The 288,358-nt window shown below is 37.2% G+C and overlaps 2 pseudogenes; both read right to left on the bottom strand.

The window, feature by feature from the left end:
• Positions 1-43,041: 43,041 nt before the first annotated feature.
• LOC149175382 (subtilisin-like protease SBT1.5 pseudogene) lies at positions 43,042-45,435 on the bottom strand (annotated as a pseudogene).
• Positions 45,436-149,861: 104,426 nt separating this feature from the next.
• Positions 149,862-276,433, bottom strand: LOC149175381 (subtilisin-like protease SBT1.5; annotated as a pseudogene).
• Positions 276,434-288,358: the final 11,925 nt, after the last annotated feature.

Raw genomic sequence — 288,358 nt, 5'->3', positions numbered from 1 at the left:
CAAGACCCTACTCTGAAAAACCTTCCTCCTCCACCAATTTAACCTTATAATATGATTTAGTAGTCTCTTCTTATCCAACAAATTTAACCCAGCAACAACCCAAAAATTTTGGCTTCTCAGCAACGGAACTTCAACCCAAATTTAGGACTACAATTTTGATCTAGCAATTTCAATAGCTCCAGCCTACCAACTTCACAACTTGGACCTTCATGTAGCTTCACAACTTCGACCTTTATGCAACAACTTCACATCTTCCACCTTAATGCATAAGCTTCAAAACTTTGACCTTTGATTATGCATTCTTACTTTTCTATGACTTGGCTTATGAAATATTATGAAGGAAAAACATTTTTTTTATGTGACTTTAATCCATAAATAATAGTAATCTAATTGCACTTTTTTTTTCTTACATTGTTAATTCATTTCATGCATTTATATTTGGTATAACTTATCCTTCAATAACTTGTGTCTTAAGGATAATGTTGATATAAACATTTCTCAAGTTTGACTTTACGTGAATCATTTCCAGGGAATTAAATTGTCAAAGAATGTTACCTTTACGTGAATTTAACTAATGGTTAGGGTGTAATAGTGGTTGGTTTATTATTGTCATTCAACATTTTTTATTTAATTATTTTAGGAATGAAGTGTTGAAAGTTTATTTCTCTTACAAGAATTGTTATGGTTATCTTATTTTCTTTCCTCAACCAAGCATAGGATTAGGTAGTTCTTTAGTTATCTTCATTTATGTTGATTCTTGATGTGAGATCTAAAATCAAATCTAGATTATTATGTGTTTGTTTAAAATATTGGAGGGTTGCTCTATCATACTTTTCTAACTTTTAAATTTATATCTCATTAAGTGTTATCAAAATTATAAATTATAATTGCATTTATAATTCAGATCCAACATTTAGTGTGCATTTTAAATATTCAACACCACGTGAAGAGAACATCATCATTCATTATTGTTATTTCCAATCACATTAGTTTATGTTTTCTCTTCTTTATATCATATTTGATAATTATTTAATCAATAGTTAAGGCATAATAACATAAAAGATAATATTAGGTTCATGTAGAATAACAATAAGATAACTTTAGGATTCACTTGGTTATTTTCTTCGTAAGAGGAAGAGAAACAAAGGCCAAAGGAGCCTTTAAACCCATCAAGAGCGGCTACTTTAAATGACTTGGAGTATTTAAAGAACTTTGGTCTGGGTCACGTCACCTTCGTTGACAAATGGTCTAAACGTCCACATCAATAGTTATGTATTGTCTTCTATGTCAATACTGTAGGTTTAGTCCCAAACAAAAATTACTTGCATACGAATTCTAAAAACAAAAAATAAAGAATGGCAAGAGCATAAAACATAAAACAAATATACACAAAGATTTTCCCCTAGATCCCAAAATCAAGACTACCAGATTGATTTTTCATTATGTTCCTTTCGATGTTACAGTTTATATATATGTATATGTATATGTATATGTATATATAGATATATATATATACATATATACATATACATATACATATATATACATATATATATATATATATATATATATATATATATATATATATATATATATATATATATATATATATATATATATATATATATATATATGTGGAAGCATCCATAAACCCCAATCCATTAACCCTGGAGTAGAATGTAATCGTAGTTCCCTTGACTAGATCTACAAAATACCATGGACCAAAAACCATCGTGCCCAAAACCATGTGCGAAATCCATACACAAAACCATAGGTACGTTCACCCACCTAATATAGGGACAAAAAAAAAATTCTCGAGGTGTTGCTCCAGACCGCTTGCATACCATGGTAGTGCCCAATGCAACATACAAGGGGAACTATTGCCCCCCCTCCCTCGCGCCTGGGCTAGTTGTGGAAAGAATATAACATAACCAAACATTCTTAGTCATTAATCCAACCCTACAATGCCCATTGTTTTCTACACTAAGGGAACTTCTCAGTGCTCATAGAGTTTTTCAATGCATCTGCAGTATTCTTCTAAGTGTCCTCCTTTACTAGCAACACCTTTTTGTCCTCAACCATATCCCTCACAAAGTGATATTGAACTTCAATGTGCTTTGTCTTTGAATAATAAGCAGAGTTCTTTGCAAATAAAATTGAACTTTGGTTGTCACAGTCTATCCTGATAGGTTTTTGTACTAACCCCATTCTTGAACACAATCTCTGCAACCAAACCGCTTCCTTTCTTGCATGAGTGGCTGCCATGTATTTTGCCTCTGTAGTTGAAAGTAACACTATAGGTTGTCTCTTACTCATCCAGTTGACTGCACCTCCAAATAGGTTAAACACATACCCATTTGTAGATCTTCTCTAATCCATATCTCCATCTGACTCTGCATCAACAAAGTCACAGATGTCCAAAACTATGTCCAATCCCGATCTTCCTTAGTAGCACAAACCATAATCACTAGTGCCATACAAATACCTGAAAACTTGATTCATTGTTGTCCAATGCTCCTTCCCTGGTTTTGACATAAACCTGCTCAATACTCCCACTACATGTGCAATGTCTGGTCTAGTATAGACCATTGCATGCATCATGCTACCAAATGCACTTGCATATGGAATGCGGGACATGTCCTTTCCTGTTCCTGTGTCTTGGGACATTGTTCAATAGATAACTTTACACCTACAGGAATAGGAACCTTCACTAGTTTATTATCCTGTATATTAAACCTTTGTATTATTGTCTCAACATACTTCCTCTGGTTTAACCAATCTTCCTCTTTATCGATTCTCATTCAGTTTCCATGCCCAAAATATAGTTTCTGGCACCAATATCTTTCATGTCAAATTTGAAGGACAATTGGGTCTTCAAACCTTGGATAATTTCTTTGTCATTTCCAATCAGCAACATACAAGACCAAATAAATAACACGGTCACCAATTAATTTAAAATACACAGATTGATCTACTTTGCTTCTAGTGAAACCAAGCCCTTGTATAAATGTATCAATTTTCTGATGCCATATACTTGGTGATTGTTTTAACCCATACAAAGAAACTTTTAACTTGCATACCAGTTCTTTCTTACCCTCCACACAAAGCCTTCAGGTTGCTTCATATGGATCTCTTCTTCCAAATCCCCATGAAGAAATGTTGTCTTCACATCCATTTGTTCTACCTCAAAATAAAAAGCAACAACAATAGATAAAAGTAATCTAATAGAAGCTACAGGAAAAACAATATCACCAAAATCAATTCCCGACACCTCGAAATAACATTTTTCTACCAACTGAGCTTTGTATTTTTCCACCTTTCCTTCAACATTAATATTCTTCTTGAACACACATTTTATGCCAATGGGTTTCCTTCCATCCAACAACCCCACTAGATTCCAATCCTCATTTTTGCGCAAAGATTCCATTTAATCAACCATGGCCTCTTTCTAAATTTTTCCATCATCTGAATCCACTTATTCCCTCACAGTTATGGGATCATCATTAATAATAGATAATAAAAAATTTGAACAAAAAGAAGATGTACTATACCTTTCTGGTTACCTTTTTTCTCAAACTAATTTTCTCAAAGCTGGATTTTGTGACTCTTCATCTTTTGATTCCTCTTCTGCTGTAAATTTTCATTCTTCCACCTTTAGCTCAAACTCTATTTTCTCATGTTCCTTTTGTAGGACTTCATGTTTAATAACATCTTTTACTTCTCTAAAAACCACATCTCGATTGTACACAACCTTCCTTGTTACTAGGTTCCAAAGCTTATAACCTCTTAAACCATCCGTATACCCAATAGAGATGCACTTTTCAAATTTACTATCCAACTTTTTTCTTTTCTCCTTTGGAACATGTACATATGCATTACATCCAAATACCCTCATATGTGAAAGAGAAGGCTTCTTAAAAGTCCATACCTCTTATGGAATCCTAACTTCCATTGTTGATGAAGGTGATATGTTGACCACGTAACATGCAGTCTCCACCGCCTCTAACTAGAATTCTTGTCCTAACCTGGCACTACTCATCATGCTTCTTGCCCTTTCCATCAATGTCTTGTTAATTCTTTCTACAACTTCATTTTGCTACAGTGTGTATGGATTAGTCTTCTTTCGTGATATACCACACTTGTTACAAAACTCTTCAAATTCCTTCGTGCAAAACTCTCCACTGTTATCTGTCCTCAGCACCTTTATCTTCCTCTCCATCTAGTTTTCCACTAGAGCCTTAAATTCCTTTTTTTTTTGCTGAAGCAAGAGACGATCCTTCTATTTCAATAAACAAAAAGTAATGTTACAACATATACAAAAGAAAAGCCTGACTTCACTCTGGACTCCAGAAAAAACAAGGGCATCTTGCCATAGATATGACCCTCCATTCTACAAGAAGTAAAGCGGACCTGTCAAACTTCGGTTAACCATTATGGCTTTTAACCCAAAGTCAAACTTTTCTAACCCTCACATCACTCTTACGAGCCTGAAAGACAAGCAACCCCATCAAAAATCACGGCCAAATCTAACTGTCGATTCTCTTTACAAAACTGAACGGTTTGGAGAAATATCGCAAATCCAAGATGCTCGAATAGTCTACCTGTATTTGGGCATGCCTTTTGAGTTTGTTGTAGCAAGTTCATATTTATTTGTCTTTATGTCTGTCAAATTTTAGCAATATGGTATAGTAAATAGGGTCATCTATTATGATCGATTACAAACCCTAGATTCCATCTTAGAGACACAAATCCTTAGATATCAATGATTCAATCAAATAACAATTCTAATATACATTTTAGACTCTACTAGGGTTTGTTTCAAACCCTAGATATAATCATAATATCAGAAATAATATCATCATGTCCTAGAATATCAAACTTCTACTAAGGCTTTGTTACAAACCCTAGAATTTACAAACTATGAGCATCAACAATTAGGTTAGGATATATACATATATAAGATTTCATAATCATACACAAGCATACAACAATATTTACTAGGTAAAGCCAAAACACAAATATCAATACATTAAAGTTAGACATACAACAACTTTAACAAGGTTAGGGTTTCAATCAAATAAAAGAACATACTCCTAGGGCTTCATTCCTATGATCTTACTATATATATTATAAGGGTTTTTCTCATAAATCCTAATTCATCAAACCCTAAAGATATAGGGATTCAATACATAAATTTTGATAGAAAAACCTCAAGTACTAGGGAATCTATCATAATAATACCAAAAAATCAAAAGAATATGAATTATAGATTTCATCAACAACTCTAAGTTGCCTAGGGTTTCCATATTAGCATCGACATACCCTTAGGTTAAGGTTTTAAGGTCAACCATTTTAGGGTTACACAAGAATTATAATATAATGAGGGTAGATTTAATATAATGATTAATCACCCTAAAAAGAATCTTTCTGATTGAATACCGTAGACATAACAGTGCTAGTAATGTAAAACAAATTTTCAAAGAAAGAATAATCGTACCTTTTGCATGAAGAGAACTTTATAACAAAGCTTATAGTTTAAGGCATACCTTGAGCTGTTCCTTTACAAACCTTGTATAAAATCAATTCTTGAAGGGAATAACTTCTTCCATGCTTCAAGTCTATCCTTTGAAGTCCCATCCATAACCCTTGAGTATTCAACAAGCTTTCCTAACATGGAAAATATAAAAGGTTAGTAGCGTATAATTCAAACAAGTCTTGATGTGAGAAACCAAACATGAAAAGATGAAATGAAGAACATAATAGTTATCTTTAGGTAAATTGGTTGAGGCTCCCTCTTATTCCAGTCTTTAGGGAAACATAAAACTAAAAATAAAATGTGTTCTAACAAAACATGTTATACAAACAAGTTGTATAAATCATAACATAAAGGAAAAAAATTATCTAACAACCTCATCCCACATTTACCCAAGTTAACCAGTCTGCTATGGTAAACATGTTACAAGAGGCTACTATGATGTGATTCAGCTCATCATGTATAGTTAATTATGTGTAACTAATAAAACATAACCATTATGACCTTCCACATATGTTACAGAAACTTCATGATCCAACCAACCTTTCTAAGTGACAAACCGTTGAGACACCTTGACATTTCACTGATATGAACCCTTGTTCACTCCCATGAAAATACATGCATGCGATTGAAGCCTTCCAGTCACTCCCACAGAAAGGATTTCCAGCACCTGTGGACTTTTTCAACCATTTCTGAGCAAGCGACCTTGCATTTTGTGCTAGTTTTTCAAGGTCAGGACTCAATCCATTGATTAAAACTTCATGAAAATTTCAGAAATGATAAATAAAAATGGAATAATTCTACTAATTCAGTCATTGGTACAAGTAATTAATGTGACCCCTACTATCCATGATAGGCATTTCATCAAACATGTCACAAATATGTAATCTATAGGAAAACATATCTGAGCATAGGGGTCTCATACATATCTGAGATTCGTGAAGAAATATTTTTTCCATATTACAACTCCACCTATACAAAAATATTTAAGGATTCCCGATATTCATTATTATAATAAAACTCCAATAGTGGAATATACTCCACTAAACTCCCCTGCTGATGCATGACATACATCCTCAACATATCCTTAAGGATCCTATTAACCCTCTCTATCTGTCCATATTTCTACAAATAATAATATGTGTTGAAGTCTAACTTTGTCCCCAAGCTTGAAAATAATTGCTTCAAAACTTGGAAGTGAACTTGACATCTCTATCTAATATAATCCTCCTAGGAAATCCATGCAACCTCACAATCTCCCTTAGGAAGATCTGAATCACTTCACTAGCCAAATTAGTAGACTTCACTACAATGATGTGAGATACCTTAATCAATCTGATAACCACAACCATGACGGAATTATGTTTTCTCAATGTTCTCGACAATCATATAATGAAGTACATGGAAATGACCTCCGATTTCCATTTTGGAATTGGAATAGGCTGCAATAGACCAGTTGGATACTTACTTTCATCTTTCTCCTTGATAGTCCAAACACTAAGAAACAAACATAACCACCTCTTTCTTCAATTTAGGCCAATATTATAACTTCTTAACAATTTTCAAGGTCTTTTGGTATCCCATGTGTCTTGAGTAAGGCTTGACATAAAACTCTCTCAAGATAATCTTCTCCAAATCGCTATTATTCGACACATAAATCCTACTCTTGAACCTGACCAGGCCATCAACTTTGAGGTGTTACTTCTCATCCCTATCACCTTAACCCTATTGCTACAATCTTCACTTCACTTATTGATGCCTCTCATCATGATACCCTTCATGAAAGATTTGCTTCTATAAATTTGTTCCATAAGAGTTCACAACTAAAATATGATTCACCTACACTCTCCTACTGAGATCATCTGCAACCTTTTTATGTTTTCCCAAGACTTATATCTTAAAATAAAACTCAATGAGAGTATCCAACCATCTAGCAGTCATCGCATTTGGATTGGGTTGGTCAAAAAATTACATTAGTCCACTATGACCACTCATTAAGATGAACATCCTGCTAAGGAGATAACATCTCCACATCTTCAATGCATGAATGATGGCTACTAACTCAATATCATGAGTCACATGGTTATGCTCATGCTCATTCAAATTCCTTGATTCATAGAAAACCACCTTCCCTTCACGCATCAGGAGTCAACCAAGTCCTTCCTTGCAAGCATATATAAAGACCAAAAATTCCTTATTAGGATCTACAATATTAAAAACTAGAGCATTGGTAAGCAAATGATTCAACTAATCAAAACTAGTTGCACACTCTTCATTCCATTCAAATTTCTTCCATTTCCTCTATAAAGATATAATGGGATAGCCTATCTTTGAGAAGTTCCTTATGAACCATTTGTAATAACATGTAGGTCCCTTGAATGATCTAACCTCATCCACATTCTAGGGAGCACTTCGATGACAAGGGTTTTGTGAAGTTGACCCATATCCTTAGGTTTGTGGGTAACCCACAACCGTGATTCTTGTTAGTCTTCTTGGTAAAAGTATGGCGTCTTGTCTAGTAGATTCACCTATCCAATGAGATGGTGTAAAGGCTTTTTTCTCATTATTGTTTCTACTAATACATCTCTTGCTACAACTTTTACGATAGCTTCCATTATAGGTGATGAAATCAAAGTTCATCAAAGACCCATTTTAGGTATTTAAGAGATCTTCCCATTGACATAAAACACTTGAACTTTGATGACTTGTGGAGTGATAAAATGATTCCTGAAACTCATGGTATGTGCGGATGTGCAACGATCTAGACATATGTAACTTCAATTGCTCATATCCCTCAAACCAGGAAATGAAATCAAATTCTGTAAAAATTCGGCTATACTTTCCACCATTACTGGACACATCAAACATTGCAAAATAGCGCACACCAACAGAGCTAAATATGGACTGCATGGAACAGGCCGCAACTAATCAGATCATGGACAAGCATATCAAGAACACTTTCTAGCAGAAGATCCAAGTGTATCAGGTTGTCGAAGCTGGCCAACTCCTGCACCAAGGCTAGTGGCTCACTAGGGACTAGGTTCAATAGAAGTTTCCCCATTTCATGGAGGCACTTAACGCAATAAGAACCATTGCTTCCAAATTGGGGAGGAGTGATCTAGGTGGATATCAGCGGCTACTCACCTATTCCACTTAGACCCCCACCATTGTTTCTTTCATTTTCTTTAATTTTAGCACAATTTACTATTTTTTGCATTTTTTCAGGTCCTAAAATTTTGGAGGCATTTTGAGGCCCTAAATAACATCTTTTTGGAAAATGGGTAAAGATTAGATTTTCAATAAGATTTGTAGTCGAAATTTGCCGTCCTCACATAGATATTTCTAATGAGTTATCTTATGGATCAAACAAAGATTGTATGCCAAAGTTATGACCGTGAGAAGCTCACATACCATTATACCCCAATGGGGCCTACAAATTTTTGTCACTTCATCTCCTCGGGTTAGGTTTTGTTTGAAAATTGGAAAGGCATAATTATTTTCTATTGTTGATAATTAATTGTGATTTCTTTGAGTTATTAGTGTTTTTATTATGTTCTTCTTTATCTTAGTTCATCAAGAAATGTCGAAAACCAAAAAATGAAGATCAAGGACCCCAAATGTAGGTGCACAGCCAGGGAAAATATACTATATAGGGGAAAACGCAGTCAAGAACTTTTCCTTCAATGATTCAAATGAGATAAACCAAGACCCTACTCTAAAAAACCTTCCTCCTCCACCAATTTAACCTTATAATATGATTTAGTAGTCTCTTCTTATCCAACAAATTTAACCCAGCAACAACCCAAAAATTTTGGCTTCTCAGCAACGGAACTTCAACCCAAATTTAGGACTACAATTTTGATCTAGCAATTTCAATAGCTCTAGCCTACCAACTTCACAACTTGGACCTTCATGTAGCCTCACAACTTCGACCTTTATGCAACAAATTCACATCTTCGACCTTAATGCAGAAGCTTCAAAACATTGACCTTTGATTATGTATTCTTACTTTTCTATGACTTGGCTTATGAAATATTATGAAGGAAAAACATTGTTTTTATGTGACTTTAAGCCATAAATAGTAATCTAATTGCACTTCTTTTTTTTACCTTGTTAATTCATTTCATGCATTTATATTTGGCATAACTTATCCTTCAATAACTTGTGTCTTAAGGATAATGTTGATATAAACATTTCTCAAGTCTGACTTTACGTGAATCATTTCCAGGGAATTAAATTGTCAAAGAATGTTATCTTTACATGAATGTAACTAATGGTTAGGGTGTAATAGTGGTTGGTTTATTATTGTCATTCAACATTTTTTATTTAATTATTTTAGGAATGAAGTGTTGAAAGTTTATTTCTCTTACAAGAATTGTTATGGTTATCTTATTTTCTTTCCTCAACCAAGCATAGGATTAGGTAGTTCTTTAGTTATCTTCATTTATGTTGATTCTTGATGTGAGATCTAAAATCAAATCTAGATTATTATGTGTTTGTTTAAAATATTTGAGGGTTGCTCTATCATACTTTTCTAACTTTTAAATTTATATCTCATTAAGTGTTATCAAAATTATAGATTATAATTGCATTTATAATTCAGATCCAACATTTAGTCTGCATTTTAAATATTCAACACCATGTGAAGAGAACATCATCATTCATTATATCATATTTGATAATTATTTAATCAATATTTAAGGCATACTAACATAAAAGATAATATTAGGTTCATGTACAATAACAATAAGATAACTTTAGGATTCACTTGGTTATTTTCTTCCTAAGAGGAAGAGATACAAAGGCCAAAGGAGCCTCTAAACCCATCAAGAGCGGCTACTTTAAATGACTTGGACTATTTAAAGAACTTTGGTCTGGGTCATGTCACCTTTGTTGACAAATGGTCCAAACGTCCACATCAATAGTTATGTATTGTCTTCTATGTCAATATTGTAGGTTTAACCCCGTAAAAAAATTACTTGCATACGAATTCTAAAAACAAAAAATAAACAATGGCAAGAGCATAAAACATAAAACAAATATACATAAAGGTTTTCCCCTAGATCCCAAAATCAGGACTACCAGATTGATTTTTCATTATGTTCCTTTCGATGTTACAGGATATGTATATGTATATGTATATGTATATGTATATGTATATGTATATGTATATATAGATATATATATATATATATATATATATATATATATATATATATATATATATATATATATGTCGAAGCATCCATAAACCCCAATCCATTAACCCTGGATTAGAATGTAACCGTAGTTCCCTTGACTATATCTACAAAATACCATGGACCGAAAACCATCGTGCCCTAAACCATGTGCGAAATCCATACACAAAACCATAGGTACGTTCACCCACCTAATATAGGGACAAAAAAAATATTCTTGAGGTGTTGCTCCAGACCGCTTGCATACCATGGTAGTGCCCAATGCAACATACAAGGGGAACTATTGCCCCCCCTCCCTCGCGCCTGGGCTAGTTGTGGAAAGAATATAACATAACCAAACATTCTTAGTCATTGATCCAACCCTACAATGCCCATTGTTTTCTACACTAAGGGAACTTCTCAGTGCTCAAAGAGCTTTTCAATGCATCTTCAGTATTCTTCTAAGTGTCCTCCTTTACTAGCAACACCTTTTTGTCCTCAACCATATCCCTCACAAAGTGATATTGAACTTCAATGTGCTTTGTCTTTGAATAATAAGCAGAGTTATTTGCAAATAAAATTGAACTTTGGTTGGCATAGTCTATCCTTATAGGTTTTTGTACTAACCCCATTCTTGAACACAATCTCTGCAACCAAACCACTTCCTTTCTTGCATGAGTGGCTGCCATGTATTCTGCCTCTGTAGTTGAAAGTAACACTATAGGTTGTCTCTTACTCATCCAATTGACTGCACCTCCAAATAGGTTAAACACATACCCACTTGTAGATCTTCTCTAATCCAGATCTCCATCTGACTGTGCATCAACAAAGTCACAGATGTCCAAAACTATGTCCATCCCGATCTTCCTTAGTAGCACAAACCATAATCAATAGTGCCATACAAATACCTAAAAATTTGATTCATTGTTGTCCAATGCTCCTTCCATGGTTTTGACATAAACCTGCTCAATACTCCCACTGCATGTGCAATGTCTGGTCTAGTACAAACCATTTCATGCATCAGGCTACCAAATGCGCTTGCATATGGAATGCGGGACATGTCCTTTCCTGTTCCTGTGTCTTGGGACATTGTTCAATAGATAACTTTACACCTACAGGAATAGGAACCTTCACTAGTTTACTATCCTATATATTAAACCTTTGTATTATTGTCTCAACATACTTCCTCTGGTTTAACCAAATCTTCCTCTTTATCGGTTCTCATTCAATTTCCATGCCCAAAATATAGTTTCTGGCACCAATATCTTTCATGTCAAATTTGAAGGACAATTGGGTCTTCAAATCTTGGATAATTTCTTTGTCATTTCCAACCAGCAACATACAAGACCAGATAAATAACATGGTCACCAATTAATTTAAAATACACAGATTGATCTACTTTTCTTCTGGTGAAACCAAGTCCTTGTATAAATGTATCAATTTTCTGATGCCATATCCTTGGTGATTGTTTTAACCCATACAAAGAAACTTTTAACTTGCATACCAGTTCTTTCTTACCCTCCACACAAAGCCTTCAGGTTGCTTCATATGGATCTCTTCTTCCAAATCCCCATGAAGAAATGTTGTCTTCACATCCATTTGTTCTACCTCAAAATAAAAAGCAACAACAATAGATAAAAGTAATCTAATAGAAGCTACACGAGAAACAATATCACCAAAATCAATTCCCGACACCTCGAAATAACCATTTTCCACCAACTGAGCTTTGTATTTTTCCACCTTTCCTTCAACATTAATATTCTTCTTGAACACACATTTTATGCCAATGGGTTTCCTTCCATCCAACAACCCCACTAGATTCCAATCCTCATTTTTGCGCAAAGATTCCATTTAATCAACCATGGCCTCTTTCTAAGTTTTCCATCATCTGAATCCACTTATTCCCTCACAGTTCTGGGATCATCATTAATAATAGATAAAGAAAAATTTGAACAAAAAGAAGATGTACTATACCTTTCTGGTTACCTTTTTTCTCAAACTAATTTTCTCAAAGCTAGATTTTGTGGCTCTTCATCTTCTGATTCCTCTTCTACTGTAAATTTTGATTCTTCCACCTTTAGCTCAAACTCTATTTTCTCAGGTTCCTTTGGTAGGACTTCATGTTTAATAACATCTTTTACTTCTCTAAAAACCACATCTCGGTTGTACACAACCTTCCTTGTTACTAGGTTCCAAAGCTTATAACCTCTTAAACCATCCGTATACCCAATAAAGATGAACTTTTCAGATTTACTATCCAACTTTTTTCTTTTCTCCTCTGGAACATGTACATATGCATTGCATCCAAATACCCTCATATGTGAAAAATAAGGCTTCTTAAAAGTCCATACCTCTTATGGAATCCTAACTTCCATTGTTGATGAAGGTGATCTGTTGACCATGTAACATGCAGTCTCCACCGCCTCTAACTAGAATTCTTGTCCTAACCTGGCACCACTCATCATGCTTCTTGCCCTTTCCATCAATTTCTTGTTAATTCTTTCTACAACTTCATTTTGCTAAAGTGTGTATGGATTAGTCTTCTTTCGTGATATACCACACTTGTTACAGAACTCTTCAAATTCCTTCGTGCAAAAATCTCCACTGTTATCTGTCCTCAGCACCTTTATCTTCCTCTCCATCTAGTTTTCCTCTAGAGCCTTAAATTCCTTTTTTTTTTGCTGAAGCAAGAGATGATCCTTCTATTTCAATAAACAAAAAGTAATGTTACAACATGTACAAAATAAAAGCCTGACTTCACCCTGGACTCCAAAAAAAACAAGGGCATCTTGCCATAGATATGACCCTCCATTCTACAAGAAGTAAAGTGGACCTGTCAAGCTTCGGTTAACCATTATGGTTTTTAACCTAAAGTCAAACTTTTCTAACCCTCACATCACTGTTACGAAAGGCCTGAAAGACAAACATCCCCACCAAAAAGCACGACCAAATCTAACTATCGATTCTCTTTACAAAACTGAACGGTTTAGAGAAATATCGCAAATCCAAGATGCTCGAACATTAAGGCGCGATGGAGGTTGGTATTCCTTACCGTACCCTTGCCACGTGTTGAGAGCCTAGTGGAATTGCTCTCAAAATTCCCAAACCAGTTACCATTCAAAAGCCCCACGGTTTCCTGGAAACTACTTCAAACCTAGTTTTTCGTTCTGTAGGAGGAAAGCAAGAGAATATCCACCGCTGGAAAGTTCCAGCCGCCCTTACCACGAAATATTGCTACGAAAGTTGTCTTGGGAACATCTTCTAGCTATAAATGAAACCTATATTGTAAATCGAAGTAAGAATAAGACTAAAAATCTTACACCAAAGGCTTTTGAAACTGCTCTGAGTCTGCCCTTCTTCAAGATACCAACCAAAGTACTGTTTTTGAGCCTGCTTAGAAAGCTTCATTCTGTGCCTTTCCCTCTAGCCAAATGTCCAAAAAAAAATTTATCCTCTTCTGCTTGTTTGTTATAGAGAGCTTTTAATCTACTCAGAGGCATTCCCTGCCACTTCATCTCAATCCTGCATTCTGAATTAATCACTCATTGGCTGGCCAGTATATCCAGTATTTTATTGGCTTTTCAATGAACATGACTGAAGCTAACAGTTCAAAGACCCAGGAGATGTTTTTGAATTCTTTGATACACTTGTATTAGTCTCCAGGGTTTTGAGACCCTCTTCGGCACTATTCCACAACTTATTCTCTTAACCACGTTTATAGAGATCTTTGAGTCTGCTTCGATAATGACATTAGAGTTGTGATTTAGTTTTAGAATCTCCAGACATTGTTCCAATGCCATTAATTCAGCCATATTGTTGGTGGTTGTGCCTAAATGGTAGTGGAATATAAATATTATATTTCCTTCTTCATCTCTTAACACCCCTCCATAACCTGCTATTCCAGGGTTACTTTTTGAAGCACCATCAATATTGCATTTCAGATAACCTGTCAGTGGAGGATGCCAGAACTCCTTTTCCTTTTCCAAATCTCTTTCCTTTCTACTTAATCCATGGTGAATGATCTCTTGCATACCCAAATGCCTGAGAGTTCTCAATTCATTCTTTGTGGGATGATTCTTGGGAAAAGTGTGGACAGTGGTGGAAACTGTCTCCTTAATCTGTTCAAGATCAGATTAATCAAGCGAAGAGGAGTAGTTTTTCCCTCCTTGAAAATTCTCTTATTCCTTTCTTTCCAAACATTCCAGATAATGAAGCTTGGTGTAAAGGTCTAGGCCAAATTAAGGATCTCATTCTCCGAAAAAAAAATTCTCCACTTGTCTAGGGTATTAATGATACTTCCCTTATCTCTATCTGTTTGTTGAAAAATGGTATCAAAAGAATCCCACAACCAAGTGGTGTAGGTGCAACTATTGAGAATATGCTCCATTGTCTCCTCTTGAGCTTCAAATACTAACATTTGGAAGGCCCAATAACACCCCTTTTCTGAATATTGTCCCAAGTTAAGATTTCCGTGTGGTGAACTAACCACATAAAAAGCTTGATTTTCATCCACCCTTAGTGGCTCCAAAGATGTTACCAGGATTTCGCCAAAACGCAGGGATCTAGGTTTAGGATAATTCTTTTTGCTTCTTTAATATTAAAGGTACCTTCTTTATTGAGGCCCCATCTTAACTGATCCTGCCCATCTATTACCAAGATCTTCCTTTGTTTTAACATGTTCATGAGTTCCTCTGCTCTTATCTTTATGTGGCTATCCTCACTGCAGTCTATGCTTCTCCAGTTTCTCCACTTTCTGCAGTGATGTGGACGCGTCTAGAAATCTTTGACTTTGATTAATCCTTGGGAATCTGTTTCCTACTTGAGGCTCATAAAGTTCTCTCTTATCAATGTTGGTTCTTGTTTCCATTTGTCTTCCCAGAAGAGAACTAGATCTCCTGCTCTGATTTCCCAGAAACTATTTTTTTGTACAAGACTTCTGTTTTCCCAGGCTTTATTCCAGATGTAAAAGCATTTTATGCTTCCAAACATTCTTATAAGATCACTTGTTTGCCAGGAGCTTGCATATTTTTCTTTCAAGGTCTTAGCCCATTTAGCCTCCAGTTTTTTAACCCATCTCCACCAGAGCTTGGCTCCTAAAATGTTACTTAGAATCTCCTAATCATCCAAGCCTAGACCTCTGTGACTTTTGGGTTTACAGGTTTTATCCCAAGAAACAAGGGCCCATTTCTTCCTTGTTTCCTCCTTGCCGCAAAGGAAGTCTCTCTGTATATTCCTGAATTGCTATAAGACCCCTTTGGGAGCTGGGAGGGTTGATAAAAAGAAAACAGGGATAGATTGTAGAATTGCCTTTGTCAGAATCAACCTACCAACTAGGTTCAACGATCTGAAAGTCCATTTTTTAACTTTGTCTTGCATCTTGTTGATCACTGGTTCCCAAATACTTTTGTGCAATGGTCTAGTTGTAAGTGGAATTCCCAAATACTTTGAAGGGAGGGAATCCCTTTGAAAGCCCAGAATTATGGAGATATTCCTCTGAATTGAAATTTTAGTATTTAAGAAAAATATTTTTGATTTGAAGAGATTAACTTCCATACCTGTAGCCACGGAAAAGTCATTTAGGATTTGTTTGTATGTTGAAGCTTCTTTTACTGTGAGAATACCTTGTAGCATGATGTCATCCACAAATTGTTGGTGAGTCATTTCGTGACCATTCTCCGTTAATTGAAGGCCCTTAATCTTTCCCAAGGCTTTGGCATGTGAAATGGATCTGCCCAGTGCTTCCATAATGAGGATAAAGAGAAAGGGAGAGAGTGGGTCTCCCTATTTGAGGCCTCTGGAAGGGGTGAAGATCCCTGAGAGCGAGCCATTCACGAAAATAGAAAAACTAGACGAAGTTACAAGAGCCATAACCCAATTGACACAACTGTGATCGAACCCAATTGCAAGAAGGACCTTTTTGATGTAAATCCAATTCAACTTATCATAAGCGTGTGAACTACCTCATGGGCTTGAATAATGTTATTCAGGATATGTCTTCCTTCCAAATAACCAGATTGTTCCCCTGAGATTAAAGAACAAAGAAGAGGTTTGAGTCTACTAGCCAAAATTTTGGATATAATTTTGTAAACCACATTGCATAAAACAACGGGTCTAAACTTATCAGGAGTCAAGGAAGAATCCTTCTTGGGGATCAGGGAGATGAAGGAGGTGTTGAGAGCTTTTAGAATAGTCCTGTTTCTTCTGGAATCCTCTACAACATTCAAAATATCCTATTTGACAACATTCTAGTGGGCCTTAAAAAAGTCTTCATTGAAACCATCTAGTCCTGGAGCTTTACCATTCTGCATATCTTTGTTAACCTCACTGACTTCCTCTTCGGTTACTAGTCTATTCAAGTTAAAATTGTCCTCTCTAGACACCATTTTAGGGATATTTTTTGTAATTTTCTTAATGCATTGCTCTCTGTCTAGATTAGTTTCCTTAGTGATGCTTCTGAAATGTTGAACCAACACTGCTTCTATATTCTTATGAGAGGTTTGGGGCTCCCCATTTTCATTCAATATTGAAGAAATTCTATTGTGTGCCCTATTGGCTATGGTTGATCTATGGAAAAATTTGGTATTTCGTTCACCTTCTTTAAGCCATTGAACTCGCGATTTTTGCCTCCAAAAGATTTCCTCTTGATTGCATAAATTCTCCCATTCTTGATTGTGTTTATCAGCTTGTTCACTTTTGGCTTTGTCATAACCATCTGTGATCAAAGCTTGATTTAGTTCATGTAGTTTAATTTCCACTGATCTTCTGTTAGTAAAAATATTACCAAAATCCTTCTTGTTCCATTCTTTGAGTCTGAGTTTTATGTGCTTTAGTCGTTTTTGGAGGAGGAACATCTTAGTGCCATGGATCTGCAGATCTTTAGACCACCATTTTTCAATATTGTTGATGAAATCTAGGTGGGAGAGCTAGATATTCTCAAATCTGAAGGGCCATTCCTTGGAGAATCAATCCCCTTGATATCTAAATGAATCGACCAGTGATCAGAGCCTCCAAAGGGGAGAACACTAGCAATTATTTCTCTATTAGTGAGCATCAACGCCTCTGAGATCAAAACTCTATCTAACTTATAGGCGACCTAGGCCTCACCTCCTCTTCTGTTATTCCAAGTAAAAAGACCATTGTGTGTTTCAGAGTCAACCAATTTCATATCTTTTGTGAAGGAGTGGAACGCTACTGAATCTTTACTTAGCATTCTAGTACCTCCTTTTTTTCTGAAAGAGATTTAATCATGTTAAAATATCCTCCCATGACCCAAGGTATTTCTTCATGTATTCTTCTAAGATCTACCAGGGAGTCAAGAAATCTGAGTTTTCATCCATTCGTTGAGGACCATAGGCATTAGTAACCAGGAAGGTGTCTAAAACCCCCACTGGTTATGACTACTGATAAATAATTTCTTGAAGCCTTCGCATCTATTATGCTGACATTTTGGGGGTTCCATAGAGTGAGAATTCCCCCGGCTGTGTTCTCTGATTTAACTTCTAGAAACTCAAATCTATTGAGCCATTTGCTATGGATTTGTTTTAATTTCTGAATGGAGAATTTTGTTTCCTAAATGAAGATTATGTCTGGCATTGCTAGTTTCATTCTGTTACTAAGCATCCTTTATTTCCTTTTACTCCCTAGACCTCTGATATTTCAAGCTATGAATTTCATAATTAAAGATTTGTAAAGGAGTAACTGGTTACATCTTTCATCTTACCTGAATCTATCATTAGCTTTCCATACTCCATCAAGAGCTCGTTTTGCTTTTTCCTGCCCCTCTTCTTTCCTAGGTTTCTGGTCGCTAATCCTGGAATTGATTTCATTGTTTTCACCCCTCTATTTACCTGATTGTGAATGTTTTACCTTTATCCATCCCTCTATCCTTAGTTTTCCATAAAAAAAACTGTTGTATTCTGTTGCATTCTTCTTGAGGCAGTGAACCTATTCCTCCTTTGGTTCCCTGCATCAAGAATCCTTCCAGATCTAGGTTTTCCTTATCTAGAATTTCTTGTAGTTCATGGTCTTCCAGGTCTGTTTCACTTTGGGTCATTTCCTGGTCCATCTCCATTTCTGTTTCACTTATCATCATCTCTTTTTGAGGACCAATGTCTTGAGATTGTTTGTTATCCTCTTCTTTCTTTTTTTCATTATGACCCTCCTCCTGATATTGGTTGTCTCTTGTGATTTCTTCATTCTCTTCCAGCACTTGAAACTTGTTCTGACTGACTTTCTGCCCCTCGTTATGTTGTTGCTTAAGCCCCTTTTTTCCTCCTTTTCCTCTACTTGCTACTTTCTGAAAGCTTTCAGAGTCCTTCATTGTAATAGGTTTTTTTCTGTTGTCTGCTCTACTAAGAGCGTAGTCTCTGAACAGATGACCATGTACATGGCATCTACAACATCTGAATGGGATATCATCATAGTCCACTGTCTGCACCCACTCCTCATCGAAAACTTCCAAGATAACTTCATCCGGAAGCGCTCCTGATAGATCCATTTCCACACAAATCCTTGCAAAGGAGGTGTATTTTCCTCTTCTTGTGGCTTCAGAAGCTTTGACAAACGTCCTATTTTATTGCCAATGGCAGCTAGAAATTCATTTAAGAGGTAAAGAATAGAGCCTTACCCAAACTGGAACCGAAGAGAACGTCTCCTGTTCTGGGACAAAGTTCATCCTCCATGGCCTCATATAGAGACCAACTGTTGCAAAAAACTAAGGTCCTCCTTCAAATATTCTGTCTTTATCTTCGATATTTGAGAAAACCACTGTGAAGAATCCCTTTGACCCAAGATGCAAGTCAATGCTTCCTTTAGGTTTCCAATGATACTTGATCCATGAATGTAAACCTTTTCAGTGAGCCATAGTCCCATGAATTTACAGATAATGGTGTAGGTCCCCATGTGTTCCCTGTGCACCTGCAGAGCAAGATCATTTAATATTACTCTAGGGGTGATTTTTACTTTTGGTTTACAAGGTCCTTTTTGTTTTCTGTCTCTTGAACCCTGAATTTTGTTTTTATTTTGGGACCGTCCTTGTACAGATAAGGAATCACCATTTTGGCCGTACATATTTTTCCATCTCATCTCCTTTGACAGTAACGAAGAGACTATTTCATCAAACTGCAAGGTAGTTGCATTGCTACCTATTGCAACAACCAGACTATCCCACGAATATGGTAGAGAACACAACAAATTGATGCACTTATCTTCATCTGAAATTTTAATATCAATAGAAAACAACTAGCTTACCACAGTATTAAATGTGTTTAGATGCTCTGTCACTAAGTCTCCATCTTTCATCCTTAGGTTATACAACGTTTTCAGTAGGAACAATTTATTCACCAAAGACTTACATTGGTACAAAGTCCCTAACTTGTCCCAAAAAGCCTTCACTGAAGCTTCCCCTGATACATTCATCAATACTAAATCTGAGATATTTATTGTTCTCTTTTCCTTCTGATCGAACTTCGCCCAGTATTTAGCTGACAATGTTGTTGGTTTAGTACTTGGATCTACCGCAATCCACTAATATTTGTCCACCAACAAATCCTCCATCTTGTGTTTCCACATCTCAAATCTTTGACCATTAAATTTCTCAATCTCTATATTTCCACTACTCACCATCTTATTTCACCACAAGAATCGATCCCACAGATCTCCCACTGAACAAGGTCTACCACAGGCCCTAGAAAAAATCTCTCAGTAGAAAAGGTGTCGCTTTGAAGCCAAAACAACTTTGTTACCAAATTTAGGTTTTAACCCAATACATATATTACCTGTATACGAATTCTAAAAACAGAAAATAAATAATGGTGAAAGCATAAAACATAAAACAAATATACACAGAGATTTTCCATTGGATCCTAAAACCGGGACTACATATTAATTTCATTATGTTCCTTTCAATGTTACAATACACATATATACATGCCAAAGAATCCATAAACCCCAATCCATTAACCTTGGATTAGAACATAGTTGTAGTTTTCTTAACCAAATCTACAAAGTACCATGGATCGAAAACTATCGTGCCCAAAACCATGCCCAAAATTCATGCAAAAAACCATAGGTAGATTCACCCACGTAATATATGGTCAAAAAATAATTTCCCAAGGCGTTGTCCCGGACCCCGTACAGGGGGGCTACCGCCCCACTGCATACCCCTTGACACAATGTATAGGGGGCACTACCACACCACCCCCCGCACCCCTGTGCGTGGGCTAGTCGTGGAAAAAATATAACACAACCCAACAAAAATTGTTACAAAAAATTATAATAAAAGGGCCACTCATGTTTGACCCTTCGCATGAAAAGTATGAAGTTCATGAGAATGTCTATTGGAAAATTTATTGCATGCCTCTGCACACATTCCTAGACTCTTCATTTTCCATCATTTTGATAATTATTATGTAATTGGTTCACTGGGAATTGAACCCCCGAATTTTGTAATGTGTAATTTCTACTTTGAAACCCTAGTCAAACAAGATAAAAATAAATGAATACAGTGCTTGGCTCAAATAAAGATGACACTAAAATTTACCAAAAAAATGATAGATGAATGATAAAAAAGAAAACACATTGTTGAAAGATGGAGTTATATATATATATATATATATATATATATATATATATATATATATATATATATATATATATATATATATATAGATATATAGTTGTATCTTTAATGAGTTTAAACAAAAGTAACGGGGGTAGATAATTCATTTCGAGGTCAAAAGATTGTGATTCTTTAACAAAGGGCTTCAATCCTAAGGTTCAGATTCTCATTTCTCTTTTCGTTTCCACCCCATTACATAAAATTATCAGTTGTTCATTGGTCTTTCCTAACAACATGAGATATAGCTAGTATTTTATTGATACAGTTCAAACATAGTGATTTTAAAGATAAGTATGTTAACGATTGGATTTACCTATTTTTCATGGATATTATTAAATTTGGTTGTTTGTAAAAATGAGTTCAGGATATCATGGACAAGGAAGAGGATGGGGAAGAAGGAATAGACCCCTTAGATGGTGGGATTTTGGAAGAAGCAAGAAAGTCCATGTTTTTGTCCACTTTAATGTAGAATCAGATAAGTTTAATCAACTTGTCAACATAGGTCATCTTAATAATTGGTCTCCAAATGTTTCATGCATCCTCATATGTATCAAAATGGAGCACCTTCATCTCTCAGGCCTCACCCAAATATATAGGAAATTCCTCCACATAAAACCAATAATAACGCTCCAAATATTAATGATGGCTGAAAGTCTATGTTAAATGTACCTGAGATCAATGATAGTGATCCTAATTTTACTCATTGTATTTCTAGTCATTCTCACTCATCTTCCTCACCCTCAGAGGGGCTTCATCCTTCTTTATACCTAAAAATACTATCTTTCCTTCTTCAAATAACCATGTTGACTCCAAAATTCCTCCAATTGATAACCATGTTAATACCTTAGGTGATAAATCTATTCATTTCAAGTCCTTGTTTGCTAGTTCTAATTAAAATAGCCCTCCAAAGACTTGTTATTAGGGAAACGTTCTTGATTTCATGGCCTTTGCTTCAAAGGGCATTGACAATTAGAAACAAGTGGAAGTAAAGCATCCAAGATTTTTAATGGAATGATTCTTAGCTTAGTCCAAGAATAACTCAACTACTTTCACTTATAAATTTTGATTCTAATTACTGAACTATGCACTTGAACACTTTGATTTGTATATATATATATATATTCTGGATATTTGGTTTATGACTGCACTACTTCTGTTTATGGTGGACACTGAAAAAATGATTCTTTTGGACTTGATTATGCACATGTGATGCTATTTTGAGATATCAATTTTATAATTACCACTTTACATAATGTATGCATATATTTTATATATGATGATTATCATGCATTTGATTTTAAATGATTATCATTTGGAGAAATTAATGGAATCGGGTCCTCCCCTTTCTAAGTCATTACTTATTTTTTAGGAGACCACTTACTTTTTTCATACAATTCAAATATTTGATCTTAAATAATTCATAAAAAATGATTATTTTATATAAATAAAAGATATTTATGCAACTATTTCTCTAAGCTCTTAATTATAAAATAAAGCTCATAAACGAAGATAAGGATCTCTCGATTGCTACACAAGTTGGTATGGAATAGTTTAATTCTTTATTTGGGTCCATAATTTCTGTGCTTACATATTTGTGACTCATAGACTTTGATTTGCATGGTTACTTTAAAATAGCAACACAAACATAGGTTAAAAAACATTTCTTGTTGTGAGAGGTATTTTAAATGCTAGCCGCTAATAATTTATAAGTTTTGAAACTTTTTGATATGGATATTTACTATTCTTGTAGTAGTCTACCTATATTTGGACGTGCCTTTTGAGTTCCTTGTAGAAAGTTCATATTTGTTTGTTGTTTATTGTTAACGGGAAAAGTGTCTATTCAGAATGGCCCTATCCCACTAAGGTGTGACAGTACCTTAGAAACAAACAGAGAAAACTACTTTTGTATTCTTCTTTATGAACTATAAACGAAGAGGAATAGGATGAACCAAACTGTGTCTTGCGCTAGTCCTTTGATCCAATCTCTCTCCTCTTTGACAGCTTCCAGCTACCTGCTCCCTTACTTTCCCAGCTTCACCAAGTTCCTGCAAGATCACAGAAGAAGAAAACTACACAAATACATGGATTTATATTCATAAATAGCTTAGGATCAGATTTAAGCTAAACATGCAAATATAACAAACGTCGTTGATACACAAGCATGTAGGAGAAACTCAAATAGTTTTATTGATATAACAAGAAGGTCCAGGAGGAGCTACAACTGATGATTCCTGATCCAGCATCAACCCCCCAGCAAAGGAATCCCCTCTTCACCTCCAACAAAGCATAAATCACCCAATACTCTGATCTCTATCTCAAAACCAATAGCAATTCTCTGCAATGTACAAAATTCTAGCCTCTTCTCTCTGGATCTCTAGGATGAGAGATCTATATATAGATATTTGCAGAGGTGTGAGTCAGCTCTGGGTTTTTGATTAGTGTCTTCTCTCTGACAGTTCTTGATGCCACTTGGAGATCTCATTGATCTCTTACTCATCCTTGGGCGATTTTGAGAGGCAAGTGTCCCATGAGAAGTTTCTGGAAGATTCCATAATCATCCACCTCGCAAACTGTCTCCGCCACTTGTCTTTTCCCTTCCATCAGACCCTCACAGTGTATTTAGGTGCACTGAAACGCAGTTCCTGTGTGTACAAGGTGCGCTGCATAGCACCCTGGCCATGGAGCAAGTGCGCTGATCCAGTTTTGACCAATTTTGAGTAGTTTCTGGTGGAGAACTTCTGGGAGAAGCTGTAATTTGTTGACCTTGTTCCTTTAGGAGTTAGAACAACACTTTTATGGACTTAGGAGCCCTTGGTTTATGGACATTTCATGCTTATAGCTGTAAGGCACAAAAATGTCTATAACAGTTGCCCCCTAAAGTATGAGGCCGTTTATCGGGTGAAATGCTTTATTAGGAGGATCCGAAGTTCTTTCAATGCTGGGAGGAGACCTGTAATAAGATACAATACAATACATTATCTTCATACTGTTTTCATGATCTAGCTGAGGCGGGCATTCCCATGCTCAGCTTTATAAATTCATTTTCATGTACATAGGGCAGACAACCGTCTGATGGTAGACTGATGATTCTGATAGAGCCATCATCCTTTTGGTAGGATGAATATATGTGCTGCAATGCTGTACATTTCAATGTCTTTATTTTCCTGAATATATATCGTAGCCCGGATGGATGAAACTAGATCCGGGGTCTTCAATCTCGTCCGATCTTCACTCGAAGTACAAGTCGATCCATGTGAGAAATGTTTTGGAGTCGAACATGGAAAGACATCGCTTGATTACCAGTCAATGATTTAAACTGTTAACAAGCGCGAGAGGAATCACCGATAATGATAATGACCCTCAAGGTACTGCAGTACAATTCACGTGGTGTGAATAAAGGACTCGGCGTCGAACACCACGCAAAATCTTTCAGTCGAAGGTCATTGATGTATACCTATCGCCGGAAGTGAGAAACTTGCCATTGAGGCATGCAAGCTTCAAAGTATTGAATGGGGTGTTCCTAGATCAACTTCTTGGATAATGAGCTGATGTCGACAAGAAGCGATCCGTCAAAGTAGGGCCTTAATGAATCCCACATCAATGACACAGAACGGAGCAAATGATTTTGATGGAGGTGAAAACAATCTGATGATATACGGTTCAGGCTGGCGGTCATGAAAGAATGAAGTATAATGTATGGTAGTGGATGGGACACAGGTGACTTTTCTGGATGACTTATCTTGAACATGTCGGCGACACTTATGTGATGGATTGGTAGCATTTACCCCAAATGTCGATGGTATGGCGTGAATGAAACAACCCAACCCGACTCAGGCACAGAGTGGAAGTGTCATGTTCAAGAGCGACTTGCTACCAATAAAGATTCTTTGAGCTTTCTTCCCAATTTTTCCCCAGTCATTGCTGACCAGTACCTCTTTATTTTTGTCAAGCTTGAGGAGGATAACATATGCTTGTTCTATAATTTTCCCTTCGGGCAAACCCATCGCTATGTTTTAACGAGCCTAGCGATAGTGAAACTCGTTCTCGTCTAAAGACAAGTTTGTCGCTATTAATCTTTTTAACGAGTCTAACGACAAAGATAACTCGGTCCTTTTCATTTTTAGAGAGTCTGAAAAGGTACGTAAAGGTAACTCCGAAATTCCTTTTTCATCATCTAATCCCTTAAGTCCGAAAAAATATAAAACAATACAGAAGGGATGAATTTTCTATTAGCTTTTAACGAGCTGAACAAAACAAGCGCTCGATCTTTTTGTGCAATAATCCTTCAGGTCCAAAAAGATTAAAATCTAGAGGAGGGATAGCACTTCCAGTCGCTTTAACGAGGTGGAAGGCCAAAACTCGGCAATCTTTTCATATTTTACGAGTTAGTTGAAAAGAGCTTAAAGAAGACTCGTCTTTTGAGGAACGAGTGATAAAATGGGTAGCAGCTGATTCCAGGTAAGGTTTGGAATTTTCCAATCATGGCAGTGTCACAAGGATGGCTAGTGAAATCACTCTTCGCAGTTGTTCCTCAAAATGGGTAAACAATCAAATGGAGGTGAATGGTCGGCCAATGGAAAAGTCGAGGTGACGGTGCAAACACGACCAAGGATTTAATGGCTGAAGTACTACATTCACGGTGGTTATTTACCGGGGGATAGTTCATTTTTTAACGAGCTTAAACGCGGGTGGAAACATTTGCTCGGTCCGGGTTTATTTTTTAACGAGCTTGAACCTCACGGTAACACTGCTCGATGTGGGTTTATTTTTTAACGAGCTTGAACCCTGCAGTAACATTGCTCGTGATAAGTTTATATGCCCCCAGCATAATAACGCAAATCGAGGTGCATTCCCCCCAAGCTTCATTGCATTCAACTTGGTGGTTGGAATGAAGGTTTACCTTTGAGATTTGGAAAGGGGATTGTTTCATTTTTTAATGAGGTTGACACAGTAAAAGAACTATCCTCATGACTCCTTGTTTCATTTTTTAACGAGGTTGACACGAGATAAGAACCGTCCTCGGAGTCCAAATCCATTAGATATAGAAGGTTTCATATTCCACTTTGGCCACTTCCGCCAGATTACTCGGAGGCGGTAGGGAAAAAGTACCCATTAAGGCAGGGTCTTTTAGGAGACCTACTCCGATATTTTGGAGCGAATGATTGCTTCCATGGATCATTGGAATGCTTCCAGTAACTTGAGAACCATTGGGGAGGAAGTTTTGTTGATCAACGATTGTAATCCATCCTTGAAAGGGAAATGCAATCTTTCTGAAATAGGTCGACACAACAGCTGCCATGGCATATATCCATGGTCTTCCTAGTAGGATGTTGTAATCAAGATTCCCATCTATGACTTCAACATCTATTTCTACTGTTTTCCCTCCTAGTTCAACTTTCAAGTTATTTAGGATACCATATGGGGTATATGTCCTTCCGTCGAATGCTTTTAACGTCGTCGCAGACCGTGACAAGGTTGGAGATCCTAAAGTTTTCCAGCAACTCATCGACATAATACATGTAGATGCCCCCTCATCAATAATTGTTCGATGAACAGTTTTGTTGAGGGCTTTCACTTGAATAAGGAAAGCTAGTTGAGCTGGTAACTGAGGGTCATATCCTTTATGATTAAAGGCCACAAGATTGGAATCCATTGGGTCAATCCCACCTATTTCTGATAATAAAGCTTGCTCTTGGGAGGGGCAATTTTGCGGTACCTCAAGTGTCGACATAGCGGACAGCGATTGGGCCAGGTCCTCTATTATATTATAATTCTGTGCTAATTTTGCACGAGGATTAAATGTCGATTTGTGCACTACTCCCTTTGGCGACTTTATCATTTGTTCAGGAATGATCGGTGGCACAACTTTGGTCAAAGTTGTTGTCGAACTACTAGGTTGTTCATTAGCCTTGATATTCGACACCTGTGGATTCCCGTAATCTTTATTCCTTGCCAGAGCATCATTTTGCTGCTTTCAGATAGACAACATAAGCACTTCGGATCGGGAAGCATTTTGATTAGCAACCAGTTTGGTTCCCGGGCTTGGAAATGGATCAGTCAATACTGCTGAGGTTTTTGAACTCTTAAAGAGTTTCTTAACTTCAGCTTTATGTGGACAATCTCTTGTCCGATGATCCTCATCGCATATATGACACCCCACAGGGGGTTTCCTTTGCCCAGAAGGGTTTGTAGAAGGCTTTTCAGGAGATGACTCATCTTGCTTCCTTTTTCTCCCTTTCTTTTTCTTCTTGCCCCCTGGTTGCTTCAGTTGTTTGCCCTTGTCAGTCGACACGACATTTACTTCCGAGGAAAGAAGTTCCTCATTTGCATTTTGACTAGAAATCTTACAGGCCTTTTTAGATGTAGCCTTTGTCGATTTCATGTCTGTCGCGCCAATCACGCCATCGATGGCATGAGAGTCATTGTTTGATTTAGGAGGAGGAGGAACTGAGAATTCCGGTCTAGGGGCGTCAGGTATTTTATCATAGAGCGTGTCGGGCTGAGTGTAAATCAAGTCCAAATATTGCGCATGAGCGATAACTTGCTCTTCTGTGACGACTCCCCCTTTTGCCACATTTTCTGTGATGGAAGGCAGTAATGACTTAATAAACCATTCAGCTAAAAGCTGATTGGGAACATACGTTTTCACCATTCTATGACAATGTTGCCATTCATGTATATGATCAGATATGTGAGTGGCCGTCGTTTGTTTGAAGTTGGTAAGAAGTTCGGTTCCCGTTTCGTACCTTATCGGTAACTGAAAATGGGTTAAAAAGGTTGTGGCTATGGTACTGAAGTTGTCGAATGAAGCTTTAGGCAATTCGATATACCATTTTGTTGCTAGACCAGTTAACGTCCTCTGGAAAAGGCGAAGCCTAATCGAATCATCGTTTAGGGTGTTTGATGAACACCACAGATGAAATGTCATCACATGATTCGACGGGTCTTCACCCGGATTTCCATTAAATTTAGGAATATCTGACGGAAGTTTATGCGGAATCGCTGGCCACCAAGGGGCATAAGCAATTGGATCATTCGTCAGTCGGTTTAGATCTGGTAATTCTAGAGTTGCTACAAAGGGCAACTGTTGATTCAGGTTAGGCGAAGCATACCCAGGATAAGATGGAATCTCTTGAGCAGTGGGTCTTTGCATACCAGTATAATGTATTTGATGATGGCAGCTTTGACAAGGTTGATGGGCATAACCATTATAGTATGGTTGTTGATAACCGCTTTGGAAATGCAGTTGCCCATTACTTACAAAGACTTGTTGCTCAGGTCCTTGATATGATTGCTGGAATTGCGGTTGTTGAGATTGAACCAGCCCTGGTTGTTGGACCATTTTTTGTTGTCCAATACTGGATGATTGAACAAGATGAGGAGTCATAGTACTTGTTTGAGCCTGAGTCGCTCCAGATAAGGAGTCACTAACCTGAGGTTGTGATTGACTCGTTGAGACAAGAGGCTGTTGTATTGCAACCTGAGAAACTTGGGGTTCACATACAACAGGTAGCGCTTGTACTTGCGATGCAGTCACCATAGCAGGTATAGTGGGAATATCCGACACAGGGTGGACTGGTTGCATTGAATATACAACCCTTGGTTGTTGAGGCAGTATTGGTACCCAACCACTGGACGTAATTCCAGTTTGACCTGAATTTTGTTGTAAACTCCCACATGGTTGTTCTCTGGGAGGGAACAATGAAAAGGCATACTGCCCTCCATATGGTGGCAATCCAGTACTTAAAGGGTAGATTGGCCTTTGAAGACACATTGGATCAATTTGTTGAGTTTCAACATAAGAAATACCATATGATAATCCGGATGAAGAAGTAGGAACTAACCATGTCGTCGAAGCAGTCCCTGATTGGACTCCAGCTTGTTGTTGATAACTTGCCGGGACAGATGGTATACCATTGAACATCGTTGGAATAGTAGTAGGAGGCTGTGCCACTTCTGTATTGGACGACACAGTGCTGGATGTCGACGGTTGTTCACACATATCTAGTCTATCCAAAAGATTTCCTAGCAATTCTACAAGAACTTGTGATGAACGGAGACTAACTTTGAAGATCAATGAGGGAAAGGTGATGATTATTCCATTTAAAATAAATTTTAGATGCTTTGACACAACTCGTTTTCTCAGTTTTTAAGAGTTGAGAAAAAACAAAAGATGACTCTAGTCTCCTTCGATTTTTAATGAGCCTGAAGTGACAAGTGCTCAGATGGACCTTTTCCGTTAAGGAGTCTGAAAAGGAACGAAAGGGACTGCTCTGGAGATCTAGGTAGAGGGAGTACCAAACCAATCGCAAAACTGCAAAATACGTTTTACGGTACGGCAGTCAATCTTCCCGAATGTTGTGTTCGGTGCATTGCGATCAGTAGGGCGACCGACACGGCTTCCTATGGATAAAAGGTTTTAAGCCTATAGGGTTCTCCCAATATATACTCGACAGTACGTGGGAGCACAAGTCCGTACTGGCACTTATTGTCTCAAAGTGGAGTTATCACCCAACCATCAATGAGGACAACAGTTACCAGGCTTTACGACGCCGGAATACGTCTCTAGCCTAGACCTCTAAATGTTGTGCTTTAAGTTCCAAAGCATTGTTAGATTCATTCAGTTTATTTTAAGTTGATCTTTCTTAGAAGTTTGCCTTTTGGGATCACCACGAGATGTAGATGTAATTCCTAAAATGCAATATAAAGATGATAAGAAAACTTTTATCTCTTTTCAGCAATGAAAATCCTAGCTACAAGGGGAAAAGAAAGACACAATCTTTTCTAAAGAGCAAAGAGCACACTGTAAATGCACTTTTCCTAAATCAAGCGAAGCAGACTATCAATATGCAAATGCACATATGCATGTATTTGTTTTCACTTTCTTAATATTGATGCCTAAAAAGAAAGTTGATGTACAAATCTGGATTTGCTTTCAAGTGACAAACACAAACAAGCTTCTTTTCGAAATCAAAAGGTAGAGATGATTATGACACTTTATGATTTTGAAATAAATACTTGTTTCGACACTAGAAAGTCATAAATTCAAACCAAAGGCAAAAGTAAAAGCATAATCGACTGTCAACAGCAAATAAACTTTCTCCTAAGATCAAAATCGACACTTACGACAGATCTAAATCAAAGGATGACAGTATGACTATTCTACTTTTTCAATGGAAAACTGTAAATGATGTAACAAACACACAAATAACATCTACAGTCTTTTTGTACAAAGGAGGCAGAATTAAGGTAAAGAAAAGGGGTTTTTAAACAGACACACATTGATCACAGGCTGCAAAAATCAGAGACAAGACTGAAAAAATGAAGCAAAGAACCTCAGCTGCACAGAGCTAGGCTGATCAGCGCACCTGTTACACAAAGAAACTGGATTGCAGCGCAGGTAGCCCTCTCAGGAACTGCGTTGAAATGCAGAATATCTTCACAGAGCCTGCGCTGGGGCAGAAACGAGAATTCTATCCGGGTTCTGGGTCACGGTTTGCAGTTTAACCTATGGTTTTTGGCCGAGAAAAAGCAATCAGTAATGCACAATCAGAAGGTGGATTTATAGGACGTCTAAGAGCTATCACAAAGGGTAATCAGATCATTTGTGAATCAGTTGTTCAAATCATAAACAAATCCAGTGAATGGATTGAAGTAGCAGATGTCTACTTTGCATTTGATAATGGCAAATGTAGTTTGATTGCTACTTCTACGTTTATGAAACAAACAACAAGAGAAACACAAACAAACTAACTAGACACGATCCCCAGGAGAGTCGCCATTTTGTTAACGGGAAAAGTGTCTATTCAGAACGACCCTATCCCACTAAGGTGTGATAGTACCTTAGAAACAAACAGAGAAAACTACTTTTGTATTCTTCTTTATGAACTATAAACGAAGAGGAATAGGATGAACCAACCTGTGTCTTGCGCTAGTCCTTTGATCCAATCCCTCTCCTCTTTGATAGCTTCCAGCTACTTGCTCCCTTAATTGCCCAGCTTCACCAAGTTCCTGCAAGATCACAGAAGAAGAAAACTACACAAAGACATGGATTTATATTCATAAATAGCTTAGGATCAGATTTAAGCTAAACATGCAAATATAACAAACATCGTTGATACACAAGCATGTAGGAGAAACTCAAATAGTTTTATTGATATAACAAGAAGGTCCAGGAGGAGTTACAACCGATGATTCTTGATCCAGCATCAACCCCCCAGCAACGGAATCCCCTCTTCACCTCCAACAAAGCATAAATCACCCAATACTCTGATCTCTATCTCAAAACCAACAACAATTCTCTGCAATGTACAAAATTCCAGCCTCTAACCTCTGGATCTCTGGGATGAGAGATCTATATATAGATATTTGCAGAGGTGTGAGTCAGCTCTGGGTTTTTGATTAGTGTCTTCTCTCTGATAGTTCTTGATGCCACTTGGAGATCTCATTGATCTCTTACTCATCCTTGGGCGATTTTGAGAGGCAAGTGTCCCATGGGAAGTTTCTGGAAGATTCCATGATCATCCACCTCGCAAACTGTCTCCGCCACTTGTCTTTTCCCATCCATCACACCCTCACAGTGTATTTAGGTGCACTGAAACGCAGCTCCCGTGTGTACAAGGTGCGCTGCATAGCACCCTAGCCATGGAGCAGGTGTGTTGATCCAGTTTTGACCAATTTTGAGTAGTTTCTGGTGGAGAACTTCTGGGAGAAGCTGTAATTTGTTGACCTTGTTCCTTTAGGAGTTATAACAACACTTTTAGGGACTTAGGAGCCCTTGGTTTATGGATATTTCATGCTTAGAGCTGTGAGGCACAAAAATGTCTATAACATTTATGTCTTTCAAATTTGACTAATATGGTCTAGCAAGCAGGGTCATCCATTATGGGGTCCTTTGTGGAGACTTATGATCTACCTATTTTATTGTCTCCATATATGAACATTATACATTTTTATGTTCAATGAAGGATGATTTGTTGTTTTTGTCATCTTCTGTATTATTTATGTTCTCAATATTTTTCCTTTTCTTGATTATAGTTATTTGTATATTGTGTACTATATTTATATTTTTAGTGGAATGTTATCTTAAACACAATAAGTAAAACATATATAAGTTCAAAACTTAATGATAGTTCTATTTGTGAGTATGGAGTTACAAGTTCTATCATTTAGGTTTTACTTCTACATTTGACATCACAATCATGTACATATATTTTCTCTTTTTTATATGTAAGTATTGCTCAAACTTTGTAAATATTTATTTATGTGTATTTAAAGTTGTACTATATTTTTACTTAGGCTATAAACTGGAGTTTATACCTAAGTTATTGGGCTAGCCAGCCAGTAATTCCTAAGGGTGTCATAAATCAGGATTGTTCATCAACACATTACTCTATATTATGTTCGAGATGGAAATATTGTTAATCATATCTAGGCTTTACAAATAGATTGCAATGGTTACACAATGAATCTATCCATTCAATATCTTACAAAATATATTATCATCAATATGTTGATAATGGTTGCAATGAACAAAATATATATATATATATATATATATATATATATATATATATATATATATATATATATATATATATATATGAAACACAATGATTATAACTCATGTCTATGTTCCATAATCTTTGCACAAACATTACTTAGTTAATCAACACATTTGTTGTAATATTGAGCTATTACCAAAGATTAAACCCACATGTTAGACACCAAAACAATATATATGTACGTGAAAAGGAAATAACTCAAGCAACGGAATAGAGTCTACATACAAAAGGTGACAACACACCACACTTTGCATCAAAGTCACACTAGCATAGTGAGGAAATGCGCTAAGTTGATAGGTCCTTTCCAACCAGTAGTGTTGCCTTGAGTGAAATTTAAACCAAAACAATATTTAGCACAAAACATGGACCTTGAACAATAACGACAATATTTTCATTAAAAATACGACAAATTTTATGAGGAGCAATACATAGGAGCAACCTCAATGGTCACAACACTAGGTTGTATTACAAAAAAAAAAATGAAGCCTCTCTCTATTACCATTTTCTAAAAATAATAAGATTCAAATATTTTTATTATACAGATCACAGTACAAACTGTATATTTATCTCCCATAATTGAAAGCCTATATTGAGTAAAAATCCAAGAGATCCAATGACCATGATGCATATTTAGAGTGATGGAGTAATGAAGTGCCAAGATAGGTTGAGCCACGGTTGAGTGATCACATTCATGTGGAAGAAATATGAATGGAGTACCCACAATCTAGGTCGCATCCCACTAAGGTTAACCACTGAAGCAGAAGGCCGAATAGGTATTTGATGTGAATTTGAGATTTAATTTGGTAGGTGAAAAAACATCCCTAGTTTGACTCCGAGGAAACCCATGTGCCCATTCAAATTTGGGACAAAAACATTCATATCAAATGTGGATTTCATTTGTAGGAAACCAAAAGGGTTGTTGGACCTACTCAAACCCTCATTAACAAATTTAATAAATGTTAATCCATTTAAATATATTCAAAAACATAGATAATCAGCATTAAATAAATATTTACCTTGAAACCCCTATTTAACATGATTTTCCTTCATTATGCATAAAAGAAGATTGTATAGCGACAAAAATGGGGTTTTAAAAGGGGCCAAAGGTGGGAAACTAATAGCAATAATATCATTAATTCCATGTCTCAACATAGACAATGATTGTGTGAGCTGTTATTTCAACTTCCAAGCTTCAATGTCTCTTCCTATTCTAACTATTTGTATTTTTCCTAATTTAAATATCTAGAAAATATTTACAAATTACCAAATCCCTAAGGGTTGGGTTTCTATCTTTATACCCTTAATATGAGGGGGGTATTTTGAGGATTATGTAGAGATATGAAGTATGACTCGTACTGGCTAAATGTGCTCTCTAAATCTAGTGGTCTTGGGATCAACACAAATTAGATGGCTACTAGAATTTTATATCTCTACTCACCACAAATTAATGTCTACTAGAATCCATAAGTCTTCTACTAAATGGTAGTTTAAGGATGACCATAATCCACATGCTGATGGATTGTGGTTTAGGCTACGTCTTTGAATCTAGGATTCCTGAATTGCAATGGAAAATGACGTAATTAATAGATTTGAACGCTTTATCATTCACTAGATATTTTTCATTTTCTTGATTACAACTATTTGTATATTGTGTACTATATTTCTATTTTTAGTGGAATGTTATTTTAAACACAAGAAGTAAAACATATATAAGTTCAAAACTTAATGATAGTTCTATTTGTGAGTATGGCATTACAAGTTCTATCATTTAGTTTTTACTGTTATATTTGACATCACAATCATGTACATATATTTCCTCTTTTGTATATGTAAGTATTTCTCAAACTTTGTAAATATTTATTTTCATTTATTTGAAGTTGTACTATAGTATTACTTAGGGTATAAATGAGGCTTTAAAGATAGATTGCAAGGATTACACAATGAATCTATCCATCCAATATCTTACAAAATATATCATCAATCAATATGTTGAGCATGGTTGCAATGAACAAAATATATGTTATATATATATGAAACACAATGAATATAACTTATGTCTATGTTCTATAATCTTTGCACAAACATTACTTAGTTAATCAACACATTTGTTGTAATATAGAGCTATTATTAAATATTAAACCCGCATGTTGGACACCAAAACAATATATATGTACGTGAAAAGGAAATAACTCAAGCATCGAAATAGATTGTACATACAAACAATGACAAAACACCACACTTTGAATCAAATTCATACTAGCATAGTGAGGAAATGCACTAAGTTGGTAGGCCCTTTCCAACCAGTAGTGTTGCCTTGAGTGAAATTTAAACCAAAGCAATATTTAGCACAAAACATGGACCTTGAACAATAACAACAATATTTTCATTAAAACTACCACAAATTGTATGAGGAGCAATACATAGGAGCAACCTCAACGGTCACAACACTAGGTCGTATTAAAGCAAAAAAATGAAGCCTATCTCTATTACCATTCACTAAAAATAATATGATTCAAATATTTTTTATTATACGGAACATAGTACAAACTGTATAGTTATCTCCCATAGTTGAAAGCCTATATTGAGTAAAACTCCAAGAGATCCAATGACCATGATCCATATTTAGAGTGAGGGAGTAACGAAGTGCTAAGATAGGGTTGAACCATGGTTGAGTGATCACATTCATGTGGAAGAAATATGAATGGAGTACCCCCAATCTAGGTCACATCTCACTAAGGTTAACCACTGAAGCAAAAGGCTAAATAGGTATTTGATGTGAATTGGAGATTTAATTTGGTAGGTGAAAAAGCATCCCTAGGTTGACTCTAAGGAAACCCATGTGCCCATTCAAATTTGGGACAAATACATTCATATCAAATGTGGACTTCATTTGTAGGAATCCAGAAGGGTTTCTGGACCTACTCAAACCCTCATTAACAACTTTAATAAATGTTAATCCCTTTAAATGTATTCAAAACCATAGATAATCAACATTAAATAAATATTTACCTTGAAACCCCTAGTTAACATGATTTTCCTTCATTATTCATAAAAGAGGATTGTATAGCGACAAAAATGGGGTTTTAGAAGGGGCCAAAAGGGGAAACTAATAGTAATAATATCATAAATTCCATGTCTCAACATAGATAATGATTGTGTGAGCTTTTATTTCAACTTCCAAGCTTCAATGTCTCTTCCTGTTCTAACTATTTGCATTTTTCCTAATTTAAATATCTAGAAAATATTTACGAATTACCAAATCCGTAAGGGTTGGGTTTATATCTCTATACCCTTAGTGGCTAAATGTGCTCTCTAAATCTAGTGATCTTGGGATCACCACAAATTAGATGGCTACTAGAAGTTTATATCTTCTACTCACCACAAATTAATGTCTACTAGAATCCATAAGTCTTCTACTAAATGGTAGTTTAAGGATGGCCATAATCCACATGTTGATGGATTGTGGTTCAAGCTACATCTTTGAATCTAGGATTCCTAAATTGCAATGGGAAATGATGAATTAATAGATTTGAATGCTTTATCATTCACTAGATATTTTTCGTTTTCTTGATTACAACTATTTGTATATTGTGTACTATATTTGTATTTTTAGTGGAATATTTTTTTTAATACAAGAAGTAAAACATATATAAGCTCAAAACTTAATGATATTTCTATTTGTGAGTATGGCGTTACAAGTTTTATCATTTAGGTTTTACTGCTATATTGGACATCACAATCATGTACATATATTTTCTCTTTTGTATATGTAAGTATTGCTCAAACTTTGTAAATATTTTTTTTTTTGTATTTGAAGTTATACTATAGTATTACCTAGGGTATAAACCAGGCTTTATACCCATGTTCTTGGGCTAGCCAACCAGTAATTCCTAAGGGTGTCATAAATCGAGATTTTTCATCAACACATTACTCTATATTATGTCCGAGATGGAAATATTGTCAATCATATCTAGGATTTACAAATACATTGCAACGATTACACAATGAATCTATCCATTCAATATCTTGCAAAATGTATTATCAACCAATTTGTATAGCATGGTTGCAATGAAAAAAATATATGTTTTATATATATGAAACACAGTGAATATAACTCATGTCTATGTTGTATAATCTTAGCACAAACATTACTTAGCTAATCAACACATTTGTTGTAATATGGAGCTATTATCAAATATTAAACCCACATGCTAGACATCAATGTAATTTATATGTATATGAAAAGGAAATTACTCAAGCAACGAAATAGAGTCTACTTACAAATAGTGGCAACACACCACACTTTGCATCAAAGGCACACTAGAAAAATGAGGAAAGGCACTAGGTTGGTGGGCCCTTTCCAACTAGTAGTTTTGCCTTGAGTGAAATTTAAACCAAAACAAATTTAGCACAAAACATGGAGCTTGAACAATAAAAACAATATTTTCATTAAAAATTCGACAAATTGTATGAGGAGAAATACATAGGAGCAACCTCAGTGGTCACAATACTAGGTTGTATTACAACAAAAAAATGAAGCCTATCTCTATTACCACTCACTAAAAAATAATGAGAGTCAATGATTTGTTATTATACAGAACATAGTACAAACTGTATAGTTATCTCCCATAGTTGAAAGCCTATATTGAGTAAAACTCCAAGAGATCCAACGACCTTGATGCATATCTAGGGTGAGGTAGTAACAAAGTACCAAGATAGGGTTGAGCCATGATTGAGTGACTGCATCCATGTGGAAGCAATCTGAACGGAGTGCCCCCAATCATGATCGCATCTCACTAAGGTTAACCACTGAAGTGTAAGTCCAAATAGGTATTCGATGTGAATTGGAGATTTGATCCGATAGGTGAAAAAGCATCCCGAGGTTGACTCCGACGAAACCCATGTGACCATTCAAATTTGGGACAAGCACATTCATATCAAATGTGGAGCCGGGTTGTATGAACCCAAAAGGTTTGCTGGACCTACTCAAACCGTCATTAGCAGCCTTAATAAATGTTAATCCCTTTCAATGTATTCAAAACCATAGATAATCAACATCAAATAAATATTTACCTTGAAACCCCTAGTTAACATGATTTTCCTTCATTATGCATAAAAGAGGATTGTATAGCGACAAAAATGGGGTTTTAGAAGGGGTCAAAAGTGGGAAACTAATATTAAGAATATCATAAATTCCATCTCTCAACATACGCAATGATTTTGTGAGCTTTTATTTCAATTTCCAAGCTTCAATGTCTCTTTTTTATTCTAACAATTTGTATTTTTCCTAATTTAAATATCTAGAAAATATTTACAAATTACCAAATACCTAAGGGTTGGGTTTCTATCTTTATACCCTTAATCCGAAGGGGTTTTTGTGAGGATTATGTAGAGATATGAAGTGTGACTCTTAGTGGCTAAATCTGCTATCTAAATCTAGTGGTCTTGGGATCACCACAAATTAGACGGCTACTAGAAGTTTATATCTTCTACTCACCACAAATTAATGTCTACTAGAATCCATAAGTCTTCTACTAAATGGTAGTTTAAAGATGACCATAATCCACATGTTGATGGATTGTGGTTCAGGCTACACCTTTGAATCTAGGATTCCTAAATTGCAATGGGAAATGATGTAATTAATAGATTTGAATGCTTTATCATTCACTGGCTATTTTTCATTTTCTTGATTACAAGCATTTGCGTATTGTGTACTATAGTGTAATTTTAGTGGTATGTTATTTTAAACACAATAAGTAAAACATATATAAGTTCAAAACTTAATGATAGTTCTATTTGTGAGTATGGTGTTACAATTTCTATCATTTAGGTTTTACTGCTATATTTGACATCACAATCATGCACATATATTTTCTCTTTTGTATATGTAAGTATTGGTCAAACTTTTTTAATATTTATTTTTGTGTATTTGAAGTTGTACTATAGTATTACTTACGTTATAAACGAGTCTTTATACCCAATTTATTGGGCTAGCTAGCCAACAATTCCTAAGGGCGTCATAAATCAGGATTGTTCATCAACACAGTACTCTTTATTATGTCTGAGATGGAAATATTGTCAATCATAACTAGGATTTACAAATAGATTTTAATGATTACACAATGAATCTATCCATTCAATATCTTGCAAAATATATTATCAACCAATATGTTGAGCATGAAAAAAATATATGTTCTATATATACGAAACATCGTGAATATAACTCATGTCTATGTTGTATAATCTTAGCACAAACATTACTTAGCTAATCAACACATTTGTTGTAATATGGAGCTATTATCAAAGATTAAACCCACATGTTGGACATCAAAACAATTTATATGTATATGAAAAGGAAATTACTCAAGCAACGAAATAGAGTCTACTTACAAGCAGTGACAACACACCACACTTTGCATCGAAGGCACACTAGCATAGTGAGGAAAGGGACTAGGTTGGTGGGCCCTTTCCAGCTAGTAGTGTTGTCTTGAGTGATATTTAAACCAAAACAAGATTTAGCAAAAAACATGGAGCTTGAACAATAACAATAATATTTTCATTAAAAATACGACAAACTATATGAGGAGAAATATATAGGAGTGACCTCAGTGGTCACAACACTAGGTTGTATTACCAAAAAAAACAAAGCCTATCTCTATTACCACTCTCTAAAAAAATAATAAGAGTCAAGGATTTGTTATTATACAGAACATAGTACAAACTATATAGTTATCTCCCATAGTTGAAAGCCTATATTGAGTAAAACTACAAGAGATCCAGTGACCTTGATGCATATCTAGGGTGAGGGAGTAACGAGGTACCAACGAAGGGTTGAGCCATGATTGAGTGATTGCATCCATGTGGAAGAAATCTAAACAGAGTGCCCCAATCATGATCGCATCTCGCTAAGGTTAACCATTGAAGCGTAAGGCCAATTAGGTATTCGATGTGAATTCGAGGTTTGATCCAGTAGGTGAAAAAGCATCTCGAGGTTGACTCCAAGGTAACCCATGTGACCATTCAAATTTGGGACAAGCACATTCATATTAAATGTGCAGTCCGGTTGTAGGAACCCAAAAGGTTTGTTGGACCTACTCAAACCCTCATTAGTAGCCTTAATAAATGTTAATCCATTTCAATGTATTCAAAGCCATATATAATCACCATTAAATAAATATTTACCTTGAAACCCCTAGTTAGCATGATTTTCCTTCATTATGAATAAAAGAGGATTGTATAGCCACAAAAATGGGGTTTTAAAAGGGTTCAAAAGTGGGAAACTAATAGTAAGAATATCATAAATTCCATGTCTCAACATATACAATGATTATGTGAGCTTTTATTTCAACTTCCAAGCTTCAATGTCTCTTCCTATTCTAACAATTTGTATTTTTCCTAATTTAAATATCTAGAAAATATTTACAAATTACCAAATACCTAAGGGTTGGGTTTCTATGTTTATACCCTTAATCCGAGGGCGTTTTTGTGAGGATTATGTAGAGAGATGAAGTATAACTCCTAATGGGTAAATGTGCTCTCTAAATCTAGTGGTCTTGGGATGACCAAAAATTAGATGGCTAGTAGAATTTTATATCTTCTACTTACCACAAATTAAAGTCTACCAGAATCCTTAAGTGTTCTACTAAATGGTAGTTTAAGGATGACCATAATCCACATGTTGACGGATTGTGGTTCATGCTACATCTTTTAATCTAGGATTCCTAAATTGGAATGAGAAATGATGTATTAATAGATTTGAACGCTTTATCATTCTTTAGATATGATTCTTTATATCTATCTTCTTTTGTATTTTCTTTCCTTTAATCCTCTCTAAAAAGATTATGCAGATTTTTGCCTCAAATGATATTTTCTGCCCAAATGATATTTTTAATATATAAATATTTTATATGTATATAACATTAAGTACTATATAATATATAAATAAATTAAATTTAAAGGTTTTGTTAATTTAGACAAATATAATGTAAAATTGAACTTCAAATTAACTTAAGTAAAAAAAAAAACATGCTCACTCACTAACATGATAACGTCATATGATATTAATAAATTTAAATAGATATTTAAGATAATGTAATATATTATTAAGAAAAAATTAAAATAAATGTAATGTAAAATTCCAAAAGATTATAAGGATAACACATATTTCTCCCACTGTGTAAATATTTCTTTTCATTTACTTTGAAGTTGTACTATAGTTTTATTTAGGCTATAAACTCGCCATTATACCCAAGTTGTTGGGCTAGCCAGCCAGTAATTCCTAAGGGTGTCATAAGTCATGATTGTTCATCAACACATTACTCTATGTTATGCCCCAGATGGAAATGTTGTCAATCATATCTAGGCATTACAAATAGATTGCAACAATTACACAATGAATCTATCAATATGTTGAACATGGTTGGAATGAACAAAATATATGTACTATATATATGAAACAAAAGGAACATAACTTATATCTATGTTCTATAATCTCAGCACATCATTACTTAGCTAATCAACACATTTTTTGTAACATTGAGCTATTATCAAAGATTAAACCCACATGTTGGACATCATAACAAAATAATATGTGCACACGAAAAGGAAATAACTCAAGCAATGAAACATAGTCTACTTACAAATAGTGAGAACACACCACACTTTGCATCGAAGGCACACTTTCATAGTGAGGAAATGGACTAGGTTGATGGGCCCTCTCCAACCAGTAGTGTTGCCTTGAGTGAATATTAAACGAAAATAATATTTAGCACACAACATGGATCTTGAACAATAACAACAATCTTTTCATTAAAAATACCACAAGTTGTATGAGGATAAATACATAGGAGCGACCTCAGTGGTGGCAACACTGGGTTGTATTGCAACAAAAAATGAAGGATGTCTCTATTACCACTCGCTAAAAATAATAAGATTCAAATCTTTGTTATTATACAGAACATAATACAAGCCGTATAGTTATCTCCCATAGCTGAAAGCCTATATTGAGTAAAACCCAAGAGATCTAATGACCTAGATGCATATCTAGAGTGAGGGAGTAATGAAGTGCCAAGCTAGGGTTGAGCCACGGTTGTGTGACCACATCCATGTGGAAGCAATTTGAATGGAGTGCCCCCAATCTTGGTTGCATCTCACTAAGGTTAATTGCTAAAGTGGAAGGCCAACTCGGTATTTGATGTGAATTGGAGATTTGGTTTGGTAGGTGAAAGAGCATCTCGAGGATGACTCCAAGGAATCCCATATCCCATATGATTGTGACAAGCACAATCATATCCAATGTGGAGTTCATTTGTAAGAACCCAAAATGGTCATAGTACCTACTCAAACCCTCGTTAGCAACTTTAATAAATATTAATCCCTTTAAATGTATTCCCAACCATATATAATTAACATTAAATAAAGATTTACCTTGAAACCCTAGTTAACATGATTTTCCTTCATTATGCATAAAATAGGATTGTATGATCAATTCTTACCGCATAAATTAATGTGTGTAATCATGAACAATTCTTACGGCATAAATTAATGTGTGTAATCATGAACAATTCTTACCTGAGAGAAGGTTTCCTAGCATATTGACTATTTTCTTCTTACCTAATGACAATTAATATTAAACAATGTAGTTGAACTCCTTTCCAATGCTTTATAATTGCTATCTCACAAAAGGTTTCTCCACACATTAAATAATTTGTTCATGGGAAATTTAAGGACAATCAATAGCAAAGTACACCCTTTCCAATGTTTTATAATTATTTATTTGGTTACAAGAATTACAATGGTTTAATTATTCAACATTTTAAATTCATTTGGGATATGATTCTAGTTGATTTTGTTTAAACATGGTTTAAAATTATAAATTTTAATTATATACTCTATACAATTTAAGTGTATAAGAGTCCAAATATAAATATTTTATATGTATATAAAATTATTTACATTATAATATATAAATAAATTAAATTTAAAGCTTAACTGCGAACTATAATTCTGAAAAACATAACACCTCAGCTTACATAACCGTGACTGAAAAAAGCCAACAAAACTATTATTCTATTTTTGATAGCTTACATAACGTAACTAACCATTATTTGATAGCTTACATAACGTAAGTTATGAAATACAAAGTGCTAATTACTGAGATTGCTGTATGGTTATTACAATTGGGCTCCGGACAACGTGCTTGCCATCGCTCCAAGCCAGCGACGCAAAGAATGTTTCAGAATTGACCGTCGGGGTAAGTTGCAGGGGCTTGGCATTGACGGTCAGCGTGAAGCTCAACTTCTCGCCCCTCTTGGAAAACTTTAGCATTTTCGGCTCCACTGTCAACTCTATCCCTGTTGGAGCAGTCACGGTGGGCGTGTAAGTAGAAATGGTTGGACCAGCCAGGGTGACCGTTCTGACGAAACTTGTGGACACGTTGGAACTAGACGACCCCTGACGCAAAAATGTAGAAAATGATGGATAATTGAAATTCCCAGACTGAGCTCCTTCAGCAGGACAAGTAACATTTGTACGGGTGAGAACCTTGATGGAGTCTGGAGAATAAGCAAGACTGCATAGAAAATTCACATAGTCATCGACGCCCAGATCGTAAATGAGCCCCGGATCCATAGCTCTCTGGGGATCCACGTGACCTGCGCCGAAATCAAATGGTGTGGAAGCGTTTCCGGTGGCTTCATCGGCCATCGGCACGTCGAGTTTATTCATATTGTCGTAAGTGTAAGCAGTGGTCATGATAGCAGATCTGATGGCGGCGGGGCTCCAGTCGGGATGCGCTCCTTTGAGCAACGCCGCGACCCCGCTTATGTGAGGGCATGACATGGAGGTCCCAGATATTATGTTGAACTCTGTTCGCCTGCTATCAAATGGGAGGCCGGTAGGACCCACTGCGTCGGTCCAAGCAGCCAGAATGTTCACACCGGGGGCTATAACATCGGGTTTGAGAAGTTCAGTTGTTACCATGTTGGGCCCTCTGCTGGAAAAGGAAGCTACAACGGGAGCCGGCTTGACACCCAATTGGGTACCATGAAAAATTATGGTGGCCGTTGCGTTTTTGGTTGACTGTATGTATCTGCGGATGGAATCCGCACCAGCGCTGCCCACTGCAGCGGCGGGGAGCAGATGGGCGTCGGCAATGAGCCCTTGGCCATCAGATGGGGTGTTAGCAAGTATCATTCCCACACCTCCGGCTTGCTGGACCACAGCCCCCTTGGCCACCCTGGGATTATCCCCGCGCTCACACAACACGATCTTGCCTCTGACAACGTTGGGATCCAACGACCCCTCCTTGCACAGAGTAGCCGCAGATTTGTTGCTGCCCGCCTGAAAAGCATCCCCGGCATCGACAATAGGCACTGGACTTTGCGGGTTCAATCCTTTTCCACTGTACAACGACGCGCCACCAATGACCGCCCCATTGCCAAGGCGTACATCGACGGGGAAGTCACGATCCATAGTGCCGGCCCCCACTGTGGTGAGCCAAGGGGCCACGTTTGACACCGCCGAAGCTTTGGGGCCGTCGTTTCCCGCTGACGCAGAAACGAACACCCCACGCTTCACCACCTCGAAGGTGCCAGCGGCAATGGTGTCTAGATCAAAAGGAAGCGCAGAACCGGATCCTCCGATCGACAGAGAAAGAACGTTCACTCCATCGTCTACCGCCTTGTCCAGAGCAGACAGTATGTCTGACTCAAAGCAGCCTTTAGACCAACAAACCTTGTACACAGCAATACGTGCCTTGGGCGCAATACCTTTGGCAATACCCTGCGCGTAACCCATCATGTTGCCTCCCGGAACGTATCCGCCCGCGGCCGTGGAGGCGGTGTGCGTGCCATGACCATCCGAATCCCTCGGCGAACGCGACTCCAGAGTTTCGTTCATGGGACCAAAGATGGTTTCATAGCCCTTAGAGAAAAACCGCGCCCCCACCAGCTTCCGATTGCAGAGAGTGTTGGGGAAATTGACCCCGCTTTCGCACTCGCCTTTCCAGTGCTTGGGAATGGGCCCCATGCCCTGATCGCTGAAGCTCCGCCGTTCCGGCCATATGCCGGAGTCTAGCAAACCGATGACCACATCGGAGCCGTAATCGGACAACTCCCACAGGCCGCTTCCGTTAGGCGTGTCGAGACCGAGGAAGTAAGGGGACCGCGTCGTCTGCAGCTGGCGTGCACGATCCTGGAACATGGCGAGAACGCCCGGTGTTTTCTTCATTTGAGCGGCTTCCTCTTCTGTTAGCCTTGCCGAGAATCCATGCAACACAGTGTTATAAACATGAAGCAGCAATGCAGCTTCGTCATGGTTTTCATCCTTAGAAGCGCCCGCTTCCATTTCGACGGCGGCCTTGACAGCAGCTGCAACGGTCGATCTGTACCATTGCTCGCTCGTATGAAAGGCGGTCGGTTTTGAGTTGCCGTCAACTCGAACAATGAATGTCTGGCGTCCATCGCTGGCAGATCCCACCACCAATTCTTGACACAGACAAAACACTAATAACAACGACACCCATGAGATTGCCAGGGAAACCATTGTAGAATACTGCTTCACCGCCTCCAGTACCACTCTACTCCAATTCCAATTAGTTTACAGAATAACAACCCTCAAACAAAATCGAAGGCAAATCTATACAGAAAATACCAAGCATTGCCTTCTCAAAAACCTCACACACTGAATTGCAATACACTACCCAACCGTATTCTGCTTAAATAGTATGTTAGGTTGCACTTCAATATCGATGTGCGTACAATTTCTCATTTGTTTAAGCTTTGCCCATAGGTCAAACACATTTTCCAACCGAGTCCGATTTCCAAAACGCATTGAGAACAGCGTCCACGGACTAAGACTAATCTTATAGGTAATAGAATTCAAAATTGGACGCGTAGAAAATGAAATTTTGAGTTTATTAATAGTGTTTTATTTTTAGTAACATGATATCACATTAGGTGGTTCAAAACATTGATCAAATTTTAGTTATGTGATTAATCTGAAAGATATCTATTTCACACTATGGATCACAAAAGTCTTAGATCTAACATGAGACCTTTTATTTGTATGGCCATCAAAATTGCATTTGAATCACATAGTAACATGACATCACATTAGTTGGTTCCAAACATCGACCAAGTTTTAATTATGTGATTTTGCATTTGAATCAGATAGTAACATGATATCACATTAGTTGGTTCGAAACATCGACCAAATCCTAATTATGTGATTGATGAGAAAGATATCTATTCCATACTATGGATCACAAAAACCTTAGATCTAACATGAGACCTTTTATTGGTGGTTGGATCTCTTCTAAAAATAGAAAAATATCTTTCAAAAATCAAAGCACTTCTTCCCAAATTGCAACCTTATAAGTTGCTTCATGTTTTCCAAGAAAATAATCAAGAAGAAGGCAAATTGGCCAACAAAGAGGCTAGTTTGGAAATACGGATGTTATGGATCAATGGGAAAGATTCAATATGCCCTATCCCTCAATACTTCCCCTTCCTAGTTTGGAAATAGGAATTCTATGGATCCCCTAATGCTTGCCCTACCTCTTAAATGTATATATTAGTCACGTTTTGTTTCAATTCTTTTAATTAAAAATATGAATAAAAAAAACTAAAATTAATTTGAAGCTCAAGTTACACATCCAATTGATATATAAAACCTCTTTATTTAGAAAGTAAGAAAACAATTTGATTGGTAAACTTTCATAAATATGCTTTTGAATATGCCTTATTTTATTATTTTGTAAGATTGATAACAATTATCTTTGACTCTTTTCATCACCAGGATAAAGTGTAAAATGTATTTAATAACACAAAATTTGTAAAATAAATTTTAAATTATATATTTTAAATTAATCTCAATTATTTTAAATTATTTAAATTAATATTTTGGATAGAATTTCTCAAATTTAATTCCCAATATTATTATTATTTTTATGTTATTGTTATTTTATATTTTCCTAAAAATTTAATTACATTATATGTATTTAATTTCTTTCTTTTTATGTGAAATTATTTGCATCTTAAATTATATTTGGTGGGACAAACTTAATAAACAAATTTATTTTTTTATCATAATAAAAAATTATATTTGGTGAGCCAAAATTAATAAACTAATTTATTTTTTTACCATAATAAAAAATTTGTTCCATTTCAATTCTTTTACATACCTTTATTTAGCAAATCTTAGAAAACTAAACGAAAGTATCATCTAATATTAAGATTTACAAATACTTTCTCTTGTTGATAATTGGTTGTGATTTCTTTGAGTTATTATTATTTTTCTTATGTTCTTCTTTTATCATAGTTCATCAGCAATTACCATAAACAAAAAATGAATATCACGGACCCCATATGTAGGCGCACAACTAGGGGAAACCCAGTCAAGAGCTATTCATTTTGTAATTCAAATGAGATAGACTAAGAACCTACACCAAAAAACCTTCCTCCTCCACCAAGTTAGCCTTATAAGTTGATTTAGCAGTCCCTTCTTATCCAATGACTTCAATGATGCAGGAACATCCGAGTGAAGAGGTTACAGCTAGGAAATGTTTTTATTTTTATTTTATTTTGACAGACAAAGAGGAAAACACTTCAAGCTTCTGTTTCATTTAGTTGCATTTTGTTTCATTTAAAATTAAGGCTTACTCAACCATTGTTAGTTTTTAAATTAAATAAACAGATCAAGATAGGATTAGAGGAACGATTCCTCAACTGTAAAGAAACTGCTAATAATGTATTGAAAAGGAAAAATTAGAGAGGATGGAAGGGCTGCCATCCAGAGAGAAAAGATAGCCTAGAAGTTATAATTCAAAATTATTTGAATTTCTATAATAGCTAACAATTTGAAATCTGTCATTAAGGAAGTAGATTAATTTTCATTACATTCTCTGTGCATAGACGTTTCGTGCATCAAAATGAAAGCAAGATAGTGAAACCATTTATCCCAAAGATTTGAACAAGCATCAACAAGCATTCTGTAACAAGAAGCATTTCAAAATCGAGAACCAAACAGAGGTACACCAGTATATAGATTTCTTTTCTCAACAAAACAAAACCCAAGTACTATTATATTCTGCATTTAAAAAGCACGTCCTGTACATTGAATTTTCATTTTTCATTCAATAAAATTCACTGTACAAATTCTGTGATTTGAAAATCGTGGAGTGTTCCAAACCCATGAAAACCAAACACATTACAATCCACAGGCTAGGTCTAAATCTAACAACGAGGGCATGAACACCTTAGAGAACACATACAGACACAAAGGACCCAAAAGCTCAAGGGTGTAGCCGAAGTATAGACAAGAGCAAGTGACAAAGCAACTGCAAACCAAACACATAACAAAGCAAGCAAGAAACCGGTACAGCCACGGAAAGACCCTACCCAGGTTTCCCTAAGCCCACGAACAATCCCCAAGACGATGTTTTGGAGCAGCGCTTCCCTACAATGGCCTGTGCACCACCACAGAGCAGGGTAGCGTCAGTGTGAGGCACGAAAACCAAAAACAATAGTGAATAGCCAACTAGAAGAGGAACGAGGGTTTTTACCTCGAGGAGGATCGATTTTTTAACGGAGGACGAGAGCCGAGACCCACAACAGAGGGTTTCCACCAGCAGAAGAGCCCTGGACACGTTCTACCTACTCACCAAGGAGCCAGAGTGTTAGAACCTCGTGGAGGGTAACACCCCGCACATACCCACAATATGCATAAAATGCATAAATACGACTGTCCCAGGTATTTAACTCTACAATGGAGCCAAATCTTCATTAACCATACATTGTTAAGGCCCTTTTACCATAGTTCCTTTAAATCGGAACTCAAACATCCCCCCAAACCTTTCTATGAGGACTTTAAAACAACCCTCAAGCCTTTGTTTATGGCTTTATTGAAGTTTTTCCATTTTTCCTTCTTATCGGAACATTAAACCCCTTCGTAACCTTTAAACCATCCATCGGTCGCTTAACATAAACTTCCCTCTCTAAACACGGTTAATATATGTATTTATACATAGAAACACTATCGGCGTTCCTTTTCCTTTATAACCCTTTTACAAAGGAAATATCGCACAAACATACCTTCCTCTGCTTTTATATTGACTTTGCTCAGTCCCCAAGGTTAAACCTCATTGCACTCAGCATTCGCTCCTATCGTGGGCACACCACATATATGGTTGCATCACCCCTTCGACTTTGATATGCGACTATTGGAGTCGTTAATTCTATGTTCTAGCTTTTAAACACTCGTGCAACTCTTTAACAATATACAAGGGATTTGCCTTAACCTTCCGCCCGAACCAATATAAAGCGGACTTCAAAGTTTATACACAGTAGCTCAAAGCGGCGTCGGGTCCATTCATCGACTAGCCCTTCGCATTATCGCAAGCCTGTTTCCAACATCAATTCCCGACCTTTTGATGCCTCTCATCGCCGATTAACGCTTAATCGCTATCGACGTATCGACATTCCTTTACACTAGCCATTGAGTTCTTCAGACCGCCGATCTGACCAGTTCTCTGAAACTGATAAGGCTATAAATGGGTCTCTATAATATCTCACATCTAGAACTCAGTTCTGACTATGTTTTGCACTAATTTTTCAATGTAAACTAGATTTTGGGTTGCAAGACTTACTCTCGATAAATAATTCTTCTGATGCGATGTTTCACCTCCCTCTTCAAAGAAATCATCTGGACCATTGATCCATGTGATCCAACGACTCTTGTGCACTGATATTTTGCTCCCTCGCTCTTTTGTTTACTTAGTTTCTACGCTAAGTCTTCATGTTTCCACAAGTTAGCTCCTCCTCATAGGTTTCATACTTCTTATTGTTTTATTGCGTGACTCCCTGTTGGCTTATATGGGCCTGACCCATGTTCGGAAGAGTTATTTAGCCAAACAAATCCCGCAGCTACCTGCCCTTTCGGCAACAGCCCCAGAGTGTGGATTGAGGTCTCACTCGAGGTAGCAGGGGAGGGTGCTGGAACCAGGTTTCTGCACCCTTGGGATGTCTTGATGTGGTCTAGAGGGTTCGCACGCCGTTCTGTGGCCTCGCACCACTCTACTTCTGCGTAGAGCTGGAATAATGCAATTCCTCAATACTTATTATTAATGAGTTTTTATAGATCAAATCTAATTTTAACGGTCCTTAAGCAAAAATTTAATAAAGATAACCAATGTGCACACCCAGAACAACTATAGATTTGCATAAACTCAAAACATAAGCATAAGCGTCCAGATCAAACAGATATATCAACCATACATTCACCAGATCTAAAATAATTCAGATTCAACATAGTATTTCAAGACCAACTTATCTTTTATTCAATTCATTCACCAATACAACCAGATCTACCCTGCGCACTCAGCTACAGGGGTCCACGTACACAGCTGCAGACTCTACCAGGCCTCTGTGCACACAGGTGTAGAGCCTATATCTACCCTCCAACACCCTTGACTTGAACTTACAGACGCTCCAAACCCTCTTGCCTCATAAATCCATTACATGCCAGATTAACCATGCATATAAAAAACTAGCTACCCTCTAATCATAGAACCTCACTCTATTTATACATTTCCCTAGTCCACGGACCATGAGTAGGTTGACTTACTTCCTATTATTTTACATTATCTTTGGGCGGAAAACCCTTTGACTTGACTCATTACAATTCGCGCTCCGTGCACTTTGCGGAGTCCTTACCATACCTTTCCCCAAAATTGTGGGCTTTGAGCCCCAAAACCATTATGCGGGCCCACTACTACCCAGTAGTCCCCCAACACAATCATTATGACTCATCCCGAGTCACTCGGCTGGTGTGACAATCTTTTCATGAAGGTTGGTTAGCAACTTCTATGCTTCGCTTTTGCTTGCAGCAAACTCTTTCGCCATCCGTTGTACCTATTCAACGCATGCCCCCGACACATCTGTCTCTGTCTTAGCTGCTTCCTCGGGTGCAAATTCTTCCTGCATGTGTTCCACCTTGCGCTCGATGGCAGTGGAAACTATGAATGCCTCATCAATCGATGGCTGGAGTCATTCTTTAATCACTCCTTCCTTCTATTAGGCAGCATCAGCTTGTAGTTTCAGGGCCTAGGCCTCCCTCATCTTGGCCAAGTGTTGCGTAATAGTAACTGTCTGTGTGGTCCCTCTCACATTATCATAGGCTTGCTGGAGCTCCCTTTCCTCTGTTTCCAGTCGCTATATGGTTGGATCTTCTTGAAGTGGAGTGAGCATAATAAATGACTGAGTCAACAAGTCAGTGCATTCCTTCATGGAATGTGTGATCATTTCCTACCCGGAGTGAATGATGCTTTTGCGCTACTCAATGACCTCTGGTGGCGTCGAACGTTGTACCTATAATTTCAGCTCTGCGATCTACAAGCTGAGATCCAACTGAATCCTTGTGGCCTCCTCCTTTGTTGCACGGAACCCACTAGCCAGTTTGTGGATTCCTATGCCAATAGGTAACTCGGCTACAATCTCCAACACAGGGGCACGCGAACAGGTGTCCCTATGTCACCTAGGTCGCCCTCGGTCAAGGTGGTCAGTTCTCTGTCCCATTTAGATGCCTTGGCCTTCTTCCATGGCTTCATCCGTTCTGTCGGTGGCAATCGTTTTAAGGGTGCACCTGTGATGGTTGACGGTGTTCCTTCCGTGGCTGTCTCTATGGGCACCTGCTGACCACTTTTTTCCTTTGTCGTCACAGCCCCTCTTGTTGGTGCCTTTTTGATTGAAGTCTCTGCTACCTCCCGGGCCACCCGAACCTCCACAACGTGTTGTTTGTTCCACTTTTGCTATGCTCCGTGCTTAGCTTTAGCCTTCTGCTTCTAGATATTAGCCTCATTGTGCCCCACCGCATCTGGTGTGCACCATTCCAGTGGCCAAGTATCCAATACCATATCAATGGCTTCATCAATTGCAAGGAAAGGGAGTGTGGTCCATGCCTGGTTGGGGTCCTTACACGCCCGGATGTAGACAAAGTGCATGTCTGCTTTAAACTCGGCAATGTGCTTCACACTGCCATATTTTTTGTTGGATAGACAGGGTTGCTGGTTGATCCATTGTTGAATGTTTGCGTCCATCAGTATCCAGAAAATCTTGATGCCCTAGATTCTTGTAGTGTCCCTTATCGCCCAAAGTGACGCATATTTGGCGGCTTCTGGTCAATCCTGGTCCAAGGAGAGAAGTTGTCTTCGGGTAAGTCAGTGGTAACCAACACAACGGACAACAACACCCTCGCATAGTGGAAGGTCTTTCCCAACTCTTGGACCTCCCTACAGTTGGTCAGGAACTCTTCACAAAGGAACTGCGACCAATTGAACTCTTCTCCCACTGCACATTCCTCAGCGAGCGCAATGACTATCACTGGAACCTTGGTGCCACAACATTTCCACATCACTTTCCCTACTAGCAACTAAGTAGCAACATGGACTGCCTTGTCTGAAATACTATCAATAACGTACCCTCGCTACCCTTTCTCGAGCTTATATTTCTTTTTCAGGGTTTCTATCATCGTCACATCACTACTCTTATCGACAATTTCCCTGGGGCCTCTTCCGTCATAGGGAAGCTGTGAGATCTTATGGATGAGTTCTGTTATGATGGGGACGGGGTTGCCGATCCATAAGTATCCATCATGTACCAGACATAGCAACTATCTGATAGCCAATATTATAATAGGGGACTGTAGAAAGTGGGGAGTGGGCAATAGACAAAGCAACCCGACTTTCTCTACCTTTCGCAACCATTCCTTTGTTTCAAGTGTCGTAACTGTCCCTTCTACGCACTTCTCCATCAGTGTGCCAGTCGCCAAATGGGGAAATTTTGTTGTATCTGCAAGGTCCCAGTCTTCAAATTTCATTGTCGAAATACGGCCAGTCACCGTGCTTTCAACTGGAACCCCTTTTGAAAGAGATGGGGTGATGAGTATATTGTCAACATCATCCAGATTGGTAGGGACCTTAGCCTTTCCTTTGCTTGGAGGAACATACTTGGGGTGTCGCATTGGCTGGATAGTATCTTCTTCGGGTTTTATTTCTTCTACATATGCCAGAGAGCCTTCTTCCTCCTCGTCACTTTCAATTGTAGCAATTTTTCCCTTTTCTTCCATTGTGAGCTTGCTAAAGTGCGGATTTCTTGGTGACATCCTTACTGGTCCAGGTATTTGGGGGTCCTTCTTGGTCCACGACATCCTAGGTGATTTAGGGAGCTCGGCTGCATGTGGCATGGGATTATGTGGAATCTCCGTGGTGGGGTTTATCGACCTGAGGAATGACTCTCGGTATTCCTTTGGTAGTGCCTGAAACCACAAGCTTTCCTCCATTGTTTTTTCCTTCATCTTGCTCCTCTCGGCTTGAACCCAAGGTATCCTATTCTTCGAATGATCAAGCTTTCTTGTGTGGCACTTTTCTTGCTTGTTATATATGATTTCAAATTCAAAGTCGGTTGTTTGCCCTCTTCGTGGCTAATTAATGCGATTTTGGAAATTACCCTTATGCCTTAATTTCACACCTCCCACTCCTCCGTGTCTTAAATTGGACACCTTGTCATGAACAATACCTGTAATTGTCGGCTTCCATCCTTTCCCCGCAGCAGCGCAGCCCCTTGTATGCAGATGCATCTTATGCATTTGACCGGCCTTGCGCGCCGTGCCCAACTCACGCAACTTTCCTTGTCGCTTGTTTTATAGTCCTGCGCCCTCTTCCAACTGCATGGAGCACTAGGGCTAGGCCTCCTATGGATAGTCAGGAGGTCGCACGTGTCATGCAAGCCTTCTGCTTCCCTACTAGCCTGGGCTACTGGCACCTTTCATGTTCCTTTAATTATGATAGTGGATTGTGGTCTGTGCTCCCTTGTGCCCTAGGGTGTAGTTACAACCATGATAGTAGGGTCGCGGTGTGTCCTAATAGTGTAGGAGAGCCAGCTATGTCCTTTCCCCCAATTGACTCTTCCACTTGACCCATGTGGGTGAATTCTAATTTTATTTTATCGATTTCTTCATCCAACCTCACACATTCGTTTCATAGTCTAGCCCCGTTTCCTCTAACTCGTGAAGTTTCATTTTGCCACACCGAATAGCTTCCCATAACTACCAAATCCCTTTGCGCAGGTCTTCGTGTTCAGGTCGGACTGTAGGGGTAATGGCTCTTCCAGCTGTGTATAGAGTTCCATTATTGGCCTAGCAAACCCTTGTTCTGCGCAGATTCAATTGGGTTGATGGTTGTGCAAAATACAACCGTACCCTTCGTGGTTGATGGATGACCGCCCTACTGCAATGTGGGCGCTGAGCGTGTCCTCCAACCTGTACCTGTAACCACCTTCTATATCCTAGCTTCCTCTTTGCACACCACCTTGGTGCGCGCGGCGCTTCTTCTGACATGCCATGATGCTTCTGGCCTACGATTGAGGTGTCAGGGTTGACGAATTGCCCCTCATTTGTTACATAATTATTTGCTGGCTGTTGTCTTACTTCAGAGGTCACGTGTCGCAATGATGTAACGATCCTATTACAGTTGAGTGGCGTGACTTCATGTAATCGATTCTACCATCATTTAGTCTCCTCATCCAAATCTGATCTGTAGGAGCTATCACTCTACCATGAGATTTTTTCATCCTCTATGGTTTCACCTGATCTTGATCTTGCGCTGTTATCTCGTAGATGCAGTCCAATTGATCATGACTATCCTCGTCGAGCACTGTTCGATGTGCACTCTCCTTCAGCTAGGTCTAACAGAACTATTACTAGTAGTGACTTCTTTTCGAACGTCATTTTTCGTCTCTTTAAGTTGATGACCCCATTCATGTCTATGGTCCAATCGATTCCTAGCAATGCAGGATAGGGATTACTGTCATCAACAATTTCTATTACCTTGAAGTTGGTCTGTGTCGTTACACCTTCAATGTCCACTGTCACCCCTTGCAGTCGGCCCATTGGTAAGATCTTTTGTTGGTTGGCCATCCTTAGTTGAATAGGAGACCATTGCAATGTGGGCTTACCCATGTGTTCCCATGTTTGCTTAGGTAACACATTCGCATCCGACCCTAAATCCAGAATGACTTGGTCCATCTCGTACTTGCTGATTTGTGTTTTCATTCACATCTCCCGTCCGGTACGCAGAGCATGTCTCCACAATTTCCAAACTACACGCGGCTCACCCGACCTTATGCACTTAGTGATCATCTCTTGTAGTCCTTTAACGATTTTACTGTTGCGCAACAACTTCATACATGTCTCTAAAAAGCTAGTAAGCATAGAGGGATCCATCCATGGCTCAAGTGGGTCCCTTCTACCTCGAGTAAAGACTGCCACGAAGCTCTTCTGAGCTTCCTAAGGCATCTGCCTCCCATGTTCCACCTCAAAGTCAGGTTCCCTTGTAGGGGCATCGCGACCGTTTGAATCCTTTGCAAACACTTTCCGCGCATCTCTTCCTATGGTTGTGCCGCTCCTCAGTACCATGTTTATGTTGGGACCTTCTTCGCATGGTTCTGACCTCGTCATTTGGACATTTTGAGTTGGAGTGGGCTATAACAATCCATTTTAACACATCTGGGCAATTAAGATTGGACAATCTACCATTTCATGGTCAAACTACTCACAGTATGGACAAGATATCCTCGACGGGTTAGTGCAGTCGCGAGTGTAATCTCTTGGCCCTCTACAGTTATAACAGATTAGTTGTCTGTGCTCTCACCCAGGCTCCATTTCTCTTCCTTGGCCCTGTCCTTGGAATCCCCCGTGTGGCCCTACGGCTAGGTCGAAACCTCACGCTTCAGTCTACACGTGGTAGGGTGGGGTCCTTTCCATCATTAAGTCGTAACTTTGACACGTGCACTCATTCTGACCCACTGATCTACAAAATTTGCAATACAGATGTTGCGGGGTCTAGGTAAACTTTTGCAATAGGTGGCAGTTGTCTGTTGCGTGCTTTCCACCCACTTGACAAATCACATTCCAGAGCGTGGGTGTCGAACTTGGCCCTGCTTGTACCTCCAACTTTAATGGTATCGACCCCCCACTAGATAATTCGCGAAAATGGGGTAGTGGTCCTTGTCATGTCCTTAACTTTTGCATTTAATGCATCCTACCTTTGTATGCATCTCTAGTTGGTTTGCCCTTTCTTGCTTCAAGCTTTGCATTTCTAAGCTCAGGTTTTCTAGCTGTGTGGATTTGCTAAACTCCTAACCCCGGATTCAATATTTGGGTTTCGTGCAACCTCATTGTTGTTTCTAATGCTTCATCTTGGGTTGAGATCTTCTACTGTGATAGCGTTGTCCTCAGATGTGGTGTCAAAGATGCCACAAACCACGCACAGTGCTATGCATCCATCAATGTCATGTTAGCCTCGCGGATTTGGCTTTTCAATCTTTGATCAAAGTCCCATGGGGTTTCATCAGGTAACATTGCGATCTCCTTGAACCCGATGACCGACTATGTCTCTGATTTTGGTCGACCAAATTCCTTGTTCAATGTGTCCTGGATCGCAGTTATTCCCACATTCGGATAATCACTTGAGTACTTTATATACCATGTCAATGTGCAGTCCTGCAGCGTGCTAACCAAAGTAGCCTTTTTGATGTTATGATCCGTTATGCCTTGGGCTTCCCATACAGCCCTTACCACAAACTAGAATTGACCTGGTTCCTCATTTCCTACACCCATAAATACTAGCAACTTGACTGCGCTCACCATCCAAACCTTTGGTGGAGGTGGAGGTGGAGTCAGTGAAGATGGATTTGATGTAGGTGATGGCATGTACGAAGGTGGTATCAGTGGAAAACACCCTTTAATCAACCGGACTGCACTTCTTAGAGAGAACCCCATGAGCTCTTCCTCACTTTCTCACGAGATAAAAATCACAGGATTGTTCTCTAGTCCCTCAGTTCCTCGATATCCTGTTCCACTTCATGTTACTTCATAAATCAATAAATGCGCATAATATGCTTTTCAAAAAACATTGTTTTAATCCAACTATTCAACGATTTGATATACTCACCCCGCGGTCCTTGGATAAAGCATCTTTCTGCTTCACTATAACTCACAATTGTGTTTATCGCGAACTCAGTGATAAACCCTCCTATTACCTGATCCAACCATTGATATACTGTGCGTGCAATTTTATCTTCCAATGCTTCTAGCCTGTCCACCAATTCTGGCATCCACACAATAAGTTAATCTAGTCTGTACCTCCCCATGCTGTTAGTTAGCCTCGCGATCCACTTATACAAATCTATCCAGAATGTCACGAAGAAGATCTCACGGATATTTGTGTATATGTAACAATCCAACCACTCTTCCTCCAATATCCATGGGTTTCTATTTTCTTGAACCATGAACTTGTGAAGCTTTTGATCCAACCACTCTTCAAGCTCTTTCCTTGTAGGATTCCAGTGTTTCAACATCAAACATCCCTTAGGCAAATCCCAATACTAGCAAAGAAACCATTTGTTGGCTTATATGGGCCTGACCCAGTTTGGAAGAGTTATTTAGCCAAACAAATCCCATACCTACCAACCCTTTCGGCAACAACCAATGGAGCACGGACTAAGGTCTCACCCGAGGTAGCAGGGGAGGGTGCTGGAACTAGGCTTCCACACCCTAGGGATGTCTTGATGTGGTCTAGAGGGTTCGCACGCCGTTGTGTGGCCTTTTGCCACTCTGCTTTCGTGTAGATCTGGAACAATGCAATTCCTTAATATTTATTATTAATGAGTTGTTATAGATCAGATCTACTTTTTACAGTCCTTAAGAAAACATTTAATAGAGATAACTAGTGCGTGCACCCAGAACAGTTATAGATTTGCATAAACTCAAAACTTAAGTATAAGCGTACAGATTAAATAGATATATCAACCATACATTCACCAGATCCACAATAATTCAGATTCAACACAGTATTTCAGGACCAACTTACCTTTTATTCAATTCTTTCGCTAATACAACCAGATCTTCCTTGCACACTCAGCCACAGGGGTCCGCGCACACAGTTGCGGACTCTACCAAGCCTCTGTGCACACAGCTACATAGCCTCTATCTACCCTCCAACACCCTTGACTCGAACTTACAGACGCTCCAAACCCTCTTGACTCATATGCCCATTACATGCCAGACTAACCATGCATATCAAAAACTAGCTACCCTCTAATCATAGAGCCTCGCTCTATTTATACATTTCTCTGGTCTGCAGACCATGGGCAGGCCGAATTACTTCCTATTATTTTACATTATCTTTGGGCGGACAACCCTTTGACTTGACTCCTTACAATTCGCGCTCTATGCGGTTTGTGGAGTCCTTGCCATAACTTTCCCCAAAATTATGGGCTTTGAGCCCCAAAACCATTACACGGGCGCTCTGCTACCCAACACTCCCTCCTGAGATTGGTTCCTCAACAATCCTTAATTTGCTCCTTCTCTCTAGAGTTTTACTTTTCTTCATCAATTTGATTCAAGGGTCCTTCTACGATTCATCTAAATCAACTCCATTCTTCTGCATCCTTTAGAACTCTGCCTGCACCCATTACAGAGCCTATGAATTCACAATAAATCATTCATGAAATACTTCCCAATGCACTGACACAGCCAGGAACAACTCTGTATATATTAATGTAAAAGCAAAGATTACATTTGAGACTCCTCAGTCTCGCACAAGCCATTTCTTCAATGTTGCGGCCTCTTTTCGAATCTACCCATAGGCTTACATATATTCTATCTATCTCTCTCTAAATCTCCTATTGAACGTGCAGGTCCATCACACACATATTTATATGGAAACATTGGATCAGATCACTGTGAAGGATCCAATCACATCATTTCCTTGAATCACTTAACTAAAGCCCTAAGTATCGCTATAGAATACATATGTGGTAGTATTACATTTGATAAGTCTCCTAGAGACTTTATCCATTCCATATATTTCTCCATTTTTAAAATAGATTTGTCCCTTATTTTTCTTGATGGTCCATGTCTAGGTCCAATTAATTCCTCGAATCATGCAACTGTTTAAGAGTCCCATTTGACTGACTCTGGTCATTTATTACCACTTAGTTCTAATATATTTGAAAGCTTTTACAACTTCCTCCATTATCTAATTAAACCTCACTTAAAGGCATAGATATTACATTAACTTGAGACTTAGGAAAGCTATTTCCTAAGAATACATGACCCCCTTATTAGGCCATTAATATGTCATTATTATTATCACTTTTTAACACCTATTTCATCCCTTCCTACTCTTTTCTATCATGTCATTTATCATGGTTTATCATATAATTCCATCGTATAATTATTTACGCTCTTATGGATAAATATTATTTCTTCTTCTTTATTTTTAATAAATTGATGATTATGCATAATTTTACTAAGGATGGTTTATTAATAAATTGGTTCTAACATCACTCACCATTTTAGCTTCCAAGATATTTTCCAGATTGAAGATTTGATCTCCAGCTCATCATTAAATGTTCCAGCTCAGAAATTCACTGGAATAAGAAGTGAGTTTTGTATTGAACAGTTCGGGAAAATGGAGAAGAATCTGGAAAATATGCAACATGGGTTTTGTTCAAAACAGACCAAATTAGTGTTGTAATGGGTATGTTTCCCAAATTTGGTCCATACTAAGAGAAACAAAAGGTTCTCTGAAGACGTTTTTCTCAAATTCGTTGTTGTGGCTGTTTTCCAAATTATCTCAGCTGCAACACCAAATTCGACCTGTTCCTGTTGAATGCTGATGGGAAGATATTTCAGATATGATCTTGTTTATTAATTTGTTGAGAACAAGCCAATTTTCTAATGGGAATCATATTGTAATCATTACGGTTGTAACTTATCTTTTCTATCTATGTATTTAAATCAGAATAGAGATTAGAGGAGGGAAGATTATGGGATAGATTATGAGAGATTAAGATAGGGATTATTAGATATAATATAGGATAGGATAAGAAGAAAAGGGGACTATTGTATTACCATTGTAATTTTCAATTACAGAATTTTTCTGTAGAGCACAAATATGTTGTAATGATTTCACGGTTTGATGATTAATAAATAAAAGAGTTGTTGTTCCTCTCCATTCTATGAAGTAACTAAGCAGTGTACGTTGGCAGCTAGGGCCCGACTTCCGATGGAACTCGCTACTTCCTCTATATTATACGATTTCGATTATTGCAAGTGTGCTAGTGTGATTATATTACTACTCTTATTTTATCGCTTTGTTTTTCATTGGTTCTTTGTGTGATAGAATAACTCTGTTTTATATTTAATTTACAGAATTGTTTCTTGATTAGTTTCCTTTCATTTCAGATTGAGTTTCATTGATACATCTCTTGCTAGGTGTAATCAACTGTAATCATCTATAACTATTTATGTTAAGAACTCTCAGATTGATGCCATCGTTATTTTACATTTGAATGGACATGATTTAATTTCTATCAGTTTCTAAGGGAAGAGTTATTATTACCGGACTCTTAACTGATAGCTTTTTTATATAGATTGCATTGCTATTACTTAGATTATTGCAAGATTTGATTTCCTTAAAGGATTTGAATTTCTTTTAATTGCAATTAGAATTTATTGTTGCATCCATTTATTCTTGTATTTGAGAGCATTGTACTGCAATTTAGAAACATTACTCTTGAGTAAATAGCCGCCACAAATTGTGTAGATTCTTGAAATAGAAGATCTTGCATAGATTTATAACTAATGTGAAGATAATTAGGAGTTAAAAGGACACCTTTTATCACTCAACATTTTGGCGTTGTTGCTGGGGAGAGTGTAGCCATTTCTAAAGAGTAGTGTTCATATGATGGGTGCCTGTTAGGAAAAAATTGGGTATTAAAAACGAAAGGTAAGAACATGCATACAGAGTATGTAAAAGCCCTGCTCCCCTGCCCACTTTTCAACAGAATTGTTAAAGAACTTAGGGTAGAAATAAATGTTTGAATTTATGTGTGAATGACTAAAATAAAAATAGAAATTAAAAAAAAAATCTCATGATTCTACTCAAGTGGTGATGTAAGCACCACCAATTTCACTAACTGATTGACAAGAAAACTTGAAGAAGGAGTCTCGAAGAAACACATGAAGAAAATCTTCTATTATGGTAAGAAATGACTCACATTTCTACTTTTGAATTCCTTATCAAAGATCTAGGAGGAGTGACACAAATGCACATAATTCCCCCATCTTCTCTACTAAATTTTCATTGTTTGACAAATGATGATCCAGATACATTCTTATTTGAGTTTGAAATACTTTGTAGAGGATATTGTACTAATGTTCAAAGGTTGAAAATGTTTCCTCTTCCTCTAAAAGGAGCAGCTCTTTGATGGTTCATGAGCCTAGGTGGGAACTGCATCCAAACATGGGAGGACATGAAAAACATATTCTTGAAGAAGTACCAAGACTACCGGAAATCCAATGAATATATTTTCGATATGATACAAGGGGAAGATGAAAGCTTGGAGGATTATGTGGAGCGATTTCAAGATAACCTTCAAAAATCAAAGCATAAGTATTTGGAAAAATAGATCTTAAAAACACTCCTACTAAAAGAAATCAAAGAAGAATTTTTAGAACTCTTAAATCTGATAGGAATAGGTGATGCTTTTCAGTTATCATATGATGATGTTTGTGAATTGTGCATAAGGTATTCAAGAGGAATTTCCAAGGTTGGTAAGAATTCTAGAGAATTTTCTTATTTCTTTTCCAAATCTACTACAAGAACAGGAGACTTAAGAGTTAAAATCAATGTTTTATTTGAAATTTTTAAAGTTGATTTTATTAGCTCTCTAAATTCACAATTGGATGTTTTGCAGGTTCGGAAAATCCAAGAATTTGATGAAGTGTTTTTCCCTCATTACCGGAAGGATCATTCCATAGATAGTTGTTCTTCCTTATCTAGGATAGAAGTACCATATCAAAGAGATGAGCAAGTTGCAACAAGGTCAAAACCATGGAAATCATGATCTACAGGTATTGTTCAAAACAAGTCTTTTCCATTCTCTTACTTGCATAATCCATTATGGAATACTAATGTGTTAGGGCAACCATGTCAATCTCAATATAACCACCACCAATCTTGTCTAAAAATTTGGCATGGTTCATCTTATGATTGTATGACTACTCTCCCTCATCTTGTAGCACAAACACATCTTCCATATCCTTCACGAGCTCTTCCACAACATCTTGCTTGCCTATTAAAATCATCCACTCAACCCAATCAACTACATAGTCAAAATGCTCCATTCCATACACAATTTCCTGCTCAAATCATTCCACACCCTCACCATAATAAACCAGTATAATATTCTTACAGTGTTGAACTACAAAATTTATGCACCCTTCCCACCCATTCTATCTCACGTGCAACATTGGAGAAAACTGACAATGAGATTTAGAATGTTTCAAATTCAAAAATTGTAGAAGTTATGGAAGAAAATGAGGTTTCTTCTAGTCTGCATCAACAAGTCATTTTAAAAGCTCAAGAACTTCATGATATGAGGACTATGGGAAATTAAGAAAGTAAAGGATATATTGAGGATTAGTTTCACTCCATCATTTGTTTGTAGCATCACCCCATACTTCAACAATTTTTGACACCATCTTTTCAAGGGAAGTTGGCTTCTCATACACTAATATTTATTAACATGATTTTTCAAATTTGGGTATGTGCATACTGGGAGCCTTATTTCGAAAATGGCTCCACTGGAAGTACTCTTATATGTAATCATATTCATTTTTCAAATCAAAGTAGGTTAATGTAAAAAAAATAAAACAAATAAGGACATAAATAAATACATTTTGTTTTTATGTAAGAATAGTTGTTTTTGTTGCAACACGTTGTGGAAATCAACATCGGTGATAAATGGTTTAATTCATTTGTGTATGTAGATGAAATATAATGGAAATAACAGTTCTACAAACACTCATATTCATTTTTATCACCGATTTGAAAAAAAATGCTTGAATATCGTATTTTTTTGCTTGTGGGCTTGATACAATTTCTGAAAACACAGTTGGAACAATCATATTTTTAGAGGCCAAAATGGAATATTTTTAAAATTATTTCTATCCCAAGTAGTCCTTGATGTCTAATTTCCAACCCAATTTGAATCACTCAATTTGGATTTGAAACGAAAAACTTAGAACCAAAACATTGACAAGGTGTCTAGCAAGCAGCTTCGGAACAGAGTTGGGACAGTCCATTTTTGAAGGCCTAAATGACCATATTTTGAAAAAATGTTTCTATGGTATATTACCCTAATCTAGTTTACAAGTCAATTTGAATCACTCATTTTTGATACCGTATGAGGAATTTCTGAGAAATATACTGACTGACTATCGTAAATCAGCACTCTTAAAACTCTATTTTTCTGGTTGTTCCTTAGAGTATTTGACCTACCAATTATTATTTTCTTCAAAACATATTTCTATTGGAGATAAATAACTGAATATAATTTCATTTCCAATTTAAATAATTTGAATCGAACATCAAACGAAAAATCTATGCTTAAAATATCCATTGTTGTTCTAAGTGGGGTAATCAAAAATGACTCTATTATATAGGTTGTTCTAAGTGAAATTGACATATCATGTCATTGAATTTTTAAAACCTATTTCTATTGCAGATATACCTTTGAATTAGACTCTCATCTGGCCTTGGAATCACTCAATTTGGACGAAAAAAGAAGAAGTTGTGATTAAAACACTGCAGGTCAGCATGCTTGGCCACTGCTCTCCCGCAAGTAACAAATAAATTTTACTTTGTTATTTTCTCCATGGATTTGTTATACAGAGTAACTAGTTGTTGTTTTTTTGCATAATTCTTGGATTAGGGGAGCCCTATCACCTCTCTTTGTCCATTATTTAATGTTTTATTGCAGGTAAACACTTGTTTTTTGCAGGTCCTAGGAGAATAAAGAAGGTCAATTTATGGACGAGCGATTCTTGAAAGAAATTTTAATGAAACAAAGGAATTTCATCCAATTCATTACCCAATGGATTCATAATAGAAGAAATGAAGAATTGATTTTCATTTGAAGATTCATGTCATATCACTACTACCAAAACATTTTTCAAAGAGATCATTTTTTTCCTTGCCTTAGGAAATAACATCATAGCTATTGTAACTTAATAAAGTGTTGTTTCTTTTCTGATTGCTTTTATGTTTTTGTGTTTCGGGTGTTCCTCCCTTCAAATTGTATTTTCCGCTCCATTGGAGGTTGAACAATGAGGACACAACAATACATATTCTTTCTACAGAAGAAAGCTCTTCGACAACGCCAGTCCACTAAACAATTTATTCTCTTGAAACTTGTACATAAGTTTACCCTTTTTGTTGTTTTCCTTTTATTTGATTGGATTTGCTTGGCTAATAGATTTTACATTATTATTTTTTTCTATTTTTCCCTTGCTATTCCAATTTTCGTATGAATTTTGTTTTCTATTCCTCTTAAGGAACAACTATTGTTCTTCTTAAGGAACAGTGGTTGTTCCTCCTAAGGAACAACAGTCATTCCATTTAAGGAACAACAGTTTCATAGTTTCATATGTTTGTCTTTTGTTGTTCCTCTTAAGGAATAGTTGTTGTTCCTCTTAAGGAACATCATCCGTTGCATTTAAAGAACAACAGTTTCATATGTTTGTCTTTTTGTTGTTCCATTTAGGGAACAACTGTTGTTCCTCATAAGGAACAAAGTCGTTCCATTTGAGGAACAACAATTTCGTGTGTTTGTGTTTTTTTTATTCCATTTGAGGAATAACTGTTGTTCCTCTTAAGGAACAACAACTGTTCCATTTAAGGAAAAACAGTTTCACGTGTTTATGTTTTTGCTGTTCCATTTAAGGAAGAACAATCGTTCCTTTTAAGGAACAACAATTTTTGGGCAAACTGGTCAAAAGCGCAGTGCCAATTTCTACCTGTTTTTGGAGGCCTTCCCCTTAGCCAAATTTAGCATGCAATAGCTCGTTGGAAAGTTTGTCGAGTCAAAATTCCAATTTCCCAAGACTGGTCAAAAGGTGCTGAATGAGGCTGCCGAAATTCATAGTGATGTTACAGTCAAATTCTGAAGGCCTTATTCAACTCTAAATTGAGCTTATGATAGCTAATTAGAAAGCTATTTGTGTCTACGTATCAGTTGACTCATCAAGAAAGTCATTTGTTCATTTAATACACGAGAAAAATTTATTTTACCGAGGTCACTCCAGAGGTGCACTAACCCTCCTGAGGCAAATGATGTTTTCAACATTTCTCCCAAACCATGTAACCTGTATAAACAATAAAAGAGGTTTTTCTTCTTAACTCAATTATGGATAAAAACCTCTCTCACTTTTCTCAAATTCATCTTTTCTTGCCCCGAAACATAGTTTGAAGAAAAACCGTCCCTTATGTGTGGTGAATAGCTTGTTCCTTGGAATGACTTCTCAACAAATGATGGAGACCTAATGTTTGATGATATGAAATGGCCTAATACCTTCTGATATCCATCATACCTCCTCTACTCAGATACCTCTGAAAAACAATTTTGTGTGTATTTTCCTTTTTTGTTCCCTACAAGGAACAACACTTTTTGAGTGTTTTTGTTGTTCCTTCAAAGGAACAATACTTTGGGAGTATTTTCGAGAACAACCCTTCTTTCCTCTTGTTGGATTTTTCCTAGTTCATCTCAACCACATTTTACTGATTCCCTTTCATGGCATGAAGTACACTACTTTTATGAGGACAAGAATTACGAATTTTATTGAAGCGATTTAATATAATTCACGTTATGATCTTTAATAGGACAAGTACTTGATGATAGATTCTTTTTAAAAGGGACACAATTATTTATATACCACTTTATTGCATTGTTTTCTGTTGAACATGATACTGATTGATCATCTTAATACCATGCTGGTTCCACCCTTCCTGGTTATAATCTTCTCTGTCTGTAATAAATGAGATTATGGGTATATTTTTTCTATTGACATGTTCAACTTCTTCCACCATCCCTGCTCTTAAAGAGCACTAGCCTTCCTCTTTTTATCATAAAAATGTGTAACAATAGCAAAATTTTGTTCACAGATGGAAGATAGGGGGTTTCATTACAAGCCAACCCACCATGTTCATGAGGCTTTAACAAAGTGACATTCCCGTTATGGCCACCACACCAAGGTTATGATCCATTAGATAGCCACAATATCATTAGAACAAGAGGTCTCATCATGAGCCGACCTAATCACTTTTGCTACATTCTAGTGAATGGCAGTGTGGTTATCTGGTTACCACGCCAACACATTGATCTCTTCTATAGAACAATACTGGAACTCTATATTTATAAATTGAGGATCTTGGCTCATATGGGTTAAAAAGAAACTATGTCGAGGGTATGGACACTTGCTGGCAGTAGAGGCTCTGCTTATGGTATTGAAGTCATATCTTATCATCAAATATTGCTATAATACCCTTTTCTTATTATTTCTTTTTATCAGAGAAGTTATTTCCTTAAATTTTTCCCTGTTTTGGACCTTTATGCATCAGAAATTGTTTTCCGATCAATCGCATCATTTTCAGCAAGAATACCATCAGCAAAGCATCTTTTTGGAATATCGTTGTCCTTTTTGTTTTTGCATAACTTATCATCAATGCAAAGTGTCCTATCTCTTATTCATAACTATTTTTACACACTTTGCTCTCATTATAACCATACCTCTTATCATCCTATCATTGATATGTGTCCTCTTCTTCATTACTGTCGTATTGTTCATTCCCTTGCCTTATCGTCACCACAACACCTTTCATATGCTTTATGGTCATGGAATCCCTTTTCCAATTAGAAGGGAGAATGTATGCATTATGGGATAACATGTGATATAATTAATGAACTCTACCATAACTTGTTGATTTGACAAAAGATTAGTATTGCATGTATACAAAAGTTTTTCTGATTGAAATTTTTGCATGCATCTTATCTATTGCTATTCAAAACTAACACTGTGGATTCAAGAACATTGTATGCAAAATAGTGATTTGTTTATAGTAGAACAAAAAGTATGGGGGGAACTCTATTCACATCATGACCACACTATTGCAACTAACAGAAGTGGCTTGAGCAACTCGCGAATGTGAACAATTGTTCAGACATGATGTGCTTACCTAGATTCCACCTTTTGCATCACTTTCAGCACTAACTCTGCCTACATTAGCTTCAACAAATGCCAGTCCATCCATATCATTCTACATTTTATTATTATTATTATTTTTTTCCCGGAGGTAAAACTTGAGGTACAATAACATAATTTTCTGATTTATTACGAATTTAGGAGAATTTCATGAAAATCCATTGAGCATTATTTATCATCATTCATTCCACATCTTTACCACTTTCAATTTTTCAAAGACATATCATCTTTTAGTTTGGGGGATTGTTGTTTTCATTCATTTCTTTCATATGACCACGTCATTAATATTCTTTATCATCCATGGATATTCTTACTCATTCTCAACACCTCCCGTATTCCGTGTTGTCTTACATCAAGCATAGATTTCAACAGATGGTGGAGCCCACATCAATTTGTTTTCTAGCATTGCATGAGGGCATGCTAATTCTCTAGTTTGGGGGAGGAATTGCTACACATGATGAATGTGTTTTACTTTGTTTCTCATTTCAGGCATACAGTTTCATTTTTATACAGTGCAGAAATTGATTGGCGTATATCTTTAAAACTATGAACTGGATTCTTGTGATTTTTGGATAACAAAGACGTATCATTAAAATACACAAACCCATATAATTTCAAGTTAAATTAGTTCATAAAATTTCGGAAATCATGCACTATAACTTAAAACTATTTTGTTTATATCTCATGATCTGTGCATCAACACGATCTGATTTTTGGATCACAGAAGCATTAATAATATATTATAAATCTACTTGCAAAATTTCAGCAAAATCTGGTTTGTAGTTTTGGAGAAAATGGTTAATGAAGTTTGTTGTTACTTATATCATATTTTGTTGCAACTTCATATACACATAAGTTGAAATTCAATGTAAAAATTGTTACGCCTTCATCAAGATTGCTAAAATTGAATATTAATTATTTGAGGAAGAATTCATTTCTTCCATCCATTTCCTGAATTAGGATGACCAATTTTTCTCATTTCTTGTTTAACATAGAGTCTTTGGGTTGCATGAGGACATGCAATATATTCAATTTTGGGTTGCATGAGGACATGCAATTTATTCAGTTTGGGGGTATGTTGGGCCATTAATATGTCATTATTATTATTATCACTTTTTAACACGTATTTCATCCATTTCTACTCTTCTCTACCATATCATTTACCATGGTTTATCATATAATTCCATATTATAATTATTTATGTTCTTATGGATAAATATTATTTCTTCTCCTTTATTTTTAATAAATTGATGATTATGCATAATGTTACCAATGATGGTTTATTAATAAATTGGTTGTAACATCACTCACCATTTTAGATTCCAAGATATTTTTCAGATTGAAGATTTGATCTCCAGCTCATCATTAAATGTGCCAAATCAGAAATTCGCTGGAATAATAAGTGACAATTTTTTATTGAACAATTCAGGCAAACGGAAAAGAATCTGGAAAATCCAAAACATGGGTTTTTTTCAGAACGGACCAAATTAGTTTTGTGATGAGCGGTTTTCCCAGGTCCTTACTAAGAAAAATAGAAGGTTCTCTGAAGACATTTTTCTCATATTCATTGTTGTGGCCATTTTCCAAATTATCTCAGCTGCAACACCAAATTCGACCTGTTCCTATTGAATGCTGATGGGAAGATATTTCAATTATACTCTTTTTTATCAATTTGTTGCGAACAATCTAATGTTGTAATGGGAATCATATTGTAATTATCACGGTTGTAACTTCTATTTTCTCCCTGTGTATTTAAATCAGAACAGAAATCAAAGGAGGGGACATTATGGGATAGATTATGAGAGATGAAGATAGGGATTATAAGATATAGGATAGGATAGGAGGAAAGGGGGACTGCTGTATTACCATTATAATTCTCAATTACAGACTTTTGCTGTAGAGTGCAAATACGTTGTAATGAATTCACAATTTGATGATTAATAAACAAAAATGTTGTTGTTCCTCTCCATTCTCTGAAGTAACTAAGCAGTGTATGCTAGCAGCTAGGGCCCGACTTCTGGTGGAACTCACTACTTCATCTTTATTATATGATTTCAATTATCAGAAGTGTGTTAGTGTGATCACATTATTGCCTTCTGTTATTTTATCACTTTCCTGTTCATTGGTTCTTTGCATGATAGAATAAATCTGTTTTATATTTAATTTATAGAATTGTTTCTTGATTAGTTTCCTTTCATTTAAGATTGAGTTTCATTGATACATCTCTTGCTCGATGTAATCAACTGTTATCAGCTATAACTATTGCTGTTAAGAACTCTCAGATTGATGCTATCATTATTTTACATTCGAATGAACATGATTTAATTTCTATCAATTTCTAAGGGAAGAGTAATTATTACTGCATTGTTAACTGATAACATTTTTATATAGATTGCATTGTTGTTACTTAGATTACTGCAAGATTTTAGTTCCTTAAAGGATTGGACTTTCTTTTAATTGCAATTAGAATTTATTTGTTGCATCCATTTATTCTTCTATTTGAGAGCACTGCACTACAATTTAGAAACATTACTCGTCAGTAAATAGTTGCCACAAACTGTGTACACTCTTGAAATAGAAGATCTTGCCCGGATTGATAACTAATGTGAAGATAATTAGGAGTTAAAAAGACACCTTTTATCACTCAACACCCCTATGTCTACTATTTATAGTCATTACCTCGTGGGTGAATGCTCCTGCATCAGACTCCCAAAGTAAAAAGTATTCATGATCTCCTGATCATGTGTCTTCTGGTCTTTGTCTTCCTAGATCCCACACTTTGTTATGTAACTGTCCACATGCTTTGTTCCCTTGTTGCTATTGCACTTTTGTTGTCCTTTGATCCATATTCTTCTTCTCGTCATTCAGATTCAAGTTCTAATTGATATTGTTTGTTGTTGCTACCATTTTTCTCAATTTGGTCTGCTTTATCATCAACTGCCACATTTCTTCAATCTCTGTTTCTAGCATACCCTTGAGCTAGGTCATTTTCCGCTTCATATTTCTGCCTCCTTTTTGTTCCAAGTTGTTGTTGTTGTCTTCTATGCTGACTTTTCTTTGCTTGTTCCAACTTTTGGTTTGCTTGCTCTTGCTTCAATGCTTGCTATGACTCCTATACTGACTTTAACTTTGCTCGCTATGACTTCTATGCTGACTGCCTCCCTATCATCCTTACCCTCTTTCATGATTGAATCATGACAATTCAGCACTTTCTCCACCAAATTAACTTCTTTATTCCATGGATTTTCTTCCATAGATTTTTCTTCTTTCACTTTTATTTGGTTGTTCACTTATGCCAAATCTCCTCTAGCAATTGCAACAAAACTTGCATTCACAAGACACTTGTTAAAATTAAAAACACAAGGCTACTATGCCTTGTTTTCCTTTGGAAACACTTCAGTTTGTTGCATTGTTTCTTCTTCCTCTGTCAGCACATCGGTATACTGATTTGAAATCTCAAAAGAATTCTTGAGACTGTCATCTAGTCTCTCTTCCACACCATCTGTCCTAATGATGTCTTCCTTCTCTTGTTCACTGTAGTGAACTCCTTTTTCTACAATCATACTGTCATACTCTGAATTCCCCAGCAAATATTCCAACAACGCAATTTCTTTAAACACTCTACCAGTATTTCATCATCACATATGTTTCCTGTGTTTACACACAAATTATTATTTTGGGAATCATAAGGTTCAATACTTTCAATTGTTGCTCCACGTATCAGATCTTCGAACTAAACTTCATCTCCTTCTTCCATAAGAACTTGTTCATGTGTTGTCACATCTTCACACATCCATGCATTTTTTTTTGTAAATTATAAATTTGTATTAAGACAAAAGATACATAGTGTACAAAAAGGTCTCCTCGTGCAGACTAAAGATCGACTCCCTTAACTACTTCCAACATTCCATAACTGTCCAGACTGTCAAAAATCCCAGAGGCTTACCATGTAGGGTGGCACAGAGAGGGCTGGGGACATCAAAACCAGTAATCTATCTAAGTATATGGAAAAATAGAGACCAAACAGACCTAAGTTCCTCTGAGACAAGCAAGGAAACTACAAAATGGACTTTTAAGAAGAGAAACAGAGTACTGAAACATAACAAGTAAACTCACGTAAACAAAACAGACAAGTGCTGGGCCAAGACCCATGAAAGCACACAGAGACTTCCAAAGCATCCATTACAGCACTAGAATGATATAATCCTTGGTGGAGGAATCCTAGCCGGCCGAAGTTGTAGCTCTGCCAGATTGAGGTGGATGTTGGGAGGAATGCTTCCCTTGACTGGTCCCCATGGTCTCCTCCGCCCCTTCCCCCACAACAGCAGTATCCTGGAAAATGGAATACCTCAGAAGGTTAATCAGTACCGTCAACTTTTTGGATATGATACCAAATTGTTGCTCCAACGCACTAATTTTGAATTCCAGCGCTCCCAAAACCGCCATGTGATCTGCAGATAAGATAGAAATAGCCTGGTGAGCCTGATTGAGATACTCCCGTGCATGCTGATATCTTTCGCTAACATTGTTTTCATTCGCCACATCTCCGCCTGAGTGCAGACATATTGAGTTGCCCGTGTTGTTGCCATGCCAGGATCTTGAACCCATTCCATTTCCTTTTCCAGTACATTCTCCTCCAAGTTTTCTTCTTCTTCCGCAACAATTGCTTCCAACTCCTCTATTTTTCATTTTTCCTTCTGCGAGGTTCTCATTTCGTAAGCCTCGTGAGCTTACTGTAGGTCTTTGTTGGCCAAAGTATTTCTGCTTCCTTTTTGCGCCATCTATGATAGAGAACAGAGAAAAACCACCTTCTGAGAGCAAAAATGAGATGATGCTGGTATCCTTTGTAGAGAAAAGCATTGCTTTTGTAATTGGGAACTGTAATTATAGAAGAGGGAGACCTTGAGTCGCTTGAGGCTCCCCATCTCATCAACTTATGCTCACACATCTCTTCATAATTAATTCTACTCTGAGGATCACATTTTTGTTGATGGGTTGGATCCCTGTTATTAAATCTGCCCCACTTGAACCATTCCGGTGAGTGCCAAGTGGATTTTATTTTGTTTTGATGCCAGCAGAGTCCATAATTTTTGTTCATGGAACTCCTCGGTACTGACCCTGCCTACTTGTACATTAAATTATTCTTCCATTTGTGTGCTTCTTTCACCTGCAAACCCTTTATCCTTACTTCCCTTCGATTGGATGGTGTCATTCTCCACTAATAGTGAAGATCTTCGTACCCCTAGCCATATCTTTCGTTAAAAATGTCCTGCCTCGAAAGCAATGAGCACCTGTTTCTCAACTCTGTGCAAGTGATGTCCTGCCAATAGCTATCCAAGTTGATAGTGGGATTATCAATGCCATAATTTATGAAGTGATTCACTACGGTGTTAGCCTTGCATCTAACTACCTAAAATATTAAGCCGTTTAGCCAAGAAAGATGTTCGGCAATTCTCTCTGTTACCTTGGCTAGTCTCCAGTGCCGAGTGACTTTACTTGTTTTGGCTCCCGAATACAGTTTCCTCGTTGCCGTAATCTCCAGCTGAGAGTCCCCTTCCACCACAGCTGCTCCAGCTTTTAGTTTCCTGAGAATTCTCAAACCTTGTTCCAACGCTGCAAATTCCATTTCATTATTAGTCCCTTCACCTAGAGCTCGACTATAGATATACTAAATTCTGCCTTCACTGTCCCTTAGAACCCCTCTGATGCCAGCAGATCCCGGATTACTCTTGGAAGCTCCATCGAAATTGAGTTTGAGGAAACCTAAAGTTGGCAGCTTCCATGTGTTCACACTGGTATTTAAGTCCTGCCGACAATTCGAGGAGGAAGCGAAGTTTTCCTTGTCAAGGTTAAAGCTTTCAAAATATGTAAGTCTGCACTCAAGATGTTTGTGTCTTGTTCTATCCTTTCTTTGACGAGAACCGATTGTTTGACATTTTGGAGAATTGTATATTTTAAGTAGTTTATATTTCTAATTTCATTTAGGAAGACTCTCCGGTTCCTTTCTTTCCGAATTGACCATACAATGAGCCCTGGTATGAGTTTCCAAATGGTGTTAACCATTTGATTATTGGAGAAATTACCCCTCTAGATCTCGATAGTTTCTTGATTAGAATTCCTGACCCTGTCTGTCCTTTGAAGTATGCTTTCCGCCCAAATCCATAAACTTTCTACCCAGTCATAGGTGTTGAAGAGCTGATTCATGGTTTCCTCTTCCGTTCCGCACATGGGAGAGCGTGAAGGGCCCCTGAATCCTTTTTTTTGGAGATTCTCCCATGTTAGCATTTTCTTGTGCATTAGGAGCCATAGGAAAGTTTTGATTTTTTGGCCAATGTTGGGCATCCCAGACTTTGTTGTGCCATTTGACCTTTTCTTCATGCTCTAAGTCTTCTATGTGAGTTATGGCTTCTCTGAGTGTGAAGTTTCCTCCTTCTAGATTTCCCCATCATAATTGGTCACTATCTCTTGTTATCCTTATCCTTCTCTTGTCTATTTGTGTTCTTAGGTTCCTCATACCATTGTTTACTTCGGTCAGGTGCTCTGTCTCATTGAATATCTAGGTTCTCCACACCTGGTCCCTTTCATTAGGCTTCCAATATTAATTCACTGTAGTTCTCTCTAGCTCCTAGTTATTTCTTTTGACATCTGCGGACTTAGGACTTTCCAACTTGGGGAGTTCTTGCCATGCATCCTCCCAAAAAAGGGTTTTTTTACCATCACGAATTTCCCAAAAGCTATGCTCCTGGATAATTTGCCAGTTGTTTCTCATGAGGTTCCAGATTGATGAGCCTTCTGGGTTTTCTTGCATTCTGAATAAGTTCTGTAAACTATGATTTGGAGAATACTTTTCCTTCCAATGTTTGGCCCAAGGTAATTTAGGTTCTTTCAGCCATTTCCACCATAATTTAGTACCACATGCTTGGTTAATCATTGAAGGGTCTTGCAAGTTCAACCCTCCCAGATGTTTAGGTTTGCACAGTTTGTTCCACACCATCAGTGACCATTTCTTCTTCTCTGAATTACCCGACCAGAGAAAGGTCCCTTGTATGGCTCTTATCTTTTTGTAATATTCCTAATTAGCTATGGCTAATTGGAATATTTGATTTTGTTCAATTTTTGCCTTCTATAGTTATTTGTAAATAAAAAGTGAGGAAGGGGGAGCATAACTCACTTTAAAATAAAAAGTCACTTCCTAAGTAGCACAACGTTGTGACTTAAGGGGGAACCAAGGGGGCCAAAGGGGGATGCAGAAATGGGGCCCACGCAGACACATGGAGGGACTACGCAGGAGGGAAGGAACACATGGCGAGAAGGGGATCACGCAGGAGAAGGTGAGCCTAGGGATTGTGAGAGGCAGAGGCTATAAAGTAGAGAGGAACCCCTTCATTTGGGATCATTCTAGTTATGAGCATCTGTGATAGTCATTTCGATTTAGAGCACGCTGGCTGTTTAGCTAGTCTGCAGCATTGTTTAGTGCATTGAGTGTCTCCGTTCAGAGATCTCACCCTTAGCCCCGGGGAGACTTCGAGTGTTTGCTCGGGCAAGGTATTTCCATTGGAATTCCAGTAATAGTTTCTTCAATATTTCAGCAACAGTTTCATCTACATTTCAGCAGCAGTTTCATCAGCATCTTTGAGGAACTGCGTAGAACCCCAAGGGGGTGATTTTCGGGGGTTGGCCATTCTAGGAAAGCTTCCTGGGTTTTTATGGGTTTCTTGAGTAGAGTCTGATTCCATAGTTTCAATCCTTTTCTAAGGAGGGGAGCAACCCCAAGTCCTCATCCAATTTCCAACAACAACAACACGATAGTTTTCCAGCAGCTAGGACACAGATCAGTGTGAGGCCATTCAATTAAAGCTTTCTGGGTTTCTTGAGTAGAGCCCAAATCTAGAGTTCCAACTTTTTCCAAGGAGGGGAGCAACCCCAAATCATCATTTGTTTTCTAGCAACACCAGTAGCACAACAGTAGCATCCATGTAGAGAGGCCATTCTTGTCATTCCTAGAGTATTTCTTCACTTGCCTTGTGCAAGTTGAGGTGCCATCTGTCTAATCACCTCTTCTACATGGCTTAGCATTTCTCACTGCATTTCTTGTGTATCTGCTTATATTTCCGGTTTACATTATTATATTTTGTTCCACTGTTATTTTATCACTTCTCTGTTATTATATCATTTGCACATATTTGGTTGGAGATTTTGCTAGGGTTTGAGGAATATTCTAGGTTAGGAATATTACACTCTTGCAGTACTCCCTTAGGTGTCGGAATAATGGAGACCATATATTGCGGAATGGCCTGGAGGACTGCTTTGGTTAATACCAATCTCCTTGCAAAGTTTAGGGCCCTATGGGTCCAATGATTCCATCTCTTTTCCAGGCTGGCCAAAATATTTTCCCCATACATTTTTTTCCATGGTTTGTCAGCTAACAGAGCATCTAGATATCTCAAGGGGAGGCTACTTCTTCGGAAGCCTAGAATGGTGGAAAGATTTTTCTGCACAGCTAAATGAGTATTGAAAAAGAAGATAGAATATTTTGATAGATTTAGATCCATACCTGAGGCCTTGCTAAAGAGATTGAGAATCCTTTTGTAGCCCAAGGCTTCTATGACTAAGGGAGTACCATGCAATATCGTATCATCAACAAATTGTTGGTGGGTAGTTGCTGGAATTGAGGGCAGGGGCTGCAGTCCTTTAATAACTCCTTCCTCTTTAGCTTTATGAATAAGTCTACTTAAACCTTCCATAAAAATCACAAAAAGGAAGGGGATAATGGATCAACCTGTCTAAGACCTCGCAAAGGAGAGAATTGGACAGAGGGGGCTCCATTCACCCAAATTAAAAATCTAGTAGATTTGACCAAAGCTAGAATCCAAACTATCCATTGTTCAACAAAGCCAAAGGCTCTCAATATCACTTCCAGATACTACGAGTTAACCTTGTCATATGCCTTTGACAGATCTAGTTACATCATCATACCTGCTTTCTTCCGAGTTTGAAGTGTGTGAATCATTTCTTGTGCCAGTAAGACATTATCCAAAATCTGTCTCCCCTCTACATAGCCTGATTTCTCTTCTGAGATAATGCCTGGAAGTATGGGTTTCATTCTATTGGCTATTACTTTGGAAATAATATTTTATACGACATTACATAGTGCTATTGGCCGAAACTTTGCAAGTGTGTTAGCTTCCTCCTCCTTTGGAATTAGGGCAAGGAAGGTCGAATTGAGGGACTTAAGGATTGAGGTAGATCACCAAGAATCCTCCACTACCTCCCAAACTTCTGTTTTGACTATTTCCCAACAAGCTTTGTAGACGTTAATGGTAAAACCATCAGGCCTAGGTGCTTTATCACTAGGCATTTATTTCACAGCCTCTTCCACCTCTTCGATGGAAATTTGTCGAGTTAGAGACAAGTTCTGCTCCACCGTAATTAGCTTGGGGATTGAGGAAATTAGTTCATCAATGGCCTCCATTCTGTCAACTTCAGGTTCTTGAGCTATTCTGCTGAAATGCATAGTAAGAAGGTTAGAGATCTCTTGATGTGTCTGTATAGTGGCTCCTTGTTCATCTTTAAGGCTAAGGATTTTATTAGCTCCTTTGTGGTCAATAACTGATCAGTGGAAGAATTTTGTATTTCATTCTCCTTCCTTAAGCAACTGAACTCGAGATTTTTACTTCCAAAGAGTTTCCTCCTGTTGGCAACATAGTTGCCAATCTTGCATCAACATCTTTTTCCTTCTTCACAGGTTTTGGGTTTATGTTCCCTTGAATCCATCCTTCATGTATCTGCTCTAATTTCTCGTCTAGTTTCTTTTTTTCTTTGAATATGTTCCCAAAGACTATACGATTCCCGATTTTGATCTTGTCTTTAATATATTTCAACTTAACTTGTAACCTATACATTTTAGCGCCTTTAATGCCCACAGGTTCTTTCCACCATTGTTCAATTTGCTGTATGAAATTAGGATAGGTGAGCCAGAATTTTTCGAATCTAAAAGGTTTTGGAGTACCTTGGATTGTAGCAGTCAATGTGATGGGCCAGTGGTCTGACCCTCCACTGGGAAGAATATCTGATTCCACTATAATTCCTTCCAGCAGTATTCCTTCTATTACTAGAAATCTATCCAGTCAAGAAGCTATTTTCCTTTCACCTCCCCTTTTATTGTTCCATGTGAAAGCACCACTTCAGGGGAAAACATCCACTAGATTAGCCTTCTTGATGAAGTCTAGGAAAGCTTCAAAGTCTCTATTGAGTTTCCTTATAACTCCTTTCTTTTCCATGAGGGTGGTTATCATGTTGAAATCCCCTCCTATGTTCGCCTTTGCTAGGGGATACCTTAACTTCAGGTTAAGCAGAGTTCTCAAGAAAAGAAGCTTGTCTTCTAGCTTCTAAGGTCCATAGACATTAGTACAAAGATAGGTCTCAAAGTTTCCTACGACTTGAGCTTCTATAGTTATGAAGGATCTGGCCTCCTCAGAGAAAAGGATCTTGATTACTTGTGGATTCCACGGAGTGATTAAGCCTCCCTCCCATCCATTACTGGATGTTTCCAAGTATTCCATACACATACCTAGTTTTTTGCTGATATTGATTACCGTGATGCTTGAACATTTAGTTTCCTACACAAACACTATGTCTGGTTGTTCCTTTTGGACTTTCTTCTTTAAAAGACGTTGTTTTGTTTGGTTGTTTAGCCCTCTAGCATTCCATGAAATAATTTTCATTTTAAACGGAGTTTAGGAGATTAGAGAAAAAGCCTCTATGGCTTTCATCTTACTAGAGTTTAAGAGCATTTGTCCTAGTTCTTGCAATGCCTCATTGTTGGTTTTGCGTCCTCTCTTTTTACGGTATGTGGAACTTGTGGAGGTTTGATGTAGACCCTATGTTCAGACCCCAAGTCCTTTAGCTATACCTAACCTTTTGCTTTGTAGTTCCATCTCTGCTCTTTGTCGTGCTATGAGTATGTCATTAATTTTTTTTACTTTCTCTTCCGATATATGTTCCATTCCTTTCTTTTTCCAATTTTCCACCATGTTTCGTAGATCCACACCCTCTTGCTCTATTATATCATTGAGTTCCATTTCTTCACTTCCGATTTCACTAGTGAGCATTTCTGAGTCTTCTTCGACCCCCTCTATTGTTTCTTGAACCTGGAGCACTATGCTCAAAGGGTTCACCTCTGGTTATTTTATGTCTTGCCCTATTGAAGATTTCCTAATTGTTGTGTTTTTTTTTTTTTTAATGTTGTCCTCTGATTCCGTTTCAGCTTTCAAGTTTTCAAAAGCATTGCTCATGTTACCTTGTGATGTGCTTGCCTTGGTTGGGCGTTTCCTATTTTCTCTCTGTTTAGATTTCATTTTGGTGAATATTTCCTTGTTCTTCTCTTCTTTGCCATCCTTGTGATGTCCTGCTACTTTGTTCAGTGGGCATTCTCTGATTAAATGTCCATGCTCATGACATTTTCTATAGCGGAACATTATTTGCTCATAATCTATGGCTTAGAAATAATCCTCGTCCCTGTATTTCACCCATAGGCCCTCATGCAAAGCTCCCAACACATCCATTTCCACACAAATTCTGGCACAGGAAGTCTACCTTTTTTGCGAAGTCACTTTTGAGGCCTTGATGAAGGCCCCTAGCTTATTACCTATTTGTTCTAGAGTTGCATGTCCCCAATAATCAATTGGTAGTGAAAAAAGGTGTATCCATACTGGTACCCTCTTGAAGGTTCCTTTTCTAGTACAAATTTGGGTTTCCCTGGCCTTATGTAAAAGCCCGCAAAGGCAAAGAAATAGGGTCCTCCATTGAATATTCTATCCTTATCTTCTAAATTTGAGAAAACAATAGTAAAAAATCCTTTAGCTCCTAAGTGCAGTCTAACATCACCTTTGGGTTTCCACTGTTGCTTTATCCACTGACATAATGCCCATTCTGTTTTCCAGAACCCCATGAACCTGCAGATCACTTCATATTCAACCATGTGATCCCGGTAAGCCTGAATCTCTGAGTCAGATATCACAACCATTAGGGTTTTTGCAGCTTTGGGTTTACACAGACTCTAGTTCTTCTTTCTGCTGAGTGTTGACGTCATTCCTCCTTGTTCCTCTTTATCCTAATTCAGAACCTCTTCCTCTACTCTTGCGTACTCCTTTTCCTGTTTGTTTTCATGAGCGAAATGTGCTTGTGTTGGATTCGCCTTTCCTCCCCTTGCTGGTCATATCTTCCTTATCTGATTTTTTGTAACATGATATATGTACCCTATCTCGTGCTGTCGACTTGTTCATCATTATTTGTTTGTAAGATGGGGTCCCAATGGACCCCACATTTTCCATTTGTCGGGTCAGAGTGTGTCCCCTTTTGTGGAGCTCTGCCGCTTTGGCCCTGTTCTTCTCTAGACTTGAAACCTCGATCTGATGAGTTTGTGAGCTTCAAACCCTCATTTCCACCAAATCTCTCCCGTTGCATTCCTTCACACATACATGTATTTTTAAGTTCCTTATGTTGCAATAAATCACCGTTTCTCTCATTGAAGAGACATTCTTCGTGCTCCTTTATTTCAGAGTTTTTTATCTTCTAAAATATACTTCATACTTCTGACAACTTCTAGAGATTTCTCATTCTCTGCAAAAATTTTTTTTGTTAGTGTTCTTTCTCCCAAGGTTAAATCCTTTGCATAGGTTCCTTCCTTCTTAACATCCTTTAGTAGATGTCCTTCTTCCTTACTGATTGTCTCAATAGTTTCCATGGCTATTTCAACTGTGCCTATCATCATGGTCAATTGATGATCTTTTGCTATGCTTTTAGCTAATATAGGTTCTTCTTCTTCAATACATTTTTCCTTTTTGTCCTTCTATAACTCTTCTCCCAGAGTTATCCTTGTTCCATCATCTACATTAACATCCTCCTGCATTTGATTTTCATCAATAACATCAATCAAATTCATTTGATTACATTTCTGTGACAATATTACTTCATTCTCCATCAGAATAAGATCTTGATTCCTCATCTGCATGACAACTTCTATAGATTCATTCGTAGACATTTTCTTTTGTATGCAGTCAAATTCCTCCTCTTCTGAAAATTTTTCTTTGTCACCTTTTTCTTCTAGATCTTCATTTCCTCTAAATATATCTTCAAATGGTTGCTTTTCTCCTCCAATATCTACCATCATATACAAACTATTAGTTTTAAAAATATAAGACCTTATGGTCTCACTTGATGGTTCAATCGTCATATCTCCTTGCTATTCGAAATGCTTCACATGATTAAGGAATTCCTTAATAGTCTCTTCTTCAATCTCTTGAAGCCCTTCACTTGGTTGCTTGATATCTTCCTCCATCTGCATATGAGACCTATCTGTCTCATCTTCTTCCAAAACAAAATTTGGATTTTGCTTGTCTTCTTCCCCCTTTATGACAATATCAGCCAATTGTCCTTCTTTACATGTTTCACCTACATAAATACACAAATTGTCAGTTTTAAAACCATGTGACCCTTTGGCCTCACTTGATGTTTCAATCTTCAAGTCTTCATCTTCAGTCTCTCCAAGAATTTCTCCTTGTTCTGGTTCACAAATGGACTCTTCCATTTCTAACTTAACTTCCTTGAGTTTTTCCATCAACCACTTCACTTACTTTTTCTGTAGCCTTCTTTGCATCTCATGCCATTCCACTGGCTTCTTCCTCAAGACCCAACCTAGTCTTTGGCTTTCCTCAAGCATTCACCTTAATGCACTGAGTTTTTATTTTAATTCAACAACCTCTTTGTCAATTTCTTCTTGACTCATCCTATTTCTATTTTCTTTGGCATCATCTTTCTTATATCCTTTGTTGTGGCTTCTCTCTCAACCTATGTAATGATTATCAGTAGTCATTTTCTTCTCTTCTTTCTTCATGAGCTCCTTTGCAACAAGCGTCTGCAATAGCTAGTCTTCCTCGTTGCAATCTTACCTCACTAATCTCTCCTCACTCAACCTTTTGGTAAGCACAGTCCTCTGTATGGAACCTCCTCTTGAGCAACACCTTTGCTCCTTCTAGGTTTCTGCAATCTCTCACTTCCTCTTGAGAAAAATTCAGTTGTCCTTTCTGTCCATCCTCTTGTTGGATTCCTCAGGTTCACTGCCACTTCTTCTTTAGAGTATTCTCCTTACTCTGCCTTCAAGAACACATCCAGTTCTTCTCTCACAACTTCTCTTGCTGTTGCATGTGCATTTGTATAAAACACACATTCTTAATTTAAAAGAAAACACATTACCTCGCCTTCAAGATCTCAATATGATCCTGTTTCACCCATTCTTCTGCACTTTGAATGGATTATCCTCTGTTTTGTCCCTCAAGTCCTCTTTCCTTCAGAACTTGCATTAAGCAATCCTTTTTTCTCTTTCCTCCAAGGAATCCTCTGTTCCTGTCTACTCCAAGCCTCTGCTGGAACTGTTATAATCTTCCATAACTTCAAAAGTTTCCCTTATAGTCTTCTATTGTAGCCTTATGCACATTACCTTCTTCTATGTGCAACCTCCTTTTCATATGAAATCTTCCCTCGCTCTGACTTTAATTCTACTCTGGTTACAAACTTCTGCTCTAATACCACTAATGTTGCAGGGTAACACCCCGCACATACCCAATAATATGCATAAATACAATTGTCCCACATATTTAACTTTGCAATGGAGTCAAATCTTCATTAACCATACATGGTTAAGGCCCCTTTACCATAGTTCCTTTAAATTTGAACTCAATCATCCCACCAAACCTTTCTATCGTGACACTAAAATAGCCCTCAAGCCTTTGTTTATGGCTTTATTGGAGTCTTTCCATTTGTCCTTCTTATTGGAATGCTAAACCCCTTCATAACCTTTAAACCATCCATTAGATGCTTATACACAAGCTTCCCTCTCTAAACATGGTTAATATATGTATTTATACATAAAAACACTATCAGTGTTCCTTTTCCTTTATAGCCCTCTTACAAAGGAAATATCCTACAAACATCCCTTCCTCTGTTTTTATATGGACTCTGCACAGTCCCTGAGGTTAAACCTCATCACAATCAGCATTCGCTCCTATCGCAGGCACACCACATATATGGTTGCATCACCCCTCCGACTCCGATATGCAACTATTAGAGTCATTAATTCTGTGTTCTACCTTTTAAACACTCGCACAACTCTTTAGCAATATACAAAGGATTTACCTTAACCTTCCACTTGAACCAATATAAAGCGGACTTCAAAGTTTATACATAGTAACTCAAAGCAACGTCGGGTCTGTTCATCCATCGGCCCTTTGCATCATCACAAGCCTATTTCCAACGTCGATTCCCAACCTTCTGATGCCTCTGATCAACAATTAATGCTTAATCGCTATCGGCATATCAAGATTCCTTAACACTAGACCTTGAGTTCTTCAAACCACCAACCCGACCAGTTCTCCAGACCCGATAAGGCTATAAACTGGTCTCTATAATATTTCACATTCGGAACTCAGTTCTGACAATGTTTTGCACTAATTTTTCAATGTAAAATAGATTTTGGGTTTCAAGAGTTACTCTCGATAAATAATTCCTCAGATGTGATGTTTTACCTCCCTCTTCAAAGAAATCATCTGGACCTTGATCCATGTGATCCAAAGGCTCCTATGCACTGTTAATTTTCTCCCTCGCTCTTTTGTTTACTTAGTTTCTATGCTAAGTCTTTAGGTTTCCACAGGTTATCTCCTCCTCATAGGTTTCAGACTTCTTACTATTTTATTGCATGACTCCCTCTTGAACTTGGTTCCTCAACAATCCTTACTTCACTCCTTCTCTTCAGAGTTTTACTCTGCTTCATCAATTTGATTCAAGGGTCCTTCTACGATTCCTCTGGGTCAACTCCATTCCTCTGCGTCCTTCATAATTCTGCCTGCACCCATTACAGAGCCTATGAATTCATAGTAAATCATTCATGAAATACTTCCCAATGCACTAACACAGTCAAGAACAACTCTGTATATATTAATGTAAAAGCAAAAATTACATTTGAGACTCCTCGGTCTCGCAGAGGCTAGTTCTTCAATGTTGCGGCCTCTTTTCGACTCTTCCTGTAGGCTTACATATATTCTATCTATCTCCCTCTGTATCTCCTATTGAACGCGCAGGTCCATCACACATATATTTATATGGAAACATTGGATCGGATCACTGTGAAGGATCTGATCACATATTTTCCTTGAATCACTTAACTAAAGCCCTAAAGCTTGCTACATAATACATATGTGGTAGTATACATTTGATAAGTCCCCTCGAGAGTTTATCCATTCCATCTTTTCCTACGTTTTTAAAACAGATTTGTCCCCTATTTTTCTCAATGGTCCATGTCTAGCTTCAATTAATTCCTCGAATCATGCAACTGTTTAAGAGTCCTATTTGACTTCTAACTCTTGTCATTTATCCATCACTTTGTTCTGATTTATTTGAGAGATTTTACAACTTCCTCCATTATCTAATTAAATCTCACTTAAAGGCATAGATATTAAATTAACTTGAGACTTAGGAAATCTATTTCCTAAAAATACATGACCCCCTATGTCTACTATTTATAATGATTTCCTCCTTGGTGAATTCTCCTGCATCAGAACCTTCAAAGACAAGGAGTGAAATTGAAATCGGAAGGAGGAGCTTACTTGAGAGTGAGTACACTGAGTCATCTTATGCAGCAGCGAGGCAAGGACCAGAGATTTGCAGAGCCGAATCATCACCAGAACAAACATCAGTATACAAACCACCACAAACAGAGCAGAGACGAAGTTGAAGCAAATAATAGAGACAAATAGACTTGCGGAGAAAGAAGACCTGAACCCTCCAAAAACCTGAGCAGTAAAACACTACAAAGAACAAGTCGAGGCATAGCATCGACAGACCATAGAGAACGAGAAGAGGCACAAAACCAAAAAAACTGAGAACCAATAAAGAACAGTAAATTGCCAAACAGGAAAAACAAGGCATTATACTTACCACCCATCGCAAATAGCAGGTGAAAACAAAGAGCACACTTAGAGTCGAACCATTGCAAAGAAGAAATGACTTGCAAACACCCTTGGCGAAAGTGATAACCCATAGTTACAAGCCCAAGGTCAGTACAGAGGGTGGATAGTAAACAATAAACCGCATTAAATCCACACACCAAAAGCCCTACCACTAAACTTAATTCGGAACAGAGGAATTAAACGGTCACAGCTACGTATCCCTCCTTGGGATCACCACCAATTTTTGGTATCAAAGCTAGGTTGTTCCTTTCTCTCAATAAAAATGGAGGTAGGAAGAAATTAGGAATTTAACTGCACATTTGGCAGCAGTGGAATGAGTAAGGTGTAGAGATCCGAAAGGTGGGGATGACAGTGAGGAGGAAAACATAGCCACGACAAATGGGTCAGATGATGAAGGACCAGAAATTAAACTATTGAGGTCAGTATTGTTGGCTAGCAGCAAGCCAAGACCAGAGCTCTCTAATTATGATGGAAGTTTGTCCACAGAGGAATTATTAGACTAGACAAGTGAACTAGAAAAATATTTTGAGTATGAAGAAATCAGCGAAGACAAGAGGATCAGGTTTTCTATCACCAAATTAAAGGGACATGCAGCTCTATGGTAGGAGAGTGTACAGGCAGAAAGGAGGAGGTTAAACAAACCATTGATTAAAAAATTGGATAGGATGGTTTCTAGAATGAAGAGCAAGATTTTTCCTAAAGATTATCAAATTTACCTTTATAAACAAGTACAGAACCTGAAGCAGGGAATGATGACTGTGAAGGAATGTACTGAAGAATTTAATAAAGTTAACTTCAGAGCTAGTTATGTTGAAGATACCCCTGAGAAAACAACGAGGTTTCTAAATGGCTATGGATGGAGATCCTAGACAAAATTAGTATTATTTCCACTAAGACCATGGAGGAAGCTTATTAGAGTGCTTTGAAGGCGGAGGAAAATATTGCTAGGAAACAAAATTCTAGAAGAGGACGTGGTTCTGCTAGAGGTTAGGGATAGACCTTTGGCAGAGGTAGGACTACCAACAACAACGAAGAGGGTAGTAATTCAAAGACTTCGGGATAGACTGAAAGGGAAGGTAACACCAGAGGAGGAAGGTCATACCAGTGAGGAAGAGGTAATGGTAGAGGCATAGGAAATGCCTATCAATGTTACAAGTGTCACAAGTGGGGACAAAGGTCCTTTGAATGTCCTGAAAATGAACAAACTGAGTAGAGGGGATCATATGTTGCTCAGATCGATGAAGTGGAGGCACTGCCAAGGGAAGTGGAAAATATGCCAGATACTGGGGAAGCCTTGGTGTTGAACAAGGTATTATTAAAACTAGCTAAGGAAGTAGCTGATCAGATACAGAGGAAAGCATTGTTCTGGATTGTATGTAAGTCGCATGGGAAATGCTGCAAATTAATTATAGACAGTGGAAGAATTGATAATTTGGAAGCTACTGAAATGGTGGGAAAATTAGGTTTGAAGAAGTTGAAGCACCGAACTCCATATAGGGTTTCGTGGTTGCATAAAGGTCACCAACTGCTAGTCAATGAGTAGTGTGAAGTAGAGTTTCATATTAGGAAGTACAAGGACAAGGTGACTTGCGATATCATGCCTATGGACGTGTGTCATATTCTGTTGGGCAGACCATGGCAGTATGATAGGAAGGTCATCCATGATGGGGCAACAAACTGTTACAAGTTTGATAAAGATGGGATAAAGCATACCCTGGTGCCCATGAAGGAAGAGGATGTTGCAGAAACCAGGGGGACAAAAGCACTATTGTTAGGCGGAAAAGAGTTTCTACAACAGACAGAGGATGATGAGATGAAGTATACAATTGTGTGAAGGCCAAAAACTAGCTTACCTAAAGAGATACAAAACATGCTGCAAGAGTTTAGTGATATTGTGGTAGACGATCTGCTGGACAAATTACCACCGAAGTGGAGCGTTAGTCACCATATTGATTTTATTCTAGGAGCTAGTTTTCCAAACAAGGCTACCTACCAGATGAGTCCGAAGGATAATGAAGAAATCTATAAGCAGGTGCAGGAGTTGTTGGATAAATGACTGATTCATAAGAGTTTAAGCCCTTGTGCAGTTTCGGTTGTTTTAGCTCCAACGAAAGGAGGTGAGTGGTGAATTTCCATGATTCTCGGGCCATTAACAAGATTACTATCAAGTATAGGTTCCCTTTACCTTGGATGGATGATATGATGGATTTTTTGAGTGGAGCAACGTACTTTTCAAAGATAGGCCTGAAAAGCGGCTACCCCCAAATCATAATTTGAGAAGGTGGTGAGTGGAAGACAACTTTCACGACTAATGAAGGCTTGTACGAATGGTTGGTTATGCCATTTTGATTGAGCAATGCCCCTAGCACATTCATGTAGTTGATGAACGATATGCTGAAGGAATTCATTGGAAAATTTTTGATTGTATATCTGGATGCTATACTTATATTCAGCAAGATGAAGAAAGAGCATTTTCGACACGTGAAGTATGTATTGTAAAAATTGTAGTAGAATAAATTACTGATAAATTTGAAGAAATGTTCTTTTTTCAAGAAAGAGTTAATTTATTTTAGATTTGTGATTTTCGAGAATGAACTAAAAATGGATTAGGAAAAGGTTGTAGCCATAGTTAGCTAGCCATCTCCCAAAAGTTTGTTTGAGGTACGAAGTTTTCATGGATTGGCGAGTTTTTATCGAAAATTTGTTAAAAATTTTAGCAGGATTTGTGCACCCATGCTGGACACCATTAAGAAGGAAATCCAACCTTTCCATTAGATAGAAATGGCAGAGAAGAGTTTTTGGCTACTCAAAAGTAAAATTACTAAAAAATTGATTTTGAGATTACCAGACTCTAAAAAACTTTTCCACGTTTGTTTTGATGCCAATGGGACAACCATTGGTGCAGTACATAGCTAAGAGTACAAGCTAGTAGCCTATTTCCATGAGAAACTAAATGAAAGTAGGCAGAACTACACGTCTTATGACAAGGAATTTTATGCAGTGGCTCAAGCGCTAAATGATTGGAGACATTATCTGTTGGCCAATGAATTTGTTTTATTTTGAGACAATTCTACGTTGTAGTATATTATGCAGCAGCATAAGTTGAACCATAAACATGCGAAGTCGGTGGAGTTCTTGCAGAGTTTTACATTTCTGTTGAAGCACATCAATGGTCAAGCCAACAAAGTGGCAAATGCATTAATCAGGAGGAATTTGATCCTATAGGAAAGTATGATACAAGTATTAGGATATGAACATCTTAAGGACTTGTATGAGGCAGATCTAGATTTTAAGGAAGCTTATGAAGCTTGCCAAAATCCATTGTTGAGAGATAACAGTTCATGGATGGAATATAATATGCAAGAAGGGTTGTTGTTCAAAGGAGGGTAGTTTTGTATTCTGGAATGTTCTATAAGAGAGAACTTAATCTAGGAAAAGCATAATGGAAGTTTAGCTAGGAATTTTGGCATAGATAAGACCTTGGATCAGTTGAGTCACTTTTACTATTGGCCAAAGATGCAGAGATGTACAGAGGTTTGTGACTAGATGCAAAGTGTGTCAGCTTGCAAAGGGACACAACCAGAACACAAGGTTGTATGTGCCCTTATGTATTCTGAACAGACCATGGGACTCAGTCAGTTTAGTCTTTGTCTTAGGTCTATCGAAGACACAACGGGTTTTCGATTCCTTCATGGCGGCGGTGGATTGTTTTACCAAAATGGCACATTTCATTCCATGCAGGAAAACTAGTGATGCCACACATGTAGCACATTTTTTTTTTACCGAGATAGTTAGACTACATGGCTTGCCGAAGTCTATTGTTTCGGATCGAGACGTTAAGTTTACATGACATTTTTTGCGAACACTATGGAAAAAATTAGAAACCAAACTAAAATTCAGCTCAGCTTGTCACCCAGAGACAGATGGTCAAACCGAAGTGGTGAACCGAAATCTCGGAAACTTATTGAGGAGTTTGGCTGGAGAAAATTCTCGACAGTGGGATCGTGTGCTTGCATAAGTATAATTTTCTTATAACAATTCTCCCAACCGAAGCATGGTCAGTAGTCCTTTCTAGATACTATATGGAATGCACCCATATCGAGTACATGAGTTATGAGATTTGGGACAGTTGGCGTGTAGGAGTGCTGATGGTGAAGATTTCGCAAAGGCAATCAACGATCTTCATGAATAGGTGAAATTAAAATTACCAGACAACAGCCAAAGATACAAGAAGAAGGCAGATTTGAAAAGGCGAGAGGTAAAACTCAATGTAGGAGACCTGGTATTAGCACACCTACGCAAGGAGAGGTTTCCTAAAGGTGGATTAAACAAGTTTAAATGGAAAAAAATTGGACCTTGCAGGATTCTTCAGAATTTTTCTATGAATTCTTACGAATTGCAGTTACCCACAGGTATTGGAATTTCACGAATTTTCAATGTGGCAGATTTGTACCCCCACATTGTGGCAGATGAAGAAGACAATTCAGAAAGATGAAAACGGGACACCCAGAAAGATAATGATTTGTGGATTAAACAAATGCCCCCAGCAAAAGCCTCTAGAGATCGAATAGATCCTAGATACTTAGGTGGCCAGGAGGACTTGAATGAAGGAATATTTGCAGTAGCTAGTCAAGTGGAAGGATCATCCTATTGAAGATATTTCATGGTTATATGCTGGCCAGATTCAAACCATTGGGTACTCTATTCAAGAGCTCATGGACATGAGCCATGAGTTTAATTTACCCTAGGAGTGTTAGGTCCCTATACTACTAGTGTAACTCCTTATTGTTATTAGTACAACCCCCTTATTATATTGTTGTGCCCATGTACTCCCCATATTGTTATTATTGTGCCCTTACATTATTATTTTTATGTCGGCTCTAATTATATTATGACCCCTTAGACTCCTATATATAGAAAGGAGGTATTTTCATTTGTATCATCCAAGAATTATTCATTTGTGTAATGTAAAGGAGGTTTCCCCCTCAAAGAGGCTGAATTCTAAGGCGTTGATCTATCTATTCTATCTTTTTGTGAGCTAGTTTCATAACATTTGGTATTAGAGCTTTGGATTCTAGGGTTTCGCTGCGCCAAATAGGTCATCGTGAAATTTTCGCTATAACATTTTTTCTGCAATGTTTCAGAAGTGAAAAAAAACACTTGAGAGGAACTTGCGCTAAACCTAAGGTCCAAATTTTGGAGCTTTTATCGCTATATTTTCGGAGATATGATCTGAGGAAGTTAGGGTTTTTGCAAGCTCCATAATTTCAACTAAAACAATTCATCGTGGGATTTTAGCTATAACTATTTCGCTTCGAAGTTTCAGAAGCTAAAACAAAAACCAATTTGAGAAGAAATTGATCTGAACCTTGGTTCCAAATTTTCGATCCTGTCCCACTATAGTTTCAGAGATATAGTCTGAGTAAGTTAGGGTTTTTATACACCCCTAAATTACATTCCAAATAGGTCACCTTGGGAAAATCATCATAACTTTCTCTCTCAACAACAAATTGAAATTTCATCAGAAGCTACAGAAAGAGGATAGACTGTAGCTTTCTGTGCATAGCTGTCATATCCGAAGGTTGAAAAAATGACAGGAGGCATGTCATACAAGTTTGCTCTACTGAAACATTATATAATCAGGTCATCTTAGGAGATTGGGCATAACTCTTTCTTGGAGAATCAAATTCTAATCAGACTTGCGGGGTTAGAAAATGACTTGAAGGGATACTGCAGGAGACAATTTTAGAACTTTGAGATCTGAAAGTACAGAGTTACATTCATTTCAAGATCGAGCTCCTAAAATAAAAAAAAAAGGCGATATGAGGAATTTTGATGGAAAGAATCCAGTAAATTGGATACTACAGATGGAGCAATATTTTGATCTACATGGTGTACCACTGTTATGAACGGTGTGTATTGCATCTTCATATTTAGAATCTAATCAATTTTTTTGGTATAAAGGGCTTTTCTCTCATAAACAACTTATTACATGGTCAATTTTCATGGAGGAAATGATAGCATATTATGAAGATACAAAGAGCAACACCTTCTTTAGAGCAACACCACAACAATTGGAAGAAAAAAGAGAAAAATGACTTTGTTACAAAGTGGAAAGAAAAATTATGGCAACAAGGAAGTCTATCGCTCACAGCTATAAAGATGGAAGTGTTGTTTCTCCTAGCCTTCCAAAACCTACAAGGGTTACACCACAACAATTGGAAGAAAAAGGAGAAAAAGGGCTTTGTTACAATGTGATAACAAATACATTAAAGGTCATAAGTGTGTTGAGAAGAAATTCTTTTACATTGATTGTGGAGAGGAGGAAGAAAAGGATCAATAAACGTCAAAAGAAGAGTATATACATTAGGAACCAACCCTAGAGAAAGAATAAATGAATCCGACCATATCTTGTAAAGCATTGGAAAGAATTACCACTCCTAAAACTCTCAAGATAGAAGGACATATCAAGAAGAAAAAGGTTCAAGAAGTGAAATATAACATTGAGAAAGAAGAAAAGAATCCAACCATATCTTGTAATTCCATGGACGGAATTACCACTCCTCAAACTATCAATATAGAAGGACATATCAAGAAGAAAAATGTTCAAGAATTGAAAGATTACATCTGGTCTCAAGAAATCAATCCAACCATATCTTGTAATGCATTGGAAGAAATTAACCCTCTTCAAACTATCAAGATAAAAGGACATATCAAGAATAAAAAGGGAAGAGTGTTGATTGATTCGGGTAGTAACCATAATTTTGTTGATTGTAAGATAGCCAAGGAATTGAATTGCTTCCTATATCCAGCACTGGAGTGTCAAGTGATGGTTGCAAGTGGAGGAACCATAAATTTCTCTGGAAAGTTCCATAATATAAAGATATCCATGAGAGAATATGTATTGAATAGTCCCATTCTTTGCATTCTAATGGGTGGTGTTGATGTTTTACTAGGAGTCCAATGGCTACAATCTTTGGGTACGATAGCGCTTAATTTTCAAGAACTTTTCTTGAAATTGTTTTTGGGAAGGAAAGGAAGTTGAATTGAGGGGTATCAAAGGAAAACCCGGAAATATAATCAACTCTAACAGCATGAAAAAACATCTAAATAAAGAACAACGAGGTGTAATTTCACAATTATGTTCACTTAAGGATCCCACACCGAAGTCATGTATTTCTCCATATCTCCAAAACATTTTAGACAATAATTCCAAGGTATTTGAGACTCCCAAAGACCTCCCACCTATTCGTGATCATGATCATGCTATTCATTTGATTCCACAAAGTGTTCCTCCAAACATTGGGGCTTACATATATCCATATGCACAAAGGAGTGGGAACTCATTCAAACGTTGCAGAAGATCCCAGCTCAAATAGTATTGCGAGAACTTGACAAGGAAGGAAACCTCGTATTGGAACTTGAAGCAGTCACAGAACCAAGAAATCGAAAGCTAAAAAATAGATCAATTTCAGAGTATCTCATCAAGTGGAATAACTTACTCGCTGAAGATTCCACATGGGAGGACAAGAATTTATATAGAAGCATCAAGAACTACTCAAGAGTTGAGGACAATAATTTTTGAAGAAGAGGGGCATGTTAGGTCCCTATACTACTAGTGTAACCCCTTATTGTTATTAGTACAACCCCCTTATTATATTGTTGTGCCCATGTAGTCCCCATAGTGTTATTATTGTGCCCCATAGAAGCCCACTATTGTTATTATTGTGCCCTTACATTATTATTGTTATGTCGGCTCTGATTATATTATGACGCCTTAAACTCCTATATATAGAAAGGAGGCCTTGTTATTTGTATCATCCAAGAATTGTTCATTTGTGTAATGTAAAGGGGGTTGTCCCCTCAATGAGGCTGAATTCCAAGGCATTGATCTATCTTTTCTATATTTTTCTGAGCTTGTTTCATAACAAGGAGCCTGATGCAGGAGCATTCGAGTGAAGAGGAGACAACTAGGAAATGTTTTTATTTTTATTTTAAAATTAGTGCTAAATCAACCATTGTTAGTTTTTAAATTAGAAAAATAGAGTAAGATAGGATTAGTTAGGAACTTGTTTGAAGAAACTGTTAAGCAACTAAGGAACAGGTCCTCAACTACAAAGAAATTGTTAATAATGTATTGAAAAGGAAAAATCAGAGAGGATGGAAGGGCTTCCATCCAGAGAGGAGAGAGAGCCCAGAAGATGTAATTCTATAATAACATCAATTCAAAATCTGTCATTAAGGAAGTACATTAATTTTCATTACATTCTCTATGCATAGACATTTTAGGCATCAAAATGAAACCAAGACAGTGAATCCATTTATCCAAAAGATTTGAACAAGCATTGACAAGCATTCTGTAACAAGAAGCATTTGAAAACCGAGAACCAAATAGAGGTACACCAGTATATAGATTTCTTTTCTCTACAAAAAACAAATCTAGCTACTATTATATTCTGCATTTAAAAAGTACTTCCTTACATTGCATTTTCATTTTTCATTCAATAAAATTCACTGTACAAATTCTATAATCTGGAAATCATGGAGGGTTCCAAACCCATGAAAACAAAACACATTACAGTCCACATGCTAGGCCTAAATCTAACATAAAGGGCATGAACACCACAGAGAACACATACAGACACAAAGGACCCAAAACCTCAAGGGTATAGCCGAATTACAGACAAGAGCAAGCGACAGAACAACTTCAAACCAAACACACAACAAAGCAAGCAGGAAACTGTTACAACCATGAAAAGACCCTAGCTGGGTTTCCCTAAGCCCACAAATAGTCCCCAGGACAAATTTGTGTAGTAGCGCTTCCCTGGAAGGGCCTGCACACCACCATAGAGCAGGGCAGTGGTTAGTGTGAGCCACGAAAACTGAAAACAATAGTGAATAGCCAACTGGAAGAGGAACGGGGGTTTTTACCTACAGGAGAATCGATTTTGTGATGGAGGACAAGAGCCGAGACCCGCAACAGAGGGTTTCCACCAGTAGAAGAGCAATGGATGCATTTTGCTTGCTCACCAAGGAGCCAGAGCATTAGAACCTTCAAAAACAAGGAGTGAAATTGAAATTGGAAGGAGGGGCTTACCTGAGAGTGAGTGCACCAAGTCATTCTGTGCAGCAGCTAGGTGGGGACCTGAGATTTCTAGAGCCGAATAGTCATTAGACCAAAAATCAACATACAAACCACCGCAAACAGATCAGAGACAAGCTTGAATCAAATAATAGTGTCAAATAGACTTGCAAAGGAAGAAGACCTGAAACCCTCCAAAAACCTAAGTAGTGAAATGCTACAGAGACCGAGTCGAGCCATAACATCGACAGACCACAGAGAATGAGCAGAGGCACAACACCAACAAACCACAGAGAACCAACAAAGCACAGTAAAATTCCATACGGGATAAACAAGGCACAATACTTACCACCCATCTCAAATACCAGGTGAAAACAAAGAGCACCCGCAGAGGTGAACCATCACAAAGGAGAAATGACTTCCAAACACCCTCGGTGAATGTGATAAGCCATAGTTTCAAGCCCAAGGTCAATATAGAGGGCGGATAGTAAACAATAAACTGCATTAAAGCCACACACCAAAAACCCTACTACCAAACTTAATTCAGAAATGAAGAATTAAATGGTCACAGCTACATGTCCCTCCTCAATATTGCCACCATTCAACCAAGCAACAATCCAGAAATTTTGGATTTTCAGTAACAAAACTTTGACCCAAGTTCAGGACTGGAGTTTCGATCTAGGAATTTCAATAACTTTAGCCTAGCAATTTCACAACTTCGATCTTCATGTGGCTTCACAACTTCGACCTCAATGTAGTAGCTTCACAGCTTCGACCTTTATGTAGTAGCTTCACAGCTTTGACCTTGATGCAACAACTTCATAATTTCAACCTTGATGTAGCTTCAGAATTTCTTCGCACTTGAGAGAGAGAGAGACCCAAAAACTTTGATTCTAGGTTCCTTCTTGAACTTCACAACTTTTCTTCTTCCTAGCTACTTCAATTCAAAATTGTGTGAGATTCCCTCCAAATGAGTTGAGTTGTTGCTTATATATAGTCATCTTAAGTGATTAAATACTTCTAATGAGGCTGACTTGGTGGAGGTGGAATGCATGAACTAATTTACATTAAGATAATTTTCTTTCATGACAAATAATTCCCAAAAAGGGTGCTTTACATTGTGACATGGACAAGGACACTTAACATAAACCCTAGAAGTTTCCAATGGAGAATCTGACTTAAAATAAATTGACCGAAGCATGAAACCCATGCTTTAATAAGCCAACTTATTTAATAATAAGATTTATTTTTCTTTATTTTGGCAAATACATTTCAAATATAATTATGAAGGCCGACACTAGTTACATTCTTCAACACTCCCTCTTAACTAGGGAGGTATTCATAATTACCTATATCTATAGAGGTACATGTAAGATATCCAAAATAAACTAATAATATTTCAACACACTCAGTGCTATAGACTAGATTCATGACCGGGGTAATCTATCTGGGTGGGACTAAGATGGACTAAAGCTTTTGTCTAGTCTAGGTACCATCAGGCTTACTAACTAACCATCAATCCATAGATTTAGGTGTGTATCCAAGATCATATCTCCAAGACCAAGGCCACCCTCCCTCTTCGGTATCTAGAAATCAAACACACATAGGCCAACCCTATATCCTCCCAAGCATCCGTAATTAGATGCTTCATCTCTCCCTAATAAACTAGATATATACATTTGTCCAAGCATGCTCCCAGAGTGTTCAACATTTTTATGGAGAGACAAACAAAAACCCCAATTAGTAATAAACTTTCAAATATACAATAAAAAATAAAACTTGGGGGTCTTAAATCATCCTAATGCCACTTATATCAAGTTATTCATATGCAACTAGTCATAATCTTTTCTTATTTCATTTCTTCAACAACACCAATACATCGTCAATACATTGCAATACTTTCATTCATTATCTAATTTCTTCTTCAATATATCCATCATGAATAACATAATTTGACCTACCTCTTAATTTGGAGAGATCAACATCGAAAAACCTATCATAACTTCATTCCTCTTTACAACATCAAAGTCATCTTAATCATCTTCATTCTTCATCATGTTTATTAATATTATCAAGTCAAATTTACTTACATAACAACCCTCAAACAAAATCGAAGGGAAATCTTTACAACAAATATGAAGCATTTCCTTCTCAAAAACCTCACACACTGAATTGCAACACACTACCCAAACTTATTCTGCTTAAATAGTATGTTAGGATACAAGTTTTTGATATTGTAGCACTCAATATGGATGTGTGTACATTTTCTCATTTTTTTAAGCTTTGCCCATAGGGTCAAACACATTTTCCAATGGAGTTTGGGAGCAGTCTAGTATCCAAAACGCATTGATAACAGTGTCCAGGGACTGATCTAATACGTAATACAACGTCGAGGGACTAATCAAAGTTGGACTTGTTGAAAATGAAACTTTGAGTGTATTATGTTTTTAATAATTATGTATATGTTATTCCGCATAGTTATTATTAATAGTAATTACACCGTAAGGCATTTCCCTCTGAAATCCATCTCCCATTTTGCCTACCTGTCATCCTTGGACACTGTATGATTAGATGTTAGATGATTACAGAAACTTGAATCGTCAATCAAAACAATTACAAATTCATTGGAAATAGTTACAAATTACAAATTGGTTACAGAGGTGGACAATTGCAGTTTGGATTTTGTGAAGAATTATGTAGCTAATTTGGCGACAGCCCCTCCCCTGGATCCCTCCAGGCCGCTCTAGCAGATTCATTTTTTGCGCATTAGGTTGGAGGATGCAGAGTCCAGCACCTTCTGAATCTTGTAATTCACTATCAATTCTCGGATCTGTGCCATGAATCCACTCTCCAGTGCCACCGCGCCATCTTGATCCTCTCGGCGACTCGATCCCGGGGAACTTTCTTGGCGGTCTCGGAGTAGGGCCGACAACCAGTCTCTAGCAATGGGGCCTCCTAGGCTGAGTTGAACGTGGCACATTTTGTGAAAAAGGGTAGGAACGATGGTGCACAACACCATTCTGATGTTCTCAACCTTTTTCAGCAAGTCCTCTGACACGTAAGCCAGCCCGCCCCTACAATAATAATTCTTCTCCGACGTCGCAGGTTCAAGACTAAGGCGGTCCAGGTAATGCGCGATGAGGCCATGGAAGAGATTGATGAAGAGCGCAGGGTGCCAATCCCTAATCCAGAGGTATGGTTTCTCTAGAGGTGTTCTTGAGGTGGGCGTCAGGACTTGCAGCACGCCCTGCCTTGCTGCGCAGTCAAGGGCGTTGTAGTGGGATTCAAAATGGAGATGTAGTGCTTCCACTTGCGCCTCCGTGCGGATCACGTTGTCGGATTGCAGCTGCATCTTGGATATCACTACATAAGCTCTTACATGGTTTGTTTGTGTTAGATATTTCATTAAAGCTAAATCTCAAGAAACCATCTGCCATTGCTGCCATTACCTGGTGGACCATCGAATTTGTTTTAGGATCACTATTAGCCCTTTCCTCTATAGCAAAATTTTTCTCAACTGAAACATTCTCAGCTAAAACAATCCTAGATATTACTACATTGGTAAACTATTTTCTTCTACTTTGCTATGCTATCAAAGCTGTTAGATGCCATACCTTCATCAACACTAAGGATTTATCAGATCCCCTATTAAAGGAAACTGCAGAAGAAGAGATCCAAGTTACTCCATTGAGTAAAGAAGGGTTTTTGAGCCATCTGACTTTCAAATGGTTGGATCCTTTACTACGTCTAGGCTATTCAAAAACATTGGAACTCAAAGATATACATCACTTACCCTCTAAAGATGAAGCGTTCACAGTTCAAAAGGCATTTGTAGAAGCATGGGATCTTCAGAAAAACCAAGACCCATTAAACAAACAGATAATATTCAAAGCATTATCAAAATGATACTAGAAAGATATGGTTGTCACGGGAGTATTTGCATTTATGAGATCAACAACAACAATTTCTGCACATCTGTTTATGCGGTCCTTTGTACAGTTAGCAGGTAGAGAACAATCTTTCCAAAATGAAAAAATTATTCTTGTTGGAGGTTTATTTGTAGTTAAGCTCATAGAGTCCTTCTCTCGAAGGCATTGGTACTTCAATTCCAGATGCACAAGTATGTGAATGCATTTGGCCTTGATGGCAGCTGTATATCAGAAGAAACTTCGACTCTCCAGTCTAGGAAGACGAAGACATGCCACTGGTGAGATTGTAAACTACATAGTTGTAGATGCATATCATTTTGGAGAGTTTCTGTGGTGGTTGCATTGGGGTTCGACCGTCCTTTTGCAAATATGTGTAGCAATTGGCATCCTTTTTGCCACAGTTGGATGGGCAGCTATTCCAGGTTTGCTCATCATCATTCTTACTCTCATTCTAAATAAACCTCCAGCCAAAACCCTCTAGATGTGCCAAGCTTAGTTCATGATTACACAGGATGAAAGACTCAGAATAACATCTAAAATTCTTAATAGTATGAAAATAATCAAACTACAAGCATGGGAAGAAAAATTTAAAGAGCTGATAGAAAATCTCTGAGTTGTGGAGTTCAAATGGTTGTCTTCAGCACAATTTAATATAACATATGGTACCACACTCTACTGGATGTCACCCATCATTACTTCATCTATAGTTTTTGCTGGGTGTGCTATCATAGGGGATCCACTGTTAATTGGCACAACCATATTTACATCGCTTGCAACATTCCGTGTGATACATGATCCAGTGAGAATGCTACCTGAAGTTTTGGCTACATTATTTCAGGTTAAAGTCTCCTTAGATCATCTGGACAAGTTCTTATAAGATGATGAGCTGAGACCAGATTTTGTTGTGAGGAAAGCACTTGCCGGATCCCAGTATACCATCAAAATTCATCAAGCCATACTCAGCTGGGATCCAGAATCTTCATTGACAAAGCCAACATTGAAGGGAATAAATTTGCACACTAAAACTGGAGAAAGGTAGCAATTTGTGGCTTAGTGGGATCAGGGAAATCTGTTCTGCTATATACAATTCTTGGAGAAATTGCAAAAATTTTAGGAGATGTAAGTTGAACATTAACTACTCTTCTTGAGCAAAAGTAACCATTTCATAGTTCAACAAGATTGTAGATGTAGCTTTTTTGCTTTCTATATACATAAATTCTTCCATAAACTTTTTGATTGGACTACGTGCAGGTTGAAGTATATGGAAATGTTGCCTACGTGGCACAAACAACTTGGATTTAGAGTGGTACTATCAGAGATAACATACTCTATGGAAAACCAATGGACAAAATTCAATACAAGAAGGCAATAAAAGCTTGTGCATTAGACAATGATATAGAGAGTTTTGCTCATGGAGATATGACGGAGAATGGGGAGAGAGGATTGAATATGAGTGGAGGACAAAAATAGAGGATTCAGTTGGCTAGAGCAGTATATAACGATGCTAACATTTATCTATTGGATGATCCCTTCAGTGCAGTTGATGCTCATACAACTTCAAATCTATCAAATAAGGAGGAGACATTACATAAGAGAGACTCCAAGACTTGCTAATATTGCTTTTCATAGTATGAAAAATATGGTTTACCTCTGTATCAGATTTGTAAAGATCTTAGAATGCGATCCAGACATATTAATGTGAAAATTTATGTGCGCATATTAGATATAAAAGATTTGAGTTTTGGGTTATCAAAGCTATAGATTGAGAACTACATGGATTGCTTGATAGGATGGCTAGTTCGATTTGTATATCAGTATTGCTAGCTTCTTTGTGGTGGTAGTGTGAGATCAATTTGGAATTGATACTTGTTTCATGCTTCAAGAGGGAAATGAATTTTCCAATGATGGTGGTGATGAAGGAACCCAGCAAAATCACAAAGAATAACATAGTTGATTGAATAAAAAAATCAATTGTGTAAATACAAATAACACACCCTACAAAGTGATGTCTTCTTGAATATTGATCAATATGAATGATTTTCCTTTCACAGTTCTTGTGTTTTGATTCTTTATGAATAGGAATTGATTCATTCAACTAAAATTGGTATTGTTGATTTTGATGGCACTTCTGTTCTCTAGCTTGATGATTGGGTGTTGTGTCGAATTTACAAGAAAAATGGTCATTCTCAGAGATTACAAGGAATAGAACGAGATGAATCACCAAGTGCAGATGAAGTGATGGCTTCTTTGGCTGATATTGATCAGCAAAACAAGCTGCAATTGCCCAAAATTGCCTCCTTCAATGGGTTGTTGAAGAGCGACGATCCTTTCATAGATGGTTTTTTAAACGATGAAGCCATGGATGGCAATGGAAACAACATTAGACTACCTCAAGTCAAGTCCTCCAACCTCTCTCACAACAATTTCAACAATAATAGTGACAACAATAGTGATTGCCGATATGAAGTTGTCCCAAAAAAGGAAGAATTAGCAGTGGAGAATGACAAGAAATTCAATTCTGTCAAGAGGACCCTCTCCTTAGCATATGGGGACGATGAAACCGACCCTGCAAGGAGATTCAACAACATGCAGAACAACTACAGCTACAACGTCAACAATAATGTTTCAACCTTGCTTAATTCAATGCATCCCAATCAAACTTTCCAATAGCAGAACTTTCTAAGCACATTGAATGACAGTCAACAAAATTTTAGAATTCCCTCCATTCAGAACATGCATTGGACCACCTAAGCAAACAAAGAAATAAAAATTCAACAGCTCCAAGGCCACTGATGTTTGACACATAGACAATATATCTAGGACAGTGAATTGATCTTTATCGAGTTTAAATGTCATAAAAACAATGTATGAAACAACTAAATTCCCCTATTTCACAATTAGTATAACAACACATGCATGAACACCATACCATTAGAAAAACTAGCATGCCATGAGTTGGGAAATGGAATAAAAACATACAGGATAGTCTTCATCCCTCCTGATTAGATTGACATGTACTGGAAACCTCCTGTCTGCTAGCTCCAATTATTTAGGGCATTCAGTCTTTTGAATACTCAGTAGAAAAACAATTCAATGCCTATAAAAAAATTGCACTGTAGATGAAAATGAGATTATGCTTGTTTAAACTGACATAATATGCAGCTTTCGTCATAAAAATAAAAATGTTAGAACATACTATTTGACACAGCATTACCATTTAGAATAACCACAATTGTCCAAAAGACGTAACTAGCACAGATGCCGCTTGAATGAAAATAACACTGAAGCAGAATTCCCATTCTAAAATCTAATTTCTGCATCCCTGTAATAAAAGTGGCTTCATATAGAATGCTTCAAGATAGGTCTGCAATCAGTTAAGTAATTGGGCTGTTGAGAGGCCATGATGGATGAAAGTTGTATATATTATTATTCTCCAAGGACCACAGAGCTAACTGAAATCCATTTTTATATGAATTGTGACACAGGCAGTGTTAGTCAATATTACCATACTAGTTGACAATAGAGTTTTAGATAACAATGTAATATAGTTTAAGGTCTTCATATCACATCATATTTTGAATTGAACATTGAGGCTTATGATAAATACAACAAACTGTATCTTCACACATTTTTTGATTTCTCCACTGGATTTGGTTTTGCAAGGATCATAAAAACAATGTATGAAACAACTAAAGTCCCCCATTTCATAATTAGTATAACAACACATGCATGAACACCATAACCTTACGAAAACTAGCACGCCATGAATTGGACAATGGAATGAAAACATATAGGACAATCTTCATCCCTCCTGATCAGATTGACATGTACTGGAACCATCCTGTCTGCTGGCTCCAATCCTTTAGGGCATTCAGACTTCTGGATACTCTACAGAAAAACAATTCAATGCCTATGAAAAAAATTGCAGTGTAGCATGAAAATCAGATTATGCTTGTTTAAACTGACATAATATGCAGCTTTCATCATAAAAATAAAAATGCTAGCACATACTACTTGCCATAGCATTACCATTTAGAATAACCATAATTGTCCAAAATACATAACTGGCACAAATTCCGCTTGAATGAAAATAACGTTGATGCAGAATTCCCATTCTAAAATCTAATTTCTGCATCCCTGTAATAAAAGTGGCATCATATAGAATGCTTCAAGATAGGTTTGCAATTAGCTAAGTAATTGGACCATTGAGAGGCCATGATGGATGAAAGTTGTATATATTATTATTCTCCAAGGACCACGAAGCTAACTGAAATCCATTTTTATATTATATGTGTCACATGTACAGTTAGTCAATATTACCATACTAGGAGTAATGAGAAAGAGATGTCTCTGTGTATTATGTTGCCATGGAATATAATAAGCATAGGAACAATGTCGGCTGGAGGACAATACAGAGCTCCTTCATGAGCCCAATCATTTGTTTTCACCTCCTTATCAACCACCTGTAGCTTCTCTGTGTCATAAGGAATATATCCTGGCAGGGATTCAGTTCATCACAATGTGATATGGTTTAAGGTCTTCATATTTCTAGCCAAATACATTAGAATGTTGTTTGAAAAGATTAAAATACCTCTCCTTAAAATTTTGTATATCGATATGGATACCTAGTTGTTGTTTGCATGAATTCATTTGTTTAACTTCACCTTCAACTAGGAAATCTTTAAGGTATCTAAACAAGTTCAATGGATATTTATGACTACTTTTATTCCATTTCATAGCCACTTTAACCTCTGAATAGGGTTTTCGGCATGGATTCGTCAATTCAAACTCATTATCATCGACCCTTGCTTTCAAAAAATCCCATTCACATTTCAATATTCTTCCACACAATATGCCTTACGGCGTTTCCTTTGCAACATTAGGTGCAAATGCTAGTTTATTTTAAAATTGCATTTGAATGAGATAGTAACATGAGAAATTTTATTTGTATGGCCAGGGATCCTTTATCATTTTTTTATTTTTTAGGTTTAGTCAAATTAGTAGCCGGGATTTGGTTTTTATTGAGTTTGTGAAAGTAATTGATTATATTGAATTGGGTTGATATTCTAGAGTTGGAATAACAAGATTTATGACCAGTAAGTTAGAAAGTGGATTTTTGTTTACTTAAATTGACAAGGGTTTTTATCCAGTTGGTAAAATTAATTAATTATATTAAATTAGGTTGAAAGTCGAGAGTTGTAATGACAAGATTTATGATTATTAAGTCAGATTGTGGTTATAATGGAAAGTTCCACTCTATCTTACTTCTTAACTGTATATATTATCAATGATAATTTTAGCTTCACAAAGTTAGATTATTAGTTTTAGCCAAATTGATATTAGTTCTTGAGTTGGCTAAAAATATTATTTTCCAGCTATATTATTTTTTTTAATTTAATTTTTAATTTTTAATAGAGTTAAATACTAAAGTAATATATAAAATTTTCTATTTATAAAATAAAAGATAAAATGGAAAAAATATATTAACTTAATAATTTAATAATTTTAATAACTTAAAACTTTTATTCAAATTACCCACCACAATTTCCATTTAACTAAAAATAGATGCAACCATATTGAATTGGCTAAAAATGACTTTGAAAGTATTTGAATATCAAATATTTTTTCTATCTCAATAATTTAATTGCAATGTAAAACAAAATTTCCTATATCTAAAATAATATTTGAAAATTCCATTTTATTTATGATTGTTTTATTTATTTTAAACATTTAGATAAATTGAATAATATAATACATAAAAAATTTTAATGTATAATTATAATTAATAAAATATATAGTTTTAAATATAATAAAACAATGATTTGGAAAATATACTAAAGAATTAAAAAAAAAATTATATAGAAAATGAGTTTATTATGAAATTAATTTTAATTTTACAAAATTAATTACAATTTTACATATAGATTATTTTCATAATAAATTTAACTTCTTTATTCTAATAATAAGTTAATTAAGTGTGCTTGATTTGGTTTTTTCTTGTCATCTAGATGGACTTATAAAATAATTTTATGCTTGGAGATGGGTATCTAGATGAAAGAATTAGGCAGAGGCCTATGTGGTTCTTGAAGCACTCGTTTCTAGCTCACCTTAGTAATCTAAATGCTCTAATAATTATAAGTGAGTTTAGGGTCATCCTTAGCCATATGGTGATCAGATATCTTTCTAAACTAGGAAAATAAAAATATCTTTCAAAAATCAAAGTTATCTTTCCCAAATTGAAACCTAAGTTGCTTCATGTTCTCCAACAGAGAAATCAAGAAGAAGGCAAATTGGCCAACAAAGAAGCTACTTTGGAAATAGGGATGTTATGGATTAATGGGAATGTTTCAATATGCCATATCCCCCAATGCTTCCCATGCCTAGTTTGGAAATATGAATTATATGGATCCCCTAATGCTTCTTGTACCCCTTAAATGACTATACTAGTCATGTTTTGTATGCTTTTGGGAAAATGTATATATTTAGATAAGATTGGTATGTTTTTTAGGTACTATTATTTCCTTAGCATATTGGATGTTGGAAAAAATTCAATTCTTTTAATTAAAAACATGATTAAAAAAGACTAATATTAGTTGAAGATCAAGTTACACATTAAATTGATATATAAAACCTCCTCTTACAAGAAAAGAATACAATTTGACTAATAAACCTTAATACATATACTTTTGAACATGCCTTATTTTATTATTTTCATTATAATAACAATTATGTCTAATTATTGCATCACCATGATAAAGTTTAAATTGTATTTAGTTACACATAATTTCTCAAATTTAATTAGTAATATTATTATTTAAGTAAATTATTTCAGTAGAAATCACATAAGAGAATTTTTTCACTGACGCGTTTCGAACCAACAAGTATCATTCATCATTAGGACCAGATGATGAACCACACTGTTGGTTCGAAACGTGTCGGCCAAAAAATTCTCTTATGTGATTTCTACCGAAAGACTTTGCTTAATTCATTATGGATCACAAAAGCTTGAATACAGAAAATATTATTACTATTTTGACATTATTTTTATTTTATATTTATATATATTTTTTAATAATTTAATTACATTATTTATATTTAATTTACCTCTTCTTTTATGTGTAAAATAATGAACTATTGTTTTTTTTGTTTACCCTAATAAAAAAAGTATTCCATTTCAAATCTTTTACTTGCCTTTATTTATCAAATATTTTAAAACTAAATAAAGAGTGCTACATAATTAAGATTTATGAGTGCTTGTATGAAAAAATAGTAAGGTTGAGTATATGATTTAAGAAATGTTAAATTGATCTCGAGGGGAGCCCCCCAAGATCTGACAAATTGAAGTGCCAAAAAAAGATGAGAATGCCGAGTAAACAAAACCATGAAGAAACTTTTTATTAAAATAGAGAATACCATAAAAACTACATTGTGGTGGACAATCTATCCTTTTACAAAATGCGACTTGTTACATAGAGCCTATTTTAGTTATAGTACGAAAGGTAAATTCCATGGGTGGGTAAATGTCATGCGTGAATGAATACCATAGGTGGATGTCACTTACAATACCATGGATAAATTACATGGGTGGATAAATACCATGGATGGATGAATACCATGGGTAGATGCAACTTTCCATTCAGATCATTCCTCCCTCCTCAAGAAGTAATGGGACCTATTGTGTGAAGTTTCCCCTGAGAAGCCTTTGTTGAATATGAAGACCAACTAAAGAGAAGTGTTTTGTGTGCTTAACCCATAACATTGATGAATGAAGATATGAGGATATATAGACTCTATAATGCTTGTGACCAACTGTGATACTGATAGTGTGCGACCTAACAAATGGACTTCGATGAAGCGTGGGTTTGTGGATGACATACTATAATTCTTGTGACCAACCATGATACTAACAATATGTATTCTATAAAATAGACTTTGATGACAAGGGATTTGTGCGGTTGACCCATATCTTTTGGTTTGTGGGTGACCGATAACCGTGATACTTGTTTGTCTGCTTGGTAAAAGTATGGTGACTTGTCTGGTAGATTCTCCTATTCAATGAGATGTTGTAAAGGCTTCTTTCACATTATTTTTTCTAGTTATAGATCTCTTGCTACAACTTTGTTGATAACTTCCACTATAGGTGATGAATCAATTTCTTAGAAGACCCATTTGAGGTATTGAAGAGATATTTCCATTGATATAAGACACTTGAGATTTGATGACTTGTGGAGTGACAAAATGATTCCTGAAACTCATGGTATGCACAGTCGTGCGACGATATAGACATGTGTAATTTTAATTTCTCATATCTCTCAAACCAGGGAACTAAATCAAATTTCGTAAAAATTCGTCCATACTTTCCACCATTACTGGACACATCAAACATTACGTAATAACTCACACCAATAGAGCTAAACCTGGACTACATGGAACAAGCCACAGCTGATCAAATCATGGAAAAGTAGATCAAGAACATTTTCCAATAGAAGATCCAAGTGTATCAGGCTGTCAAAGGTGGCCAACTCTTGCACCAAGGCAAGTGGCCCATCAGGGACTAGGTTCGATAGAAGTTTCCCCATCTCATGGAGGCACTCAATGCAATGGGGAACAAAGGTGGTCATCCTCCCTCTTCGTTATCTATACATCAAACACACATAAGCCAGCCATAGGTCCTCCCAAGCATCCTCTATTAGATGTTTTATCTCTCCCTAATAAAATAGATATATCCATTTGTCCAAGCATGCTCCCAGAGTTTTCAACCTATTTATGGAGAGACAAGCACAAACCCCCATTAGTAATAAACTTTCAAATATACATACAAGTAAACATAAAACTTCAGGGTCTTTAATCATCCTAATGGCACTTATATCAAGTTATTCATAAGCAACTAGTCAGAATCTTTTCTTCTTTCATTTCTTCAACAAAACCAAAGCATCTTTAATACATTGTAGTACTTTCATTCAATCACTAATTTCTTCTTCAAGGTATTCATCATGACTGTCATAATATGCCCTCCCTGTTAATTTGGGGAGATAAACATTAGAGAACCTATCATGGATTCATTCCTTTTTACAACATCAAGGTCATCTTGATCATCTTCATTCTTCATCATGTTTACCAATATTATCAATTCAACTTGTGAATATCTCCAACATCTTGAAGATTATGTACCTGCACAACTTAAATGAAAAGTAAAACCAAATACAAAAGCATGAAGTTAACTATATCATATTTGTGTTAATACAATAATGGAAGCATTAGACTTTAGACATCAAATACCTAAACTTAGTTAGGTTCATAATAAGCAAGAGAAACATACTTATATACTTCAACTTCTTGCTAGGGTTTTGTTACAAACTCTAGACTACGACATAAAGTGACTTAATCAAGAAATCAATCTCATTCTATCTAGGGCCCCAATATTATTTTAAGAGATATTTGACAGATTCTACTATGATCAATTAAAAACCCTTGATTCCATCTTAGAGACACAAATACTTAGATATCAATGATTCAATCAAATAACAATTCTACTATACATTTTAGACTCTACTAGGGTTTGTTTCAAACCCTACATTTAATCATCATATTGGAAATAATATCATCATGTCCTAGAATATCAAACTTCTACTAAGGCTTTGTTACAAACCCTAGAATTTACAAACTATGAGCATAAACAATTAGGTTAGCATATATACATATCTAAGATTTCATGATCATACACGAGCATACAACAATATTTACTAGGTGAAGCCAAGACACAAATATCAATACATTAAAGTTAGACATACAACAATTTTAACAAGTTTAGGGTTTCAATCAAATAAAAGAACATACTCCTAGGGCTTCATTCCTAGGATCTTACTATATATATTATAAGGGTGTTTCTCATAAATCCTAATTCGTCAAACCCTAAAGATATGGGGATTCAATACATAACGTTTGATAGAAAAAACTCAAGTACTAGGGAATCTATCATAATAATACCAAAACATCAAAAGAATATGAATTCTAGATTTCATCAACAACCCTAAGTAGGCTATGGTTTCCATATTAGCATCGACATACCCTTAGGTTAGGGTTTTAAGGTCAACCTTTTTAGGGTTCCACAAGAATTATAATATAATGAGGGTAGATTTAATATAATGATTAATCACCCTAAAAAGAATCTTTCTGATTCAATACAGTAGACATAACAATTCTATTAATGTAAAGCGAATTTTCAAAGAAAGAATAACCGTACCTTTTGCATGAAGAGAACTTTATAACAAAGCTTATAGTTTAAGGCATACCTTGAGCCGTTTCTTTACAAACCTTGTATAAAATCAATTCTTGAAGGGAATAACTTCTTCCATGCTTCAAGTCTATCCTTTGAAGTCTCCTCCATAACCCTTGAGTATTCAACAAGCTTTCCTAACATGGAAAATATAAAAGGTTATTAGCATATAATTCAAACAAGTCTTGATGTGAGAAACCAAACATGAAAAGATGAAACAAATAACATAATAGTTATCTTTTGGTAAATTGGTGGAGGCTCCCTCTTATTCCAATCTTTAGGGAAACATAAAACTAAAAATAAAATGTGTTCTAACAAGACATGTTATACAAACAAGTTGTAGAAATCAAAACATTAAGAAAAACAATTATCTAACAACCTCATCCGACATTTACCCAAGTTAACTGGTCTGCTATGGTAAACATGTTTTTTTTTCTCAATCTGGCTACTTCTATTATTGATACAAAAAAAGTTACAGCAAGGCCGTGGCCTTGAGAGTTCTGCCCTGAGAATGGCATATTACAAAAATCTCATGAGGTCAAAACAGTGTGAACCTTCATCAGTAAGTTGACTTCATCTTCGACACAACACAGATTTGAACAAAGCGGGGACAATATATTGGACCAACATGCCACAGTGCTGAGTGTAAACGACACATGGATGGACATAGACCTGAGACAAACAGTAACTGCGCAAAACAACACATAGTCATGATAAGTATAAACGACACATTGACAGTCAGAAACCTGAGACAAACCGTAGCTGTGAAAAAAAAACATAGTCATGCTGTATCAGTCATCATCAGTGGTATAAGGCTCCTCGATGACTCTGCATCCATATTGAAGAGAGTCCTCCGAGTCAGAATGTGGAGCCACCGAGCCTGTGGGTACGCCATGAACAGGCGCACTTGGGCCTGCAGGAATGGCCGGGTCTAGCATTGAAGCACTCCCCATGACCGGGCGTAGGTTATCCACTGGATTCACATTCCTCTGTTCGGCAAGTGCTTCAGGATGGGCGGCTCCCAGATCCCTGTTATCTTCACATTTTTCTATGATGACAGAGACTATGAAGGTGGAATTAGCGAGAGAGCATGGAATGTGATAACACAGAGTGGGATGAGCAGCATGCTCACATTCGACCCGCCCAATTATTCCACGACCCCTGCCTCTTCCGCCTCCTGTGACCGGTGGACTGCTCTGCCCAGGTTCCAATGTTTCAGAAGACCGCTGAGGGGCCGCTCGGCCACCAGAGCCACCTCGTCTGCTCAATAACCTGGGCCTTTCACGTGGCATTGCGGCGTTCAGAGGGTGAATGCAAATAGAATAGTGCTCTGAATGAGACAACAACAGAACATCAAATGGTTCATATGAACCTAGCACACTAACGTGCCCATGTTTGCTAGCGGAGAGACTCAGAAAAACGCACAGCGCTACAATCCAAGGAGTTGTAGAGGAATGCAACAAAGCCGCAGGAGCAGTTCGCTTATGGAGCGGCATGGCACTATTAACCTTGCAACGGATGGACGAAGTTAATGTCTTCATAAATGAACTTGTGCAAGCCCAAAACGCCTGACCAGCACTATTACTCGTGGTGCATGGGGGCTGACACCTACCCATGTGATACGCCTTCCACATAAACATTGAACTGTTAACCACCCGCATCTGGGGGTGAGTGATCCTGATGCACCAGGGATGTGCATTCCTTTTTGAGCTGATGATCATCTGCTTCTTCGAGGGGGCCTGAGAATTGAAGAATTTGTTGGTTTACTCCTTGATTGGGCAGTCCGTCTCCGAATTTGTTGGCCATTCGTCTGACATGCTTGAAGGTGATGCTTCGGGGATTTCTCAGCCTTTCCTCTAGTAGTTCCAATCTGCTGAGAAACCTCCAGCCGGAGGCGATCTTAGCTATGGAAGTGCCTGCTTGGATTCTGGTCGCTGCTGTGATTAGGATAAGCGAGTCTCCCTCGACTTCTAAGGGGAAGAAGTTCTTTTGTTCTGCAATGCAAATCCCTTTCCAAAGTCCTTCTAGCTCAGCTGCATTATTAGTGTCTTTGCCAATTGATCCGTAATAGATATGCAGAGCTGTGCCCAGGTGGCTCCTGAAGATTCCTCCAAATCCCGTCGGTCCGGGATTACCCTTAGCAGCCCCATCAAAGTTCAACTTGAATGAGTTGGTTGCAGGGGGGGACCAGTTGAGGGGCGAGGCAGAGCTAGAGGCTGGATTGGCTTTGATCTGAGCTAGAAAGGATAGATCCAGATTCCAGGCTTTTAGGATGAGGCATTCCTGTGGATTTTCTGGCGCATCCGAATCCTTCCAGTTTCTGATGGCCAAAGTTTCTTGAAGATATTGTTTCAGGAGGAGCCACAATGCATCGATTGCCGGCTGATGTTGTTGAAGATTCTGCTATTTCTTTCTTTCCAGAGGATCCAGTAGAGGAATCCCGGGATTAGATTCCACAGCGAGTTCAGTAGCGGGCTTTTAAAAGGGTGCTTTGTCCATGTACGAATGGTTTCTGTGATGTCTCCCATTCGATTTTCTGATCTCCTATTACAGTGGTCAATTCTCTCCCATAGTTGGGTTGCTAGTGGACACGTCTCCATTAAATGTCTGATGGATTCAGAGTGGAGATTGCAGTTGGGGCATCTTGATGGGCCAATAAATCCTCTTTTTTGTAGGTTATCCCAGGTAAGGATGCGTCTTTTGCTTAGAAGCCATAAAAAAGTGGAGATCTTGGGCCATATGCCTGGTTGCCAGACTCTTTCCCATAGTGGATCCTTTTCTCTTTGGGAGACTAAGTAGCAAAGCTGGTGAGCTTCCTTGGTTGTGAACATTCCTTTTGGCGTATGACCCCATCTCAGTTTGTCCTCCAGCTGTAAGCATTTGATTCTCCTGTAATTTAGCTCCTGCTCTATTTCTGTATACATTTTCCCATGCCAATCAGGTTGCCAAGTTCTTGCTGGTTTCCAAATTTGGAATTCTTGGACCGTGTGCTGCTGCCAAAATTGATGGACGAGGATTCGATTTGCTTGTTGCATGGTAACCTACCAGATTGGCTTGTGGAAGAGAGTGGCTAGTTTTGGAAGTTTTTGCCACGAGTCCTCCCAGAACCTTGCTGTGGTACCAGAGTGAATTTCCCAAACATTGTGTTCTTGAATGAAGGTGCTATGGAGCTTGGCGGCGTTCCATATCAGAGAACCTTGTGTCATAGTGCTGATTCTAATGAGATCATTCCACAGGCTGCCTGGAGCGTATTTTGCTTGCCAAAGCGTTTCCCAGGGTGTATGTGCTTTGGAAATCTAGTTCCACCAAATACGAGCTCCCATAGTATTGTTTCTTTGCAAAGGATCCCTTAGTCCAAGCCCGCCTTCTGTTTTTTTTCGGCAAACTTCCTTCCAGTTGACAAGAGCCCATTTCCTGTTAATCCCAGAGGAGCCCCACAGAAATTTTCGTTGAAGAATGCGTATAGCTTTGACAGCCCATTTTGGCGCTGCAAGGATGGAGAAAAGATACAAAGGCATGGCCTGGAGAATCGGTTTGATCAGGATGAGTCGTTCGGCCATGTTTAGAGAGCGGAAGGTCCAAGAAGAGAGCCCTGATTCTAGCTTGTCAAGGAGAGTTCTCCAGGAAGCGTGTTTGATGGCTGAGTCTAGCAAAGGAGCCGCTAGGTATTTAGAAGGGAGCGTGGCAATGGTGAACCCCAGAATACGAGCAATATTCCTTTGAGTGGTGACAGGGGTATTAAAGAAGAAGAGTTGGGACTTTGAAGCGTTGATGGAGGTGCCAGAGGTGTCTGAGAAAAGAGAGAGCAGAGATTTAAAGGCTTTGGCCTCTTGTGAGGAGGGATGACCAAATAACATGGTGTCGTCTACAAACTGCTAATGGGATAGGGGATGATGACCATGAAGGGAGATACCTTTGAGAGCTTGGGAGGAAATGGCTGATTTGAGGAGTCGACTTAAACCTTCTGCCATGAGGACAAAAAGGAAGGGAGAAAGGGGGTCCCCTTGACGAATACCATGGGAGGGACGGAAAGGCGAGGAGGGGGAGCCATTGAGCAGGACAGAGAAGTTGGGAGAGGAGATGAGATTTAAGATCCATCTGGTCTAGGTGGAATTGAAGCCAAAAGCCAACAACATCTAATGAATGTAATTCCATCTAAGTTTATCAAAAGCTTTGGAGAGGTCCAGCTTTAGAAGCATACCTAGTTTTTTCAGAAGCTTAAGAGAGTGTATTACTTCATTTGATAGGATGATGCCATCCATAATCTGCTGCCCTTCTACATACCCTGTCTGCTCCGGGGAGATGAGAAGAGGAAGGAGAGGTTTGAGCCTGTTTGCCAGTACTTTAGAGATGAGCTTGTAAATGACATTGCAGAGTGCTATCGGTCTGTATTTGTCAGGCTTATTAGGTTCATCTCCTTTGGGTACTAGTGCTATGAAAGTTGCATTGAGGGAGGGTAGAATCCAGTGCATAGTTCTTGATTCTTCCACTAATTCCCAAACCTCTGTTTTGATGAGCTCCGAAAACTCTTGGAAGAAATTGACAATGAATCCATCACGACCAGGAGCTTTGCCATCCTTGAGTTGGGCTATTGCCTCTTCTACCTCCTGTAGTGAAATGGACTTGAGCAGATTGTTGTTATGATCCTCCGTTATGATTTTGGGTATGTGCTGCGTGATCTTTCTGATGGCGTGATCTCTGTTTCCAGGAGGCTCCCGAAGAATTTCCTCAAAGTAATCTTTGAGTTCCTTCTCCATGTCTTCATGCTTTTCTAACCTTTCCCCTTGTTGATTATTTATGAATGCTATGTTATTATGCATTCTTCTTTGGATTGCAATTCTATGGAATAATTTTGTATTTTTCTCTCCCTCCTTGAGCCATTGGATTCTGGACTTCTACCTCCAAAGATTTCCTCTTGCTTCCTGCAGTCTTCAATTTGATTCCAGAGAATCTTCTCTTGATGCACTTACTCCTTTGTCCTACCTTCCCTGATGAGAGTTTGTTGGAGTACCATCATTTGTCGTTCCAACCTTTTTCGATTCTCAAAAATATTGCCAAACTGAGTGCGATTCCAGACTTTGAGGACTTGTTTTAAGTTTTTTTATTTCCATTGGAATTGGAACATTTTGGCGCCTGGCGGCGGGATGAATGATTGCCATGCCTCATTTACTACTGTTTTGAAGTTAGGATGTGAAAGCCAGAAGGCTTCAAATCGGAAAGGTCTATTACTTCTTGTGCCTGGCCGTGACCATTGTAGCATGATTGGCCAGTGATCTGATCCACCTTGTGGCATTATGGAAGCGTGAAAGTCCCCTCCCAGGTGGATGGCATTGTCCGAGATAAGAAACCGATCCAGTCTAGAGGCGATGTGTTGGGTACCCTTGCGCTTGTTAGTCCATGTGAAGACTCCATTGGAGGTTTGAATATCCATTAGTTGATTGTTTTGAATGAATTCTCTGAGTCCGCTGCTGTCATTTTCTAGCCTTGTTCTGCCTCCCTATTTCTCCTCCATTATCTTGATGATATTGAAATCACCTCCACCAATCCATAGGGGGAACTGCCTGTTTTCATTTAGGATGGTAAGAGTATCCAAAGGCTCTAATTTTTGCTGAAGAGTCTACGGAAAATATACATTTGAGAGGTGCCTATGAATGTTGGTGCCTATAAGATGGAATGATGCTTGGATTAGGTAATGGGTGGCATGAAAGTCGCTGAGAGTAAGAACCTATGGGTTCCACAAGATAGCCAGTCCACCAGAAGCCCTAGAGTCATCTACTGAAACTGAGCAGCTGCCTGCCTGGACTTTATTGCGGATTCTTTCTATAGCAGTAGTGTTGCTTTTTGTTTCTTGAAGAAAAACTAAGGAAGGTTTTTCTTGCTGTATCAAATTTTTTATCATTCTGTGTTTTGAGGGGCTATTGAGTCCTCTCACATTCCAGGAGATGAGCTTCATGGGGAACAGTGGGGTTTAGGTTTGTAAAACTTCGTCAACTTAGGGAATCTAAGAGATTCCATAAGTAGTTCGCCTACTATGATTGTCCTTTGTAGATCTGTTTTGCGCCCTCTTTTCTTAGTTTCTTTGAGAATTTTTTTTTCCATCCCAAGGGCTTCCTACTTATATGCCCAGATTTTTGTTACGCTGTGCTTTCGTTAAAACTCCTTCAAGCCTGTCGATTTGCCAAGGGGGTATTGAGTTGAACTCTTTCTGCTTGCATGTTGTTTCTAATTTGAGGATGTCTAGACCATCTAGGCTGACCTTCTCTGGATCTTCTTCCATGCTGGTAGGTGAACTTTGATCTTCCTCAGCTACTATTTCCTGTAGACTAAGGGCTAGTGCTGCATCTAGCTCCATTGCTGAGGGCTGCTGGTTGAGCTCTGGAACGGGTTTCTCGGAGGAGGAGGGGAGAGAGCCAGCATCTAGAGCCGGACTTTTGTCTGTATGAGAGCTTGAAGTAAAGCTGGGAGGAAGGGGAGTGGGAGTAGATGTAGGGGCGAAGGGAGCATCGGGAGATGAGGGGTGGGAGGGGTGCTCCTTGGATTCTGAACTTGGATTAGCTGGCTGATCTGGAGAAGAGAGCAAAATGAATCGATTCTGGGAAGCAGGTTTAAAGGGGTTCTCTGGAACAACTTGATTTTTCTTAGCATGCCGTCGACGATTCGGGACTTTAGTAAATCCTTCCGAGTCTTTACTGGCTTCCTTATCTAGGGGTTTGATCTGAGAGTTCAGAGGACAATCTCGAAAGAGATGGCCATGTTCATGGCATTTACGACAACGAAAAGGGATATGCTCGTAATCTAAAGGTTGGTTCCATTCAAAGTCATCATGATAGAGACTTACCGAGTCGGCGAGAGCTTTGGTCAGGTGCATCTGGACACAGATCCGGGCATAAGAGGTGTATCTTCGGGTTTTGGTTTCCTCAACAACTTTGATGAAGCTTCCTAACTTGTTGCCGATGTCTGCTAGCATTTCTTCTCTCTAGTATTCCACAGGCAGGGAGTAAATTCGTACCCATACCGGAGTCCAACTGAAATCTTCCTTATCTAGGTTGAACCTAGGCTTCCAATCACTTAGGTATAGGCCTGAGGAGTTGAAAAAATAAGGTCCACCTACGAAAATGTGAGATTTGTCCTCTATACAGTAGAAGATGGTCGTGAAGAAGCCTTTAGGTCCTAACTGCAGAGTCACCTGTCCTTTAGGCTTCCATTTTGAGGCTATCCATCCCTGTAGTGCTTTTTCAGTAGGACAGAAACCGAGGAACTTGCCTATGAGCGCATGGTCCTGCATATACTAGATCTCGCTGTTGATGCGGTGACTGGGAAGGTCAACCTTTTTTCTCTCTGCTGCTTTCGAAATGCAAGTGGCCGAGGTTTATTTTGGCTGCGACGAGGATGGCGCTTGATTCGCGCCTTTTCCTTTGTCCTCTACGTCACATGCTGCCGTGGGATCGACTTCACTGTTCATTTGTCTTGCTCCCTGAACAGAATCTGGTAAGCCGCGAGGGTAGTTCAGAGGAATTTCAGGCTGTTCTTTGTCAGGGGCAGAGACTGTGTAAGGAGGGGAGGAGGATCCCACCCCTCCTACAGGCCCATCCATTGAAGGGCGTTCAGGAGGAGTTCGGCGGCGTGAGCAGGGAAGGTTAGGGAAGTATAGGGATTAGGGTTGTGTCAATGCTTGCAGAGTGAGACGTTCGCATCTCAGAGCTCAAAAAAATAAACTATAAAAAGGGAATCTATTAGAAAACACATAATCTAATAAATGTAGAGGAAGAAATCAAACCCTGCAACCCATTTTACCTCAGCAGGACACAAATCATTGGAAAATGTTTGAAAACCAGTCAAAACCCCTGCTTGCAGAACTCGAGCATAAGGTATAAAAATGTTATGGTAAACATGTTACAAGAGGCTACTATGATGTGACTCAACTCCTAATGTACAGTTAATTATGTGTAACTAATAGAACATAACCATTATGACCTTCCACACATGCTACAGAACCTTCATGTGCCAACCAACCTTTCTAGGTGACAAACCCTTCAGACACCTTGACATTTCACTGATATGGACCCTCAGTCACTCCCATGAAAATCCATGCATGCGACTGAGGCCTTCCAGTCACTCCCAGAGGAAGGATTTCCAACACCTGTGGAATTTTTCAGCCATTTCTTAGCTAGCGACCTTGCATTTTATGCCACTTTTTCAAGGTCATGACTCAAGCCACTGCCTAAAACTTCATGAAAATTCCAGAATTGATAAATAAAAATTGAAAAATTCTACTAATTCAATCATTGGTACAATTAATTGATGTGACCCCTATTATCCATGACAGGAATTCCATCAAATATGCCACAAATATGTAATCCATAGGAAAACATATCTGAGCATACTGGTCTCATACATATCTGAGATTCATGAAGATATATTTTTTCCATATTACAACTCTGCCCATAGAGAAATCTTTAAGGATTATTGATATTCATTATTATAATAAAACTCCAATAGTGGAATATACTCCACCCAACTCCCCTGCTGATGCATGACATACATCCTCAACATATCCTTAGGGATCCTATTAACCCTCTCTATCTGTCCATATTTCTATGAATAATAATATGTATTGAAGGCTAACTTTGTCCTGGGACCAAGCTTGAAATTAATTGCTTCAAAACTTGGTAGTGAACTTGACATCTCTATCTAATATAATCATCCTAGGAAATCCATGCAAACTCACAATCTCCCTTATGAAGATCTAAATGACTTCACTAGCCAAATTAGTAGACTTAACTATAATGACGTGAGATACATTAATCAATCTGATAACCACAACCATGATGGAATTATGTTGTCTCAACCTTCTCGACAATCCTATAATGAAGTACACGGAAATGACCTCTGATTTCCATTCTGGAATTGGAATAGGCTACAGTAGACCAGTTGGATGCTTACTTTCATCTTTCTCCTTGATAGCCCGAACACCAAGAAACAAACATAGCCACCTCTTTCTTCAAATTATGCCAATATTATAACTTCTTAACAATTTTCAAGGTCTTTTGGTATCCCAGGTGTCCTGAGTAAGGCTTGACATAAAACTCTCTCAATATAATCTTCTCCAAATCGCTATTATTCTACACATAAATCCTACTCTTGAACCTGACCAGGCCATCAAATTTGAGGTGTTACTTCTCATCCCTATCACCTTAACCCTATTGCTACAACCTTCACTTCAATTATTGATACCTCTCATCATGATACCCTGCATGAAAGTTTTGCTTCTATAAATTTGTTCCATAAGAGTTCACAACTAAAATATGATTCACCTACACTCTCCTACTGAGAGAATCTACAACCTTTTTATGTTTTCCCATGATTTATATCTAAAAAAAAAAAACTCAATGAGAGTAGCCAACCATCTAGAATTCATCGCATTTGGATTGGGTTGGTCAAAAAAATACCTTAGTCCACTATGACCACTCATTAAGATGAACATCTTGCCAAGGAGATAACGTCTCCACATCTTCAATGCATGAATGATGGCTACTAACTAAATATCATGAGTCACATGTTTTTGCTCATGCTCATTCAACTTCCTTGATTCGTAGAAAACCACCTTCCCTTCCCGCATCAGGACTCAACCAAGTCCTTCCTTGCAAGCATATATACAGACCACAAATCCCTTATTACGATCTGCAGTCTTCAAAATCAGAGCATTGGTAAGCAACTGATTCAACTACTCAAAACTAGTTAAACACTCTTCATTTCATTCAAACTTCTTCCCTTTCCTCTATAAGGATATAATGGGATAGCCTATCTTTGAGAAGTTCCTTATGAACCATTTGTAATAACCTGCAGGTCCCTTGAATGATCTAACCTCATCCACATTCCTCGGAGCTTGCCACTCCATGATATCATTAATATTTTCCATATCCATTTCTATCCCTTTCATAGAAACAACATGTCCCAAGTAATGGATCTGGGGCTAAAAGAAATTGCACTTTTTGAGATTGGCATATTATTAATTGATGCTCTCTCAACAATCTCAACATTATTGCTAGGTGATCTACATGCTCTTCCTCATTCTTTTAATATACTAATATATCATTAACAAATACTATCACAAAATTATCCAAATAATGGCACAACGCATTGTTCATCAAACAAGCGAAGGTGGTTGGAGCATTGGTAAGACCAGAAGGAACCAAAACAAACTCATAGTGCCCATACCTTGTACAAAATTTAGTGTTTTATATGTATTATTCTTTGATGCGCACTTGATGCTATCATTATCTTAGATCAATCTTCGAAAACATGGTTTCTCCCTTCAGGTGATCAAACAAATCATCAATCTAAGGCAACAAATATCAATTCTTTATATTCACCTTTTTTAACTACCTATAATCAATGCACAATCTAAGAGTACCATCCTTCTTCCCTACTAACAACACTGGTGCAACCTAAGGTGACACAATTGGCCTTATATATCCATTATCAAGAATTTCTTTAAGTTGCAACTTCAATTCCACTAATTCCGGAGTTCTCATCATGTATGGTGCCTTAGATGCTAGTGCTTCTCGTGGTACTAACTCAAATATTTGAGTTGGCTAAAAATGAGTTTGAAAGGATTTGAATATCAAATATTTTTTCTATCTCAATAATTTAATTGCAATGTAAAATAAGATTTCTTATATTTGAAAATTCAATTTTGTTTGTCTTGTTTTATTTATTTTAAAAGTTTACATAAATTGAAAAATATAATACATCAAATCTTTTAATGTATAATTATAATTAATGAGATATATTTTTGAAAACCTAATAAAACAAATATTTGGAAAATATACTAAAGAATTAAAAAAGATTATTATATTTATGATATAGAAAATTAGTTTATTATGAAACTATTTTTAATTTTACAAAATTAATTACGATCTTACATATATATTAATTTCATAATAAATTTAACTTTTTTATTATAATAATAACTTAATTAAGTGTCGTTGATTTTGTTTTCTCTTTGTCATCTAGAGGGACTCATAAAAACATTTTATTCTTGCAGATGGGTACCTAGATGAACGAATTAGGCAGAGACATATGGGTTTCCTGAGGCACTCATTTCTAGCTCATGCTAGTAATCTAAATGCTCTAATAATTATGAGTCATTTTAGGGTCATCCTTAGCCATATGGTGGTAAGATATCTTTCTAAAAATAGCAAAAAAAAAAATCAAAAATCAAAGTTCTCTCTCCCAAATTGCAACCCTATAAGTTGCTTCATGTTCTCCGACAAAAAAATCAAGAAGAAGGTAAATTGGCCAACAAAGAAGCTAGTTTGGAAATAGGGATGTTATGGATCAATGAGAAAGTTTCAATATGCCCTATCCCCAATGCTTCCCATGTCTAGTTTGGAAATATGAATTCTATGGATCCCCTAATGCTTCCTCAACCCCTTAAATGAGTATATTAGTCATGTTTTGTATGCTTTTGGGTGTTTTTTTGTAAAATGTACATCTTTAGATATGATCGGTATTTTTTCTAGTTAATATTATTTCTTGTGCATATTGGAAGTTGGAAAACATTCAATTCTTTTAATTAAAAATATGATTAAAAAAAAAACTAATGTTAAGTTGTAGCTCAAGTTACACATCAAATTGATATATATTTACAAGACAAGAAGACAATTTGATTGTTAAAATTTCATACATATACTTTTGAACATGCCTTACTTTATTATTTTCATTATGATGACAATTACATCTAACTATTTTTGTCACCATGATAAAGCTTAAAATGTATTTAATAACACACAATTTCTCAAATTTAATTAGTAATATTATTATTTTTTTTCCCGTGGAAAAATCATAATTTATACTCATATATGAAATAAATTACATTTTGTAGATGCTTAGAGCATATCCAGATAGTTGTCCATGAGTAGGACAAATACAATGATAAAAATAAAAAATAAATAAAAATACATCAAGCCTATACTTTTCTGCCCTTCTTCTTCTCCACCCTACGCCAACCCTGAGAGTCAGAAGGGGGAACAATGATGGCCTGCATGTACTCTTGTGTGTTCACTGGAGGTTCTTTGTCAGATTCTGATCCTTCAGATCCATGAGTTCTTTTGATGCCACTAAATTCCAACTATGGAATTTGCTGCTGCTCAATATGGTCCTTAGTAATATTATTATTATTTTCATATTATTGTTATTTTATATAATTTTATATTTTTCTAAAAATTTAATTATATTATTTATATTTAATTTTCCTCTCTTTTTATGTGTAAAATAATGAACTAATTTTTTTTCACCCTAATAATTTTTTTATTCCATTTCAAATCTCTTACTCGCCTTTCTTTATCAAATATTTTAAAACTAAATAAAGAGTGCCATATAATATTAAGATTTATAAGTGCTTATATGAAAAATAGTAAAATTGAATATATGAATTAAGAAATGTTAAAGTGATATGGATGTTGGGGGAGGCCTCCAATATATGACAAATTGAAATGCCATAAAAGGATGAGAACACCTAGTAAATAAATACACGAAGAAAACTTTTATTAAAATAGATAATAACGTAAAAACTACATTGTGGTTGACAATCTGGCCATTTACAAAATGCAACATTGTTACTTATAGCCTATTTTAGTTACAATACCATAAGTAAACTCCATGGGTGGGTAAATACCATGGGTGAATAAATACCATGGGTGAATTTCACTTAGAATACCTTGGTTAAATTCCATGGGGGGATAAATACCATGGGTGGATGAAAACCATGGGTGGATGAACACCATGGGTGGATGCCACTTTCCATTCAGATCGTTCCTCCCTCCTTAAGAAGCAATAGTCCTCATTGAATGAAGTTCCCCCCTGAGAAGCCTTTGCTGAATATGAAGATCCACCAAAGAGAAGGGTTTTGTGTGGTTAACCTGTCACCGTGATGAATGCAGATATGAGTTTAGAGATATCTTATAATGTTTGTCACCAAATGTGATTCTGATAGTGCGTGGCCTAACAAATGGACTTCGATGAAACGTGGGTTTGTGGATGGCCCATAACCATGACAAATGAGGATCAGAGTATAGAGATACCTTTTAATGCTTGTGACCAGCTATGATACTAACATCGTGCAACCTAAAAGATGCACTTTTATGAGAAGGGTTTTGTGAAGTTTACCCATATCCTCAGGTTTGTGGGTGACCCATAACCGTGATGCTTGTTAGTCTTCTTGGTAAAAGTATGGTGGCATGTCTAGTAGATTCTCCTATCCAATGAGATGGTGTACTTATTTCCCATTATTTTTTCTACTAATACATCTCTTGCTACAACTTTTCTGATAACTTTCGTTATAGGTGATGAAATCAGATTTCATCAAAGACCCATTTTAGGTATTTAAGAGATCTTCTCATTGACATAAAACACTTGAACTTTGATGACTTGTGGAGTGATAAAATGATTCCTGAAACTCATGGTATGTGCGGTTGTGCAACGATCCAAACATATGTAACTTCAATTTCTCATATCCCTCAAACCGGGAAATGAAATCAAATTTTGTAAAAATTCGACTATACTTTTCACCATCACTGGACACATCAAACTTTGCAGAATAACTCACACCAATAGAGCTAAATATGGACTGCATGGAATAGGCCACAACTGATTGGATCATGGACAAGCATATCAAGAACACTTGCCAGCAGAAGATCCAAGTGTATCAGGTTGTTGAAGCTGGCCAACTCCTGCACCAAGGCAAGTGGCTCTAGGGACTAGGTTCAATAGAAGTTTCCCCATCTCATGGAGGCCCTTAACGCAATAGGAACCATTGCTTCCAAACTGGGGAGGAGTGATCCAGGTGGATATTGGTGGCTACTCACCTATTCCACTTACACCCCCACCATTGTTTCTTTTATTTTCCTTAATTTTAGCAAAATTTACGATTTTTTGCATTTTTTCAGGTCCTGAAATTTCGGAGCCATTTTGAGGCCCTAAATAACATCTTTTTGGAAAATGGGTAAATATTAGATTTTCAATAAGATTTGTAGTCAAAATTTGTTGTCCTCACATAGATATTTCTAATGAGTTATCTTATGGATCAAACAAAGATCGTATGCCAAAGTTATGACCCCGAGAATCTCATGTACCATTATACCCCAACGGGGCCAACAAATTTTTGGCGCTTCATCTCCTAAGGTTAGGTTTTGTTTGAAAATTAGAAATGCATAATTATTTTCTTTTGTTGATAATTAATTGTGATTTCTTCGAGTTATTATTGTTTTTATTATGTTCTTCTTTATCTTAGTTCATCAAGAAATTACCAAAACAAAAAATGAAGATCAAGGACCCCAGATGTAAGCGCACAACTAGGGAAATTCTGCTATAAAGGGAAAAACCCAGTCAAGAACTCTTCCTTCAGTGATTCAAATGAGATAGACCAAGACCCTACACCGAAAAACCTTCCTCGTCAACCAATTTAACCTGATAATATGATTTAGTAGTCTCTTCTTATCCAACACATTTAGCCCAGCAACAACCCAAAAATTTTGGCTTCTCAGCAACAGAACTTCGACCCAAATTTAGGACTACAATTTGATCTAGCAATTTCAATAGCTCCAACCTACCAACTTCACAACTTTGAAATTCATGTAGCTTCATAACTTCGATCTTTATGCAACGACTTCACATCTTCGACCCTAATGAAGAAGCTTTACAACTTTGACCTTTGATTATGTATTCTTACTTTTCTATGACTTGGCTTATGAAATATTATGAAGAAAAAACATTATCTTTATGTAACTTTAATCCATAAATAATAGTAATCTAATTGCACTTTTTTTTTACCTTATTAATTCATTTCATGCATTTATATTTGGTATAACTTTTCCTTCAATAACTTGTTTCTTAAGGATAATGTTGATATGAACATTTCTCAAGTCTGACTTTATGTGAATCATTTCCAGGGAATTAAATTTCCAAAGAATGTTACCTTTACATGAATTTAACTAATGGTTACGGTGTAACAGTTGTTGGTTTATTATTGTCATTCAACATTTTTTATTTAATTATTTCAGGAATGAAGTGTTGAAAGTTTATTTCTCTTACAAGAATTGTTATGGTTATCGTATTTTCTTTCCTCAACCAAGAATAGGATTAGGTAGTTCTTTAGTTATCTTCATTTATGTTGATTCTTGATGTGAGATCTAAAATCAAATCTAGAATATCATGTGTTTGTTTAAAATATTGGAGGGTTGCGCTATCATACTTTTCTAACTTTCATATTTATATCTCATTAAGTGTTATCAAAATTATAAATTATAATTGCATTTAGAATTTAGATCCAACATTTAGTCTGCATTTCAAATATTCAACACCACATGAAGAGAACATCATCATTCATTATTGTTATTTCCAATCACATTAGTTTATGCTTTCTCTTCTTTATATCATATTTGATAATTATTTAATCAATATTTAGGGCATACTAACATAAAACGTAATATTAGGTTCATGTACATATAACAATAAGATAACTTTAGGATTCACTTGGTTATTTTCTTCGTAAGACGAAGAGATCCAAAGGCCAAAGGAGCCTCTAAACCCACCAGGAGCGCCTACTTTAAATGACTTGGGCTATCTAAAGAACTTTGCTCTGGGTCACATCAGTTGACAAATAGTCCAAATTTCCACATCAATAGTTATGTATTGTCTTCTATGTCAATATTGTAGGTTTAACGCCGTACAAAAATTGCTTGCATACGAATTCTAAAAATAGAAAATAAATAATGGTGAGAGCATAAGACATAAAACAAATATACATAGAGATTTCCCCGGGATCCCAAAATCGGGATTACTAGATTGATTTTTCATTATGTTCCTTTCGATGTTACAATATATATATATATATATATATATATATATATATATATATATATATATATATATATATATACTTATACACATACATATACATATATATAAATATACACATACATATATATACATATACACATACATATACATATATATACACATACATATATATAAATATATATATATATACATACATATATACATATACATATACATATACATATACATATACATATACATATACATATACATATACATATACATATACATATACATATACATATACATATACATATAGATATATATATATATATATATATATATATATATATATATATATATATACATGTCAAAGCATCCATAAACCCCAATCCATTAACCCTAGATTAGAACATAACCATAGTTCCCTTGACCAGACCTACAAAATACCATGGACCGAAAACCATCGTGCCCAAAACCTTGTGCGAAATCCATGCACAAAACATAGGTAGGTTCTCCCACCTAATATAGGGACAAAAAAAGATTCTCGAGGTGTTGCCCCGGACCTCTTGCATATCATGGTAGTGCCCAACGCAACATACAAGGGGAACTACTGCCCCACCCCGCACCTAGGCTAGTTGTGGAAAAAATATAACATAACACAACATTCTTCCACTTGTTGTTTTCTTCCAATAGGGGGCCACAGGAGATCTTAGTCATTGATCCAACCCTAAAATGCCCATTGTTTTTCTACAACAAGGGAACTTCTTAGTGCGAACAAAATTTTTCAATGCCTCTGCAGTATTCTTCAAAGTGTCCTCCTTTACTAGAAACAACCTTTTGTCCTCAACCATATCCCTCCCAAAGTGATATTGAACTTCAATGTGCTTTGTCTTTGAATAACAAGTAGGGTTTTTTACAAATAAAATTGCACTTTGGTCGTCACAATCTATCCTTACAGGTTGTTGTACTAACCCCATACTTGAACACAATCTCTGCAACCAAACTGCTTCCTTTCTTGCATGAGTGGCTGCCATGTATTCTGCATCTGTAGTTGAAGGTAACAGTACAGATTGTCTCTTACTCATCTAATTGACTGCACCTCCAAATAGTTTAAACACATACCCACTTTTAGATCTTCTCTGATCTATATCTCCATCTGAGTCTACATCAACAAAGCCACAGATGTCGAAAATTATGTCCAATCCTGATCTTCCTTAATAGCACAAACCGTAATCACTAGTGCCACACAAATACCTGAAAACTTGATTCACTGTTGCCCAATGCTCCTTCGCTGGTTTTGACATAAACCTGCTCAATACTCCCACTGCATGTGCAATGTCTGGTCTAGTACAGACCATTGCTTACATCAGGCTACCAAGTGCACTTGTATATGGAACACAGGACATGTCCTTTTCCTCTTCTTTTTTCTTGGGACATTGTTCAACAGATAACTTTACACCTATAGGAATAGGAACCTTCACCAATTTATTATCCTGCATATTAAACCTTTGTAGTAATATCTTGACATACTTCCTCTAGTTTAACCAGATCTTCCTCTTTATCTGTTCTCATTTAATTTCCATGCCCAAAATATAGTTTCAAGCACCAAGATCTTTCATGTCGAATTTGAAGGACAATTGGGTCTTCAAATCCTAGATAATTTCTTTGTCATTTCCAACAAACAAAATATCATCCACATACAAGACTAGATAAACAACACAGTCATCAATTAATTTAAAATACATAGAATGATCTGATACCATATGCTTGGTGATTGTTTTAACCCATACAAAGACTTTTTTTAACTTGCATACCAGTTCTTTCTTACCCTCCACGCAAAGCCTTTAGGTTGCTTCATATGGATCTCTTCTTCTAGATCCCCATGAAGAAATTTTGTCTTTACATCCATCTGTTCTACCTCAAAATCAAAAGCAACAACAATAGATAAAAGTAATCTAATAGAAGCTACCTTTGAAACAGGAGACACAATATCACCAAAATCAATTCTCGGCACCTCGAAATAACCTTTTTCTACCAACTGAACTTTGTATTTCTCCACCTTTCCTTCAACATTCATATTCTTCTTGAACACCCATTTTATGCCAATGGGTTTCCTTCTATCCAACAACTCCACTAGATCCCAATCCTCATTTTTGCACAAAGATTCCATTTAATTCACCATGGCCTCTTTCCAAAGTTTTCCATCCTTTGAATCCGTCGATTCCCTCACAATTCTGGGATCGTCATCAGTAATAGATAAAGAAAAATTTGAATAGAAAGAAGATTTACTATACCTTTATGGTTTCCTTCTTTCTCAAACTAATCTTCTCAAAGCCAGATTTTGTGGCTCTTCATCTTCTGATTCCTCTTCTGCTGTAAATTTTGATTCTTCCTCCTTTAGCTCAAACTCTATTTTCTCAGGTTCCTTTGGTAGAACTTCATGTTTAATAACATCTTTCGCTTCTCTAAAAACCACATCTCGGTTGTACACAACCTCTTAAGGCATCCTTATACCCAATAAAGATGCACTTTTCATATTTACTATCAAACTTTGTTCTTTTCTACTTTGGAACATGTACATATGAATTACATCCAAATACCCTCATATGTGAAAGAGAAGGCTTCTTAAAAGTCCATACCTCTTATGTAGTCCTAACTTCCATTGTTGATGAAGGTGATCTGTTGACCAGGTAACATGCAGTCTCCACCACCTCTAACTAGAATTCTTGTCCTAACCTGGCACCACTCATCACGCTTCTTGCCCTTTCCATCAACGTCTTGTTCATTCTTTCTGCAACTTCATTTTGCTAAAGTGTGTATGGATTATTTTTCTTCCATGATATACCACACTTGTTACAGAACTCTTCAAATTCCTTCATGCAAAACTCTCCACTGTTATCTGTCCTTAGCACCTTTATCTTCCTCTCCGTCTAGTTTTCCACTAGAGGCTTAAATTCTTTAAACCTGTGAAAGACTTCAAATTTATTCTTGAGGAAATATATCCATGTATTCCTCGAGGTCCAAACACATCACTGTGCACAAGCTCTAATATTTGTTTCACCCTCTTCATGGGGTGTGAAGTGAAAGGATGCACCTGAGTCAATCAACCATGTCTCATGATCTACATGTGTACTTGAAGAAGAAGCCAAGTGCACATCCCCACCTCCATCTGAGGTGGTTTTTGCCTCTGTATAAGGAGCATCATAAGATCCCTTTCCTTTATCAGGAGCTTTAGATTTATAGTCCCTCTTCTAGTTCCCTTCCTTTCTGCATTTCCAGCACACCCTTACAATTTTTCTTGGAGACTTAGATCTTCCTCTAGATTTAGATCTCCAACACAAGGAATTATTTTTGTTTCTATTTTGGGACCATCCTTGTACAAACAAGGAATCACCATTTTAGCCCTCCATATTTTTCCATCTCATCTCCTCCGACAACAAGGAAGAGACTATTTCATCAAAATTCAAGGCAGTTGCATTGCTACCTATTGCAACAACCCGACTATCCCACAAATATGGTAGAGAACACAACAAATTGATGCACTTATCTTCATCTGAAATTTTAATATCAACAGATAACAACTGGATTACCACAGCATTAAATGTGTTTAGACGCTTTGTCGCTGAGTCTCCATCTTTCATCCTTAGGTTATACAACGTTTTCCGTAGTAACAGTTTATTCACCAGATATTTACATTGGTACAAAGTCCCTAACTTGTCCCACAAAGCCTTCACTGAAGCTTCCCCTAATACATTCATCAATACTGAATCTGAGACACACAATTTTATTGTGCTCTTTTCCTTCCGATCGAACTTTGCCCAGTCTTTAGCTGACAATGTTGTTGGTTTAGTACTCGGATCTACCACGATACATTGATCTTTATCCACCAACAGATCCTCCATCTTGAGTTTCCACAACTCAAAACTTTGACCATTAAATTTCTCGATCTCTATCTTTCCACTACTCACCATCTTATTTCACCACAAGAATCTATCCCGCAGATCTCCCACTGAACAAGGTCTACCACGGGCTTGAGAAAAAGGCCTCTTAGTAGAAAAGGCATCCCTTTGAAGCCAAAACAAATTTGATACCAAATTTAGGTTTTAACCCAATACATATATTACCTGCATATGAATTCTAAAAAAATAAATAAATAATGGCGAGAGCATAAAACAGAAAACAAATATACACAAAGATTTTCCAATGGATCCTAAAACGGGACTACATATTGATTTTCATTATGTTCCTTTCAATGTTACAGTTAATATATATCCATTCCAAAGAATCCATAAACCCCAATCCATTAACCTTGGATTAGAACATAGTTGTAGTTTCCTTAACTAGATGTACAAAATACCATGGATCGAAAACCATCGTGCCCAAAACCATGTCCAAAATTCATGCACAAAACCATAGGTAGGTTCACCCACATAATATATGGTCAAAAAATAATTTCTCGAGGTGCTATCCCGGACACTATACAGGGGAGATACCACCCCAGTGCATACCCCATGACACAACGTACAGGGGGCACTACCACCCCCCTGCGTGTGGGCTAGTAATACTAAGGATGATTTGTTGTTTCTGTCATCTTTTGTATTATTTATGTTCTCAATATTTTTCCTTTTCTTCATTACAGTTAATTGTATATTGTGTACTATATTTATATTTTTAGTGGAATGTTATTTTAAACACAATAAGTAAAACATATATAAGTTCAAAACTTAATGATAGTTCTATTTGTGAGTATGGAGTTACAAGTTCTATCATTTAGGTTTTACTGCTATATTTGACATCACAATCATGTACATATATTTTCACTTTTTAGTATGTAAGTATTTATGAAACTTTGTAAATATTTATTTACGTGTATTTTAAGTTGAACTATAGTTTTAATTAGGCTATAAACCGGGCTTTATACCTAAGTTATTGGGCTAGCCAGCCAGTAATCCCTAAGGGTGTCATAAATCAGGATTGTTCATCAACACATTACTCTATATTATGTCCGAGATGGAAATATTGTCAATCATATCTAGGCTTTACAAATAGATTGCAATGATTACACAATGAATCTATCCATTCAATATCTTACAAAATATATTATCAATCAATATGTTGAGCATGGTTGCCATGAACAAAATATATGTTATATATATATGAAACACAATGAATATAAATAATGTCTATGTTCTATAATCGTTGCACAGAAATTACTTAGTTAATCAACACATTTGTTGTAATATTGAGCTATTACCAAAGATTAAACCCACATGTTGGACACCAAAACAATATATATGTACGTGAAAAGGAAATAACTCAAGCAATGAAACAGAGTCTACATACAAAAAATGACAACACACCACACTTTGCATCGAAGTCACACTAGCATAGTGAGGAAATGCACTAAGTTGATAGGCCCTTTCCAACCAGTAGTGTTGCCTTGAGTGAAATTTAAACCAAAACAATATTTAGCACAAATTTTATGAGGAGCAATACATAGGAGGAACCTCAATGGTCACAACACTAAGTTGTATTACAACAAAAAAATGAAGCCTATCTCTATTACCATTCGCTAAAAATAATAAGATTCAAATATTTCTTATTATATAGATCATAGTACAAACTGTATAGTTATCTCCCATAGTTGAAAGCCTATATTGAGTAAAAATCCAAGAGATCCAATTACCATGATGCATATTTAGAGTGAGGGAGTAACGAAGTGCCAAGATAGGGTTGAGCCACAGTTGAGTGATCACATTCATGTGGAAGAAATATGAATGGAGTACCCCCAATCTAGGTAGCATCCCCCTAAGGTTAACCACTGAAGAAGAAGGCCGAATAGGTATTCGATGTGAACTGGAGATTTAATTTGGTAGGTGAAAAAGCATCACTAGGTTGACTCCGAGGAAACCGATGTGCCCATTCAAATTTGGGACGAACACATTCATATCAAATGTGGATTTCATTTCTAGGAAGCCAAAAGGGTTGTTGGACCTACTCAAACCCTCATTAACAACTTTAATAAATTTTAATCCCTTCAAATGTATTCAGAACCATAGATAATCAACATTAAATAAATATTTACCTTGAAAACCCTAGTTAACATGATTTTCCTTCATTATGCATAAAAGAGGATTGTGTACTGGCAAAAATGGGGTTTCAAAAGGGGCTAAAAGTGGGAAGCGAATAGCGATAATATCATAAATTCCATGTCTCAACATAGACAATGACTGTGTGAGATTTTATTTCAACTCCCAAGCTTCAATGTCTCTTCCTATTCTAACTATTTGTATTTTTCATAATTTAAATATCTGAAAAATATTTACAAATTACCAAATCCCTAAGGGTTGGGTTTCTATCCTTATACCCTTAATATGAGGGGTTATTGTGAGGATTATGTAGAGATATGAAGTATGACGCTCAGTGGCTAAATGTGCTCTCTAAATCTAGTGGTGTTGGGATAACCACAATTAGATGGTTACTAGAAGTTTATATCTTATACTCACCACAAATTAATGTCTACTAGAATCCATAAGTCTTCTACTAAATGGTAGTTTAAGGATGACCATAATCCACATGTTGATGGATTCTGGTTCAGGCTACATATTTGAATCTATGATTCCTAAATTGCAATGGGAAATGTAATTAATACATTTGAATGCTTTATCATTCACTAAATATTTTTCATTTTCTTGATTACAGTTATTTGTATATTGTGTACTATATTTGTATTTTTAGTGGAATCTTATTTTAAACACAAGAAGTAAAACATATATAAGTTCAAAACTTAATGATAGTTCTATTTGTGAGTATGGCACTACAAATTCTATCATTTAGGTTTACTGATATATTTGACATCACAATCATGTACATATATTTTCTATTTTGTATATGTAAGTATTTATAAAACTTTGTAAATATTTATTTTCATGTATTTGAAGTTGTACTATAGTATTACTTAGGGTATAAACGAGGCTTTATACCCAAGTTCTTGGGCTAGCCAGCCAACAATTCCTAAGGGTGTCATAAATCGGGATTGTTCATGAACACATTACTCTTTATTATGTCCGAGATGGAAATATTGTCAATCATATCTAGGATTTACAAATAGATTGCAACGATTACACAATGAATCTATCCGTGCAATATCTTGCAAAATATATTATCAACCAATATCTTGAGCATGGTTGCAATGAAAAAAATATATGTTCTATATATATGAAACACAATGAATATAACTCATGTCTATGTTGTATAATCTTAGCACAAACATCACTTAGCTAATCAACACATTTGTTGTAATATGGAGTTATTATCAAATATTAAACCCACATGTTGGACATCAAAAATTTTTATATGTATATGAAAAGGAATTAATCGAGAAACGAAATAGAGTCTACTTACAAGCAGTAGCAACACACCACACATTGCATTGAAGGCACACTAGCATAATGAGGAAAGGCACTAGGTGGGTGGACCCTTTGCAACTAGTATTGTTGCCTTGAGTGGAATTTAAACCAAAACAAGATTTAGCACAAAACATGGAGCTTGAACAATAACAAAAATATTTTCATTAAAAATACGACAAATTGTATGAGGAGAAATATATAGGAGCGATCTCAGTGGTCACAACACTAGGTTACATTACAACAAAAAAACAAAGCCTATCTCTATTACCACTCACTAAAAAAATAATAAGAGTCAAATATTTGTTATTATACAGAACATAGTACAAATTGTATAGTTATCTCCCATAGCTGAAAGCATATATTGAGTAAACCTCCAAGAGATCCAATGACCTTGATGCAAATCTAGGGTGAGGGAGTAGCGAAGTACCAACATAGGGTTGAACCACGAGTGAGTGACTGCATCCATGTGTAAGCTATCTCCACGGATGCCCCCAACCATGACCGCATCTCACTAAGGTTAACCACTAAAGCGTAAGGCCAAATAGGTATTCGATGTGAATTCGAGATTTGATCTGGTAGGTGAAAAAACATCCCGAGGTTGACTCCGAGGTAACCCATGTGACCATTCAAATTTGGGACAAGCACATTCATATCAAATGTGGAGCCCAGTTGTAGGAACCCAAAAGGTTTGTTGGACCTACTCAAACCCTCATTAGCAGCCTTAATAAATGTTAATCCCTTTCAATGTATTCAAAACCATAGATAATCAAAATTAAATAAATATTTACCTTGAAACCCCTAGTTAACATGATTTTCCTTCATTATGCATAAAATAGGATTGTATAGCGACAAAAATGAGGTTTTAGAAGGGGTCAAAAGTGGGAAACTAATAGGAATAATATCATAAATTCCATGTCTCAACATATACAATGATTTTGTGAGATTTTATTTCAACTTCCAAGCTTCAATGTCTCTTTTTTATTCTAACAATTTTTATTTTTCCTAATTTAATTATCTAGAAAATATTTACAAATTACCAAATACCTAAGGGTTGGGTTTCTATCTTTATACCCTTAATCCGAGGGGGGTTTTGTGGGGATTATGTATAGATATGAAGTATGACTCTTAGTGGCTAAAGGTGCTCTCTAAATCTAGTGGTCTTGGGATCACCACAAATTAGATGGCTACTAGAAGTTTATATCTTTTACTCACCACAAATTAATGTCTACTAGAATCCATAAGTCTTCTACTAAATGGTAGTTTAAGGATGACCATAATCCACATGTTGATGGATTGTGGTTCAAGCTACATCTTTGAATCTATGATTCCTAAATTGCAATGGGAAATGTAATTAATAGATTTGAATGCTTTATCATTCACTAGATATTTTTCATTTTCTTGATTACAGCTATTTGTATATTGTGTACTACATTTGTATTTTTAGTGGAATGTTATTTTAAACACAAGAAGTAAAACATATATAAGTTCAAAACTTAATGATAGTTCTATTTGTGAGTATGGCTTTACAAGTTCTATCATTTAGGTTTACTGCTATATTTGACATCACGATCATGCACATATATTTTCTCTTTTGTATATGTAAGTATTTCTCAAACTTTGTAAATATTTATTTTCATGTATTTGAAGTTGTACTATAGTATTACTTAGGGTATAAACGAGGCTTTATACCCAAGTTCTTGGGCTAGCCAGCCAACAATTCATAAGGGTGTCATAAATCAGGATTGTTCATCAACACATTACTCTTTATTATGTCCGAGATGGAAATATTGTCAATCATATCTAGGATTACAAATAGATTGCAACGATTACACAACGAATCTATCCATTCAATATCTTGAAAAATATATTATCAACCAATATCTTGAGCATGGTTGCAATGAAAAAAATATATGTTCTATATATATGAAACACAGTGAATATAACTCATGTCTATGTTGTATAATCTTAGCACAAACATTACTTAGCTAATCAACACATTTCTTGTAATATGGAGCTATTATCAAAGATTAAACCTACATGTTGGACATCAAAAAAATTTATATGTATATGAAAAGGAATTACTCAAGCAACGAAATAGAGTCTACCTACAAGCAATGGCAACACACCACACATTGCATTGAAGGCACATTAGCATAATGAGGAAAGGCACTAGGTTGTTGGGCCCTTTCCAACTAGTAGTGTTTCCTTGAGTGAAATTTAAACCAAAACAAGATTTAGCACAAAACATGGACCTTGAACAATAACAAAAATATTTTCTTTAAAAATACAACAAATTATATGAGGAGAAATATATAGGAGTGATCTCAGTGGTCACAACACTAGGTTGTATTACAACAAAAAAATGAAGCCTATCTCTATTACCACTCACTAAAAAAATAATAACATTCAAAGATTTGTTATTATACAGAACATAGTACAAACTGTATAGTTATCTCCCATAGTTGAAAGCCTATATTGAGTAAAACTCCAAGAGATCCAATGACTTTGATGCATATCTAGGGTGAGGGTGTAGCGGAATACCAAGATAGGGTTGAGCCACGATTGAGTGACTGCATCCATGCAGAAGCAATCTGAATGGAGTGCCCCCAACCATGACCGCATCTCACTAAGGTTAACCATTGAAGCATAAGGCCAAATAGGTATTCGATGTGAATTAGAGATTTGATCTGGTAGGTGAAAAAGCATCCCGAGGTGAACTTCGACGTAACCCATGTGACCATTCATATTTGGGACAAGCACATTCATATGAAATGTGGAGCCCGGTTGTAGGAACCCAAAAGGTTTGCTGGACCTACTCAAACCCTCATTAGCAGCCTTAATAAATTTTAATCCATTTCAATGTATTCAAAACCATATATAATCAACATTAAATAAATATTTACCTTGAAACCCCTAGTTAACATGATTTTCCATCATTATGCATAAAAGAGGATTGTATAGCGATAAAAATGAGGTTTTAAAAGGGGTCAAAAGTGGGAAACTAATAGTAATAATATCATAAATTCCATGTCTCAACATATGCAATGATTTTGTGAGCTTTTATTTCAACTTCCAAGCTTCAATGTCTCTTTTTATTCTAACAATTTGTCTTTTTCCTAATTTAATTATCTAGAAAATATTTACAAATTACTAAATACCTAAGGGTTGGGTTTCTATCTTTATACCCTTAATCCGAGGGGTTTTTGTGGGGATTATGTAGAGATATGAAGTATGACTCTTCGTGGCTAAAGGTGCTCTCTAAATCTAGTGGTATTGGGATGACCAAAAATTAGATGGCTACTAGAAGTTTATACCTTCTACTCACCACAAATTAATGTCTACTAGAATCCGTAAGTCTTCTACTAAATGGTAGTTTAAGTATGACCCTAATCCACATGTTGATGGATTGTGGTTCAGGCTACATCTTTGAATCTAGGATTCCTAAATTGCAATGGAAAATGATGTAATTAATAGATTTGAACACTTTATCATTCACTAGATATTTTTCGTTTTCTTGATTACAGCTATTTGTATATTGTGTACAATATTTGTATTTTTAGTGGAATGTTATTTTAAAGACAAGAAGTAAAACATATATATGTTCAAAACTTAATGATAGTTCTATTTGTGAGTATGGCGTTATCAGTTCTATCATTTAGGTTTTACTGCTATATTTGACATCACAATCATGTACATATATTTTCTCCTTTCTATATGTAAGTATTGCTCAAACTTTGTAAATATTTATGTTTGTGTATTTGAAGTTGTAATATAGTTTTACTTAGGGCATAAACGAGGCTTTAAAAACACATTGCAATGATTACACAATGAATCTATCCATTCAATATCTTACAAAATATATTATCAATCAATATGTTGAGCATGGTTGCAATGAACAAAATATATGTTATATATATATGAAACACAATGAATATAACTCATGTCTATGTTCTATAATATTTGCACAAACATTACTTAGTTAATAAACACATTTGTGGTAATATTGAGCTATTATTAAAGATTAAACCCACATGTTGGACACCAAAACAATATATATGTACGTGAAAAGGAAATAAATCGAGCAACGAAACATAGTCTACATACAAATAGTGACAACACGCCACACTTTGCATCGAAGTCACACTAGCATAGTTAGGAAATGCACTAAGTTGGTAGGCCCTTTCCAACCAGTACTGTTGCCTTGATTGAAATTTAAACCAAAAAAATATTTAGCACAAAACATGGACCTTGAACAATAACAACAATATTCTCATTAAAAATACCACAAATTGTATGAGGAGAAACACATAGGAGCAACCTCAATGGTCACAACACTAGGTTGTATTACAACAAAAAAATGAAGCCTATCTCTATTACCATTCGCTAAAAATAATAAGATTCAAATATTTTTTATTATACAGAACATAGTACAAACCGTATAGTTATCTCCCATAGTTGAAAGCCTATATTGAGTAAAACTCCAACAGATCCAATGACCATGATGCATATTTAGAGTGAGGGATTAACGAAGTTCCAAGATAGGGTTGAGCCACAGTTGAGTGATCGCATTCATGTGGAAGAAATATGAATGGAGTACCGCCAATCTAGGTGACATCTCACTAAGGTTAACCACTGAAGCAAAAGGCTAAATAGGCATTCAATGTCAATTAGAGATTTAATTTGGTAGGTGAAAAAGCATCCCTAGGTTGACTCTGAGGAAACCCATGCGCCCATTCAAATTTGGGACAAATACATTCATATTAAATGTGGATTTCATTTGTAGGAAACCAAAAGGGTTGTTGGACCTACTCAAACCCTCATTAACAACTTTAATAAATGTTAATCCCTTTAAATGTATTCAAAACCATAGATAATCAACATTAAATAAATATTTACCTTGAAACCCGTAGTTAAGATGATTTTCCTTCATTATGCATAAAAGAGGATTGTATAGCGACAAAAATGGGGTTTTAAAAGGGGCCAAAAGTGGGAAACTAATAGTCATAATATCATATATTCCATGTCTCAATATAGATAATGATTGTACGAGCTTTTATTTCAACTTCCAAGCTTCAATGTCTCTTCCTATTCTAACTATTTACATTTTTCCTAATTTAGATATCTAGAAAATATTTACAAATTACCAACTCCCTAAGGGTTGGGTTTCTATCTTTATACCCTTAATATGAGGGGGGGTTTGTGCAGATTATGTAGAGATATGAAGTATACCCTTAGTGGCTAAATGTGCTCTCTAAATCTAGTGGTCTTGGGATCACCACAAATCAGATGGCTACTAGAAGTTCATATCTTCTACTCACCACAAATTAATGTCTACTAGAATCCTTAAGTCTTCTACTAAATGGTAGTTTAAGGATCGCCATAACCCACATGTTGATGGATTGTGGTTCAGGCTACATCTTTGAATCTAGGATTCCTAAATTGCAATGGGAAATGATGTAATTAATAGATTTGAATGATTTATCATTCACTAAATATTTTGTGTTTTCTTGATTACAACTATTTGTATATTGTGTACTATATTTGTATTTTTAGAGGAATGTTGTTTTAAATACAAGAAGTAAAACATATATAAGCTCAAAACTTAATGATATTTCTATTTGTGAGTATGGCATTACAAGTTCTATCATTTAGGTTTTACTGCTATATTTGACTTCAGAATCATGTACATATATTTTCTCTTTCGTATATGTAAGTATTGCTCAAACTTTGTAAATACTTATTTTTGTGTATTTGAAGTTATACTATAGTATTACTTAGAGTATAAACCGATCTTTATACCCAAGTTCTTGGGCTATACAACTAGTAATTCCTAAGGGTGTCATAAATCAGGATTGTTCATCAACACATTACTCTATATTATGTCTGAGATGGAAATATTGTCAATCATATCTAGGATTTACAAATAGATTGCAATGATTACACAATGAATCTATCCATTAAATATCTTGAAAAATGTATTATCAACCAATTTGTTGAGCATGGTTGCAATGAAAAAAATATATGTTATATATATATGAAACACAGTGAATATAACTCATGTCTATGTTGTATAATCTTAGCACAGACATTACTTAGCTAATCAACACATTTGTTGTAATATGGAGCTATTATCAAATATTAAACCCACATGTTGGACATCAAAACAATTTATATGTATATGTAAAGGAAATTACTCAAGCAACGAAATAGAGTCTACTTAAAAGTAGTGGAAACACACCACACTTGGCATCGAAGGCACTCTAGCAAAATGAGGAAAGGCACTAGGTTGGTGGGCCCTTTCCAACTAGTAGTTTTGCCTTGAGTGAAATTTAAACCAAAACAATATTTAGCACAAAACATGGAGCTTGAACAATAACAACAATATTTTCATTAAAAATATGACAAATTGTACGAGGAGAAATACATAGGAGTGACTTCACTGGTCACAATACTGGGTTGTATTACAACAAAAAAATGAAGCCTATCTCTATTACCACTCACTAAAAAATAATAAGAGTCAAAGATTTGTTATTATACATAACATAGTACAAACTGTATAGTTATATCCCATAGTTGAAAGCCTATAGTCAGTAAAACTCCAAGAGATCTAATGACTTTGATGCATATCTAGGGTGAGGGAGTAACGAAGTACCAAGATAGGGTTGAGCCATGATTGAGTGACTGCATCCATGTGGAAGCAATTTGAACGGAGTGCCCCCAATCATGATCGCATCTCACTAAGGTTAACCACTGAAGCACAAGGCCAAATAGGTATTCGATGTGAATTCGAGATTTGATCCGGTAGGTGAAAAAGCATCCCGAGGTTGATTCCGAGGAAACCCATGTGACCATTCAAGTTTGGGACAAGCACATTCATATCAAATGTGGAGCCCGATTGTAGGACCCCAAAAGGTTTGTTGGACCTACTCAAACCCTCATTAGAATCCTTAATAAATGTTAAACCCCTTCAATGTATTCAAAACCATAGGTAATCAACATCAAATAAATATCTACCTTGAAACCCCTAGTTAACATGATTTTCCTTCATTATGCATAAAAGAGGATTGTATAGCGAAAAAAATGGGGTTTTAGAAGGGAGTCAAAAGTGGGAAACTAATAGTAAGAATATCATAAATTCCATATCTCAACATATACAATGATTTTGTGAGCTTGTATTTCAACTTCCAAGCTTCAATGTCTCTTTTTTATTCTAACAATTTTTATTTTTCCTAATTTAAATATCTAGAAAATATTTACAAATTACCAAATACCTAAGTGTTGGGTTTCTATCTTTATACCCTTAATCCGAGGGTGTTTTTTTGAGGATTATGTAGAGATATGAAGTATGAATCTTAGTGGCTAAATGTGCTCTCTAAATCTAGTGGTCTTGGGATCACCACAAATTAATGTCTACTAGAATCCATAAGTCTTCTACTAAATGGTAGTTTAAAGATGACCATAATCCACATGTTGATGGATTGTGGTTCAGGCTACATATTTGAATCTAGGATTCCTAAATTGCAATGGGAAATGATGCAATTAATAGATTTTAATGCTTTATCATTCACTAGCTACTTTTAGTTTTCTTGATTACAACTTTTTGTATATTGTGTACTATATTTGTATATTTAGTGGAATGTTATTTTAAACACAAGAAGTAAAACATATATAAGTTCAAAACTTAATGATAGTTCTATTTGTGAGTATGGAATTACAAGTTCTATCATTTAGGTTTTACTGCTATATTTGACATCATAATCAGGTATATATATTTTCTCTTTTGTATATGTAATTATTGCTCAAACTTTGTAAATATTTATTTTTGTGTATTTGAAGTTATACTATAGTATTACTTAGGGTATAAATGAGGCTTTATACCCAAGTTATTGGGCTAGCTAGCCAGCAATTCCTAAGGGTGTCATAAATCAGGATTGTTCATCAACACATTACTCTTTATTATGTCCGAGATGGAAATATTGTCAATCATATCTAGGATTTACGAATAGATTGCAATGATTACACAATGAATCTATCCATTCAATATCTTGAAAAATATATTATCAACCAATATGTTGAGCATGGTTGCAATGAAAAAAATATATGTTCTATATATATGAAACACAGTGAATATAACTCATGTCTATGTTGTATAATCTTAGCACAAACATCACTTAGCTAATCAACGCATTTATTGTAATCTGGAGCTATTATCAAAGATTAAACCCACATGTTGGACATCAAAACAATTTATATGTATATGGAAAGGAAATTACTCAAGGAACAAAATAGAATCTACTTACAATCAGTGGCAACACACCACACTTTGAATCAAAGGCACACTAGCATAATGAGGAAAGGCACTATGTTGGTGGGCCCTTTCCAACTAGTAGTGTTGCCTTGAGTGATATTTAAACCAAAACAAGATTTAGAAAAAAACATGGAGCTTGAACAATAGCAACAATATTTTCATTAAAAATACGAAAAATTGTATGAGGAGAAATATATAGGAGGCTCGACCTTAGTGGTCACAACACTAGGTTGTATTACAACAAAGAACAAAGCCTATCTCTATTACCACTCACTAAAAAAATAATAAGAGTCAAGGATTTGTTATTATAGAGAACATAGTACAAACTGTGTAGTTATCTCCCATAGTTGAAAGCCTATATTGATTAAAATGCCAAGAGATCCAATGACCTTGATGCTTATCTAGGGTGAGGGAGTAACGAAGTACCAAGATAGGGTTGAGCCATGATTGAGTGACTGCATCCTTGTGGAAGAAATCTGAACAAAATGCCCCCAATCATAATCGCATCTCACTAAGGTTAACCATTGAAGCATAAGGCCAAATAGGTATTCGATGTGAATTCGAGATTTGATCCAGTAGGTGAAAAAGCATCCCGAGGTTGACTCCGAGGAAACCCATGTGACCATTCAAATTTGGGACAAGCACATTCATATCAAATGTGCAGTCCGGTTGTAGGAACCCAAAAGGTTTGTTGGACCTACTCAAACACTCATTATCAGCCTTAATAAATGTTAATCCATTTCAATTTATTCAAAATCATAGATAATCAAAATTAAATAAATATTTACCTTGAAACCTCTAGTTAACATGATTTTCCTTCATTCATAAAAGAGGATTGTATAGCGACAAAAATGGCGTTTTAAAAGCGGTCAAAAGTGGGAAACTAATAGTAAGAATATCATAAATTCCATGTCTCAACATATACAATGATTTTGTGAGCTTTTATTTCAACTTCCAAGCTTCAATGTCTCTTCCTATTCTAACAATTTGTATTTTTCCTAATTTAAATATCTAGAAAATATTTACAAATTACCAAATACCTAAGGGTTGGGTTTCTATCTTTATACCCTTAATCCGAGGGGGTTTTTGTGAGGATTATGTAGAGAGATGAAGTATGACTCCTAATGGGTAAATGTGCTCTCTAAATCTAGTGGTCTTGGGATGACCAAAAATTACATGGCTAGTAGAAGTTTATATCTTCTACTCACCACAAATTAAAGTCTACCAGAATCCTTAAGTGTTCTACTAAATGGTAGTTTAAGGATGACCGTAATCCACATGTTGATGGACTGTGGTTCATGCTACATCATTAAATCTAGGATTCCTAAATTGGAATGAGAAATGATGTATTCACAAATTTGAGTGCTTTATCATTCACTAGATATGATTCTTTATATCTATCTTCTTTTGTATTTTCTTTCCTTTAATCCTCTCCAAAAAGATTATGCATATTTTTGCCTCAAATGATATTTTAATACAGAATCAAGAAATAAATATTATAGCCCAAATGATATTTTTAATATATAAATATTTTATATGTATATAACATTATGTACTATATAATATATAAATAAATTAAATTTAAAGTTTTTGTTAATTTAGGCCAATATAATGTAAAATTGAAGTTTAAATTAACTTAAGTAAACAAAAAATCATCCTCACTCACTAACATCATAACGTGATATGATATTAATAAATTTAAATAGATATTTAAGATAATTTAATATATTATTAAAAAAAAATTAAAATAAATGTAATGTAAAATTCCAAAAGATTATAAGGATAACACATATTTCTCCCACTTTGTAAATATTTCTTTTTATTTACTTTGAAGTTGTACTATAGTTTTACTTAGGCTATAAACTCGCCATTATACCCACGTTGTTGGGCTAGCCAGCCAGTAATTCCTAAGGGTGTCATAAGTCATGATTGTTCATCAACACATTACTCTATGTTATGCCCTAGATGGAAATGTTGTCAATCATATCTAGGCAATACAAATAGATTGCAACAATTACACAATGAATCTATCAATATGTTGAGCATGGTTGGAATGAACAAAATATATGTACTATGTATATGAAATACAAGGAACATAACTCATATCTATGTTCTATAATCTTAGCACATCATTACTTAGTTAATCAACACATTTTTTGTAACATTGAGCTATTATCAAAGATTAAACGCACATGTTGGACATCAAAACAAAATAATATATGCACATGAAAAGGAAATAAATCAAGAAATGAAACATAGTCTACTTACAAATAGTGAGAACCCACCACACTTTGCATCGAATGCACACTTTCATAGTGAGGAAATGGACTAGGTTGGTGGGCCCTCTCCAACCAGTAGTGTTGCCTTCAGTGAATATTAAATGAAAATAAGATTTAGCACAAAACATGGACCTTGAACAATAACAACAATCTTTTCATTAAAAATACCACAAGTTGTATGAGGAGAAATACATAGGAGCGACCTCAATGGTGGCAACACTGGGTTGTATTGCAACAAAAAGATGAAGGATGTCTCTATTATCACTCGCTAAAAATAATAAGAGTCAAATATTTGTTATTATACAGAACATAATACAAGCCGTATAGTTATTTCCCATAGTTGAAAGCCTATATTGAGTAAAACCCCAAGAGATCCAATGACCTAGATGCATATCTAGAGTGAGGGAGTAACGAAGTGCCAAGCTATGGGTTGAGCCACGGTTGTGTGACCACATCCATGTGTAAGCAATTTGAATGGAGTGCCCCCAATCTTGTCCGCACCTCACTAAGGTTAATTGCTAAAGTGGAAGACCAACTGGGTATTTGATGTGAATTGGAGATTTGGTTTGGTAGGTGAAAAAGCATCTCGAGGATGACTCCAAGGAATCCCATGACCCATTCAAATCTGGGACAAGCACAATCATATCCAATGTGGAGTTCATTTGTAAGAACCCAAAATGGTCATAGTACCTACTCAAACCCTCGTTAGCAACTTTAATAAATATTAATCTCTTTAAATGTATTCCCAGCCATATATAATTAACATTAAATAAAGATTTACCTTGAAACCCTAGTTAACATGATTTTCCTTCATTATGCATAAAATAGGATTGTATGGACAATTCTTACCGCCCAAATTAATGTGTGTAATCATGAAAAATTCTTACGGCATAAATTAATGTGTGTAATCATGAACAATTCCTACCTCAAAGAAGGTTTCCCAGCATATTGACTATTTTCTTCTTATCAACTCTAATGACAATTAATATTAAACAATGTAGTTGAACTCCTTTCCAATGCTTTATAATTCCTATCTCACAAAAGGTTTCTCCACACATTAAATAATTTGTTCATGGGAAATTTAATGTCAATCAATAACAAACTACATCCTTTCCAATGTTTTATAATTATTTGTCTGGTTAAAAGAATTACAATGGTTTAATTATTCAACATTTTAAATTCCTTTAGGATATGATTCTAGTTGATTGTGTTTAAACTTTAGTACGAATAGTTTAGAATTATAAGTTTTAATTATGTAGTCTATACAATTTAAGTGTATAAGAGTCAAAATATAAATATTTTATATGTATATACAATTATTTACAATATAATATATAAATAAATTAAATTTAAAGCTTAGACTCATAAAGTGTAAAATTAAAGGTTAAATTAACTTACTTTTTAAATAAACAAAAAATCAATGTGCCATATGATATTAATAAATTGAAATAGATATTTAAAATAATGTATTATGTTATTAATAAAAAAATTAAAATAAATGTGATGTGTGATATGATATTAATAAATTGAAATAGATATTTAAAATAATGTAATATATTATTAATAAAAAATTAAAATAAATGTAATGTAAAATTGATATTAATAAATTGAAATAGATATTTGAAACAATGTAATATATTATTAATAAAAAATTAAAATAAATGTAATGTAAAATTGATATCAATAAATTGAAATAGATATTTAAAACAATGTAATATATTATTAATAAAAAATTGAAATAAATGTAATGTAAAATTCCAAAAGATTATAAGGATAACACATATTTTATATCACCATTAAATTAAAATGTTTTAAACCATGAGCATAGTCACGCAAAACCAGAAGCAACCGAAAACTATAATTTTAAAAAACATCACACCTAAGCTTACATAGTCGTGACTGAAAAATGCCAACAAAACCATTATTCTATCTTTTTTGAAACACTTAACTGCGAACTATAATTTTGAAAAACATCACACCTCAGCTTACATAATCGTGACTGAAAAAAGCCAACAAAACCATTATTCTATTTTTTTTTGTATCAAATAGAAAGTGTTGAAATTATACTTTCAACTATCCTGCAGCAGCATTAAAACAGCGACCGTAAAACTACTCCGTAAAACTACTCCAGAAAACCATTGAGCCTTATCGCACCGCCTTTCACGAGTTAGTGGTTTTCCTCAGAGGGGCTCCAATATTGTACACCTTTCGACGCGTGTTAGTGGTTTTTCTCGGAGGGGCTCTGATACTATACACCTTTCGACGTGTGTTAGTGGTTTTCCTCAGAGGGGCTCTGATACTGTACACCTTTCGACGCGTGTCCATAGTGCTTTTTCCAAAACCACTTTTCATCGGGACATATTGTTCGTTTGGTTTGGGCAAGCGATATTCGTCCGATTGCAAGGATGGATGATGACCGTTGATTACGTGAAGTTTTTGTTTTGACCGCTAGTATTCTCCGTAAAAGTAATAAATGAAATTTATTACAATGTGTACAACATAGGTAAAAAAAATTAATTTTATTATTTTCTATCAGCGGGAGTATGGGCACAAGTAAATGTTGGTAGAATTTTAAATTTAATGTTTTTTTTATGCACGGAAGTATGGGCATATGTAATTGTATTCGTTATTTTTTTTTGTTGTTGTTGGTGTGTATTGGATATGCAAGTAAAATCCACGCAGCAGAGGGTGAGTAAAAAAATGAAATGAAGAATTTACACAGCAGTGTAAAATGAAGGGGAATGCGCAGTAGCGCAACTGTAATAATTCTTGGATGTTGCATATGAAATGAAAAGGGAGAAAATTGCCGCAGCAAATGTAAAGAAATTTTTATTCCCATAGTGAATGTAAGATTCTTGTCTTTTACACAACAGTAAAAAAAGGGTTGCGAGTAAAGACAGTGTGTTATTTTTCTAGAGAGACAGAGCAAATTTTTGTTTTGTGTATCTGAAGTGTTCTTGTGTAAATCCCTCTGAGAGAGGAAGAAGTATGTAATAGGCAGTCTTTATTAATCAATGCAAAGTGTTTTTATGTGTGAGAAAATCTCTATCCTCTGGAAACAATTTTTTTTATGCTTCCCTGTGTTAAGATCCTAAGAAACAAAACATCATTCTCTGTTCAGTCTTTTGTTTTGGAATTTACTAGAAAATTACCAAGAGTGGTATCAGAGCTTGTCTAGGCTCTTTGAAGGTGTCAAAGAAGCTCGAGGAAGGATTTTTGTTGCAGCAGCTTCTCCAGCAGAGTGAAGACTCAGTCAAGAAAGGATCCAGTATTTCTCAAAGTTTTTTTTTTGTTGTTGTTGAAGACACTCAGTGATTTTTATTAATACACAGTCAAATATTTGAAGCATAGCTGAGAGTGCAAGGAATGGCTGGCTCCACCACCAACACTAGCATGGGTACTTTTAATACTCAGCTCCCACAGTTTAATGTGAAAAACTATGACTATTGGACAATAACCATGAGAGCCCTGTTTGCCTCACAAGATTTATGGGAACTTGTTGAATATGGGTTTGAAGAACCAGTAGATGAAGATGAGTTTAATGGATTAACTCAGGCAGAGAAAGATATGTTGAAGAGCAATAAGAAGAAGGATTCAAAAGCCCTCATATTCTTATATCAAGCAGTGCACGAGAGTGTGTTTCCAAGGATAGCAGCAGCCAAGACATCCAAAAAATCATGGCAAACTCTCAAGACAGCCTATCAAGGCATGGAGAAAGTGAAGACAACAAAACTACAGTTGTTGAGGAGAGATTTTGAGAATCTTTGCATGAAGGATTCAGATAATATTGACTCATTCTTCACACATGTAATTGGTCTGGTCACACAGATAAGGATTCATGGAGAAACTCTTGAAGGCAGAAGGATTGTGGAGAAACTCTTGAGGATCCTACCCTCAAAGTTCGATGTGATTGTCACCACCATAGAAGAGACAAAGGATCTCACAAACTTTTCAGTTGATGAACTTCATGCATCACTAATAACACATGAGCAGAGGTTGAGTAGAAATGAAAACTCATCTCTAGAGCAAGCCTTTAAGACCCAGATGTCCTTTGGAAGAGGAAGAGGTCAAGGCAGAGGAAACAAGAGAGGAAGAGGCAGAAGCCAAAATAGAGGTGGAAGGAACAGTCCAGCAAATGCTCAAGGAAGAGGCAGGAATCCAAATCAGAACCAAGGCCAAGGCAGCAATCAACAAAGTGGACAACATCATTCTCAAGGAAAAAGGTATGAAAAATCCAATGTCCAATGTTATTATTGTAAAAAATATGGGCATTATGCAAATGAATGTAGGAAGAAGCAGCATGACGTGAATAATAGATCTACTGCAAATATCACTAGAGAAAATATCAGCCAAGATAATGTGTCGTTAGCTTGTAATATGGCTGAAACAAACAATGATGATATATGGTTTCTAGACTCCGGTTGCAACAATCATATGACAAGAAACATAGCCTTGTTTTCCAATTTAGATCAGAGTGTGAAGTCACAAGTCACACTTGGGACTGATAGTAAAGTTTCTATTATGGGAAAAGGAGAAGCAAAAATATTTACAAAGAAAGGTGAAAGGAAAACCATAGAAGATTTCTATTATGTTCCTAGAATGAAGTGTAACCTCTTAAGTATTGGACATCTTGTTCAAAATGGTTACAATGTTTTCTTTGTGAATGATGTATGCACCATCATGGATAGAGCACCCAACAAACGATGTATTGTTGAATTGAAGATGATGAGGAACAGGATGTTCCCTCTCATAATAAAGGCAGATTTGAAAAATAAAGAAGTAATAGCAGGAGTGACACAAGAGGCTTTCCAAAGCATACCAAAGGATGAAAATTGGTTGTCGCACTTGAGATTTGGACATCTCAACTTTGAAGGTCTTAACCTATTGAGTAGAAAAGGAATGATAAGAGGATTACCATTGATAAAGAAACGAGACAGCCTTTGTGAAGGTTGTATCTTGGGAAAACAACATAGAGAAAGTTTTCCATAAGGGAAAAGCATAAGGGCAAAGGCACCCTTAGAAATTGTCCACTCAGAGTTATGTGGACCGATGCAAAATCCATCACTAGCAGGCAGCCAATATTTTCTAACAATCATTGATGATTTCACCAGAAAGACTTGGGTTTATTTCCTGAAAAGAAACAGTGAAGTGTTTGAAAAATTTCGAAATTTCAAAGCACTTGTAGAAAACCAAAGCAGGCTACATATCAAAGTTCTAAGAACTGACAGAGGAGGTGAGTATATCTCCATGGAATTTCTGCGTTTTTGTAGAGAAAATGGAATTCATAAGCAGTTTACAGCTAGATACACCCCACAGCAAAATGGAATTGTTGAAAGGAAGAACAGGACAATCATGGATATGGCGTGGAGCATGTTGAAGGCAAAGCATTTTCCAAATGATTATTGGGCTGAGGCTGTACACTGTGCAGTATATATTTTGAATAGATGCCCTACAAAAGCAGTGATGAACAAAGTGCTGGAAGAAGCATGTAGTGGGAGAAAGCAAGGAGTCACCCACATGAAAGTTTTTGGTTGTGTGGCTTATGCACACATTCTAGGTCAGATAAGGAGGAAGTTGGACAGCAAAGGGGAGAAATGTATTTTCATTGGATACAGTGAGGAATCCAAAGCTTACAGGTTGTATATCCCATCTACCAAGAATTTTTTTGTGAGTAGAGATGTTCAATTCATTGAGGAGGAAGCTTGGGATGGAAGCATAGAGAAAACAATGGATGTTAAAAACTATTTGTCTCATGATGAAGATGATAAGGAGATGGCTGAAATACATCCCCAAACAGCAGCACCAACATAAGGGCGGTAAGGGACACCCTTGAGGAGAAATGAAAGTGCTTCTCCAAGCACACCACAAGGAGGAAATTCAAGTGCTTCTTCAAGCACTTGTACACCAAATGAAAGAGGTAAGAAATTCAGAAATTTAAGTGACATTTATGATGAAGGTATGAATTCTTGGTTTGCCTTATATTGTCATGTCGATGACCCTATTCATTTCGAAGATACAATTAATGATAGGAAATGGATAGAAGCTATGGATGAGGAGATCAATTCCATAGAAAGAAACAAGACATGGGATTTGGTTGAACTACCAAAAGGAAAAGAAGTCATTGGAGTCAAATGGGTCTACAAGACAAAGAGTAATGCTAGATGCAAGATAGAAAGGCACAAGGCAAGACTTGTTGTCAAAGGATACAAGCAGCAGTATGGGAGAGACTATGAGGAAACTTTTGCACCAGTTGCAAGAATGGAAACTGTGAGAGCAGTGTTGTCCATAGTAGCACAAAACAAGTGGAAAGTTTACCAAATAGATGTGAAGTCAACATTCCTAAATGGAGTGTTAATGGAAGATGTTTACATTGAGCAACCTCTAGGCTATGAAAAGAGAGGCCAAGAGCACAAAGTGTGCAGATTGAAGATAGCTCTTTATGGACTGAAGCAAGCACCAAGAGCATGGTACAGTAGGATAGATTCCTATCTACTGGAAAATGGATTTGACAAGTGTGAGGGAGAACCCACCCTCTACATAAAAGAAAAGGATGGTAAAATTCTAATTGTTGTCTTGTATGTTGATGATGTTATTTTCACAGGCAATGATGATTATCTTATTGAAAAATTCAAATCAGTCATGAAAGAAGAATTTGAGATGACTGACATGGGTTTGCCGAGATACTTCTTAGGAATAGAAGTAGATCAAAATGAAAATGGAATTTTTATTTCACAAGAAAAGTATGTTAATGAAGTATTGGAAAGATTTAACATGCAGGACAACAACGCAGCAATCACTCCCACAGTGATGGGATTAAAACTCAGCAAAGAGGACAACATCAAGGATTTTGATCCTAGTTTGTACAAGAGCATAGTTGGAAGCCTTATGTATTTGACTGCAACAAGGCCAAATATAATGTTTGCTGTTAGTTTAACTTCCAGATTCATGGAGAGGCCAAAAGAAACACATTGGCAGGCAGCAAAAAGAATTATGAGGTATGTTAAAGGTACTAAAAGGTTTGGCATTTTATATACTATCTCAAAATGTTCAGATTTAATTAGATACACTGATAGTGATTGGGCTGGAAGTGTAGATGATCGGAAAAGCACATCCAGTTATGTTTTTCACATGGGTTCAGGAGCCATTTCATGGGTTTCTAAGAAAACCTATTGTAGCATTCTCTATATCAGAGGTAGAATATGTGGCAGCTACAGCAGCAGCATGTCAAGCAATTTGGATGAGAAGAATGCTAAGGAGCTTAGGCGAGGAGCAGGCAAAAGGAACGGTGATTTTTTGTGACAATAGCTCAGCTATTGCATTATCCAAAAATTTTGTGTTTCATAACAGAACGAATCACATTGATACAAGGTTTCACTACATTAGGTTATTGGTAAGCAATGGAGAAATTGTTTTAAAACATTGCAGGACTCAAGAGTAGGTTGCAAACATTCTGACCAAGCCATTGGAACAGAAAAGCTTCGAATTTTTGAGGAAGTGTTCGGGTATGACTGATAACCTAGCAGTTGAAATTAAAGGGGAGTGTTGAAATTATACTTTCAACTGTCGTGCAGCAGCATTAAAACAGTGACCGTAAAACTACAAAAAAACCGCTGAGCCTTATCGCACCGCTTTTCACGAGTTAGTGGTTTTCCTCCAAGGGCCTCCGTTACTGTACACCTTTCAATGCGTGTCCAGAGTACTTTTTCCAAAACCACTTTTCATCGGGACGTATTGTTCGTTTGGTTTGGGCAAGCGATATTCATCCGATTGCAAGGATGGATGATGACCGTTGATTAAAGTCAAAGCTGCGTACAGGCCTGCAGCAAACACATTGCGTGAAGTTTTTGTTTTGACCGCTAGTATTCTCCGTAAAAGTAATAAATGAAATTTATTGTGATGGGTAGAACGTAGGTAAAAAATTTTAATTTTATTATTTTCTATCAGCGGGAGTATGGGCACAAGTAAATGTTGGTAGAATTTTAAATTTTAATGTTTTTTTTTATATGCACGGAAGTATGGGCATATGTAATTGTATTTGTTATGTTTTTTTTTGTTGTTGTTGTTGTGTATTGGATATGCAAGTAAAATCCACGCAGCAGAGGGTGAGTAAAAAAATGAAATGAAGAATTTACAAAGCAAAGTAAAATGAAGGGGAATGCACAGTAGCGCAACTGTAATAATTCTTAAGTGTTGCATATGAAATGAAAACGGAGAAAATTTCTGCAGCAAATGTAAAGAAACTTTTATTCCCACAGTGAATGTAAGATTTCAGCAGTGAACGTAAGATTTTTGTCTTTTACACAGTAGTAAAAAAAGGGTTGCGAGTAAAGACAGTGCGTTATTTTTCTGGAGAGACAGAGAAATATTTTGTTTTATGTATCTGAAGTGTTCTTGTGTAAATCCCTCTAAGAGAGGAAGAAATCTGTAATAGGCAGTCTTTATTAATCAATGCAAAGTGTTTTTATGTGTGAGAAAATATCTATCTTCTGGAAACAATTTTTTTAATGCTTCCCTGTGTTAAGATCCTGAGAAACAGAGCATCATTCTCTGTTGAGTCTTTTGTTTTGGAATTTACCAGAAAATTACCAACAGAAAGTGCTTGAGGAACTAACCATTATTTGATAGCTTACATAATGTAAGTTATGAAATACAAAGTGCTAATTACTGAGATTGTTGTATGGTTATTACAATTGGGCTTCGGTCAATGTGCTTTCCATCACTCCAAGTGAGTGACGCAAAGAATGTTTCAAAATTGACCGTTGGGGTAAGTTTCAGGGGCTTGGCATTGACGGTCAGCGTGAAGCTCAACTTCTTGCCCCTCTTGGAAAACTTTAGCATTTTCAGCTCCATTGTCAACTCTATCCTTGTTGGAGCAGTCACGGTGGGCGTGTAAGTAGAAATGGTTGGACCAGCCAGGGTGACCGTTCTAATGAAACTTGTGGACAAGTTGGAACTAGATGACCCGTGACGCAATGTTAGGGTCCCACCCTAACCCCCTTATTTATGTAATGGGATCATGTCATAGTCAAGAGTCAATAAAGCCCATATTAATAATTGTAAGTGGTTAATCCGCAATTAATGACGAAACCACAGTTAGTTGCAAATGGGTCGTAGTATTAGATAGATGGTATTAATAAAACCCACGGTATTGGCCCATGGTATTGCATGTATGAGTCATATATAAAGGATAGAGACTCCCTGCGAGGAGCATCATGTCTTATTTTGTAATCGAGCTCTGCTCTATTGGAGGTTTCCCCCTCGAAGAGGCAAGTGAACATTACTCTCTCAATAATAAAATCATTGCTATTCTGTGTTCTGGGTATATTTTCTTCACATATTCTGTATTTGGGTATCATTTTGCAGGTTAAGAGCATAACAAGTGGTATCAGAGCACTTTCCAGGGCCGGTGGGATCTCCATTTCTTAGCAAGAAATTTTTTTGGCTAGATGACATGTTCCGGCATCTTTAAACCCTGGGATCTGTCGTTGAGCGCATAATCCTGCGGATTTGGGGAGGTATGCACGTAGGAAATACAAGAGGTGGTCACGTCTGTTGGACTCCGTTGTAACCTCTGTGGGTACCCCTTCGAGTAGTAGCGCATTAGACAGAATCACGCACGGACTGTCTTCCACATACCCTCTGGGTATGTTGGAAGCCCCCTAGGCTCCCTTGAAACCTTGCGATAGATAAACTGTCGGGCGTCTCCGGCTACAGTACACTAAGAACAGCACTCAGAGAGATTACTCGCCTATACGATAGGGTAGTCGAGTTGTACGGCTAAGGATACGGTCGATCCTCCTTAGTTAGAGCCCTGAAACATTGGGCCGAGTACTACTGCCAGACCCTTATGTATATTGCGATCTGTAGCACCTGACACTCCTCAAGACCATAGTTTCCTTTTCTATCGGGGGATCACACATCATCTCTTCCAGATCCGCTTGTGAAAAGGGGTGCAGCAGCAGCAGACATCAGTCCCGCAGTCTCGATTTCGCAGATCAGCCATTCCGATCTATTAGATCCATCAGATCCACAGAACCAGTCCGTTTTGCTGCCCATAGCTATCAGATCCGCCATTCAGATCTCTCAGAATCAGGACGACGAGCTGAGCACGGTGGTACCATTCACTTCTTAGTGAATTTTTTTTTTTTTAGGCGGTCCCAATTTTAAAAAAATCCAGTTGTTGTATGGTACAAACTAGAGCTCAAGCGATGGCCAATGAAAGGATGGACAAACTTGAAGAATCATTGCAAAACCTCCACATTCAGCTTACGGGCTATGTAGCATGGTCGAGAAAATAGGCCCGAAGGGCAAGGAGCAAGCCCACAGGGAGGCGTATAATGGCAATGAACACAATGAGGGTGAGTCTAGCCACTCTCCTCACGTCTGGCACACCCACCCACCACCTAGTCAGCGACCTCCCAAGTTGGATATGCATAAATTTGGCGGTTCTCACCCGTCGGCATGGATAGCACAAATGGAGCAGTATTTAAACTGAATCACATCTTCGATGATGAGACTCAACTTATGTTGGGGAGTATGTACTTGGACAATGAAAGGTGGCAATGGAGGGAATGGCATCAACGTTGCACTAGACCTTTTAGGACTTGGACCAAATTCACCAAAGCTCTTCAAGACCGCTTTGACTAGGAATCATGTTTTTTCGGTCGTCTTACTAAGCTCCGACAGACAGGTACAGTGGATGAATATATTACAGCTTTTGAAGCCTTAGCCTTCCGCACTTGGGGTCTCTCAGATGTGTTCTACATGAAATGTTTTATGAGTGGTCTTAAATAAGATATGAAAGCCCAAGTCCTACTGCACCACCCTCCCACATGGACGGAGGCTTGCAAGGTAGCTCGTAATGTGGAACGTGCATTAGAAACCCAATACAGTCGCCCAAATTTCTCCGCTAAAGGTCACCCCCCACAGGCTCACAACACGACTCAAACACTTAAGGTCCAAAAGGTGTCACCTGTGGAAATGGCCGAAAGAAGAAAGCAAGGCCTCTATTACTACTGTGATGAAAAATATTCCCCAGGTCATAAATGCAAGGAGCCCAAATTTTTTCAAATTGATGCCACTGACTACAGCTCAACAAAGGAAGATCCACCACTGGAGGAACATGAGCCACTAGAAGAAGACAACCAAAAGGACAATGTCTTTGAACCAGTTATTTCGTTGCATGCTTTGGCAGGGATTTCTTCCCCTCAAACTCTCAAAATCAGAGGTTTTATTAAACATCGCCCAACAGTAGTCTTGATTGATAGTGGAAGTACACATAATTTCATCCATCAAGAAGTCGCAGAAGCAGTGCATTGTTTTGTATGAGTAGTTTCTAACTTCCAGGTTCAAATTGTGGATGGAGGCACAATGAAATGTGAAGGCCGCTGTGAAAATGTCAAACTTCAAATGGGGGATTATCAGTTGAAAACCCACTGTTTGCCATACACATGGGGGGTTGTGACATTGTGCTCAGCGCTGAATGGCTCCGCACTCTTGGGCCAATCACAATGGATTTCCAGGAGTTATATATGAGTTTTAAGCAGAACAACTACACACATACCCTCCATGGACTCCAGGCGGGAGCCCCCTCTATCATCAGCTCGCATAGGATGGAAAATTTGTTAAAAAAGGGAAATCATGGAGTTGTAGCTCAATTTAATGCCATCCAGGCACTCGAAACCAAGCCTCTGCCAATTCATCCTGAGATGCAACATATTTTAAATAACCATCTGCTGGTCTTTGACAAGCCTCATGAGCTTCCACCCTCGCGAGGGGATCATGATCATAGCATCACCTTGGTTCCAGGGGCCCAACCCCCAAATGTGCGCCCATACAGATATCCGTTCACCCAAAAGAATGAAATAGAAAAAATCATTAAGGAACTTTTGGAAGCAGGTCACATTCGTCCCAGCATTAGTCCTTACTCATCCCCAGTGGTCATGGTGCTCAATAAAGATGGGGAGTGGCGGATGTGTCTCGACTTCAGGGCCCTCAATAAGTTGACAGTCAAAGATAAATTTCCCATCCCGATGGTTGATGATTTGCTGGATGAACTCAATGGAGCTCAATTCTTCACTAAGCTGGATCTTCGCTCAGGCTACCACCAAATTCGCATGACGGAAGTCGACATCCCCAAGACTGCTTTCAAAACTCATGAAGGCCATTATGAATTCATGGTCATGCCATTTGGTCTTTGTAATGCCCCCTCTACTTTTCAGAGCCCTATGAACCACATTCTCAAACCATATCTCAGGAAATTTGTCCTTGTCTTCTTTTATGACATCCTCATCTATAGTTGCACTTGGGCTGCACATCTTCAACATGTAGATCTACTCTTGCAACTACTCCACAAGCATAAATTATTTGTCAAGATGTCCAAGTGTTTGTTTGGCATGGCAGAAGTAGAGTATTTTGGCCACATTGTTGGGCCTGAAGGTGTGAAGTTGGACCCCAAAAAGATCGAGGAAATGCAGGAATGGCCTCAACCTAAGACCTTGAAGAGCTTGAGAGGATTTTTGGGTCTCACAGGCTATTATCGTAAATTTGTCCGCAACTATGGTCGCATAGCGAAGCCCCTCACCCAACTCCTAAAGAAAAATTCATTCTTCTGGAATGAGGAAGCAAAACAGGCCTTTACAACTCTAAAAAATGCCATGTGTTCCACTCCAGTCTTAGCACTACCTGACTTCACCAAATCCTTTGTCATTGAATGTGATGCTTCGGGTACAAGTATTGGGGCGGTCTTAATGCAGGAAGGGCGACCGTTGGCCTTCACAAGCCACAACAACTCAGTGGGAGGAATCTTGGCCAATCTACGTACGAGAAGGAAATGATGGCCATCTTACATGCAGTCAAGACCTGGCGACCTTACTTATTGGGGCGACGTTTCCAAATCCGCACAGATCATCACAGTCTTAACTATTTTTTGGAGCAACACCTATCCTCCCGACAACAAAATAAATGGCTAGCCAAAATGCTGGGATATGATTATGAGATCATTTACAAGAAAGGGAAAGACAATAGTGTAGCAGATGCATTATCTCGCCAATTTGAGGAGGAAAGTACTTTGCTAGCAATTTCCCTCCCCATTCCAGAATGGATTGAAGAGGCTCGCAAGGAATGGTTTTCACACCCCGGGCTCTCCCAACTCATTTCTCAATTGCAGGTAGATCCAAATTCCACCAAGGGCTGCTCGTGGTAGGATGATATTCTTCGCTACAAGGACAGAGTCGTAATATCACCAACATCCACCCTCAAAAGTTGCATTTTGGCAGAATTGCACTCATCTCCCATTGCAGGACATTCGGGCTTTCAGAAGACGTATGCTTGCACCAGAAGATCATTTTTTGGACTGGCATGAAAAAGGACATCCTTACTTTTGTAGCAGAATGCGATGTCTGTCAATGCCACAAAGGGGAAATCGTCAACACACCAGGCACATTACAACCATTGCCCATTCCGGCATCAATTTGGACGGAGGTTTCTATGGATTTCATTACAGGTCTTCCAAATTTAGGGAAAAAGTCAGTCATCATGGTGGTTGTGGACCGACTATCGAAGTATGCTCATTTCTGTGCCCTAGCCCACCCGTATACACCAACTTTGGTTGCTCAATCTTTCATGATCACATCTTCAAATTCCATGGCATGCCCACTTCTATTGTGTCCGACCGCGACCCGATCTTCACCAGTAATTTTTGGCAGGAGCTCTTCAAAATACAAGGCACTCAACTAAAACTCAGTACTTCCTATCATCCGCAAACAGATGGTCAAACTGAAGCTATCAACAAATGTCTAGAAACCTACCTTAGGTGTTTCACTTCAGAAAAGAAACACCTTTGGGTACAGTGGCTACCTCTAGGTGAATGGTGGTATAACACCAACTACCATGCCACCACCAAAACGACTCCTTATGAAGTAGTATATGGTCAACTCCCGCCTTCACCTACTTCGTATCTCAAGGGATGCTCAAAAGTACAAGCAGTGGATCAACTCCTACAACACCGCGCAAACATGCTCACCCATCTTCGAGAGAATCTTCATCAAGCTCAGAACCGCATGAAGCAACAGGTAGACCAGCATCGCTCAAAGCGCCAATTTCAAGAAGTGGATCAGGTATTTTTATGGCTCCAACCATATAAGCAAACATCACTCAAAGACAAGGGGTGTCAGAAACTCTCTCCTAAATTCTACGGACCATATCAAGTACTTTAGCACATTGGAGAAGTGGCCTACAAGTTGGCCTTGCCACCTACTGCAAAAATCCATCCAGATTTCCATGTCTCATGCCTCAAGAAAGTGATTGGGAACAATTGCAGAATTCAGACCAGTCTACCTGAATTGGACGAAGAAGGGTCCATCTGGCTTCAACCCGAACAGGTCCTAGACACACGAGACAAGCAACTGTGCGGCTGCATGATTAAGGAATTCCTCGTCAAATGGAAAGACACCTCTCCGGAAGATGCAACTTGGGAACCATCCACTATTCTTCAACAGTTTCCGTAGCTTCAGCCTTGAGGACAAGGCTAGTCTTAAGGGGGAGGGCATGTTAGGGACCCACCCTAACCCCCTTATTTATGTAATGGGATCACGTCATAGTCAAGACTCAATAAATCCCATATTAATAATTGTAAGTGGTTAATCCGCAATTAATGACGGAACCACAGTTAGTTGCAAATGGGTCGTAGTATTAGATAGATGATATTAATAAAACCCACAGTATTGGCCCATGGTATTGTATGTATTAGTCATATATAAAGGATAGATACTCCCTGCGAGGAGCATCATGTCTTATTTTGTAATCAAGCTCTGCTATATTGGAGGTTGCCCCCTCGAAGAGGCAAGTGAACATTACTCTCTCAATAATAAAATCATTGCTATTCTGTGTTCTGGGTATCTTTTCTTCGCACATTCTGTATTTGGGTATCATTTTGTAGGTTAAGAGCATTGTTAGCTACCTATACCAATAGGTTTCATATTTCATGATTGGCAAGGAAAGGTCCAAATATGCTCTGCTTTGATGATGCAAAGATCCCATATTTCCAAGAAAAGACAATCTGTGCATAGAGCTTGATGTGGACTCAATTTTGATGGATGGTCCAACAGCCTAATCTGGATCATACCATGTTTTAAATTTTCAGTTGTAGAATAGAGAAAGAAGTCTGTCCAAATTGTTTAAACTTGGCAGACAAGTAGCTCAAGTAGAGAAAGTAAGGCTCCCAACTGCTTAATCTCGGACCTTGGAAGCAATAAGGGTAGCATTAGATAGAAAATCAAAAGAGAAAAAGCCAAAGAAAAGAAAAGGCAGATAAGGGTCTGCAAGCCTAAGTGCACCCTCCAAGAAGAAACAAAAAATGCTAGGCAAGTAGATGGGTAGGCAGTTGAGGTTGCAGAAATATCATTCCTTGCAAATAAATGTGTGCTGAAATGACCACAAAGGAAAATCAATGGATTGAGAAGCTTCTCTTCTCCATCAGGTTGCAGCAAAGCAAGGGAGCATGTCTAACTTCCCCGTTTCCCCTTTCACTCTTATTACTAACATCCCTTCATCTATTGAGATTGATGAAAAGATCTGAGGTTTTATGGTGGTTCTTATTCATTTAGAAGCCACATTTCTTGTCTAAAAATCTTTTCAGTTTGATCTACTCCCTAAACTAAGTGACTTTCAAATACACTTGATGAAATCACTCCTCATTCACTTTCCTCACTCACATTAACCCCTAACTCCTATTATCTAAATCCCCTAAACCGCCCTTTCTCTACTATTATAACACCATGGTGTATAAACCCCAAACATGGTATAAATATCTTCCCTCTTTAGCACTATAGCTAAATAAGTTGTTTAGGGAGACTTTGGCCCACCAGGGGCTGTGGTCAACCCTGTCTTGGGGTTGCTCTAACCTCTCGTTATGAGCAAGAACCTTTCCCCTAAGCCCTCATCTTCCCTCTGTTCAAAAATGCCATAGAAAACCCCTTTCCCCCTGCTAAACCCACTCCTAATGTCTTTTCCTTATAAAACCCTTGAAAAACCCAAAAATCCCGAAAATACATAAAAAAACCCTTAACCCTAAGGTTCTCCGCCTAAAAGTATTTAATTGAATATTTTAAAATAGGCCAGCGGGACCCCCCCAAACTGCACGATCCGTCGGAGGAACCGCCAGCCATCCGATCTCCGCCGCCCAGATCTAACGGTGGGCGGTCATTTTCGCTCCCCGACCTACCGACCTTTAGCGTCCGGGGAAAGTGGTTTTCCGCCCCGTACAAGGGACGCGTGGCAGGCGGTGGGGTTGTTCGGAGCCCCCCTCCCCGATACCGCCTTTGCTCAAAGGTGGTGCGGGGAACCCGCTTACCACCATCCCGTTACCGCCTCCCCCCTGCGTCATCAATACGTCAGCATGACGTAGCGCCTTTGCCCGCCTCCGCGCCGTGTGGCCCTCCACGTAACCCTGCCACCTTATCCACCCGCCACCGTGTCCTGCCACCCTGGCCTACACCTCAGTAGCCACGTCATCCTCCGTACCCGGGCCCGCCATGACGTCATGCTGACGTCATCGGCGGAAGGGCGCCAATTACCTATTTTTCCGAATTTTGTCGTTAAAGTCACGTTTTGGGCAGTTTTTATATCATTTTCGCGTAAAGGAAGAGATAGCCGTTGTAGCTGCCAAAGCGCCTTCAGGCCTCCAAATTCAAATTGCAACCATTCCAATTCATCAAGTCAACCTTCAGAGTTCGACCCGCAGGCTGTTTAAGCGTTCTATCCAGGTATTCACTGTAATTCCCCATTTTCGCCCATGCATACCATTTCTCTGTAAATTGCCATTAAAATACCTGTTGAGTTCCATATAAACTCTACACCTACTACCTAAGGTGAGCCAAGCTAACCTGCTTACCCCCAGAATCATAAATTTAGCATTGAAACAGTCAATTCACGGGCTGAAACTGTGAAATTATCTTTGAGGTGCCCGGCATTGTTCCCTTTTGCCGGGTGCAGACCAACAACATTTTTTCACCAAAGTAAATCTCACTTACCCTCTGCAATTCACCCCTAGCAATTCACAACCTCTGTGAACCTACCAAGACTGCAGAAGCAAGCCTGCCTTTTCAAACTGTAAAAAACATTTCAGACATTGTCTACAGTTGGCTTATAATTTCAACTCTTAAGAGGTTTGCAAACCATTTCACTCATCTTACTCAAAATCAAATCATACAATGGCTGCCCCTACACCCACAGCTCTCAGTGTTCCTCCATTAAATCCACCCAATAAAGACCTGCAGTCTTTATCTCTTGCTGACCAGGACTACCTTATTGAAGACTATGTGGGAAACAGAGACTTTCTGCAGACCTTCAGACAATTGAGAGAGGACTACCTGATTGGTCATGATACATATGGCATCTGGGAGTCAAACCTGCCATACTATTGTCTCCCCTCTGTAAATGTGTTTCCTGAAATCATTCGCCTATGTGCTGAAAACTATGATGTGCAGCACAGAGCCATCAGCACCCCATCTGGGAGGGTCCTTTTCTACATTAATCCTGAGACCATCAACAAAATGCTACATTTTGATCAGACAGAGCTGCTAATCCCATTCTCCATGAACTATCTACTGGACACTGGTGCCAAGATGACCAGTGAGGAGATTCAAAAGGTCACCAGGACATTCATGAGACCTGAGTGCCAGCCTGCAGGGTCACTTCCTTACTTGAATGTCTACTTCACTGAAGTAGGCAGATTGCTCCTGGACATGATTGCTTATGTGCTGGGATACAAAACCAGTGAACATGTGGATGAGACAATGCTAGTATTACTAGCTGTTTACAGCCTAGGCCAACCCCCTGCCCACAAATATAACTTTACCAAGTTCATTGCTAACAAAATCCACGATCAGCTGGGTGCAGTGGATAGGCAGGGGGTCTTCAATACTCGGCCTATATCTATCACCTCTTCATGTATTATCAGTCTGAGGCTTTTCCATGCTATATCAAAAAGCTGGATTATAGAGGGGAAAGGAGATATGTCATCTTCTGGACCTCTGTCTATCACAAAGTCACAAACTCACCCTATTCCTATTGTGAGTTTGTTGACCAATTTGTGTATCCAGTCTCTTGCCTATTAATGAGGTCCCCTCCTCCCATAATGTCAACTGAGATACAGAAGGCTCTGCAGCTTTCCAAGAAGTGTAAAATAGGTGATTGGTACCTATATGAGGATCACACAGTCATCAGAGTCTATGGCTGTGAGCTCTGTCCTTACAGACTCCCAAAGTATGTGCCCATGAGGATTTTTTCCTTGGAATATTATAGGCAGTTGATTCAGTCTAACCTCACCCATTTCCACAGCTCCAGAAAGAAGGCCCACCTCAAGTTCAAACACCAGTTGGGCCCCTTTATCATGAATAAAAAAGAAGGATGGGAAGATGCTGACCTCATCCTCAAGGAAAAATATAAACTATCATATAGTTTTCGGTGGGTCCCTTATGACCCTGAGGGCTTCATTACTGCCAGAAGAAACAAATACAGGCTTCTAGGTTATAGGCATTGTCAATACCCACACATTGAGAGATATGCCAACCAGCAAGAATGGCTACAGGGTACTCTAGTAGAAAAGCTAACTGAAGAAGAGATAATGCTAAAGAATATGAAGGAGTTTGAAAAGACCATTGACCTAGACTCTGTGCAGCAGGTACCCGTCAAATGGCCTCACTCAGCAGGAGAAGGGACCTCGGCCACAAGGACTGCACCAGTCATACAGGCACCTTCCACATCAGCACCAGTGACAGACAAAGGCAAAGGGATAATGGGTGCAGAGGAGGAAGCAGTGAAAGAAAAGCCTGCCCCTGTAAATGAGCAGCAAACAGGGCAGCAAATAGAGCCCCAACAAGGGCAGCAACCAGAGCAGCAACCAGAACAGCAGCAAGGGCAAACTGTCCTGCCACAAACTGGGCTGCCAGCAGCTCCAATAATGCAAACACCACCACCTCAAACTGAGCCATTGACTGCCCCAATTTTGCAGACCCCAGCACATGAGGAAAGGGGTACAAAAAGAGATAGAGAAGAGTCCACTCCTCTTAGTGGATCCTCCTAGCAACCAGAAGCCGAAAGGCAAAGGCTAGACTCCCCAGAGGTGGAAGACATCACTGAAGAATTCCTTTACAGCTCAAGGAAAAACAGGGAGGGCAGCCAGCACACAGGGACAAGCTCCTTTCAGCAGGAGCAAGGATTGCAACTTGGTTTGGAGGTGTCCTCCTCTTCCCAGCAGAGCAAGAAGCCCAAGAGCACTAAGGCTTCCTTCAAACAAATAAAAGCTCAGAATGATCTACTGAGGGTAGAGGTTTATAAACATTTTCTTGATGCAACCCCAGCCCAGCAAGAAAGGCTAATGTCGGTATATGACATTCAGGAGGAAAAATTGCTCCTCAGCCATTTTAAGCCCAAAGGGCCGCAGCCTAAGTCAGCTGCAGATTTTGTGAAGACAAGGGTGGAGGTCCTAGCCAGAGATATACATCCAATGGACCAGATTGAACTCCATAAATAGACTGGGTAGATGGTCTATGCAACCTTGGTGGAGAAGGCCACCATGGCACATGAACTGAATGAATCACTCAAAAATACCAACACTCAGTTGGATTTTGAGAGAATGTCCTCCTTGGCCAAAGACAATAGAATAAAGTCTCTTGAGGAAATCATCATTGATCTAGGACATGATCCTAGTGATCCAAAGGGTGTGAAGGCCCTTATGAAGAAGAAAGATGATGACCTGAATGCATTAAAGAAACGGTTGAAGCTGCAGCCCACAGAGCACCCTCAAACCGCAGAACTTCAAAAGCAAAAACAGGTTGATGACCAATTAGACCTCTTAATGCAGCAAGACCAGAGGATCAGGGATTTGGAGAAAGAGCTGGAAGGAGCATTACAAGATAAACAGGGAGAATCCACTTCCCAAGCTCCTCCAACTAGTTCAACAACAACAACAACTTCAGGGGTAGCAGTGGCCCCCACAGCAGAAGCAGCAGGAACAACAACAGCACCAAAAGCCAGCAAAAGTGTAGAGGAATTGACCAAGGCCATCAAAGAAATGGAGCTCCAGGCCAATGAAATAAAGTAGGCCAAGGAAAAATTGGCAGAACTGGATGCCAAATATGACAAGTCGAAGGTAACTGTGGCAGAACAGGGTAGAGAGATAAAGGCCCTCAAGGACAAGATAAAGGCCTTAGAAAAAGAGCTGAATCTAGAAACAGCCATGGCCGACATAAAAAGGATTCTATGGGCCAAAATAGGCCAATCCATCACCCAACAATGGAGATCAATAAAAACAATGCATGAACAGATGGACTTGTTGGGCCAAGCACAAACAGAAATCAATAAGGCCAAAACACTGCTGCAAAACAAACCAGAACAGGCCAACAGAATGATAGACTTCCTGAACAGGCAGGAAAAGGAGGAACTGGCAGCCATAGGCATTCCCAACAGAACATAGGCTGTCCTCACTGCCAAGAAGGTGCTAACTCTCAGGAACTATGTACAAACTGTGGAGAGGAAGTGTTATGAGATCACAGCAGATGTGGAGGAATTCAAAGTCAAGTTGGCAGTGCTGCAAGCAAAAGGCCTGCCCAGCCTCCTAACTGGTGCAGGAAAACTAGTCTCCCGGGATCAATTTGCCAACAGAATTGCAACATACATTGAGAATCAGATTACTGCATCTGGCAGTACATTTGAACAAACAGGACCTCCCTAAGGACAGAGCTTGTATGACAAATTGGAAAGCCTGTTCTTTATTGAGAATGAAGTGAATCATCTTTTTGAGACTCCTCCTAATTTCTACAGATATACAGAGGCCGATGAGACCTTGATAAAGATTAGGAGGCATCAAATGCCAAAAGAGGATTGGTGGCAAGCAATACTTCAAATTCTGCCATGGTAGCTTCAACTGTTCGGTCACTGCCAGCTCCAGGTCACTACAAGACAAACAACATGATAAAGTCAGCATTAAAAGCAGCTGAAATGTGACTCAGCACATGGACTACGACGGCTAGCCCAAAAGGTAAAGAAATGCGCAAATTTTGACAACGTATCATCAGCCGACTCCAACTGCCACCAAGTCAACAGGCTCTGACCATTTTTGACAGCTAAGGGAACCAAAGTTATTACAACATTAACTTTCTCAGCTACTACACTCCAGCGGTTGGCATGTTATTAATGAAGCATTTACTCTCCGTTCAGATATTTTCTTATGTAAACTTTGTATATATACTCCCCTTGGTAACGCATAAGGGGTTGGTAATTTTTCACTCTGAGGCATGTATACTATTTACTTTCAGAATTGTTTAATACAAAGAGCTAGATCAGCTCAGTGATTTCCTGGAACGATGGTGTCTTGCTGATGATTCATGTGTTGATGCAGAATTCCTATGTTGTCTGATGAAATAACAAGTTTTTTCCTTAATCTCTGTTCTTGTCTTTCTTATGTTTATCAAATCATATTCATGTTACACTAAACTAGCAGTAAAGAAAAAGAATAGTGCAGGATTTGTTTTACTACACCTTGTACTCAATTTTTACCGCTGTAAATGTTCGTCTTCAGAATTAACCATGGACATGAATTCTTAATTGCTCATGTAGCTGTTAATTCTATATGTATGAATGTTACCTAGAAATTCTTAATTGCTTCTAGGTCAATATTCTCACTGTCTTTCTCTAGCAGTTTACTGTAAGATTCTTGGTTGCCTTGCATAAACTGGATACAACCCACCCAATCACTTTATGAACGTTTGTTCCTCAGACACTAACCTTGCTTTGCAGCATCACACAGCACCTCAAAACAACTAAAGGACCACTGACTCCATTGCCCAATGACATATAACATTCTGGTGAGAGCATACATATCTTGACTGAAACATTCAACAATGTAAACTTTGAAACGGGAACTATAAACTCAAAACGAGAACTCTGGCCCAAAAACCCCAAAAAAACCACAAAAACAGTGCTCAAAACGAAAAGTGTGTATACTGGAACGATGTTTTTTTTTTAGGTGTCAATTTTGCGGTTGTTTTAAAAATGGCAGCGACTACGAAATTTTCTATGAAATTTTCCTGCAAAATATAGCTTCAGAAAAAAAGTGTTGATACTGGAATAATGATTTTTTTTTTTAGGGTCAATTTTCATAATTTTTAAACAATGCTAATAAAACCAATTTTTTATGTCTCAAACAAAGTTAACTTTTAAGGAAAAACACATTAATGTTTCTGGTAGAATATCATTTTTCTTTCTTAAGTATAAATTTAACATGTTTTCAACCACAAAACTAAAAAAACATGACATTATGAACAAATTATTTCACTGAATGAATTCAAAAGTCTTTATTTGTACACTGAATAAAAGAGACATTATATCTCTAATTTGATATTGCATTGTAGATATTTAAACAATAAGATTTATCATACTTAAGACATAATCCAACAACATAAAAATGCTTCATAACTTCTCATTTAACAAAATATGGAAAACATCCATTTTATTTGAAGATACGATGCATACATCAGTTATATAAACTGTCTTAAACAATTATTCAAAATCACTCATATTTTCTTGCACACCATCAGAATTCACATCTTCAGATGAGTGACTGGATGCTGACGAAGATGTTCCATATTCTTCTCTGTCATCAACTAGTGCCCCATCTGAGTCCACATGCATGCCCAAGATTCCAGGTTTCAAAAGTCTTCTAGATCTACGACTGGTTTCAGCAGAGTCCCATGTCAACACTGTTCCTTCTGGTAACAACCTTTTCAGAATCTCTGTCATCTTGAAGCGAAGAGTTCCTCTCTTTGTTAAATTGAAGTCATAAACAAGTATGTCAACATCCTTCAATTGTAATATGTCTGTGCGGCGGCGATTTATATTTGTACCCTTTCTTTTTCTTTTTCCACCATTTTTTTTGTCAACTACCATCTCTGGCTTATACACACCATTGAATGGGTGTGTATTTGTGGCATACCAATGTACTTCAACACCTGTAACATCCTCATTTTCTGTAAAGACCTTTAAAACTTTAGCAACCCAAAATGGATAGCCATTGGGATCTCCATCTGCTAGCACTGCAATCATGCAACCCTCCTTAATATCCTGTACTGAACCCCTATAAAGGTCTTCCATGGCTTCACGTTGTGCACGAGATCTTCTGGAACCTATATACATCTCTCTTTCCTCTGCCTGTGAAGAATTAATAATACCCTGAGATTGTTGTTGTTCAACAATGTTTACTTCCTCATGTTCATTCGACACATTTTGTGGCCAAATAAATGGATTTTTCAAAGGTATATCTTCATTTATTGTTGTCGAAATGAGATCACTTTGATTATTGAAAAACGACTCCCACCAAACTGAATCAGCAATGTCAAAGTACTCATATGTATATCTAATACATTTTTTAATTTCTTCCAGGCAATCAGAATAATTTATAGCCCTGTTCTGTCTACGTGCATTCTGAGCTTCACCAACTGATTGTAATGACAATATTTTTGATGCAAATATTGGATGATCTGGAATGAACTTCAAAAATTGCAATCCTGATGACGGTGCCCACTCTGTAGTAGTTGAATACTTCTTGCCCCATATTAGTGTTTTCCCATCAATTTTTTTGATACGAAATTGATGTTGGAAGCTAATGTCATTAAGTTGTTCAATGCATTTCCCCTCACCATATGATCCCAGAATAAACCTTCGCATGTCAACAGTTTCTTCCAACACTTCAAAAGCAGGCTCTGGCATGTATGATTTCTTAATACATTCAATTAGTGATGGCAAGCTCCCAACTTCCTTCCTCCTCAATGTGACTGAAAAACGACTGAACATCTGATCAATATGGTCATGAGTGTGCCCAACAAGAAGGAAACCAACCTTTACCTTTTGAAAAATTCTCAATTCAACAAGCATGTTCAGATACCCAAAAACAATCTGATTTTTGTTTTCACGGCAAGTGTTGTCCAATTGTAGATACAAAACTTCAGGAAGATTACCAGACCAATGAGAAATGACATCATGAATTATGGTTATGGTCAGATTTGCATCATTATGAATATTTGGAGCTGTGAAGTACACCCTTGGCAACATTTTCCCATTGAAGACCATACAACCGACCAAGTGAAACTGAATAAAATTTTCCTCTTGTAGATTTTTGGGTGTGCGAACAAAATGTGGTAAAAGTGTTTTCTTCTGGTCCATACCATCAATTATCAAACCCAAATATTTATTTGGATTATCATAACACTTCTTTCGATGCTTGTACAACTTCTTCCTTTCATTTGTTTGTTGTTCGCGATGCTCCTGAAGTTCTTTGACAATTAAATCTACACAACATAAAAGAAATTCATTAAGAAATATGTTTTCATAGTTGATGACTATACAATTTTAAAAGTAAAAGTTATGAACACTTACCTCTTTCTGAGCCTTCACATTTGTCCCTTTTTGATTTAAGAGAAGCACATGTACTGCAAATCCCCATCCTTGTCTTCTTAGGAATACGAACATTATTGAATTCTTTCTTCCATAGCTTCACAAAATATTGATATGTAATAAAGTGGCCCTGTCCCTCAGCACTTTCTGCATATTCTTTGTATAAGTTGTAGATTTCTCGTCTTGAAAAATTATCTGGAATATGTATTGTCTCTCTATTTGGCATACACTCTCCATGCTTTGAAAAGAAATCTTTCATCCATGACATTGCAGTATTTGATAATGGCCCAAACTGTCTTTTATAACGTACTTCTGAATAAAATGTGGGATCCTTTTCCAAATTTTCTTGAATTCTCGAGAGACGAAAATTCCCAAGTGAATGAAACATTTTGAAAGCTTTTCTACACAATAAAAAATTCCTAATATGATAATCATAACCTGACAATGTAGATTGCATGCAGCCAACTAAATATGAGTTTTGCATGCTTTTATTCATTGACAAATATCTCTTCCTGCTTTCTAATGCAAATGTGAAATCCATACGTTTCAAGCAATTTTTTTGGCAACATTCACTTGAAATGAGAGCGCTGATAGAACTTCTTCTCGTCAGATATTCTGCTCTACCCCTTGTATAACTAGAATAGCTTGCATTGATACGAAAAGGTCTACTCCTACTCCTTGATACAATATTTCTTGGCAACATCTCCATCATTGGATCTTCATTTTTATAAGGACTTTCATCATTAAGAGGAACATCCACACTATGATCTGCTCTGATTTTCAAATTTTGACTGAGAGGATACCCTTCATCTTCCCCTTCTTCAGTGCTACTATCATAGTCCTTAGAATTCAGACTAAATGGAAAATCTGACTCGATGTTTAATGGATATTCTTCCTCATGTACATTGTCAGTGCTGCTCTCATAGTCCATAGAATTAGGACTATGTTGAAAATGTGGCTGTTTACTTATTGAAGATGCTACATCCTGTCCTTTGTCACTGCTACCTTTATACTGATTAGAATTAGGACAAACTGCATCATCCTGTTCTTCATCACTGTTGCTCTCATAGTCCTTAGAATCAGGACTAAGAGGACATTGTGATACTCCAATGTTTTGAGAATCATCATCCTGCGCTTCATCACCGCTGCTCTCATAGTCCTTAGAATCAGGACTAAGAGGACATTGTGATACTCCAATCTTTTGAAAATCATCATCCCGTGCTTCATCACCGCTGCTCTCATAGTCCTTAGAATTAGGACTAAGAGGACATTGTGATAATCCAATCTTTTGAAAATCATCATCCCGCGCTTCATCACCGCTGCTCTCATAGTCCTTAGAATTAGGAGTAAGAGGACATTGTGATACTCCAATCTTTTGAAAATCATCATCCCGCGCTTCATCACCGCTGCTCTCATAGTCCATAGAATTAGGACTAAGAGGACATTGTGATACTCCAATCTTTTGAAAATTATCATCCCGCGCTTCATCACCACTGCTCTCATAGTCCTTAGAATCAGGACTAACTAGACACTGTGACAATCCATACTTTTGAAATTCATCATCATGCTCATCATCACTGCTGCTCTCATAGTCCTTAGAATTAGGACTAAGTGGACACTTTGACACTCCATTATTTTGAAATTTTCCATCATGCACCTCAAAACTGCTGCTCTCATAGTCTTCAGAATTAGGACTAAGTGGACATCGTGACCCTCCATTCTTTTGAACTTCACCATCACATTCTTCAAAACTGCTACTCTCATAGTCCTCAGAATTAGGACTAAGTGGACATTGTGACACCCCATTCTTTTGAACTTCACCATCATGCTCCTCATCACCGCTGCTTTCATAGTCCTTAGAATTTGGACTAAGTGGAATCTGTGACTCTTTAAATTCTCCATCCCCTCTTTCATCAGTGTTGCTCTCGTAGTCCTTAGAATCGGGACTAAGTGGAAGAATTGACTTTCTATTCATAGTGGAAGGATTCCCACTATATTCATCAATATGAATAGAGTTGTTACGCGATGAAGATGTTGATGGTGTATAAACCGAAACTTCACCATCAGAGCAATCCATCACTTTCAAATAGAAAATGTTGAATGACACAAATGGAGTCTCCTGAGAGTATTATATAGCTTAAAGAATGAAATATTCCCTCCAAAGTTATTCCCTCCAAAAATTTTCGCGAAAATATTTCCCTCCAAAAATTTTCGCGAAAATATTTCCCTCCAAAAATTTTCGCGAAAATATTTCCCTCCAAAAGTTTGTTAGATTTATTTACCTTTATTATTTTATTCTACAATTGATTGAAAAACATAAACTAATTTATTTTTATGAAATAAATCACTAAAATTCAAATTGTAAATCACAACTTGTACATTAATTATTCTAATAGTTAAAGTATATCATATTTACTTAACAATTTCTTTTTTTTCTAATTTTTATAATATATTCTCAAACATATTAATCCCACATTCAATCCGTTGTAAAACAACTCTACAATATTCTCTCTATAATAATGTAAAACAAATTATCCCACATTAATCGTATGGAAAAACATCTTCGTAATTTCACTTATATAATAAATTTCGCTATCACTATTACTCGCCTCACATCTAGGTTTTCTGAAATTCCTTGAAAGACTCGTGAATTTGTGGAGCAGCGATATTGCTATCAACAATATATACAACGACGAATTATCGCAATTGAAAGGCAAGTACAATTATTTTTTCGAAATTTTCATATTAAATTACGTTAATGAAAAATATATTTTTTTTTAAATTAAAAAATTTTCCAAGCCAATTTTTTTTTTTTATACCACATGGTGAATCAGTAACTGTCTAGCCTAATCTTGCTATTTACCCCACCCCGCCCGCCACACCTCCCCCCTTCTCCAACCCCTGCCCCCCTAACTCCCTCCCCCCCCCCCCATTTTTTAATTTAAAAAAAAAAAAATTTCCAACCCCACCCGGCACCCGCCCCCACCCCGGCCAAAAAAAATTTCCAACCCCGCCGCACCCCGGCCCCCTGCCCATCCCACACTCCACCCCGGGCCCACCCGGCACCGGGCCGACCCCTAGGTCCCCCGCCCGGGCCGCCACACCCCCCTCCCCCTCCGGCCCCACGGGCCGCCCCGACCCCCCTCCCCCCACCCCGCACACCCCCCCACCCCTGCCCCTCCGACCCCCGGGCCGCCCCACCCTCTCCCTCCCACTGGGCCGCCCCACCCTCTCCCCCCCTCGGGCCGCCCCCTCCACCCCCCACCCGGGCTGCCGCACCCCCGCCCCCTCCCCCCCTCCCCATCCCCTATCCCGCTCTCCCCGCCCCTCCCCCCTCCCCTCCCCCTCCCCCTCACCCACCCCGCCCACCCCGCCCAGCGCTCCCCCCTCCCCATCCCCCTCCCTCCCCCCCCGCCCGGCCATCCCCCCTCCCCCCTCCCCCTCCCCCCCCCCCCCCCCCCTCCCCCCCCCCCCCCCTCCCCATCCCCCTCTCCCCCTCCCGCCCCTCCCCCCTCCCCCATCCCCCTCCCCTCACCCACCCCCCCACCCCGCCCAGCCCACCCCGCCCACCCGCCCCCCCGCCCAGCCCACCCTGCCCACCCGCCCACCCCGCCTAGCCCACCCCGCCCACCCGCCCACCCCACCCAGCCCACCCCCCCCTCGCCCAGCCCACCCCCCCCCGCCCAGCCCACCCGGCCCACCGGCCCAGCCCCACCCCGCCCGCCCCCCGCCCAGCCCACCCCGCCCAGCCCACCCCGGCCCAGCCCGCCCTGCCCAGCCCACCCCGCCCCGCCCACCCCGCCCACCCCCCAGCCCACCCGCCCCGCCCCGCCCACCCCGCCCAACCCACCCGGCCCGCCCCGCCCAGCCCACCCGCCCACCCGCCCAGCCCACCCGGCCAGACCACCCCCCGCCCGCCCCGCCCAGCCCACCCGCCCACCCCGCCCGCACAGGCCACCCCCGGGCCGCCCCGTCCCGCCCTCGGGTGGAGCGTCGATTCCCGGAATCGACGCTCCGCCCTCGGGCGGGGCGGGGCGGCCCGGGGGTGGCCCTGTGCAGCGGGGTGGGCTGGGCGGGTGGGCGGGGTGGGCTGGGCGGGGTGGGCGGGTGGGCTGGGCGGGGCGGGGCGGGCGGGTGGGTTGGGCGGGGCGGGGTGGGCGGGTGGGCTGGGCGGGGCCGGGTGGGTGGGGCGGGCGGGGTAGGCTGGGTGGGTGGGCGGGTGGGCTGGGCGGGGTGGGCGGGTGGGCTGGGCGGGGTAGGCTGGGCGGGGTGGGCGGGTGGGCTGGGCGGGGCGGGCGGGCTGGGTGGGCTGGGCGGGGCGGACGGGGTGGGTGGGCGGGTGGGCGGGTGGGCTGGGCGGGCGGGCGGCTGGGCGGGGTAGGCGGGTGGGGTGGGTGGGTGGGCGGGTGGGCTGGGCGGGGGGGCGGGTGGGCTGGGCGGGCCGGTGGGCTGGGTGGGGCGGGCGGGGCGGGCGGGTGGGCTGGGCGGGGCGGGCGGGGTGGGGGGCGGGTGGGCTGGGCGGGGCGGGCGGGCCGGGTGGGCTGGGCGGGGCGGGCGGGGTGGGCGGTGGGCTGGGCGGGCGGGCGGGGTGGGTGGGCTGGGCGGGGCGGGCGGGCCAGGTGGGCTGGGCGGGGCCAGCGGGGTGGGCGGGTGGGCTGGGCGGGTGGGCGGGTGGGCTGGGCGGGGCGGGCGGGGTGGGCTAGCCCACCCCGCTCGCCCCGCCCAGCCCACCCGCCCGCCCCGCCCAGCCCACCCGGACCGCCCGCCCCGCCCAGCCCACCCCCCCACCCCGCCCGCCCCGCCTAGCCCACCCGCCCACCTGCCCACCCCACCCCGCCCACCCCGCCCAGCCCACCCGCCCGCCCCGCCCAGCCCACCCGCCCAGCCCACCCCGCCCGCCCCTCCCAGCCCACCCCCCCCGCCTCGCCCAGCCCACCCGCCCGCCCGCCCCCCCGCCCACCCACCCGGCCCGCCCGCCCACCCGCCCACCCGGCCCGCCCCCCGCCCAGCCCAGCCCACCCACCCCGCCCGCCCCCCCAAGCCCCCCCGCCCAGCCCACCCCGCCCGCCCGCCCAACCCCCCACCCACCCCGCCCAGCCCACCCGGCCCGCCCGCCCCCCCCCACCCCCCCGCCCCCGGCCCGCCCCGCCCAGCCCAGCCCACCACCCGCCCGCCCCGCCCAGCCCACCCGGCCCGCCCCGCCCAGCCCACCCGGCCACCCCGCCCAGCCCACCCGGCCACCCCGCCCAGCCCACCCCCACCCCGCCCCCCCAGCCCACCCCCCGCCCCGCCCACAATTTTTTTATTTACTAATTTATGTGTTTTTTTTTTAGGAAAATGGCATCAAGAAAAATTTCTGTGAATCTTTCTGGAGCAAGGAGTCTTAAAGGTGTATCTTCAAAAAACGTTGGTGAACGAACTCCACCTGAGCTCATACCTACAAAAAACGTTGGTGAACGAACTCCACCTGAGCTCATACCTACAAATATGTCAACTGTTTTAAGTGATAAGAAGCTAATCTCAGATTGGAAAAGTTCAAAAGAGGTGAAATTTCCATCAAGAGCCTGGTATGTGAAAGAAAGAGAGAGCACAACTGTGAATATATATCTATACATTGATACACGCAATAATAATGAAAATTTGGAGGTGATGGGAAAAGTCATAGATATGTGTTCGGTACCAAACACTGAAGTTGTTTACGTACTTACAAAAACTGCCAAGTCACATGAAAGGATTAAATACCGACTATCATATTCATTATATGATAGGAGAGAGGTATCTACAAAGTTGTGTAAACAAATCGTAAATGATATGACACAAAACACGGTAAGTATTGTTATTTGTATTTTTATTTTGCGTTTTGAAAATGTCTCGCTATATTTTTTAACTTTGATTATATTAACATATGATATTTTGTTTGGCAGAATTTTGTTGAAAGCTGTTCAATTATGGTGGGAGGCATTCATTACATAGAGAATGATATCATGAACGTTGTCAGCCATTTTTACTCAGTGTCAGAGGAAGATATGCAAAACATGGAAAATGTAGTAATTGATGATGCTACAAAACTACATCCAAAGAATCAGAAAAAAAGGCCTCTGGTGGATAAATCTAGCAAGGGTAAACAAGTTACTTTTGAGGACGATGAAGTTGACAATGAAGCATATGTTGCCATTACTGAAGATGACATTGAAATTGTGGAAGGTCGTAAAAGACCAAAAGTAACAATGGCCAAGAATAGATCTCTTCATAATGTTAAGACGAAAAAAAGTAGAGTTGAAGATCTTGAAGTAGTCATTACCAACAGTCAAGAACCTAGTGAAACTTCAAAAGGAAGCAGAGAAATCATTACACCAGGAGCTGATTTAGGTGATGGCATTATCAAAACAAAACAAAATGCCATTCGACAGAATTTGACAAAGAGAAACTTAGTTGATGGTGGTCGTACATTTCAGTTAAATGTGACACAAACCTATAAGGCAAGTGAAGGACAATGCCAATATCAAGTCAGAAAGCCGCATCATCTGCATGTTCACAACTTGAAGACATTGATGAGGTACAATCCATATGCTCATGTGGTTAGTTATGCGCTTCTTGTTGATCCACTTCAAGTTCCCAACGAAGAAGCATTTGATAAGTCAAAATGTTTTGAATACAATTATTATGTGCTTGGGGGAACCATTCTGTTGAAGCTCAAAGACAATTGATGGAGGAATATCCTAATAACCCACGTTTTGAAACGATGAAATGTATCATTTATGCTGGTTTAAATGAAACAGAAGCAAAGCTAGTGGCATGGGATCATAATTCAGATAATGAATATAGGATGTCTATGACTTTGGTCCAAAAGGTTAGATTTATTCATAGTGAATTCCTAGAAAAATGTGGTGGGGATAAGATCAATATTACTACAGATTTCCGAAAGGAATGTTGTATGGAAATAGGCTATCAAATTGAAGATAAAGGCAATTCAAAAAATGGAAAAGACAACAGATCTAGCGATTTATTCAGAGGTGTTGATAACATTTTCCAATTGGCATTTAGAACTGGAGATATTTGGAATTTGATTGATGACATTTTTAGCATGTGGGAAGACATTGGCATTAAAAACCAGAAGGTCAGAAAGTCTAAGCCATTGATATGTAGCAACAATAAATCAGCGCCTGAACTGAAGCAACTTCCAGACGATATGACCATCACGCCTTGGAGGGCGATGCAAGGAGTGAAAGATGAAAAAATTGTCAAAACAATATTATCTCGTGTGAAGTCGGGGGAATTATCATTGGAAGAAATGTCTGAAGAATTTCAAAAGTAAGTTTGCTGAATTATTTTTACTTATTTCCAGGATTATAGTTATCTTTTAACTAAAACATGTTGTTATTGGTAGTATTTGTTATACATATCAGTATATTAACTTTTTCTTACTTTATCTATGCAGTCACAAAGTTTACATGAAAATTCAGGAACAAATGGTTAAATTGTTGAATGAAGATAGTTGGGATGATGTTGTACGCAACTATCCAGATTCAAGTTCTACATCAACATTGAAAGCTTTTTATCTTGCATTTAAAAAGGTAACTTGATTTATACATTCAGTTTTAATCATCTGTGTACTATTTTTAATTTAAATTAAAACTTACACATACATTTGTTTGTTTGGTAAAAGATGAAGAAAGAAGATAATGGAGCACCAGACAGTTTCAAGACTTTTATTGAAAAAATAAAGATTGAAAGACTGAGAAAGCAACGTATTAAGAATGTTGAACTTGATCCAACTCTTAATCATTTCATTTGGAATGGGCTAGACACTATTCAATATCAAGTAATACAAGGCGACTGTGAAGACATTGCGAAACTCATACCAAAAAGGGATTATGCCCTCGTTATTGCAGATATTCCCCATGGTTTCAATATTCCAAACATTTGCTATGATAATGACCCTTATACTTATCAAGCTTTTAATAAAGTGGTGGCGGGATTTAAGGAAGTGACGTCATCACCATTATGGAGATTTGTGACATTTCATTTAGACACACAGTTGGCAATGTTATTGTCAAGCTTCAAGGGGAAAACAAATTCAAGGATGCAGCTTACATGGTAAGATGTTTAAAGGTATATTTGATTAATGTTGAAAAATTAATTTATGTACAAGTTAATTGAACTTTTACTATTTTATGTTACACGCAAAAGTCAAATCTTCTTGACAATGAAGATCAACAATTTATAAATGACTGTGAGTTCATTCATATTGATAGTTGGGTAAAAGATGATAGCCATATGTCTATGATTTTTAATCGGGTGGACAAAAAGAGTCATAGCCAAATACTGACTTATGATGCTGTTGTGAGAAAACTAACATATGAAGACAAAGAAATGAAAGGAGAGATAGTTAACATTTATCAGAAACCACAATTATTGATTAACTATCTTATAGACATATGTTCAAATGAAGGAGATTGGGTTCTGGATTTATTTTCTGGCTCAGGTACGTTTTGCCACATGGAATTGAATTTCAATATGTTCTTTTTTTTAATTAATATGTCATTGTACTAATTTACTTCATTATTTTTTTGTGCTTGATAATTAGGTACAACACTAGCATGCTGCCTTCAAAAAGGAAGAAATTGCATTGCAATTGAGAAAGATCCATTACAATGCAATTTCATTCAGCAAAGAATTAATGCTCTTCAATTTCTTCCAGATGCAATGCAAGAAATTGGGTTGAAGAAAGGGGACTTTAGTGAATCACGTGTGGCAAAAAAGGCAAAGGAACCCCAACCACCATTACATGGAATGTATGGAAAGACACATATTGGGGGATTTGCAGACATGAAAGACCCATTAGAAGAGGAAAATGAGCAAAATGAGCAAAATGAAACAGAAAATATTGTGGAAGAGGACAATGATGAAACTCTAGAGGACGAAGAGTTTGGATTACGTGACATTCTTGATTAAATTTAAGTTATGCTTGTAACTCAAGCTTTGCAATGTTTTGACTTTGACATTTTATGAGAAGAATAAACACTCAATTAGGGTTGTTATACGTTCAATATTGGTAATATGTGATTTTTGCATTGATTTTTAAGTTAATCATTTTTTTTTGAAAAAAAAATAGTTATTATTATCTTTTTGACATGAAATTCATAAAAAAAACTATTATTTGACCATTTTTAGTTAATATTTTTGTATAAAAATTGTGATTTTGACATGTTAATTCTAGCAAAAAATTATCAAAACGTTTAGTTTTTTTGTTATATTTATGTTAAAAATGGTTATTTTTTATGTCCATTGTTAAAAAATGTTGTTTTTTAGAAACAATTATTTCATGTGGATTGAAAAATTAATTAAGGGGGTTGAAAAGATGTCTAAATATGTAGATTATCTAAAATTCAAACTATCGACTTTATAATTTAAAAACGCAAAACAATAAAAAGCCCACTAAAAAAAAAAAAAATTAAGATAGAGAACAAGAAAATATGAATACAATGACGACTTCAAAAACTATCAAATTTAGAAAATAATTTTTTACATTTCACACACTAGAAAATTTAAAGTCAAAAAATAGGTCTTTTAAAAAAAGGGTGTGATGCAGAATACACACTTTTTAAAATCAGGATGAAAATCACTACCATTCACCGAGCCTCACCCACTTAATGCACATGAAAAAAATTAAAGTTCCAAAAAGCATGTTCTTAAAAAAACATGTGTATTCTGCATCAACACTTTTGAAAATCGGGTCATTTTTTTGCCACCTCTACAAAACGGGTAACAGTATCAGTTCCCGTTTCAAAGTTTACATTGTTATTCTCCAACCAAACACAAAAACAAAAGTTTGAACATCATAGCTAGCCTAAAAATACTATCAGAACAGAGACAAATTATAAAGAGAGAGCCCTCTCTGATTACAGTTTGGCTAGAAGCTGAAATCCAAAGACTGGTTAGTGGTTACCCCGGCCGTATTCCCTTGGGAGTCATAGGGAACAACCTGGGTGTTAATAAGCATAACACGAAAAAAAGTAGAAAATGATGGATAATTGAAATTCCCAGACTGACCTCCTTGAGCAGGACAAGTAACATTTGTACGATTGAGAACCTTGATGGAGTCTAGAGAATAAGCAAGACTGCATAGAAAAATCACATAGTCATTGACGCCCAGATCGTAAATGAGCCTCGGATCCATAGCTCTCTGGGGATCCACATGACTTGTGCCGAAATCAAAAGGTGTGGAAGCGTTTCTGGTGGCTTCATCAACCATCGACATGTCTAGTTTATTCATATTGTCGTAAGTGTAAGCAGTGGTCATGATAGCAGATCTGATGGTGGTGGGGCTCCAGTCGGGATGCGCTCCTTTCAACAACGCCGCGACCCCGCTTAGGTGAGGGCATGACATGGAGGTCCCAGATATTATGTTGAACTCTGTTTGCCTGCTATCAAATGGGAGGCCGGTAGGGCCCACTGCGTCGGTCCAAGCAGCCAGAATGTTCGCACCGGGGGCTATAACATCAGGTTTGAGAAGTTCAATTGTTACCATGTTGGGCCCTTGCTGGAAAAGGAAGCTACAATGGGAGCTGGCTTGACATCCAATTGGGTACCATGAAAAATTGTGGTGGCCATTGCATTTTTGGTTGACTGCATGTATCTGCAGATGGAATCCGCACTAGCGCTGCCCCCTGTAATGGCGGGGAGTAGATGGGCATCGACAATGAGCCCTTGGCCATCAGATGGGGTGTTAGCAAGTATCATTCCCACACCTCCGGCTTGCTGGACCACAACCCCCTTGGCCACCCTCGGATTATCCCCACGCTCACACAACACGATCTTGCCTCTGACAACGTTGGGATCCAACGACCCCTCCTTGCATACAGTAGCCGAAAATTTGTTGCTGCCCGCTTGAAAAGCATCCCTGACATCGAAAATAGGAACTGGAATTTGCGGGTTCAATCCTTTTCCACTGCACAACGATGCGCCATGTATGACCACACCATTGCGAAGGCATACATTGACGGGGAAGTCACGATCCATAGTGTCGGCCCCCATTGTGGTGAGCCAAGGGGCCACGCTTGACACCGTTGAAGCGTTGGGGCCGTCGTTTCTCGCTGACGCAGAAACGAACACCCCATGCTTCAACACCTTGAAGTGCCAGCGGCAATGGCATCTAGATCAAAAGGAAGCGCAGAACTGGATCCTCTGATCGACAGAGAAAGAACGTTCACTCCATCGTCTACAGCCTTGTCCAGAGCAGACAATATGTCTGACTCAAAGCAGCCTTTAGACCAACAAACCTTGTACACAACAATACGTGCCTTAGGCGTAATACTTCTGGCAATACCCTATGCGTAACCCATCATGTTACCTCCCGGAACGTATCCACCTGCGACCGTGGAGGCAGTGTGCGTGCCATGACCATCCGAATCCCTTGGCGAACGCGACTCCAGAGTTTCGTTCATGGGACCAAAGACGGTTTCATAGCCCTTAGAGAAAAATCGCGCCCCCACCAGCTTCCGATTGCAGAGAATGTTGGGGAAATTGACCCCGCTTTCACACTCACCTTTTCAGTGCTTGGGAATGGGCCCCATGCCCTGATCGCTAAAGCTCTGCCATTCCAGCCATATGCCGGAGTCTAGAAAATCGATGACCACATCAAAGTCATAATCGGACAACTCCCATAGGCCACTTCCGTTAGGCGTGGCGAGACCGAGGAAGTAAGGGTACCATGTCGTCTGCAGCTGGTGTGCACGATCTTGGAACATGGCGAGAACGCCTGGTGTTTTCTTCATTTGAGCGACCTCCTCTTCTATTAGCCTTGCCGAGAATCCATGCAACACAATGTTATAAACATGAAGCAGCAATGCAGCTTCATCATGGTTTTCATCCTTAGAAGTGCCCACTTTCGTTTTGATGGTGGCCTTGATAGCAACTGCAACGGTCGATCTGTACCATTGCTTGCTCGTATGAAAGGCGGTCGGTTTTGAGTTTCCGTCAACTCAAAAAATGAATGTCTAGCGTCTATCTCTGGCAGATCCCACCACCAGTTCTTGACACAGACAAAACACTAATGACAACGACACCCATGAGATTGCCAGGAAACCATTGTAGAATACTGCTTCACCGCCTCCAATACCACTCTACTCCAATTCGTTTACAAAATAACAACCCTCAAACAAAATCGAAGGCAAATCTATACAGAAAATATGAAGCATTTCCTTCTCAAAAACCTCACACACTGAATTGCAATACACTAGACAACCTTATTGTTCTTAAATAGTATGTTAGGGGTGCACTTCAATATCGATGTGCGTACATTTTCTCATTCGTTTAAGCTTTGCCCACAGGGTCAAACACATTTTCCAGTGGAGTCCAATTTCCAAAATGAATTCAGAAGAGCGTCCACAGACTAAGACTAATCTTATAGGTAATAGAATTCACAATTGAACTCGTTGAAGATGAAATTTTGAGTTTATTAATAGCGTTTTATTTTTAAAATTGCATTTTCATGACGTAGTAACATGGCATCACATTAGTTGGTTCAAAACATCGATCAAATTATAATTATGTGATTAATCAGAAAGACATCTATTTCACACTATGGATCACAAAAGTCTTAGATCTAACATGAGACCTTTTATTCGTACGGCCATCAAAATTGCATTTGAAACACATAGTAACATGACATCACATTAGTTGTTTCAAAACATCGACCAAATTCTAATTATGTGATTTTGCACTTGAATCAGATAGTAGCATGACATCACATTAGTTAGTTCGAAACATCGACCAAATTCTAATTATGTTATTAATCAGAAATACATCTATTCCACACTATGGATTGCAAAAGTCTTAGATCTAACATGAGACCTTTTATTTGTACGGCCATCAAAATTGCATTTGAATCAGATAGTAACATGACATCACAATAGTTGGTCTGACCAAATTCTAATTATGTGATTAATCGAAAAGGCATCTGTTCCACACTGTGGATCAAAAAACTCTTAGATCTAACATGAGACCTTTTATTTGTACAACCATCAAAATTACGTTTCAATGAGATAGTAACATGACATTACATTCATTGGTTAGACAAAATTCTAATTATGTTATTAATCGGAAAGACATCTATTCTACACTGTGGATCACAAAAGTCTTAGATCTAACATTAACATGAGACCTTTTATTTATACGGACAGGCATCCCTTATTATTTTTTTATTTTTTGAGTTTAGTCAAATTAACAACTGTGATTTGGTTGTTTCATTCCATTCCTCTTTTATCTCAAGGATTAGCATAGGAGGTCGTGGCTGGTTTGAGGTTTAGGGTTTAGCGCTTCAAACCTATAGAACCAGAATTAGTTTTGGACGCACACAGGGTTAGAACAGTGGAACTGCTCAGAAGAGGACAAGGACTGACCCGAAAAATGGTAAATGGGGGGTCCATTGGGACCCCATCCTTTAAACAAATAGTTATGCAAAAACAAGTAGTGCAGGAGGGAGTAAAGATAACAGGATATGGAAAGCTTAAGCAAGATAGTGAAACAGGCAAAGAGAAGAAACAAAGGGCGCACAAAGAAACAAACAGTAACCCAAAAATGAAAGAAAAATAAAGCAATGGAAAGGAGGACAACAAAAAGAAGGATGACAGGGCAAATACACATAGCCCATAAAGAGAAACAAATAGAGGAAGGAGGGGAACGAGAGGAAGGGAATCAATCAAGAGATGAAGAGAAGGAAGAAACTGCACCAAACCCCAACAATAACAAAGCAACAAGAGGAGCATGCAAACCAAAAAAATCAGAAACCCTAAGAGTGGTGATCACAGATCCAGAGATACAAGCCTATAGAGACCATATGTCGGAACATGCAGTAATATGAAAGTTCATGGGACTGTGGCCAACTGAAAGAGCGTTATGTCAGTGGATCAGGCAGCAATGGAAACCCAAAGGTGATTTCAAACTGCACTTAAGAGAAAAAGGTTTTTTCACTGTTGTTTTTACGAATTTAGAGGATAAGGACAGAGTATTTGATGGGGGTCCTTGCTTCTTCGCTTCAGTGGGTCTCTACGTGAGGCCCTGGAAACCCAACTTCGTGCCAGAAAAAGAGACATTCACATAGGTCCCAGTGTGGGTTCGTCTTTTCTCACTTCCAGTGGACTATTGGGGCTTGGCGACATTAAAGCAAATAGGGGATCAACTAGGAACTTTCATCAAAGCCTAAGAAGCAATGATGCAAAGAAAATACACTTCCTGCGCAAGAATTTGTGTGGAGATGGATGTATCAGGAGATTTACATGAAGGATTGTGGCTGGAGTATAGGGATGAAGACTATTTCCAAGCCATTGACTATGAGCAAATCCCCTTTCGCTGCAGAAAATGTCACGAACATGACAATTTAGTAAGATAATGCCCATTAAACAAAACAGGGGAAGAACCTAAGCGAGAGCAAACAGTAAAGGGCAGGGATGCCTTGATAAAGCCAAAAGAAAGACAAAGGGCTAACAGAGAAAGAAGGAAAAGAACAGGGGTAGCATAAGGCAACACCAGCAACGCCTTTGGAATCTTAGAGACAGATACAGATTCAGAAGAACAAAATAAGGAATCAAATAATAGTGAAGGGACTGGCAGATCATGAAACCAAAGAAAGGGAGGAACATCCCCTCAGGATAGTAGTTCAAATGCAGGAGCCAATAGAAGAGCCAAATGAAGATGCATATATGCTTACCAGTGATGGTGGTAGTGAGGAGATGGAGCTAAATGAGGTTCTAGGGCAGGAAGGAGTGAACTTACTAGTCATGGCAGAAATCTGGAAAACCCAAGGAATAGAAAATATTCTGGAGGAAGAGATTAGAAATATCAATAATATATTCATTGCAAGGCAGAAGGCGAAGTTGGATAGGTAAAATAGGAAGTTGGGCATGGAAAAGGGAACAGGTAGCTATTCAAAGAGCCTTTTATGCAATTCAGCTAGCTCGAAACAAAGAAGGAAGAGAGGCCAAAGAACAAATGGTGAAGTATTACAAGAACTAGGTATTTTAATGTTAAACTCTGGCAAGATGAAGGCTCTGAATGCCTTCCCGTCTTACCAATAATCTGTCTAGTTAAAAATGAAAGTTATATCGTGGAATGCAAGAGGGCTGAATAGCCAAGCGAAACAAAGACTTCTAAAGAGAAAATTCCAAAAAGAGAAACCGGATATCATGTTCATACAGGAAACCAAGTGTGCTAACAACAACATGGGGAATATCAACAAAAGGCTTGGTAAATACATAGAATATATGGAAGTCGCCAGTCAAGGTTGGGAAGCGGGTTTAGTAACTCTTTGGGACTCCTGAGTGATAAACATCCTCTCGACGGAAGCTACAAGATCATTCATAGCCATGGAAACTCAATTTATAGGTAATTCTGAAACTTATGCACAAATTTTTATGGACCTTAAAAGCTAAAAGATAAATTCTCTTTTCTCCGCTCTCTTTTAAGTCTAAAGCTCAAATATCCCAACTTGAAAATCATCATGGGGGGGGATTTTAATATGATAACCTCTCTTTTGGAGAAGAAAGGAGGGATTAGAAAACTCAATAAGGATGCTAAGCTCTTCGCTAAATTCATTGATTCTTCCAAACCAGTGGACATCTAGCAAAAAAGTGGAACTTTCACTTGGAATAATAGGAGAGGAGGAGAGAAGCAGATAGCCTCTCACTTAGATAGATTTCTTATTTCTGAAAGCATTATACTTGAAGGAATAATAGTGGAATCCGACATCCTTCCTAGAGGAGGATCGGATCATTGGCCAATCTCTTTGGTAGCGGCCATCCAAGGAACCCCCAGAAACAAGCCTTTCAGATTTGAGAAGCTCTGGTTGAATCACCCTAATTTCATTCGACTGGTGGAGAAATGGTGGCACGAACCAATGGACATCAGAGGAACCAGAATGTTTAAACTTCAAAGAAAATTAAGATACATCAAAAACAAAATAAAATAATGGAATACAACAGAGTTTGGGAACATTTTTAAGGAGAAAACCATCATAGAGGGAAAGTTAGAATAGATTCACAAAGAATGGGCTAATGGGCACAACAATGAGGACTCAGCAGAATAGGAAAAAGTCCTATTGCAACAGTGGCAAGCACACTGTCAACAGGAAGAGACCTTATGGAAACAAAAATCCAGGATACAATGGCTAAAGGAGGGGGAACAGAACACCAAGTTCTTCCATAGGTCTGCGCTAGACTACAGAGGGGCAAATAAAATACTCTGTCTCAACAATGAAAAGGGGGAAACTTTAAAAAGTCACCAAGAAGTAACAACACTGCTCACAAGGCACTTCAATCATATAGCCCAGGAGCTGCAAGGAGACAAGATGGAAGCTATTGAGGAACTAACTTAGGCTATTCCTAAAATTATTACGAATGAGCAAAACCTAGCTCTTATCAGGGAAATCGCATTGGAGGAGGTGGAAGAAGCAGTTAGAAGTATGCTGAATGACAAGGCACCTGGGCCTGATGGTTTCACCATCAATTTTTATAAAACCCGTTGGAGCTTTGTTAAGGCTGAAATATGGTAAGTAGTAGAAGATTCCAGATGCTCCTATTCTATCCTTAAATCGCTAAATTCAACCTTCCTCCCTCTAATTCCCAAGGTAGAATAGGCCAACTCCCCAGAGAAATTTAGACCTACAGCCCTATGTAATGTAATATATAAAATCATATCTAAAGTTATAGCTAACAGATTGAAGTCCATTCTTCCTGGCCTCATTTCAGAAGAGAATTCGTGGTATGTTGAAGGAAGACAGATTTTGGATAATATTCTACCAGCCCAGGAAATGGTTCACACTCTTCAGGCCATGAAAATAGCAGGGATGTTGATGCAGCTTGATCTTTCTAATGCCTATGATAAGGTCAACTGGAACTACCTTGAGGCCATATTGAATTTTTTGGCTTTAATAAGCAGTGGACTAAATGGATTCTTTCCCTGATTAAATCCACTAAGTTTTCCATCCTTGTCAATGGCTCCCCCTCCGACCCTTTCTCTCCCTCCTGAGGAATCAGGCAAGGAGACCCTCTGTCACCTTTCCTTTTTGTTATCCTTATGGAAGGTCTGAGCAGACTCATCAGCAAAGCAAAGAATGAGGGAAAAATCAAAGGACTATAACCCCTTCATCCCATACCAGCGACAATGCACCAACAATTTGTGGATGACACAATGCTGCATGGGACGCCAACTGTGAAAGAAGCCATGGATTTCAAGAAAATACTAAATCTCTTCAGTAAGGCTTCAGGTATGGAAATCAATATTTGAAAATCCACTATTTTTTTCTTCAATACTCATTTAGCCATTCAGAAGCATCTATCTAGTATTCTAGGCTTTCGAAGAGGTAGCCTACCCTCTAAGTATCTGAGGGCCCCTCTGACGGACAAACCCTGGAAAAAGATACACTGGGAGAAAATCCTAGCCAAAATGAAGAAGAGATGTCAGCACTAGACCCACAGAGCCCTTAATTTTGCTAGAAGATTAGTCCTCACCAAAGCAGTATTGCAGGCCATTCCGCAGTACCTGCTCTCTATTATCCCTGCCCCTAAAGGAATCCTACTGCAGATTAGAGCAATCGAGAGATCCTTTGTCAGGAATGGCAATGCGGAAAAAACGAAATGGGTGCTTGTTGCCTGGAACAAACTTTGCAAATCAAAAGAATTAGGGGGCTTAAATCTTATGGATCCCTCCGCTATCAACATGACCTGTGGATCCAAGCTCTGGTGAAGATGGTTGAAGGAACCCAATCTTCCATGGGCCAGACACTGGAAGGAAAAATATACCCCAGAGTGCAACATTCATGAATTAATAAGGCTGCAGGAGGTTCCTGAAGGGTCTCCTATATGGAATTTAGCAGGAAGGAATCGTGACATTGTGCAGGATCACAGCTTTTGGGAAATCCAAAATGGGGAAACAACCTTATTCTGGGAAGATGCTTGGCAGCAACTCCCAAAGCTTGAAAGACCAGAGTTAGCAGGCCTTTAGAGACAGTGCCAGGACAGGGGCAGATACACTGTCCATCAATACTGGAATCATAGCAACAGGGACCAAGAATGGAGAGAGTGGTTGATCAATGACAAGGAAAGCTCAATCAGGAAAACAATGATATAAGAAATTTTCTCGACCAACTAAACAAAAGGAAGATAAGAAAAGCTGAAGAAAATGATCAGCTAAGATGGGGCATGAAAGGGAGTGGTAATTTTATGCTCAAGGAAGCCAGGGAGCGTCTCGAGAATACAAAGCAAATGGAGGTGATTCAATGGAGTAATAAGTTCTGGGATACTCTGTTTTGGACTAACATTAAAACATTCCTATGGCTCCTGATGTGAAGGAAAACTCTCACTTGGGAGAATCATCGCAAAAAAGGGTTTAATGGCCCATCTAGATGCCCCATGTGCAATTCAGCTGAAGAAACAATGAACTATCTTTTCAACACTTGTGACTGGGCTTGTCACCTGTGGAATTGGGAGGAAAACATCATGCAAAATACAGATAGAACCAGGGACTCCATCCAGGACACCATCATGAATTAGCAAAGCGGGTACTCAAATAATATAAGAATTAACAGCATATGGAAAACCTTGTTGGGATTTATAACATGGACCATATGGAAGGAACGGAATAGAAGAATCTTTGAGAATGAATATAGAGACATAGAGCATTTGCTAGACACTATAACACAAAATATAAGACAATTAATTCTGGTCAAGTGCAGAGCAAAAACAGATAACCAAGCTTCGGCTAGAGACTTACACATTTTAAAAACCTTCAAATTGGATAACGGCCGAAGTATGGGCACCACGAATTGCCACCAGAATCCAAGTACCGCGTCAATGGGCTGGAAGCGTCCTCCTGCAGGCTTTCTTAAGCTGAATTTTGACGGAGCCTCCAGAGGCAATCCAGGCTTGGCGAGCATCGGAGGCATCATAAGGAACTATGCAGGGGAAATCCTTCACATCTATAGTAAAGCCTTGGGGGAAGGGACTAATAACAAGATGGAGTTTGTTGCCATGGAACAAGGACTCGGAATTCTCAGAGATACTCAAGGTGGCACCGCGGTGGTTGAGGGAGACTCAGAGTTTGCAATAACAATGACAAGGAAGCTCTACGGGAGAGTGAAAGCAAGTAAGGTTACTAAAAATTGGAGACTTTCCAAGGTTACAGACAACGTCGCGGGAATGCTGGGAGAAATGAAAGGTCTGATTTTTCAGGCCGTGCGATGGAAATCTAATATGGTTTTGGACCACCTGGCGAACTATGGAATCGAGCACCCAAACAACATGTGGGATAGCTGCTGGCAGAATGTAGACTGCCCGGAATTAAAAGAAAAGTGCACCCAGCTCTCCAGGCAAGACCTGGGTGACGACAATTGAGAATGAGGGGGAGGAAGAACATAACCACGTCACACTATGATGAGACATGCTCGCACTCCAGATACCATTAAAGTTTGGCAGGGTAAAGAAGGACACGCGAGTTCGATGCAATTATGGCGCGAGCAAAGGAAAGAGGATATAGTATCAGATATGATAAGTAAGGATATGCACCGCCGAGGCCAGATCAAGGAGGGGGACACTTGGCAGGAACTGGAGCAGGAGAGAAAAGGTGACCGTAAGGGAAAGAATATGAGCCACTACACAAACAATTCAACATCACGCAGAAGTTATTATGATAGGACATGCAAGTTGCAAAGAGACAGGCGGTCTTCAACCGGTAACATCCCAGGCAACCTCTATTTAACATCCACCAAAGACAAAGGAAAAAGCATTGTTTTATCGTGTAGTAGACCAGAGCCCACCCATTCTGCAGAAAGCACCCAGAATTACACCGTGAGAGTAGGCACGACAATGGCAGGGGAAGGAAGTCGCAATGCTTCTGCAAACAAAGATCTCAAGGTCGCTAGAGAAATGTATGAAACGCGTACCTCGCAAAAGAACAAGCATAAGATCATTGACCTGGAAGCCATGGTCCATGAGGAAGAAAAGAAGTTGTCGGAGCAGGACATAGAAAAAGAAGTGGATTGGCTTTAGGACCCCGGAACTATTACCACGCGGGCTACCCAGTTTTTCAGGACTCAAGTAGAGAATTGGCGTATGAAAACACTACTTGCTCAAGCCTTGAGCATGCAGGGAAATTACGCTGAGCAATTGCGAAGAGTCCAGCACATCTCAGAGGCCAAGACAAAGGAACACATCACAATCTTAGAGAGCCTGGAGTTTAAGGTTAGTGTGCTGGAACAAGAGGTCGATAGCATCACCAAGAAGCTCACAGTGTTGATCAAACTCCTAAGGCATACTATTGGACAAGATACAAGGCAAGCCGAAAATCATAAGGATGAACCGGCAGGAGATCATCAAGGCCATCATCCCAAGCCTGTGCAGGCAGGAATCTCAATGTCTGAACCAGCTTCGGAGACTTCCAAGAATTATGTGGTGCTCAAGATGTAAAGGGGTTGTTTCTACCAAGGCTGGTTTCTTTGTTATTTCGGCTGGTCCTCTATGTTCCCTTCTGTTATGCTGGTTAGTTGGTTTGTTGCTTCTGTTGTCTATCTACTACCTTACTCAGGTAGATGTTTAAGTGTTTGTCTTTTTTTAAGCTCTATGACAATGCCACTCTGCGTGGTGTTCTTATGGTAGTATGGTTAGCCCTTTTGGTCAATTTTGAAGGTAGGCCTGCAGTCTGGTGGCCCTCTATCTGCAAGTGCATACATTTTGTACTATATTTTCCTCTTTTTTAATAGAACAAGCTGACTTACACAAAAAAAAAAAAAAAAAAAAAAAAAAACTGTGATTTGGTTCTTATTGAGTTTGTGAAAGTAACTGATTATATTAAATTGGGTTGAAACTCCAGAGCTGGAATGACAATATTTCTGACCACAAAGTTAGAGAGTGAATCTTTGTTAAGTTTAGTCAAATTAACAGTTGTGATTTGGTTCTTATTGAGTTTGTGAAAGTAATTAATTATATTGAATTGGGTTGGCATTCAAGAGTTGGAATGACAAGATTTATGACTATTAAGTCAAATTGTGATTATAATGGAATGTTCCACTTTATCTTACTTCGTAACTGTCTATACATTATCAATCATAATTTTAACTTAACTCTCTATATATTATCAATCATAATTTTAATTTTAGCTTCACAAAGTTAGATTATTAGTTTTAGCCAGATTAATATTGGTTCTTGAGTTGGCTAAAAATATTATTTTATAGCTATATTAAGTTTTTTTTATTTAATTTTAATTTTTTAATAGAGTTAAATATTAATGTAATATATAAAATTTGTGATTTATAAAGAAAATAAAATGGTCAAAATATATTAATTAAATAAATTAATAATTTTAATAACTTAGAAATTTTATTCAAATTACCCACCACAATTTCCAAGTTGACTAAAAATAGATACAACCATGTTGAGTTGGCTAAGACTAAGTTTGAAAGGATTTGAATATCAAATATTTTTTCCTATCTCAATAATTTAATTGCAATGTAAAATAAGATTTCTTATATCTAAACTAATAATTGAAAATTCCATTTTGTTTGTGTTATTTGATTTATTTTAAAAATTGAGATAACTTGAATAATATGATACATCAAAATTCTTAATGTACAATTATAATTAATAAAATATTTATTTTTAAATGTAATAAAATAAAAATTTGGAAAATATGATAAATAATTAAAACTTTAATATTATGTTTACGATATAGAAAATTAATTTATTATAAATTTTATTTTAATTTTAAAACATAATTACATTTTTACGTATAGATTAATTTCATAACAAATTTAATTTCTTTATTATAATAATAACTCAATTAAGGGCACTTGATTTGGGTTTTTTTGTCATCTAGAGAGATTTATAAAAACATTTTATGCTTGCCCATGGGTACCTAGATGAAAGAATCATGCCTATGTGCTTCTTGAGGCATTCATTTCTAGCTCATGTTAGTAATCTAAATGCTCTAATAATGATGAGTGATTTTAGGGTCATCCTTAGCCATATGGTGGTTGGATCTCTTCTAAAAATAGAAAAATAGAAAAATATCTTTCGAAAATCAAAGCTCTCCTTCCCAAAGTGCAACCCTATAAATTGCTTCATGTTCTCCAACAAAATAATCAAGAAGAAGGCAAATTGGCCAACAAACAGGCTACTTTGGAAATATGGATCTTGTGGGTCAATAGGAAAGATTAAATATGCCCTATCCCTCAAGTTTTCCCATGGCTACTTTGGAAATAGGAATTCTATGGACCCCCTAATGCTTCCCGTACCCCTTAAATGACTATATTAGTCACGTTTTGTACACTTTTGGGTGTTTTTTGGAAAGTGTACATCTATAGATATGATAGGTATGTTTTCTAGGTAGTATTATTTCTTAAGGGTCAAACACATTTTCCAGCGGAGTCCAATTTCCAAAACACATTGAGAACAACGTCCTAAGACTAATCTTATAGGTAATAGAATTCACAATTGAACTCGTTGAAGATGAAATTTTGAGTTTATTAATAGTGTTTTATTTTTAAAATTGCATTTTCATCACGTAGTAACATGGCATCACATTAGTTGGTTCAAGACATCGATCAAATTATAATTATGTGATTAATCAGAAAGACATCTATTTCACACTATGGATCACAAAAGTCTTAGATCTAACATGAGACCTTTTATTTGTACGGCCATCAAAATTGCATTTAAATCACATAGTAACATGACATCACATTAATTGGTTCGAAACATTGACCAAATTCTAATTATGTGATTTTGCATTTGAATCAAATAGTAACATGACATCACATTAGTTATTTCGAAACATAGACCAAATTCTAATTATGTGATTAATCGGAAAGACATTTATTCCACACTATGGATCGCAAAATTCTTAAATCTAACATGAGACCATTTATTTATACGAACATCAAAATTACATTTGAATCAAATAGTAACATGACATCACAATAGTTGGTTTGACCAAATTCTAATTCTGTGATTAATCGGAAAGACGTCTATTCCACACTGTGGATCACAAAAGTCTTAGATCTAACATGAGACCTTTTATTTGTACGGCCATCAAAATTGCATTTGAATCAGATAGTAACATGACATCGCATCCGTTGGTTAGAAAAAATTCTAATTATGTTATTAATTGGAAAGACATATATTATACACTGTCAATCATAAAAGTCTTAGATCTAACATTAACATGAGACCTTTTATTTGTACGGCTACCATCCCTTATCATTTTTTTACTTTTTAAGTTTAGTCAAATTAACAATTGTGATTTGGTTCTTATTGAGTTTGTGAAAGTACTTGATTATATTGAATTCGGTTGAGACTCCAGAGTTGGAATGACAATATTTATGACCACTAAGTTAGAGAGTCAATCTTTGTTAAGTTTAGTCAAATTAACAGTTGTAATTTGGTACTTATTGAGTTTGTGAAAGTAATTAATTATATTGAACTGGGTTGACATTCAAGAGTTGGAACGACAAGATTTATGACTATTAAGTGAAATTGTGGTTATAATGGAACTTTCCACTTTATCTTACTTCTTAATTGTTTATATATTTCAAGTAGTAAAACAAATCTTTATGATATTATTTAGAAAATAAAAATTAATAATAAAAAATCTCAAGCTATTATCATATTTTCTTAGTTAAAAAGAATATTCATGTATAATAAACATGTATGTTTATTATACATGTTTATTAATTGCAATACTTATTAAACAAGGAAAATAAGTATATTCATGTATAATGAATAAAAATTAAAAATAACTTTAATTTATCATAAATCCTAATCTTTTAATTCATTTTTCTTAGAAACCTTGTAACAAAATATAAAATATAATCATAATTACCATAAAGTTACAAATAATTAAAACAAAATCATTATTTAATAATAAAAAACTTATTAAAAAAAAAAACAATTCACATAAAAGAAAATTAATATATAACTATAATAATTATCCATAAGTAATAAATAATAAATAAAATTAAAAAGAACCTCAACAGAATATATATTAGAAAGATTAAAAATAATCTAGTTCAAGCATGAAAGGCTCACATTCTTCACAGTTAAACCTCAACCCTATTTATTAACACATTTCTTCACACCCATAGAGTAAATTGGCCCTCCTTTTTGCCTTCTTTGCTTCTTATCCTCCCTTCTTTTGATCGAATCAGCCCCTTCCATTAAAACTTTGTATAATGCACTATCTACCTTATAGGCCTAATAAACGCATCATTAATAACACTTCATCCTCTTAAAATCTTACATGAATTAAATAAATTAAATTAGAAATAGACAAAAATTATAAAACATTACAATGTGTTAAAACAAATCATTATGATAAATTATTGAGAAAATAAGAGATTAATAAAAAAACTCAAGCAATTAATAAGCATGTATTATAAGTATATTCATGTATAATAAATAAAATTATAAATAAACTTTAATGTATCAAAATTATAAGAATATTAAAAGATTAAATGTAACCCTAAAACTTTGTATAATACACTATCTAGCTTATAGGCCTAATCATTAATAACTCATTATCCTCTTAAAATCTTACACGAATTAAATAAATTAAATGAAAAATAGATAAAAGTCATAAAATATTACAATGAGTATTAAAACAAATCATTATGATAAATTATTGAGTAAATAAGAAATTAATAAAAAACTCAAGCAATTAATAAACATGTATAATAAGTATATTCAAACTTTAATTTATCAAAATTATAAGAATATTAAAAGATTAAATGAAATATAAACTAAAATCATAAAATATTTCAAAATTATAAGAATATTAAAAATTAAACGAAATATAAACAAAAATCATAAAATATTTCAAGTAGTAAAACAAATCTTTATAATATTATTTAGAAAATAAAAATTAATAATAAAAAATCTCAAGCTATTATCATATTTTCTTTGTTAAAAAGAATATTCATGTATAATAAACATGTATGTTTATTATACATGTTTATTAATTGCAATACTTATTAAACAAGGAAAATAAGTATATTCATGTATAATGAATAAAAATTAAAAATAACTTTAATTTATCATAAATTATAAGAATATTAAAATATTGAAATCATCCTAATATTTTAATTAATTTTCCTTAGAAACCTTGTTACAAAATATAAAATATAATCATAATTACCATAAAGTTACAAATAATTAAAACAAAATCATTATTTAATAATAAAAAACTTATTAAAAAAAAACAATTCACGTAAAAGAAAATTAATATATAACTATAATAATTATCCATAAATAATAAATAATAAATAAAATTAAAAAGAACCTTAATAGAATATATATTAGAAAGATTAAAAATAATCGAGTTCAATCATGAAAGTGGTCGGCTCACATTCTTGAAAGTTCAACCTCAACCCTATTTATTCAAGTCCTGATGATGAGTCTTGGTCTAGACTCAAAACATCGACAAAGAAAAATGAAAATTGTGGATTATCCGAGTTCAGATTCCAAAAAACAGAGATCTGCAATCCATTATCTATATATTATCAATCATAATTTTAACTTAACTCTCTATATATTATCAATCATAATTTTAACTTCACAAAGTTAGATTATTAGTTTTAGCCAAATTAATATTGGTTGTTGAGTTGGCTAAAAATATTATTTTATAGCTATATTAAGCTTTTTTTATTTAAATTTAAATTTTTAATAGAATTAAATATTAAAGTAATATATAAAATTTTCGATTTATAAAGAAGATAAAATGGCCAAAATATATTAATTAAATAAATTAATAATTTTAATAACTTAAAAATTTTATTCAAATTACCAACCACAATTTCCAAGTTGATTAAAAGTAGATACAACCCTGTTGAGTTGGCTAATATTGAGTTTGAAAGGATTTGAATATCAAATATTTTTTCCTCTCTCAATAATTTAATTGCAATGTAAAATATGATTTCTTATATCTAAAATAATAATTGAAAATTCCATTTTTTTGTTATTTTATTTATTTTAAAAATTTAGATAAATTGAATAATATGATGCATCAAATTTTTTAATGTACAATTATAATTAATAAAATAATTATTTTTAAATGTAATAATTTTTTTTTTTGGAAAATATGATAAATAATTAAAAATTTTAATATTATATTTATAATATAGAAAATTTATTTATTATAAAATTTATTTTAATTTTAAAACATAATTACAATTTTAAGTATAGATTAATTTCATAAGAAATTTAATTTCTTTATTATAATAATAACTCAATTAAGGGCACTTGATTTGGGTTTTTTTTGTCATCTAGAGAGATTTATAAAAACATATTATGCTTGCCCATGGGTACCTAGATGAAAGAATCATGCCTATGCGCTCCTTGAAGCAGTCATTTCTAGCTCATGTTAGTAATCTAAATGCTCTAAAAATTATGAGTGATTTTAGGGTCACCCTTAGCCATATGGTGGTTGGATCTCTTCTAAAAATAGAAAAATATCTTTCGAAAATCAAAGCGCTCCTTCCCAAATTGCAACCCTATAAGTTGCTTCATGTTCTCCAACAAAATAATCAAGAAGGAAAATTGGCCAACAAAGAGGCTAGTTTGGAAATATGGATGTTATGGATCAATAGGAAAGATTCAATATGCCCTATCCCTCAACGCTTCCCATGCCTAGTTTGGAAATAGGAATTTTATGGATCCCCTAATGCTTCCCCTACCCCTTAAATGACTATATTAGTCACGTTTTGTATACTTTTGGGTGTTTTTTGGAAAGTGTACAATTTGATTGGTAAACTTTCATAAATATGCTTTTGAATAATCCTCATTTTATTATTTTGTAAGACTGATAACAATTACTTTTGACTCCTCTCATCACGAGGATAAAGTGTAAAATGTATTTAATAACAGAATTTGTAAAATAAATGTAAAATTATATATTTTAAATTAATCTCAATTATTTTAAATTATTTAAATTAATATTTTCTATAGAATTTCGCAAATTTAATTCCCAGTATTATTCTTATTTTTATATTATTCTTATTTTATATTTTTCTAAAAATTTAATTACATTATATATATTAAATTTCTCTCTTTTTATGTGAAATTATTTGCATCTTAAATTATATTTGGTGGGACAAACTTAATAAAAAATTTAATTTTTTATCATAATACAAAATTATATTTGGTGAGCCAAACTTAATAAACTAATTTACTTTTTTACCGTAATAAAAAATTTGTTCCATTTCAAATTTTAGAAAACTAAACGAAAGTATCATCTAATATTAAGATTTACAAATACTTTCTCTTGTTGATCATTGCTTGTGATTTCTTCGAGTTATTGTTGTTTTTCTTATGTTCTTCTTTTATCATAGTTCATGAAGCAATTACCATAAACAAAAAATGAATATCAAGGACCCCATATGTCAGCGCACAACTAGGGAAAAACCACTATATAGGGGAAACCTAGTCAAGAAATATTCATTCTGTAATTCAAATGAGATAGACTAAGAACCTAAACCAAAAAACCTTCCTCCTCCCTCAAGTTAGCCTTATAAGTTGATTTAGGAGTCCCTTCTTATCCAGAAACTTCAATGATGTAGGAGCATCCGAGTGAAGAGGTGATAGCTAGGAAATGTTTTTATTTTTATTTTATTTTTGACAGAGAGAGAGGAAAGCACTTCAAGTTTCTGTTTCATTTAGTTGACTTTTGTTTCACTTTGTTTCAACTCTAAAGAAAATACTAATAATGTATTGAAAAGGAGAAATCAGAGAGGATGGAAGGGCTTCCATCCAAAGAGGAGAGAGAGCCCAGAAGTTATAATTCAAAATTATTTGAATTTCTATAATAGCTAACAATTCAAAATCTGTCATTAAGGAAGTAGATTAATTTTCATTACATTCTCTGTGCATAGACATTTCGTGCATCAAAATGAAACCAAGACAGTGAAACCATTTATCCAAAAGATTTGAAGAAGCATCAACAAGCATTCTGTAACAAGAAGCATTTCAAAACCTAGAACCAAACAGAGGTACACCAGTATATAGATTTCTTTTTTCAACAAAACAAAACACAGGAACTATTATATTCTGCATTTAAAAAACACTTCCTGTACATTGCATTTTCATTTTTCATTCAATAAAATTCATTGTACAGATTACGTAATCTGGAAATCGTGGAGTGTTCTAAACCCATGAAAACCAAACACATTATAGTCCACAGGCTAGGCCTAAATCTAACAACAAGGACATGGACACCTCAGAGAACACATACAGACACAAATGACCCAAAACCTCAAGGGTATAGCTGAAGTACAGACAAGAGCAAGCGACAGAACAACTGCAAACCAAACACACAACAAAGAAAGCAAGAAACCTCTACAGCCATGGAAAGACCCTACTCGGGTTTCCCTAAGCTGCGAACAAACCCCAGGACAAAGTTTTGGAGTAGCACTTCCCTGCAAGGCCCTGCACACCACCATAGATCACGGCAGCGGTCAGTGTGAGCCACTAAAACCAAAAACAATAGTGAATAGCCAACTGGAAAAGGAACGAGGGTTTTTACCTAGAGGAGAATCGATTTCGTGACAGTGGACGAGACCCGAGACCCACAACATAGGGTTTCCACCAGCAGAAGAGCCATGGATGCATTTTGCCTCCTCACCAAGGAGCTAGATCGTTAGAACTTGGTGCAGGGTAACACCTCGCACATACCCACAATATGCATAAAATGCATAAATATGACTATCCCATGTATTTAACTCTATAATGGAGTCAAATATTCATTAACCATACATGGTTCAGACCCTTTTACCATACTTCCTTTAAATTAGAACTCAATCATCCCGCCAAACCTTTCTATCGGGACTTTAAAACAACCCTCAAGCCTTTGTTTATGGCTTTATTGAAGTCTTTCCATTTTCCTTCTTATTGGAACTCTAAACCCCTTTGTAACCTTTAAACCATCCATCGACCACTTATACATAAGCTTCCCTCTCTAAACACGGTTAATATATGTATTTATACATAAAAACACTATCGACGTTCCTTTTCCTTTGTAACCCTTTTACAAAGGAAATATCACACAAACATACCTTCCTTTGCTTTTATATGGACTCTGCATAGTCCCCGAGTTTAAACCTCATCGCAATCGGCATTCACTCCTATCGTGGGCACGCCACATATATGGTTGCATCACCCCTCTAAGTCCAATATGTGACTTTTGGAGTCATTAATTCTATGTTCTAGCTTTTAAACACTCGCACAACTCTTTAACAATATACAAAGGATTTACCTTAGCCTTCCGCCTAAAAAAATATAAAGTGGACTTCAAAGTTTATACACAGTAGCTTAAAGTGACGTCGGGTCTGTTCATCCATCGACCCTTTTCATTATCGCAAGCCTCTTTCCAATGTCGCTTCCCGACCTTCTGATGCCTCTAATTGTCGATTAATGCTTAACCGCTATTGGCGTATCGGCATTCCCTTACACTGGCCCTTGAGTTCTTCAAACCACCAATCTGACCAGTTCTCCGGATTCGAGAAGGCTATAAATCGGTCTCTATAATATTTCACGTTTGGAACTCAGCTCTAACTATGTTTTGCACTAATTCTTCAGTGTAAACTATATTTTGGATTGCGAGACTTACTCTCGATAAATAATTCCACCGATGTGATGTTTCACCTCCATCTTCAAAGAAATCATCTAGATCGTTGATCCATGTGATCCAACAGCCCCTGTGCACTGATATTTTTCTCCCTTTCTCTTCTGTTTACTTAGTTTCTACGCTAAGTCTTCAGGTTTCCACGGGTTTGCTCCTCCTCATAGGTTTCAGACTTCTTACTGTTTTATTGCGCGACTCACTGTTGGCTTATATGGGCCTGACCCACGTTCGGAAGAGTTATTTAGCCAAACAAATCCCACAACTACTGGCCCTTTCAGCAATAGCCCGCAGAGCACAGATTGAGGTCTCACCCGAGGTAGCAGGGAAGGGTGCTGGAACCAGGTTTCTACACCCTTGGGATGTCTTGATGTGGTCTGGAGGATCCACACGTTGTTCTGTGGCCTCACGCCACTCTACTTCCGTGTAGATCTGAAACAATGCAATTCCTTAATACTTATTATTATTGAGTTGTTATAGATCAGATCTATTTTTTATGGTCCTTAAGCAAACATTTAATAGAGATAACCAGTGCGTGCACCGAGAACAACTATAGTTTTTCATAAACTCAAAACATAAGCATAAGCATACAAATCAAACAGATATATCAACCATACATTCACCAAATCCAAAATAATTCAGATTCAACATAGTATTTCAAGACCAACTTATCTTTTATTCAATTTGTTCGCCAATACAACCAGATCTGCCCTGCGCACTCAACTGCAGGGGCCCACGCACACAGTTGCGGACTCTACTAGGCCTCTGCACACATAGTTGTAGAGCCTCTATCTACCCTCCAACACCCTTGACTCGAACTTAGAGATGCTCCATACCCTCTTGCCTCATAGACCCATTACATGCCATATTAACCATGCATATCAAAAACTAGCTACCCTCTAATCATAGAGCCTCACTCTATTTATACATTTCCCTGGTCCGCAGACCATGGGCAGGCTGACTTACTTTTATTTTACATTATCTTTGGGCAGACAACCCTTTGACTTGACTCATTACAATTCACGCTCCGTGCACTTCGCGGAGTCACCATACCTTTCCCCACAATTGCAGGCTTTGAAGCCCAAAACCATTACGCGGGCCCTTTGTTACCCAATAGTCCCCCAACACAATCATTGTGACTCATCCCGAGTCTCTCGGCTGGTGTGATAATCTTTTCGTGGGGGTCGATTAGCAACTTATGTGCTTCGCTTGTGCTTGTAGCAAACTCTTCCGCCATCAACTATACCTGTTCAACGCGTGCCATTGACACATCTTTCTCTGTCTCAAATGCTTCCCCAGGTGCAAATTCTACCTGCATGTGTGCCACCTTGTGCTCGATGGCGGTGGAAACCGCGAATGCCCTATCAATCCATGACTGGAGTTGTTCTTTAATCACTACTTCCTTCTGTCGAGCAGCATTAGCTTGTAATTTCAGGGCCTAGGCCTCCCTCATCTTGGCCAAGCACTGCATAATAGAAACTGTTTGCGTGGTCCCTCTAACATTATCATAGGCTTACTTGAGCTCCCTTGCCTCTATTTCTAGTTGCTGTAGGGTTGGATCTTCCTGAAGTGAAGTGAGCATAATAAGCGACTGAGTCAACAAGTCAGTGCATTCCTTCATGGAACGTGTGATCATTTCCCACTCGGAGTGAATGATGCTTTTGCGCTGCTCACTGACCTTAGGTGGCGTCGAAGGCAATACCTGTAATTTCAGCTCTGCAATCTGCAAGCTGAGATCCAACAGAATCCTTAACGCCTCCTCCTTTGTTATACAAAACCCAATAGCTAGCCTGTGGATTCGTATGCCAACAGGTAACTCAGCCGCAATCTCCAGCTCAAGGGAATGCGAACATGTGTCCCCTATGTCACCTAGGTCACCCTCGGTCAAGGTGGTTAGTTCTCCTTCCCATTTAGATGGCTTGGCCTTCTTCCGCGGCTTCGTCCATTCTATTGGTGGTGGCCATTTTAAGGGCGCAACCATGGTGGTTGACGGCATTCCTTCCGTGGTCATCTTTGTGGGCACCTACTGACCGATTTGGTCCTTTGTCGTCACAGCCCCTATTGCTGGTGCCTTTTTAGTTGAAGCCTGCGCTGCCTCCCGAGCCACCCGAACCTCTGTAGTGTGTTGTTCATTCCATTTTTTTTGTGTTACGCACTTAGCTTCAGCCTTCTACTTCTAGATATCAGCATCATTGCGGTGCACTACATCTTCTCCGTGCCATTCCAGTGGCCAAGTATCCAATACTTCATGAATGGCTTCGTCAATGGCAAGGAAAAAGAGTGTGGTCCACGTGGGGTCCTTGCATGCCTGGATGTAGACAGAGTGCATGTCCACTTTAAACTCGGCAATGTGCTTCACACTGTCATATATTTCGCTGGACAGATGGGGTTGCTGGTTGATCCACTGTCGAACGTTTGTGTCCATCAGTATCCAGAAAATCTTGATGCCCTGGATTCTTGCAGCATCCCTCATTGCCCAAAGTGAAAGATATTTGGTGGCTTCTGGCCAATCTTAGTCCAAGGAGGGAAATTGGTTGTCTTCAGGTAAGTCAGTGGTAACCAGCACAATGGACAACAACAACCACGCATAGTGGAAGGTCTTTCCCTCCTCTTGGACCTCCCTACAGTTGGTTAGGAACTCTTCACAAAGGAACTGTGACTAATTGAACCATTCTCTAGCTGCACATTCCTCAGTGAGCACAATGACTATCGTTGGAACCTCAGTGCCATGACATTTCCTCATCACTTTTCCTACCAGCAACTGAGTAGAAACACAGACTACCTTGTCTGAAATACTATCAATAACATACCCTCACTACCCTTTCTCGAGCTTATATTTATTTTTCAGGGTTTTTGTCATCGTCACATCACCACTCTTATCGAAAATTTCCCTGGGTTCTCTTTCGTCGTAGGGAAGCTGTGAGATCCTATGGATGAGTTCTGTCTTGATGCGGACAAGTTTTCCGATCCATAAGAATCCATCATGTACCAGATAGAGCAACTATCTGATAACCAATATTGTAATAGGTGGCTAGAGAAAGTGGGGAATGGACAATAGACAGAGAAACCCGAATTTCTCTACCTTTCACAACCATTCCTTTGGCTGAAGTGTCGTAACCATCCCTTCCATGCTCCGCTCCATCAGTGCACCAGTCACCAGATGGGGAAATTTTACTGTATCTGCAAGGTCCCAATCTTCAAATTTCATCGTCAAAATACGTTCAGTCATCGTGCTTTCAACTGGAACCCCTTTTGGAAGAGACGGGGTGACGAGTATATTGTCAACATCATCTAGATTGGTAGGGACCTTAGCCTTTCCTTTAATTGGAGAAACATACTTGGGGCATGGCACTGGTTGGATAGTATCTTCGTCGGGGTTTATTTCTTCTACATATGTCAGAGAGCCTTCTTCCTCCTCATCGCTTTCAATTGTAATAGTTTTTCCCTTTTCTTCCATTGTGAGCTTGCTAAAGTGCAAATTTCTCGGTGACATCCTTACTGGTCCAGGTATATGGGGGTTCTTCCTGGTTTGTAGTGTCATGGGTGACTTAGGGAGCCTGGTTGCCTATGGCATGGGATTCTGTGGAATCTTTGTGGTGGGGTTTATCAACCTAAGGAATGAATCTCAGTATTCCTTTGGCAGTGCCTAAAACCATGGGCTTTCCTCCATTGGGTTTTCATTCATCTTGCTCCTCTCCACTTGAGCGCAGGGTGTACTATTCTTCAAATGATCAGATTTTGTTGTGTGCCCTTTTTCTTGCTTGTTATATATGATTTCAAATTCAAAGTCAGCCGCTCGACCTCCTCGTGGCTTGTTAATGAGATTTTGGCGGTTACCCTTACACCTTAATTTCTTGCCACCCACTCCTCCATTTATTAAATGGGACATCTTATCATGAACAGTACCTGCAATGGTCACCTTCCATCCTTTCCCTGCGGCAGCGCAGCCCCTAGTATGCGGATGCATCTTATGCATTTGACCGGCCTTGCGCGCCACAACCAACTTGCGCAGCTTTCCTACTGCCTGTTTTATAGTCCCACGGCCTCTTCCGACTACGTGGAGCGCTAGGATTGGGCCTCCTACGGATATTCAAGTGCTCGCACCCGTCGTGCGAGCCTTCCGCTTCCATACTAGCCCAGGCTATGGGAACCCTTCGCGTTCCTTTGAGTCTGATAGCGGATTGTGGTCCGTGCTCCCTTGTGCCCTAGGGTGTAGTTGCAACCATGCTAGTAGGGTCACGGCATGTCCTTGTAGTGTAGGAGACCCAGCCATGTCCGGTCCCCCCAATGACTCTTCCGCGTTGCCCGTGTGGGTGAATTCTATTTTTTATTTTATCAATTTCTTCATCTAGCATCGCACTTTCCTTTCGTAGTCTAGCCCCTATTTCCTTTAACTCGCGAAGTTTCATTTTTCCACGCCAAATGGCTTCCCATAACCACCGAATCCCTTCACACAGGTCTTCGTGTTCAGGTCAGACTGTACGGGTAATGGCTCATCCGACCATGGATAGAGTTCCCTTATCGGCCCAACGAACCCTTGTTTTGCATAGATTCAATTGGGTTGATGTACAATCGTACCCTTCATTGTTGATGGATGACCACCCCGCTCCAACATGGGCGCCGCGCACGTCCTCCAATCCGTACCTGGAACCGCTTTCTATATCTCAGCTTCCTTTGCGCACACCACCTTGGTGTGCATGGCGCTTCCTCCGACGCTCCATGATGCTTCTGACCTCTAATTGAGGTGGCAGGGTTGACGAATTGCCCATCATTTGTTGTACCGTTATCCGTTGGTCGTTTTCTTACTTCAAAGGCCATGTGTCTCAATGATCTAGTCATCATATTATAGTTGAGTGTCGTGACATCATGCAATTGGTTCTGCCATCAGTCAGTCTCCTCATCCGAATCTGATGTGCAGGAGCTATCGTGCTCCCATGAGATTCTTTCATCCTCTGTGGGATTCACCTAATCTTGATCTTGCACTATTATCTGGTAGATGCAGTCTAGTTCATCGTCACTATCGTTGGCATGCACCGTTTCGGTGTAGCGCTCTCCTTCAGCTGGGTCCAATGGAACTATTACCCGTAGTAACTTCTTTTCGATGTCATTTTCCGTCTCTTTAAGTTGATGACCCCATTCATGTCCGTGGCCTAATGATTCCTAGCAATGCAGGATAGGGATTATTGTCATCAACAATTTCTATTACCTCGAAGTCGGTTTGTCTACTTACGCCTTCAATGTCCACTGTTACCCCTTGTAGTTGGCCCATCAGTAAGATCTTTTGCTGGTTGGCCATCCTTAGTTGAATAGGAGACCACTGCAGTGTGGGCTTCCCCATGCATTCCCACGTTTTCTTAAGTAACACATTCACATCCGACCCTAAATCTGGAATGACCTAGTCCGGTGTGTAGAGCATGTCACCCTAGTTTCCGAACTACACGTGGCTCACCCGACGCTGCAGACTTAGTGATCAGCTCTCGTTGTCCTTTAACGGCTTTACTGTCATGCAACAGCTTCATACATGTCTCTAAAAAGGTAGTAAGCATAGAGGGATCCATCCCTCACTCAAGTGGGTCCCTTCTACCTAGAGTAGAGACTACCATGAAGCTCTTCTGAGCTTCCTGAGGCATCTGCCTCCCCTATTCCACCTCAAAGTCAGGTTCCCTTGTAGGGGCATCACGACCCTTCGCATCCTCTGCAAACTCCTTTTGTGCATCTCTTCCCGTGGTTGCGCCACTCCTTAATACCATGTTTATGCTGGGATCTCCTTCACGTGGTTCCAACCTCATCATTTAGACATTTTGAGTTGGGGTGGGCTGTAACACTCCCTTTTCACGCATCTAGGAAATTAGCATTGGATAATCTACCATTTCATGGTCAAACTGCTCACAGTATGGACAAGATATCCTCGTCAGGTTAGTGCAGTCGCGAGCATAATGTCCTGGCCCTCAGCAGTTATAACAAATCAGTGGTCTGCACCCTCGCCCAAGCCCCATTCCTCTTCCTTGGCCGCATCCTTGGAATCCCCCACGTGGCCATATGGCTGGGTCGAAACCTTGCGCTTCAGTTTGCACGCGGTAGGCTGGGGTCCTATTCGTCATTAAGTCGTAACTTCGACACGTTCACTCATCATGACCCACTAATCTACAAAAGTTGCAATATAGCTACTGCAGGGTCTAGGTATACTTCTGCAACAAGTGGCAGTTGTCAGTTGTGTGCTTTCCACCCACTTGAGCGTGGGTGCAGCACTTGGCCCTGCTTGTACCTCTAACTTTAATGGCATCACCCCTCCCCCCTGCCAGATAGTTCACAAAGACAGCGCAATGGTCCTTGTCATGTCTTTGACTTTTGCATTTAATGCATCCTACCTCTATACGCATCTCCAGTCGGGTCGCCCTTTCTTGCTTCAAGCTCTACATTTCTAAGTTCAGGTTTTGTAGCAGCGTGTGGATTTGCTGAACTCCCAACCAAGGATCCGATATTGGGGTTTCGTGCAACCTCATTGTTGTTTCTAATGCTTCGGCTTGGGTTGAGATCTTCTGCTGTGATAGCACCGTCCTCAGATGTGGTGTAAAAGACGCCACAAACCACGTGCAGTGTTGCGCATCTATCAGTTTCATGTTAGCCTTGTGGATTGTGCTTTTCAATCTCTGATCCAGGTCCCATGGGGTTTAGTCAGGTAACATTGCAATCTCCTTGAACCCAATGACCGACTATGCCTCTGATTTTGGCCGACCAAATTCCATGTTCAATGCGTCCTGGATCGCCATTATTCCCGCATTCGGATAATCACTTGAGTACTTTATATACCATGTCAATGCGCGGTCCTGTAGCACACTAACTAGAGTAGCCTTTTTGTTGTTATCATCCATTATGCCTTGGGCTTCCCATACAACCCTTACCACAAACTAGAATTGACCTGGTTCCTCATTTCCTACTTGCTTAAATACCGGCAACTTGACTGCGCTCGCCATCCTAACCTTCGATGGTGGTGGAAGTGGAGCCAGTGAAGATGGATTTGATGTAGGTGTGGCATGGACGGAGGTGGTATCAATGGAAAGCACCCTTTAATCAACCAGACTACACTTCTTGGAGAGAACCCCTGCGAGCTCTTCCTCGCTTTCTCGAGAGATAGAAATCAAGGGAATGTTCTCTAATCCCTCAGTTCCTCGGTAGCATCTTCTGCTTCGCGTTACGCGAGACATCAATAAATGCACATAATCTACTTTTCACACAACAACATTTCAATCCAACTATTCAACAATTTGATATACTCACCCTGTGGTCCTTGGAGAAAGCACTTTTCTGCTTCACTATAACTCATAGTTGTGTCTATCACAAACTCAATGATAAAACCTTCTATTACTCGATCCAACCGGTGATTTACTACGTATGTGATTTTATCTTTCGATGCTTCTAGCCTAAACACCAATTCTGGCATCCACACAATAGGTTGATCTAGTATGCACCTCCCCACTCTGTCAGCTAGCCTCAAAATCCACTTGTACATCCACTTGTACAACTCTATCGAGAATTTCATGAAGAAGATCTCATGGATATCTACATATATGTAATGATCAAACCACTCTTCCTCTAACATCCACGAGTTTCTGTTTTCCTGAACCATGAACTCATGAAGCTTCTAATCCAACCACCCTTCAAGCTCTTTCTTTGTAGGGTTCCATTGTTCCAACATTAGACATCCCTTAGGCAGATCCTGGTCCTAGAAATGGAACCATTTGTTGGCTTATGGGCCTCACCCAGGTTTAGAAGAGTTATTTAGCCAAACAAATCCGGCAGCTACCGGCCCTTTCGACAACAGCCCGCAGAGCATGGACTGAGGTCTCACCCAAGGTAGCAGGGGAGGGTGCTCGGACCAGGTTTCTACACCCTTAGGATGTCTTGATGTGTATTGGAGGGTTCGCGCGGTGTTTTGTGGCCTTGCGCCACTCTGCTTCCGCGTAGATCCGGAACAATGCAATTCCTTAATACTTATTATTAATGAGTTGTTATAGATCAGATCTACTTTTTACGGTCCTTAAGAAAACATTTAAGAGAGATAACCAATGTGAACACCCAGAACAACTATAGATTTGCATAAACTCAAAACATAAGCATAAGCCTACAGATAAAACAGATATATCAAACATACATTCACCAAATCCACAATAATTCAGATTCAACACAGTATTTCAGGACCAACTTATGTTTTATTCAATTCTTTCACCAATACAACCAGATCTACCCTGTGCACTCAGCTACAGGGGTTTGTGCACATAGTTTCAGACTCTACCAAGCCTCTGCACACACAGCTGTAGAGCCTCTATCTACCCTCCAACACCCTTGACTCAAATTTATAGATACTCCAAACCCTTTTACCTCATAAAACCATTACATGTCAGATTAACCATGCATATCAAAAACTAGCTACCCTCTAATAATATAGCCTTGATCTATTTATACATTTCCCTGGTCCGCGGACCATGGGCAGGACAACTTAGTTCCTATTATTTTACATTATCTTTGGGTGGACAACCGTTTGACTTGACTCATTACAATTCATGCTCCGTGAAATTCGCGGAGTCCTTACCATACCTTTCCCCAAAATTGCAGGCTTTGAGTCCCAAAACCATTACGCAGACCCTCTGCTACCCAACACTCCCTCGTGAGCTTGGTTCCTCAGTAATCCTTACTTCGCTCCTTCTCTCTAGAGTTTTACTCTGCTTCATCAATTTGATTCAAGGATCCTTCTACTATTCCTCTGAATCAATGCCATTCCTCTGCATCCTTTAGAATTCAGCTTCCACCCATTACAGAGCCTATGAATTCACTGTAAATCATTCATGAAATACTTCCCAATGCACTCACACAATTAGGAACAACTCTCTATATATTAATATAAAAGCAAAGATTACATTCAAGACTCCTCGGTCTCGCACAGGCTAGTTCTTAAATGTTTCAGCCTCTTTTTAACTCTACCCGTATGCTTACATATATTCTATCCATCTCTCTCTATATCTCCTATTGAACGCGTAGGTCCATCACACATATATTTATATGGAAAAATTGGATCGGATCATTGTGAAGGATCCGATCACATCCTTTCCTTGAATCACTTAACTAAAGCCCTAAGTACCACTATAGAATACATATGTGGCAGTATTACATTTTATGAGTCTCCTCGAGACTTTATCCATTCCATATTTTTCTCCATTTTTAAAACAGATTTGTCCGCTATTTTTCTCGATGGTCCACGTCTAGGTTCAATTAATTCCTCGAATCATGCAACTGTGTAAGAGTCATATTTGTCTTTTGACTCTTTTCATTTATTCATCACTCAGTTCCCATTTATTTGAGAGCTTTTACAACTTCCTCCATTATCTAATTAAATATCACTTAAAGGCCTAGATATTACATTAACTTGAGACATAGGAAAGCTATTTCCTAAAAATACATGACCCCCTATGTCTACTATTTACAATGATTTCCTCTTGGGTGAATGCTCCTGCATCGAAATCCCAAAGTAGAAAGTATTCATGATCTCTTGATCATGTGTTTTCTGGTCTTTGTCTTCCCGGATCCCACACTTTGTTCTGTAAGTGTCAACATGCTTTGTTCCCTTGTTGCTGTTGCACTTTTCCTGTCCTTTGCTCCATGTTCTTCTTCTTGTCAATTAGATTCAAGTTCTGATTGATTTTATTTACTGTTGCTACTATTTTTATCCATTTGGTCTACTTTATCATCAGCTGCCACATTTCTTCAATCTCTGTTTCCAGCATATCTTTGAACGGGTTCATGTTCCGCTTCATATTTCTCCTCCTTATTTTTGTTTCAGGTTGTTGTCGTTGTCTTCTATGCTAACTTTTTCTTTGCTTGTTCCAACTTTTGGTTTGCTTTCTCTTTCTTAAATGCTTGTTGTGACTCCTATACTTACTTTAAATTTGCTTTCTATGACTTCTATGATGACTGCCTCCCTATCATCCTTACCCTCTTTCATGATTGAATCATGACTGTTCAGCACTTTCTCCAGCAAATTAACTTCCCTATTACATGGATTGAGTTCTTCCATAGATTTTTCTTCTTTCTCTTTTATTTGGTTGTTCACTTGTGCCAAATATCCTCCAGCAATTGCAACAAAACCTGCATTCACAAAACACTTGTTAAAATTAAAAACACAAGGATGTTGTGCCTTGTTTTCCTTTAGTAACACTTCAGTTTGTTGCATTGTTTCTTCTTCCTCTGTCAGCACATCAGTATGTTGAAATTAACTCTCAAAAGAATTCCTGATACTATCAACTAGTCTCTCCTCCACACCATCTGTCCTAATGATGACTTCCTTCTCTTGTTCACTGTAGTGAGTGAACTCCTTTTTCTGCAATTATACTGTCATACTCTCAATTCCCCAGTAAATATTCCAGCAATGCAATTTCTCTATAACACTTAAAAAATATTTCATCATCACTTATGTTTCCTATGTTTACACACAAATTATTAGTTTTGGAATCATAAGGTTCAATAGTTTCAACTGTTGCTTCATGTATCAGCTCTTCAAACTGAACTTCCTCTCCTTCTTCCATAAGAACTTGTTCCTATGTTGTCACATCTTCACACATCCATGCATTGTTAAGTTCCTTCTGCTGCAATAAATCATTATTTCTCTCATTTAAGAGACATTCTTCATCCTCCTTTATTTCATAGTTTTTATCTTCTAAAAGATACTTCTCCATACTTCTGACAACATCTAGAGATTTCTCATCCTCTGCAAAGCATTCCTTTGTTAGTGTTCTTTCTCCCAAGGTTAAATCCTTTGCATAGGTTCCTTCCTTCTTAACATCCTTATGTAGATGTCCTTCTTCCTTACTGATTGTCTCAACAGTTTCCATAGCTATTTCAATTGTGCCTATCATCATGGTAAATTGATGATCTTTTACTATGTTTTTAGCTAAAACAGTTTCTTCTTCCTCAGTACATTTTGCCTTGTTGTTCCTCTGCAACTCTTCTCCCAGAGTTATCCTTGTCCCATCATCTACATTAACATCCTCCTGCATTTGATTTTCATCAATAACATCAATCAAATTCATTTGATTACCTTTCTGCGATAGTATTCCTTCATTCTCGATCAGAATAAGATCCTGATTCCTCATCTCCATGACGACTTCTATAGATTCATCCATAGACCCTTTCTTCTGTACACAGTCAAATTCCTCCTCTTCTGAAAAGTTTTCTTTGTCACCTTTTGCTTCTAGATCTTCATTTCCTCTGAAGATATCTTCAAATGGATGCTTTTCTCCTGCAATATCTACGAGCATATACAATCTATCAGTTTTAAAAATATAATATCCTATGGTCTCGCTTGATGGTTCAACTATCATATCTCCTTGTTGTTCTAAATCCTTCATATGATTAAGAAATTATTTGATAGTCTCTTCTTCAATCTCTTCAAGCCCTTCAATTGGTTTCTTGATATCTTACTCCAACTGCATATGAGACCCATCTATTTCATCTTCTTCCAAAACAAAATTTGGATTTTTCTTGTCTTCTTCCTCCTTTATGACAATATCAGCCAATTCTCCTTCTTTACATGTTTCGCCTGCATACATACACAAATTGTCAATTTTAAAACCATGTGACCCTTTGGCCTCACTTGAAGTTTCAATCTTCAACTCTTCATCTTCAGTCTCTCCTAGAATGTTATGAAACCAGCTCACAAAAAGATAGAAAAGAGAGATCAACACCTTGGAATTCAGCCTCTTCGAGGGGGGGACCTCCTTTAGATTACACAAATGAATAATTCTTGGATGATTCAAATGACAAAACCTCCTTTCTAAATATAGGAGTCTAAGGAGTCACAATATAACCCAGTCGACCTAACAATAATAATATAAAGCCACAAAAATAACAATAGCGGGATTCTATGGGGAACAATAATAACAATATGGGGATAATAGGGGCACAACAATATTAATAAGGGATACAAATACAATAGTAATAGGGTAATCACTATTATTATAGGGACCCAACATGCCCCTCTCCTTCAAAAAAAAAAATTCCTCAACGCTTGAGTATATTTGGATGCTTCTGTATAAAATTCTCATCCTCCCATGTGGAATCTTCAGCGGATACGTTCTTGCATTTGATAAGATACTCCAAAATTGATCGATTTCATAATTGTCGAGTTCTTGTTTCTGTGACTGCTTCTCGTTCCAATATAATTTTTCCTTCCTCATCAAGTTCTGGCAATATTGTTTGAACTGGGAGCTTGTCACCTATAACCTTCTTTAAACATGAAACATGGAAAACTGGGTACAATCGAGAAGCTGTAGGAAGCTCTAATTTGTATGCCATAGTACTAATATTTTGCAACACCTTGTACGGACCATAATGCTTTGGTGATAATTTATTATCCTTCTTAGCTTGCTTGACGGACATTTTCTTATATGGTTGTAGCCATAAGAATACCCAATCACCTACACCAAAACTTCTTTCGCTACGATGTTGATCTGTCTGTTGTTTCATTCTGTTATGTGCCAACATGAGGTTATCCTTTAAGAGTTGGAGGACTTCTTGTTGATGTTCGATGTGATGTTCCACTGCTTGAACCTTAGAATTTTCTCTTAAATATGATGTGATGGATGGTGGCTGATATCCATAAGGTGCCACAAATGGCGTCATTTTTGTTGTTGTATGGAACAAAGTGTTATACCACCATTCAGCCAAAGGAAACCATTTGACCCATTGTGTCTGTTTATTAGATACAAAGAAATGAAGATATCCTTCCAAACATTTGTTTACTATATCAGTTTGTCCATCAGATTGAGGATGATAAGATGAGCTATGAGCTAACTGAGTACTAAGACAAGAAAATAATTATGTCCAAAAATTTCCAGTGAAAATGGGATCTCTGTCACTTACAATAATCTTTGGGTTTCCATGTAGCTTTTGAATTGTTTCCATAAATGTAGTAGAAACTGTACTAGCTTTAAATGGATGTGATGATGCACAAAAGTGTGCATACTTGGTAAGTCTGTCAACTACCACCATGATGACACTCTTTTCCTCATACTTGGGTAAACTTATGATAAAATCATGGCTTGGAATGGATAAAGGTTGTAATAGACTCGGTGTCTTAATTGTTTCAACTTTATTTTGTTGGCAAACCAAACATTCTGCCACAAACGTTTGATTATTTGATTTAAGGCCCTCCCAAAAAAATTCCTTCTTAACATCTTTGTGATCCACTTTTGTTGCTCTTCAGAGGATAATATTTGTTCTAAAAATTATTTAAGGCTATCATGATATGTTTTTACCTTGAAGCGTATTCCCATTAGGTAGGGTCGCCATTTCTTAAGTGCATGGAGTATTGCCAACATTTCCTTCTCATAAATAGCTTTGTGTAAAAACTTTCCCTTGATTGGACGACTTTCAAAAGCAATGGGTCTTTCATCTTGCATTAAAATAGCACCAATTCCATTTCCTGAAGCATCACATTCCACAATAAAGGTTTCTCTGAAGTCTAGTGTAGCTAAGAATGGTTCTTGGCACATTGCCTCTTTAAGATGCTCGAAGGCCTTTATTGCTTCTGGAGTCCATGAAAATGCATCTTTCTTCAATAATGTTGTTAGAGGTGCTTATATTCTCCCATAATTCTTAAAAAACTTGCAATAATACCATGTCAACCCGAGAAATCCTCACAGATGCTTTATGGATGTGGGGATTTTCCATTCCTTAATGTATTTAATTTTGCTAGGGTCTAACGTAACTCCCTCATGAGATACAATATGACCCAGATATTCCACCTCTTGTACTCCAAAGAAACATTTGGATCTTTTTGCATATAATTGTTTCTCCTCCAATAGTTGTAGCACCCTGTCAACATGATCCTTCCAAGACTTGCTGTAGATTAGTATATCATCAAAAAATACTAACACAAATTTTCTAAGGAATGGTTTGAAAATGGAATTCATCAAAACTTGAAATGTTGAAGGTGAATTGGTAAGGCCAAAAGGCATGACCAAAAATTCATAATGACCCTCATGAATTCTAAATGTTGTTTTCGAAATGTCTTCAGTCTTCATTCTGATTTGATGATATCTTGAATGAAGATCCAACTTGGTGAAGTAAATTGATCCATGCAATTCTTCCAGTAATTCATCAATGACAGGAATGTGAAACTTATCTTTAATAGTCAGCTTATTGAGCTCCCTATAATCCAGACATATGCGCCATGATCCATCCTTCTTATGCACCAATACTACTGGAGCAGAGAAAGAACTTTGACTCGGTTGAATTATACCAGCCTCTAGCATTTCTGCAACCATACATTCAATTTCACTCTTTTGGGCATAGGGATATTTGTATGGCCTGCTATTTGGAGGAACACTTCCTGGCATCAGATGAATAGCATGATCATGATCACAAATAGGTGGAGACCTTTGGGAGTCTCAAATACCTTGGAATGATTGTCCAAGACTTTTTGGAGACTTGGAGAAATAGATGATTCCAACATGGAAACATCTAGCGAACATAATTGTGCAATTACACCTCTTTGTTCCTTTTTTAGAAGCTTTGTCATACCGTTAGAGTTGATTATCTTTCCTGGTTTCCCTACAATACCCCTTAATTCAACTTCCTTTCCTTCCACAGAAAATTTCATGAAAAGTTCTTGAAAATTAAAAGCTATTGTACCCAAGGATTGTATCCATTGGACTTCTAGTACACCATCAGCACCTCCCATTGTAATGGAAAGAATTAGGCTAGTCAATACATATTATCCCATGGATAGCTTGATATTATGCCAGTTTCTAGAGAAATTTATTGTTCCTCCATTTGTAACCATCACTTGACACTCTGGTTCTAGATATAAGAAGAAATTCAATTTTTTTGCTACCTTACAATGAATAAAATTGTGGGTACTTCCTGAATCAATCAACACTATTACCTTTTTCTTCTTGATTTGTCCTTCTATCTTGATGGTTTGAGGAGTGGTAATTCCTACCAATGCATTACAAGATATGGTCGGATCCATTTCTTCTTTATCTAGGCTTTGTTCTTGTAGTATATCCTCTTCTTTTGACCTTTCTTGCTCCTTTTCTTCTTCCTCTTCACAATCTATGTAGAATAATTTATTCTTAGCACACTTATGACCTTTAGTGTATTTGCTATCACAATTGTAACAAAGACCTTTTTCTCTTTTTTCTTCCAATTGTTGTGGTGTCAACCTTATAGGTTGTGGAAGACTAGGGGCAACAACACTTCCATATTTATAGTTGTGAGTGGTATGCTTCCTGGTTTCCATAATTTTGCTTTCCATTTTTCTTGCTAACCTGAATGCCTTCTCTAATGAATCAGGTTCCCAAAGGCGAACATCATGTTGGATATTATCCTTTAAAGTCCCTATGAAAACATCAATCCTATGCTCCTCTGGAATATTTTTTACTTTTATGTTCAATTTTTGGAACTCCTCAATGTGCTCCATTATTGAACCCTTTTGTTTGAGACTTATCAATTGGCTAAAAAAAGTGTTTCTTTTTGTATCCTCATAAAGTGATGTCAATTCTGCCATAAAAATTGCCCAAGTGATAATTTATTTACAAGAGCAAAGCCATTGATACCATACAAACTGATTTGGTTCCAAATATAAAGTTGCAATACGTACCTTTTGTGCGTTTTGCACATTATTGAGATTGAAAAATTGTTCCATCTATAATATCCATGTTGCGGGATCCTTGCCATCAAACTTCCTCATATTGATTTTTGGAATATGGTGGGTCTTCGATCCAACATTAGAGTCTACGGAATCATGATTAACATATCTTTTGTTCTCATCATGAGTTTCCTTTACTACCCTTTCACCATTAGTGACCATTTCTTGTAGCAACTTATTCATATTTATCTTCAATTCTTCCATCTTATCATCCATGCCATCAATTTTAGCATCCATGCCATTCATCTTAGCTTCCATGCCATCCATCTTAGCTTCTACGCCTTTCTTTAAACAATCCATCTTAGCTTCTACACCTTTCTTTAAACCATCCATCTTAGCTTCTACATCTTTCCTTAAATCATCCATCTTAGATTTTGTTGTTTTTTGTGCAACTGACACTTGTTGCACTTGGTCTCGTAATTTTGATATATCATGTTGCATTTCTTCCTCTTCTTCATGAGTCATGCTAGAGCTTTCAGGTTGCTTACTAGGTGTTTGCATTTTCTTTCCTCAGGGCATCAATCACCGATTCAAACTAATTTTTCAAAAGCTTATGCAAAAATTAAAAAAAAAAAAACTACACACATTTTTTCACTTTGTAGAAGCTTGATATTGAATCTGTTGTATCTCTGCAATTTCAAATCATCCAGTTCTGAAATTGCGACCTGTAGTAGTCCTCTGTGTCCTATTTCCAATGCCACCAGTCTAATCCAAATTGGATTCTTCAATGAAGAGTTATACACAATCTCCCAAGATGACCTAATTTATAGACTAGTTCAGTAGAGCGAACTTGTACGACGTGCCACGAGTCACTGTTTCGACCTTTGGCTCTGAAAAATATATACAAGAAACTACAGTCCATCCTCTTTTTGTACCTTCTTATGAAATTTAAATTCGATGCTCAGAGAGAAAGTTATGACGATTTTCCCCAGGTCACCTATTTGGAATGTAATTTAGGAGTCTGCAAAAAGACCAACTTCCTCAGAGCATATCTCCGCAAATATAGCGTGAAACGCTCTGAAATTCGGACCTGAGATTCAGTGCAATTTCTTCTCAAATGGGTGTTTTTTTAGCTTCTGAAACATTGCAGAAAAAAAGTTATAGCGAAATTTCCACGATGATCTATTTGGAGCAACGAAACCCTAGAATCCAAAGCTCTGATACCAAATGTTATGAAACCAGCTCACAAAAAGATAGAAAAGAGAGATCAACGCCATAGAATTCAACCTCTTTCAGGGGGAAACCTCCTTTACATTACACAAATGAACAATTCTTGGATGATTCAAATGACAAAACCTCCTTTCTATATATAGGAGACTAAGGAGTCACAATATAACCCAGCTGACCTAACAATAATAATATAAAGCCACAAAAATAACAATAGAGGGATTCTATGGGGCACAATAATAACAATATGGGAACAATAGGGGCACAACAATATTAATAAGGGATACAACTAAAATAGTAATGGGGTAATCACTAGTATTATAGGGACCCAACACAAAATTTTCCTTGTTCTGGTTCACAAATGGACTCTTCCATTTCTAGCTCAACTTCCTTGAGTTTTTCCATCAGCTATTTCACTTGCTTTTGTTTTAGCCTTCTTTGCATCTCATGCCATTCCACTGGCTTCTTCCTCAAGACCCAACCTAGTCTCTGGCTTTCCTCAAGCATTCTCCTTAATTCATTGAGTTGTTCTTTTAATTCAAAAACCTCTTTGTCAATTTCTTCTTGAAACATCATCTTTCCATTTGCTTTGGTATCCTCTTTCTTATATCCTCTGTTGTGGCTTCTCTCTAAACCTCTGCTATGACTATTAGCAGTCATCTTCTTCTCTTCTTTCTTCATGAGCTCCTTTGCAACAAGCCTCTGCAACAACTAGTCCTCATCGCTACAGTCTTACCTCACTAATATCTCCTCACTCAATCTTTTGGTAAGCACGGTCCTCTGTCTGAAATCTCCTCTTGAGCAACACCTTTTCTCCTTCTAGGCTTCTGCAATCTCTCACTTCCTCTTGAGAACACTTCAGCTATCCTCTCTATCCAGTCTCTTGTTGGATTCTTCAGGTTCACTGCCACTTCTTCTTCAGAGTATTCTCCTTACTCTGCCTTCAAGAACACATCTAGTTCTTCTCTCACAACTTCTCTTGTTGTCACTTGTGCATTAGTATAAAAACACACATTCTTAATTTAAAACAAAACACATTACCTTGCCTTCAAGATCTCAGTATGATCTTGTTTCACCCATTCTTCTGCAATTTGAATGGATTATCCTCAGTTTTGTCCCTCAAGTCCTCTTTCCTTTAGAACTTGCATTAAGCAATCTCTCTTTCTCTTTCCTTCAAGGAATCCTCTATTCCTGCCTACTCCAAGCCTCTGTTGGAACTGCTACAATCTTCCAGAACTTCAAAAGTTTCCCTTACATTCTTCTATTGTAGCCTTATGCACATTACCTTCTTTTGTGTGCAACCTCCTTTTCATAGGAAATCTTCCCTCCCTCTAACTTCAATTTTTCTCTGGTTACAAACCTCTACTATGATACCACTAATGGTGCAGGGTAACACCTCACACACACCCACAATATGCATAAAATGCATAAATAGGACAATCCCAGGTATCTAACTCTCCAATGGAGTCAAATCTTCATTAACCATACATGGTTAAGGCCCTTTTACCATAGTTCCTTTAAATCGAAACTCAATCATCCTGCCAAACCTTTCTATCGGGACTTTAAAATAGCCCTCAAGCCTTTGTTTATGACTTTATTGAAGTCTTTCCATTTGTCCTTCTTATCGGAATGCTAAACCCCTTCGTAACCTTTGAACCATCCATTAGCCACTTATACATAAGCTTCCCTCTCTAAACACGATTAATATTTGTATTTATACATAAAAACACTATCAGCGTTCCTTTTCCTTTATAACCCTTTTACAAAGGAAATATCGCACAAACATACCTTCATCCACATTTATATGGACTCTACACAATCCCCTAGGTTAAACCGCATCGCAATCGGCATTCGCTCCTATTGCAGGCACACCACATATATGGTTGCAACACCCCTCCGACTCCGATATGTGACTATTGGAGTCATTAATTATATGTTCTAGCTTTTAAACACTGGTGCAACTCTTTAACAATATACAAAGGATTTACCTTAACCTTCCGCCCGAACCAATATAGAGTGGACTTCAAAGTTTACACACAGTAGCTCAAAGTGACGTCGGGTCCATTCATCCATCGGCCCTTTGCATTATCGCAAGCCTATTTCCAACGCCGATTCTTGACCTTCTGATGCCTCTGATCGCCGATTAACGCTTAATCACTATCAGCATATCGACATTCCTTTACACTAGCCCTTGAGTTCTTCAAATCGCCGGTCCGACTAGTTCTCCAGACCCGATAAGGCTATAAACTAGTCTCTATAATATTTCACGTCTGAAACTCAGTTCCGACTATGTTTTGCACTAAATTTTCAGTGTAAACTAGATTTTGAGTTGCAAGACTTACTCTCGATAAATAATTCAGTCGATGCAATGTTTCACCTCCCTATTCAAATAAATCATATGGACCGTTGATCCATGTGATCCGACAGCTCCTGTGCACTGATATTTTTCTCCCTCGCTCTTATGTTTACTTAGTTTCTACGCTACGTCTCCAGGTTTCCACGAGTTAGCTCCTCCTCATAGGTTTTAGGCTTCTTACTATTTTATTGCACGACTCCCTCTTGAGCTTGGTTCCTCAACAATCCTCACTTCACTCCTTCTCTCCAAAGTTTTACTCTGCTTCATCAATTTGATTCAAGGGTCCTTCTACGATTCCACTGAGTCAACTCGATTCCTCTGCATCCTTCAAAATTATGCCTGCATCGATTACAGAGCCTACGAATTCACAGTAAATCATTCATGAAATACTTCCCAATGCACTAACATAGTCAGGAACAACTCTGTATATATTAATGTAAAAGAAAAGATTACATTCGAGACTCCTCGGTCTCGCACAGGCCAGTTCTTCAATGTTGCAACCTCTTTTTGACTCTACTCATAGGCTTACATATATTTTATCTGTCTCTCTCTATATCTCCTATTGAACGCGCAGGTCCATCACGCTTATATTTATATGGAAACATTGGATCGGATCACTGTGAAGGATACGATTACATCCTTTCCTTGAATCACTTAACTAAAGCCCTAAAGCTCACTACATAATACATATGTGGCAGTATTACATTTGATAAGCCCCCTCGAGACTTTATCCATTCCATCTTTTTCTCCGTTTTTAAAATAGATTCATCCCCTGTTTTTCTTGATGGTCCATGTCGAGGTTCAATTAATTCCTCGAATCATGAAACTGTTTAAGAGTCCTATTTGACGTATGACTCTTGTCATTTATTCATCACTCAGTTCTCATTTATTTGAGAGATTTTACAACTTCCTCCATTATCTAATTAAATCTCACTTAAAGGCATAGATATTACATTAACTTGAGACTTATGAAAGCTATTTCCTAAAAATACATGACCCCCTATGTCTACTATTTACAATGATTTCCTCTTGGGTGAATGCCCCTGCATCAGAACCTTCAAAAAAAGGAGTGAAATTGAAATTGGAAGGAGGTCCTTACCTGAGAGTGAGTGTGCCGAGTTGTCCTATGCAATAGCCGGGCAGGGATTTGAGATTTGCAGATCCGAACTGTCACCAGACCAAACATCAGCATAAAAACCACCACAAATAGAGTAGATACAAGCTTGAAGCAAATAACAGAGACAAATAGACTTGCGGAGGAAGAAGACCTCAAACCCTCGAAAGGCCTGAGCAGTGAAACGCTACAGAGAACAAGCCAAGGCACAACATCGACAGACCACAGAGAACGAGAAGAGGCACAACACCAAAAAACCATAGAGAACCAACAAAGCACAGTAAACTGCCATACGAGGAAAACAAGGCATGATACTTACCACCCATCACAAATACTAGGTGAAAACAAAGAGCACCTGCAGAGGCGAACCATCGCAAAGGAGAAATGACTTCCAAACACGCTCCGCAAAAGTGATAACCCATAGTTTCAAGCCCGAGGTCAATACAGAGGGCGGACAGTAAACAATAAATCACATTAAAGCCACACACCAAAAGGCCTGCCACCAAACTTAATTCGGAACCGAAGAATTAAAAAGTGACAGCTATGTGTCCCTCCTCAGGATCACCACCAATTTTTGGTATCAGAGCCAGGTTGTTCCTTTCTCTCAGTAAAAATGGAGGTAGGAAGAAGGGGTCAAGGAAGAGCCATCAGAAGAGTAGTAGATGAAGGGCTACGAGAAGAAATTAGGAATTTAACTGCACGTTTGGCAGTAGTGGAAGCAGGAAGGCATAGAGATCTGGAAGGTGGGGATGACAGTGAGGAGGAAAACATAGCCACGACGGATGGGTCAGATGATGAAGGACCAGAAATTAAACTATTGAGGTCTGTTTTGTTGGCTAGAAGAAAGCCAAGACTGGAGCTCTCTAATTATGACAGTAGTTTATCCACAAAGGCATTGTTAGACTGGATAAGTGAACTAGATAAATATGTTGAGTAAATCAGGGAAGACAAGAGGATCAGGTTTCCTGCCATCAAATTGAAGGGACATGCAGCTCTATGGTGGGACATTGTACATGCATAAAGGAGGAGGTTAAACAAACCATTGATTAAAAAATTGGATAGGATGGTTGCTAGAATGAAGAGCAAATTTCTTCCTAAAGATTATCAAAGTGCCCTTTATAGACAAGTACAAAACCTGAAGCAGGGAATGATGACTGTGAAGGAATATACTAAAGAATTTAATAAAGTTAACCTGAGAGCTAGTTATATTGAAGATAACCTTGAGAAAACAACAAGGTTTCTAAATGGTCTATGGATGGAGATCCTAGAAAAAATTAGTATTCCTTCCCCTAAGACCATAGAGGAAGTTTATTAGAGTGCTTTGAAGGCGGAGGAAAAGATTGCTAGGAAACAAAATGCCAAAAGAGGACGTGGTTCTGGTAGAGGTTGGGAACAGACCTTTGGCAGAGGTAGGACTGCCAACAGCAATGAAGAGGGCAGTAGTTCAAAGACTTTGGGAGAGAGTGAAAGGAAATGTAACACCAGAGGAGGAAGGTCATACCAGTGAGGAAGAGGTAATGGTAAAGGCAGAGGAAATGCCTATCAGTGTTACAAGTGTCACAAGTGGGGACACAGGTCCTTTGAATGTCCTGAAAATGAACAAACTGGGCAGAGGGGATCATATGTCGCTCAGCCCGATGAAGCAAAGGCACTACCAAAGAAAGTGGAAAATATGTTAGAAACTAAGGAAACCTTGGTGTTGAACAAGGTATTATTAAAACTAGCTAAGGATGTAGCTGATCAGACACAGAGGAAAGCATTGCTCCGGACTGTATGTAAGTCGCATGGGAAATGCTGCAAATTAATTATAGACAGTGGAAGCACTGATAATCTGGAAAATGAGGGAAAATTTGGTTTGAAGAAGTTGAAGCACCCAACTCCATATATGGTTTCTTGGTTGTAGAAAGGTCACCAACTACTGGTCAATGAGCAGTGTGAAGTAGAGTTTCATATTAGCAAGTACGAAGAAAAGGTGACTTGCGATATCATGCCTATGGGCATGTGCCATATTCTATTGGGCAGACCATGGCAGTATGATAGGAAGGTCATCCATGACGGGGCAACAAACTATTACAATTTTGTTAAAGATGGGATAAAGCATACCCTAGTGCCCATGAAGGAAGAGGATGTTGCAGAAACCAGTGGGACAAAAGCACTACTATTAGGCGGAAAAGAGTTTCTGCGACAGATGGAGGATGATGAGGTGAAGTACGCAGTTTTGCGAAGGCCAAAACTAGTATTGATCCATACTGAAGTCATTGACTTACCTAAAGAGATACATGACATGCTGCAAGAGTTTAGTGATATTGTGGTAGACAATTTTCCGGAAAAATTACCACTGAAGAAGAGCATTAATCACCATATTGATTTTATTCAAGGAGCGAGTTTTCCAAACAAGGCTCTCTACTGGATGAGTGTGAAGGATAATGAAGAAATCTGATAGTAGGTGCAGGAGTTGTTGGATAAAGGACTGATTCGGGAGATTTTAAGCCATTGTGCAGTTCCGACTGTTTTAGCTCCTAAGAAAGGAGGTAAGTGGCGAATGTGCACATTTCCCAGGCCATTAACAAGATTACTCTCAGGTATAGGTTCCCTTTACCTTGGATGGATGATTGATGGATTGTTTGAGTGGAGCAGTGTAATTTTCAACGATAGGCCTGAATAGCGGCTACCACCAAATCATAATTTGAGAAGGTGATGAGTGGAAGACAATTTTCAAGACTAATGAAGGCTTGTACGAATGGCTGGTTATGCCATTTGGATTGAGAAATGCCCCTAGCACATTCATGCGGTTGATGAATGAGATGCTGAAGGAATTCATTGGAAAATTTGTGATTGTATATCTGGATGATATACTTATATTCAGCAATACGAAGGAAGAGCATTTTTGACACGTGAGGTATGTATTGGAAAAATTGCAGTAGAATAAATTACTAATAAATTTGAAGAAATGTTCTTTTTTCAAGAAAGAGTTAATTTATTTGGGATTTGGGGTTTTCGAGAATGAACTAAAAATGGATCTAGAAAAGGTTTCAGCCATAGTTAGCTGGCCATATCCCAAACGTTTGTTTGAGGTACAAAGTTTTCATGGATTGGCGAGTTTTTATTGGAAATTTATTAAAAATTTCAGTGGGATTTGTGCACCCATGTTGGACACCATTAAGAAGGAAAAACAACCTTTCCATTGGACAAAAATGGAAGAGAAGAGTTTTCAGCTGCTCAAAAGGAAAATTACTAAAAATTTGCTTTTGAGATTACCAGACTCTAACAAACGTTTTCAAGTTCATTGTGATGCCAATGGGACAAGCATTGGTGCAGTAGTTAGCCAAGAGGACAAGCCAGTAGCCTATTTCCGTGAGAAACTAAATGAATGTAGGCAGAAGTACACGTCTTATGACAAGGAATTTTATGCAGTGGTTCAAGCGCTAAAGCATTGGAGACATTATCTGTTGGCTAATGAATTTGTCTTATTTTCAGATAATTCTGCATTGCAGTATATTATGCAGCAACATAAGTTGAACCATAAACATGTGAAGTGAGTGGAGTACTTGCAGAGTTTTACATTTCCGTTGAAACACATCAGTGGTCAAGCCAACAAAGTGGCAGATGCGTTAACCAGGAGGAATTTGATTCTATAGGAAAGTACGATACAAGTATTAAGATTTGAACATCTTAAGGACTTGTATGAGGCAGATGAAGATTTTAAGGAAGCTTATGAAGCTTGCCAAAATCCATTGTTGAGAGATAGCAAATCATGGATAGAATATAATATGCAGGAAGGGTTATTGTTCAAAGGAGGGAAGTTTTGTATTCCAGAATATTCTATGAGAGAGAACTTAATCCAAGAAAATCATAATGGAGGTTTAGCTGGGCATTTTGGCATGGACAAGACCTTGGATTAGTTGAGTCACTTTTACTATTGGCCAAAGATGCACAGAGATGTATAGAGGTTTGTGACTAGATGCAAGGTGTGTCAGCTTGCAAAGGGACACAGCGAGAACACAAGGTTGTATACGCCCTTACATATTCCGAACAAACCATGGGACTCAGTCAGTTTAGACTTTGTCTTAGGTCTGTCGAAGACACAACAGGCTTTTGATTCCTTCATGGCGGTGGTGGATCGTTTCACCAAAATGACACATTTTATTCCATGCAGGAAAACCAATGACACCACACATGTAGCACATTTGTTTTTTACCGAGATAGTTACATTACATGGCTTGCCACAGTCTATTGTTTCAAATAGAGATGTTAAGTTTACAGGAAATTTTTGGTGAACCCTATGGAAAAAATTAGACACCAAACTAAACTTCAGCTTAGCTTATCACCAGAGATTGATGGTTAAACCGAAGTGGTGAACCAAAGTCTAGGAAAATTATTGAGTTTAGCTGGAGAAAATTCTCGACAGTGGGATCATGTGCTTGCACAAGCAAATTTGCTTATATTGATTCTCCCAACCGAAGCATGGGCAGTAGTCCTTTCTAGATATTGTATGGAATGCACCCATGTGGAGTACATGAGTTACGGGATTTGGGACAGTTGGAGCATAGGAGTGCTGATGGTGAAGATTTCACAAAGGCAATCAGCGATCTTCATGAACGGGTGAAATTAAAATTACAAGACAACAACCAAAGATACAAGTAGAAGGCAGATTTGAAAAGGTGGGAGGTACAGTTCAATGTAGGAGACATGGTATTAGCACACCTATGTAGGGTGAGGTTTCCTAAAGGCGTATACAACAAGTTGAAATGGAAAAAAATTGGACCTTGCAGGATTCTTCAGAAGTTTTCTGTGAATGCTTACGAATTGTAGTTACCCCCAGGTATTGGAATTTCACCCATTTTCAATGTGGCAGATCTATACCCGTACACTGTGGTAGATGAAGAATACAGTTTGGAAAGACCAACATGGGACACCCAGAAAGAGAATGATTCGTGGATTAAACAAATGCCCCCATCAAAGCCTCTAGAGATCGAACAGATCCTAGATACCCAAGTGGCCAAGAGGACTCGAAGGAAATAATATTTGGAGTAGCTAGTCAAGTGGAAGGGTCATCCTATTGAAGATAGTTCATGGTTAGATGCTAGCCAGATTCAAAGTGCCGAGTACTCTATGAAGAGCTCATGGACAAGAGCCATGAGTTTAGTTTACCCTGGGAGCCTGATGCATCCGAGAGAAGAGGCGACAACTGGGAAATGGTTTTATTTTTATTTTATTTTTACAGATAGAGAGGAAAACACTTCAAGTTTTGTTTCATTTAGTTACATTTTGTTTAATTTAAAATTAAGGCTGACTTAGCCATTGTTAGTTTTTAAATTAGGTAAATAGATTAAGATAGGATTAGTTAGGAACTTGTTTGAATAAACTGTTAAGCAACTGAAAAGTAATTGAGGAACAGTTCCTCAATTGTAAAGAAACTTCTAATAATGTATTGAAAAGGAAAAATCAGAGAAGATGGAAGGGATGCCATCGAGAGAGGAGAGAGATCCTAGAAGTTGTCCTTCAAAATTATTTGAATTTTTGTAATAACTAACAATTCAAAATCTGTCATTAAGGAAGTAGATTAATTTTCATTACATTCTTTGTGCATAGACGTTTCAGGCATCAAAATGAAAGCAAGTGAAACCATTTATCCAAAAGATTTGAACAAGCATCGACAAGCATTCTGTAACAAGAAGCATTTCAAAACTAAGAACCAAACAGAGGTACACCAGTATATATATTTCTTTTCTCAACAAAACAAAACCTAGTTACTATTATATTCTGCATTTGAAAAGCACTTCCTGTACATTGCATTTTCATTTTTCATTCAATAAAATTCACTCTACAAATTCTGTAATCTAGAAATCATGGAGGGTTCCAAATCCATGAAAACCAAATACATTACAGTCCACAGGCTAGACCTAATCTAACAACGAGGGCATGAACACCTCATAGAACACATACAGACACAAAGGACCCAAAACCTCAAGGGTATAGCCTAATTACAAACAAGAGCAAGCGACAAAACAGCTGCAAACCAAACACACAAGAAAGCAAGCAAGAAACCACTACAACCACGGAAAGACCCTACCTGGGTTTCCCTAAGCCTGCAAATAGTCCCCAGGATGAAGCTGTGGAGTAGTGCTTCTCTGGAAGGGCCTACACACCACCACAGAGAAAGGCAGCAGTGAGTGTGAGCCAAGAAAACAAAAAAAAACAGTGAATAGCCCAATGGAAGAGGAACCAGGGTTTTTACCTGGAGGAGAATCAATTTTGTGACAAAGGACGAGAGCAGAGACCTGCAACAGATGGTTTCCACCAGAAGAAGAGTCATGGATGTGTTCTGCTTTCTGACCCTTCAAAAATAAGGAGTGAAATTGAAATTGGAAGGAGGAGCTTACCTGAGAGTGAGTGTGTCAAGTAGTCCTATGCAGCAACATTTCAGAGCCAAACCATCAGCAAACCAAACATAAACATACAAACCACCATAAATAGAGAAGAGACAAGCTTGAACCAAATCAGAGGGAAAAATAGACTTGCAGAGGAAGAAGACCTGAAACCCTCCATGCTACAGAGAATGGCCGAGGCACAACATCAACAGAACACAGAGAATGAGTAGAGGCACAATAGCAACAAACCATAGAGGAACAACAAAGCACAGTAAACCACCATACGAGACAAACAAGGCAGGATACTTACCACCCATTGCAAATACCAGCTGAAAACAAAGAGCACCGGCAGAGACAAATCATGGCAAAGGAGAAATGACTTCCAAACACCCTCGTCAAAAGTGATAACCCATAGTTTCAACCTTGAGGTCAGTAAACAATAAACTGCATTAAAGTCACACACCCAAAACCCTTCCACCAAACTTAAGTCCGAATTGAAGAATTAAACAATCACAGCTATGTGTCCCTCCTTGGGATAGCCACCATTCAACTCAGCAACAATCCAAAAATTTCGGCTTTTCAATAACAAAAATTTGACCCAATTTCAGGACTGCAGTTTCGATCTAGGAATTTCAATAGCTTCAGCCTAGCAATTTCACAACTTCAATCTTCATGTGGCTTCACAACTTTGACCTTAATGTAGCAGCTTCACAGCTTTGACCTTGATGCAACAACTTTATAATTTCAACCTTGATGGAGCTTCAAAATTTCTTCCCACTTGAGAGAGAGAGAGACCCAACAACTTTGATTCTAGGTTCTTTCTTGAACTTCACAACATTTCTGCTTCCAGCTACTTCAATTCAAAATTGTGTGAGATGCCCTCCAAATGAGTTGAGTTGTTGCTTAGATATAGTCATCTTAAGTGATTAAATACTTCTAATCAGGCCGACTTGTTGGAGGAGGAATACTTGAACTAATTTACATTAAAATAATTTTCTTTCATGACAAATAATTCCCAAAAAGGGTGCTTTACATGTGACATGGACAAGGAAACTTAACATAAACCCTAGAAGTTTTCAATGGAGAATCTGACCTAAAATCAATTGACCCAAGCATGAAACACATTCTTTAATAAGCCAACTTATTTAATAATAAGATTTATTTTTTTCTTTATTTTGACAAATACATTTCAAATATAATTATGAAGATCGACACTAGTTACATTCTTCAACACTCAGTCTTGACTAGGGAGGTATTCATAATTACCTATATCTATAGAGGTACATGGAAGATATCCAAAATGAACTAATAAGATTTCAACACACTTAGTGCTACAGATTAGATTCCTGACCAGCTTAATCTATCTGGGTGGGACTAAGATGGACTAAAGCTTTTCACTAGTCTAGGTACCATCAGGCTTACTAACTAACCATCAATCCATGGATTTAGGTGTGTATCCAAGGTCATAGCTCCAAGACCAAGGCCACTCTCCCTCTTCGGTATTTAGAAATCAAACACACATAGTCCAACCCTATGTCCTCCCAAGCATCAGCAATTAGATGCTTCATCTCTCCCTAATAAACTAGATATATCCATTTGTCTCCCAGAGTGTTCAACTTTTGTATGGACACACAAAAAAAACCCCAATTATTAATAAACTTTCAAATATACATACAAGTAAACATAAACCTTGAGGGTCTTCAATCATCCTAATGCCACTTATATCCAGTTATTCATATGCAACTAGTCATAATCTTCTCTTATTTCATTTCTTCAACAACACCAATACATCCTCAATACATTGCAATGCTTTCATTCATTCTCTAATTTAACCTCCCTCTTAATTTGGGGACATCAACATCAAAAACCTATCATGGTTTCATTCCTCTTTACAACATCAAAATCATATTAATCATCTTCATTCTTCTTCATGTTTACAAATATTATCAAGTCAAATTTACCTACATAATAACAACCCTCAAACAAAATCGAAGGCAAATCTATACAGAAAATATGAAGCATTGCCTTCTTAAAAACCTCACACACTGAATTGCAATACACTACCCAACCTTATTCTGCTTAAATAGTATGTTACGATACAAGTTTTTGATATTGTAGCGCTCAATATGGATGTGTGCACATTTTCTCATTTGTTTAAGCTTTGCCCATAGGGTCAAACACATTTTCCAACAGTTTGGGAGCAGTCTAGTTTCCAAAACGCATTGATAACAGCGTCCAGGGACTGATCTAATACGTAATACAGCGTCGAGGGACTCATCAAAGTTGGACTCGTCGAAAATGAAACTGAGTGTATTATGTTTTTAATAATTATGTATATGTTATTCCGCATAATTATTATTAATAGTAATTTATTTTAAAATTGCATTTGAATGAGATAGTAACTTGAGAAATTTTATTTGTACGGCCAGGGATCCCTTATCATTTTTTTATTTTTAAGTCAAATGAGTAGCTGCGATTTGGTTTTTATTGAGTTTGTGAAAGTAATGGATTATATTGAATTGGTTTGAGATTCTAGAGTTGGAATGACAAGATTTATGACCAGGAAGTTAGAAATTGGATTTTTGTTAGTTTAGTTAAATTAACAAGGGTTTTTATCTAATTGGTAGAAATAATTAACTATATTAGTTTAGAGTTGTAATGACAAGATTTATGATTATTAAGTCAGATTGTGGTTATAATGAAAAAGTTTCATTTTATCTCACTTTTTCTTAACTGCATATATTATCAATGATAATTTTAACTTCACAAAGTTAGATTATTAATTTTAGAATGGATATTAGTTCTTGAGTTGGTTAAAAATATTATTTTCTAGCTATATTAATTTTTTTAATTTAATTTTTAATTTCTAATAGAGTTAAATACTAAAGTAATATATAAAATTTTCTATTTATAAAATAAAAGATAAAATGGCAAAATATATTAACTTAATAATTTAATAATTTTAATAAATTAAAACTTTTATTCAAATTACCCACCACAATTTCCAGTTGACTAAAAATAGATACAACCATATTGAATTGGTAAAAACGAGTTTGAAAGGATTTGAATATCAAATATTTTTTCTATTTCAATAATTTAATTGCAATGTAAAATAAAATTTCTTATATCTAAAATAATATTTGAAAATTCCATTTTGTTTGTGATTGTTTTATTTATTTTAAACATTTAGATAAATTGAATAATATAATAATTATAATTAATAAAATACACAATTTTAAATATAATAAAACAATGACTCCGAAAATATACTAAAGAATTAAAAAAATAATTTTATATTTATCATATAGAAAATTAGTTTATTATGAAATTAATTTTAATTTTACAAAATTAATTACAATTTTACGTATAGATTATTTTCATAATAAATTTAACTTCTTTATTATAATAATAATTTAATTAAGGTTGTTTGATTTGGTTATTTCTTGGCATCTAGATGGACTTATAAAAACATTTTATGCTTGCAGATGGGTATCTAAATGAAAGAATTAGGGAGAGGCATATGTGGTTCCTAGATGAAAGAATTAAGCAGAGGCATATGTGGTTCCTGAACCACTCATTTCTAGCTCACCTTAGTAATCTAAATCTCTAATAATTATAAGTGAGTTTAGGGTCATCCTTAGCCATATGGTGGTCTGAGCTCTTTTTAAAATAGAAAAATAAAAAATATCTTTCAAAAATCAAAGTTCTCTTTCCCATATTGAAACCAAAGTTTCTTCATGTTCTCCATCAAAGAAATCAAGAAGAAGGCAAATTGGCCAACAAAGAGGCTACTTTGGAAATAGGGATGTTATGGATCAATGGGAAAGTTTCAATATGCCCTATCCCCCAATGCTTCCCATGCCTAGTTTGGAAATATGAATTCTATGGATCCCCTAATGCTTCTTGTACCCCTTAAATGACTATATTAGTCATGTTTTGTATGCTTTTGGGTGTTTTTCAGAAAATGTATATCTTTAGATAAGATCTGTATGTTTTTTAGGTATTATTATTTCTTGAGCATATTGGATGTTGGAAAACATTCAATTCTTTTAATTAAAAACATGATTAAAAAAAACTAATATTAGTTGACTCTCAAGTTACACATCAAATTGATATATAAAACCTCCTCCTTATTTACAAGGAAAGAAGACAATTTGATTGATAAAATTTCATACATATACTTTTGAACATACTTTATTTTATTATTTTCATTATAATAACAATTACGTCTAACTATTTTCATCACCATGATAAAGTTTAAAATGTATTTAATAAAACATAATTTCTCAAATATTAATTAGTAGAAATCACATAGAATTTTTGGCTCACGCATTTCGAACCAACAAGTGTGGTTCATCATTAGGACGAGATGATGAACCACACTTGTTGGTTCGAAACACGTCAGCCAAAAGATTCTCTTATGTGACTTCTACCTAAAGACATTGCTTAATTCATTATGGATCACAGAAGGTTGAATATAGAAAATATTATTATTATTTTTACATTATTGTTATTTCATATTTTTATATTTTTTTGATAATTTAATTACATTATTTATATTTAATTTACCTCTCTTTTTATGTGTAAAATAATGAACTATCGTTTTTTTTGGTTTACCCTAATAAAAAAATTATTCCATTTCAAATCTTTTACTTGCTTTTATTTATCAAATCTTTTAAAACTACATAAAGAGTGATATATAATTAAGATTTATGGGTGATTGTATGAAAAAATAGTAAGGTTGAGTATATGATTTAAGAAATGTTAATGTGATCTTGAGGGGAGGCCTCCAAGATCTCACAAATTGAAGTGCCAGAAAAAGACAAGAACATCGAGTAAACAAAACCACGAAGAAGATTTTTATTGAAATAGAGAATAATCGGAAAAACTACATTGTGGTGGACAATCTGTCATTTTACAAAATCCGACTTGTTGCTTAGATCCTATTTTAGTTACAACACGACACATAAATTCCATGGGTGGGTAAATGTCATGCGTGAATGAATACCATGGGTGGATGTCACTTACAATACCATGGATAAATTCCATGGGTGGATAAATACCATGGATTGATGAATACCATGGGTGGATGCAACTTTCCATTCAGATCATTCCTCCCTCCTCAAGAAGTAATGGGACCTATTGTGTGAAGTCCCCCCCTGAGAAGCCTTTGCTGAATATGAAGACCAACTAAAGAGAAGTGTGTTGTGTGGTTAACCCATAACAGTGATGAATGAAGGTATGAGGATATAGAGACTGTGTAATGCTTGTGACCAATTTTTATACTGACAGTGTACGACCTAACAAATGGACTTTAATGAAGCATGGGTTTGTGGATGACATACTGTAATTCTTGTGACCAACCATGATGCTAACAATGTGTATTATAGAAAATGGACTTTGATGATAAGGGTTTTGTGTGGTTGACCCATATCCTTGGGTTTGTGGGTGACCCATAACCGTGATACTTGTTTTTCTGCTTGGTAAAAGTATGGTGGCTTATCTGGTAGATTCTCCTATTCAATGAGATGTTGTAAAGGCTTCTTTCACATTATTTTTTCTAGTAATATATCTCTTGCTACAACTTTGCTGATAACTTTCGCTATAAGTGATGAATCAAATTTCTTAGAAGACCCATTTGAGGTATTGAAGAGATATTTCCATTGATATAAGACACTTGAGATTTGATGACCTGTGGAGTGAGAAAAAGGTTCTTGAAACTCATGGTATGCATAGTCACGTGACGATATAGACATGTGTAAGTTTAGTTGCTCACGTCTCTCAAACCAGGGAACTAAATCAAATTCTATAAAAAATCATCCATACTTTCCACCATTACTAGAAACATCAAACATTACGTAATAGATCACACCAATAGAGCTAAACCTGGACTACATGGAACAAGTCGCAACTGATTGAATCATGGAAAAGTAGATCAAGAAAATTTTCCAATGGAAGATCCAAGTGTATCAGGCTGTCAAAGGTGGCCAACTCGTGCACCAAGGCAAGTGGCCCACCAGGGACTAGGTTCGATAGAAGTTTCCCCATCTCATTGAGGCACTCAATGTAATGGGGAACGAAGGTGGTCATCCTCCCTCTTCGGTATCTATACATCAAACACACATAGGTCAGCCATAGGTCCTCCCAAGCATCCTCTATTAGATGTTTTATCTCTCCCTAATAAACTAGATATATCCATTTTTCCAAGCATGCTCCCAGAGTTTTCGACCTATTTATGGAGAGACAAGCACAAACCCCAATTAGTAATAAACTTTCAAATATACATACAAGTAAACATAAAACTTCAGGTTCTTTAATCATCGTGATGCCACTTATATCAAGTTATTCATAAGCAACTAGTCAGAATCTTTTCTTCTTTCATTTCTTCAACAACACCAAGGCATCTTTAATACATTGTAGTACTTTCATTCAATCACTAATTTCTTCTTCAAGTATCCATCATGACTATCACAATATGCCCTCCCTCTTAATTTGGGGAGATCATCATCAGAGAACCTATCATGAACTCATTCCTCTTTACAACATCAAGGTCATCTTGATCATCTTCATTCTTCATAATGTTTACCAATATTATCAATTCAACTTGTGAATATCTCCAACATCTTGAAGCTTATATACCCACACAACTTAAATGAAAAGTACAACCAAATAAAAAAGCATGAAGTTGACTATATCATAATCGTGTGAATACAATAATGGAAGCATTAGACTTTAGACATCAAATACCTAAACTTAGTTAGGTTCATAATAAGCAAGAGAAACATACTTATATACTTCAACTTCTTGCTAAGGTTTTGTTACAAACTCTAGACTACGACATAAAGCGATTTAATCAAGAAATCAATCTCATTCTATCTAGGGCCCCAATATTATTTTCAGATATATTTGATAGATTCTACTATGATTGATTACAAACCCTAGATTCCACCTTAGAGACACAAATCCTTAGATATCAATGATTCATTCAAATAACAATTCTACTATACATTTTAGACTCTACTAGGTTTGTTTCAAACCCTAGATTTAATCATTATATCGGAAATAATATCATCATCTCCTAGAATATCAAACTTCTACTAAGGCTTTGTTACAAAAACTAGAATTTACAAACTATGAGCATCAACAATTAGGTTAGCATATATACATATCTAGGATTTCATAATCATACACAAGCATACAATAATATTTACTAGGTAAACCCAAGACACAAATATCAATACATTAAAGTTAGACATACAACAATCTTAACGAGGTTAGGGTTTCAATCAAATAAAAGAACATACTCCTAGGGCTTCATTCCTAGGATCTTACTATATATATTATAAGGGTTTTTCTCATAAATCCTAATTCATCAAACCCTAAAGATATAGGGATTCAATACATAACTTTTGATAGAAAAACCTCAAGTACTAGGGAATCTATCATAATAATACCAAAACATCAAAAGAATATGAATCCTAGATTTCGTCAACAACCCTAAGTAGGCTAGGGTTTCCATATTAGCATCAACTATTACAAAACTAGCTCACAAAAAGATAGAAAAGATAGTTGAGCGCCTTAGAATTTAGCCTCTTCGAGGGGGCAACCTCCTTTACATTAAACAAATGAACAATTATTCGATGATACAAATGACAAGACCTCCTTTCTATATATAGGAGTCTAAGGGTTCATAATATAATCAGAGCCAACATAACAATAATAATATAAGGGCACAATAATAACACTAGTGAGCTTCTATGGGGCACAATAATAACAATATGGGGACTACATGGGCAAAACAATATAATAAGGGGGTTGTACTAATAACAATAAGGGGTTATACTAGTAGTATACGGGCCTAACATGCTCCTCTCCTTCAAAAAGTGTTGTCCTCAAAGCTTGAGTAGTTATTGATGCTTCTGTATAAAATTCTTGTCCTTCCTTGTGAAATCTTCAATAGGTAAGTTCTTCCAATTGATGAGATGCTTTGAAATTGATCGATTTCGTAGCTATCGACTTCTCGGTTCTAAATTCTTTAGGTTCCAATATGATTTTTCCTTCCTTGTCAAGTTCTGGCAATATTGTTGGAACTGGGATATTCGGCAACTTTTGAATGAGTTCCCACCCTACTTCGCCATTCTTCCATTCATACATTCCTTTGTTTATCAAATTTGGTTGGATAATTATACCAACCTCTACCATTTCTGAAACCATATGTTCAATTTCACTCCTTTGGGCATATGGATATCTATTAGGCTTGACGTTTGGAGGAACACATCTTGGAATAAAACGAATAGCATGATGATGACCACGAATACGTGGGAGACCTTTGGGAGTTTCAATTACCTTAGAATGATTGTTCAAGACTTTTTGGAGACCTGGAGAAATACATTATTTCGATGTGTGAACTGTTAGTGAACATAATTGTGCAATTATGCCTCGTTGTTCTTTCTTTAGAAGCTTTGTCATTCCACCAGAGTTGATTATCTTTCCTGGTTCCCCTGTGATACCCCTTAATTCAACTTCCTTTCCTTCCAAAGAATATTTCATAAAACGTTCTTGAAAATTAAAAGCTATTGTACCCAAGGATTGTAGCCATTGGACTCCTAGTACAACATCAGGACCACCCATTGGAATAGAAAACATTGGGCTATTCAATACATATTCTCCCATCGATAGCTTGATATTATGGCACTTTCCAGTGCAATTTATGGTTCCTCCACTTACAACCATCACTTGACACTCTCGTGCTTGATCTAGGAAGAAATTCAAGTCCTTGGCTATATTACAATTAATAAAATTATGGGTACTACCTGAATCAATCAAAATTATTACCTTTTTCTTCTTGATATGTCCTTCTATCTTTATAATTTGAGGAGTGTTAATTCTAACGAATGCATTAAAATATATGGTCAGATTCATTTCTTCTTTCTCTAGTGTTGGTTCATGGTGAGTATCCTTTTCTTTTGATGTTTCTTGATACTTTTCTTCCTGATATTTCACTGTTTGAACCTTCTTCTTCTTGATATGTCATTCTATCTTGAGATTTTGGGGAGTGGTAATTTCTTCCAATGCTTTACAAGATATGGTCGGATTCATTTCTTGATGTTCGATGTGATCTATCACTTCTTGAACATTTTTCTTCTGGATATGTCCTTCTATCTTGATATTTTGAGTGGTAATTCTGGTCAATGCATTACAAGATATGGTTGGATTCACTTCTTCTTTATCGATGTGATATTTCACTTCTTGTAACTTTTGTAACATTGGTACACCATGTAGATCAAAATATTGCGCCATCTGAAGTATCCAATTTACCGGATCCTCGCCATCCAACTTCCTCATATCGCCTTTTCTTGATTTTGGGAGCTCAATATTGAAATGACTATAACTCTGTAATTTCATTTCTTCCAGTTTTGAACTGCAGTATCCCTATGCGTCCCCTTTCTAGTGCCACCAGTCTAATCCAAATAGTATTCTCCAAGGAAGAGTTATGCCAAATCTCCCACAGTGACCTGATTATAGATTAGTTCAGTAAAGAGAACTTGTACGACATGCCACGTGTCATTGTTTCAACCTTTGGCTCTGAAAAATATATACAGGAAACTACAGTCCGTCCTCTTTCTGTACCTTATTACGAAATTTCAATCCGATGCTCAGAGAGAATGTTATGACAATATTCCCCAGGTCACCTGTTTGGAATGTAATTCAAGAGTCTACAAAAAGACCAACTTCCTCATATCATATCTCTACAAATGTAGTGCAAAAATCTCTAAAACTAGGACCCGAGGTTCAGTGTGATTTCGTCTCAAATGAGTTTTTTTTTTCACTTCTGAAACGTCGCAAAAAAAAAATTGTAGCAAAAATGCCACGATGACCTATTAGGAGTAGTGAAACCCTAGAATCCAAAGCTCTAATACCAAATGTTATGAAACCAGCTCACAAAAAGATAGAAAAGATAGTTGAACGCCTTATAAAATAGCCACTTCGAGGGGGTAGCCTCCCTTACCTTACACAAATGAAGAATTCTTCGATGATACAAATGAGAAGACCTCCTCTCTATATATAGGAGTCTAAGGGTTCATAATATAACCAGAGCCAACATAACAATAATAATGTAAGGGTACAATAATAATACTAGTGGGCTTCTATGGGGCACAATAAGAACAATACGGGGACTACATGTGTACAACAATATCATAAGGGGGTTGTACAAATAACAATAAGGGGTTACACTAGTAGTATAGGGGCCTAACATCGACATACCCTTAGGTTAGGGTTTTAAGGTCAACCTCTTTAGGGTTCCACAAGAATTATAATATAATGAGGGTAGATTTAATATAATGATTAATCACCCTAAAAGGAATCTTTCTAATTCAATACCCTAGACATAATGATGCTAGTAATGTAAAGAAAATTTTCAAAGAAAGAATAACCATACCTTTCGCATGAAGAGAACTTTATAACAAAGCTTATAGTTTAAGGAATACCTTGAGCTGTTCCTTTACAAACCCTGTAAAAAATCAAATATTGAAGGGAATAATTTCTTCCATGCTTCAAGTCTATCCTTTGAATTCTCCTCCATAACCCTTGAGTATTCAACAATCTTTCCTAACATGGAAAATATAAATGGTTATTAGCATATAATTCAAACAAGTCTTAATGTGAGAAACCAAACATGAAGAGATGAAACAAAGAACATAATAGTTATATTTTGGTAAATTGGTAGATGCTCCCTCTTATTCCAATCTTTAGGGAAACATAAAACTAAAAATAAAATGTGTTCCAACAAGACATGTTATACATACAAGTTGTAGAAATCAAAACATAAAGGAAAACAATTATCTAACAACCTCATCCCACATTTACCCAAGTTAACTGGTCTACTAGGGTAAACATGTTACAAGAGGCTACTATGATGTGATTCAACTCCTCATGTACAGTTAATTATGTGTAACTAATAAAACATAACCATTATGACCTTCCACACATGCTACAGAACCTTCATGAGCCAACCCACCTTCCTAGGTGACAAATCCTTGAGACACCTTGACATTTCACTGATATGGGCCCTTAGTCACTCCCATGAAAATCCATGCATGTGACTGAGGCCTTCCAGTCACTCCCACAAAAATGATTTCCAGCACCTATGGACTTTTTCAGCCATTTATGAGCTAGTGACATTGGATTTTGTGCCACTTTTTCAAGGTTAGGACTCGGGCCACTGCCTAAAACTTCATGAAAATTTCCGAAATGATAAATAAAAATCAAATAAGTCTACTAATTCAATAATTGGTACAAGTAATTGATGTGACTCCTACTATCCATGACAGACATTTTGTCAAACATGTCACAAATATGTAATCTATAGGAAAACATATCTGAGCATAGGGGTCTCATACATATCTGAGATTCATGAAGAAGTATTTTTCCATATTAGAACTCCACCCATAGAGAAATGTTTAAGGATTCCTAATATCCATTATTATAATAAAACTCCACTAGTGGAATATACTCCACCCAACTCCCTTGCTGATGCATGACATACATCCTCAACATATCCTCAGGGATCCTATTAACCCTCTCTATCTGTCCATATTTCTATGAATAATAATATGTATTGAAGGCTAACTTTGTCCCCAAGCTTTAAAATAATTGCTTCAAAACTTGGAAGTGAACTTGACATCTCTATCTAATATAATCCTCCTAGGAAATCCATGCAACCTCATAATCTCCCTTATAAAGATCCAAACCACTTCACTAGCCAAATTAGTAGACTTCATTAAAGTGACGTGAGATACCTTAATCAATCTGATAACCACAACCATGACGGAATTATGTTTTCTCGATGTTCTCGACAATCCTATAATGAAGTACACAGAAATGACCTCTGATTTCCATTCTGGAATTGGAATAGGCTGCAATAGACCAGTTGGATGCTTACTTTCATCTTTCACCTTGATAGTCCAAACACCAAGAAACAAACTTAGCCACCTCTTTCTTCAAATTATGCCAATATTATAACTTCTTAACAATTGTCAAGGTATTTTGGTATCCCAGGTATCCTGAATAAGGCTTGACATCAAACTCTCTCAAGATAATCTTCTCCAAATCGCTATTATTCGACACATAAACCCTACTCCTGAACCTGACCAAGCCATAAACTTTGAGGTGTTACTTCTCATCCATATCACCTTAACCCTATTGCTAAAATCTTCACTTCAATTATTGATACCTCTCATCATGATACCCTGCATGAAAGATTTGCTTCTATAAATTTGTTCCATAAGAGTTCAAAACTAAAATATGATTCACCTACACTCTCCTACTGAGAGCATCTGCAACCTTTTTATCTTTTCCCAAGATTTATATCTCAAAATAAAACTCAATGAGAGTAGCCAACCATCTAGCTTTCATTGCATTCGGATTGGGTTGCTCAAAAAAAGACCTTAGTCCACTATGACCACTCATTAAGATGAACCTCCTGCCAAGGAGATAACGTCTCCACATCTTCAATGCATGAATGATGGCTACTAACTCAATATCATAAGTCACATGGTTATGCTCATGCTCATTCAACTTCCTTAATTCGTAGAAAACCACCTTCCCTTCCCGCATCAGGACTCCACCAAGTCCTTCCTTGTAAGCATATATACAGACCACATCTGCAATCTTCAAAATCGGAGCATTGGTAAGCAACTGATTCAACTACTCAAAACTAGTTGCACACTCTTCATTCCATTCAAACTTGTTCCCTTTCCTCTATAAATATATAATGGGATAGCCTATCTTTGAGAAGTTCCTTATGAACCATTTGTAATAACCTGTAGGTCCCTTGAATGATTTGACCTCATCCACATTCCTCGGAGTTGGCCACTCCATGATATCCTTAATATTTTCCATATCCATTTCTATCCCTTTCATGGAAACATCATGTCCCAAGTAGTGAATCTGGGTCTAAAAGAAATTGCACTTTCTGAGATTGGCATATCATTAATTGATGCTCTCAACAATCTCAACATTATTTCTAGGTGATCTGCATGCTCTTCCTCATTCTTTTAATATACTAATATATCATCAACAAATACTATCACAAACTTATCCAAATAATGGCACAACGCATTGTTCATAAAACAAGTGAAGGTGGTTGGAGCATTGGTAAGACCAAAAGGAACCACCACAAACTCATAGTGCCCATACCTTGTACGAAATTTCGTGTTTATATGTATTATTCTTTGATACGCACTTGATGCTATCATGATCTTAGATCAATCTTCGAAAACATTGTTTCTCCCTTCTGGTGATCAAACAAATCATCAATCTAAGGCAACAGATATCGATTCTTTATAGTCACCTTTTTCGACTAACTATAATCAATGCACAATCTAAGAGTACCATCCTTCTTCCCTACAAACAACACTGGTGCAACCCAAGGTGACATAATTGGCCTGATATATCCCTTATCAAGAATTTCTTTAAGTTGCAACTTTAATTCCACTAATTCCGAAGTTTTCATCATTTATGGTGCCTTAGATGCTAGTGCTTCTCCTGGTACTTACTCAAATATTTGATTTGGCTAAAAATGAGTTTGAAAGGATTTGAATATCAAGTATTTTTTCTATCTCAATAATTTAATTGCGATGTAAAACAAGATTTCTTATATTGAAAATAATATTTGAAAATTCAATTTTTTTTGTCTTGTTTTATTTATTTATTTATTTTAAAAGTTCAGAAAAATTGAATAATATAATACATCAAAATTTTTAATGTATAATTATAATTAATAGGATATATATTTTTAAAACCTAATAAAACAAAGATTTTCAAAATATACTAAAGATATATAATATATATATATATATATATATATATATATATATATATATATATATATATTATATTATGATATAGAAAATTAGTGTATTATGAAATTATTTTTAATTTTACAAAATTAATTACAATTTTACATATAGATTAATTTCACAATAAATTTAACTTTCTTATTATAATAATAACTTAATTAAGTGCTGCTGATTTTGTTTTTTCTTTGTCATCTAGAGGGACTGATAAAAACATTTTGTGCTTGTAGATGGGTACCTAGATGAACGAATTATGTAGGGACAGATGTGCTTCCTGAGGCATTAATTTCTAGCTCATGCTAGTAATCTAAATGCTCTAATAATTATGAGTCATTTTAGGGTCATCCTTAGCGATATGGTGGTCGGATATCTTTCTAAAAATAGCAACAAAAAAAATCAAAAATCAAAGTTCTCTCTCCCAAATTGCAACCCTATTTAAGTTGCTTCATGTTCTCCAACAAAAAAATCAAGAAGAAGGTAAATTGGCCAACAAAGAAGCTAGTTTGGAAATAGGGATGTTATGGATCAATGAGAAAGTTTCAATATGCCCTATCCCCCAATGCTTCCCATGTCTAGTTTGGAAATATGAATTCTGTGGATCCCTTAATGCTTCCCCAACCCCTTAAATGAGTATATTAGTCATGTTTTGTATGCTTTTGGGTGTTTTTTGTAAAATGTACATCTTTAGATATGATCGATATGTTTCCTAGGTAATATTCTTTCTTGTGTGTATTGAAAGTTGGAAAAAATTCAATTCTTTTAATTGAAAATATGATTAAAAAAACTAATATTAAGTTGTGGCTCAATTTACACATCAAATTGATATATAAAACTTCCTTATTTACAAGGCAAGAAGACAATTTGATTGTTAAACTTTCATACATATACTTTTGAACATGCCTTACTTTATTATTTTCATTATGATAGCAATTACATCTAACTATTTTTGTCACCATGATAAAGTTCAAAATGTATTTAATAACACATAATTTCTCAAATATTTTAAAACTAAATAAAGAGTGCCATATAATATTAAGATTTATAAGTGCTTGTATGAAAAAATACTAAGATTGAATATACGATTTAAGAAATGTTAAAGTGATATGGATGTTGGGGGAGGCCTCCAATATATGACAAATTGAAATGCCTGAAAAGTATGAGAATGCCTAGTAAACAAAGCCACAAAGAAACCTTTTATTAAAATAGATAATAACGTAAAAACTACATTGTGGTGGAAAATCTGGCCATTTACAAAATGAAACATTGTTACTTATAACCTATTCTAGTTACAATACCACAGGTAAATTCCATGGGTGGGTAAATACCATGGGTGAATGAATACCATGCGTGAATTTCACTTACAATACCTTGGATAAATTCCATGGGGGGATAAATACCATGGGTGGATGAAAACCATGGGTGGATGAATACCATGGGTGGATGCCACTTTCCATTCAGATCATTCCTGCCTCCTTAAGAAGCAATGGTCCCCATTTCATGAAGTTCCCTCTTGAGAAACCTTTGCTAAATATGAAGAGCCACTAAAGAGAAGGGTTTTGTGTAGTTAACCCATCACCGTGATTGAATGCAGATCCAAGGATAGAGATACCTTATAATGTTTATCACCAAACATGATTATGACATTGCGCAGCCTAACAAATGGACTTCCGTGAAGCGTGGGTTTTTGGATGGCCAATAACCATGACAAATAAATATCATAGTATAGAGATACCTTTTAATGCTCGTGACCAGTTGTGATACTAACATCGTGCAACCTAGAAAATGCACTTCGATGACAAGGGTTTTATGACGCTGACACATATCCTTAGGTTTGTGGGTGACCAATAATCGTGATGCTTGTTAGTCTTCTTGGTAAAAGTATGGTGGCTTGTCTGGTAGATTCTCCTATCCAATGAGATGGTGTAAAGGCTATTTTCCCATTATTTTTTGTACTAATACATCTCTTGCTACAACTTTTCTGATAACTTCTGTTATAGGTGATGAAATCAAATTTCATCAAAGACCCATTTTAGGTATTTAAGAGATCTTCCCATTAACGTAAAACACTTGAACTTTGATGACTTGTGGAGTGACAAAATGATTCCTGAAACTCATTGTATGTGCGGCCGTGCAATGTTCTAGACATATGTAACTTCAATTGTTCATATCCCTCAAACCGGGAAATGAAATAAAATTTCGTAAAAATTCGGCTATACTTTCCACCATTACTGGACACATCAAACATTGCAAAATAACTCACACCAATAGAGCTAAATATGGACTGCATGGAACAGGCCACAACTAATCGAATCATGGAAAATCATATTAAGAACACTTGGCAGCAGATGGTCCAAGTGTATTAGGTTGTCGAAGCTGGCCAACTCCTGCACCAAGGCAAGTGGCTCACTAGGGACTAGGTTAAATAGAAGTTCCCCCATCTCATGGAGGAACTTAACACAATAGTAACCATTGCTTCCAAATTGGGGAGGAGTGATCCAAGTGGATATCGGTGACTACTCACCTATTCCACTTAGACCCCCACCATTCTTTCTTTCATTTTATTTAATTTTAGTAAAATTTACTATTTTTTGCATCTTTTCAGATCCTGAAATTTCGGAGACATTTTGAGGCCCTAAATAACGTATTTTTGGAAAATGGGTAAACATTAGATTTTTAATAAGATTTGCAGTCGAAATTTGCATTCCTCACATAGATATTTCTAACGAGTTATCTTATGGACCAAACAAATATCGTATGCCAAAGTTATGACCCCGAGAAGTTCATGTACCATTATACCCCAACGGGGCCAACAAACTTTTGGCGCTTCATCTCCTCGGGTTAGGTTTTGTTTGAAAATTGGAAAGGCATAATTATTTTCTCTTGTTGATAATTAATTATGATTTCTTTGAGTTATTATTGTTTTTCTTATGTTTTTCTTCATTTTAGTTCATCAAGAAATTACCAAAATGAAAAAATGAAGATCAAGGACCCCAAATGTAGGCGCACAACCAGGGAAAATATACTATATAGGGGAAAACCCAGTCAATAACTCTTCCCTCAGTGATTCAAATGAGATAGAACAATACCCTACACCAAAAAACCTTCCTCTTCCACCAATTTAACCTTATAATATGATTTAGTAGTCTCTTCTTATCCAACTTCACAACTTCGACCTTCGTGTAGCTTCACAGCTTCGACCTTTATGCATCAGCTTCACATCTTCGACCTTAATGCAAAAGCTTCACAACTTTGACCTTTGATTATGTATTCTTACTTTCCTATGACTTGGATTATGAAATATTATGAAGAAAAAACATTGTTTTTATGTGAATTTAATCCATAAATAAATACTGATCTAATTGCACTCTTTCTTTTACCTTGTTAATTCATTTCATGCATTTATATTTGGTGTAACTTATCCTTCAATGACTTGTGCCTTAAGGATAATGTTGATATGAACATTTCTCATGTCTGACTTGATGTGAATCATTTCTAGGAGATTAAATTGTCAAAGAATGTTACCTTTACATAAATTTAACTAATGGTTATGGGGTAACAGTTGTTGGTTTATTATTGTCGTTCAACATTTTTTATTTAATTATTTCAAGAATGAAGTGTTGAAAGTTTATTTCTCTTACAAGAATTGTTATGGTTATCTTATTTTATTTCCTCAACCAAGAATAGGATTAGGTAGTTCTTTAGTTATCTTCATTTATGTTGATTCTTGATGTGAGATCTAAAATCAAATCTATATTCTTATGTGTTTGTTTATAATAATAACTTAATTAAGGGTGCTTGATTTGGTTTTTTCTTATCATCTAGATGGACTTATAAAAACATTTTATTCTTGCAGATGGGTACCTAGATGAAAGAATTAGGCAGAGGCATATGTGGTTCCTGAAGCACTCATTTCTAGCTCACCTTAGTAATCTAAATGCTCTAATAATTAAAAGTGAGTTTAGGGTCATCCTTAGCCATATGGTGGTTCGATCTCTTTCTAAAATAGAAAAATAAAAAATATCTTTCAAAAATCAAAGTTCTCTTTCCCATATTGAAACCTAAGTTGCTTCATGTTCTCCAACACAGAAATCAAGAAGAAGGCAAATTGGCCAACAAAGAGGCTACTTTGGAAATAGGGATGTTATGGATCAATGAGAAAGTTTCAATATGCCCTATCCCCCAATGCTTCCCATGCCTAGTTTGGAAATATGAATTCTATGGATCCCCTAATGCTTCCTGTACCCCTTAAATGACTATATTAGTCATGTTTTGTATGCTTTTGGGTGTTTTTCGAAAAATGTATATCTTTAGATAAGATGAGTATGTTTTTTAGGTATTATTATTTCTTGAGCATATTGGATGTTGGAAAACATTCAATTTTTTTAATTAAAAACATGATTAAAAAAAACTAATATTAGTTGAATCTCAAGTTACACATCAACTTGATATATAAAACCTCCTCCTTATTTACAAGGAAAGAAGACAATTGGATTGATAAACTTTCATACATATACTTTTGAACATGCCTTATTTTATTATTTTCATTATAATAACAATTACGTCTAACTATTTTCATCACCATGATAAAGTTTAAAATGTATTTAATAAAACATAATTTCTCAAATTTAATTAGTAATATTATTATTTAAGCAAAGTCTTTCGGTAGAAATCACATAAGAGAATTTTTTGGCTGACGTGTTTCGAACCAACAAGTGTGGTTCATCATTAGGACCAGATGATGAACCACACTTGTTGGTTCGAAACACGTCAGCCAAAAAATTCTCTTATGTGATTTCTACCGAAAGACATTGCTTAATTCATTATGGATCACAAAAGCTTGAATATAGAAAATATTATTATTATTTTTACATTATTGTTATTTTTTATTTTTTTGATAATTTAATTACATTATTTATATTTAATTTACCTCTCTTTTTATGTGTAAAATAATGAACTATCGTTTTTTTTGGTTTACCCTAATAAAAAAATGATTCCATTTCAAATCTTTTACTTGCATTTATTTATCAAATCTTTTAAAACTAAATAAAGAGTGCTATATAATTAAGATTTATGAGTGATTGTATGAAAAAATAGTAAGGTTTAGTATATGATTTAAGAAATGTTAAAGTGATCTTGAGGGGAGGCCCCCAAGATCTGAAAAATTGAGTGCCAGAAAAAGACAAGAACGTCGAGTAAACAAAACCACGAAGAAAAATTGTATTAAAATAGAGAATAATCGTGAAAACTACATTGTGGTGGACGATCTGTCCTTTTACAAAATGTGACTTGTTACTTAGAGCCTATTTTAGTTACAATATGATAGGTAAATTCAATGGGTGGGTAAATGTCATGCGTGAATGAATACCATGGGTGGATGTCACTTACAATACCATGGATAAATTCCATGGGTGAATAAATACCATGGATGGATGAATACCATGGGTGGATGCAACTTTCCATTCTGATCATTCCTCCCTCCTCAAGAAGTAATGGGACCTATTGTGTGAAGTTCCCCCCTAAGAAGCCTTTGCTGAATATGAAGACCAACTAAAGAGAAGTGTGTTGTGTGGTTAACCCATAACAGTGATGAATGAAGGTATGAGGATATAGAGACTGTGTAATGCTTGTGACCAATTTTGATACTAACAGTGTGCGACCTAACAAATGGACTTCAATGAAGCATGGGTTTGTGGATGACATACTGTAATTCTTGTGACCAACCGTGATACTAACAATGTGTATTCTAGAAAATGGACTTTGATGACAAGGGTTTTGTGTGGTTGATGCATATCCTTAGGTTTGTGGGTTACCCATAACCGTGATACTTGTTTGTCTGCTTGGTAAAAGTATGGTGGCTTATCTGGTAGATTCTCCTATTCAATGAGATGTTGTAAAGGCTTCTTTCACATTATTTTTCCTAGTAATAGATCTCTTGCTACAACTTTGCTGATAACTTTCGCTATAAGTGATGAATCAAATTTCTTAGAAGACCCATTTGAGGTATTCAAGAGGTATTTCCATTGATATAAGACACTTGAGATTTGATGACCTGTGGAGTGAGAAAATGATTCTTGAAACTCATGGTATGCATAGTCACGTGACGATATAGACATGTGTAAGTTTAATTGCTCATATCTCTCAAACAAGGAACAAAATCAAATTCCATAAAAATCCATCCATACTTTCCACCATTACTGGAAACATCAAACATTACGTAATAGCTCACACCAATAGAGCTAAACCTGGACTACATGGAACAAGCCATAGTTGATCGAATCATGGAAAAGTAGATCAAGAACATTTTCCAATAGAAGATCCAAGTGTATCAGGCTGTCAAAGGTGGCCAACTCTTGCACCAAGGCAAGTGGCCCACGAGGGACTAGGTTCAATAGAAGTTTCCCCATCTCATTGAGGCACTCAATGCAATGGGGAACGAAGGTGGTCATCCTCCCTCTTCGGTATCTATACATCAAACACACATAGGTCAGCCATAGGTCCTCCCAAGCATCCTCTATTAGATGTTTTATCTCTCCCTAATAAACTAAATATATCCATTTTTCCAAGCATGCTCCCAGAGTTTTCAAACTATTTATGGAGAGACAAGTACAAACCCCAATTAGTAATAAACTTTCAAATATACATTCAAGTAAATATAAAACTTCAGGGTCTTTAATCATCCTGATGCCACTTATATCAAGTTATTCATAAGCAACTAGTCAGAATCTTTTCTTCTTTCATTTCTTCAACAACACCAAGGCATTTTTAATACATTGTAGTACTTTCATTCAATCACTAATTTCTTCTTCGAGGTATCCATCATGACTATCATAATATGCCCTCCCTCTTAATTTGGGGAGATCAACATCAGAGAACCTATCATGAATTCATTCCTTTTACAACATCAAGGTCATCTTGATCAGATGCTTCATTCTTCATAATGTTTACCAATATTATCAATTCAACTTGTGAATATTTCCAACATCTTGAAGATTATGTACCTGCACAACTTAAACGAAAAGTACAACCAAATACAAAAGCATGAAGTTAACTATATCATAATCGTGTGAATACAATAATGGAAGCATTAGACTTTAGACATCAAATACCTAAACTTAGTTAGGTTCATAATAAGCAAGAGAAACATACATATATACTTCAACTTCTTGCTAAGGTTTTGTTACAAACTCTAGACTACGACATAAAGCGACTTAATCAAGAAATCAATCTCATCCTATCTAGGGCCCCAATATTAGTTTTAGAGATATTTGACAGATTCTACTATGATCAATTACAAACCCTAGATTCCATCTTAGAGACACAAATCCTTAGATATCAATGATTCAATCAAATAAAAATTCTACTATACATTTTAGACTCTACTAGGGTTTGTTTCAAACCCTAGATTTAATCATCATATCGGAAATAATATGATCATGTACTAGAATATCAAACTTCTACTAAGGCTTTGTTACAAACACTAGAATTTACAAACTATGAGCATCAACAATTAGGTTAGCATATATACATATTTAGGATTTCATAATCATACACAAGCATACAACAATATTTACTAGGTAAACCCAAGACACAAATATCAATGCATTAAAGTTAGACATACAACAATTTTAACGAGGTTAGGGTTTCAATCAAATAAAAGAACATACTCCTAGGGCTTCATTCCTAGGATCTTACTATATATATTAGAAGGGTTTTTCTCATAAATCCTAATTCATCAAACCCTAAAGATATAGGGATTCAATACATAACTTTTGATAGAAAAACCTCAAGTACTAGGGAATCTATCATAATAATACCAAAACATCAAAAGAATATGAATCCTAGATTTCATCAACAACCCTAAGTAGGCTAGGGTTTCCATATTAGCATAAACTATTATGAAACCAGCTCACAAAAATATAGAAAAGATAGTTGAACGCCTTAGAATTTAGCCTCTTCGAGGGGGAAACCTCCTTTACATTAAACAAATGAACAATTCTTTGATGATACAAATGAAAAGACCTCCTTTCTATATATAGGAGTCTAAGGGTTCATAATATAATCAGAGCCAACATAACAATAATAGTGTAACGGCACAATAATAACAATATGGGGACTACATCGGTACAACAATATAATATGGGGGTTGTACTAATAATAATAAGGGGTTATACTAGTAGTATAGGGGCCTAACATGCTCCTCTCCTTCAGAAAGTGTTGTCCTAAATGCTTGAGTAGTTATTGATGCTTTTTTATAAATTCTTGTCCTTCCTTGTGAAATATTCAACAGGTAAGTTCTTCCAATTGATGAGATGCTTTGAAATTGATTGATTTCGTAGCTGTCGACTTCTTGATTCTGTAAATTCTTTAAGGTTGCAATATGATTTTTCCTTCCTTGTCAAGTTCTGTCAAATATTGTTGGAACTGGGATATTCAACAACATTTGAATGAGTTCCCACCATGCTTCGCCATTCTTCCATTCATACCTTCCTTTTTTTATCAAATTTAGTTGGATAATTGTAACAACCTCTACCATTTCTGCAACCATATGTTCAATTTCACTCCTTTGGGCATATGGATATCTATAAGGCTTGACGTTTGGAGGAAAACATCCTGGAATAAAATGAATAGCATGATCATGATCACGAATACGTGGGAGACCTTTGGGAGTCTCAAATACCTTAGAATGATTGTTCAAGACTTTTTGGAGATCTGGAGAAATACATGATTTCGATGTGTGAACAGTTAGAGAACATAATTGTGCAATTATGCCTAGTTGTTATTTCTTTAGAAGCTTTGTCATTCCACGAGAGTTGATCATCTTTCCTAGTTTCCCTGTGATACCCCTTAATTCAACTTCCTTTCCTTCCAAAGAAAATTTCATAAAAAGTTCTTGAAAATTAAAAGCTATTGTACCCAAGGATTGTAGCCATTGGACTCCTAGTACAACATCAGCACCACCCATTAAAATAGAAAACATTAGGCTATTCAATACATATTCTCCCATCGATAGCTTGATATTATGGCACTTTCCAGAGCAATTTATGGTTCCTCCACTTACAACCATCACTTGACACTCTGGTGCTGGATCTAGGAAGCAATTCAAGTCCTTGGCTATATTACAATTAATAAAATTATGGGTACTACCTGAATCAATCAACATTATTACCTTTTTCTTCTCGATATGTCCTTCTATCTTTAGAGTTTGAGGAGTGTTAATTCTGACGAATGCATTGCAAGATATGGTCGGATTCATTTTTTCTTTCTCTAGGGTTGGTTCATGGTGAGTATCATTTCATTTTGATGTTTCTTGATACTTTTCTTCCTGATATTTCACTGTTTGAACCTTCTTCTTCTGGATATGTCCTTCTATCTTGAGAGTTTTGGGAGTGGTAATTTCTTCCAATGCTTTACAAGATATGGTCGGATTCATTTCTTGATGCTCGATGTGATCTATCACTTCTTGAACATTTTTCTTCTTGATATGTCCTGCTAGCTTGATAGTTTGAGGAGTGGTAATTATGGTCAATGCATTACAAGATATGGTTGGATTCACTTCTTCTTTCTCGATGTGATATTTCACTTCATTAACCTTTTGTAACATTGGTACACCATGTAGATAAAATATTGCGTCATCTGAAGTATCCAATTTACCAGATCCTCGCCATCAAACTTCCTCATATCTCCTTTTCTTAATTTTAGGAGCTCGATCTTCAAATGACTATAACTCTGTAATTTCGATTCTTCCAGTTCTAAAATTGTGAACTGCAATAGCCCTATGCATCCTCTTTCCAATTCCACCAATCTGATCCAAATTTTATTCTCCTAGGAAGAGTTATGCCAAATCTCCCACAGTGACCTGATTATAGACAAGTTCAGTAAAGTGAACTTGTACGACATTCCATGTGTCACTGTTTCGACCTTTGGCTCTGAAAAATATATACAAGAAACTACAATCCGTCCTCTTTCTATACCTTCTTATGAAATTTCAATCTGATGCTCAGAGAGGAAGTTATGACAATTTTCCCCAGGTCACCTGTTTGAAATGTAATTCAAGAGTCTACAAAAAGACCAACTTCCTCAGATCATATCTCCACACATATAGTGTGAAAAGCTCTGAAATTTGGACCTGAGGTTCAGTGCGATTTCATCTCAAATGAGTTTTTTTTTTTTTTCTCTTCTAAAACGTCGCAAAAATAAATTTGTAGCGAAAATGCCACGATGACCTATTAGGAGTAGTGAAACCCTAGAATCCAAAGCTCTAATACCAAATGTTATGAAACCAGCTCACAAAAAGATAGAAAAGATAGTTGAACGCCTTAGAATTCAGCCTCTTTGAGGGGGTAGCCTCCTTTACATTACACAAATGAACAATTCTTCGATGATACAAGTGACAAGACCTCCTTTCTATATATAGGAGTCTAAGGGTTCATAATATAATCAGAGCCAACATAACAATAATAATGTAAGGGCACAATAATAACACTAGTGGGCTTCTATGGGGCACAATAATAACAATATGGGGACTACATGGGTACAACAATATAATAAGGGGGTTGTACTAATAACAATAAGGGGTTACACTAGTAGTATAGGGGCCTAACATCGACATACCCTTAGGTTAGGGTTTTAAGGTGATCCTTTTTAGGGTTCCACAAGAATTATAATATAATGAGGGTAGATTTAATATAATGATTAATCACCCTAAAAGGAATCTTTCTGATTCAATACCCTAGACATAATGATGCTAGTAATGTAAAGCAAATTTTCAAAGAAAGAATAACCATACCTTTCGCATGAAGAGAACTTTATAACAAAGCTTATAGTTTAAGGAATACCTTGAGCTGTTCCTTTACAAACCTTGTAAAAAATTAATTCTTGAAGGGAATAACTTCTTCCATGCTTCAAGTCTATCCTTTGAAGTCTCCTCCATAACCCTTGAGTATTCAACAAGCTATCCTAACATGGAAAATATAAATGGTTATTAGCATATAATTCAAACAAGTCTTGATGTGAGAAACCAAACATGAAGAGATGAAACAAAGAACATAATAGTTATCTTTTGGTAAATTGGTGGACGCTCCCTCTTATTCCAATCTTTAGGGAAACATAAAACTAAAAATAAAATGTGTTCTAACAAGACATGTTATACATACAAGTTGTAGAAATCAAAACATATAGGAAAACAATTATCTAACAACCTCATCCCACATTTACCCAAGTTAACTGGTATACTAGGGTAAACATGTTACAAGAGTCTACTATGATGTGATTCAACTCCTCATGTACAATTAATTATGTGTAAATAATAAAACATAACCATTATGACCTTCCACACATGCTACAGAACCTTCATGAGCCAACCAAACTTTCTAGGTGACAAACCCTTGAGACACCTTGACATTTCACTGATATGGGCCCTCAATCACTCCCATGAAAATCCATGCATGTGACTGAGGCCTTCCAGTCACTCCCACAGAAAGGATTTCCAGCACTTGTGGACTTTTTCAGCCATTTATGAGCTAGTGACCTTGGATTTTGTGCCACTTTTTCAAGGTCAGGACTCAGGCCACTACCTAAAACTTCATGAAAATTTCAGAAATGATAAATAAAAATCGAATAAGTCTACTAATTCAATAATTTGTACAAGTAATTGATGTGACCCCTACTATTCATGACAGGCATTTTGTCAAACATGTCACAAATATGTAATCTATAGGAAAACATATCTGAGCATAGGGGACTCATACATATCTGAGATTCGTGAAGAAGTATTTTTTCCATATTAGAACTCCACCCATAGAGAAATGTTTAAGGATTCATGATATCCATTATTATAATAAAACTCCACTAGTGGAATATAATCCACCCAACTCCCCTGCTGATGCATGACATACATCCTCAACATATCCTCAGGGATCTTATTAACCCTCTCTGTCTGTCCATATTTCTACGAATAATAATATGTATTGAAGGCTAACTTTGTTCCCAAGCTTGAAAATAATTGCTTCAAAACTTGGAAGTGAACTTGACATCTCTATCTAATATAATCCTCCTAGGAAATCCATGCAACCTCACAATCTCCCTTATGAAGATCCAAACCACTTCACTAGCCAAATTAGTAGACTTCACTACAATGACGTGAGATACCTTAATCAATATGATAACCACAACCATGATGGAATTATGTTGTCTCGATGTTCTCGACAATCCTATAATGAAGTACACAGAAACGACCTCCGATTTCCATTCTGGAATTGGAATAGGCTGCAATAGACCAGTTGGATGCTTACTTTCATCTTTCACCTTGATAGTCCAAATGCCAAGAAAAAAACTTAGCTACCTCTTTCTTCAAATTAGGCCAATATAACTTCTTAACAATTGTCAAGGTATTTTGGTATCCCAAGTATCCTAAATAAGGCTTGACATCAAACTCTCTCAAGATAATCTTCTCCAAATCGCTATTATTCGACACATAAATCCTACTCCTGAACCTGACCAAGCCATCAACTTTGAGGTGTTACTTCTCATCCCTATCACCTTAACCCTATTGCTACAATCTTCACTTCAATTATTGATACCTCTCATCATGATACCCTGCATGAAAGATTTGCTTCTATAAATTTGTTCCAAAAGAGTTCAAAACTAAAATATGATTCACCTACACTCTCCTACTGAGAGCATCTGCAACCTTTTTACCTTTTCCCAAGATTTATATCTCAAAATAAAACTCAATGAGAGTATCCAACCATCTAGAGTTCATCACATTCGGATTGGGTTGGTCAAAAAAATACCTTAGTCCACTATGACCACTCATTAAGGTGAACCTCCTGCCAAGGAGATAACGTCTCCACATCTTCAATGCATGAATGATGGCTACTAACTCAATATCATAAGTCACATGGTTATGCTCATGCTCATTCAACTTCCTTGATTCGTAGAAAACCACCTTCCCTTCCCGCATCAGGACTCCACCAAGTCCTTCCTTGCAAGCATATATACAGACCACATCTGCAATCTTCAAAACTAGAGCATTGGTAATCAACTGATTCAACTACTCAAAACTAGTTTCACACTCTTCATTCCATTCAAAGTTCTTCCCTTTCCTCTATAAAGATATAATGGGATAGCCTATCTTTGAGAAGCTCCTTATGAACCATTTGTAATAACCTGTAGGTCCCTTGAATGATCTGACCTCATCCACATTCCTCGGAGTTGGCCACTCCATGATATCCTTAATATTTTCCATATCCATTTCTATCCCTTTCATGGAAACATCATGTCCCAAGTAATGAATCTGGGTCTAAAAGAAATTGCACTTTCTGAGATTGGCATATCATTAATTGATGCTCTCTCAACAATCTCAACATTATTGCTAGGTGATCTGCATGCTCTTCCTCATTCTTTTAATATACTAATATATCATCAACAAATATTGTCACAAACTTATCCAAATAATGGCACAACGCATTGTTCATCAAACAAGCGAAGGTTGTTGGAGCATTGGTAAGACCAAAAGGAACCACCACAAACGCATAGTGCCCATACCTTGTACGAAATTTCGTCTTTATATCTATTATTCTTTGATACGCACTTGATTCTATCATGATCTTAGATCAATCTTCGAAAACATTGTTTCTCCCTTCAGGTGATCAAACAAATCATCAATCTAAGGCAACAGATATCAATTCTTTATAGTCACCTTTTTCAACTACCTATAATCAATGCACAATCTAAGAGTACCATCCTTCTTCCCTACAAACAACATTGGTGCAACCCAAGGTGACACAATTGGCCTGATATATCCCTTATCAAGAATTTCTTTAAGTTGCAACTTCAGTTCCACTAATTCCAAAGTTTTCATCATGTATGGTGCCTTAGATGCTAGTGCTTCTCCTGGTACTAACTCAAATATTTGATTTGGCTAAAAATGAGTTTGAAACGATTTGAATATCAAATATTTTTTCTATCTCAATAATTTAATTGCAATGTAAAACAAGATTTCTTGTATTCAAAATAATATTTGAAAATTCAATTTTGTTTGTCTTGTTTTATTTATTTATTTATTTTAAAAGTTTAGAAAAATTGAATAACTTAATAGATCAATTTTTAATGTATAATTATAATTAATAAGATATATTTTTTAAAACCTAATAAAACAAAGATTTGCAAAATATACTAAAGAATTAAAAAATATATGTTATATTTATGATATAGAAAATTAGTTTATTATGAAATTATTTTTAATTTTACAAAATTAGTTACAACTTTACATATAGATTAATTTCACAATAAATTTAACTTTTTTATTATAATAGTAACTTAATTAAGTGTCGTTGATTTTGTTTTTTCTTTGTCATCTAGAGGGACTGATAAAAACATTTTATGCTTGCAGATGGGTACCTAGATGAACGAATTAGGCAACGACAGATGTGCTTCCTGAGGCACTAATTTCTAGCTCATGTTAGTAATCTAAATGCTCTAATAATTATGAGTCATTTTAGGGTCATCCTTAGCCATATGATGGTCGGATATCTTTCTAAAAATAGCAAAAAAAAAATTCAAAAATCAAAGTTCTCTCTCCCAAATTGCAACCCTATAAGTTGCTTCATGTTCTCCAACAAAAAAATCAAGAAGAAGGTAAATTGGCCAACAAAGAAGCTAGTTTGGAAATAGGGATGTTATGGATCAATGAGAAAGTTTCAATATGCCCTATCCCCCAATGCTTCCCATGTCTAGTTTGGAAATATGAATTCTGTGGATCCCCTAATGCTTCCCCAACCCCTTAAATGAGTATATTAGTCATGTTTTGTATGCTTTTGGGTGTTTTTTGTAAAATGTACATCTTTAGATATGATCGATATGTTTTTTCGAGGTAATATTCTTTCTTGTGCGTATTGGAAGTTGGAAAACATTCAATTCTTTTAATTAAAAATATGATTTAAAAAAACTAATATTAAGTTGTAGCTCAATTTACACATGAAATTGATATATACAACTTCCTTATTTAGAAGGAAAGAAGACAATTTGATTGTTAAAATTTAATACATATACTTTTGAACATGCCTTACTTTATTACTTTCATTATGATAAAAATTACATCTAACTATTTTTGTCACCAGGATAAAGTTTAAAATGTATTTAATAACACATAATTTCTCAAATATTTTAAAACTAAATAAAGAGTGCCATATAATATTAAGATTTATAAGTGCTTGTATGAAAAAATAGTAAGATTGAATATATGATTTAAGAAATGTTAAAGTGATATGGATGTTGGGGGAGGCCTCTAATATATGACAAATTGAAATTCCTGAAAAGGATGAGAACGCCTAGTAAATAAAGCCACAAAGAAACCTTTTATGAAAATAGATAATAACGTAAAAAGTACATTGTGGTGGACAATCTGGCCATTTACAAAATGCAACATTGTTACTTATAGCCTATTCTAGTTACAATACCACAGGTAAATTCCATGGGTGGGTAAATACCATGGGTGAATTTCACTTACAATACCTTGGATAAATTCCATGGGGGGATAAATACCATGGGTGGATGAAAACCATGGGTGGATGAATACCATGGGTGGATGCCACTTTCCATTCAGATCATTCCTGCCTCCTTAAGAAGCAATGGTCCCCATTGCATGAATTTCCCTCCTGAGAAGCCTTTGCTAAATATGAAGAGCCACTAAAGACAAGGGTTTTGTGTAGTTAACCCATCACCATGATGAATGCAGATCCAAGGATAGAGATACCTTATAATGTTTGTCACCAAACGTGATTATGATATTACGCAGCCTAACAAATGGACTTCGATGAAGCGTGGGTTTGTGGACGGCCCATAACCATGACAAATAAATATCATAGTATAGAGATACCTTTTAATTCTTGTGACCAGTTGTTATACTAACATCGTGCAACCTAGAAAATGCACTTCGATGACAAGGGTTTTATGAAGCTGACCCATATCCTTAGGTTTGTGGGTGACCCATAACCATGATGCTTGTTAGTCTTCTTGGTAAAAGTATGGTGGCTTGTCTGGTAGATTCTCCTATCCAATGAGATGGTGTAAAGGTTTTTTTCCCATTATTTTTTCTACTAATACATCTCTTGCTAAAACTTTTCTGATAACTTTTGTTATAGGTGATGAAATCAAATTTCATCAAAGACCCATTTTAGGTATTTAAGAGATCTTCCCATTGACGTAAAACACTTGAACTTTGATGACTTTTGGAGTGATAAAATGATTCCTGAAACTCATTGTATGTGCAGCAGTGCAACGGTCTAGACATATGTAACTTCAATTGTTCATATCCCTCAAACCAGGAAATGAAATCAAATTTCGTAAATATTCGGCTATACTTCCCACCATTGCTGGACACATCAAACATTGCAAAATAACTCACACCAATAGAGCTAAATATGGACTGCATGGAACAGGCCACAACTGATCGAATCATGGACAATCATATTAAGAACACTTGCCAGCAGATGATCCAAGTGTATCAGGTTGTTGAAGCTGGCCAACTCCTGCACCAAGGAAAGTGGCTCACTAAGGACTAGGTTCAATAGAAGTTTCCCCATCTCATGGAGGCACTTAATGCAATAGGAACCATTGCTTCCAAATTGGGGAGGAGTGATCCAAGTGGATATATGTGACTACTCACCTACTCCACTTAGACCCCCACCATTGTTTCTTTCATTTTTTTAAATTTTAGTAAAATTTACTATTTTTTGCATCTTTTCAGGTCCTGAAATTTCGGAGCCATTTTGAGGCCCTAAATAACGTCCTTTGGAAAATGGGTAAACATTAGATTTTTAACAAGATTTGCAGTTGAAATTTGCATTCCTCACATAGATATTTCTAATGAGTTATCTTATGGATCAAACAAAGATTGTATGCCAAAGTTATGACCTCGAGAAGTTCATGTACCATTATACCCCAACGGGGCCAACAAAATTTTGGCGCTTCATCTCCTCGCGTTAGGTTTTGTTTGAAAATTGGAAAGGCGTAATTATTTTCTCTTGTTGATAATTAATTATGATTTAAGCCCCAAGAGTTAGCTCAATCGGTCAAATCCAGTGCCTCGCCAATGGGAGGTCACAGGGTCGAACCCGAAAGCTCTTGGGGTTAGGTCAGTAAATAGGCCGAGGGGTGTTGATGCCTTCGGGTGCGTCCACTCAGTGTTGAACAACCCTGGATGTAGCGGATACCCATTGACCCGGGTATCCGTGAACCAGAAGTGAAAAAAAAAAAATTAATTATGATTTCTTTGAGTTATTATTGTTTTTCTTATGTTCTTCTTCATCTTAGTTCATCAAGCAATTACCAAAACCAAAAAATGAAGATCAAGGACCCCAGATGTAGGCGCACAACCAGGGAAAATCTACTATATAGGGGAAAACCCAGTCAAGAACTCTTCCCTCAGTGATTAAAGTAAGATAGAATAAGACCCTACACTGAAAAACCTTCCTCCTCCACCAATTTAACCTTATAATATGATTTTGTAGTCTCTTCTTATCCAACTTCACAACTTCGACCTTCATGTAGCTTCACAGCTTCGACCTTTATGCATCAACTTCACATCTTCGACCTTAATGCAAAAGCTTCACAACTTTGACCTTTGATTATCTATTCTTACTTTCCTATGACTTGGCTTATGAAATATTATGAAGAAAAAACATTGTTTTTATGTGAATTTAATCCATAAATAAATAGTGATCTAATTGCACTATTTTTTTACCTTGTTAATTCATTTCATGCATTTATATCTGGTATAACTTATCCTTCAATGACTTGTGCCTTAAGGATAATGTTGATATGAAAATTTCTCAAGTCTAACTTGATGTGAATCATTTCCAGGGAATTAAATTGTCAAAGAATGTTACCTTTACATAAATTTAACTAATGGTTACGGTGTAACAGTTGTTGGTTTATTATTGTCGTTCAACATTTTTTATTTAATTATTTCAGGAATGAAGTGTTGAAAGTTTATTTCCCTTACAATAATTGTTATGGTTATCTTATTTTATTTCCTCAACCAAGAATAGGATTAGGTAGTTCTTTAGTTATCTTCATTTATGTTGATTCTTGATGTGAGATCTAAAATCAAATCTAGATTATTATGTGTTTGTTTAAAATATTGGAGGGTTGTGCTATCATACTTTTCTAACTTTTATATTTATATCTCATTAAGTGTTATCAAAATTATAAATTATAATTACATTTATAATTTAGATCCAACATTTAGTCTGCATTTTAAATATTCAACGCCACGTGAAGAGAACATCATCATTCATTATTGTCATTTACAATCACATTAGTTTATGGTTTCTCTTCTATATATCATACTTTGATAATTATTTGATCAATATTTAAGGCATACTAACATAAAACATAGTATTAGGTTCATGTACAAGATAGCTTTAGGATTCACTTGGTTAATTTATTCGTAAGATGAAGAGATCCAAAGGCGAAAGGAGCCTCTAAACCCATCAAGAGCGGCTACTTTAAATGACTTGGGATATCTAAAGAACTTTGGTCTAGGTCACATCACCTTCGTTGAAAAATGGTCCAAACATCCACATCAATAGTTATGTATTGTCTTCTATGTCAATATTGTAGGTTTAACCCCGTACAAAAATTACTTGCATACGAATTCTAAAAATAGAAAATAAACAATGGCAAGAGCATAAAACATAAAACAAATATACACAGAGATTTTCCCTTGGATCCCAAAATCGGGACTACCAAATTGATTTTTCATTATGTTCCTTTCGATGTTACAACACACACACACACACACACACACACACATATATAGATATAGATACACATGTCGAAGCATCCATAAACCCCAATGCATTAACCCTGGATCAGAACATAACCATAGTTCCCTTGATCAGATCTACAAAATACCATGGACCGAAAACCATCATGCCCAAAACCATGTGCGAAATCCATGCACAAAACCATAGGTAGGTTCTCCCACCTAATATGGGGAAAAAAAAATTCTCGAGGTGTTGCCTCGGACCCCTTGCATACCATGGTAGTTCCCAACGCAACATACAAGGGTAACTACCCCACACCATGCCTGGGCTAGTTGTGGAAAGAATATAGCATAACCCAACATTCTTCCACTTGTTGTTTTCTTCCAATAGGGGGCCACAAGAGAGCTTAGTCATTGATCCAACCCTACAATGCCCACTATTTTTCTACACCAAGGGAACTTCTCAGTGCTCACAGAATTTTTCAATGCATCTGCAGTATTCTTCAAAGTGTCCTCCTTTACCAGCAACACCTTTTTGTCCTCAACCATATCCCTCACAAAGTGATACTGAACTTCAATGTGTTTTGTCTTTGAATAATAAGCAGGGTTCTTTGCAAAGAAAATTGCACTTTGGTTGTCACAGTCTATCCTTATAGGTTGTTGTACTAACTCCATACTTGAACACAATCTCTACAACCAAACTGCTTCCTTGCTTGCATGAGTGGCTGCCATGTATTCTGCATTTGTAGTTGAAAGTAACACTACAGATTGTCTCTTACTCATCCAACTGATTGCACCTCCAAATAGGTTAAACACATACCCACTTGTAGATCTTCTTTGATCCAGATCTCCATCTGAGTCTACATCAACAAAGCCATAGATGTGCAAAACTATGTCCAATCCCAATCTTCGTTAGTAGTATAAACCATAATCACTAGTGCCACACAAATACCTAAAAACCTGCTTCACTGTTGTCCAATGCTCCTTCCCTGGTTTTGACATAAACCTACTCAATACTCCCACTCCATGTGCAATGTCTGGTCTAGTACGGACCATTGCATACATCAGGCTACTAAGTGCACTTGCATATGGAACACGGGACATGTCCTTTTCCTGTTCTTGTGTCTTTGGGACACTATTCAACAGATAACTTTACACCTACAAGAATAGGAACCTTCACCAGTTTACTATCTTGCATATTAAACCTTTGTAGTATTTTCTCGACATACTTCCTCTAGTTTAACCAGAGCTTCCTCTTTGTCGGTTCTCATTTAATTTCCATGCCCAAAATATAGTTTCCGGCACCAAGATCTTTCATGTCGAATTTGAAGGACAATTGGGTCTTCAAATCCTAGATAATTTCTTTGTCATTTCTAACCAGCAACATATCATCCACATACAAGACCAGATAAATAGCACGGTCACCATTTAATTTAAAATACACACAATGATCTGCTTTGCTTATGGTGAATCCAAGTCCTTGTATAAATGTATCAATTTTCTGATACCACATCCTTGGTGATTGTTTTAACCCATACAAAGACGTTTTTAACTTGCATACCACTTCTTTCTTACCCTTCACGCAAAGCCTTCAAGTTGCTTCATATGGATCTCTTCTTCTAGATCCCCATGAAGAAATGTTGTCTTCACATCCATCTTTTGTACCTCAAAATCAAAAGCAACAACAATAGATAAAAGTAATCTAATAGAAGCTACCTTGGCAACAGGAGAAACAATATCACCAAAATCAATTCCCAGCACCTCAAAATAACCTTTTTCTACCAACCTAGATTTGTATTTCTCCACCTTTCCTTCGACATTCATATTCTTCTTGAACACCCATTTTATGCCAATGGGTTTCCTTCCAACCAACACCTCCACTAGATCCCAATCCTCATTTTGTGCAAAGATTCCATTTAATCAACCCTTGCCTCTTTCCAAAGTTTTCCATCCTCTAAATCCACTGATTCCCTCATAGTTCTAGGATCGTCATTAATAGATAAAGAAGAATTTGAACAGAAAGAAGATGTACTATACCTTTCTGGTTGCCTTCTTTCTCAAACTAATCTTCTCAAAGCTGGATTTTGTGGCTCTTCATCTTCTGATTCCTCTTCTACTGTAAATTTTGATTCTTCCTCCTTTAGCTAAAACTCTATTTTCTCAGGTTCCTTTGGTAGAACTTCATGTTTAATAACATCTTTCGCTTCCCTAAAAACTACATCTCGGTTGTACACAACCTTCCTTGTTACTGGGTTCCAAAGCTTATAACCTCTTAAACCATCCTTATACCCAATAAAGATGCACTTTTTAGATTTACTATCCAATTTTGTTATTTTCTCCTTTGGAACATGTACATATGCATTACATCCAAATACCCTCAGATGTGAAAGGGAAGGCTTCTTAAAAGACCATACCTCTTATGGAGTCCTAACTTCCAATGCTGATGAAGGTGATCTGTTGACCAAGTAACATGCAGTCTTCACCACCTCTAACCAGAATTCCTATCCTAACATGGCACCACTCATCATGCTTCTTGCCCTTTCCATCAATGTCTTGTTCATTCTTTTTGCAACTTCATTTTGCTAAAGTGTGTATGGATTAGTGTTTTTCCGTGATATACCACTTGTTATAAAACTCTTCAAATTCCTTTGTGCAAAACTCTCCACTATTATCTGTCCTCAGCACCTTTATCTTCCTCTCCGTCTAGTTTTCCACTAGAGCCTTAAATTCTTTAAACATGTCAAAGACTTCAGATTTATTCTGGAGGAAATATATCCATGTATTCCTTGAGAATTCATCTGTAAATGATACATAGTACACAGACTTACCCAATGATGGAACCGAAATAGGTCCAAACACATCACTGTGCACAAGCTCTAATATTTGTTTCACCCTCTTACCACCATAGGGGAAACTCACCAGATTTTGCTTCCCATATACACAATTTTCACAGAAATCAATATCCAGAGAGAAATTAGGCATACCTTCTACCATACCATTACAATGAGGTATTCTAATGGCCTTCTCTCCAATATGGCCAAGCCTTTGATGCCATAGCATGGTCTTTTCTCCAGAGACCACTAGGTTTTCTGTTCCACTTTCAGGAACCACAGAACTATTGCACCCATAAATAACAATGTTACCTTGAATCTTGTACGGAGTTCCAATCCAAACTCCCTGCATCAATACAAGTGCTCCCCAAACCATCTTGCGGGTATCTTTCTCAAACAATGTTTTTACACCTCCATCATCCAGTTTGCTGACAGAAATCACATTTCTGGGCAATGCAAGAATATGGAGAACACCTGGAAGTGTTCTAATCCTTCCACATTTCAACTTCAACTTGAATTTTCTGCAACCAATGATTCTAGCCTTCCTTTCATCCCCTAAGAAGACATCACCACCATCATATTTCTTATACTCACAAAACCACTCTCCATGGGGTGTGAAGTGAAAGGATGCACCTAAGTTAATCAACCATGTCTCATGATCTACATGTATACTTGAAGAAGAAGCCAAGTGTACATCCCCACCTTCATCTGAGCTGGTTTTCACCTCTACAGAAGGAGCATCATCAGATCCCTTTCCTTTCTTAGGAGCTTTAGATTTATAGTCCCTTTTGTAGTTCCCTTCCTTTCTGCATTTCCAACACACCTTTACAGTTTTTCCTGGAGATTTAGATCTCCCTCTAGATTTATATCTCCGATGCAAGGACTTATTTTTGTTTTTATTTTGGGACCGTCCTTGTACAGACAAGGAATCACCATTCTGGCCCTCCATATTTTTCCATCTCATCTCCTCCGATAGCAAGGATGAGACTATTTCATCAAATTGCAAGGAATTTGCATTGCTACCTATTGCAACAACCTGACTATCCCACAAATATGGTAGAGAACACAACAAACTGATGCACTTATCTTCATCTGAAATTTTAATATCAACAGAGAACAACTGGCTTACCACAGTATTAAATGTGTTCAGATGCTTTGTCACTGAGTCTCCATCTTTCATCCTTTGGTTATACAACGTTTTCCGTAGGAACAGTTTATTCACCACAGACTTACATTGGTACAAAGTCCCTAACTTGTCCCACAAAGCCTTCATTGAAGCTTCCCCTGATACATTCATCAATACTGAATATGAGACACACAATTTTATTGTGCCCTTTTCCTTCTAATCGAACTTTGTCCAGTCTTTAGCTGATAATTTCGTTGGTTTAGTACTCGAATCTATTGTGATCCACTGATATTTATCCACCAACAGATCCTCCATATTGAGTTTCCACAACTGAAAACTCTTACCATTAAATTTCTCGATCTCTATCTTTCCACTGCTCACCATCTTATTTCACAACAAGAATCGATCCCGCAGATCTCCCACTAAACAAGGTCTACCATAGGCTCGAGAAAAAAACCTCTTAGTAGCAAAGGCGTCCCCTTGAAGCCAAAACAACTGTGATGCCAAATTTAGGTTTTAACCCCATACATATATTACCCGCATACGAATTCTAAAAACAGAAAATAAACAATGGCGAGAGCATAAAATATAAAACAAATAGACATAGATATTTTCCACTGGATCCTAAAACCGGGACTACATATTGATTTTCATTATGTTCCTTTCAATGTTACAATACATATATATACATGACAAAGAATTCGTAAACCCCAATTCATTAACGATGGACTAGAACATAGTTGTAGTTTCCTTAACTGGATCTACAAAATAACATGAACTGAAAACCATCGTGCCCAAAACCATAGGTAGGTTCACCCACGTAATATATGGTCAAAAAATAATTTCCCAAGGCGTTGTCCCGGACCCCGTATAGGGGGGCTACCTCTCCCCTGCATACTCCCTGACATAATGTACAGGGGGCACTACCACCCCCCCGCGCGTGGACTAGTTGTGGAAATAATATAACACAACCCAACAAAAATTGTTACAAAAAATTATAATAAAAGGGCCACTCATGTTTGACCCTTCACATGAAAAATATGAAGTTCATCATAATGTCTATTGGAAAATTTATTGCATGCCTCTACACACATTCCTAGACTCTTCCTTTTCCATCATTTTGATAAGTATTTTGTAATTGGTTCACTGGGAATTGAAACCCCGACTTTTGTAATGTGTAATTTCTACTTTGAAACCCTAGTCAAACAAGATAAAAATAAACAAACAAACTGCCTGGCTCAAATAAAGACGACACTAAAATTTACCAAAAAAATGATAGATGAATGATAAAAAAGAAAACACATTGTTGAAATATGGAGTTATATCTATCTATATATCTATCTATCTATCTATATATATATATATATATATATATATATATATATATATATATATATATATATATATATATATATATATATATATATATTTGTATCTTTAGCAAGTTTAAACAAAAGTAATGGGGGTAAATCATTCATTTCAAGGTCAAAAGATTGTGATTCTTTAACAAGGGCTTCAATCCTAAGGTTCAGGTTCTCATTTCTCTTTTCATTTCCCCCCCATTCCATAAGCTTATCAGTTGTTCATTGGTGTTTCCTAACAACATGAGATATAGCTAGTATTTAATTGATTCAGTTCAAACGTAGTGATTTTAAAGATAAGTATGTTAACAATTGGCTTTACCTATTTTTCATGGATAATATTAATTATGATTGTTTGTAAAAATAAGTTCAGGATATCATGGACAAGGAAGAGGATGGGGAAGAAGGAATAGACCCCTTAGATGGTGGGATTTGGGAAGAAACAAGAAAGTCCACATTTTTGTCCACTTTAATGTAGAATCAGATAAGTTTAATCAACTTGTAAACATAGGTCATCTTAATAATTGGTCTTCCAATGTTTCATGATTCCCTCATGTCTATCAAAATAGAGCACCTACATCTCTCAGGCCTCACCTAAATATATAGGAAATTCCTCCACCTAAAACCAATAATAACACTGCAAATATTAATGATGGTTGAAAGTCTATTTTAAATGTACTTGAGATCAATGATAGTGATCCTAATTTTACTCATTGTATTTCTAGTCAATCCCACTCATCTTCCTCACCCTTAGAGGGGCTTCATTCTACTTTGTACCTAAAAATACTATCTTTCCTTCTTCAAATAACCATGTTGACTCCAAAATTCCTTCAATTGGTAACCATGTTAATACCTTAGGTGATAAATCTATTCATTTCAAGTCATTGTTTCCTAGTTCTAATTAAAATAGCCCTCCAAAGACTCGTTATTAGGGAAACATTCTTGATTTCATGGCCTTTACTTCAAAGGACACTAACGGTTAGAAACAAGTGGAAGTAAAGCATCCAAGATTTTTAATGGAAGGATTCTTAGCTTAGTCCAAGAATAACTCAACTACTTTCACTTATAAATTTTGATCCTAATTACTGAACTATTCACTTGAACACTTTGATTTATATATATATTCTGGATATTTGGTTTATGACTGCACTGCTTCTATTTATGGTGGACACTGAAAAAATGATTATTTTGGACTTGATCATGCACATGTGATGCTAATTTGAGATATCAATTTTATAATTACCACTTTACATAATGTATGCATATATTTTATATATGATGATTATCATGTATTCGATTGTAAATGATTATCATTTGGAGAAATTAATAGATGGGGGTCCTTCCCTTTCTAAGTCATTACTTATTTTTTAGGAGACCAATTACTTTTTTCATACAATTCAAATATTTGATCTTAAATAATTCATAAAAATTAATTATTTTATATAAATAAAAGATGGTTATGCAACTATTTCTCTAAACCCTTAATTATAAAATCAAGCTCATAAACGAAGACAAGGATCTCTCGATTGCTACACAAGTTGGTATGGCATAGTTTAATTCTTTATTTGGGTTCATAATTTCTGTGCTTACATATTTGTGACTCATAGACTTTGATCTGCATGGTTACTTTAAAATAGCAGCATAGACATAGGTTAAAAAACATTTCTTGTTGTGAGAGGTATTATAAATGCTAGCCGCTAATGATTTATAAGTTTTGAAACTTGTCGATACAGATATCTACTATTCTTGTAGTAGCCTACCTATATTTGGATGTGCCTTTTGAGTTCCTTGTAGAAAGTTCATATTTTTTTGTTGTTTATTTCTTTCAAATTTGACCAATATGGTCTAGTAAACAGGGTCATCCATTAAGGGGTCCTTTGTGGAGACTTATGATCTACCTGGTTTATTGTCATCATATTTGAACATTATTCTTTTTTACATTCAACGAAGGATGATTTGTTGTTTCTGTCATCTTATGTATTATTTATGTTCTCAATATTTTTCCTTTTCTTGATTTTAGTTATTTGTATATTGTGTACTATATTTATATTTTTAGTGGAATGTTATTTTAAACACAATAAGTAAAACATATATAAGTTCAAAACTTAATGATAGTTCTATTTGTGAGTATGGATTTACAAGTTCTATCATTTAGATTTACTATTATATTTGACATCACAATCATGTACATATATTTTCTCTTTTGTATATGTAAGTATTGCTAAAACTTTGTAAATATTTATTTACGTGTATTTGAAGTTGTACTATACTTTTACTTAGGCTATAAATTGGCTTTTATACCTAACTTATTGGGCTAGCCAACCAGTAATTCCTAAGCGTGTCATAAATCCAGATTGTTCATCAACACATTACTCTATATTATGTCTGAGATGGAAATATTGTCACTCATATCTAGGCTTTACAAATAGATTGCAATGATTACACAATGAATCTATCCATTCAATATCTTACAAAATATATTATCAATCAATATGTTGAGCATGGTTGCAATGAACAAAAGATATATATATATATATATATATATATATATATATATATATGAAACACAATGAATATAACTCATGTCTATTTTCTATAATCTTTGCACAAACATTACTTAGTTAATCAACACATTTGTTGTAATATTGAGCTATTATCAAAGATTAAACCCACATGTTGGACACCAAAACAATATATTTGTACGTGAAAAGAAAATAACTCAAGCAACGAAACAGAGTCTACATGCAAACAGTGACAACACACCACACTTTGCATCGAAGTCACTAGCATAGTGAGGAAATGCACTAAGTTGGTAGGCCCTTTCCAACGATTAGTGTTTCCTTGAGTGAAATTTAAACCAAAACAATATTTAGCACAAAGCATGGATCTTGAACAATAACAATAATGTTTTCATTAAAAATAACACAAATTGTATGAGGAGCAATACATAGGAGCAACCTTAATGGTCACAACACTAGGTTGTATTACAACAAAAAAATGAAGCCTACCTCTATTACCATTCCCTAAAAATAATAAGATTCAAATATTTTTTATTATACAGAACATAGTACAAACTATATAATTATCTCCCATAGTTGAAATCCTATATTGAGTAAAACTCCAAGATATCCAATGACCATGATGCATATCTAGAGTGAGGGAGTAACGAAGTGCCAAGATAGGGTTGAGCCATGGTTGAGTGATCACATTCATGTGGAAGAAATATGAATGGAGTACCCCCAATCTAGGTCGCATCCCACTAAGGTTAACCACTGAAGAAGAAGGCCAAAAAGGTATTCAGTGTGAATTGGAGATTTAATCTGGTAGGTGAAAAAGCATCCCTAGTTTGACTTCGAGGAAACCCATGTACCCATTCAAATTTGGGACAAACACATTCATATAAAATGTGGATTTCATTTGTAGGAAACCATAAGGGTTGTTGGACCTACTCAAACCCTAATTAACAACTTTAATAAATGTTAATCCCTTTAAATGTATTCAAAAATCATAGATAATCAACTTTAAATAAATATTTACCTTGAAACCCCTAGTTAACATGATTTTTCGTCATTATGCATAAAAGAGGATTGTATAGCGACAAAAATGGGATTTTAAAAGGGGCCAAAAGTGGGAAACTAATAGTAATAATATCATAAATTCCATGTCTCAACATAGACAATGATTGTGTGAGCTTTTATTTCAACTTCTGAGCTTCAATGTCTCTTCCTATTCTAACTATTTGTATTTTTCCTAATTGAAATATCTAGAAAATATTACAAATTACCAAATCCCTAAGGGTTGGGTTTCTATCCTTATACCCTTAATATGAGGTGGGTTTCGTGAGGATTATGTAGAGGTATGAAGTATGACTCTTAGTAGCTAAATGTGCTCTCTAAATATAGTGGTTTTGGGATCACCACAAATTAGATGGCTACTAGAAGTTTATATCTTCTACTCACCATAGATTAATGTCTACTAGAATCCTTAAGTCTTTAACTAAATGGTAGTTTAAGGATGACCATAATCCACATGTTGATGGATTGTCGTTCAGGCTACAACTTTGAATCTGGGATTCCTAAATTACAATGTGAAATGATGTAATTAATAGATTTGAATGCTTTATCATTCACTAGATATTTTTCGTTTTCTTGATTACAACTATTTGTATATTGTGTACTATATTTGTATTTTTAGTGGAATGTTATTTTAAACACAAGAAGTAAAACATATATAAGTTCAAAACTTAATGATAGTTCTATTTGTGAGTATGGCATTACAAGTTCTATCATTTAGGTTTTACTGCTATATTTGACATCACAATCGTGTACATATATTTTCTCTTTTGTATATGCAAGTATTGATCAAACATTGTAAATATTTATTTTCGTGTATTTGAAGTTGTACAATAGTATTACTTAGGGTATAAACTAGGCTTTGTAACCAAGTTCTTGGGCTAGCCAGCTAGTAATTCCTAAGGGTGTCATAAATCGGGATTGTTCATAAACACATTACTCTTTATTATGTCCGATATGGAAATATTTTCAATCATATCTAGGATTTACAAATAGATTGCAACGATTACACAATGAATCTATCAATTCAATATCTTGCAAAATATATTATCAACCAATATGTTAAGCATGGTTGCAATGAAAAAAATATATGTTCTATATATATGAAACACAGTGAATATAACTCATGTCTATGTTGTCTCATCTTAGCACAAACATTACTTAGCTAATCAAAGCATTTGTTGTAATATGGAGCTATTATCAAAGATTAAACCCACATGTTGGAGATCAAAACAATTTATATGTATATGAAAAGGAAATTACTCATGCAACGAAATAGAGTCTACTTACAAACAGTGGCAACACACCACACTTTGCATCGAAGGAATACTAGCATAATGAGGAAAAGCACTAGGTTGGTGGGCACTTTCCAACTAGTACTCTTGCCTTGAGTGAAATTTAAACCAAAACAAGATTTAGCACAAAACATGGAGCTTGAACAATAACAACAATATTTTGATTAAAAATACGACAAATTGTATGAGGAGAAATATATAGGAGAAACCTCAGTGGTCACAACACTAGGTTGTATTACAACAAAAAAACGAAGCCTATCTCTATTACCACTCGCTAAAAAATAATACGAGTCATAGATTTGTTATTATACAAAACATAGTAAAAACTGTACAGTTATCTCCCATAGTTGAAAGCCTATATTGAGTAAAACTCCAAGATATCAAATGACATTGATGCATATCTAGGGTGAGGGAGTAATGAAGTACCAAGATAGGGTTGAGCCACGATTGAGTGACTGCATCCATGTGGAAGCAATCTGAACGGAGTGCCCCTAATCATGATCACATATCACTAAGGTTAACCACTGAAGCGTAAGGCCAAATAGGTATTTGATGTGAATTCGAGATTTGATCCGGTAGGTGAAAAAGCATCCCGGGGTTGACTCCAAGGAAACCCATGTTACCATTCAAATTTGGAACAAGCACATTCATATCAAATGTGGAGTCTGGTTGTAGGAACCCAAAAGGTTTGTTGGATCTACTCAAACCCTCATTAGTGACCTTAATAAATGTTAATCCATTTCAATGTATTCAAAACCGTAGATAGTCAACATTAAATAAATGTTTACCTTGAAACCCCTAGTTAACATGATTTTCCTTCATTATGCATAAAAGAGGATTGTATAGCGAAAAAAATGGAGTTTTAAAAGGGGTAAAAAATGGGAAACTAATAGTAAGAATATCATAAATTCCATGTCTCAACATATACAATGATTTTGTGAGCTTTTATTTCAACTTCCAAGCTTCAATGTCTCTTCCTATTTTAGCTATTTATATTTTTCCTATTTTAAATATCTAGAAAATATTTCCAAATTACCAAATACCTAAGGGTTGAGTTTCTATCTTTATACCCTTAATCCGAGGGGATTTTTGTGAGGATTATGTAGATAGATGAAGTATGACTCCTAATGGATAAATGTGCTCTCGATATCTAGTGGTCTTGGGATGACCAAAAATTAGATGGCTAGTAGAAGTTTATATCTTCCACTCACCACAAATTAATGTCTACCAGAATCCTTAAGTGTTCTACTAAATGGTAGTTTAAGGATGACCATAATCCACATGTTGATGGATTGTGGTTCATGCTACATCCTTGAATCTAGGATTCCTAAATTGCAATGGGAAATGATGTAATTAATAATTTGAATGCTTTATCATTCACTAGATATTTTTCGTTTTCTTGATTACAGCTATTTGTATATTGTGTACTATATTTTTATTTTTAGTGGAATGTTATTTTAAACACAATAAGTAAAACAAATATAATTTCAAAACTTAATGATAGTTCTATTTGTGAGTATGGCATTACAAGTTCTATCATTTAGGTTTTACTGCTATAGTTGACATCACAATCACGTACATATATTTTCTCTTTTGTATGTGTAAGTATTGCTCAAACTTTGTAAATATTTATTTTTGTGTATATGAAGTTGTACTATAGTATTGCTTAGGGTATAAACCAGGCTTTACAAATAGATTGCAATGATTACAGAATGAATCTATCCATTCAATATCTTACAAAATATATTATCAATCAATATGTTGAGCATGGTTGCAATGAACAAAATATATGTTATATACATATATATATTATATATATATATATATATATATATATATATATATATATATATATATATATATATATATATATATATATATATATAGATAGATGAAACACAATGAATATAACTCATGTCTATGTTCTATAATCTTTGCACAAACATTACTTAGTTAATCAACACATTTGTTGTAATATTGAGCTATTATTAAAGATTAAACCCACATGTTGGACACCAAAACAATATATATGTACGTGAAAAGGAAATAACTCAAGAAACAAAACAGAGTCTACATACAAACAGTGACAACACACCACACTTTTCATCAATGTCACTCTAGCATAGTGAGGAAATGCACTAAGTTGGTAGGCCCTTTCGAAAGAGTAGTGTTGCCTTGTATGAAATTTAAACCAAAGCAATATCTAGCACAAAACATGGACCTTGAACAACAACAACAATATTTTCATTACAAATACCACAAATTGTATGAGGAGCAAGACATAGGAGCAACCTCAACGGTCACAACGCTAGGTTGTATTACAGCAAAAAAAATCAAGCCTATCTCTATAACCATTTGCTAAAAATAATAAGATTCAAATAGTTTTTATTATACAGAACATAGTACAAACTGTATAGTTATCTCCCATAGTTGAAAGCCTATATTGAGCAAAATGCCAAGAGATCCAATGACCATGATGGATATTTAGAGTGAGGGATTAACGAAGTGCCAAGATAGGGTTGAGCCACGGTTGCGTGATCGCATTCATGTGGAAGAAATATGAATGGAGTACACCCAATCTAGGTCACATATCACTAAGGTTAACCACTGAAGCGGAAGGCCAAATAGGTATTCAATGTGAATTGGAGATTTAATTTGGTAGGTGAAAAAGCATCCCTAGGTTGACTCCAAGGAAAACCATGTGCCCATTCAAATTTGGGACAAACACATTCATATCAAATGTGGATTTCATTTGTAGGAAACCAAAAGGGTTGCTGGACCTACTCAAACCCTCATTAACAACTTTATTAAATGTTAATCTGTTTAAATGTATTCAAAACCATAGATAATCAACATGAAATAAATATTTACCTTGAAACCCATAGTTAACATGATTTTCATTTATTATGCATAAAATAGGATTGCATAGCAACAAAAATGGGGTTTTAAAAGGGGCCAAAAGTGGGAAACTAATAGGAATAATATCATAAATTCCATGTCTCAACATAGACAATGATTGTGCGAGCTTTTATTTCAACTTCCAAGCTTCAATGACTCTTCCTATTCTAACTATTTGCATTTTTCATAATTTAAATATCTAGAAAATATTTACAAATTACCAAAACCCTAAGGGTTGGGTTTCTATCTTTATACCCTTAATATGAGGGGGGTTTTGTGAGGATTATGTAGATATATGAAGTATGACTCTCAGTGGCTAAATGTGCTCTCTAAATCTAGTTGTCTTGGGATCACCACAAATTAGATGGCTACTAGAAGTTTATATCTTCTACTCACCACAAATTAATGTCTACTAGAATCCTTAAGTCTTCTACTAAATGGTAGTTTAAGGATGGCCATAATCCACATGTTGATGGATTGTGGTTCAGGATATTTTTTTGAATCTAGGATTCCTAAATTGCAACGGGAAATGATGTAATTAATAGATTTGAATGCTTTATCATTCACTAGATAATTTTTGTTTTCTTGATTACAGCTATTTCTATATTGTGTACTATATTTGTATTTTTAGTGGAATGTTATTTTAAATACAAGAAGTAAAACATATATAAGTTCAAAACTTAATGATAGTTCTATTTGTGAGTATGGCATTACAAGTTCTATCATTTAGGTTTTACTTCTATATTTGACATCACAATCATGTACATATATTTTCTCTTTTGTATATGTAAGTATTGCTCAAACTTTGTAAATATTTATTTTCGTGTATTTGAAGTTGTACTATAGTATTACTTAGGGTATAAACAAGGCTTTATACCCAAGTTCTTGGGCTAGCCAACCATAAATTCGTAAGGGTGTCATAAATCGGGATCGTTCATCAACGCATTACTCTATATTATGTCTGAGATGGAAATATTGTCAATCATATCTAGGATTTATAAATATATTGCAATGATTACACAATGAATCTATCCATTCAATATATTGCAAAATTTATTATCAACCAATATGTTGAGCATGGTTGCAATGAAAAAAATATATGTTTTCTATATATGAAACACAGTGAATATAACTCATGTCTATGTTGTATAATCTTAGCACAAACGTTACTTAGTTAATCAACACATTTGTTGGAATGTGGAGCTATTATCAAATATTAAACCCACATGTTGGACATCAAAACAATTTATATGTATATGAAAAGGAAATTACTGAAGCAAGGAAATAGATTCTACTTACAAACAGTGGCAACACACCACACTTTGCATCGAAGGCACACTAGCATAATGAGGAAAGGCACTAGGTTGGTGGGCCCTTTCCAACTAGTAGTGTTGCATTGAGTGAAATTTAAACCAAAACAAGATTTAGCACAAAACATGGAGCTTGAACAATAACAACAATATTTTCGTTAAAAATACGACAAATTGTATGAGGAGAAATACATAGGAGCGACCTCAGTGGTCACAACACTAGGTTGTATTATAACAAAAAAACGATGCCTATCTCTATTACCACTCAATAAAAAATAATAAGAGTCAAAGATTTGTTATTATACAGAACATAGTACAAACTGTATAGTTATCTCCCATAGTTGAAAGCCTATATTGAGTAAAACTCCAAGAGATCCAATGACATTGATGCATATCTAGGGTGAGGGAGTAACGAAGTACCAAGATAGGGTTGAGCCACAATTGAGTGACTACATCCATGTGGAAGCAATCTGAATAGAGTTCCCCCAATCATGATTGCATCTTACTAAGGTTAACCACTGAAGCGTAAGGCCAAATAGGTATTCAATGTGAATTCGAGATTTGATCGGTAGGTGAAAAAGCATCTCGAGGTTGACTCCGAGGAAACCCATGTGACCATTCAAATTTGGGACAAGCACATTCATATCAAATCTGGAGTCTAGTTGTAGGAACCCAAAAGGTTTGTTGGACCTACTCAAACCCTCATTAGCAACCTTAATAAATGTTAATCCCTTTCAATGTATTCTTTTTTTTTGCTAAAGCAAGAGTCGATCCTTCAATTCCATTAAAACTTAAAATATCTTACATAGTATACATTGTTCCAAAAGGAACTGTGGGCCATAGAACAATCAATCTCTACTATCCAATGGCCATGAGCTAAAGGCTTAATGTACATTGTCCACAAAACTGTTAAGTCCACTAAAAGTAAACAAATTTACCCATAAAATTAGGAGGTGAACCCAGTGATGAAAAAGGGAAGCCCCTAAATAGATTTCGGGTCCAAAAGGGGGAGAAAACTCTCGAGCATCTGGAGCACACGAACGCCACTGATGTCCATTTAAACATGTAACCTGCCCAGAAGAAATTTTATCCTGATCCATGCAACTACATATCGCACTGCCAAGTAGCCCACAAGATACTCACCCGGTGGCCACCCCGGACCCACAAACAAGCCCGCTTGTTCTTGACCGTAGATCTGTTCTGTAAGATCTGACGACAAAGGACCATATCACACCGGCCTAACCCACTGAATAATAACGCACAATGAGGATGGTATTTCAACTCCGTACCCTGCCACGTGTAGCACGGTGAGTGGAATCGCTCCCAACTCCACTTCCTGTGCAAAGGGCGTGTGATGGATGCCAAACCACCTCCCGGGCTGAAATGAAACTGCCAAAAGGAAAATGGGAGGATACAAGCTGCCGGGAAAGTCGGAGATCTGGTCCCTTTCTTCATCCCTCCTCTGCGAGTTAAGAAACCGGTGACTATTAAGAACCTAGCTATTCAACCCGCCATTCGCGAAACTGTATCTGCACTTCAGCTTCCATCTGACACTTCTGAGACTGTACTGTCGAAGGTTGGGGAGGCCGACAGTAACCTTCATCCCCATAATGATCCTATTCCAGAGAAAAAATTGCATAAATATACCAAATCAACATGACACCGCCCCCATGTCTTTGTATCGAAACACCATTATATCCTCATCCGCCTGGTCGTGACATTGTGTCTTCAATCTAGATAGAGGCAACTCAGGCCACTTCAGCACCACCCTACTTTTAGTACTGAGTACTCCTTGATTAGCCAAAATGTCTGCCAATTTGTTAGTTGTTCTTCTCACATGGTTAAAACTTACCGTGCGGACACCCTAGAGATGAAGCTGGATTCTCTGAAAGACCTGTAGTAGTCTCCATTGTTTAGAGACTTTTTCCAGCTCTGTGCCATAGCTTATTCTTTTGACCGAGTTTATGATTAACTTAGAGTCTGCCTTGACTATAACATTATGTAGATTGTCCTGCTTCAGAATTTCTAAACATTGCTCAAGAGCTAGAAGTTCCGCCATATTGTTAGTGGCTCTTCCCAAATGACAATGGAAAATGTAAAGGAGACTGCCATTATCATCCCTAAGTACCCTGCCACAGCCAACAATACCCGGGTTATCTTTGGAAGCCCCATCAATGTTGAATTTCAGAAAACCCTGGAGGGGGGGGGATACCAATAATCCAGTTTAGAGTCCATCCTCAAAACCTTTCTGTCCAGGCCTTGTGGAATAAACCCCTGCATACCTAACTTAAGAAGAATCTGCATTTCAGCAACAGAGGGAGGAATCTTAGGCATTGTACGCACAATGGTGCTTTCAGTCTCCTTCAGTGGTCTTAAGATTTGTTCGAGCAGGCGTTGAGAGGAACTTTTTACATTTTTGAAGATTCTATTGTTTCTTTCTTTCTAGACTGTCCATATTATGAAACCTGGTGTTAAAGCCCAGGCTGAGGCAAGAAGTTCCAAATCAGAGAAGTTGTGTCTCCAATTGATTAGGGTCTTAATGATGCTTCCTTTGTCCCTGTATTTCTGCTGGAAGATAGAGACAAAAGCATCCCACACCCAAGAGGTGAAAATACAATTATTAAGAAGGTGCTCCATTGTTTCCTCTTGGGCTTCGCATAGCGGGCATCTGGAGGGGCCCATAACACCTGTCTTCTGGATTTTGTCCCAAGTCATAATTTTCCTATGATGCACCAACCACATGAAGAGCTTAATCTTCATCCATTCTTGATGTCTCCATATGCTCTTCCAAACCCTATCCTGTTCATCGGAACCCAGCTCAAGGAGTATATGTTTTGCCTCCTTGAGATTAAAGGTGCCTGCAAAATTATTTCCCCATCTGAGTAGGTCTTGCCCCCTGTCACTAAAATTTTCCTTTGTTCCAACATTGCTAGAAGTGCCTCCGCTTTGGCTTTCAGTGGGCTATCTTCCCTGTATTCCAGCTTTTTCCAGGTTCTCCATTTTCCTTCACTATTGGTTTGATCCAAATAATCTTTCACCTTAAATAATATTTTGGTGTATGTATCTTCCTTGAGGTCTATTAGGTTCTCTCTCAACATTATAGGTTCCTATTGCCATTTGTCCTCACAGAACAAAGCAAACTCACCATCTCTGATTTCGCAGAAGCTGTTTTTTATACTAGCTCTCTATTTCCCCAGGCTTTGTTCCAGATATGTGAGCCCTTAATGATGCCAAACATTCTTATTAGATCAATATCTTGCCAATTGCTAGCATATTTTTCTTTCCATATTCTGGCCCACTGTGCCTTTGGTTCTTTTACCCAGCGCCACCATAATTTCGCCCTTAAAACTTTACTCAGTGCTTCCGGATCTTCTAGTCCAAGACCCCCATATTTTTTAGGTATGCAGATATTCTCCCAGGCTACCAAGGCCCACTTCTTTCTTTCCTCCTCCTTGCCCCAAAGATAATCTCTTTGAATGTTTCTAAAATGTTGTAACACTCCTATTGGTGTAGGAAGGGCAGATAGCATAAAGACAGGAATTGCTTGGAGAACAGCTTTTGTAAGCACTAATCGATTAGCAAGGTTTAAAGATCTATAGGTCCATTTTCTGATTTTATCCTACATCATATTGATCACTGGTTCCGAGATGCCCTTGTTCATAGGCTTATCAGTAAGAGAAACTCCCAAATACGTGGATGGGAGGACATCCCTTTGAAAGCCTAGAATCCTAGAGATATTTTTCTGTATAGCAATATTGGTGTTAAAGAAAAAAAACTTAGATTTGGAAAGATTAACATCCATACCTGTAGCCAAGGAAAAGACAAACATGATATGCTTGTATGCTAAACCTTCTTTAACTGTGGGAATTCCTTGCAGCATAGTATCATCAACAACTATTGATGTGTCAAAGCCTGACCATTTTCTGAAAGTTGGAGGCCTTTGATATTACCAACCTCTTTGGCATGCTTGATAAACTGACCTAGCCCTTCCATCATGAGGATGAAGAGAAAGGGTGAGAGAGGATCACCCTGCCTGAGGCCTCTGGAAGGAGAGAAGGTTTTGGAAGGAGAACCATTGACCAGAATTGAGAAGCTGGAAGAAGTTACCAGGGCCATGACCCATCTAACCCAGTTATGATCAAACCCAAAAGCAATAAGGACCTTCCTAATATAGGTCCAATTCAGTTTATCATAAGCTTTGGCTAGATCCAATTGCATAATCATACCAGCCTTCCTATTACTAGTCAAAGAGTGCACCACCTCATGTGCCTGAATGATGTTATTGAGAATTTTCTTGCCCTCCACATATCCATATTGCTCCATAGATACTAGCGAAGGTAGAATTGGTTTGAGTCTGTTGGCAACAACCTTGGATATTATCTTGTAAACCACATTGCACAAGGCTATGGGTCTATACCTGTCAGGAGTCTAAGCATTATCCTGTTTAGGGATCAGTGCAATGAAGGAGGTGTTGAGTGCCTTCAAAATAGTTCTATTCACCCTGGAGTCTTCCACAACGTTCAAAATATCATGTTTAACTATATTCCAACATGCTTTGAAGAAATCCACGTTGAAACCATCTGGGCCTGGCGCTTTACCATTCTGCATCTCTTTGATGACCTCACTAACCTCCTCTTCTGTAACTGGCCTATTGAGATTAAAATTATCCTCTCTCATTACCAGTCTAGGAATATGCCCTATTAAATCCCTGATGAAATGCTCTCTGTCTGAAATAGTTTCCTATGCTATTCCATGAAAGTGTTGGACTAGCACTTCTTCTATTTCTTCATGGGAATTATGCAGATTACCACCTTTGTCCTTGATCAAGGAGATTCTGTTATGAGATCTGTTCACTATGGTAGATCTGTGGAAAAATCTGGTGTTACGCTCCCCTTCTTTCAGCCATTGAACTCTGGATTTTTGCCTCCAAAATATCTCCTCTTGTTGACATAAAATCTCCCATTCTTGATGGTGTTTGGTAACTTGGTCATTTCTCTCAATATCAAAGCCATTTGAGATAAGTTTTTGATTGAGTTCCTGCATTTTATCCTCCATGGTTTTTTTTGCTATAAAAATATTCCCAAATACATTCTTGTTCCAATCTTTAAGTTTGAGTTTGATGTGCCTGAGTCTTTTGTGAAGTAGGAACATATTTGTACCTTGAATATGCAGGTCTTCTGTCCACCATTTTGAAATGTTGTTGATGAAGTCTGAGTGGGAGAACCAGATATTCTCAAATCGAAAAGGTCTATTTCTGGGGGTACCAATGCTCTAGACTTCCAGTTGAATAGGCCAATGATCCAAGCCCCCAAAGGGTAGAATTCTCGCTATCATTTCCCTATTGGTTAGCATGAGATCTTCTGAGATTATGAATCTGTCTAACTTTGACTCCCCTCCTCTTTTATTGTTCCAAGTAAAGTGACCATTACTCATGTCAGTGTCAACTAGTTTCATATTATCTATAAAGGTTTGAAAAGCTGTAGAGTCTCTCAATGAATCTATCAATATGTTGATCATGGTTGGAATGAACAAAATATATGTACTATATATATGAAACACAAGGAATATAACTCATATCTATGTTCTATAATCTTAGCACATCATTACGTAGATAATCAACACATTTTTTTGTAACATTGAGCTATTATCAAAGATTAAACCCACATGTTCGACACAAAAAAACTATATATGTACTCGAAAAGGAAATAACTCAAGCAATGAAACATAGTCTACTTACAAACAGTGAGAACACACCACACTTTGCATTGAAGGCACACTTTCATAGTGAGGAAATGGACTAGGTTGGTGGGCCCTTTCCAAGCAGTAGTGTTGCCTTGAGTGAATATTAAACCAAAGTAAGGTTTAGCAAAAAACATGGAACTTGAACAATAACAACAATATTTTCATTAAAAATACCACAATTTGTAAGAGGAGAAATACATAGGAGCGACCTTAGTGATTGCAACATTGGGTTGTATTACAACAAAAAAATGAAAGGTGTCTCTATTACCACTAGCTAAAATTAATAAGAGTCAAATCTTTGTTATTATACAGAACATAATACAAGTTGTAGAGTTGTCTCCCATAGCTGAAATCCTATATTGAGTAAAACTCCAAGAGATCCAATGACCTTGATGCATATCTAGAGTGAGGGAGTAACGAAGTGCCAAGCTACGGTTGAGTGACCACATCCGCCTGAAAAGCATCCCCGGCATCGACAATAGGCACTGGACTTTGCCGGTTCAATGCTTTTCCACTGTACAACGACGCGCCACGTATGACCGCCCCATTGCCAAGGCGTGCATCGACGGGGAAGTCACGATCCATAGTGCCGGCCCCCACTGTGGTGAGCCAAGGGGCCACGTTTGACACCGTCTAAGCTTTGGGGCCGTCGTTTCCCGCTGACGCAGAAACGAACACCCCACGCTTCACCACCTCGAAGGTGCCAGCGGCAATGGTGTCTAGATCAAAAGGAAGCGCAGAACCGGATCCTCCGATCGACAGAGAAAGAACGTTCACTCCATCGTCTACCGCCTTGTCCAGAGCACAGTATGTCTGACTCAAAGCAGCCTTTAGACCAACAAACCTTGTACACAGCAATACGTGCCTTGGGCGCAATACCTTTGGCAATACCCTGCGCGTAACCCATCATGTTGCCTCCCGGAACGTATCCGCCCGCGGCCGTGGAGGCGGTGTGCGTGCCATGACCATCCGAATCCCTCGGCGAACGCGACTCCAGAGTTTCGTTCATGGGACCAAAAATGGTTTCATAGCCCTTAGAGAAAAACCGCGCCCCCACCAGCTTCCGATTGCAGAGAGTGTTGGGGAAATTGACCCCGCTTTCGCACTCGCCTTTCCAGTGCTTGGGAATGGGCCCCATGCCCTGATCGCTGAAGCTCCGCCGTTCCGGCCATATGCCGGAGTCTAGCAAACCAATGACCACATCGGATCCGTAATCGGACAACTCCCACAGGCCGCTTCCGTTAGGCGTGTCGAGACCGAGGAAGTAAGGGGACCGTGTCGTCTGCAGCTGGCGTGCACGATCCGGGAACATGGCGAGAACGCCCGGTGTTTTCTTCATTTGAGCGGCTTCCTCTTCTGTTAGCCTTGCCGAGAATCCAAGCAACACAGTGTTATAAACGTGAAGCAGCAATGCAGCTTCGTCATGGTTTTCATCCTTAGAAGTGCCCGCTTCCGTTTTGACGGCGGCCTTGACAGCAGCTGCAACGGTCGATCTGTACCATTGCTCGCTCGTATGAAAGGCGGTCGGTTTTGAGTTGCCGTCAACTCGGACAATGAATGTCTGGCGTCCATCCCTGGCAGATCCCACCACCAATTCTTGACACAGACAAAACACTAATAACAACGACACCCATGAGATTTCCAGGGAAACCATTGTAGAATACTGCTTCACCGCCTCCAATACCACTCTACTCCAATTCGTTTACAGAATAACAACCCTCGAACAAAATCGAAGGCAAATCTATACAGAAAATATGAAGCATTGCCTTCTCAAAAACCTCACACACTGAATTGCAATACACTAGGCAACCTTATTGTGCTTAAATAGTATGTTAGGGTGCACTTCAATATCGATGCGCGTACATTTTCTCATTTGTTTAAGCTTTGCCCATAGGGTCAAACACATTTTCCAACGGAGTCCAATTTCCAAAACGCATTGAGAACAGCGTCTATGTGCACTTCAATATCGATGCGCGTACATTTTCTCATTTGTTTAAGCTTTGCCCGTAGGGTCAAACACATTTTCCAACGGAGTCCAATTTCCAAAACGCATTGAGAACAGCGTCTATGTGCACTTCAATATCGATGCGCGTACATTTTCTCATTTGTTTAAGCTTTGCCCGTAGGGTCAAACACATTTTCCAACGGAGTCCAATTTCCAAAACGCATTGAGAACAGCGTCTATGGATATGGACTAAGACTAATCTTAAAGGTAAAAGAATTCAAAATCGGAAATTATAGTGTTTTATTTTCAAAATTGCATTTGTATCGCATTAGTTGGTTCAAAACATTGATCAAATTCTAATTATGTGATTAATCGGAAAGACAACTATTCCACACTATGGATCACAAAAGTCTTAGATCTAACATGAGACCTTTTATTTGTACCGCCATCAAAATTGCATTTGAATCACATAGTAACATGACATCACATTAGTTGGTTCGAAACATCCACCAAATTCTAATTATGTGATTTTGCATTTGAATCATATAGTAACATGACATCACATTAGTTAGTTCGAAACATCGACCAAATTCTAATTATGTGATTAATCAGAAAGACATCTATTCCACACTATGGATCCAAAAAGTCTTAGATCTAACATGAGACCTTTTATTTGTACTGCCATCAAAATTGCATTTGAATCAGATGGTAACATGACATCACAATAATAGTTGGTTCGACCAAATTCTAATTATGTGATTAATGGGAAAGGCATCTATTCCACTCTGTGGATCACAAAATTCTTAGATCTAACTTGAGACCTTTTATTTGTACGGCCATCAAAATTGCATTTGAATCAGATAGTAACATGACATCACATTAGTTGGTTAGACGAAATTCTAATTATGTTATTAATCGGGAAAAACATCTATTCTAGACTGTGGATCACAAAAGTCTTAGATCTAACATTAACATGAGACCTTTTATTTGTACTGCGAGGCATCCCTTATCATTTTTTTATTTTTTAAGTTTAGTCAAATTAACAAGTGTGATTTGGTTCTTATTGAGTTTGTGAAAGTAATTGATTATATTGAATTGGGTTGAGACTCAAGAATTGGAATGACAATATTTATGACGACTAAGTTAGAGAGTGAATCTTTGTTAAGTTTAGTCAGATATCATTTTTTTATTTTTTAAGTTTAGTCAAATTAACAACTGTAATTTGGTTCTTATTGAGTTTGTGAAAGTAATTGATTATATTGAATTGGGTTGAGACTCCAGAATTGGAATGACAATATTTATGACCACTAAGTTAGAGAGTGAATCTTTGCTAAGTTTAGTCAAATTAACAACGCTGATTTGGTTCTTATTGAGTTTGTGAAAGTAATTAAATATATTGAATTGGGTTGACATTCAAGAGTTGGAATGACAGGATTTATGACTACTAAGTCAAATTGTGATTATAATGGAATGTTCCACATTATCGTACTTCTTCATTGTCTATATATTATCAATCATAATTTTAGCTTCACAAAGTTAGATAATTAGTTTTAGCCAAATTAATATTGGTTCTTGAGTTGGCTAAAAATATTATTTTATAGCCATATTAAGTTCTTTTTATTTAATTTTAAATTTTTAATAAAGTTAAATATTAAAGTAATGTATAAAATTTTGAACATAAAATGACCAAAATATATTAATTAAATTAATTAATAATTTTAATAACTTAAAAATTTTATTCAAATTACCAACCACAATTTCCAAGTTGACTAAAAATAGATACAACCATGTTGAGTTAGCTAACACTGAGTTTGAAAGGATTTGAATATCAAATATTTTTTCCTATCTCAATAATTTAATTGCAATGTAAAATAAGATTTCTTATATCTAAAATAATAATTGAAAATTCCATTTTGTTTGTGTTATTTTATTTATTTTAAAAATTTAGATAAATTGAATAATAGATACATCAACATTTTTAATGTACAATTATAATTAATAAAATATTTATTTTTAAATGCAATAAAAAAAAAATATGGAAATTATGATAAATAATTAAAAATTTAATATCATATTTATGATATAGAAAATTAATTTATTATAAAATTTATTTTAATTTTTAAACATAATTACAATTTTACGTATAGATTAATTTCACAACAAATTTAATTTCTTTATTATAATAATAACTCAATTAAGGGCACTTGATTTGGGTTTTTTTGTCATCTACAGAGATTTATAAAAACATTTTATGCTTGCCCATGGGTACTTAGATGGAAGAATCATGCCTATGTGCTTCTTGAGGCATTCATTTCTAGCTCATGTTAGTAATCTAAATACTCTAATAATCATGAGTGGTTTTAGGGTCATCCTTAGCCATATATTGAGCTAGTAATCTAAATACTCTAATAATCATGAGTGGTTTTAGGGTCATCCTTAGCCATATATTGGTTGGTTGGCCTCTAAAAATAGAAAAATAGAAAAATATCTTTCGAAAATCATAGCTCTCCTTCCCAAATTGCAACCAATTGCTTCATGTTCTCCAACAAAATAATCAAGAAGAAGGCAAATTGGCCAACAAAGAGGCTAGTTTGAAAATATGGATGTTATGGATCAATAGGAAAGATTCAATATGCCCTGTCTGTCAATGCTTCCCATGCTTAGTTTGGAAATAGGAATTCTATGGATCCCCCAATGCTTCCCCTACCACTTAAATGACTATATTAGTCACATTTTGTATAATTTTGGGTGTTTTTTTGGAAAGTGTACATCTTTAGATATGATAGGTATGTTTTCTAGGTAATATAATATCTTGAGGGTATTGGAAGTTGGAAAATTTTCAATTCTTTTAATTAAAAATATGATTAAAAAAAATTAATATTAAGTTGAAGCTCAAGTTACACATCAAATTGATATATAAAACCTCCTTATTTACAAAGTAAGAAGACAATTTGATTGGTAAACTTTCATAAATATACTTTTGAATATACCTTATTTTATTATTTTGTAAGATTGATAACAATTATTTTTGACTCTTTTCATCACCAAGATAAAGTGTAAAATGTATTTAATAACACAAAATTTGTAAAATAAATTTAAATTTATATATTTTAAATTAATCTCAATTATTTTAAATTAATATTTTGTATAAAATTTCCCAAATTTAATTCCCAATATTATTATTTTTATATTATTGTTATTTTATATTTTTCTAAAAAATTAAGTACATTATATATATTTAATTTTTCTCTTTTTATGTGAAATTATTTGCATCTTAAATATATATTTGTTGAGATAAAATTAATAAAAAAAAATATTTTTTTTTTATCATAATAAAAAATTACATTTGGTGAGCCAAACTTAATAAACTAATTTATTTTTTTACCATAATAAAAAATTTATTCCATTTCAAATCTTTTACATACCTTTATTTAGTAAATCTTAGAAAACTAAACTAAAGTATCATCTAGTATTAAGATTTACAAATACTTTCTCTTGTTGATAATTGCTTGTGATTTCTTTGAGTTATTATTGTTTTTCTTATGTTCTTCTTTTATCTTAGTTCATCAAGCAATTACCATAAACAAAAAATGAATATCAAGGACCCCATATGTAGGCGCACAACTAGGGGAAAACCCCTATATAGGGGAAACCCAGTCAAGAACTATTCATTATGTAATTCAAATGAGATAGACTAAGCACCTACACCAAAAAACCTTCCTCCTCCACCAAGTTAGCCTTATAAGTTGATTTAGCAATCCCTTTTTATCCAACAACTTCAATGATGCAGGAGCATCCGAGTGAAGAGGTGACAACTCGAAAATGTTTTTATTTTTATTTTATTTTGACAGACAGAGAGGAAAACACTTCAAGTTTTTGTTTCATTTAGTTGCATTTTGTTTCATTTAAGTTTAAGGCTCACTCAGCCATTGTTAGTTTTTAAATTAGGCAAACAGATCAAGATAGGATTAGTTAGGAACTTGTTTGAAGAAATTGTTAAGCAACTGTTAAGCAACTGAAAAGTAACTGAGGAACAGTTCCTTAACTGTAAAGAAACTGATACTAATGTATTGAAAAGTAAAAATCAGAGAGGATGGAAGGGTTGCCATCTAGAGAGGAGAGAGAGCCCAAAAGTTATAATTCAAAATTATTTGAATTTCTATAATAGCTAACAATTCAAAATTTTTCATTAAGGAAGTAGATTAATTTTCATTGCATTCTCTGTGCATAGATGTTTTGTGCATCAAAATGAAAGCAAGACAGTCAAACCATTTATCCAAAATATTTGAACAAGCATCGACAAGCGTTCTGTAACAAGAAGCATTTCAAAATCGAGAATCAAATAGAGGTACACCAGTATATAGATTTCTTTTATCAACAAAACAAAACCCAGGTACCATTATATTTTGCATTTAGAAAGCACTTCCTGTACATTGCATTTTCATTTTTCATTCAATAAAATTCATTGTACAAATTTTGTAATCTGGAAATCGTGGAGTGTTCCAAACCCATGAAAACCTAACACATTATAGTCCACAGGCTAGGCCTAAATCTAACAGCGAGGGCATGAACACCTCAGAGAACTCATACAGACACAAAGGACCCAAAACCTCAAGGGTATAGCCGAAGTACAGGCAAAAACAAGTGACAGAACAACTGCAAACCAAACACACAACAAAGCAAGCAAGAAACCGCTACAGTCGCGGAAAGACCCTACCCGGTTTTCCCTAAGCCTGCGAACAATCCCAAAGACAAAGCTTTGGAGCAGCGCTTCCCTACAAGGGCCTTCGCACCACCATAAAGCAAGGCAGCGGTTAGTGTGAGACATGAAAACCAAAAACAACAGTGAATAGCCAACTTGAAGAGGAACGAGAGTTTTTACCTGGAGGAGAATCGATTTCGTGACGGAGGACGAGAGCCGAGACCCACAATAGAGGGTTTCCACCAGCAAAATATCCATGGATGCATCCTGCTTGCTCACCAAGGAGCCAGAGTGTTAGAACCTGGTGCAGGGTAACATCCCGCACATACCCACAATATGCATAAAATGCATAAATAGGACTATCCCAGGTATTTAACCCTACAATGGAGTCAAATCTTCATTAACCTTACATGGTTAAGGCCCTTTTACCATAGTTCCTTTAAATCGGAACTCAATCATCCTGCCAAACCTTTCTATCGGGACTTTAAAACAGCCCTCAAGCCTTTGTTTATGGCTTTATTGAAGTGTTTCCATTTGTCCTTCTTATCAGAACGCTAAACCCCTTCGTAACCTTTAAACCATCCATCAGCCACTTACACATAAGCTTCCCTCTCGAAACACAGTTAATATATGTATTTATACATAAAAACACTATCGGCATTCCTTTTCCTTTATAACCCTTTTACAAAGGAAATATCGCACAAACATACCTTCCTCCACTTTTATATGGACTCTGCACAGTCCCCGAGGTTAAACCTCATCGCAATCGGCATTCGCTCCTATCGCGGGCACACCACATATATGGTTGCATCACCCCTCCGACTCCGATATGCGACTATTGGAGTCATTAATTCTATGTTCTAGGTTTTAAACACTCGCACAACTCTTTAACAATATACAAAGGATTTACCTTAACCTTCCGCCCAAACAAATATAAAGCGGACTTCAAATTTTATACACAGTAGCTCAAAGCGACGTCAGGTCTGTTCATCCATTGGCCCTTTGCATTATCGCAAGCCTCTTTCCAACGTCGATTCTCGACCTTCTGATGCCTCTAATCATCGATTAACGCTTAATCGCTATCGGCGTATTGTTATTCCTTTACACTGGCCCTTGAGTTCTTCAAACCGCCGATCTGACCAGTTCTTCAGACCTAATAAGGCAATAAACTAGTCTCTATAATATTTCACATTCGGAAATCAATTCTGACTGTGTTTTGCACTAATTTTTGAGTGTAAATTGGATTTTGGGTTGCGAGACTTACTCTCGATAAATAATTACACCGATGCGATGTTTCACCTCCCTCTTCAAAGAAATCATCTAGATCCTTGATTCATGTGATCCAACGGCCCCTGTGCACTGATATTTCACTCCATTGCTCTTCTGTTTACTTAGTTTCTACGCTAAGTATTCAGGTTTCCACTGGTTAGCTCCTCCTCATATGTTTCATACTTCTTACTGTTTTATTGCACGACTCCCTGTTGGCTTATATGGACCTGACTTCATCCTTAGAAGTGCCTGCTTCCATTTTAATGGCGGCCTTGACAATAGCTGCAACGGTCAACCTATACCATTGCTTGCTTGTATGAAAGGTATTCGATTTTGAGTTGCCATCAACTCAAACAATGAATGTCTAGTGTCCATCGCTGGTAGATCCCACCAGCAATTCTTGACACAGACAAAACACTAATAACAACAACACCCATGAGATTGCTAGGGAAACCATTGTAGAGTACTTCTTCACGACCTCCAATACCACTATACTCCAATTCGTTTACAGAATAACAACCCTCAAACGAAATCGAAGGCAAATCTATACAGAAAATATGAAGCATTGCCTTCTCAAAAACCTCACACACTAAATTTCAATACACTAGGCAACCTTATTGTGCTTAAATAGTATGTTAGGGTGCACTTCAATATCGATGTGCGTACATTCTCTCATTTGTTTAAGCTTTGCCCATAGGGTCAAACACATTTTCCAATGGAGTCCAATTTCCAAAATTCATTGAGAACAACGTCCATAGACTAAGACTAATCTTATAGGTAATAGAATTCAAAATTGGACTCGTTGAAAATGAAATTTTGAGTTTATTAATAGTGTTTTATTTTAAAAATTGCATTTGCATCAGATAGTAACATGAAATCACATTATTTGGTTCAAAACATCGATCAAATTCTAATTATCTGATTAGTCGGAAAGACATCTATTCCAAACTATGGATCACAAAAGTCTTAGATCTAACATGAGACCTTTTATTTGTACAACCATCAAAATTGCATTTGAATCACATAGTAACATGACATCACATTAGTTGGTTCGAAACATCCACCAAATTCTAATTATGTGATTTTGCATTTGAATTAGATAGTAGCATGACATCACATTAGTTAGTTCAAAACATCGACCAAATTCTAATTATGTGATTAATCGGAAAGACATCTATTCCACACTGTGGATCGCAAAAGTCTTAGATCTAACATGAGACCTTTTACTTGTATGGCCATCAAAATTTCATTTGAATCAAATAGTAACATGACATCACAATAGAGGAATCCTCTTTGTCCCTTTGATAATTTATTGATAATTCAGAAACTCTGATCATCAGGTATTAATTGAGATGGCAGTAGGAGGGCCGAAGAACTAGGGTTTTCAGGCGTCTACAGGTGTTGAACTCCATGGAAGGGCGCAAAGGAGGGAGCTCCACTCCCTCCTATAGGCAGACAGTGGCTAGCCGAGGTAAGAAACCAATAGAGAGTGTCAGAGGTCCTTCAGGTGAAGGGATAAGGAACACAGAAGAGGAGCAAGACTTAAACAAGTCAAGGGAGAATAACAACAATAAATAAAATGACGAAGAAGACAAGGAACAGGGAGGAAAAAACAAAGCACAAAAGGGACCATGTAAACCCAAAGCTGAGGTCACACCCAGAGTAGTTTTAAATGATCCTGCTCTGCAGGCGCATAGGGACCACATGCAGACATATGCTATCATTTGTAAATTCATGGGATTATGGCCCACTGAAAAGGCTTTACAGACATGGATTAAATACAACTGGAAACCAAAAGGAAGCATTGACCTACATCTTGGGTCAAAGGGTTTCTTCACTGTGGTCTTTACAAATATCGAGGATAAAGACAGAGTGTTTGAAGGATGGCCCTACTTCTATGCAGTAGTCGGCCTCTATATGCGACCGTGGATGATGAATTTTTTCTTGGAGCGAGAAACTTTCACTTCGGTCCCAGTCTGGGTAAGACTCTACTCTCTACCTCTTGATTACTGGCAAACAAAATCGTTATCTGTCATAGGAAATAAATTAGGGTGTTTTGTCAAAGCTTCTAAGGCCACCAAAAGGGGAAAGTACACTTCCTTCACACGAATATGTGTGGAGATGGATCTCTCTGGAGCTCTTCTGGATGAGGTCATCTTGGAAGTATTTGATGAAGAATGGGTGCAAATAGTAGACTATGAACATATTACTTTTAGATGTCGGAAGTGCCATGAGCATGGGCACCTATTTAGAGATTGCCCTCTCAAGAAAATAGAGAACAGAAGTAAAGCAACCACAATGAAAGATACTGAAGACTTTCACAAAGTGGTACACAGAGGAAAACGGGGCAAGAGGGGGCCAAAGCAACATCAAACAGAAGGGAAACATGCTAGTTTGAATAGGTTCCAAGTACTCAAAGAAGAAGAAGAGATAACAAAAGTAGATCAGGTAATGGAAGGAAGCCTAATGGGGAAGGAGGAAGAAGAAGATAGTGCACAAACATAGGATATTAACAAATAGAAAGAGACTATGCTGAGCAATGAAGAACTAGAGATGGACCAAGAAATGAACCAGACTAAGATGGAAATGGAGGATCAAGAACTGCTGGAGATTCTTGATAAGGAACACCTAGATCTGGAAGGGTTCTTGAAACAGGGGACCATGGGTGGGGTAAACTCATTACCGCAAGAAGAGTTAAATAGAGTACAATAGTTGTTCCTATGGAAAACTCAGGCTAATGGGCTGGAAAGGCAAAGAAAAAATCCAAAGGTAGGGCAACGAAGGTGTGAAAACTATGAAAATCACACCTCGATTAGCACCTAGAAACCCAGGAAAGAAAAGAGGCAGGAAAAAGAAGAATGGGTTATTGATGGAATCTGGAAAGCGAATGATAGATTCAGGTAAGATGAAAGATCTAACCAACTATTCCTTTACGAATCTTTAATAATGAAGTTCACATCTTGGAATATCAGAGGTCTATGTAGTAAAATAAAACAAAGAATACTTAGTAATAGAATGAGACAAGAAGCTTCGAATATGATCTTTATCTAGGAAACTAAATGTTCCATTCAAAAAATAAAATAAACTCATAGTAAATGGCTCAATAAATTTGAGTTTCTAGAAGTCAAAGCAGATAACACAGCAGGGGGCATACTTACTCTTTGGAACCCCTAAAAGACTAGCATAATAAATGCTGAGGCATCTAGAAATTATTTATCAGTGGTTATTCAATTGGGGGTGATAGGGAGACCTATCTAGTCACGAATGTTTATGTCCCTCAAAGAATGGAAGATAAATTCAGGTTTCTAGATTCTCTTATGGAGCTTAGAGACAGACATGTAGACGTACCATGGATCTTGCACGTGGACTTCAACATCATCAAATCTCTTTCAGAGAAAAAATTGGGAACCAGAACTTTAAGCAGAGACTCTTCAGCATTTCAAACTTTTATAGATAATATGAAGCTTGTTGATACTAACATGAGTAATGGTCTCTTTACTTGGAACAGTAAAAGAGGAGGAGAGTCTCAAGTAGCCTCAAAGTTAGACAGATTCATAATCTCAGAGGACCTTATGCTCACCAACAAGGAAATGATAGCAAGAATTCTCCCCTTTGGAGGCTCGGACGATTGGCCTGTTCAACTTGAGGTTCAGGGCATTGGTACCCACAAGAACAGACCTTTCAGATTTGGGAATATTTGGCTCACCCACCCAGATTTCATCAGCAACATTACAAAATGGTGGACAAAATATCTACATATTTAGGGTACAAGAATGTTCTAGCTACACAAAAGACTAAGGCACATCAAGCTCAGACTCAAAGATTGGAACAAGAATGAATTTAGCAATATTTTTGCAGCGAAAAAAGTTGCTGAAGATAAAATGCGGGAACTCAATCAAACCCTTATCACGTATAGCTTTGATAAAGTTAGAAATGATCAAGTCACCGAAAACCATCAAGATTGGGAGAATTTATGTAAACAAGAGGAAATATTTTGGAGACAAAAATCTAGAGTTCAATGGCTGAAATAAGGGGAGAATAACACTAGATTTTTCCACAGATCAACCATAGTGAACAAATATCATAATAGGATCTCTTCGATTAAGGATGAGGGAGGTCATCTTCTTAATTCCCACGATGATATAGAAGATGTGTTAGTTCAACACTTTCATGGGATATTACAGGAAACCATTTCAAACAAAGAGCATTTTGTCAAGGATTTAACAGGGCATATTCCTAGACTGGTTACTAGAGAGGATAGTTTCAATCTTAATAAGCCAGTGACAGAAGAGGATGTTAGTGAGGTCATCAAAGAAATGCAGAAGGGTAAAGTGCCATGACCTAATGGTTTCAATGTGGATTTCTTTAAAGCTTGCTGGAATATTGTTAAGCATGATATTCTGAACATAGTGGAAGATTCCAAGTTGAATAGAACTATTTTGAAGGTGCTCAATACTTACTTCATCTCACTGATCCCCAAACAGGACAATGCTCAGACTGCAGACAGGTTGAGACCCATAGCCTTGTGCAATGTGGTATATAAATAATATCCAAGGTTGTTGCTAATAGACTCAAACCACTTCTTCCTACTCTAGTTTCGGTGGAGCAATCTAGTTATGTGGAGGGCAGAAAAATTCTCAATAACATCATTCAAGCACATGAGGTGGTGCACTCATTGACAAGCAATAGGAAGGCTGGTATGATTATGCAATTGGACATAGCCAAAGCTTACGATAAGTTGAATTGGACCTATATCAGGAGGGTCCTTATTGCTTTTGGGTTTGATCATAACTGGGTAAGATGGGTCATGGCCCTGGTAACTTCTTCCAGCTTTTCAATTCTGGTTAATGGTTCTCCATCCAAGAATTTTACTCCTTCCAGAGGCCTCATGTCGGGTGATCTACTCCGTCCCTTTCTCTTCATCCTCGTGATGGAAGGACTTGGTCGGTCTATCAAGCATGTGAAAGAAGTTGGTAATATCAAAGGCCTCCAAATTTCTGAGACTGGTCAGGCTTTGACCCATCAACAATTTGTTGATGATACTATGCTGCAGGGAATCCCCACGGTCAAAGAAGCTCTAGCGTACAAACATATCCTGTTTGACTTTGCAATGGCTACAGGTATGGAAGTTAATCTCTCCAAATCTAAGATTTTTTTCTTTAATACCAATATTTCTATTCAGAGAAATATCTCCAGAATTCTAGGCTTTCAAAGGGATGTCCTTCCCTCCAAATATTTGGGAGTTCCTCTTACTGATAAACCTTTGCACAAGAGAATTTGGGAGCTGGTGATTAATAAGATGTAGGATAAAATCAGGAAATGGACCATTAGATCTTTAAACTTGGTTGGTCGGTTAGTGCTTACAAAAGCTATTCTCCAATCAATCCTCGTCTTCATGCTATCAGCCCTTCTAGCTCCAAAACGAGTTTTGCAACATTTTAGAACCATTCAAAGAGACTTTCTTTGGGGTAAGGGGGAGGAAAGAAAGAAATGGGCCTTGGTAGCCCAGGAGAAGATTTGCAAACCTAAAAGATATGGGGGTCTTGGATTGGATGATCCGGAAGCACTAAGTAAAGTTTTAGGGGCGAAATTATGGTGGCGTTGGGTAAAAGACCCAAAGGCGCAGTGGGCTAGTATCTAGAAAGAAAAATATGCCAGCACTT

Source organism: Pinus tabuliformis, chromosome 4_1, assembly GCF_031772625.1.
Source record: "Pinus tabuliformis cultivar Carrire ecotype Pingquan chromosome 4_1, CPIR1, whole genome shotgun sequence".
Classification (NCBI taxonomy): domain Eukaryota; kingdom Viridiplantae; phylum Streptophyta; class Pinopsida; order Pinales; family Pinaceae; genus Pinus; species Pinus tabuliformis.
The sequence above is the reverse complement of the archived record's forward strand: the minus strand, read 5'-3'. Positions and strand labels throughout refer to the sequence as shown.